We start from the raw sequence: 235,968 nt of genomic DNA on the forward strand, positions 1-235,968 counted from the left end.
TGCAGCTCTGAGGTACAAAATGGCAGTCTGAAGCTCTCTTTTTGCAGTCTTTATTTTTCCCCTATTAAATCACTGTGTGTATTTTGCTTATTGAAGAGTAACAATGGCAGTAAAGGCTTGTGTGCTGCGTGTTGTCTGGTCATAGAATCTTTTAATCATAGAATGGAATGGCCTGGATTGAAAAGGCCCACAATGACCATCTAGTTTCAACCCCCCTGGATATAGCCACATCCAGCCTGGCCTTGAATGTCTCCAGGGATGGGGCATCCTCAACCCCCTTGGGCAACCTGTTTCAGTGAGTTACCACCCTCTGTGTGAAAAACTTCCTCCTAATATCTAACCTAAACCTCCCCTGCCTTAGTTTCAAACCATTCCCCTTGTCCTATCAGTATCCACAGGTGATTTACTACGCCTGATTTGCAGCTGATGTGTTTACAAGCTGGGAAATCTGGCTGGGCAGATAGCATGTTTCTGCATTGCTTGCTCCAGGGCTTTGAAGAGAACTGGGCAGTTGCAGGTAGAGACTATAGCAGCTCCAGCTCTGTCTAGGTTGGAGAGCTGGAGCTGAGGTGGTGCTTTTGATGTTACACTCTTGCTTCCCTATGCAGCCAATGTGTATGCTTAAATACAGTTTTGCTTGTTCCTGGTCCAGTCTGAAGCTCTCACACTGTATCTCATGCACATGGTCTGTTAATCCTCAGCTGGATTAACAGCTAGTTTCTATTGATAATGCTGAAAGAATTCCTTTTGGCTTACTCTAAATGAAAAAGATGCAGCTATGCTTCCCATTTTAACAATGAAAATTAAGAATAGGTTTCAAGATTGAAAAAAAAAATATATCATTTATTTGCTTTCTTTATGACTCCATTTTCAGTTGACATAAATACATGACTTGCAGATTTTCAAATGGAATATATGGAGTTGCAACTAAAAGTTTGATCATGTCTCTCTACCAGACCTCTACAAGTCTCATTTTACCAGAGAGAAATATCCTCCTTCTTACTTGTGTCACCGCTTCTGGCAGTAAATACATTTGTGAGTGACTGTTTTTCAAGGCTGAAGCACAGGAAGAGTAAAATTTCATCAAAACTGTGATCAAAACCTGGAGTTCTCACTGAGAATGGCAATCACTGCCATTAAAGCAGCCTCATGTGGTTGTTTCACAGAAACAAGATCACATATCCCACTAGTTTTGTGGGTTTTTTGGTCTCTTTTTTACATGCTTTAATAATAAAGACTAAAAATTAAGTTTTGTTATTTTGTATATGCAGTGTTTCTTCCTGAAGTTCACACCTTATTGCCACTCTTGCCAGTATCAGTACAGCACAGGGCCTGCAGTCACCTCCCTACCTCCCCAGACCAAATCCATGAATCATTTGCTTCTCATAGGCCTCAGATGAAAATACTATTTTATAACAACTCTAACCACGTTAAGGACAGTGAGACACTTTAATGCAGTGCTGTGCAGTTTTACAAACTTGGCAAATACCTCTAATGCAAGAGGAATGTCTAACGTGCAGCCTGAGGTCTTCGATACCACAACTAAAGCAGATCTAAACCTGAAAATACTTACACCAGCATGTTAGTGTAAACCCTTACCTTCTCTAGTGTTAACTACGGCTTGCCATAGCATCGTGGCAAGTCTCAAAACCACAAACGTGGGGAAATAACGAATGGCAGGATTTTCAGAGTAGCCTATGGTCAGCACAGCTTGGGAATTCAGCTCTCCTAGGCCCTCCAGGAAAATGTCATCATGCATTTTCCTCACAGAATTACTTAACTAGTCTCAGGAGCTTGCAAAACCCACAGAGGTTTTTAACTAGCTTACTGAAGCAAAGGCTTGAAGGTTGTCCTGAGGGGCTTCATTCGTTTTGCTTTGTTGCTGAGCTGTGGTTTCCAGTCTGTCACTTCCAGCCTTGAGCCTGAAAGAGAGACAGGCCTTGCTGTGGACATTCACAAGAGCACAACTTCTGAAAGAGCAGTCTTTATGGAGGGAAACTGACAACTTCTACTTTCAAAAACTCACGTTACTTCATTGCATTCCCTTCTATTAGAATTCAAAAAATAGCTTTTTGAAAGGAACATGCACACAATTCTCCCAGCATGGAAAAAGCAACTTCTTGATTGGCAGCCCTCCTAATTACAGGTTAGTAAAACAAGGCAACCAACTTTCATATCACTGAATCTACCCTGCTGAAACGATGCTCAGTGTGCTACAGCAACCTGAGCTCATGCCCCCACTGTAACCTTAAGCTGCTCATAGGAGCAGACACGGAATGCAGCAGCCCCATTCCTTCCCAGTCACTGTCATAGCTGAATGCACGCTGAAGCATCCTGAGCTACAGAAATGTCCCAGAGAAGGAATCAGCTCTCCACTCTGGGTTGTTACAGCAAAGACCTGAGCACCACTCTCTGGGAACTACGTGGAAACTTAGGATGGACATGGAGAAACCTCAGAGTCCAGAGCTTTGATGTGAGTATATGGCTTGTGTTGTCGTGTAATTTGGTGCCTGTTTACATTAAACATCCCCAATATGGCTGCAGTCTTTCATGTGGCACAAGCTTAGCAAAAGGGCCAATTCACAGTTGGGCATTGAAGGCAGGAGCTTGGGCTCCTCCTAGAATCAGGGATGGGGAGAATTCAGAAATACCCATTGCTCATCCACTGTTAGGTTCATGTCAGCTTCAGTGCAGAAACCTGCAGGGGGAGCAAAGTGTTTCTGTGTATCCACTAGAAGGCTGTTTCTAACACACTGCTTTGCCCCTCCAGCTTGTGAAAAGCACCCAGGCCTGCTAGCAGCATTATGTACCTTGAACAGCTGGCCTAGAGCTTAAGTATTTCAAGGTCTCATTGTTCAGAAGCATAAGGCAGAGGCAGCAGCAGAGGGAGGTGGGTCCAGAGGTGACAAGCCTAGAAGTAAGCAAGCCAAGAAGTAAGCAAGCCAACAGGGGTCCCTGCACATCCTTCAGAGAAAGTACCTCAGAGTACTGGGGAGATTCAGTCTTCCTCTTGCTCTGCTCCTGCTGCGGGCAGGGCACCTATGAAGAATGGACAAAGTGAGACACATTCAGTCTCTTGCAGTGAGTTTTCCTAAGTCTGTTAAGCCCTGTCATCAAAGCTTTGCCATGCTCTCTGTGGGGAAGTGCAGCTGCAAGCTTTGTTAAAAATTGGTGTTATCTAGCTTTACAACGTGAGTTTTCCAGTTATCATGTTCTGTGTTTTTTTTCAAGATTGTAATAGGGCCCTCTGTCAAAAGAAGCCCAACTCTATGCAGAGAGATGTGCATAATCAGGCAGAGCTTTCTAAAGAACAGCACCTGTTGCAGAACAGCGGGAGAAAAGCAAACGATCACACCTGTCATTGACATATGATCAGCTAATCTCGTTTATTCCTTGGCTGCGTGTACATTTATAATACGGATAATTAGCTCATACATATTGCAAAAGTGGAGCTCATCATTGGTTCCCAATTACATACCATCCCCAAGTATCTTTGCAGGTTCTTGTTATCATCCTGAAAGCTACTCCCTTGCTGAGTTCCCAGAACCATGGCTAGTTTCTCACCATCCCAGGGCATCCTGTTGTTCTCACTGTCCTTGCAGGTGTTATGGCTGCTTGATTAACTGCACCGTGTTTACGACCCTTCTCAGCTAACTAGCTGTAAAAAACACTCTCTACATTTCCCTCGTTTTCTTTTAGGCTGAAAAGGCTCAGTTTACCGACCGACTAACCATATTTAACAAGCAATTCAGTTCATTTGTTCAATTAGTTCTCATGTAGTTTTATCCTGCTCCGTAGCTGCTGCTCTGTGAACTCCTTATCTTGATCCATGGCTGCTGCTCCATAAAATTCTTCTTGTATTACAACAATTTCAAGATACTGCCTATAGAATAACAACACTACTTATATTAATAACATAACTATGATAACTCAATCAAGGCCTTGATTGACAATACTCTAAAAGTGAAAAAAGAGACAAGTCAAATACAACATAACAACATTACTGTTAAACCCACTAAAAAGAACAAATATGTCTGTACTGCAACCTAAGTTTCTGCAACCTGAAAATAAATCTGTGAGGGTCCGTTGTGTTAATCTGTACCTGATTTGGAAAAGTCTTCAATTTTCATATACTCTGATACATTGATTTTTTAATGACCACTAAAATTTGTGCAATAAATGCTTTTAAGATGCTCATAACCATGCTCTACTGACTGAGTTATCCGGGCTAATAATTGATTAATGATCGCGCAATTTAATGGAATAGCATGTCAAATAGAACCAATTTTAGAGGACAAATGTACTAGAGTATCACTAGGGGCATTATTACTTACTGACCCTTGAGAAACAGCAAACCGTGTTGGTGGTGGTTGCGACAGGCGGTGCCAGCAGGGCCTTCCCTGCTTCAAAGTGCACCTTTCCTCTCTCACCCATCACAGATTCTCTCCTGCATTCAGGGTCTGAAGGATTTCTTCCAGTTGTACACCACATCCGCATGGCCAGTGCATGATATAGAGCCCAAGTGGAACACCTGCTTGGAAAACAGAATAAACTATCAAATTTAGTTCTATTAGCGTGCACTTTCCTCTAAAATGATGCATGGTTATATTTTCAGGTCCCAATTAGTTGGATGTAAGCATGCGCAGGGTCACCCTGCCATGGACAGGATGGTGGCTGCTCCTGGGTCACAGCTGAGCCCTGTGCTGTGGGGCTGGGCAGGATGGATCACAGGCCCCATGGTTGCCCTGTGACGCACAGCACTGGGAGGTGGGGGCAACGCTGCCCTCTCAGCCTGTTCTTTTCCATTGGGATGTGTATGTCTGCGTTCGTGTGGCTGTAGCTGGGTGTACCATAGGTACTGGTGTCTCAGTACCTGTGTGGGTCGGTATCTCCCATGTGGAAGAGTGGGGGGGTGTTGATCTGGGGAGATGGAGGGTGTGTGTTGATTTGGTGTAGCTACCTCACGGTTCAAGCTGGGTGCTGTTGTCATTGATTTCATTTTGGGGGTGGGCTGGGGAGCTCAAGGGTTTCTGGTGTTGTAACAGCCTCTGCCTGAGGTCGAGGCAATCTGAGTTAAACTGAATCTCGTAATGCTGTTAAGAGTTGTTGTCCCCAAAATGCAGTTCAATCTAGATCCTGTCCCAGGCACTGAACATGATGAGGACAGCCCCAGGAAGCTGGCACAGAGCTCTGCCCTGCTCCCCATCACAGGGGGCTGCGGGGGGGCAGCTCTGAGCCATGCTGTCAGGTTGGGGGGGCAGGTCCCCCAAATGCTAAAGCACAAAGTCCCAACTCAGCTGCAGTCCAGTGAGCGTGGCTTCTTGGCCTCTGCTTCTTCAGATCCTTCCCTTGCTGCCCTGCCTCTGCCTGTGGGCAGGCAGCAGGAGGCCCTGGGGCTGCACTTGCCTGTTTTGCCATCTGTTCCATGCCCCAGAGCACGGTGCCTGCAGGCCCCGTGCTGGGGCTGAGGGCTTTGGCCACAGAGGGTGAAGGTTCAGGGCTGGGCTGCAGATGGGCTCCGTCCTTTCGCACTGTGCTGGGTGCTCCTTTAGGGCTCAGGACTTGCACTGCTTTCTTGTGGTCTCTGAGCCTCTGTGCACCTAATTTTGCTTCTCCCTCGGTGCCTTTGGTGGTGTCAAGCATGGAGATAATAACTGCTGTCCAGGGAGGGAGCTCCTTCCTTTGCTGAGAGCTGGGGGACTTCTTCTTCCTGGCTTCTGCCTCTTGCTCCTGGATCTCCTCCTCCCAGCACACAGGAGCCAGCTTCATGCTCTGCTAAGGGCACTGCACTGCCTGGAGCTGAGCTTTGCACACAAGGGCTGGAGTTGACCCAGAAGTCCAAATGTTTGGGCCCCCAAACCAACCACTGTGAGCCCCTCCAGGGAGCTGCAGCTCTCCCGGCACAAAAGACAAGGCTGTAGGGCTGTCCCCAGCCTGGCCAGCTGCGAGAAGCACAAGGATGCGTTGTTCCTCCCCAGCGCCTCCAAAAGCACAGCTGCTTTGGGCTCCCTGCCTGGGCAGTCTGCTCCCAGGGATGCCCTCCCATCCCACACTGGATGGGCTCCAGGTACGATCCCACAGAGCACCTGTCACTTGTCCCCTTGCCTTGCAGCGTGCTCACCCCTGCTTTGCTCCATCCTGCAGGCAGCATCACCCTCCCCAGGGCTCCCACCAGCTGCCCCTCTCTCCCCGTGCTGCTCCCACCCCAACTGTGAGGGATCCCAGCACAGTCCCACTCCCCCCCCAGGCCTTTCCAGCAAAGCGTTGCCCTTCACCTTCCTGCCACCCCGGGCCTTTGTCCCCATTCCCAGTGGAGCAGCTCTGCCCCTTTAGCTGCTCACTGCTCTGCATCCCACCACCACCCTGCACTCTGCTCCCTGCTCTGCAGTGCTGCACTGCCTGCTCCATCAGCCCATCCCACACAGCAGCAGGTGCCTTTTCTTGCTCAGAGCTGTTGTACAGAGCCCAACTCCTGTTGGTGAAGGCTTTTTTTCTCTGCTGGGTGGTGCAGCCCAGCACTGCGCTCTGGGTTTGTCAAGGTGTGTACAAATATTTGATCCCTCGATGTGTTCCTGTAAATAGTGTAACTTATTTCGCTCTCATGATGTACGTTGGTTTGAATTGTTTCCCGATGGATGTGTTTGTTCCTCGCCTCTTTGTCTTCACAAATAAAGCGTTACTGAAAGGAAGAGACAAAGCAGTGCTGACTGTTATGGGGAAGAACAGAGCTGGGAGCCGCCCGTCCTGATGTGCATCCTGTCCTTCTGTGCCGTGGGTGCTGTGAGGAAGTGAGCACATGGGAACAGGGTCCTCAGGGACTGCAGGGATGTCCCCGTGGCTCTGGGATGTACCTGAGCAGCTGCCTGGGCTCAGTGAGCCAGCTCAGGGAGCAAAGTGCATTTTGGGGCACTCCACCCTACAAAAAGGTCCTTGAAAGCATCGCAAGGAGGCGACAAAGCTGGTAAGGGCTACGAGGTTCATCCTGTAGGAGAGGCTGAGGACCCCCGGCTCGTCCGAGCTGCAGGAGATGGGGCTGAGAATCCGTCCCGTTGCTCGTTGTGGCTTCCTAAGCAGGGGAATGGCACAGAGCTGCCCGTAACTGATGAAGGAAGCGGGGGAGGGCTGAGAAACGCGTCTTTGCCGTGGGGGTGGTCCAACGCAGGCACGGGCCCTTCTGGGGGGTGGTGGATGCCCCGAGCCCGTCACTGACCGAGTGGCGTTTGGACAATGCCCCGAATGTGGTGCTTAACTTCAGGGCAGCCCTGAAGCGCTCAGGACCCGCTCGGTCCCTTCCGGCTCCTCCATCCAATTTAATTGCCCCCGCATTTGTCCCATCCTGGGGGCGGCCCGGCTGCTGGAACCCCCGGCAGCGCTGCGGGGACAGCCGCCAGGTGGCAGCGCGGGCTGCGGTGCGGGGACGGCGGGCGGTGGGCGGTGTTGGCACCGGGGCCGTTTGCGGGATGTTGTGAGGTTCCTCCCTCCCTCCCAACTCCTTTCTGCCCCCCCCCGCCCCCGAGCCGCGCTGACTGCGCTGCAGTGCCCGCAGAGATGATGATGCTGGCACCGCGTTGTGCCCCACTCCGGGGTGATGGCGTCAGTGGGTCATACCTCGCACACTGGTTTGAAGGGAGCAGCAGGGAGAACCCGCTGGGCTCCCCCCTCATCCCAGCACCACACGTGCCAGGGGCAGCACCAGGCAGGTGGGTGCCAGGCTGGAGGCTTGGGCACATCCCAGGGCACAGATCCCCACTGCTTTCTTCTCTTGCTGCTGAAAGGAGCCAACCAGGATCAGGGACAGGACCTCAACTCTGACCAGCAGGAAAACTCAGGACAATGGAATGCAGTCTGCCAATCTTTTACCAGTTCAGCTGTGCTTTATGACTCATTATTGCAAAGACTCTTTTAGTAAAGTACCACCCTGGGGTATCCAACCAAAAAGAAAAGGTTTTTATTAAATTAAAGGGTTTTTTTTGTTTGTTTTTTTTGTTTTTTGTTTTTTTAAACATACTATAATAACTACTATGCAGTTCAACTGTCAATCATCTCAGAAAGTTCAAGAAGGAGATCATCCTCCTCCTTCTCCAGGTCCAAGTCAATTTCTGCTACCATTTCCCCTCCTGAGATTTCCAAGATGAACTTTTCAGTGTCATCTTCTACAGCCTTGGTGAGCAGGCTGACCTCCGGCAGGGCTGGAGCAGCAGTCTGGGAAGAAGGAAGACAAAGTCAATGATTGCTCAGGAGATCCTTCCTCTGCAGTGCTTCTCCTTCAGCACTGCTGATCCTGAACCCAACACGGGGGCTAAGGGGCTCCTGAAGGATGTTAACAACCACGGGAAGTCTGCAGAGCACCTCAGGTCTTTTTAACAATGCAGCATTAATAGACAAATTCCTTCACACTACAGAGGAATCACAGGGCTGCAGAGCATTGTGCACACACTGTCATTCATCCAGCATCCTTCACACAGTGACTACTTTGAAAGGAAACCTGCAGAACATTTCAGTTCTCCACACTTTCTACAGGAGTTGTATCTCAGTATCAGCCTGACCAGGACAGCACTGACACTTCTTCCCCTCCTTACCAAAGCTGCTTTTTTAGCTGGAGGCTCCTCTTCTTCAGTGCTCGTTTAAATCAGCACAGTGCTAGAGCTGTTACATACCACATTCTATTTGAGCAACAGAAAGTCATTCCTGTTCCCCTACACAACATCCACCCACAGTCTGATTTCATTGAACACGAAGCCATCGTGACCTTTTTGTATCCAGTGCTCCCACGTTAACCTCACAAGTTGTACCTGGTGCCAGCAGGGTTACTGCCTCACTGCCAGATACAATCAGATCAATTCTGAGTTTGAGGAGTGCAAAGCTGTCTGGGAAAGCCATTGAAAGTACCAGGATTGTGAAACATGGCTGCAGCTCTTCACCAAAGGCAGGAAGGTAGGAATGCACTCATGATGGTGGCACATGGTGAGCAGTGAGACACAAGAACATGTGAAGAAATTGTGTCACTGTGTCCATCTACAGAAGGGACTCACCTCTGCGGGTGCAGAGACAGCTTTGGGAGCAGCCCTGCTCCATTCCACAGTCTTTTCCTCTTCTCTTCCAGGTGCTTTAAAACAAGGAAAAAGAAAATCACTTGGTCAACAGCAAGCATAGAAAGAAACCTGAGTGCCAGTGTTTCCTCCATGTGCTTATTTCCTCACATTCAATAACAAAGAACACGAGAGAGGCGACATCTCGCAGTCCATACAGTATCCAAGCTCTTCCCTCCTTCACATGCTGTCTCTTCACGAAGCCTCTCTCACCTCCCCAGTGAATAACTCACCCCCCTGACCTTTGTGACAGAGGTTGGCCCCCATGTTAAAAACTCAATCCATGCTTTACAAACACATTTACATATTAAAACAAGCAACACGCCAAAGATGAAGATAACCTTGGTGTCAACACACAGAACATGCCACACCAAAAACATGGCAGAAAGAAAGTACAGGAGAAACTGAATTACAAAACCTCACAGCGAATGAATTCTCCAGAATGAAGCAGGCAGACACCACGGATTCAATGGAAAAACACATGGATGGACATCCTGGCACTTCCTGCCTTTGCATGTTGTAAGAAACAGCCCAGGCAATTCTAAGCAAACTCCATTTGCTTGACAGGGGAAGCACTTCAGCAGAGCAGACAGTGAAACACCTCGTTACCTGCTGGCTTTGCGATCTGCTGCATCCGCAGGGCTTTCTCCTGCTTGATTTCTTCCAAGCTTTTAATATGCATTTCTTCCAATCGCTTGATTTTACGCGGTGGCTCTTCCAGTTTCACGTTACCAGGCTCAGGTGGAGGGAAAATTCTCTTCTTCTTGCGCTTATCCTTAGATCTCTTCTCAGTAAGAACCTCTTCTACTTTTTGCTTCTCTTCTTCCAGTCGTCTCTTCTTCCAGATCTCCCCTGCTGGCTTGGCACCCTTCTCTGTCATCATCAAGAAAGGAGAAGCATAAGGATTACAAGAAATTACAACGAGAGCTCAAGTTTCCAGATTTGTCATAATATTACAGAATATACGTGTTCCCAACAACAACGCTCCTGAGAAAGAATAAGCAGAAAGCCTAGAGAATCTGTGCAGCAAACACCGATGACCATTTACCTCTCCTTGGTGCTCTGTCAACCTCGATCTTCTTCCCCAGCCTTTCTACGAGGCTGCGCTTCAGCGGAAGGCCACTGACATCAGCTACAGAGAGAAAACAACAACATTCCTAAGATAATTCCTTTGGAGAAAGATTTTTACAAGTCAACCACAAACTTTGGTTTCTCCAAGTGTATGTTCTCAAATTCACCTTTCAGCTGCTACACTTGTGTGCCACTTGGAGTCATCACAGACCCACGACACACTTTCCTCCCTCCTGCTTCAGCAGTGCCCTCCCATTTACGTGGAGGCAGCCAAACAGCAGCTCACAAGCAGCCCTTACCTACAGAGGATTTCCGTTTTCCAGGTTTATCAGCAGTATTCGGTTGACTCACAGGCACCTCCCCTAAAACAAAGAAAAACAAAGTGCTTATTTGACAGAAACCAACAGAATTACTGTCTTGTGAGCCCATTTCCCACCCAAAACAAATACAACCAAAAGACACCACTTTGACAGCCCTGACACAAAATTATATTGCAACTGTAATGCACTCAGGGTAAGTCCCAATTGTAATTTATCCATTCCACTTAGGAGCCACCAAATGGAAGCAAAGGTACTCATCATTACCCTGCTTTGCAGGCAGCATCACAGTGCTGACCAGTGTCCGCACATTCTCCTTCTTAGGCACACGAACAATCTGAGATTTGAGCCGATGAGCAGGAGCTCCTGAAGGTCCTTCTGATCCAAGTGTTTTTATTCCAGCATTCAAACTGTCATCTGGGAACACAGAGCAGTAAATGAGACCGAGGGACAGAGGCACACGCTGAGGACCACAGCTCTGCAAACTGCCTCCTGCTCAGAAGCATGCAGAACAAACCCTGTCAGCTCTCCTAACAGCTAAGAGCACCATGGACCTGATGTCTGTCTGCTGCCCTCCTTTCATCCTTCTGGATATTAAAAGTAGGCTTTATCCCTTACTTTATCCCATCCATATGACATTAGATTCCTCTATCAGCAAATGTGGCTTTCACCACTGGTTGAAAAGATGCACATACAGGCACTTAAACTCCATGCTGTGGCCTCGTCTTGCTCTAATGATGTAAACAAAGGAGTTTACCTTCCTAATCTGAAAGGCACATGAAGTTACAAGGTAGGAACAAGATCATGGAAATAGCTGATTCCATTCAGCAACCCTATGTTCTGTTGTGTTTGTACAATGAATTGCTTTGGAGTTAATTGGCAAGTGCTTCTGATTAATCCTGGAATACCTTGTTTTGTATCAGCATCAGATTTTGTAGTGGAAATTATCTGCAATCCAAGATGGTTTTCTTCAGCTGGTTGCTGGACAGGTGTTTTTGTTTCTTCTCCCTCCTTAGAAAGCTGGTCTGTACAAGCAAAGAAAAAATCAGTCTCTTCAGTTATGCGGTAGGAATTCAATCAGATTATCCACTGCACAAAGATGGCAGGCAAGGCTGAAAACCCACACAGATAAATGCTGAGTCTCCACTTGCCCATCCAAATGGCTTCTCTGTGAACAAAGAAATCCCCCCCTACACAACATTCATCTCCCTGACACCCAGAAAAAGCTTAAATGCAGGAGAACAACCTGCAAGGCAAAGGCCACAGGAGCAGAGAGAAGCTGAGCATGCAAGATAAAACTGAGGTATCAGAAGCGCACAAAGTTCAGCTCTGAACCTATCTATCAGCTCACAAGTGAACGTTACCTGGCATTCTTTATGACACTATACCCACCTGTGAGTAATAGAGTTAATCTTTCGTACCTAAAAAAGACAAACTCACTTTGGCTTGGTGGAAAGAAAACCCCATTGAGGTAACGTCCCTTGGTGTGATGGAAGGCACAGTTGGATTTCTGGCAGCCTGCTGGCTGGTTCTCCCAGTAGCAGGAAATCATGCTGCGTTTTTTCTGAAGACAGAAAGGAAGAAGAGCTGATGGTAACGTGGACCTAAGATCTGCAAAGGGAGACTGAGCTCCAGATGGTGCCAGTGAGCAGGCTGCCACAAAGCAGCACTCAAACACCACTGTGAAGAGTGCGCAGGCTGGGAGCACCAGGCTCACTGAGCTTTCCTAGCATTCTGTGGGTGAGGACACCAGTTTAGAAGGGGTTAAACTAACACACCTTGCAGAATGCTTGTCTGATTGATGTGGTTCTTTAGCATCTGTTGATAGAACACTGTTGGTATCAACTACAAGAATATTCTGCTATGATATACCAATGCCATTGAGCTCTCTTCCCTCTGCTTCCTCCCCTATTCTTAACCGTAGGAACAATCATCATTTCAAAGCAAATGAACCTAATCTGCAAAAGCACATTCAGCCCACCTAAAGAAATGAGAAGTGGGTTTGGTGATAAACTCTGAGGAGCCAACACTCACACTGATCTCCATGTGCCTGAACCTGCAGACATTCCTGAAGCAGCGGCCCTCCTTCCACAGCGTGCAGATGGTTTCATTGCCCAAAGCGGCTTCACAGTGCCTGAAGGGACAGTTGTCTCCCTGTAACCCAATGGAAACCAAGAGAGGAAAATGAAATAGTACAGCCTGAGAACTGGCCATGCTTTCAGCTCATTTTTAGCGAGTTGCTCTATTGTACAATGCAATTAGTTATGAAGTTTGCTGAAGACCAGTAATACTTCTACTTATTCTACCCATTCCTCTTAACTTCAGAACTGAAAGAAAGAAAAAATGAAGGAAAAAACCCAAGCAGACCTTTTTACAAGTGGAATAGAAGTAGAAATAGCAATCATTTCCTTTAATTGACATGCTGGATGAGCGCACAGAAGCAGTTCTGGACTCGAGGATCTCTGTGCAGCTCTTCCTGTGCTTCTCAAAGAGCTGGCTCGTGCTTCCTTGGACTGAAAGTCTTCTACTGTCTTGATCAGTGAAATCTTCTTTTGAAAAGGAACCCTAAGCAAAACACCAAAAAGCAGAAAAGAATGAGGAATGCCCACCCGTCTTCCCAGCTTTGTTCTCTTCATTCAATCAGTCTCTCAGGAGCAGTTGTTTCAAAACATTGCCCTCCTCAACACTGGTCAAACTCTAGTAACATCACCCTGACTCAGCACGGAGTCCCTGGGCTGCACGGCTGCAAGCCCTCCAATGGAGCCCCTCCTTCAACACCACGAGTGACAGCAGTGAGTAACCCCAACACATTTGTCTGACCGCTGCAGGTCTTCAAGCTCAACCACCTGGACAACCTCAGCAAATACAGTGATCTTCAAAGCTTTGCAGTTCACTTCTCCTGTAGGCCGAACCAACACTGATTCCGTGAATTAATTAATTATAACAGGTTAGGAAGAATTTTCCTCCTCACTTTGCCTATGTCAAATTCTGTAAGTTGGAATTTCTGGTCTTCAAGGATTTTTCACCTTTGAAGAATCCACAAAAACCATCCTCCGTCTTTATTACCTGTACAGCAAAAGCATGCCAGTGCGTATCAATACACAAATCCACACACATGTGCCTGTATACTGTAACTCAGCACTGCATGGAGCTGCAGCAAGTTCTGCTCAGCCACAACAAGGGTTTGGGTTGGTTCTTTTTTTTTTTTCTTTTCTGATGTAAAAATCAAATATTTTGATATTTTAGATTTGTTTTGTTGTTGTATTTTTTAAGGTACCAAATGCAGTAAAACCTGCAACCAGGCCAGACAGAAGATCAAATTCAAGTGATTCAGAACTCTTTCATTAAAGTGCTGCACATTTCTGAGCTAAGCATTTCCGATAGTCAATAAAGGTTGGAACCTTTTACTCACACAGACACTAGTGAATTTTCGAGGAATTTTTTTTTTATTTTATTTTTTTTTTTTTTCAGGGAATTTCCCCAAATCTAAACTAAAGAGAGGAGAAGTCGGGTTCTCAAGTTAGTTGCTGGATTGACTGCATGACAAAGGGAACAAAAACAGCACTTAAGGACAAAGTTCCCTTCCCTCCTCCAGTACTGATAGAAATGCTGCCTTTTACCTTTAGTACCTTCACATCAGATTCCTCTCTGGCAGATTCCTATGCTTCTAACAACCTCGGTGCTGCCCTGCACAGACGCCGGGCACCAACTGTCACTGGACTCTGCACCATGGAACACGCACACAGCTCAGCACTTCTGTTTCCTCACAATTGGAAGGGTTCTGGAATCGGGAGCATGAAGCGGACTAGAAATACCTCACATCCCTCTGCTCCTTACGAGCCCTTCCATTTTAAAACAAGATAACCCCAGACACATCTGTTAGCACAGCAGCCCAAATGCTAACCAGAACACACAGTGTGTAACACCGAAAGTACCAGTTTAATGCCATGCCACAAACCCTATTTAATGGTGCAGGTGACCGCCCCTATCAGATACCCGTGACCTCCATGACTCCAGCCCTGGTGCACGCAGGCACCACCTGCCCAATACCCAACATCTCCCCCCTCTTTATCATCTCCAGCCCCTGTAAAGGCTCCCCTGCATACTCCCTGTTACCCCAAAGGTGATTTGCACATTTAAGGCTATTCCGCAAATGAATCAATCATTAAACATATGCGAAAAACAATGAAACTGTCATAATAACATACCAAAGAGATGCAGCTGCAGTGACTACAAACCTGAAAGCACACAACAGCAATCTGCCTAAAAATTGTGAAATGCTGTATGGCAACACTTAGTCAACTTGTAGAGAACGGTGCATTCAAGTTCAAGATAACAGCACAGTACACAATGGAGTTACAACTTCTCCAAGTTCAATGTAACACTATTGTACAGAATCTTCGTGGCAATCCAGTTCTGTCCAGTGTGCATTATAATGTCACACTCCATAACCAAATAAGAAGACAAAAACATAGTGGCTGTGCAGAATCGTTCTGAATGTCCACCACTGGGGGACTATCCAGGAACAAGGTCTCCCCCGCTCACGAACTATCAGTCCGGCATGAAGGCTGGATTCCCAGTTCGGACCTTCAGGCACACTGGGAGCAACGCAGTCTCATGTGCCGTTACCAGCAGCCGCTGCCCAGTGCTGACGTCAAATCACTGGCTGCACTGGAGACATTAACCAAGGAGACGTTGACCAAAACTGGTGCTGAGATGTTCGGATCCTCACGGTGCTCAGGATGGCTCGTCATTTGGTGCCGGCTTAACCCAACGTGCCGGCAGCCAGCAGGCCCCACTTGGGGTCCCGACACAGACGTGTTTCCTGCCCTTGACAAGGAGTGGCATAGGGTCTGGGAGCCATGGCCCTCCGTCGGGTCTGATCAGGACCTGACCTATTGGTGTCCATTCGGTCAGCTGATGGTCTCCCATCCGATTCTCTTACGCAGGAGGAGAGCGTGTGGGCACAGCTCAGGCCCCTCCAGCCCTCGCCCCTCCTTAAGCGCACGAAGACGCCCCTTCAAGGTCTGATGTGCACACTCCATAATAGCCTGGCAGGTGCTGCTGCCGGGAATGCTGAAGATATGCTTAATGCCCCAAGCTGTGCACCAATGTCCAAAACATGCATTTCTATATGCTGGGTCATTGTCAGTCTTTGACTCATGAGGTGCACCCATGACAGCGTTGGGCATGCACAACGCTTTTATGTAATGCATGGCGGTCTGTCCAGATTGTGCCACAGCCCAGAGAAAACCACTGCATGTGTCAGTTGTGACATGCAAGTGACGGAAACACCCAAACTCTGGGAAGTCTGTGGCATTCATCTGCCAAACCTCATTTGGTCTCAAACCTCTGGGGTTCACCCCTGCAGGAAACAGGTTAGCCATAACTCCCGCTCCTCCTTGGCCGATTCAGTTAACTTTCTAAGAGCACCAAGGGTGGGTAGCAGCTTCTGCGCCTCTTCGTCCCCTGCAAAAGCTCACAGAACTCCATGCTGGCTTTCTCTAATGCTGACCAACTCACACAGTGAGAAGCTCCGTCAGCCAGACCTCTCCGCATTATCCACATAATAAGCAGATTGAGGTCCTCATCACACACTCTGTGTCATTTCTTGTCAGCATGTCCTGTCCCATCCCTGGCTCTCCAGCAGGACTGTAATGCTGGGGTGAGCAACACTGGGCACTGTCAGTGTGTTTTTCTTGCAAGCATCTTCCAGGGAAATACGTGCAGGCGTTCCCCACTCTTGGCTGTATCTCTGCAGTGCTGGGTCCTGTGTGAGCAGAGCTCTCTGCCCCAGAAGCCAAGTCACTGCTGTGCAGAGCTCAGCCTCGGGCTGAATGTGCTCCTGAGTTTGTCCCAGTGCAAGGACAACCTTCTCATTGCCCTTTAGGAGCACCTCTGGTGCTGATGGGTGCTCTGCTCTCAGCAACCACTGGATACACGGCGCCAGACGCGTGTGTGCTTTGTCGCCTTGAGCTGTTTGCTCTGATCGCATCTCACCCTGGGGAGCCGGGATTTCCCTTTGGTCTCGGTGTCACTTCGAGACCAGTAGCAACACTAGGGGTCAGAGGAGAGCTGCTGAATGTGTGAGCAAAGCTGCTAATTGAGAAGGAGATCGCACGCGGGTGACTTCAAAACCCGAATTAATGAGCTTACCTTCACCCTCCTGACTAATGCAGACCTCATGCAGCCCTGGGCCTGCCCTTCTCCAGCCTCCTGCCTTGTTTTGCCTACTCATAGGAAAAGATTTAGCATAGCTCAGAGCCCCAGGCAGCGCTTGGAATGCCAGCAGGAAAGAGCTGCTGGTGTCCACATAGCTCAGGACTGCAGCAGTGGGGCTGCTGGACCTCAGTGTTCTGAACACTCTGATGTGGAAGTGATTGGCAGATGCTGTGGCCGGAGGGATGAGGTGCCTGCAGGGCATCCCTTGGAAGAAGGTTTGGTGAGGATGGATCCTCTGAGCCAGCATCAGGCACAGGGTGCTGGGTGCAAATGCCAGTGCTGCCCCCTGTCATCCTGTTGGTTTTAAAAGGAGTACAGCTCCGTTTCCAAACATTGCCAACCACAGGCTGGCTGGCAGCTTGAAGGAACTGCCATGAAATTGGTCTAATGAAGCGTTCCTGGCAGAGCTTCAGGATGGAGAAAGTGCAGTTTGTCCTCAACTGAGCTGAGGTCCAATGAGCTGAGTTTCCTGGCTCAGAGCAGAGGCCGTGAGCATCACGTCTCACAGTCTGTGTCACCTGGGCAGAGCCGTTAGGCAGGGGCTGCTAGTGGGGAGATGCCAAGGTTTTCCATGAAGATGATTGCTCAGATATGCCTGAGTTCAGATGGAGGGGCCCATTGCCCTACCAGGAAGTGGAAGATGCTTGGGGGTGAGGCAGCTCGTGCTTTCCCATGCCTGTAGGACCTTACAGTGCTGTGCCTTTCCACATACCTACCCCACCTTCTTTCTTTCCCATGCAGGGGGCATCATTAATCCAGTGGGTGGCACCAAGAATGCCCGGACAGCCCCACTGCAGTGCGTCTCTGTGGCAGAAGGACACACCAAGCCTGTGCTCTGCCTGGATGCCACTGATGAACTGCTTTTCACTGCCTAAAAAGGTATATGTTGGACAGAACAGGTGTGGGGGCTGCTGGCTTTTTATGCGCTATTCTCATAGATCTCCCCAGGCTGGCGTGGGGAATTGGGGTGCATGGCAGGGATGGCTCCTTCTGGGCTGCTCCCCTGTCCCTGCCTTCTGATGTCCAGGTGCTGGAGCAGGCTGGCTCCATTGCCCTGGAGTGGAGCTGTGGTTGGTGGGAGGCAGCGCTTGGGAAGGAGTCGGTGCCTCCACGCCACGGATGAACTCCCCAGCCCAACTCTCTCAGGCACGTTCTTCTTCCTACAGACTGGAGCTGTAAGATGTGGAACTTGGTGACGGGTCAGGAAATTGCTTCCCTCAAGGGTCACCCAAATAATGTCGTTTCCATCAAGTACTGCAGCCACACGGGGTTGGTGTTCACCGTGTCCACGTCGTACATCAAAGTGTGGGATATCCGGGACTCAGCGCACTGCATCCGCACCCTGACATATGTAGTGGGAAGAGTGGCTGTGGGGGACTGTGGGCAGCTCTGGCTTTGCAGAAAATGGTGTGAGGAACTCCTGGTGTCCCACAAGCTGGAAACAGAGCCCAGCTGTTTTAGGATCAGTGCCTACAGCTGTAGGAAACAGGGAGGCTTAGGGAGATCTTGGAATGGAATCTGTGGGGACCCTCTGCATCAAAGGCTCTAAGGAAAGGACCTGGAAGTGGTTTTCAGCCCTTCCTGGGGGTGGCCAAGAGCTTCAGCAAGAAGGGATGGGGATTTTCTTTTTTGCTTCAACTAATATGCCACAGGAAGACAACCACATTAACCCAGCTGTATTTGTTGTTGTTGTTTATCTACAGCATGAAGCATTTCACTTGGAAAGTCTCTGCTGCCACTCATCGTACAACAGACTTAAAGCACAGCACTTGGCACCTAGCAGTGCTGTGAAGGGTTGGAAAGGCAGCGCATCATTGTGCTGAGGGCCAAGAGACGGTTCAGACAACAGAAGCATTTGTCCACATTTCTGACATGAAGGCTGTCGTCTCCCGATCCGGCGACAAATCAAGGCTGCTGTGTGAAAGTACCGTGCCTCCGCACATGGGAACAGACGGGACTCACACACAGTGTGTAACACCGAATGTTCCAGTTTAATGCCACGCCACAAACCTACCCAATACCCAACAGGGGGGACCAGTCAATGCTGCTCATCAGCCATCAACCCCAGATGCTGGAGAAGGCAGACCATGTTGTGGTGCTGGAGCATGACACGATGGCTGAGATGGGGACACCCACCGAACTGAGGACCCGCAATGGACCCTTGTAAGAGGCCATGCTTTTTACATTACTGTCTCAAAGTTTGCTGAAATGGACAAGTTCAGGCAAGTCCTGACCAAGGTTCCAGGACTGAGACACACAGGAACCAAGGTTCGAGAAATCCCTTTGTTTAGGAGATGGACAAGTCGGGGAGCTACCAAAGGGAGATAAGATACTGATTAATGGCCCTTAAGTGGTCTTTTGTGTTGGCCTATCTCAAGGAAGATGGCCATCTCTGAGGACTAATGTCCCTCAAGTGGTCTTCCATGTTGGCCCATCTCAAGGAAAATTGACAACTCTGAGGAAATCACAGGACTCTGACCTGAGCGGTTCCGAAATGTCTCGAAGGCTGGAAAGAAGGATAAAAAGGGCACGGACAAACCCCAAATTTGAGGTTTTTTGACACCAGATGCCTCACTATGGAAACAAGGATGTTTTCTGTCATCAGATGCCTCTCTACGCGAGCGCCTGCATGCTGAAGAAGATGCCTGCATGCTGAAGGACCTTTGTGGGCATCTAGGTATCTGACCTCAGATTCCTCCACCGTTGTCCTACTGCTGCCTATTATCTCTTCTGGGATTGCTGCTCGAGACTCTGCTCTGAGGGACCTCGCTGCCCAAGACTCCACTTCCTGAGACCTCGCTATTCTGACCATCTTCTCTGCGTTTCATCGATCTGTGGCCTGCTACTTCGCTGCTGCTCTCCCCTACACTTATTTTGCCCTGGACCAACGTTAACAACGTGCTATGGGACGCTGCTGCATTCAGGAGGTGACTATTCCCCGCTTTAACGTAATTCTTGCTCTTTTCTACCTTTTTCTATCGCCTACTTTCCCTTCCCCATCATCCTAATTTTGGCATTTGTCCCTCTCCCTTCCCCATCTCCTCAACTGTCTATTATTTCCAATAAACTGGAATCAACTGTCTATTATTTCCAATAAACTGGAATTTATTTCCAATAAACGGATCAACATTTGAATGCTCTTCTTCTTAATCTCACCCGGGCATAACATATCAAAAGAACCTTTGCCTCACTCCTAAATTGAAGCGAGACAACCCTACAGCCGGCTGCTGCAGCACTGAGGACCACAGGGCAGCTGGAGTGGGATGCGATGGGACATGGGGTGCTGTGGCTGTCTCCGCTCCCCGCTGCAGGATGGGAAGAGTGGGATGCTCTGGGATTTGTATGGAATAAAGCGGAGATGTTTTGTAGAGGAGCAGGTTGGGATGTGGGGTGTGGGCAGCTCAGCCTCAGTGCATGGTTGGTTATGGAAGCTGGGTGTCTGCCCTCAGAATGTGGCTGTGGCAGCACTGTGGGTTATGGGGGGGAAGCACAGCTCAGCCCAATACTAGATGAACTTTCCAGTCATGTCTTCATGCCAAAGCGGTGCAGATAGCACAGGGAGTGCAAGGGGGAGGAGGAGAGCAGCAGTGTGAAATGGAGCAATGGGCAAAGAGTGTGGGGTGGGGGGAGGAGGGATGAGGAGAGGTCCCCTCATCCACCCCAACCCTGAGCACAGCACGGAGCAGAATGCGCCGCAGGCTGAGCACAGAACAACCCAACACTTTATTTCACAAGAAGCAGCACAGGAAAAGCATAACAGCATAGGAAGCAGAGGGAGATGTGAGAGGTAGAGGGGATGGGGCTGTGTTCATCACCGACCCCAAATGCTCGTGTGGCCAGTTGGCCCCTTGCAGGCTGAAGCACAGCACTCAGACGGTTTGGTTACTTCCTGTGTGAAGAAGAAGAGATGGTGTCCCATAGGGCCACGTTCACATCCCAACCCTCAGCTCCCTGCAGAGTCCCAGCCCAGCCCTGGTGCAGCACCACAAGGAGCACAAGGAGCACAGGGACCCCTTCCAACCCCCAGCCCCACACCGCAGCTGTGCTCGAGTTGCTGGTTCCACCTTCCTGGCCTGTAAGGTAAGAAGAGCCATTGTCTCAGCCCAGTTTGTAGGAGGGAGGCAAGATTCTTTGATATACGTATACCTGGTGCGGGATTAAGAAACAACGGTTCAAACATTGGTCCGACCAGTTTATTACAAGACTTTATCAGGGAGATGGGGAAGGGGAGGACGGACGCTATTATGGTGTAGGGTGATGGGGAAGGGAATGCAGTAAAAATATGAAATAGAAGCAAGGAGTCTCTGTAGGAAGCAAGAGGGAGATATTCACCACCATGGATCCATCGAGGTTTGTAGTTCAGTCATTGGTCTTCAGTTGTGGTGGGTCGTCAGGCGTTGTTCTGTTAATGGTGACCACGATGACAATTTCCAATGGTAGCACCAACTTATTTATATGTCCAAAGTGGTCAAGTCAGCTCTCATTGGAGTGACAGCTCGAATCCAAAGTAGTTGAGTCAGCACTCCTTGGAATGGAAGCTTCTGGCTCTGGGATCTTAGCAGAAATTCCTTTGTTCCCATCTTCTGAGCCTTGCCAGCAGATAAGAGGGAGCAGGGATACCCATCCGCATCCTGTTTTTCACAGGGCACGATGGCTTCATTACCCAGATTTCCCACACCAAGCTGGAGCTATTTAGTCCCGGGCCAGATCTTCCGCTCATAAACAGTCCTGAGCACTCTTCTGGAGGCAAACAGCTCTGAAGGAAGGTGCTTTCAAATATTCAAATACCCAAAAAGTGATATTGATTGTCACACCCATTACTTGCCACTTCAATAAATCATTGAGAGTCTTCTCACAAGAAACACCTCAGGAAGCAAGCTTGGAGCCAGAAAACAAGGAAGGACTCTCACAGCCATGACCCCCAGCCCTGTTCTTGCTGTGGGGCATGGAGCAGCTTTGAGCACCAGGAAGGGGAACCCTGGGAGAAAGCGGGGACCCCAATGCTGCCCTGGCACTGGGCAGAGGTGGGGGACAGCGCTGCCCTCATCACTCACTGGGTGCCGTGTTGTAGCCTTTCTCCTTCTTCCCTGCAGACAGAGAGATGCATCAGCACAGGTTCACATCACAGCCAGGCTGAGGGCTCCTGAGGGAGCCTCAAATCCCCCCACAGCCCCCACTGTCCTCCTACACCCCTCCACTTTTACCTGCATGGCGTCTGTAGATGATGAATCCAACGCCAGCCATGATGGCAATGGCCACAACGGCGACAACCACCCCCACCACGTTGGGCACCAGGCTGGACTGTGACTGCTCTGGGGGAAGGCAGGGCTGTCAGCAGGGGAAGGGGCAGCCCAGAGCCCCCCAGCCCCACATCCCCTCACTCACCTCATGAGTAGAGGCTGGGCTGGGGCAGGCTGGCGTGCTCCACGCAGCACTGGTACTTGTCCCCGTGCGGGGCACGTACCTCCGACCGGAGCTGTTGTAGTGCACGAAGATTTCGCCATCCACGTACCCCACTTCAAAGAATCAGGGCTGCTCGGGGCCGGAATCCGTCATCCCTATTTCAAAGTACCGCATGGAGTGGAGCTCTGCGGGGTCGGAGCGCGGCAACCCCCCCTTTTTTATTAATTAGCAAGCTACTGCCTATGGAATAACAACACTACTTATATTAATAACATAACCATTATAACTCAATCAAGACCTCGATTGACAATCCTCTAGAAGTGAAAAAAGAGACAAGTCAAACACAGCATAACAACATTACTGTTAAACCTACTAAAAAGAACAAACTCGTTTGCTCTGCAACCTAAGTTTCTGCAACCTGGAAATAAATCCATGAGGGTCCCATTGTGTTCACATGTCACTAGTTAGGAAAAGTCTTCAACTTTCATATACTCTGATATATTGATTTTTAATGGCCACTAACTATTGTGCAACAAATGCTTTTAGGATGCTCATAACCATGCCTTTGAGCTAATAATTGATAATTGAACTTTATGAAGTTGCATGTCAGATAGAACCAGTTTTAGAGGACAAATGTGCTGGAGTATCACTAGGGGCATTATTACTTATTGACCCTTGAGAAACAGCAAACCGTGTTGGTGGTGGCTGCGACAGGCGGTGCCAGCAGGGCCTTCCCTGCTTCAAAGTGCACCTTTCCTCTCTCACCCATCACAGATTCTCTCCTGCATTCAGGGTCTGAAGGATTTCTTCCAGTTGTACACCATATCCGCATGGCCAGTGCGTGATACAGAGCCCAAGTGGAACAGCTGCCTGGAAAACAGAATAAACTACCAAATTTAGTTCTATTAGTATGCACTTTTGTCTCAAGTGATGCATGGTCATATTTTTAAAATCCCAATTAGTTGGGTGTAAGAGACGTATCCATTCTACAATACAGGGTCATCCCTTTGCCTGGGATTCCTTTCCAGGTTTTGTCTTTGCAAATTAAGAAAAGCTAATTAATAGGCTAATAACATCATGAGTGAGCAGTACTAACATACTAAAAGAGCTATTCCCATAGATTACAGCACTGATTACATCAAATCCTTTCTTTAACACACATTTGATCTATGGATAATGCCTAAAATTCTAATTCTTGAGACTGCATTGGTAACAGAAAATCACACACTATGTCAAACCATTACTAATATTATTTATAACACCGCAAGTTACAAAGCAATTCCACTAGGAAAGAAACACACAAACACAGTTATTATAAAGGCTGGATGCTATTTTCTGCCTTGAGATGAGACCAACAACGTATTCTGGTGGTGTTAGTAACAACCGCACAAGATTAGAAGTGTCTAGTGTCATATGAGTATCCTCAGTGAAAATCCATTGAATGATTTGCTTAGAAGCTTCAGATCGTATCCCATAGTCAGTCACAGTCATACCAGCCTGCTGTAACAATTTCCAATGATGCACTTCCCACCGAGCAGCTCCCTGCTGATCGTCTATCAGCGGGCAAGCGAGCTGAAACACAGCTTGACACGGTCCCTCCAATATCATGTCTCTAATGACTCCAGACCAACGCAAAGGTGGAGGATCGCTACGTGTGGGGGGGAATCGCATAGACAGGGGCTGTAAAGACATCGGTGAAACGCTCAAAGAGACTGATGCCTCCTTCATACGCAGTTCTAAGTCCTGCAGCTCCTCAGTTAATGTTTTATTATGTTCCTCCAACGCTTTCTCATTCCCACCATTATCCGAGTCGCTTTCACTCTCAGGAGCTTCTTGCTGCTCTGCACACCCCTCAGCCCCCCCCCACCGCACCTTCCTCACCAGCCAAAACCGGATCTGCCAGAGACGTTGAAGAGGTGGAGGACGGGGGATTATTCGGGGCTTCTGCGGCAGCCCTGACTTGTGAGGCTGATGAGCAAACAGAGTACGAACCTCCTGGTAACAGGGAGTCAAGTTCTGACCTTGACTGAGCACTAGGTCCGGATAGAGCTTGTACCACAGCAGCAGCGAACTGCCGCTCGGCTTGCATATTCTTCAATGTATTTATTTTGTATTCCTTATTTTTGGAGATAACAAATTCCCACAGATGGTCGACTATTTCTCGCCATTCGGCTACAGTGAACATCAGTGCCACCTCCTGAAGGTGTCCATTCATATGAGCCCATTTTACCAGCTCGGATATGCATTTAGGAGATACCTGCTCCCCTCTCTTAGAGAGAATACATTTCCTCCACAGCTTCCCACAACATCGTGGCTTGCAGAGAACGGGATGGTACCCCGATGAGAAGTGAGTGCCATCACCCCCAACCCCCAGTTCTTTATTGCCCCCACGTCATTATTTGTGGTTCCTATCCCTTTATTTTGTTCTCTCCCCCATATTTGTGCCCTCACTCTGTGTTTATTTTGCTCACCCCCCCTCCGCCCCTGCATTTTTTCAAACCAGCTTCGTCTGCACCAGCAAGCACCTGCGGGACCCTGAAGCTGGTGGGGGACGTGGGGACCCCCCTGAGAGGGGAGAGCGCGACAGCCGCTTGGACTGGGAGCAGGAGCCGGAGCCTGAGGAGCGGGGGAGGCGAGAGCAGGATGGGCAGAGGGGCAGGGGGCGTGGGCAAAGCTGTGGGTGAGTCAGTGATGTATGGGTGCATCTGTTGTGGGGTGGTGCTGAATGGGGTGGAAGCTGTGCTGACCTCACCCCCCCACAGCTGTGCCTTTGTCACCTACAAGAAGATGGAATCAGCTGACCAGGCTGTGGGGATCCCTGGGTGAGCTGGGGGGCACTGGGGGGGCACAGGGACGGTGTGGGGGTGCCAGCAGTGCTGAGTCCCTGCCCCCATCCTGTGCCCCAACAGCCGTAAAGAACAGTGCCAAGGGCTCACACCACGACAAGCGGGCGCAGGTGGTGTACAATGAGGACCTCTTCGGGGGGCAATAAAGGTTTAGTGCACACAGCAATGGTGTGGCAGGGTGACAATGGGACAGCGGGAGAACGGGGATGGGGGAACTGTGGGACACAGGGAGCTGCAATGGGGGAGGCTGAGTGGTGACCAGCTGCACACACACCTGTAACTGAACTGCCAGCCTCACCTGGCTGTGGTGCTGAGCATGCTGGGCTGCCTGGCCCTGCTCTCAGCAGCACTGTGTCCTCCCTCCCAGCCCCCACAATTCCACTGATACAGTTATGTCTGTTAGAGAGATTCACACTGCATGGAATGTGCCACGGCCAATAGCAACTGAAGGCTTCAGAGCCAAATAAGTGTGAGGAGGCCGTGCTGGAGCTCATCTCTTCCATGGAGCTCATAACAGCAGCACAGCAGTAACCCTGGTGGCAGCAGCACCAGGATGTTGCTGGAGCAGCACTCCTGGCTCCCCTCCTGCTCCCTCCAAGAGCTGCAGGCAGACGTACAGCACTGCTGTCCTGTGCCAGGTTTATTTAAAAACACAGCTGAGATCCGCCAGCATAAACAGAGGAGCCTGACTACGTTCATACAATATCTTAAATAGAAGGCAAATACAAAAGGAAAGGATAAAATATTTACAGTAACAGTGGCAGACACGACATGGGCACAGTCCCACCCAGAGTCAGCAGAAAACCACTCAATACCCTGCTGAAGCACAGAGTCACCACGACGTCCTCCAGCAGGGCCAGGGCTGCACTGTGCCCACAGCAGGGCTGGGATGGCTGCACTCTGAACTGAGACAAGCAAAGCGCACACGTGTTGGCTTCCAGAAATCATCAGCACAGCATCGCGCTCTGCCAGCAAACAGCACTGGAAATCCAGAAAAAGGGAAAGGAGGGAATAACGCAGCAGTGGCATGGAGCTCCCGCTTCTCACACTGCTGCTGCATCACTGCTGATATCTGGAAGGCAGGGAGCACCCCCCCGCCTTGGTGGCACATTTGGTCCAAAACAAAAGAATAATTCTGCTCCCTCCCACCCCCACATTGTCATTAAGTTGCCTTAAAGGATTCAAGTCATAAACAAAAGCATACACCAAAAATACTCAAGAGCTGGCAGAACTCCAGGCTAGACATGGGGACTGCCCGAGAAATGGGAGCACCGAAGAAGCTTCCAGCTGCACCCAACGCTGAGCATGGCCAAGGGAGGAGGAAGGAAAGAGCTTGAAGTTGAAGCCTTCAGAGCGTCACTGAATCAGGAGATCAATTGCCAGGCACTGCAGCACACAGATGGACGTCCTTCTGGGCTGTCACAGAACTGCTTTGTCCTCTTGCTGCTGAAAGGAGCCAACCAGGATCAGGGAATGGATGCACAGGGCCTCAACTCTGACCAGCAGGAAAACTCAGGACAATGGAATGCAGTCTGCCAATCTTTTACCATTTCAGCTGTGCTTTAAGACTCATTATTGTGAAGCCTCCTTTAGTAAAGTATCACCCTGGGGTATCCAACCAAAAAGAAAAGGTTTTTATTAAATTAAAGGGGTTTTTTTTGTTGTTGTTGTTTTGTTGTTTTTTTGGTTTTTTGTTTGTTTGTTTGTGTTTTTTGTTTTTTTTTTTTAACATACTATAATAACTACTACGCAGTTCAACAGTCAGTCATCTCAGAAAGTTCACGAAGGAAATCATCCTCATCCTTCTCCAGGTCCAAGTCAATTTCTGCTTCCATTTCCCCTCCTGAGATTTCCGAGATGAACTTTTCAGTGTCATCTTCTACAGCCTTGGTGAGCAGGCTGACCTCCGGCAGGGCTGGAGCAGCAGTCTGGGAAGAAGGAAGACAAAGTCAAAGAAAGGAAGACAAAGTCAAAGAAAGACAAAGATTGCTCAGGAGATCCTTCCTCTGCAGTGCTTCTCCTTCAGCACTGCTGATCCTGAACCCAACACGGGGGCTAAGGGGCTCCTGAAGGATGTTAACAACCACGTGAAGGCTGCAGAGCACCTCAGGTCTTTTTAACAATGCAGCATTAATGGACAAATTCCTTCACACCACAAAGGAATCACAGGGCTGCAGAGCATTGTGCACACACTGCCATTCATCCAGCATCCTGCACAAAGCGACTGCTTTGAAAGGAAACCTGCAGAACATTTCAGTTCTCCACACTTTCTGCAGCAGTTGTATCTCAGTATCAGCCTGACCAGGACAGCACTGACACTTCTTCCCCTCCTTACCAAAGCTGCTTTTTTAGCTGGAGGCTCCTCTTCTTCAGTGCTCGTTTAAATCAGTACAGTGCTAGAGCTGTTACACACCACATTCTATTTGAGCAACAGAAAGTCATTCCTGTTCCCCTACACAACATCCACCCACAGTCTGATTTCATTGAACACGAAGCCATCGTGACCTTTTTGTATCCAGTGCTCCCACGTTAACCTCACAAGTTGTACCTGGTGCCAGCAGGGTTACTGCCTCACTGCCAGATACAATCAGATCAATTCTGAGTTGAGGAGTGCAAAGCTGTCTGGGAAAGCCATTGAAAGTATCAGGATTGTGAAACATGGCTGCAGCTCTTCACCAAAGGCAGGAAGGTAGGAATGCACTCATGATGGTGGCACATGGTGAGCAGTGAGACACGAGAACATGTGAAGAAATTGTGTCACTGTGTCCATCTACAGAAGGGACTCACCTCTGCGGGTGCAGAGACAGCTTTGGGAGCAGCCCTGCTCCATTCCACAGTCTTTTCCTCTTCTCTTCCAGGTGCTTTAAAACAAGGAAAAAGAAAATCACTTGGTCAACTGCAAGCATAGAAAGAAACCTGAGTGCCAGTGTTTCCTCCATGTGCTTATTTCCTCACATTCAATAACAAAGAACACGAGAGAGGCGACATCTCGCAGTCCATACAGTATCCAAGCTCTTCCCTCCTTCACATGCTGTCTCTTCACGAAGCCTCTCTCACCTCCCCAATGAATAACTCACCCCCCTGACCTTTCTGACAGAGGTTGGCCCCCATGTTAAAAACTCAATCCATGCTTTACAAACACATTTACATATTAAAACAAGCAACACACCAAAGATGAAGATAACCTTGGCGTCAACACACAGAACATGCCACACCAAAAACATGGCAGAAAGAAAGTACAGGAGAAACTGAATTACAAAACCTCACAGCGAATGAATTCTCCAGAATGAAGCAGGCAGACACCACGGATTCAATGGAAAAACACATGGATGGACATCCTGGCACTTCCTGCCTTTGCATGTTGTAAGAAACAGCCCAGGCAATTCTAAGCAAACTCCATTTACTTGACAGGGGAAGCACTTCAGCAGAGCAGACAGTGAAACACCTCGTTACCTGCTGGCTTTGCGATCTGCTGCATCCGCAGGGCTTTCTCCTGCTTGATTTCTTCTAAGCTTTTAATATGCATTTCTTCCAATCGCTTGATTTTACGCGGTGGCTCTTCCAGTTTCACGTTACCAGGCTCAGGTGGAGGGAAAATTCTCTTCTTCTTGCGCTTATCCTTAGATCTCTTCTCAGTAAGAACCTCTTCTACTTTTTGCTTCTCTTCTTCCAGTCGTCTCTTCTTCCAGATCTCCCCTGCTGGCTTGGCACCCTTCTCTGTCATCATCAAGAAAGGAGAAGCATAAGGATTACAAGAAATTACAACGAGAGCTCAAGTTTCCAGATTTGTCATAATATTACAGAATATACGTGTTCCCAACAACAACGCTCCTGAGAAAGAATAAGCAGAAAGCCTAGAGAATCTGTGCAGCAAACACCGATGACCATTTACCTCTCCTTGGTGCTCTGTCAACCTCGATCTTCTTCCCCAGCCTTTCTACGAGGCTGCGCTTCAGCGGAAGGCCACTGACATCAGCTACAGAGAGAAAACAACAACATTCCTAAGATAATTCCTTTGGAGAAAGATTTTTACAAGTCAACCACAAACTTTGGTTTCTCCAAGTGTATGTTCTCAAATTCACCTTTCAGCTGCTACACTTGTGTGCCACTTGGAGTCATCACAGACCCACGACACACTTTCCTCCCTCCTGCTTCAGCAGTGCCCTCCCATTTACGTGGAGGCAGCCAAACAGCAGCTCACAAGCAGCCCTTACCTAGAGAGGATTTCCGTTTTCCAGGTTTATCAGCAGTATTCGGTTGACTCACAGGCAACTCCCCTAAAACAAAGAAAAACAAAGTGCTTATTTGACAGAAACCAACAGAATTACTGTCTTGTGAGCCCATTTCCCACCCAAAACAAATACAACCAAAAGACACCACTTTGACAGCCCTGACACAAAATTATATTGCAACTGTAATGCACTCAGGGTAAGTCCCAATTGTAATTTATCCATTCCACTTAGGAGCCACCAAATGGAAGCAAAGGTACTCATCATTACCCTGCTTTGCAGGCAGCATCACAGTGCTGACCAGTGTCCGCACATTCTCCTTCTTAGGCACACGAACAATCTGAGATTTGAGCCGATGAGCAGGAGCTCCTGAAGGTCCTTCTGATCCAAGTGTTTTTATTCCAGGATTCAAACTGTCATCTGGGAACACAGAGCAGTAAATGAGACTGAGGGACAGAGGCACACGCTGAGGACCACAGCTCTGCAAACTGCCTCCTGCTCAGAAGCATGCAGAACAAACCCTGTCAGCTCTCCCCACAGCTAACAGCACCATGGACCTGATGTCTGTCTGCTGCCCTCCTTTCATCCTTCTGGATATTAAAAGTAGGCTTTATCCCTTACTTTATCCCATCCATATGACATTAGATTCCTCTATCAGCAAATGTGGCTTTCACCACTGGTTGAAAAGATGCACATACAGGCACTTAAACTCCATGCTGTGGCCTCGTCTTGCTCTAATGATGTAAACAAAGGAGTTTACCTTCCTAATCTGAAAGGCACATGAAGTTACAAGGTAGGAACAAGATCATGGAAATAGCTGATTCCATTCAGCAACCCTATGTTCTGTTGTGTTTGTACAATGAATTGCTTTGGAGTTAATTGGCAAGTGCTTCTGATTAATCCTGGAATACCTTGTTTTGTATCAGCATCAGATTTTGTAGTGGAAATTATCTGCAATCCAAGATGGTTTTCTTCAGCTGGTTGCTGGACAGGTGTTTTTGTTTCTTCTCCCTCCTTAGAAAGCTGGTCTGTACAAGCAAAGAAAAAATCAGTCTCTTCAGTTATGCGGTAGGAATTCAATCAGATTATCCACTGCACAAAGATGGCAGGCAAGGCTGAAAACCCACACAGATAAATGCTGAGTCTCCACTTGCCCATCCAAATGGCTTCTCTGTGAACAAAGAAATCCCCCCCTACACAACATTCATCTCCCTGACACCCTGAAAAAGCTTAAATGCAGGAGAACAACCTGCAAGGCAAAGGCCACAGGAGCAGAGAGAAGCTGAGCATGCAAGATAAAACTGAGGTATCAGAAGCGCACAAAGTTCAGCTCTGAACCTATCTATCAGCTCACAAGTGAACGTTACCTGGCGTTCTTTATGACACTATACCCACCTGTGAGTAATAGAGTTAATCTTTCGTACCTAAAAAAGACAAACTCACTTTGGCTTGGTGGAAAGAAAACCCCATTGAGGTAACGTCCCTTGGTATGATGGAAGGCACAGTTGGATTTCTGGCAGCCTCCTGGCTGGTTCTCCCAGTAGCAGGAAATCATGCTGCGTTTTTTCTGAAGACAGAAAGGAAGAAGAGCTGATGGTAACGTGGACCTAAGATCTGCAAAGGGAGACTGAGCTCCAGATGGTGCCAGTGAGCAGACTGCCACAAAGCAGCACTCAAACACCACTCTGAAGCGTGCGCAGGCTGGGAGCACCAGGCTCACTGAGCTTTCCTAGAATTCTGTGGGTGAGGACACCAGTTTAGAAGGGGTTAAACTAACACACCTTGCAGAATGCTTGTCTGAATGATGTGGTTCTTTAGTATCTGTTGATAGAACACTGTTGGTATCAACTACAAGAATATTCTGCTATGATATACCAATGCCATTGAGCTCTCTTCCCTCTGCTTCCTCCCCTATTCTTAACCGTAGGAACCATCATCATTTCAAAGCAAATGAACCTAATCTGCAAAAGCACATTCAGCCCACCTAAAGAAATGAGAAGTGGGTTTGGTGATAAACTCTGAGGAGCCAACACTCACACTGATCTCCATGTGCCTGAACCTGCAGACATTCCTGAAGCAGCGGCCCTCCTTCCACAGCGTGCAGATGGTTTCATTGCCCAAAGCGGCTTCACAGTGCCTGAAGGGACAGTTGTCTCCCTGTAACCCAATGGAAACCAAGAGAGGAAAATGAAATAGTACAGCCTGAGAACTGGCCATGCTTTGAGCTCATTTTTAGCGAGTTGCTCTATTGTACAATGCAATTAGTTATGAAGTTTGCTGAAGACCAGTAATACTTCTACTTATTCTACCCATTCCTCTTAACTTCAGAACTGAAAGAAAGAAAAAATGAAGGAAAAAACCCAAGCAGACCTTTTTACAAGTGGAATAGAAGTAGAAATAGCAATCATTTCCTTTAATTGACATGCTGGATGAGCGCACAGAAGCAGTTCTGGACTCGAGGATCTCTGTGCAGCTCTTCCTGTGCTTCTCAAAGAGCTGGCTCGTGCTTCCTTGGACTGAAAGTCTTCTACAGTCTTGATCAGTGAAATCTTCTTTTGAAAAGGAACCCTAAGCAAAACACCAAAAAGCAGAAAAGAATGAGGAATGCCCACCCGTCTTCCCAGCTTTGTTCTCTTCATTCAATCAGTCTCTCAGGAGCAGTTGTTTCAAAACATTGCCCTCCTCAACACTGGTCAAACTCTAGTAACATCACCCTGACTCAGCACGGAGTCCCTGGGCTGCACGGCTGCAAGCCCTCCAATGGAGCCCCTCCTTCAACACCACGAGTGACAGCAGTGAGTAACCCCAACACATTTGTCTGACCGCTGCAGGTCTTCAAGCTCAACCACCTGGACAACCTCAGCAAATACAGTGATCTTCAAAGCTTTGCAGTTCACTTCTCCTGTAGGCCGAACCAACACTGAATCCGTGAATTAATTAATTATAACAGGTTAGGAAGAATTTTCCTCCTCACTTTGCCTATGTCAAATTCTGTAAGTTGGAATTTCTGGTCTTCAAGGATTTTTCACCTTTGAAGAATCCACAAAAACCATCCTCCGTCTTTATTACCTGTACAGCAAAAGCATGCCAGTGCGTATCAATACACAAATCCACACACATGTGCCTGTATACTGTAACTCAGCACTGCATGGAGCTGCAGCACGATCTGCTCAGCCACAACAAGGGTTTGGGTTGGTTCATTTTTTTTTTTCTTTTCTGATGTAAAAATCAAATATTTTGGTATTTTAGATTTGTTTTGTTGTTGTATTTTTTAAGGCACCAAATGCAGTAAAACCTGCAACCAGGCCAGACAGAAGATCAAATTCAAGTGATTCAGAACTCTTTCATTAAAGTGCTGCACATTTCTGAGCTAAGCATTTCCGATAGTCAATAAAGGTTGGAACCTTTTACTCACACAGACACTAGTGAATTTTCGAGGAATTTTTTTTTTTTTTTTTTTTTTTTTTTTTTCCCCAGGGAATTTCCCCAAATCTAAACTAAAGAGAGGAGAAGTCGGGTTCTCAAGTTAGTTGCTGGATTGACTGCATGACAAAGGGAACAAAAACAGCACTTAAGGACAAAGTTTCCTACCCTCCTCCAGTACTGATAGAAATGCTGCCTTTTACCTTTAGTACCTTCACATCAGATTCCTCTCTGGCAGATTCCTATGCTTCTAACAACCTCGGTGCTGCCCTGCACAGACGCCGGGCACCAACTGTCACTGGACTCTGCACCGTGGAACACGCACACAGCTCAGCACTTCTGTTTCCTCACAATTGGAAGGGTTCTGGAATCGGGAGCATGAAGCGGACTAGAAATACCTCACATCCCTCTGCTCCTTACGAGCCCTTCCATTTTAAAACAAGATAACCCCAGACACATCTGTTAGCACAGCAGCCCAAATGCTAACCAGAACACACAGTGTGTAACGCTGAAAGTACCAGTTTAATGCCGCGCCACAAACCCTATATAGTGGTACAGGTGACCACCCCTATCAGATACCCATGACCTCCATGACTCCACTGCTGGTGCATGCAGGCACTACCTGCCCAATACCCAACATCTCCCCCCTCTTTATTATCTGCAGCCCCTGTAAAGGTTCCCCTGCATACTCCCTGTTACCCCAAAGGTGATTTGCACATTTAAGGCTATTCCGCAAATGAATCAATCATTAAACATATGCGAAAAACAATGAAACTGTCATAATAACATACCAAAGAGATGCAGCTGCAGTGACTACAAACCTGAAAGCACACAACAGCAATCTGCCTAAAAATTGTGAAATGCTGTATGGCAACACTTAGTCAACTTGTAGAGAACGGTGCATTCAAGTTCAAGATAACAGCACAGTACACAATGGAGTTACAACTTCTCCAAGTTCAATGTAACACTATTGTACAGAATCTTCATGGCAATCCAGTTCTGTCCAGTGTGCATTATAATGTCACACTCCATAACCAAATAAGAAGACAAAAACATATTGGCTGTGCAGAATCGTTCTGAATGTCCACCACTGGGGGACTATCCAGGAACAAGGTCTCCCCCGCTCACGAACTATCAGTCCGGCATGAAGGCTGGATTCCCAGTTCGGACCTTCAGGCACATTGGGAGCAACGCTGTCTCATGTGCCGTTACCAGCAGCCGCTGCCCAGTGCTGACGTCAAATCACTGGCTGCACTGGAGACATTAACCAAGGAGTTGTTGACCAAAACTGGTGCTGAGATGTTCAGATCCTCACGGTGCACAGGATGGCTTGTCGTTTGGTGCCAGCTTAACCCAACGTGCCGGCAGCCAGAATGGCCCACTTGGGGTCCCGACACAAACGTGTTTCCTGCCCTTGACAAGGAGTGGCATAGGGTCTGGGAGCCATGGCCCTCCGTCGGGTCTGATCAGGACCTGACCTATTGGTGTCCATTTGGTCAGCTGATGGTCTCCCTTCCAATTCTCTCAGTTAACTTTCTAAGAGCACCAAGGGTGGGTAGCAGCTTCTGCACCTCTTCGTCCCCTGCAAAAGCTCACAGAACTCCATGCTGGCTTTCTCTAATGCTGACCGACTCACACAGTGAGAAGCTCTGTCAGCCAGACCTCTCCGCATCATCCACATAATAAGCAGATTGAGGTCCTCATCACACACTCTGTGTCATTTCTTGTCAGCATGTCCTGTCGCATCCCTGGCTCTCCAGCAGGACTGTAATGCTGGGGTGAGCAACACTGGGCACTGTCAGTGTGTTTTTCTTGCAAGCATCTTCCAGGGAAATACGTGCAGGCGTTCCCCACTCTTGGCTGTATCTCTGCAGTGCTGGGTCCTGTGTGAGCAGAGCTCTCTGCCCCAGAAGCCAAGTCACTGCTGTGCAGAGCTCAGCCTCGGGCTGAATGTGCTCCTAGGTTTGTCCCAGTGCAAGGACAGCCTTCTCATTGCCCTTTAGGAGCACCTCTGGTGCTGATGGGTGCTCTGCTCTCAGCAACCACTGGATACACGGCTCCAGACGCGTGTGTGCTTTGTCGCCTTGAGCTGTTTGCTCTGATCGCATCTCACCCTGGGGAGCCGGGATTTCCCTTTGGTCTCGGTGTCACTTTGAGACCAGTAGCAACACTAGGGGTCAGAGGAGAGCTGCTGAATGTGTGAGCAAAGCTGCTAATTGAGAAGATCGCACGCGTGTGACTTCGAAACCCGAATTAATGAGCTTACCTTCACCCTCCTGACTAATGCAGACCTCATGCAGCCCTGGGCCTGCCCTTCTCCAGCCTCCTGCCTTGTTTTGCCTACTCATAGAAAAAGATTTAGCATAGCTCAGAGCCCCAGGCGGCGCTTGGAATGCCAGCAGGAAAGAGCTGCTGGTGTCCACATAGCTCAGGACTGCAGCAGTGGGGCTGCTGGACCTCAGTGTTCTGAACACTCTGATGTGGAAGTGATTGGCAGATGCTGTGGCCGGAGGGATGAGGTGCCTGCAGGGCGTCCCTTGGAAGAAGGTTTGGTGAGGATGGATCCTCTGAGCCAGCATCGGGGACAGGGTGCTGGGTGCAAATGCCAGTGCTGCCCCCTGTCATCCTTTTGGTTTTAAAAGGAGTACAGCTCCGTTTCCAAACTTTGCCAACCACGGGCTGGCTGGCAGCTTGAAGGAACTGCCATGAAATAGGTCTAATGAAACGTTCCTGGCAGAGCTTCACATGGAGAAATTGCACTTTGTCCTCAACTGAGCTGGCGTCCAATGAGCTGAGTTTCCTGGCTCAGAGCAGAGGCCGTGAGCATCACGTCTCACAGTCTGTGTCACCTGGGCAGAGCCGTTAGGCAGGGGCTGCTAGTGGGGAGATGCCAAGGTTTTCCATGAAGATGATTGCTCAGATATGCCTGAGTTCAGATGGAGGGGCCCATTGCCCTACTAGGAAGTGGAAGATGCTTGGGGGTGAGGCAGCTCGTGCTTTCCCATGCCTGTAGGACCTTACAGTGCTGTGCCTTTCCACATACCTACCCCACCTTCTTTCTTTCCCATGCAGGGGGCATCATTAATCCAGTGGGTGGCACCAAGAATGCCCGGACAGCCCCACTGCAGTGTGTCTCTGTGGCAGAAGGACACACCAAGCCTGTGCTCTGCCTGGATGCCACCGATGAACTGCTTTTCACTGCCTAAAAAGGCATATATTGGACAGAACAGGTGTGGGGGCTGCTGGCTTTTTATGCGCTATTCTCATAGATCTCCCCAGGCTGGCGTGGGGAATTGGGGTGCATGGCAGGGATGGCTCCTTCTGGGCTGCTCCCCTGTCCCTGCCTTCTGATGTCCAGGTGCTGGAGCAGGCTGGCTCCATTGCCCTGGAGAGGAGCTGTGGGTGGTGGGAGGCAGCGCTTGGGAAGGAGTCGGTGCCTCCACGCCACGGATGAACTCCTTAGCCCAACTCTCTCAGGCACGTTCTTCTTCCTGCAGACCGGAGCTGTAAGATGTGGAACTTGGTGACGGGTCAGGAAATTGCTTCCCTCAAGGGTCACCGAAATAATGTTGTTTCCATCAAGTACTGCAGCCACACGGGGTTGGTGTTCACCGTGTGTCATGGTTTTGTAATTTTGTAATTTTGCTATCAGTATTCCACATCATAACATCATGTAAAGTATGGATACTTCTATTGAATGTGCAGTCCACAGAAGAAGACTACGTTACCCCTGTTGTTCTCTGGGATATGATAAGTCACGGGACCAGGACGCTGTATAATCTCGTTCCCAGGCTGGAGTGCCCTCCTCCTTCTCTCGGACTTCTCGGAGAGTGGGAAGCGTTCCAGCCGTGTCGCATAGAGTTCACAGTAGGCCTCTCTGTTTTCGGGGACTCTCTCTCTCTCTGTTTGTTCGATTTGTTAGCCTCAATTATATTATATTGTGTTATCTTGTATTTCGATATCATATCCGCAGGCACCGAACCCCAAGGGGCCACACACGCTCCGCCTCACTGCTCCGGCAGCCCAACTCTAACTCGGTCCGGTCCCGGGCTCGGCGCAGCTGCTATTCCGATGGCAATGGAAATTATAATAATTGATCACAGTCCGTTACAGATTTCTTTGTTCTTTCTCCACACCCACTGCTGCATTTGACTAGTCTTTAAAAAATCTGTCATGGGTTACTTAGATTTACCTATGCCCGTGACAGGGGAAGCCACCCCGTGGGCCCCCCCAGGGGCCCAGAAAGGAGGGGGAAAAAGGGGAATGGGCAAATTGGGGAAAAAGGGGAATGGGCAAAAAGGAGGGGGAAAAAGGGGAAAGCGGCAATCTAAGGAGGAAAAACTTATTTTACTAAATATGATATCGAAATACAAGACTCCTCACAAATTGAGGATTTCCCCTGCAGTTTCCTTAAATGACAGCATTCCCTGTCCCTTCTCTATCACAAGGAACTATCCACTCCCTGCACTGAATCTAGTTTAAAGTGCTGGTAATCAATCCAACCAGCTTGCTCCCCAGCATGCTTTTGCCCCACCTGCTCTGTCACATTCTGTCTGATGTCCACATACCTGGTCTCTCAAAGGCCTGCCCAAGATCACAGTAACCAAAACCTTGATCTGACACCATTACCTGAGCCAGTAATTTACCTGGCCCATTCTCCCTCTTCATTTCTCAGCCCCCAGTCAGCAGTACAGAGAAGACTACTTGTGTTCCTGCTCCCTTTAACATCTTCCCAAGGGATTCAAAGTCCCTTTTAATGTTCCATAATTTCCTTTTTTGCAGCCTCCTGGGACCCTACTTGAATGAGACCTTGAGTGGGTAGTAGCCTTCTATTTTATCAGAGGCAGTAGAGTCTTCTTAACATCTGTGACATGTGCCCCCAGATAACAGCAAACTGCTCTGGAGAGGTTATTTTTGGTGGCAAATTCGGGGCCTCAGTGCCTCCCAGCAAGGAGTCTCAATTACCAAGGCTCGTCAGCTGTTTTTGGTGGCACTAGTTTTAATAGGACTCCTTGGTTGGCCCTGCCCCGCATGCTTGTTGTATGCAGTGGAAGCAGGGACAGGTAGCTGGGAAGGGGCCAGGGATGCTGTCTGGACATGCATGGGATCAGGAAGGCTGAGGCACAGATGGAACTGAACTTGGCGAGGGATGTAAAAATAACCAGAAGGGAGCCTACAGGTGCACTGGGCAGAAGTGACAGACCTGGGGGAGTGCACTCCCTCTGACAAATGAGGAGGGAGAACTGGCTTTAACCAACATGGAGAAGCGCAAGGTACTCTATGAGTGCTTTGCTGTCTGGATTCTGCTGGAGATATTCTTCCACCTGGCTCCTGGCTTGTACCAGCTGGAGAGAGCACAAAGGGCCACCAGAAGTTATCTCATAAAGGAATGGCCAACCTGCAGAAAAGGCTCCAAAGATCCCCCTCCCAAGCATGGCCAGGTTTACAACAGAGACTTTACCCTCGGCTTCCTGTTAATGAATCACCACCGAAGACCTGAAAGTGGTTCAGCACACCCATTAAAATCACAACCCTCCACACTTGTTTCAAGCATATACCCCTTAATTTCTATGATGACAAACCTTATGACATATAGTAGCTGTTTGCCCCACTGCTTCAAGTACCCAGGAGGAAAAGAACACAAATGCATGCTGGCCACTTGTCTGATCTCAGGGCAGACTGAAGGCACCAGAAGGAGAGATGGAAGTGAGCAGAGGAGGACTGTAGCAAGTCATAGAGGCAAGGAATGAGGTGGAAAGCAAGTCAAGAAGGCCAACAGAATAAAACAAAGATGTACCAGATATGAAAGTTTATTAAATACCAAGTTGGAACATAAATATCTGGAATTAAATATAGCATATTAGTGTCACAAAATACATTCATATAAAAAGGTGCAGTACCAATTAGACAGAAGGTTGAAACATTAATTTTCCTTCTTCCCACTATGAACCGCTTCAGGTTCATCATGTGTTCATCTACCAACTGTGAATGTCTTAAGATGGGTCAAATTCTAATGCAAAATCCAACAAGGATATCAAGTCAGAAATATCAAAAAGGTCACATTAAAGCTTTCTTGGCACTGCTACACACGCACAGTATTTTTAAACCCTAGGTGCGTGAAAGTGACAGCAATGTAAAGTGCATTCTTCTCCAGCTTAATCACTGCTAAAACTTCCACTTAACCAGCAGAAATATTCACAGCATCAGGACGGAAACAGCTGGCAGGAATCCAATCAAAATCTCCTATGCGTTAAAATAACACTGGAGACTCTACCACAAACAGTGGAAGGGTTAAATAGAACCAAAGGAATGCTTCTGGTAAAACCTTTAACAAAAAACATGGAGCAAAATAATGTGTCAAAAACATTTTGACAGTTCCGTCAAGTTCAAGAGCCAACCTTACTCAGTCTGACAGTAATTAAAAATAGATATGGTTCTTATCCTGAGTGCAAAATAAACTGACTACCCCTCGGTGACCAACAGGTAAGTGCAGAGTGTCAACCTATTTAATATATTTAAAATTTATATTCAAACCGCAGTAAAGATGTTTCCACACTAAGCTGCAGGATGGGAAGTCACAGACCTCCTATGTAAACAAATGATCTCCAGTACTTTTCCCTTTACATTTTAAATAAAAATATATTTAGATCAGGTAATTTTGGTTTAAAACATCCCGGTACTCCTGTACCGCTCTGCAAAGGGGATCCTGGTCAACATTGAGATTTTTTGAAGATCCATAAGTAGATTTCATTAGAGAAGCTCTAGCAGTTTCAAGCTCAGCGGTGGCTGGAAAGAAAAGAAACAAGATTGACGATGTTACTTTTACAGTAGATTGAGTCAAATCAGTCACTGTAAAAACATTACTGATAACTGATCAGGCTATGCTCTAGAGAGATATTTAAAAACTTCCAAGGAAAACACAAATCAAAAAGGAAGGCATAAAGGAAGAAACATTTTTTCACATTCAATGATCAGCCAATACAATTTTTAAAGCTAGTTAAAGAAATTCCAGGTTTTAGAAACACAGAATGGTTTGGGCTGGAAGGGACCTTTTAAGATCACCCAGTTCCAATCTCCCTTCTATAGGCAGGGACAGCTCCCTCTAGACCAGGTTCCTCAGAGCCCCATCCGGACTGGCTCTGAATGCCTGCAAGATGGGGGCTATGCACAACATCTCTAAGCAACCTGTTCCAGAGTCTCACCACCCTTACATTAGGAAGTAAAGAGTTTCTTCCTAATATCTAGTCTAAATCTACCTACTTTCAAGTTTACAGCCATTTCTCCGCATCCTGTTATTACATGCCCATATATATATATGAAAGTTTTAGCCTTAACTTTAACTGCCAGGGATGTCTTAACTTTCCCTGGCTAAACCCTCTTTCGTTCATGGAAACACATCTTCGATGGAAGCAGAAAAGGATTTTCAGTACTTCCATCCATCAGCCTTTTCCAGACAAGATCCCCAGACCAAGCAAATACTACGGCTCCTACTACACATGTAATTATGTTTGAATATGCAAATGAGCACATGGCAATGGGTTTCTGTCTATTCAGGGAAATTGGAAGAGCTGTGAAGCAACAGCTGGATTCTCAAGGGCTCCCTGCTTCAAAATAACTCTAGGAACAGCAGCAGTGACTCTGGCAGAATGCTAATTGTGAAACAGTATGAATTCTTCTCTGAAGACCTGGCCTTTTATTATAGAACAGGCTTTACACTGCATATTAAAAGCAATCAGTTCATGCTGTGTTTGCCTATATATTGCTGAATGATTTTTACCTAAAGAAAGGCTATCTTTTCCACTGATTCTTCTTTATCCAAAGACAAGTATGACAACATGTCAGGTACAAAAAAAAGCAATGAAAAAGAGCGAGCAAAAATTAAGAACACCAGAAAATGTATATGGTATATTTGAAGTGCTGAATGCAATGAATGTATGCAGAAAGAGAAGTAGTGACAGAAGTCCATAAAAATCTTATTTCTGGGCTTTTTTTTTTTTTTTTTACATTTGATGTTTGTGCCTGAGGATGAAAGGTGACTTGAACTTAAGCCAAGTGTATCTGTGCGGGGGAGATGGTTTGCTCTCCATGCTTCTTCTCAAAAGTAGCTGCAGAACATTCTGAAGAGTATATTGGTTAGCAGGAAGTTTTCCATTAAAACTCTCTAAGTTAGAGTTAAAAACAGCCCCACACTGTGCTTCAAACAGCACAAATCTTGACAACTTTTGAAAATAATTACATAGCAGTTACGAACAGTCATCACCTTCCTTAAAAACACTGATATCAGAGTAGCATATTACCTTGCTGAAGTTCCTTATTGATTTCTTCCTCCAATTCCTTCTGTACCTAGAATTATAAATAACACATGCATTATAAATAACACTGCACATTTTATTAAGTAACAGAAACCAGCTTGGATCGCTAGAAAGGAGCATTTGCCCCTCGCTCTCCCAGGAGATGTTTATTTACTGTCATTTATTCTGAATGCAAAGTTTTCATAAGGAGAAATTAGACCTTTTAAAGGGCCACAGTCCAAACACCGTATGCGATCATTTACATTTGAAGATATTTGCGACTCCTGTGTTATTTTCCATCAGGTCTTTAACGCATAGAAGTAATTGTCAAAACAGACAGCATATAGCTTCCAGACTCATGTCATTAGCAAATACAGTTAAGTGCTTGGAGCATGTGGCTTACGTGGAGAGGCTGAGAGCATCAGGACTGTTAAGCCTGGAGAACAGAAGGCTTGTGGTCTCACCTACAGGTGTAATTATCTGACTGTGGGATGCAGCATAAAGAAGACAGAGCAAGAAATTTCTCGGTGGTGCCAAGTAAAAGAACAAGAGGAACAGGCAGAAGTCAAAAGAGTGGAAATTTATAAGACTGCTAAAAATCAGGAGTGCAGACAGGAAATAAAATCAGAAAGGAAACAGAAACTGAGAGACAGAATGGGAAGTAGGTGTTCCCTTTCTTATGCTACCAGTAGGAAAACTGGTTTCATGAATCCATGCACTCACGCTGGTTGCAGCTAGCAGAAGTCACTATTATTTCCTGCACCCACTTTTCAGAGCTGCATTTCTTTCTCTTGTTTGTAATCAGTGCAATTTGTTTTTTCAAACAGTTGCATGGACAAAGTAATTGATACCAGCATTTTGAATAACAGCGGCGTAAAGTATTTTCAGCTTCTTATCCTTGAAGCTTTATCAAAGCTTTTGCAAAATCAAAGCCAAAATCTACACGAGCTTCCTCATCCCAGGAAATGCTCACACTCTACTTCAGATAACCTCCCTTACTTTGAAAAACACCAAATGTGCACTGAGAGCTTTACATAAAAACAAAAGTGCAAGATGACTACACGAGGCAAACTCCAATTTAAGTTCCTTAGTTTCCAGTTATTATGAACTTTACTGTCAGGAGAACTTGTAATCTCCTCCATCCAAGAAGGCAGCACTTAGTTTGAATTTAATGGCAATACAGAGGTGGATTTTTTGTTGTTTTTTTTTTTCCCAATAGAAGGAAACAGATTACTGGAAAAATCTGAGGTATAACTGCAGCAAAGACAAGGCTCAGAGTCAGGTAAACTCTTGTCTTTTTAAGTAGCCTGGTGAACAGGCCAAGTACTAAGCAGCACAACTGGCAAAGTACTTCAAAGCTATTGCAGAAGTTGCAATCATGTATAAATTGCTGCAAAATATTATAAAGCTGTGAAGACTTGAAGAGTAGGTTGTTGTTTTCTCAGGTAATAATACATAGCAGGAAGCACAAAAAGAAATGTTTACTAGGCACAGCATGCATCCCACAGCAGACTGTATAGGAAGAAGCAAAGCAATCATACTCACATCATCCTAGTTTTAAAGGATGTCTTTGTTAGTATTAATGTACTAAAAGAAACTAAAAATGAAGATCAGTAAGGAAAAAAACAACGTGGCTTGACCAGAGATGTCTGATGAGCTGAGCAAAGATGTCAAAGTTATCCATTTCAAGTATGTCATACACTTATGCACATTCTATACAGTAAAGTTTAATAAATAGCTTAGCTGGGAACTTCCAATGCCACAGCAGCTGCTTATTAAATTTTCTCTAGTTGAAAAAAAAGAAAAAAAAAACAATACAAAAACCTTACATAAGTACATAGTTATGTGTATATACAGTTAGATAGTTCATCATTTAGATGTCAGTATTTTTGGTGTCTGAGCACTCTAGGAATTCTGTACAATCTTAATGACCTAAAGTCTTCATCACTGAAGAGTATTTCACAATGCTTACCTTATCCATGTACACTTCAACTTTTTTTCTTGCCAATAATGCAGTCCCAGCAGTATCTAGGAAGCATTCCCCTTGGCTGAAGCTTCTGTTCAGTGTGGAATTGTTTCTGAGATTTCCCAGTTCAGCTGAATATTTTCCTGGACTTGCAGTAGGACCTCCACTGACAGTGCTGCTCGCAATTAAAGATTTGTTTCTTTGGCGTTCCTCAAAGAGCTTACAATTGGCTTCTGCAAGTCTCTTGGTTGTTCTGAAATATTTAAAAACACACAAAGAATTATCTTAGATAATATTTTTGCAGAGTCACTTCTTCCAGGTCTTTGACTACTATTCAGCTTTTGAAAAGAGAAGGCATTAGAAGTCCAAAATGAGAGGGGCCCAAAGGCCATGTGTTAAAATGCTATCAACTTCAAACATGGGCCAGTGATGCCATAACTAGTGGTGTGACTGCTAGAACACTGAAGTGAAATGATGGTGGTTCCAAAAATAAAGGGGAAAGGTTTTAGAGGGTTACGCTTACATCCATAGTGCTGACAAGACACAGAAAAAGGATTTTAGGAGGAAACAGTACAAGGTTTTTCATGCAAGCTACTGCTACTTCACGTCTTGTTACCACTCCAAAAAAGCACGCACTTACCTTTCCAGCTTATTTGCTAGCCTTATTCTCATTTTCATTTCTTCACGATGCAGCTCTTTGTATTTTTCCACTTCCGCAAGCATAGATTCGTTTTGAAAAATACTGTCTTTGGTATTTTTTATTTTGTCCAACTCACATTCAACCTCTTTTATTCTGCACTTCAGCTGGTCTCTCAGCGAGGCATGATGATTTTCTCTGATTTGTTCTATCTTGTCTTGTGAGGCTGCCTGGACCTGAAGCAGATAATACAATTTCAACCATTGCAAAGAAAAAGTGAACTGCATCTCCCTATACGGTTGCCCATAACCAATTTAAAGGGCCCAGTTTTACTCAACTGAGTCAACTGGACCTTTTCACTACTATCAGCAATCAAGGCAAAACCCTGGAACCAACACGTTAAATAACTGTTTTCATCCAGACAGATCTGCTCTTAGCAATATTACTTATGGGAGCAGCTACTAAAAGAATGCTATGGCTGAAGGACAGGGCACACAAAAAGGATTCTACAAAGAAATTATGAGAATCCCATCCCCACTCTTTCTGCCCCACAGTAACTTCAGTGACTTCTTCCCTGAGCATTTTATCCTGTACAATGATAAAACATAACCTGTACGTATGGCCAAACCATCTCTAAGTTATAGCATTCATGTGATGAACAGCAATAACAAGATGACCAGATGGCCATAGCTTCTTCTAAGAACTGCAAAACAGAAGTCTGTCAAGGGACGGCTATTAGCTTGGGGACCTGCAGGCAAATTACACACACAAAAGCACTTTCGCCAAACAATTTTCCATTCTTCCACTTCCCTTCAGGAAATATAGAAGTATGGCACTAACACAAAAAACCAAAGTACGAACAAGAAATGGCAAAAAGAAGTTACATAATAAAAACTACAGACATACACAACAAATTCACTTACCTGCAAAAACAAATTGACTTCTTGAAGTTTTTGATTTATTTCTTGTGCAGCTCGCTCTTCCACTTCTTTCTTGTATCGTTCGATTTGGTTGTAAGTCATCATGTGCACATTGTGGACAGCCTCCAGATGTTGTCTCAGGTTTGCCACCTCTTCTTTCAGCTGGCATCTGGTCTTCTCTAGTTTTTCATGTTTTTTCATGTTTAGAGCCAGCAGTTCTTGCAAATAATGGTTTTGTCCTTGTAGTTGGACGCATTTTTTACACTCTAAATCCAGCTGATGAGAAAGTTCAGTAACCTACAGACAGTAATAAAATGAACTTAGAGGGGTGTAAAATTATTCTCTGAAAATTTATGAAGGGGAAGACCATCAAGTCTGTAACTGTCATCTGCTGACTCAGTACCCGAGTCAAAGGAAAGACAAGATCATCTTTTAAGGGAAGAACAACTTTTAAGTTCTTGCCAATAGGGTTCCTTGACTTACAACCTTCCTCAGTTCTGCAGCAAGTAAAAGATCAACAAGTAGCAAACTAGCAGAATTTCACTTACGGGAGTGTGCTGAAAGGCACTAGGGCCATTCTTTTGTGCACTGCTCTACTGCTCGATGGAAATCAAACCACTCTACCCAGACAGCAGAAAGAATGCCTATCATGCTTCAGGGGGAATGTTCCAGTACAGAGTTAACTGGGCACAGGAAACAAGTACTCCTCCTGCCATTGCTCTTGAAAGCTTTGTAAACAGTGCTTCAAAAAGCAGCTTCCACAGCAGTGGTAAAGGAAGGTATTTTCTCTCTAGGTCAAATCCAGTGTCTGGTTGCAAGAATATGTACAAAATATGAGATGTTTCAGTACTTTCCAAGGTCAATTGTGAAGCCAATTTTCTCTCCCAGAAATATAACTTTTCCATACCTACTGAAAAGAATATTACAAGTCTCTAGAAATTAACATGACCCAAACAAAACAACAACAACAACAAACAAACAAACAAACAACAACAAAAACAACAACAACAAAAAAAAACCACCAAAAAACCCAAAAAGAAACAACAAGAACTTGCCTTTGTTCTTGATTTTTCAACTTCATTCACCATTTCAGAATACCTGTTCTTCATTTCTCCCTGGAAATTGAACTGGGAGTCTTTTTCTTTGGCTTCATGCATCTTTAGTTTTTTCACAGCTTTCTTCAAAAGGCTCTTGAACCTGCACAACAAATCAGTCAAGAAAATAAGCAAAGGAACTAGGTATCTATTTGTCACGCTTGTACAAGAAAAGCATAGCTATGGCTTGCTTCATTTTTAACATGCTCAACAGGCCAAAAGTTAATAAGAAAAACCAGCATTTCAATGCAATAGATCACCTGGAGGGTCCAAATTTCACTTCAACAGAGGAAAAAAAGACTTCCCTCCCAGAAGTGCAAGGCAGCCTACATTTGCTCTTCTTATGGCAGCTACAGAAAATCATAGGCTCATGTACCAGAACTGTCTTGCAAGAACTGATGTGAGATCTGAATTTGCTCAGAGTTAAACACACCTGCTTTTACATGCAAGTTCCTTAAAGCCTGACTTCTAACCTACATGAGCTCTCTTTCAAGTACTAGTGAACCATACCTGTCACATTCCTTCTGCAGTTCAGTATTTCTTTCCCTTTCCTGGTCAAGACATGCTTCAAGTGGTCGTTTCAATTCTATCGGCTTCTTCACATTCTTTCTTTCATTCTCACACTTTCAAAAAACAAACAAACAAAAATACATGATACACTCAGCACAGGACAGTACACATAGCAACTGCAGATAGCACATATCCATCCTTTTGCCACATTCAGCAGAACACTGAGGCACAGGATTCTTGTAAACATTTAAATCACTTCAGGCTTCACACAAGCGGGCCAAGACCTAGGGATACCAATTAACGCCCCTGCTGAAGCAAATGCTCCTCTGCCCCCTTATTGGGCTTCGTCCCAAAAAGCTGGAAAAAAGATGCTAGAGAACAGCTTCCGCAGTTCCTCTGCTAATAGGTCAGCTTGCACAGGTAGCCACAGCCCTGGAGAACACTGCACACTCTACAGCATTCATTCCAATGACCAGCAGGCTCTTGTGGAAGAGTCTGCTTTTCTGGAATTCACCAGTGTCTTCTCAGTCATTACTTCCATATCTTATTTGTGGGTGTTTACTAATTTAGTTGCTGTTCCTCATGGTGTTTTTTCAGACAAACTACAGGAGAACTGGCAACTAGTTCTGTAGTTTGCATTTGCACCTTATTTATTCTGCAAGGGTTTTAAGCTCCTGTTATTCTGAAAACATGCAGCAGTTCCTCCGTACACTGCACTGAAAATAAGGGGTGTTTTAATCCTGCTTGGAAATCAAGGGGTCAGACAATAACCAGAAGGAAATCAAATAAAGAACACAGGAACTGCTGCCTTGCTCCATGTGCTCAACTGGTATCAAACCACACCGTCTTTCTGACAGCACAACTCCGAGATATTCTCTTGGCTTTTATTCAATTCCTTCATGACACCCAAATCACAATAGTACTCAGGGCCTGAGTAGCAGGGATATAAAATCAGAGTATGTAAGAACTCAAGAAAATGTCAGCATTGCTCTGGGTATTGGCTAGGTGTTAGGGACTGTTTTCTGGGCTCACTTCTTCTAAAAGCTCAGCATTTTCCCTACTCAGTTTAGCAATATGGTCTTCAAGGTGGGCTCTCGACTTTCGATCTTCCTCGCACATCATGCATGAGCCTCTGGATGTCATAGCCAACATATTCTGATTTTGTATCTATGGAAACAACAATGACAAAGGGAATGCCAAGATAACCAGAGAGACAACACTGCACATGAACTGCATTATAAACTATTAACTCAAATGGAGGCAGGGCTAAGCTCTCACAACTAAGGATCTATAGTGAATGTTACACTGAGTTTATAAAAGATGGCTTGAGAAGCACCGTCAAGAATAGCACTTAATGCTAGTGGAAAAAGTGAATGCTCTCTATACGATAAAATGAGGTTACATCATTTGGAGATAAGAAGACACACATACAACATTAACTCACAGTTTTCTTAAAATTCCCTACACTTACTGACTGTGAAATAACTGCAGATCTCCTCAGAGCAAGAAAACGTTTTCAGAACAGCAATGTTACTTATCCTTTTACACAAAGGAGCAAAGATTTGCATCACAGATGCATTTGTGTGTAAACAAGTTTGCTTATTCAGTTCCCTTTGTAAAGAATGAAAGTTGTCTACATGCTTTGAATAGCACATTTTAAGAAAAAGAGAGACATCCCTGACGTACAGAAGGACATAAAAACCTGAGCTTAAAGGCTTATATGACAAACTCATAAAACTTCCTCATGTGTCTTTACAGGATATGTTAAATGTCGGTTCTCCCTATGTGACAATGTATGGGTAAAATACAGAAGTGTTAAAAATGCTAAAAACCTTCTAATTGGTATATCACCAAAAGAAGATGACAGGAAAGGAACCTGGAAAAGAACTCAGACTTTTCTGGTGCAGATAATCAACAGCTTTTCCCTTCCACTAGATCCTTCTTATTCTCCCTATAGCAGCTTAATTTTCCAACAGCAAACTAATTAAAGAATATTCCAGGGTTACACAAGATGCTAAGCCATGCATGTGCACCAGCTACTTCCCAGCTGCCTGCCAATGACTGCACAGCATTACTTCACCTAGTTGTTCTTTCCTTACCTCAGCCCCCTGCGGGGCAGTAAAGTACCAACACATATTCACAAATGGAAAAAGAACCTAATGAGCTCAGGTGGAAACTATGACAAAGCTCTGAAGATAAAATAGATTTCTCACATCCAGGTTTCCCCTCCCAGATCTCAACCACACATCTCCCTCCTGCTGACACTGTCCGTCCTATCCATCAAAAGAATCATGCTGATTAACACAAACATTTTCATACTACTGCAAAGACAGAAATGGCAGCAGTGAAAGGTGGAGATTTACAACCTTTACCTTATGGGAAAACTCTCAAAACTGGAGAATAGACCATCAGGATTTTCAGAGTACCCTACAGTCACACCACAGCTCAGATGACTCAGCTCCCCTATGATCCCCAGGAAAACCACATAACTTCCCCACGAAAAATATCTAAATAGGCTCAGAAGCTCACATAAAAAAATAAAAAATAAATAAATAAAAGGGAAGTTTATGACTGGCTTACTGAGGCTTCAGTTCTCTTGTCCTGGTGTTGCGCAGCAGCTTCCACCCTGGCATTTTCCATTTCAAGCCTTAAAGAGAAGCACAGATCTTATTAGACAAATCCATAATAGCGCACACTGCAAAAGAATGGTGTGAAAGAATGCTATTTAAAGCAAGAGCTTCTTTTAAAATCATGTTTTACCCTGATGATGCAACAAGGCAATTCTGACGTTTTCAGAGAATCCCAGAAAGCAAAACCTTGCTTCACTCTGTTATTTTCTTACCGTTGGACATGTTCTTCCAGCTGCTTTATTGTAGAACTGCTTCTGGAAGCTGCTAACAGAAGGTCTTTCATTTTTTGGTTAGAAGCTGATATTTGTCTTTCCTTATTATCTAGGTCAGTCTTCAAATCTTGAATGCAACGCTCATATTGAATACGCTGTTTTTCAGAGTCATGTAACTGTAAAGTAGCAATGAGAATCCTCAGCAGCCCGGTTAGGTTCAGTATAGAGAGCTCAGTGAGCACTGAAGAATTTGGATATTGCATGTATCTACATACACCCCCTACCCAAAGTACTGGAATCGTTTCCAATTCATTCAAGCCTTCATTTCTCTTAGCAAATGAACAATAACAGATGATATTTCATCATCTGTGACACTGGCCTCTCCCATCTGTACAAAGGATTTTCTATAACACCATTATGAGCATTGACACTGCCAATCCTACCTTCTCAGTGGCTTGTGACATCCTGAAATTACTTGTTTGCTATTCTATCGAAAATATTAACCAAAAAAACCTCATCCTTTTCCTAAAGTGATTTCACAGCTCATTAGTATGTTGTTATGGTAGATGTTTCAGAAAAAACCTACAACTCTCACAGAGAGCAAAAAAGAAAAACTCAAATTCAGCTGTCCAGTATTTCTACTTTTTCTCAGAAATCAGACACCAAACTTGGCCAAACCAAAAGCGATAACCTGCTGAGACACCAGGTCATTTTGCAAAGCAGCTTATCAAATACAGATCTTCTCCAGTTAAAGACATAATGACTTCGTGTCGAAGACCACCCAGTCATGGACACCAAGTGCACAGAACAATGCAGTTCATATACTTGTCTTTAAATCTATACCCCTGAATTTATTTCTAGGATAGGAGGACATTTGCTTATACTTTGAACTCTCTGCTCTGATTTGGCACAGGCATGACTGTGATCACAGATGACAAGGGGCAAGTTGAGAAGACTAAGGGGATAAAGACCACCTTATAGTGTTTACAACCAACCTTATAAGACACAGAAAAACAATTTGTAAATTCAGAGCACCTGTGTAATGTTGCTTCAGATAGTTGGTAGTTTGTACACATCCCATCCACAAATAAATTCTTAATTGTGTTTGACACCAGGAGAGGGAAGTAAGTTGGGAAAAGAAAGAACACTGCTACAACACCCTGGAGCCACAAGAAGAACTTTAGCTGTGGGGCTGAAGAACGGCTCCTACTTGCAAAAGAAACTAGTTGGCTTTTTGATGATTCTAGTAACACTTATCTTTCACTACAGAGGAGGAGGCCAGCTGGCAAAGATTTCACCAGCTTCGTGAATTATGACAGGGTATCACTGCTAACCTCCTTAGCTCTCTCTGGTACTTGCTCTCAGAACATTATTTTTCTCTTCTTCACCAGAAACAGGGAAAAATCACCCTCAGATTTTATGTGTAAGTTACAGCCTCTCTGTACCTTAGCTTTAATCCTGTCCAGTTCCTTCTGCAAGTGCAATTTGTCTTCCTCAAGGTCACTGCGGTAGCATGTAGTAACTACAAGGGAAGCTTCTGACATAGACTGCTTTTTAAGAGCATCAGCAAGCTCCTGCTGCAGCTGTCTGACCAAACCCTAAGGAAACAGATAAACATGAGGAAAAACATGAAACTTGACTTTACTCCTTTAAACTGACTATATTATACAGTTCAGTCATTTACCGGTCCTCCTTAATTCTAAGAGAAAAAACAATGAACCACAACAAAACAACACAATTTGGTCCTATGTGTAAAACTTACACCTGATGCATTTCAGAAATACAAAATCATTTTATGAATTGAAACATTTTAATTTATTCTAATTGTATAGCTTACCTCTCTTTCTACTTTGTCAGTCTCATATTTAAAGACTTGTTCCTTTAAATCAGTACACTTGGTATTTAATTCCTTGTTTCTCTCTTCCATGAGGTAAACCTGCTTTTCACTGTCAGCTCTGAGTTTGTTGAACATATCATGAAATCTGTCCTGGACATCATTCACAACCTTTTCTTTGATGATCTCCTTGTTCCGCAAATCTTCCAGCTGCTGACGGAGTAAAAGGTTTTCACTTTGGAGCTGGGCCAATTGTTCCTGCATAGATTCATGCTTTATCATAAATTTACTGACTTGATCTTTCTCAAGTTGCCACGCATGCTCATTTTCTTTTGCTTGACACTGGGCTTGATTTAAGTCTTTTTGTGTCATTTCTAAAAGCAGTGTTTTTTCTCGAAGTGTTTGTTCCAACTGGTGAAGCTCGTTTTCTAGACTATTAACTTTGCTTTCCGTTTTACTCAGCTGCTGAGACAAGCTCTTGTTGCTCTCTCGCACCTCAGAGAGCTCACGATGGAGCTTGTCTTGTAAACGAAGCCATTCATCACGTTCTCTCTGAAATGTTCGTTCGGCATCACTTTTCAATGACTGATGATGTTCGAGATCTTGAACCACTGCATTCAAGCGGGAACAGAATGATTCAATCTCTGTTTCCAGTCTGTCTTTGCTTTCTTTTTTCTGTTCAAGCTTGGAAGTTAGCATTGCAGATTCCGTCTTGAGTAAATTCAGCTGTCCATTGTACTGAAATACTGTCTGTGTTAAGGTTTCCTCACTCAGTTTAAGTTCCTTCTGAAGAGAATCATTCTTTTCTTTCAAAGACTCATTTTCCTCTAAGTATTTTCCTTCATCCTCCTGGTGCTTACGTTTTACTTGATCGAGTTCTAGTCTTAGCATAGCAATCTCTTCTTGCAGTAACTGATTTCTGTGTAGCAGATCCTTTTCTCTGTCATTAGTGTCAGATTTCTGTGTGATAAAGGACAATAATGAATAGTTAGTTGGGAAATAAATTCAGGTTTAACCCATCAGGCAGCTAGGCACCACACTCTCATCACTAAGTGGGATGAGGGAGAGAACAGGAAACAAAACAGAACTCATGGGCTGTGATAAAAATAATTTATTAAGCAAAAAGATGAAGGACATGGAAACAAGAAAGTGATGACAGTATAATAACGAATTCAAAAGCCAAGTAATAGGATCACAAACAGCCTCAGCCAGCTTCTTTCCTAGTGAATCTCCAGATATCTGGACATTTCACGGGTAGAAACCTTAGAAATGATTGTAACAACTATACAGTGAAGAACAGCAGGCAGTTTAAGAGACTGGGAACACAATGTCTTATTTTCCAGTGGCTTCCTACTTCCACATGCAATTCAGGTCTATGTGGGATTGATGATGCTATTCAGAGTTTTTAGACAACAGTAACAAAATTTGGTTATATTGATAAACTGTAGATAATCCACGAAAAGGCACAAAAGGTTATTTTTCTTAAGGTTTTAGAATGAGCACAGTGAAGTATAACCAAATTAATTAGGAATGGAACTGCTTACCTCTGAATTTTTCCTAATAGTTTTTCTTGTCTCTTCTTCCAGCTCCTTCTGTCTCCACAGGTGGTTGCTCAAAATTCCTTCTTGCAGAGCTCTAGCACTCCTTTCATTAGAGAGCTGTCTCTGTGTTTCATCACGCTCTTCTTCAACCTACAGTAATATAGTTGAACTTGTGAATCTTGAACAAAATCAGAATTAGCAATACCTTCCTATTTCATTCTTTTTATTCTTACATTCTATTAATTCTATTAAGAGTCATTTATCATAAAATCATAGAATGACCTGCATATCAATTTTCCATGTTTGCAAACAAACATCTTTAGATTTATCTGAATTGAAAGTTATAAGGATAGTGTGAGTCCTTTGCACAAATCAGCATCATAGAAGTTTTATACTTAATGAATCTCCCTCTATAACACAAGAAAAAAACAAACAAACTAGAACTACTATTCTTGGAAACATACAGAGTTTAAGTAGAAACCCAAGTTATCTTTCTAACAAACTATATATACATACTAAAACCAGAGATGGACACTCATATGCTTACAGTCAAAGATTTAAAAACATCTATTCATCAATATGAGCACTAACACTAAGAACTGCACAAAACAAATGACTAAGATTTCCAAAAACACAATAACTACATTTACTTTACCCCACTGCAAGGTCTTAAGTCTACATCTCTTCTACTAATATTTAGAAATGCTTCAGAAAATGTGCCAATCCATTTTCAGTTTACCAAAATCTAGCAATACTGCTGGATAAATTGAGTTGTATGAGATTTCCAAAGGCTATTAATGAAGTGAGACACAGAAGAGGACTGACCAGCTGAACAGCAGACCAGGAGGTAAACTAATGCCAATGATGTCCCTGTTAAATCCAGGCAGACTGAAAGAGGTGATGCTAACTACTTACTGCTTCTGCCAGAGCAACGTGGCCACTGAGGATCCTTAATGACCACTTTCACATGTTCTTAATATGTTTGCAAATACAAGTTCTGAAAATTTGAGGCTTACTATTTATGGGGAAAAATACAACACAACAGACCGAATTTCCGAGGTATATTTCAAACTGCGTAGAACCATGACAGGAATGCTGAAAAGTAGGTAAAGGCCAGTGAAAAGACCCTCAAAACTGTATGTAAGAACTGAAGAATTCATGCAGGTTGTGTACAGTGAGAACATCATCATCTCAATTGCATTAAATAAGCCACTAAACTTGTAATAAAAATAAAGGTGAGAGTTTTTCTGGATTCAGACTTGATTGTAAGCAACTGAGGCAATTTACAGATTATCAGGTAAACAGTAACATTTAGGCCTAAATTTAAATTCATGTAAGTATACTTGAAAGAATACTACAAACAGTAACTGTAATTTCCTTCTGAAGAAAAAAAACAATAATAATAAAAACATTATATATATATATATATACACATATAATATATATATAGATATATAGATATAGACATACATATACACACACGCGCACAGAGTTCTGTAGTAATTAGGAAAAATAACTCAAAGAGAAGCTTTGCCTGAAGCACAAACCAAACTATAATTCTGAAAAATGTGAAAAGGTATCATGAACTTGTTTGTTCACGCTGGTTTCATGACAATGGTCCTCAAAATGCACCAAGATAATTGCCTAATGTCTCTTTCACCAACAAGTTGAACATACTAGCATAAAATATCAGTTTGAAAGAAACAGAAAAACAGAAGATATATATTTAATATACCTGTTTCTTGAGCTGTTTCAGCGTTATTAACTCTGTTTCTAAATTCCTTACACGAAACTCAAGTTGTTGTTTTTCCTCTGTCTCTCTAGAATATTGATCCTTTTCCCTCTTTAGTTGCTTTCTTGTTTTTTCATATCGCATTTCAGCTCTATGTCTCTTTTCCTCTTCTTGTTTCACAAAAAATCTGGGATTTAAAAGAGAGTATTTGAGGAATTAAAGCACTGACAAAAAAGTAAATATGCCACATCATGAACCAGGAGAAACAACTTAAAACTGTAGAAATGTCACACCTTTTCAAATATAGAAGTTTTTCTGCAATTTTAAACTTTTAACATCACTCTAGTTTCATTCCATTAGTGGTGGAAGACACGTTATACATGAGCTGCACAAGACTGACAAATAAGCCCTTAAGTGATGTACAAAATTCATCATGTATTTCCATGTCGACATAGGTAAACATGAACAGTAAACCACGAACTTTTACTAACAAAAATACACTGTTTTTAATAAGTTGATCATCACCTATATAGTACAGATTCATAATGACTGCAAGTAATACCGATAAAACATCACATCACTTATCTAAGACAAATCAAAAACTTTTAAGAAGCCTTCCCTAAGACTATAACAACTGCTTACCATGTGCGGATGAACCTTTTCATTTCTTTTAATAAATTAAAGGATAAGGATAGTGTTCAAAAAAAGATTTGAATATCAGCAACCACTAACAAGTAGTTCAAAACATTGGCTGTAACATCAGTATTGAAGCAGCTTATTCTAAAGGAGAAAGATTTACATGTAGTCTTTAGCTTCCCAAAAAGTACAGCTTTTATCATGTATAGCTAATACTGTTTTGAGATTTTACATAGAAGAAAAAATTAATTCCTTCTATTTACAGATGTTTGGGAATTCTGAAAAATGTTTAGAATCAAATCCAGGCCAAATCAGGAACGGCTTTGTCTTACTTACAATCCCCTTCCACGTACTGGGAGACTGTTGGCACATCCTGAAGTTTATTTCCCTCAGCTTATTCTCACAGAGTTTCATGCTCTGTGATCAGCCTGGAAAGCCTCTACTGAACTCACACATGTTGACTACGATCTCTTGAAGGCCATAAAAAGAAATGCACACGAGTACTTGGAGGCCAAAAGTTGGACCCAGTGCTCCAGACACAGACCAACTAGATGCTAAGTAGGGATGGACTCCTCCCTTCAGCTTCTTGACTCTGCAACCCAGGATGCTGCTGGCCTTCTCAGCTGCAAGATCATTCTGACTCATGTTGCACTTAATCTCTGCCAAAGCCCCCAGAGGCTTCTCAGCGAATCAGCTCACCAGCCAGAGCATTTCACTGTGTACACAAGGGCTTCCTCCATCCCACGTGCAAGGGCTTTGAATTCGTTCTTGATTAATTTATTAGGCATAGGAGGTAAGATTCTAAAGACACGATTAGAGTCAGTGTTAAGGAAGAAATTCTCTGGGAAGCCTGGTCTGGTGGTTGGTGACCCTGCACATAGCAGGGGGGTTGAAACTAGATGATCATTGTGGTCCTTTTGAACCTGGGCCATTCTATGATTCTGTGATTAAGACCTCTATCACCTCCAGCAAAATTAATCTGAACCTCCACTGTGCATTTAGTTCTTTGAAAAATATACTTTTAAAACAGTTTGGGGAGCAGGGGACTACTCAGCATAGCTTTCAATACCGAGGAAAGTGCTTCAATTACAAGATTTAAAACAATCTAATTCTACGGATTATTTTATTAGCTTACCCTTTTACTGGCATTTCAAGTAATTTTGGTCTCTCCTCAGATGAAGAATTCTTTGTGTGTTTTTCTTCTATCATTTTTTCATTCTTCCTTAGAGCAAGCTTTTCTTTTACTGGTTGATGGGTAATATTGCCCACTGGTGTATTTGATTTATCAAGACTTTCCTGTTTCTCCACTGCTTGCATTTTGAAATGTTTCTGCTTCCTTTTTTCCTTCTCAACCTATGAAGAGAAAATTAAGCTTCATATATTTTTCTGATTCTAAAGGAGATCCAAGACCAAATAATCTAAGCTTGACTTTTAAAATAATGTAAAATAAAAAAGATTTTCCCCCAAAATTACTCTACAAAATGTACCAAGTCAACAAATATACTCTGAATTCACTCTTGAAGTATAACAATCAAACAAAAACAAAAAAGCAAAGCAGCCCTAAGGAAACAAACAATAGAAGCATTACTGATGGATAAGAAATCAGATGGACTACACAACAGTAGTTGTAGAAACACAAAGTATGAGTGGATGTATGATGTCGTACTTCCTTAATGATGAGGAAAAAAGCAAACTGAACTCAAAAGCAGAAACAGCTTCACAGCAATCAGGAATTTTAGTGAGAGGCAATGAAGGCACACCATGCACAAACCACAGCAAATGAAGAGATAAATCAAGACCCTGTTCAGAAGCTATTTTCATTCCTTGATCGACAATCAAAACTGGTGTACTTGTATGAATTTCTTTTTATGGTAATGAGGTGATAACTACTTACACTGGAAATGACTGCCACCTATTGTCAAACTGAAACAATACACTTTGCTTTCTCAAAACCTTCTGATTACATTATGGGGAAAAGCACAGTTCTCCACTGCTTTCCTTATTTATGAGTAACGTTCTTCTCTTAAGACAAAAAAACCAATTTGCACAAAGCACCTTCTTTTAATGATCAATAGCTAACATGAACAGGACCACCGATACTGAGAAAGACTAAAGAATAAGGAAAAGCAGGTGAACTTCTACCTCTTTTTGTAGCTCTACCTTCTCTTTTTCCAAAGCCAGGAATACCATTTGCAGCATTCCTACCTTACTCTTAAATCTTTCCACATCTTGTTTTAGTTCTTCATCCAGATTCCTTTTCAGCATGCCACAAGGTTGCTGAGCATGCGGGAAAAGATTTTTGATTTCTGTTTCTCCTATTTCCTTGTTTTTGATAAGGCAGTCTCTGGGAACACTGTCACTAAGACAGATGTCCTTGCCAATTTTCTTCTCACTTATAAAGCCAAGTGTACTTTCACCATTTGTGGAAACAGGTCTTATATTAGGAAGATTATTAGAAATGTCATCCCAAATATTTGTTTTTAAACAATGTCTCAGGGAATACTCAGGACTTCCCTCTACATCTCTACTAATCCCATTCTCATTCTCTTCCATTTCCTCTGCTTTTGATAGATGTACTTTTGTATTATCTGTGTAATTAGTGCAGCCTTCTTCATCTGGTATTCTCCAGGTATTTTCCATGCTCGCATTTAAGTTATTGTGATCAGGAAGGACACAGAGACTCAGAATAACTATTTCAGGTTTGGGTTCTTTTAGGTCTACATTAAGTTTCACATCTCCAAATTCACCTTTACTTTCTAACTTATCACTTGATTCTGTCACACAAGACGAAACACAAAGACTCTTCAATTCTTCAATGAGGTCATCTTCTGACACTTCTGCCACAAGGGATGGAGCTTTCTCAGATTCATTAATTTCACCAAACAGCTGCTTCAGCTCTGCTGTAATGTTTGTAAAATTTCTTTTCAACTCCCTTTTCTCTTTTTCAATCCACATTTTTTGTATCTTTCTTCCCACGGCTTTAGACTTAACTGCTTGTCAGCACTGTGGGATTCCTCATTTTCTGCTAGGGCTTCCTGATGAGAAATTTCTGCTTTGTCAGTCTGCTTTTCATGTGCTGTATTTTCTATCAAGTTTCTAAAACATATTTATCCTTAAGTAAGCAGGTAAAGACAGAAAAATTACCAAGAAAAATGAAATTACCGTTAAGCCATATAATTTACATTGCAAACTCATCCCATCATACAACAACAACAAAACAAAGATACCTTATTTATTTTTTCCTCAAAACAGAAGGATCTAGTTTACAAACATAAACCAATCAAACAGATCAAAACCAATCAGTAACAACAGAAAACACAACTGCCCAAATTTTCCCATACTCAACTTTCTACTGACTGTCCCTTTAAACCCCCTGCTGGTGAGCGTTCATAACAAGCGTGAGTGATCATAACAAGCTTTTTTACTAACCACAACAAGGGACTGGCTACATTACAATCACTTATGCTCCTCAGAGTCAAAATTATTAAATTCTATTCCAAGCTCCCAAGACAAATATTTACAAGGAATACCTGTTCATTCCTGCCCTCAGCCCAAAATCAAGAACTGAGACATCTATCCAAACGGTACCATGCCTCAAGCTCACTGACCAGCTCCTCTCTCCAGCCTTCTCACTATCTCTGACTTCACAGTCCCTGCAAAGTTGCCCTTGGTTTGTGTTCCCTTCTGAACAAGGTCTGCAGCCTTGGCATCCCAAGGAACCACAACTATTGTCCTTCTTACTCTGGTTATAGAGGCCCTTTTCTCCTTCCACATCGTAACTCCACAAAAATCTTTCACAATGGAGAGCATCTCAGTCACCACCTGCCTCAGCCACTTCATTTCCAAGCTCCATTCACTTTGCACATCTGCTACCACCTTCCAATACTTAAGTTCCGCTCTCTACCTGCTGAAATGAATCACATCCCTCTTCCACAGTGCCTTGGATGTATGATGATATTACTTCCTCCACTTCCCTTGAGGTATTACAGAAGACTCCAGACACTCAATGAAGATCCCTACCCAGTCCTGTATGCTCAATACAAACAGGACGCCTAGCCTATATTCCTCCATAATGACCTTCAAAAAATATTTTCGAACACTTACTAACTTGATCAGATAAGGAGATATTTTGCAGAGGCAGAGAAAGCACTGACAGATCATATTTCAGGTTTTTACTTAATCTTTCTAATACACAGAGGAAAATCTGGCGTGTTTTGTCAAAGAAATAATCACATGATATAAAATTTTGCTCCCAAATGAGTATGTATTTTGCATAGGAAAAAACAAAAAACCCACCACATGACTGCACTGTTTCTCAGAATTGCACGCAAGGAAAAACACAATATTTGGTTTCACATACCTGCCTCCCAAAGTTTTCAGTGGCATCCTTGACCATCTCTTTTTTAGCTGATGACGACACATGAACGGTAGATTCTGAGCGCTCACCTACAGTGAAAAAATTACATCTTTATAACGAACATGACTTATTACAAATTAATTATACCTAGAGTACATCCTGAATCATTGCATTTGTGAGAAAATAGCACAAACTAACACAGCCTCTCAAGCGTATGATTATTTACGATTTGAACATAATATTACAAAACAGTTTGAAGATGCCTCTGTGCAAACTAATCCCTCTCAGGGCATTTTCCCTTTCATTCCTAAGGGAAATTTGATGAAAATCAGTCAGAAATACACCTTTAAGAATCTCAAATGGTTTACATGTAGAACTATATTTATACATACATGACACACTGTATGCTAGACAGCAATCGGCTAGATTCCTCTAGCTACTTTCATTTCTCCTTGTTTTGTGCCACAAAGGGTCTCGTTTAACCCTTTTAGAGTTAGAAATACTTGTACCATAGGAATTATAACACTCTGCAGAAGAAATACAGCTTGCTGAAACCCAAACATAGGAGTTTGAGACAAACTTTCACATATATTTCTTAATACCTGATCTTTGAGCAAATACATGGATTATAGAAAAAAAACAGACACGAGGAAGGATAGGAAGGATGAACAGAAAATACATGAAATGATGACATAAAATGAGCTATGAAAAGACTGTTTATCCTATCTAACTTTGCCACGTCCCACACCATCACTGGACTACATTTCACATGACTACATAAAACAGACAAAACAAGAACTCACAGAATCACAGAAACACAAAGGATGGAAAAGACCTCCAAGATCATGGGTAAATTAGGTTGCTAAGTCACTATCCACCATATTTAAAGAGTTGTGGCAGTCAGGTAAAACCCTTAGTGACAGGAGAAAGGGAAACATCACACTTGTTTTTAAAGAGTTTAAGAAAGGAGGTACTTTCCAAGGCCCAGACAACCTTCTATTATGGAGTGACTAGAGTGGAGGATAAAGAAATAGCAACTGATGTTAGCTACCTAGAGAGCTCATCTCTCTAAATTGGAGAAATATCATGGATGGATTCTTTGGTAGACAGGGAAGTGCTGCCAAGTGGTGTATCTGATATGTTAGTGAAAAGAGATCGCATTCAGACAGATAATAAATCTAAATAAATACTAAAAATAAATCATCAAGACTTGATTTTCGAACACTAGGTGTTCAAGTAACATGGAAATACATTAGAAAGACTACCACAGTCACCTCTTCACCCCTCCCACACTGATTTCAAGCTTAGCAGAATCATATGAAGCAGACATTAAAGACAATTGGTAAGTTGATTTATGGATTCCAGAAGCTTGCTAAGATTTGGTGTCTGCTTACAAAAATAAAATTGGACTTGCCTTTTAGGCTATGTCATTGAATCCATATTATAACCCACATTGCCAAAGCACTCTCAAAAAGATAAAAGATTTATTCCAATAGCAAAACTTTCCAGCACACTTATGATCAATCAGGATGGTCATAAAGCAAATGCCATGAGCTGCAGGTGGAAACCCACAGCAACATAACAAGAATTTGCCCACATATTTTAGTTTTAAAGAAAAACAGGAAACTAAAAAAAATTAAATAAACAAACAAAAAGATTAACCAAATGATATTTTTCTTCTGCTGATTATCCAGAAATATCCAAATCCTCAGACAGATAAATCTTAAACCAGATACGACTCTCACCACTTTAAGCAACCACTTAAAGCAAAGAAAAACACCCGAACAAATACATATCCAAAAAGTATACATAATGAACGCAAGAACCGTCTGGACTAATCAAGCAGGCCAGCAAGTTCAGTGTTCACTGCTGTTAATTAACATCAGCCAAGCACTTCATTGCTACAGCACATACTCACTGAACAACAGGACTAACAAGGAAAACAAAAGAAAAAGTTCACTTGTCTATAAACACAGACAAATCCAATCTATGAGATAGTTACCCTTGTTGTGCTCCCCTGAAACACTCTGCAAGCGTACTCCATGTTCAACTGCAGGTGGGAGAAACACAGGAGGAGATGCTTTCCTCGAACCTTCAGAACACGGCTGTACAATACAGTACATACGCGTAAGAATTTGTACAAAACAATTTTTTTAAAATAAAATCTAACAAAGGCTTTTGCATTTTAAATAAAAGGGCAAAAAAATCCTCACAATTCATCTAAACTATTCCATAATGTTGATTAAGGCTGGCAAATCACAGAGCCACACAAGAAATTAACACAGGAAATCAAGATGTTGATTGTGAACAAGAAGCTGCAGCTCTGTGTTGATTGAACATTGGCATCAAATTTGCACCTGGCATTCAAATATCAGCCTACATTGCTGGGGCACATGTCCCACAATGTTGAGTGAGTGCATCACTACGTTGCAAAAGCAAGATTTGATTTGCTTAAAGGCCAAAAAGGCAAAGCTGATAGCGATTAAGCTATCTAGAAAGTCTTGTATTTTTAAGAAAGGAGTGGGGAATTAGTTTTTTTCCCAACAACAAAGGCTAGAGGGGAAGTAGCTACAGACCCTGCTCACTCTCATCTTGAGAATTATCAGACAGAAAGGATAAACACAGCCAGCACACTTGGTGTCTGCTGAACATGATTTTCAAAATCAGATTAAGTCTATCTAGAGAAGACAGAGGTTCTATACAGAAAAATCTAAATGTCTGGGTTGCTCAGTGTATTGGCATCCGTTAAACTCTGACTGGATCAGCAGAATAGATCTGAATAGTAGGAAAAAAAAAAATCCTCACAAAAATATGCCTGAGAAGTTCATAAGTTTAAAAGCAGCAATAAACTGCTGTATTAAAACTGTGCTAGAAAATCAACTCCAAAGCCTGCAGCCAGGAGGCCAACGTAAGTAGTCTGACATAACTTTGTCCCAGTACTATCTCAACAGAGAACCTACGCTACAGGTATTTCAATGACCCTCAGATACAGGACATCGAGCAGCAGCAACATGGGGTAAATAAGCCTCACCAGGGGCGGGGCTCAACGCAAAGGCAAGCTCTCACGTAGTTCTCATCTGGCTCTCCCACAGACCGGGGAGATGCACATATCACAGAAAGTACCTCAGAATCCCAGGGAGAATCAGACTCTTCCTTTTTCTCTGTTCCTACTGCTGGCAGAGCACCTACAAAAAAATGGACAAAGAGAGACACTGAGAATTTACTGCACTCCACTTTTATACCCCATCAGTCAAACAAAGGATCTGAAAGATGAGTAACAGTACTACAGCAAAGGACAAACCAAGAAATGAGTTACACTCAACGGTAGCTTTACACCCAGTCACATCACAGTATTCTGTTTTCTCCTCTTCATTTCTTTTCCAGCAAAAGATGCATAAGAATGGTGGCTGACATGACAATGTCCCTCGTGTTGGGACAACGTTAAGGAAGAAACTCCAGCATGCTTCAGTCTCAGCATATGGACACCCTGAGTCATCTTCCCTCTTGCCTACACCTCCATCATCTGGCACTTACTATCACATTCCACTCTACAGGACATACCACAAAAGCACGATACAAAACAACCTCACACTAAGAGGAAGCTGCCAACACACACGGCTCCTTGCTTAGTGCTATCAAGGGATACCTCACCTGACCATGATTCATAATCCTGCAACTTCTGACCAGGTACATACATAAGAAACTGACATTTAGGAATGAAACAGAAGCTCACAGCTCCAATACAGTCCAGAACACTGCAAGCATTTTAAATCTTATCACTTCAAAGTCTAGTATCTTCTGACCACCAAACTCCCATCTAGAGCAGACCACAGTCAGTTCTCTCTTCTAAGCTACTCCATTATGTAAAACAAACTCAGGATTGACTCACACAGAAACGCAAGGAAAATTTACAGGAATGAGCCAGACAGGAGCAATGGCGTCCACTCTGGAAAACCATAACTGCTGATTCCAGCCTGAGTGCTGACTATTCATGCTTTTCCAAAATAAACTCTTTGCACATAAAATGCACTAAGAGAAAAGTGAATGCACCGTGAGTGCTGCTTCCACACCTTCTGAGCAGCAACTGACCAATAGCTACACGAGCTCTGAAAACATCTACAGCAACAAGATATCCTCTGGAGACGGACATACTATCTTCTGCTCTGAGACCCTGGGGTGAGTACCTAAGCACCCACCTCTCTCTGAGGTCATGCTCTCAAGCATACAAGCGAGTAGCACAGGAGAGATCTCCTACATTTTACAACTGAACAAGGTGAGGCACTGGAAGAGTCTTCTCTGACTTTGAATCAGGTCAGCTCTTGGCTGAAGCCCTGAAAAACCACAGCTTTTCAATCTGATAGTACCCATTAGAAAGGGAATCAATAGTGTCACACACAAGGCACACTAGACTACCTACTTGTTTTGTGCAGATCAAGGAGAACACAGCAACAAAATTAATAAAGAAACTTGCATCATACATAATCATTAGGAACCCAGCACCACCATTTGTGACCTTTAGGAAAGAACGAAAAGCAACAAAAGCTGCAGACCTTCTCTACCACAGCAGGCTAGGGTTCACAGCTAAATCTTAAACCAGATACCACTCCCACCACTTTAAGCAACCACTTAAAGCAAAGAAAAACACCCAAACAAACACATATCCAAAAAGTATACATAATGAACGCAAGAACCGCCTGGACTAATCAAGCAGGCCAGCAAGTTCAGTGTTCACTGCTGTTAATTAACATCAGCCAAGCACTTCATTGCTACAGCACATACTCACTGAACAACAGGACTAACAAGGAAAACAAAAGAAAAAGTTCACTTGTCTATAAACACAGACAAATCCAATCTATGAGATAGTTACCCTTGTTGTGCTCCCCTGAAACACTCTGCAAGCGTACTCCATGTTCAACTGCAGGTGGGAGAAACACAGGAGGAGATGCTTTCCTCGAACCTTCAGAACACGGCTGTATAATACAGTACATACGCGTAAGAATTTGTACAAAACAATTTTTTTAAAATAAAATCTAAGAAAGGCTTTTGCATTTTAAATAAAAGGGCAAAAAAATCCTCACAATTCATCTAAACTATTCCATAATGTTGATTAAGGCTGGCAAATCACAGAGCCACACAAGAAATTAACACAGGAAATCAAGATGTTGATTGTGAACAAGAAGCTGCAGCTCTGTGTTGATTGAACATTGGCATCAAATTTGCACCTGGCATTCAAATATCAGCCTACATTGCTGGGGCACATGTCCCACAATGTTGAGTGAGTGCATCACTACGTTGCAAAAGCAAGATTTGATTTGCTTAAAGGCCAAAAAGGCAAAGCTGATAGCGATTAAGCTATCTAGAAAGTCTTGTATTTTTAAGAAAGGAGTGGGGAATTAGTTTTTTTCCCAACAACAAAGGCTAGAGGGGAAGTAGCTACAGACCCTGCTCACTCTCATCTTGAGAATTATCAGACAGAAAGGATAAACACAGCCAGCACACTTGGTGTCTGCTGAACATGATTTTCAAAATCAGATTAAGTCTATCTAGAGAAGACAGAGGTTCTATACAGAAAAATCTAAATGTCTGGGTTGCTCAGTGTATTGGCATCCGTTAAACTCTGACTGGATCAGCAGAATAGATCTGAATAGTAGGAAAAAAAAAAATCCTCACAAAAATATGCCTGAGAAGTTCATAAGTTTAAAAGCAGCAATAAACTGCTGTATTAAAACTGTGCTAGAAAATCAACTCCAAAGCCTGCAGCCAGGAGGCCAACGTAAGTAGTCTGACATAACTTTGTCCCAGTACTATCTCAACAGAGAACCTACGCTACAGGTATTTCAATGACCCTCAGATACAGGACATCGAGCAGCAGCAACATGGGGTAAATAAGCCTCACCAGGGGCGGGGCTCAACGCAAAGGCAAGCTCTCACGTAGTTCTCATCTGGCTCTCCCACAGACCGGGGAGATGCACATATCACAGAAAGTACCTCAGAATCCCAGGGAGAATCAGACTCTTCCTTTTTCTCTGTTCCTACTGCTGGCAGAGCACCTACAAAAAAATGGACAAAGAGAGACACTGAGAATTTACTGCACTCCACTTTTATACCCCATCAGTCAAACAAAGGATCTGAAAGATGAGTAACAGTACTACAGCAAAGGACAAACCAAGAAATGAGTTACACTCAACGGTAGCTTTACACCCAGTCACATCACAGTATTCTGTTTTCTCCTCTTCATTTCTTTTCCAGCAAAAGATGCATAAGAATGGTGGCTGACATGACAATGTCCCTCGTGTTGGGACAACGTTAAGGAAGAAACTCCAGCATGCTTCAGTCTCAGCATATGGACACCCTGAGTCATCTTCCCTCTTGCCTACACCTCCATCATCTGGCACTTACTATCACATTCCACTCTACAGGACATACCACAAAAGCACGATACAAAACAACCTCACACTAAGAGGAAGCTGCCAACACACACGGCTCCTTGCTTAGTGCTATCAAGGGATACCTCACCTGACCATGATTCATAATCCTGCAACTTCTGACCAGGTACATACATAAGAAACTGACATTTAGGAATGAAACAGAAGCTCACAGCTCCAATACAGTCCAGAACACTGCAAGCATTTTAAATCTTATCACTTCAAAGTCTAGTATCTTCTGACCACCAAACTCCCATCTAGAGCAGACCACAGTCAGTTCTCTCTTCTAAGCTACTCCATTATGTAAAACAAACTCAGCATTGACTCACACAGAAACGCAAGGAAAATTTACAGGAATGAGCCAGACAGGAGCAATGGCGTCCACTCTGGAAAACCATAACTGCTGATTCCAGCCTGAGTGCTGACTATTCATGCTTTTCCAAAATAAACTCTTTGCACATAAAATGCACTAAGAGAAAAGTGAATGCACCGTGAGTGCTGCTTCCACACCTTCTGAGCAGCAACTGACCAATAGCTACACGAGCTCTGAAAACATCTACAGCAACAAGATATCCTCTGGAGACGGACATACTATCTTCTGCTCTGAGACCCTGGGGTGAGTACCTAAGCACCCACCTCTCTCTGAGGTCATGCTCTCAAGCATACAAGCGAGTAGCACAGGAGAGATCTCCTACATTTTACAACTGAACAAGGTGAGGCACTGGAAGAGTCTTCTCTGACTTTGAATCAGGTCAGCTCTTGGCTGAAGCCCTGAAAAACCACAGCTTTTCAATCTGATAGTACCCATTAGAAAGGGAATCAATAGTGTCACACACAAGGCACACTAGACTACCTACTTGTTTTGTGCAGATCAAGGAGAACACAGCAACAAAATTAATAAAGAAACTTGCATCATACATAATCATTAGGAACCCAGCACCACCATTTGTGACCTTTAGGAAAGAACGAAAAGCAACAAAAGCTGCAGACCTTCTCTACCACAGCAGGCTAGGGTTCACAGCTAAATCTTAAACCAGATACCACTCCCACCACTTTAAGCAACCACTTAAAGCAAAGAAAAACACCCAAACAAACACATATCCAAAAAGTATACATAATGAACGCAAGAACCGCCTGGACTAATCAAGCAGGCCAGCAAGTTCAGTGTTCACTGCTGTTAATTAACATCAGCCAAGCACTTCATTGCTACAGCACATACTCACTGAACAACAGGACTAACAAGGAAAACAAAAGAAAAAGTTCACTTGTCTATAAACACAGACAAATCCAATCTATCAGATAGTTACCCTTGTTGTGCTCCCCTGAAACACTCTGCAAGCGTACTCCATGTTCAACTGCAGGTGGGAGAAACACAGGAGGAGATGCTTTCCTCGAACCTTCAGAACACGGCTGTACAATACAGTACATACGCGTAAGAATTTGTACAAAACAATTTTTTTAAAATAAAATCTAAGAAAGGCTTTTGCATTTTAAATAAAAGGGCAAAAAAATCCTCACAATTCATCTAAACTATTCCATAATGTTGATTAAGGCTGGCAAATCACAGAGCCACACAAGAAATTAACACAGGAAATCAAGATGTTGATTGTGAACAAGAAGCTGCAGCTCTGTGTTGATTGAACATTGGCATCAAATTTGCACCTGGCATTCAAATATCAGCCTACATTGCTGGGGCACATGTCCCACAATGTTGAGTGAGTGCATCACTACGTTGCAAAAGCAAGATTTGATTTGCTTAAAGGCCAAAAAGGCAAAGCTGATAGCGATTAAGCTATCTAGAAAGTCTCGTATTTTTAAGAAAGGAGTGGGGAATTAGTTTTTTTCCCAACAACAAAGGCTAGAGGGGAAGTAGTTACTCTGTTTCACTACTGTGCTAGAAAATCAACTCAAAAGCCTGCAACCAAAGGGCCGATACAAGAAGCTTAACCTAACTTTGTCCCAGTACTATCTCCACACAGAACCTACACTACAAGTATTTCGTTGACCCTCAGATACAGGACATAGAGCAGCAGCAATATGGGGTAAATAAGCCTCACCAGGGGCAGGGCTCAACGCAAAGGCAAGCTCTCACGTAGTTCTCATCTGGCTCTCCCACAGACCGGGGAGATGCACATTTCACAGAAAGTACCTCAGAATCCCAAGGAGAATCAGACTCTTCCTTTTTCTCTGCTCCTACTGTGGGTTGGGCTTCTACAAAAAAAAAGGAGAAATACAGACACTGAGAAATATACTGCACTACACTTTTATACCCCATCAGTCAAATAAAGGATCTGAAAGACGAGCAGTAATTCTACAGCAAAGAACAAACCAAACAGTGAGTCCCACTCAAGGGTAACTTTACATCCAGTCACATCACAGTATTCTCTTCACTCCTCTTCATCTGTTTTCCAGCAGAAGATGCCCAAGCAGGACAGCTGACATGGCTACGTTCACCATGTTTGGACAATGTTCTGTGCAGCATCTGACCAATAGCTACACATGCTCTGAAGAAGTCTACTGCAACAAGCAGTGCTCTGGAGTCAGACAATGGAAATAGTATCTTCTGTTTTCACACCCTGGGGTCTATGCCAAATTACCCAACTCTCTCTGAGCTGGTCATGCTCTCAAGCCCACAAAGGTTTAGCAAAGGAGAGATCTATCTCCTACATTCTACAACTGAACAAGTTGAGGTACTGGAAGAGTCTTCTCTGAGTTTGACTCAGGTCTGCTTTTGGCTGAAGCCCTGAGAAACCACAGCTTTTCAATCAGATAGTAGCATCCGAAAGGGAAACAATATTGTCACACAGAAGATAGATTAGATTAGCTTCTTGTTTTGTTCAGACGGCATCAAGGAGAACACAGCAACAAAATTAATAAAGAAACTTGCATCATACGTAATCATTAGGAATCCAGCACCACCATTTGTGACCGTTAGGTAAGAACGAAAAAAAACAATAGCTGCAGACCTTCTCTACCACAGCAGGCTAGGGTTCACAGGTAACAGGAAAGTTTATCATCTTTGAGGATAATCATCATTTTACTTTATTTACTGAACATTAATACTTATAGAGGAGCAATCAGGATCATATTTAAACTCACTTCTCGCATAAGCTGTGTCTTCTGAAACTTTACGGACTTGATGTTTATTACTAGAAACAGAATGTTTCACATCCCCCAAAACTGTCGTTTGCAGCTTCCTTCTAGTATCTTCCTTCTCCTGTTCTTCTTTCCATTTAGGTGACTCCTTCTAAAACAGATTGACCAAAACAGCTGAAAAGCACAGAAATCAATATCTACTTCACCACCCATTAACAACTTGGAAAACGGTTTTCTTGGGTAAGACTTAAATGAAGCAAAGTGCAACATGGTTTCTAAAGGCCTACAATTTTTAGTGGGAATCTGCACAATTAAACTGCAGTGCCTCATGTTGTAAACCTCATCTCTGGCTATGCAAAACCTCTGAGAAGCACTTCCTTGTGTCAATCTAAATGCAGTTTCATTGATATTATTCAGAAAGTCTTCTTTCTGCCTACATATCTCACAATTTCACTAGTTTCCTGCCCTCAATTTCATTCAAAACTTCCTTTTGTTTCTTCATTTCCAGTCATTACCTCATGAATTCTACTAAATGGCTACAACTTCTAATGGATATTATCCATTCCCTCAGTTTTACATAACAGAAAGTGCACAGATTCCAGAAAGAATGAAGTTTCCTGTCTTTCTCCTTCCAAAACTCTCCAATCTCATAATAAAAATATTGAAAATAATGTCTGAGTTTGGCTATGAACAAGATGTTTTCAGTATCAAAATACAATGATTGAATACAGATACGTGATTGAGTATTAACAGGAAAATAGTTTACTGTCGCTTACCTGTATTACCCTTAACAAACTCTTCCAATTGAATCATCCCTGTACACTTACTTTTGTACTTGAGGGAAATGCTGCCCATAGATTTTCCTCATATCTATTTAGGCCCAGGTTTTCACTTTCTTGTTTTAGTGTTTCATGGAATTTATTATGTACCTCTTTGCACTGCCCTTCTTCCTCTTCCACCAATTCATCTTCCTCAAGGTTGCCTGAATCTGAGACATCTTGTTTCAACAACTCTCCACATTCTCCTCTGCTCAGATTTGCACCTGTTGGTTTTTTTTGTTTGAGGCTTTTCTTCTGTGACTTAGGAATCTCAATTCTAGAACTATCACCACCACCTTAAAGCATGAGAAAGGGAAAGAGGAATATGAATCAAATGGGTTATATAAATAGCAGCAGGCATTTTACCCATTAAAAACACAGGAAAGTAGTCATCTGGGACTGTATGGAAAAGAAGCCAGGTAAGGGCAGGATGGGAGAAGGACACATCAGACACAAAGGCTTAGGAGGGGACTCAGTATGGTCATTTCCATTATCTTACTTATTTTATTCTGACATGACCATCTGTTCTGTTCTTATAACACTACTTTCCTCAATTACTACAGCCAAGTGAAAACAACAACAACAAAAACCGAAATGAAATTACTTAGTAAGTTTACTTTTGTATGTCATTGTATTATGAAGTACTTTCCAAATAACTTACCAGTATTTCTGAACTTTTGGGGAACATTCATTAACGATGTCAAGTTTGGCTTCTGTGGCTTCTGCAAATAAAAACACATTTTAAAAGAATTATTTGATCTGTTTTTGTTTGCTTTTTTGTTTTAAAGCAAATCCTTTACTTACATCAAATCTTGAACAGTAAATACAACCAGGCTGTCCCCTTTTGAAAGGACTCAGATACTTGCTAGATCCTTCAACTTTAATTACACAAACATTCCTCTCCTCTTGTGTACAAGATTATATACAAGCACGGAATGTCATCCCACAGAAGGAAAAAAGAAAGAAAAAATAATTATTTGAGCAACTCAAGTATCGAACACTTGAGGAACCTAGTGAGGAAGGAAAGAGAACCAGGTGATGAACAATTTCACTAGATTTTGATAAATAAATGTTCTTTTTCATTATCGTGTTCTTTTTCATTAATCATCCTATCATGTAAATTAGGGGAAACAATTGTGAAGTTTGAAAGAGAACAGAACAGGTTATTTATTAACTTATCAATTCCTAGGGTTGGCAAATCTCACTCAATGAACAACTAATACAATGTGGTAGTTTATCTTAATATCTACTCTTTTGCCTCAAACCACAAATCTACTGCATGTTCTGCCAAAGCAACAATTTTTAGGAAAAACTTACAGCAGAAGAAAGGCTGGCAGATGAGAGACTCTTCTTAAGGAGGAAAAAAAAAAAAAAAAAAAAAAAAAAAAAAAGAATTGGCTGGAAAAAGAGTTTCCTTCTATCTCATAGGAAATTGCCTTCAAATCACTTATTTTACACAACTATTTTCCCATAAAGGCACCATACCTTGGCTGTAAAATCCAGTTCTTCTTCCTCAGAATTATTCCAGGTGCCATTACTGCCCTCTTTTTCAGAACTTCAAAAACAACGAAAAGTAAGTACTGGTCCTCTCAAATAATTCCTCAAATAAGCATTTGGTATTTTTATAAGACTCACCTTGTTGAGTATCCTTCGAAAAAGTCATGCATTGCTGTTCAAATATAAATCGACATGTTGAGATTAGATTTTGCATACTAAAAATTAACCAATACAGACATTTAACATGAAAACAGCTCATAAGAGTACAGAAGCTGAAGTGGCCAATTCAATAAGAACAGCATGAAGGAAAGTATTTACAAAACAAATGCTTTTTCAAATTATACTGAAAAACAAATCAGACATATCTACAATATCTACCATTTTTTGCTGCCGTACCTTGCTATGGATTATAAATAAAGTATATTTATAAATACAAAGAAAATCAAAAAGCATACTCAGGAGCTATAGGTTATCCCTAGCTAGAAGAATCACCAGCATTTCTCTACAGTGAATCAAAAAATGATATACTTGAGACAAAAGGAGCATTAGCAGGGCATGCTATACTACACCCCCAAGTTTTTATCAGTTCAGTGAAGGTAGTAACTCACACCTAAGACTATAGGATAGGTCAGGTCAAAAGGGATCTCTGGAAGTCTCTCAACCAACTACTTAAAGCCAGCTCAGCTTTGAGGTCAGGAAAAGTTGGTCAGGGTTTTATTCAGTCTAGTCTTGAACACCTCCAAGAGAAGGTTCACAACTTCTCTATTTTGCCATCCTTATCATGGCAACACTTTTCATCTCCAGCTAGAAACCATCTTGCTTCCATTTATACCTCTTGCCATCTTCGCTTCCTGTCAAGTATCACAGGGAAGCATCTGGCTTTGTCTTCTCATCTGCATTGGACGCTGCAGTTAGGGCCCTTCAAAGCTGCCTCTTCTTCAGGCTGAGTAAGTCCACTTTCTCAGCCCTCTCTCACAGGGCAAATACTCCTTCACAAATATGATGGCTCCCTAGAGAATTAGCTTGCTATTGATCCATCGACCTCTCACGTAGAAGGAACTCAAAATTACAGCCAAGGCACAGTCAAGTGAGTGCTAAACAGGGGCTGACAATCGCTTCTCTCAGTCTCCTGGCTTTGCTACTCTTAGCACAGTGCAAGCTGCAGCCCTTAGCTGCCAGAGCACCCTGCTGCCTCATGCTCAGCTTGCCTTCTGACAGGTCTGTGTCCTTTCTCAGCAGAGCTGCTCCCCTGCCGTGCAGTCCCATCATGTTTTGTAGGAAGGGGCTTTTTCACCCCAAATGGGTCTTGGTATTTGCCCCCGATGGATTTCTTAAGATGCCTGCCAGTCTATTGCCCTGGCTCATTGAAGTCCCTCTGAATGCCAGCTCTGTGCTGAAGCATATCCAACAATCGCTCTTACTTCAGATCATTAGCAACCCTGATGAGAGCGCCCTGCAGTAAATCCTTCAGGTCACCGTTCTAATGAAAACTGCAGTCTAGGAACACAATTTTTGAAGCGCTAACACCTCTTAACAACTAAAACATAATAGAAGGACTTTCTGATTCCCAGCACAGAAGGGAAAACAGACATACCTGATCTCCACATAGAAATCATAATTCCTGAAGTTTCTGAACTGTTAAATATTATAACAAAAAGAAGGGTTACTACTAACAACCTACAAATGAGTGTACAAATTTTGCCTTTCCTAAACACAGTATGCGAGAATATTCCCTGATCTGAACACAGCTTTCTGAGATGCAGTACAGTATAAATGTTCAAAGAAATCTCATGGAGAAAAAAGCTAGAGGCTGAAACTTCCCATCTGAGGGCATCTTAAATGGTTCAAATGCTAACAATCTGATTTTTGATGTTTTCCACTACAGAAAACACAGAATATTCTTAAATGCTAATGGAATCCTGCTGTATGTAAAGCTAAATAACTAACTCAGTACTATGACTCTATCTGCTAACTTTCCACGCAGAACAGAAAATTGCTGCTGTGTGGAACAGTTAAACTCTGGACGAACGACTTCAGTTACATCTTCAATGAGTACCACTAGAAGTAAGGAAAACAGCTCATTAAATTACCTACACTTTTGCTTTCAACATATAAACACTGCCAATGATCCTGCTATCCTTTAGAAGGTGAGACAGGAATTTGATGAGATAGCTTTCAGCTAGACCAAAACCACAGCCATGATGCACTGACACAGAAATGAGATCTAGTCTCCAGGGACCCGTTTCCACTTTAACTGAAGCCTATATCACCATTTCTGAGCAAGAGGAGAACAGATTACAAAACAAACAACCCCAAAACCAACACTATCACAAGTGATAAAAGCAAATGCTGAATTCAGTAATAAGGGACTCATGCAAAACATGCAAAGAAACAAAAGCTGCCCCAAATCCACTCTAACTCATAGATCTTAAATCATCAAGATACAGATCTGCAAGATAATAAGCACCTATGATGAATAAGTATTTGTGTATCACAAGACATGTGTGGTATTTAAAATACTGCTGTGCAGAATGAATACCTTCACTCGATTCTCCTGTTCTCAGAGTCTGCTCAGGGGACCGTTGCATTTCTATATCCATTAAGGGAAAGGCATGGAAAGGACAGACAACAATGACATCAGAATAAATGCGGAATCTCACAAGTTTGGAAAATACAAAAAGCACACACACAAAGCTACAGCACTGGGAGAATGCGCTGTGACTATGACATGCATTTGTGTGCATGTGTACATCTGTGTGTCAAAAGAGAAACTGTGGAACACTACCTTGACATCAAATTCTTTCACAATAAATCTGTTACTTTTCTCTGGAGCAGAAGATTGTCCTACTTACATGGATTTTATCACATACACATGCAGTGCTGTGGAAAAACAGCTACTATCAGAAACATACACTTAAGAGAAAGTTTAAAAGAATCATAGGATGGCTTGGGTTGAAAAGAACCTCAAGATGATTTCTCATCCCTTCTGGCTTTTCTCTGTTTCCTTAAGAGGGAATACAGGAAAAGTTTTATCTGACCTCAGGAGATAAAAATCACACAGAAGTGATAATTTACTTTTGTAAAGAGTTTTACAATGCTGAGACAATTCCTCTAATCATAGAAACACTAAGGTTGGAAAAGATTATCAAGTCCAATTGCAAATGACTCAGGGAAACGCTGAACAATACACTAGTATGTGCTGCAGTGGCCAAACATACTGTCACTGCAAACATACTAGAAACAGAAATAGCACAACTACTGTTTTCCTCAAAAATAAATTGTTACTTAAAATCTAAGAGATCGGTCATTCAATATGTTCTGGAAGCCAATCTGTACGTGATTAATAAAAGGGTTCATGTTCTGACATCCAAATAATCATGAGCAAACTTGTTGAAAAATGCTGACCTGTTCAACATTCTTCAGAATCTCCTCTTCTAATTAGAAAGTACAAAAGTAGCAGAAAGGATAAGGTCAAAATTTTAGATAGCAGAAAAATAAAACAGAAGAGCAAAAGACAATAAAAGAATTCCAAAGTGGGTATTTCTCTGGTCTCTCTCTCAACATCCCGGCTTCTCTAAAGGACACTTTTAAGACTGTTACTGTGGCATATTAAAAGGACTCTCATGATTCAGGGTGTGGATGCAATCAGAGACTGCAGAATTAATTCCAATATTGTTTCTACTACGCTACTGAACTTTCTCTCTGCTCCCTCCTACTTCTCATGCTGGTGTCATCTTTAAGAGACTGAGCACAGGGAGAATCACAGAATGGTTTGAGTTGGAACAGACCTTTAATATCATCTAAATCCAACTCCCTGCTATAGGCAGGGACACCTCCCTCTAGACCAGGTTGCTCAAAGCCCCATGCACCTTTGGCTTTGAATGCTTGCAGGGAGGGAGCATTTACAACCTCTCTGGGCAACCTGTTCCAGTGTCTCATCCCCCTCACAGTAAAGAATTTCTTCCTGATATCTAGTCTAAATGTACCCTCTACTTGAAAGAAGAAACCCTCAAATCACATATTTTAAATTAACCCAGGCCTGTTAGTCCTTACAATGGGGTACCAGAGCAACTATCTATGTGCATGGAAGGTAGCAACTGAGTGGATTTGGATAAAAAAAAAGTATTTCAACGATTAAACCAACTGTATCGAGCCCCACTGAAAAACAAGCAAACAAAACTTCAAAACCAAGCTACGAAGAAACTTTTTCAACCACTCTCTAGTTCAAAGTAACTGCTCCTAAGTCAAAGGCAACATCACTTGGGTCTAAAATCTATACTTCCATCTGGGATAAGTCCAGGAAGAAAAAATATGCCATGTATTCTTTGATCATATTTCTCAGTCTTTATAATAAAAAAGTAATGACTTGTGTTTGAACAGTCTGCTGCCCATCTGACACATGATTCTCACAAAACCCTTAAAAATAAGGAACAAATAAAACCTCGTACGTTGGGGCTTGAAACGTAAACTGCAAGGCAATCTCATTCATACTAAAATAGCAACTTTCTAAGATTCATTTAGGGCAATTTGAGCTTATAAACGCTGCCTGGATTTTACAAATTCATTGAAGGAATGTATTTCTTTTATTTACAAGGCAATGAGAAAATGTAACAGTTTTTCTGGATCACAAAGTCTTTCTCAGTTGTTTTTTTTTTTTTTCTTTTTTAAATAAAAGTAATTGAAAAAAACATTATTTGATTATAAATCAAACCATGTCCAAAAAGATACGGTATATACAAACAATGTACTGTTGTTGCTTATGAAGTTATTTTTCCAAGACAATTTTTGTTACGTCTCCACAACACAAACAAAAGCAATTGTAATTGAAGGTGAGAAATTATGTCTCCCAAAAAAGGAGCTTTATGCAGGTGAAACTATTAAAATTAAAACAAAGTGACAGAAATCCAGTGGTAATCAACAAAAGATGCATCTTCTTGCAATTCATCTGCTGCTTCGCTGCTACAGAAGATAAAACTACTATTTGGGATGAAACTACAGCTTTTGCAATTGGATTTTCTGAACAACAATCTAAATGAGCATCTCTAAGAAAAATTGCACACCCATAAAACAAGGCTACTTTAACCTATTTTGTTTCTTCTCTTCCCTCCTCCCCCTTGCTAAAGGGACAATTTAAATAAATGGGCAACTTGATGTGCTGAAAGTGACAACTGTATGAGCAGATGGATGTAGTGCACACAAATCACAACTGTCCCCACAGCCTGTGGAGATGCAGTGTAAACTAGCAGCAAGCAAACACATTCATAACACTTCTTATTACAGTCCACCTGATGCTTCCACTGAAGTCCACACTGAGCACGGTGAATTTAAAAGATGCAAACCAACCTAAGGAAGGGGCCACCACGATTCTGCCCATTAGCTCTACCACAGTTAAGTATCCTACCTCCTCTGCTCGAAGCAGCTGCACCCAACGTAAAGCCAGCAGCTCTTGCCTGGTGAGGAGTCACTGGCACAGGGATGCCTCCTTTAGCACCTGCAGAAGCTTCCCCTGCGTTCTCATGGTCTGCATATTCTGCCAGTGTTTTACTAAGACTATGGAGAGCAAAAAAGGAAATGCATTTGGGAAAAATAATCCCATAGCTACATAAACACTTAATGGGATAATAAGAGCCTTATACTATCCATCCTAAACATAACCATAGCCAAAACAATTTTCATATTCAGTAAGTGTAACATACTCTACTTTTTGCAAACCGTAACATACTCAAATATAATGGACACATCTATTTTATAGATGCACATCCAGATCTATGAAGTTATTTACTTCTGCTCGGTACCCTTTGCAGTCCAGTTTTTACAAATACAACCACTCTTATGAATGAACACCCATGGGTAAAATACTTATGTGTAGGAGGAGTTAAACTGCTTAGTAATTTAACAAAAGAAATAACAGCTAGATCTCCTCTGAAACAAAACAGGTGGTTCCTGGTCAGTGGAACTGAAGACAGTAATAACAAGGGTTCTGTTTTGAGAAGAATTTACAAACATTTCAGTTTTTCAAGTTGAACTTCTGCGTCTGTGGGCTACAGACACATTTTAATAGTGTATAGCAGGCAGACATCAGCTTAGAAACAAACACTTGAAATCTTACAGAGAATTTTGAGCAGAAGCCCTTTTCTCAACTTTCAAATTAACACCAGACACATGAACAGTATATGTGAGAAGATGTCAATGAACACATCTTCAAAATAGCACCGTTAAACTTGGTGCTGTTACCAAAAAGGTTCAAACTCAACACTGATAACTAAAAACCTAGCAATAAATTTAAAAGTTTACCTAGCATTTCCATGAATAATAGCATAGTCCTCAGCTGTCCATCCATTAACGTCTTTATGGAAAATTTCAGCACCATAGCGAAGAAGTATTTCTACCAACTTAAGCTCCCCACCGGCTGCTGCAGTCATAAGTGGGGTTCTACAGCATCCAAAATACAAGACAAACCATACAATTTAGTCAGACATTGTAATTATTTTAATTCCCATTTGCTCAATCTCAAAGAAAATCACTTTATGAACAGAAAAAAAAGCTTCCATATTAACAACACTTGCATACAAACTTGGCATCAATTTGAAAAACTCTCTCTGGCATAACAGCAATGTTGCTGGCACAATAGCAATTTTCCTGCCACAGCGGCTACCAGAAACAATGTTTTCTTGCAGTTCTCAATGCAGAAAACATGCAATAATGCATGCCACCTGCCAAGCTGAGACCTGCTTTCGCCAGTCACTCAACGAGCTCTTTCTCTGTGTCTTTCTACTTCAATGCTCATTCCCATCCCTCCCATCAGTCCAACCTGAAGACAACTAAGGTGACCTGCAGAGTTTAGACCATCTCCTCACCTTTCACACGGATCTCGAGTGTGAACATCAGCTCCTTTTTTAAGAAGGAGCTCTACCATTTCTTTGTGATTTTCAGAGATAGCAAGAGTAAGAGGAGTACATCCGTCCTGAAAGAACAGAAATAATTCAAGTTAAAAATCAAAAGAAACAAACAAAAAATCTACAATAAAAATATCAATGCAACTTTTTGAACTTCTCTATTGAATCTCGAAATGTACCTTATTCTGAGCATTGATACGGGCACTGTGCTCAATTAACATCCCTGCTAGAAATGTGTTAGGAGTTACAGCAGCCAAGTGAAGGGCAGTGTTGCCACCAGCATCTGCCAGGTTCGGATCAGCACCATGCTCTAGCAGGATCACTGCACATCTTTCTTTCTGGCATTGTACTGCCTGGAAACAACACACACACACACACAAAAAAAAAAAAAGGTAAAATTTCCAGCAGTCATATTTCACTGTGTCACTACTACTACAACTTCCCATTCCTGGAATATAAAAGCATCTGCCAAGATTAGCTAGCACATGCCAAAGCCACACTGATTACAGCATGCATGCTTCTACACAGACTTACTTAAAGAATCTGGAAAGACATCATTTAATACATAATCAATAATTCCTACTTGCAGCAACATAGTATGTTCTACTTACCTTCATCAGTGGAGATCTGTTATCACTGTCAAAAAGATTTAGCTTACACTTGTTTTCTACTAGAAACGTAACGACATCCTCACGTCCATTTGCACAAGCAAGATGCAGTGGTGTCCTAAAAGTGAAACGTGTAAATTGAAACAGACAGCTAAATAAATATTTTCACTCTGTGGTACATGAACAGGGCAAATTGCATTTCTTTATCCCAATTACCTCCCAAAATAAACAAAATAAAATAAAAACAAGCTTATACCATTACCAGCGTGCACCAAACCATGTCGCTTAGTACAACATCTACATGTTTCTTGAACACCTCCAGGGACGGTGACTTTACCACCAACCTGGGCAGCCCATTCCAGTGCACAACCACTCTCTGGAGAGGCTTATCCTAGCATCCAACGTGAACCTCCCCTGGTGCAAGCTGAGGCTGTTCCCTCTTGTCCTAACAGCTCCCATCACAGGCAGGCTGATGAGTACCCTCCATAAGACCAGCTTCCTCCAAGGCAGAGAAGATGAGGACGAAATAACAGGCAGAACGTCAAATAACTCATCATGCCTTGTCACAGACATGGAACAACTCGAGGGTGACTGTCCCCACTGAGAAATTCCCAAATAAGTATACAAGATCCTTCACCTCCGAATAGAAGCCTGACAATATTGATCTGAGCACTGTATTTATTATTTACTTAGCACAGTGTACCGCAAAGAGCTCGAATGAGTAATTTAACTGTAACAAACACAACTTTGTGCAGGAGCCCCTCCTCACCCAAAAGCAGCCGTTACCAAGCACTGGGGAATATGACAACCTAAAGGAACCACCATCAGCTTCGCAAGCAAGAAAGCCTTCATGAAGCCAGCAGCCTTATCGCTGCCCTTTCTCACCAGCCCCCAACAGAGCTCTCAGCTCGGAGGAATGCCGAGCAGCCCTACGAGGGATCCAGGCCGGGAGGGCACATCGGAGCGGCCTCTACCGGCCGTCCCAGCCACGCGCGGCCCCCGTTAACAGCAGCCCTCTGTGCCCAGGTCATGCAGCGGGGATCCCGGCCCGGCCCGCCGCCCTTACCGCTGCGCCTTGTCGCGCTCGTCGATGTCGTGCTTCTTCAGTCCTTGCTGCACCAGGGCCAGGTCTCCGGCGGCGGCCCCCCGGTGCAGCTTGGTCAGCTCCTTCCGACGGATCTCGTACGCACCGGCGGAGCACGCCGAGGCGGCGCTGCCGGGCGGCGGATCCCGTTTTTTCTTCTTTACGAAGCTGAGTATCTTCTTCATGTCGTCTTAAAACTCTGCCGGGCCGAGCCCCGAGCAGGACGCGGAAACACGGCGCACGCTCAGGGAAGCCGCGGCCCAACCCACAGGCTGCAGGGCAGCCTCAGGCTCCCAGCCGGAGCCGGGAGCCCCACGTATGCGTTATACGTGCGATATTAAGCGATACTAAGCGATATGAAGCGATAGTAAGCGATATCAAGAGGATACACACCCGCGGAGAGCAGGAGTGTGCGCGTCTGTAGGCTCGGCTGCCTCAGAAAGCGGTTGGCAACGGTGTGTCCTGGGGCCGTTGCCTTTGGAATAGTCACGGGGATAACCGTCTGCAGGGTTATTTCTTGCCCTACTTGTGGGTATTATTTAATAGGGATCTCAAAGCACGCGTTTTTAACCTGTTACTAAACCAGTTGTCAGCTTTCTGTCTTCAGTTTTCCCATCTTCCCCTCCCCCCCTCCACCTTTGTTCATACTGTTTATTAAATCTTTAATATGGGTGATTTTGAATAATATTTTTAATTCATTCCTGTTAAAAACAAATAGTTCCATTTAATTTTTATTTTTCTTCAGAAATTGGTATTTCCTGTCACGGCTCCTCATATTCTCAGTGTGTTCTCTTTGATAATCTGGAGCTTTCTCTAAGAACCATTGAGCAATTGCTATTCCTATTGCTGTCTGCATGAGGTGATTCCTCTTCTCTTACCCAGTACTAGATCCACGTAGCACAGTAAGATTTTCAAGTAAAGGCTTAAGTGTGGCTTAAGTGTTGCGTAAGCATTGGCATTTGGGTTAGTCTGCTAAAGACTCACCTTTCCTTTGACATAACAATACGGCTGGATAATTTAGCTCACAATCCTTGCAGCTCTGAGGTACAAAATGGCAGTCTGAAGCTCTCTTTCTGCAGTCTTTATTTTTCCCCTATTAAATCACTGTGTGTATTTTGCTTATTGAAGAGTAACAATGGCAGTAAAGGCTTGTGTGCTGCGTGTTGTCTGGTCATAGAATCTTTTAATCATAGAATGGAATGGCCTGGATTGAAAAGGCCCACAATGACCATCTAGTTTCAACCCCCCTGGATATAGCCACATCCAGCCTGGCCTTGAATGTCACCAGGGATGGGGCATCCTCAACCCCCTTGGGCAACCTGTTTCAGTGAGTTACCACCCTCTGTGTGAAAAACTTCCTCCTAATATCTAACCTAAACCTCCCCTGCCTTAGTTTCAAACCATTCCCCTTGTCCTATCAGTATCCACAGGTGATTTACTACGCCTGATTTGCAGCTGATGTGTTTACAAGCTGGGAAATCTGGCTGGGCAGATAGCATGTTTCTGCATTGCTTGCTCCAGGGCTTTGAAGAGAACTGGGCAGTTGCAGGTAGAGACTATAGCAGCTCCAGCTCTGTCTAGGTTGGAGAGCTGGAGCTGAGGTGGTGCTTTTGATGTTACACTCTTGCTTCCCTATGCAGCCAATGTGTATGCTTAAATACAGTTTTGCTTGTTCCTGGTCCAGTCTGAAGCTCTCACACTGTATCTCATGCACATGGTCTGTTAATCCTCAGCTGGATTAACAGCTAGTTTCTATTGATAATGCTGAAAGAATTCCTTTTGGCTTACTCTAAATGAAAAAGATGCAGCTATGCTTCCCATTTTAACAATGAAAATTAAGAATAGGTTTCAAGATTGAAAAAAAAAATATATCATTTATTTGCTTTCTTTATGACTCCATTTTCAGTTGACATAAATACATGACTTGCAGATTTTCAAATGGAATATATGGAGTTGCAACTAAAAGTTTGATCATGTCTCTCTACCAGACCTCTACAAGTCTCATTTTACCAGAGAGAAATATCCTCCTTCTTACTTGTGTCACCGCTTCTGGCAGTAAATACATTTGTGAGTGACTGTTTTTCAAGGCTGAAGCACAGGAAGAGTAAAATTTCATCAAAACTGTGATCAAAACCTGGAGTTCTCACTGAGAATGGCAATCACTGCCATTAAAGCAGCCTCATGTGGTTGTTTCACAGAAACAAGATCACATATCCCACTAGTTTTGTGGGTTTTTTGGTCTCTTTTTTACATGCTTTAATAATAAAGACTAAAAATTAAGTTTTGTTATTTTGTATATGCAGTGTTTCTTCCTGAAGTTCACACCTTATTGCCACTCTTGCCAGTGTCAGTACAGCACAGGGCCTGCAGTCACCTCCCTACCTCCCCAGACCAAATCCATGAATCATTTGCTTCTCATAGGCCTCAGATGAAAATACTATTTTATAACAACTCTAACCACGTTAAGGACAGTGAGACACTTCAAGTCAGTGCTGTGCAGTTCTACAAACTTGGCAAATACCTCTAATGCAGGAGGAATGTCTAACGTGCAGCCTGAGGTCTTCGATACCACAACTAAAGCAGATCTAAACCTGAAAATACTTACACCAGCATGTTAGTGTAAACCCTTACTTTCTCTAGTGTTAACTACGGCTTGCCATAGCATCGTGGCAAGTCTCAAAACCACAAACGTGGGGAAATAACGAATGGCAGGATTTTCAGAGTAGCCTATGGTCGGCACAGCTTGGGAATTCAGCTCTCCTAGGCCCTCCAGGAAAATGTCATCATGCATTTTCCTCACAGAATTACTTAACTAGTCTCAGGAGCTTGCAAAACCCACAGAGGTTTTTAACTAGCTTACTGAAGCAAAGGCTTGAAGGTTGTCCTGAGGGGCTTCATTCGTTTTGCTTTGTTGCTGAGCTGTGGTTTCCAGTCTGTCACTTCCAGCCTTGAGCCTGAAAGAGAGACAGGCCTTGCTGTGGACATTCACAAGAGCACAACTTCTGAAAGAGCAGTCTTTATGGAGGGAAACTGACAACTTCTACTTTCAAAAACTCACGTTACTTCATTGCATTCCCTTCTATTAGAATTCAAAAAATAGCTTTTTGAAAGGAACATGCACACAATTCTCCCAGCATGGAAAAAGCAACTTCTTGATTGGCAGCCCTCCTAATTACAGGTTAGTAAAACAAGGCAACCAACTTTCATATCACTGAATCTACCCTGCTGAAACGATGCTCAGTGTGCTACAGCAACCTGAGCTCATGCCCCCACTGTAACCTTAAGCTGCTCATAGGAGCAGACACGGAATGCAGCAGCCCCATTCCTTCCCAGTCACTGTCATAGCTGAGTGCACGCTGAAGCATCCTGAGCTACAGAAATGTCCCAGAGAAGGAATCAGCTCTCCACTCTGGGTTGTTACAGCAAAGACCTGAGCACCACTCTCTGGGAACTACGTGGAAACTTAGGACGGACATGGAGAAACCTCAGAGTCCAGAGCTTTGATGTGAGTATATGGCTTGTGTTGTCGTGTAATTTGGTGCCTGTTTACATTAAACATCCCCAATATGGCTGCAGTCTTTCATGTGGCACAAGCTTAGCAAAAGGGCCAATTCACAGTTGGGCATTGAAGGCAGGAGCTTGGGCTCCTCCTAGAATCAGGGATGGGGAGAATTCAGAAATACCCATTGCTCATCCACTGTTAGGTTCATGTCAGCTTCAGTGCAGAAACCTGCAGGGGGAGCAAAGTGTTTCTGTGTATCCACTAGAAGGCTGTTTCTAACACAGTGCTTTGCCTCTCCAGCTTGTGAAAAGCACCCAGGCCTGCTAGCAGCATTATGTACCTTGAACAGCTGGCCTAGAGCTTAAGTATTTCAAGGTCTCATTGTTCAGAAGCATAAGGCAGAGGCAGCAGCAGAGGGAGGTGGGTCCAGAGGTGACAAGCCTAGAAGTAAGCAAGCCAAGAAGTAAGCAAGCCAACAGGGGTCCCTGCACATCCTTCAGAGAAAGTACCTCAGAGTACTGGGGAGATTCAGTCTTCCTCTTGCTCTGCTCCTGCTGCGGGCAGGGCACCTATGAAGAATGGACAAAGTGAGACACATTCAGTCTCTTGCAGTGAGTTTTCCTAAGTCTGTTAAGCCCTGTCATCAAAGCTTTGCCATGCTCTCTGTGGGGAAGTGCAGCTGCAAGCTTTGTTAAAAATTGGTGTTATCTAGCTTTACAACGTGAGTTTTCCAGTTATCATGTTCTGTGTTTTTTTTCAAGATTGAAATAGGGCCCTCTGTCAAAAGAAGCCCAACTCTATGCAGAGAGATGTGCATAATCAGGCAGAGCTTTCTAAAGAACAGCACCTGTTGCAGAACGGCGGGAGAAAAGCAAACGATCACACCTGTCATTGACATATGATCAGCTAATCTCGTTTATTCCTTGGCTGCGTGTACATTTATAATACGGATAATTAGCTCATACATATTGCAAAAGTGGAGCTCATCATTGGTTCCCAATTACATACCATCCCCAAGTATCTTTGCAGCTTCTTGTTATCATCCTGAAAGCTACTCCCTTGCTGAGTTCCCAGAACCATGGCTAGTTTCTCACCATCCCAGGGCATCCTGTTGTTCTCACTGTCCTTGCAGGTGTTGTGGCTGCTTGATTAACTGCACCGTGTTTACGACCCTTCTCAGCTAACTAGCTGTAAAAAACACTCTCTACATTTCCCTCGTTTTCTTTTAGGCTGAAAAGGCTCAGTTTACCGACCGACTAACCATATTTAACAAGCAATTCAGTTCATTTGTTCAATTAGTTCTCATGTAGTTTTATCCTGCTCCGTAGCTGCTGCTCTGTGAACTCCTTATCTTGATCCATGGCTGCTGCTCCATAAATTCTTCTTGTATTACAACAATTTCAAGATACTGCCTATAGAATAACAACACTACTTATATTAATAACATAACTATGATAACTCAATCAAGGCCTTGATTGACAATACTCTGAAAGTGAAAAAAGAGACAAGTCAAATACAACATAACAACATTACTGTTAAACCCACTAAAAAAACAAATATGTTTGTACTGCAGCCTAAGTTTCTGCAACCTGAAAATAAATCTGTGAGGGTCCCATTGTGTTAATCTGTAACTGATTTGGAAAAGTCTTCAATTTTCATATACTCTGATACATTGATTTTTTAATGACCACTAAAATTTGTGCAATAAATGCTTTTAAGATGCTCATAACCATGCTCTACTGACTGAGTTATCCGAGCTAATAATTGATTAATGATCGCGCAATTTAATGGAATAGCATGTCAAATAGAACCAATTTTAGAGGAAAAATGTACTAGAGTATCACTAGGGGCATTATTACTTACTGACCCTTGAGAAACAGCAAGCCATGTTGGTGTTGGATGCAACAGGTAGTGCCAGCAGGGCGTCCCCTGCTTCAAGGTGCACATTTCCTCTCTCACCCATCACAGATTCTCTCCTGCATTCAGGGTCTGAAGGATTTCTTCCAGTTGTACACCATATCTGCGCGGCCAGTACGTGATACAGAGCCCAAGTGGAACACCTGCTTGGAAAACAGAATAAACTATCAAATTTAGTTCTATTAGCGTGCACTTTTGTCTAAAATGATCACAGAGGCTGCCTGCAGTGAGTGGGGAAAAAGGCATCATTAGTCTCAGGCAATGTGATGGGGTTACTTCCTGCTAGCAAACATTTCCAGGCTGATTAAGAGAGGTGCTGGGAAGATATCCAGGGCCTACTGACGCGAGAACAAAGAGGGACAGCAAACTTGCATTTCAGTTGCCTTTGCCCGCCTGCCTAGGAAAAGAGCCCTCATGCAGCGACTCGGCACGGACTCAGATGTGAACGATCCAAATCGTTTATTACAAGTTCTCACATCCCTTATATACCTTCACAAGTTGTTATTTTCTAACTTTCCCATCCGCCCTTACAACTTTCCCAAACATCTTACATGTCAACAAAGCATTCTACAAAACACTTTTCAACTGTCCATGCAGGCACATAACCAATCAGAGCTGTGAGACTCTTCTTCTCCTTGCAGAGGTGTCCTTGGTTCCCATGCTGTTTATCTTGCTCCACAGCTGCTGCTCTGAACAGCTTTTCTTGTATTCCCACACCCATCCTCCCCATTCCTCCCTCCATCCTACCCCCCATCCTTCTCCCAGTCTTTCCTACCCCCAACCCTTCCCTCCCATTCTCCCTCCCCCACATCCTCACCCCATTCTGGCTGCACATCCATTTCCTTTGGCCCAGCTGCTCTGCTCAGCCCACACTCTTCCCCACATCACTGACACCAGTGTTGGGAGGGTGCTGGGCTGACAGATGCTGGGGAGGGCTGCCCCACCGGCTCTGGGCAAGCAGAGAAAGGCGGTTGACTCCAGAGCTGTTGTCCAAACCTTTGCATATTCCCCTCCCGTCCCTTGAGTAGCGTTCCATTACGGGGAGCACGGCAGCCCACACAGAAGACAAATTCTGTGCTCCTTGCCCAGCATCCAGCTCTGGCAACTCTTTGCCTCACCGCTGATGGATGCATCTCTCTCATTTCAGCCTGATATTTCTGTTGGCAACTGCTGGGCTTTCCAAGGTTCGCAGGGCCACGCCGTCATCTAGCTGCTGGAGAACATCTGGCCCACGGCTTTCACCATGTGGCATGTCTCCAAGGCGGTGTCTCCCTCTGGGGATGTCAGCAGTGCCCCCAGAGACTTTGCCATCTTGGTAAGTCTCTGCCTGCTGCTGCTTCTGGAGGCCCCCGAGGAAAAAGCTTTGCCATAGAGCCCCATAAGAGCCCATTGAACCCCTATAGAGCCCCAGAGATAACCAACAGAACACAATAACCGCAACATAAGACCCCATAGACCCCCACACACACCCCCACAGACACCCCGAAGAGCCCTATAGAGCCCCACAGACACCCCATAGAGCCCCATAATGCTCCGTAAAACCCCATAGAGCTGCACAAGAAGCTCATAGAGAACCAAAGAGCCTCATGGTGCCCGACAGACACCCAACAGGGCCCCATAAGGGCCCTACAGACACCCAACAGAGCCCCATAACTGCCGCATAGAGCCCTGTAAGACCCCATAGAGCCACACAAGAGCTCATAGAGCACCATAGAGCCACACGGTAGACACTCAACAGAGCCCCATACGACCCCATACAGTTGGGAGCTCCCAAATTTCAGTGGTGGGCTGCTGCAGAGCACGGCATCCTGCCTGAGGGCACCGAATCCCTCGGCTGGTTCCATGTCTCCAAAGGCCTCTGCTGCTCTTTGTGGCCGAGCAGCTGGGAGCAATTGCTCCACGTGCCCTGACTCAGGTTCACCCTCCGTTGTGCTCCAATCCTACCAGAGCACAGGGAGGGTTGGAAGGGCTCCCACCTTTGGCCTCAGTGTGTTCTTTATGGCACGGCCTGCCTAAGTGTGACCGCCATCCTCTCTTGTCTTTGAGGGAGTGGATGAGGACGAAATGGAAACTCTCCTGGGATCATTTGTTTACGATGTGGACGGAGAGATCGCCCAGGCATTCCATGTTCAGGTATGGCAAGTGCAAGTGGGGAGGCTGGGCTGCCTGCACGGCATGGGAAGAAAGAGCTTTCCTGCCCACCCTCTGCTCTCCAACATGGCCGACTCCCGTGGGGTCCCTTTTGCAAGCCTTTGGAAGCACTTGTGCCATGGCGCTTCCCATGCCCATAACAAAGCCTCTCCTCTGCTACTGCTTCACTTGTATACTAAGGCCTTGAAATAACTACAAACTGCTTCACTTGTATACTGAGACCTTGAAATAACAAAAAACTACTTCACTTATATACTGAAACCTTGAAAGAAAAGATTCTTCTCTTGTTCTAAAGGCACAAACAACATTTGATTCCCACACTGATAAGATGGGTGATAACAAGAGAGGGGTCTGCATGCTAAACAACTATTGAATATGGATCAGAATTCCAGGAAATCATTGACTGTGGGGCGAACAGTGGGAGCTGTGGGGCACTATGAGATCTATGGGATGCTTTGGTATGTATGGGGAGAACAGTGGGAACTATGGGGCACTATGGGGCACTGGTCCCCCTCCGGCCCATAACGAAGCCTTTCCTCTTTGCATTGGCAGGAGAAGCCCCTTCAGTCCTACAAAAGGATTAAAATGGATGTACGCAGCAACTGGGGGAACGCGGAATACACCTGCGTATACCAATTGGAAATCCACGGCAACCCCTAAAAACACCTAAAAACCCCTAAAAAACCCTAATAAACCCTAAAACCCCCTAAAAAACCTAAAAACCATTAAAAACCCTAATAAACCCTAAAAACCCCTAAACTCTGATGTCTACCAGAGGGTTTTATTTAGGGATTGATCATTCAATGAAGAGATGTCGATAACTTTCTGCCCGACTCGAGGCTGGTTGGGGGGAGGGAGGAGCTGCGGGGATGAGTTGGGTGGGTGTTTGGGGGGGAGACTGGGGTGGGGACCGGGGCTAAGCCACAGGACAAGCAGGCCAACTTGGCCTAGTTCCCCAGGGCACAGCACATGCTGGATGAGGCAGAGGAACGTGCTGACATGGCTGAGTCCCAGGGTAACAAGCTGCAGGCACGGAGCCGTGACATCATCATCAAGGTGGGTTCCTACCCCACATCCCTGCCCTCCATCTCCTTTCCCAATAGAAAGGACTCAGTGAGGAACGAAAGCTGCAGATGCTCTGCCTTCCAGCCCCAACCTCTGATCTCACAACCCCTTTGGATCTCTCAACTCTCCTGCTTTCAGCCAATAAGAATTGTTGAGCGGCAGCAGCTGCATTTGTGGGACAGGGCTTAGTGTGGGTGGTGCTGTGGGGTTGGTGTGGGAGCCACGGGAGATGGAGGGTGGCCAAGAGTGTGAGTTGGCCACTCAGGCCATCCCACAGTGCCGTGAACCTTGATCCATGGTGACTGAACATCATCGTAACTGGCTGTGGGGCACAGTTGGTTGCTACAGGACAGTATGTTCCCCTATGCACTTCTATGGGTCCCTGCAGGTACATGTGTGAGTGTGTCAGTATAGCTCCCATATGAGTCTGTATTTGTTCCCTTTGGCTCCCCGTGGGTCTCTATTGCTCCCTGTTGTTCTTATGTGGCTCTATGACTCTCTATGATGTTCTTTTGGTTCTCTATGGGTCCTGTGGGTTCCTGTCCCTGACAGACGGTGGGAGGGACCGGGTGATAAGAAGGGCAGAAACAGCCCCATTTCTGTCCCTGGCCGTGTTGTGTAGAGCCCCATGGGGAACCTTAGAGGCCATAGCTTGTAGGCAAACAGAAGCTTATGGTGCATAGCTTATGGGGCTAAGCTGTGGGGGTTATGGGACAGAGCATCAAGGGCAGTGGTGGTTCTATCGGACACAGCCAAAAAAAGGGGGCTTAGAGGCCTTAACAGCCCTGTAGAGCCTAAAGTCCTTGAAGCTTAAGGGTAGGCCTGGAGCCGAGGTACTAAAGGGCTGGACTGGAAGCACTGAGGTTTTGAGGGCCTGATGCACAGAGGGAGGCCAAAAAAGAGACCACGAGTCCATGAGCATTCATGGCACAAAGGAAGGTTTAGAGCTGTAATGGAGAACACACCTGGAGGCACAGATGCCTGTAAGCTGTCCTAGGGGCATAGGGGGAGGCCTAAAGGCTTAGAGGTTGCCCAGGAGGCTTAGAGGCCTTAAGGTAAAACAGCCTGGAGGGAGGCCCAGAGCCTGGCCAAGAGGCCTTGCAGCTTAGTAGTCTTGAGGCCAAGGTGAGGCGTGGAGGCCAAGCAAGAGAAAGCCTCTGTGGGTAGGAAGCTCTTGTGAGCTGTGGTGTGGGTACCTGCCTCTAAATAGGGCCGCGTGAAGGGAAGGGCAGGGTGTGTGATGCAGGAGAGAGGAAAGGACACTGCAGAAGTGGCACAACACTGTAGCAGTGGAACGGTAAACTGAAGAAACTGCTCTTGACCAGAAGCTTGTGGTTGGCTGTGCTCAGATCCTCCTCCAAAGAGATGCTCTTCATGCATTTCTTGTCTCCTTTCTGTCAGAAGCTGATGGAAGCAGCCTTCCAGCAAATGGCAGCCTTGCAGAAAGCCAGGGGAGGAGCACAGAGCCAACAAAAGATGAGACTTTGCCACCAGGGAACGGTGGGCCGGTCCCCGTTACCTGAAGTAATAGACGTCGCTTTTCCCGGCGCTCAGCCCCGATTTCCGTATCACTTCTTCCTTCTTCCACCCGGGCGGTAACGCCGGACAATCCACCCGCCCTTGTTTCTCCATCCCCGGTACCGGAACCGAAAAGAGCCGAAAAAAGCCGAAAAAAGCCGAAGTTCGGCTGGTGTTCGGAGCCGGTTCGGCTGCCGGAGGAGCCTGCTGAAGGGCCTTCGGTTTACTTCCGGGTTGGTCTGGCCACTTCCGTTCCGGTTCGGCTCTCTTCGGAAGTATTCGGAAGCGCTCGGGTCGTTCTGAAGCGACTTCCGGTTAACTTCCGGGTTGCTCCGAGATCCACTTCGTCTCCATTCGGAAACGCTCGGGTCTTTTCGGAGCGAGTTCCGGTTTACTTCCGGGTTCCTTCGATTTCACCTTCGGAATTCTTCGGAACCGCTGGGGTCGGGTTCGGAACCGCTCCCAGCGACTTCCGGTTGACTTCCGGGTTGCTACAGGTGGCTTCCGGTCGGGTTCGGAGCTGTTCGGAACCTTTCGGAAACGCTCGGGTCCATTTCGGGATCGCTACGAGCGATTTCCGGGTTTTTCGCGCTTCGGTTCCGTTCGGAAGCGCTCGGGTCAACTTCGGAAACATTCAGAAACTTTCGGGTCCAGTTCGGAGCCGTTCGGAGCCGTTTGGGGTCGCTACGAGCGACTTCCGGGTTTCTTCAGGCTTCGGAACCATTCGGATCCTTTCGGAAGCTCTCGGGTTCACTTCGGAGGAGCTCGGAAACGCTCGGAGCCCTTCGGGTCCACTTCGGAGCCATTCGGGATCGCTACGAGCAATTTCCGTGTCTCTTCGAGCTTCGGACCCTTTCGGAACCATTCGGAACCGTTCGGAAGCGCTCCGGTCGACTTTGGAGACGCTCGGAAACACTCGGGTCCAGTTCGGAGCCATTCGGGATCGCTACGAACGACTTCCTTGTTCCTTCACGCTTCGGAACCGTTCGGAACCTTTCGGAAGCGCTCGGATCGACTTCAGAACCACTCGGGTGCACTCGGAAGCGCTCGGAGCCGCTCGGGTCAAGTTCGGAGCCGCTCCGCTCGACTTCCGGGTTTCTTCGGGCTTCGGAAACCTTCGGATGCGTTCGGAAGCGTTCGGAACCCGGAAGTCCCTTTATGCCTCTCTAAACCCGGAAGTCTCTTCTAGCCCGTCCAACTCTATGGCCCTGGAGGACCGTCTCAATACAATCAATGCGTTGCCATCTGTTTAATGAGTTACAAGCGTTAATTAATGAGCTTTAATTAATCCCGGAGCAACATCCGGGTCTTTTCTAGATCCGTACTGAAGAGGCGAGCCAAGATGGCGGCCGGGAGAGACCGGAAGTAGCGATTGAGGCGCTGGGTTTGGAGTTCCTATAGGTGCCAAATAGTGAGCGATTAAAATGAATGGAGGCTCTGAGCTGCCAAACAGGGAGCCATAGGAATGAATGGAGGCCCATAGGTGCCAAATAGGGAGCTATTAAGGTGAATGGTGGGCCAGATAGCTGCCAAATAGTGAGCCATATGAATGAATGGAGCCCCATAGGAATGAACGGAGGCCCATAGTTGCCAAATAGGGATCCATTCGAATGAATGGAGGGCCAGGGATGCCAAATTGTTAACCCATAGAGCCCCATAGAGACCCCATAAACCCCATAGAGACCCCATAGCACCCCATAGAGCCCTATAGCCCCCCATAGACCCCCATAGGACCCCATAGAGCCCCATAGACCCCATAAGGCTCCATAGAGCTCCATAGAACCCCATAGAGCCCCACAGACCACCATAGAACGCCATAGAGCCCCATAGACACCCCATAAACCCCCACAGACCCCCATAGGACCCCATAGAGCCCCATATAGACCCCATAGAGCCCCATAGAGACCCATAGAGCCCCATAGACCCCCATATACCCCCATAGACCCCCATAGACCCCATAGCTGCCAAATAGTGACCCATAGACCCCTATAGACCCCCCATAGAGCCCCATAGACCCCCATAGGACCCCATAGAGCCCCATAGACCCCCATAGACCCCATAAGGCTCCATAGAGCCCCATAGAACCCAATAGGACCCCATAGAACCCCATAGGACCCAATTGGATCCAATAGGACCCCATATAGACCCCATAGCCACCCATAGAGCCCCATAGACCCCTATAGACCCCATAGACCCCCATAGAACCCCATATATACCCCATAGACCCACCATATTCCCAGTGCTATAACCCAGCACCAATAGGATCCCGTCGGGGCACCCGCTCTTCAAGTAATGCTGGCTCCCCATAGGGAAGAATAGGACGTCCCCCACTTCCACCTCGAAGCTCAGGCTCTCCCCATTCTCCAACACCAGGCCGGCCTGCATTCGCATATTCATGAGCTCATTAAGCCTCATTTGCATCCCACCCCCCTATATCCCCTATATATAATATAGGGCCTTACCTTGCCACAGCCTTGGAGGATGTAAGCCAGCTCGTTAGCGTTAAGATGATAATGGGGTTGGCCAAGTTCATTAGGGAAGATCCTTAGGGTGGCTATGGTGAGAGGATCGGGGTGCTGCAATGAGTTATATATAGGATCATATAGGGTTATATAGGTTTATATGGGGGTCTATGGGGTCCTATGGGGGTCTATGGGGCTCTATGGGGCTCTATGGGGGTCCTATGGGGGGTCTATGAGGGTCGTAGGGGTCCTATGGGGTCCAATGGATCACTATTTGGCAGCTATGGGGGCTAATGGATCGCTATTTGACAGCTATGGGGCTCTATGGGGTTCTATGGGGGGTTATGGGGTCTATGGGGCTCTATGGGGCCCATTGGCCTCTATGGGGTCTAATGGGTCTGTATTTGGCAGCTATGGGGCTCTATGGGGTCCAGTGGAGGGTTATGGGGTCCTATGGGGCTCTATAGGGTCCTATGGGGTGGCTATGGGAGTCTATGGGGTCCTATGGGGCTCTATGGGTCACTATTTGTCAGCTATGGGGCTCTATGGGGGTCCTATGGGGGGGCTATGGGGTCTAATGGATCCCTATGGGGCTCTATGGGGCTCTATGGGGGTCTATAGGGTCCTATGCGGTGGCTATGGGACTCTATGGGGTCCTATGGGGGGTTATGGGGCTCTATGGGGTTCTATGGGGCTCTATGGGGTTCTATGGGGCTCTACGGGGGAATATGGATGACTATTTGGCAGCTATGGGGTCCTATGGGACTCTATGGATCACTATTTGGCAGCTATGGGGCTCTATGTAATCCAAGGGCTCACTATTTGGCAACTACGCTTTCCAGTGTAACCTAATGGATCACTATTTGGCAACGCTGGTTTCCTATGTCTTTTATTGGCTCACTATTTGGCAACAATGGGCCCCTATGAAAACCAATGACTCCTTATTTGGCACCTATGCATTCCATTGGCTCACTATTTGGCAACCGACCCCTCCAAGGTCCTGGCAGCTTAAAGGCGTTACCTGAAGGAGCGACTGGATGTAAATGAGATTCATTGGTTCCATCCAGGTCCTGGCAGGTCGATACGGAGCCCAGTGGAAAACTCCGCCATTAAATGGTGCCGGAGGGGAACCTAAGGGGGATAGAAAGGTCCTGGAAGGTTAAAGGAAGGGTCCTGGAAGGGGAATATGGGATTATATGGGGGTATTAAGGTCCTGGAAGGGGAAGAATGGGGTCTAATGGGGTCTTATGGGGTCTATGGGGTCTTATGGGGTCTATTAAGGTCCTGGAAGGGTAATGCCATGGAAGGTCCATGCCATGCCCTATAGAATATAGGGGAAATCCTATAGGGTTTTAGGGTAAACCCGCGAGGTAAATGGATTACAAGGTAGGGGAATAAGGGTTAAATGAAGCCATAGAGGAAAAGGAAGGATATTCTTAAAGGTGGAAGAGAGAAAGAGGAAGTGGAAGCAAAACCAAAGGCTGCGGCCTACCTGCACCACGTAGCCATGGACGTTGGCATTAAAATGCCAGTGGGGGACCCGGAGCGCTCCGGGTTTGATCCTGATTAAAGCCAGGCTCATTATGGCTTGATGCTCGTGGAGGCTTTGAGCGAAGATGCGAGCTTCTTGATCCGGATAACGCTTGGGATCCAGCCAGTACATCGCCCATTGGATTTCACCTCCAGGGTAGCGTTGTGGCTGGAAAGGAAATGGGCTTATTCCTTTTCCTCTTCCCCCTCCCCTTCCCCTTCCCATAGGAAAGGAAGAAGATACCCCATAGGACCCTATAGGACCCCATAAGCCCCATAGGACCCCATAAGACCCCATAGGACCCCATAAACCCCATAGGAATCAATAGGAAGCAATAGGACCCCATAGAACTCCATAAGACCCCATAAGACCCCATAGACCCCATAGGACCCCATAGGACCCTATAAGACCCCATAGGACCCCATAAGACCCCATAGGACCCCATAGGACCCCATAAGACCCAATAAGACCCCATAGACCCCATAGAGACCCCATAGAGACCCCATAAGACCCCATAAGACCCCATACACCCCATAAAACCCTATAAGACCCCATAGACCCCATAGTCTCACCCTATATCCTCCTATAGGATGAAGCCGTTAGTGCTGTGTAACTATTGCCTCAGCCGTATGCAAATGAGGGCTGGAGGAGAGCTCTGATTGGTTGAAAGACCAGGAAAAGCTTCGTTTGATTGGTTAATAGGGGGAATTTGGGGCTCCTTCCTTCCCCTTATGGGGTTCTATGGGGTCTTATGGGGTTTATGGGGTCTATGGGGTCTTATGGGGTCTTATAGGATCCTATTGGTTCCTATGGGGTCTTATGGGGTCCTATGGGGTCTCTATGGGGTCTATGGGGTCCTATGGGGTCATATGGGGCTTATGGGGTCTAATGGGGTCCTATGGGGTCTTATGGGGTCCTATGGGGTCCTATGGGGTTTATATGGGGTCCTATGGGGTCTAATAGGGTTCTATGGGGTCTTATAGGGTCCTATTCATTCCTATGGGGTCTTATTGGGTCCTATGGGGTTGTATGGGGACTTATGAGGTTCTATGGGATCTTATGGGGTTCTATGGGGTCTTATAGGGACTTATGGGTTCTATGGGGTCCTATGGGGTTTATGGGGTCTTTTGGGGTCCTATTGATTCCTATGGGGTCCTATGGGGTCTATGGAGTCCTATGGGGTCTTATGGCATCCTATTGGGTTTAATGGGATCCCATAGGGTTCTGTTGGGGTCTTATGGGGTCCTATTGGTTCCTATGGGGTTCTATGGGGTCCTATGGGGTCCTCTTGAATCCTATGGGGTCCTATGGGGTCTTATGGGGTCTTATTGGTTCCTATTGGGTCTTATAGGGTTCTATGGGGTTCTACGGATTCCTATTGGTTCCTATGGGGTCTTATGGGGTCCTATGGGGTCTCTTATGGGGTCTCTTATGGGGTTCTATGGGGTCCTATTGATTCCTATGGGGTCTTATGGGATCCTATGGGTTTCTATGGGGTCTTATGGGGTCTTATGAGGTCCTATTGGTTCTTATGGGGTCTTATGGTTTCTAATTATCCTATTGATTTCTATGGGGTTTATGGAGTCCTATGGGGTCTTATGGAGTTCTATTGGGTTCTATGGGGTCCTATTGGTTCCTATGGGGTCTCTGGTGTCTTATGGGGTCCTATTGATTCCTTTGGGGTCCTATGGGATCTTATGGGGTCTTATGGGGTCAATGGAGTCTTATAGGGTCTTTTTGATTCCTATGGAGTCCTATTGGTTTCTATGGGGTCTTATGAGGTCTTACTGGTTCTTATGGGGTCTTATGGCTTCTAATGGGGTCCTATTGATTCCTATGGGGTCTTATGGGGTCCTATTTGTTCCTATGGGGTCTTATAGGGTCTTATGGGGTCTGTGGGGTCCTATGGATCCTATGGGGTCCTTTGGGTATTATAGGGACTTATGGGGTCTTATGGGGTTCTACGGGATCTTATTGGGTTCTATGGGGTCCTATTGATTCCTATGGGGTCTTATGGGGTCCTATTGTTTCCTATGGGGTCCTATGGGGTCTTGTAGGGACTTATGGTTTCTATGGGGTTTATGGGATCCTATTCATTCCTATGGGGTCTTTTAGGGTCCTATGGGGTTCTATGGGGACTTATGAGGTTCTATGGGGTCCTATGGGGTCTCTGTGGGGTTCTATGGGGTCTTATGAGGTCTTATAGGGACTTATGGGTTCTATGGGGTATCATGGGGTCTTATAGGGTCTTATTGGTTCCTATGGGATTCTATGGGGTCGTATTGGTTCCTATGGGGTTCTATGGGGTCTTATGGGGTCCTATTGGTTTCTATGGGGTTCTATGGGGTCCTATTGATTCCTATGGGGTCTTGTGGGGTCCTATTGGTTCCTATGGGGTCTTATAGGGTCTTATGGGGTCTGTGGGGTCCTATGGAGTCTATGGGGTCCTATGGGGTCTTATAGGGACTTATGAGTTCTGTGGAGTCCTATGTGATTCTTATGGGGTCCTATTGATTTTTATGGGGTCCTATGGGGTCTATAGGGTCTTATAGGCTCCATCCCCCCCATATACCCCATATCCCCCGCAATAACACCAGACCCTGTCGCTCTTCCGCCATCTTTATTCTCATCCAACCGCATCCATCATCTCCCCCCTCCCCCCCACCCCCGGCAACACATCGACCCTCGTTAACCCCATAATTAACCCCTTAATTAACCTCTTAATTAATGCCTTAATTAACCCCCCCCCCCAAATATTAACCCCATCGGAATGAAGGAAGAACAAGACGCCGACCAATCGGGCACCAGCTTTGTTAACGTGTGCGCATTAATTAATTATGCAAGTGAAGGGGGCGTGGCTTTGTCAAACCCCACCACGCCCAACCAACTAACATTGAGACCTCATTAGCATGTGATTATGTATTCATGAGCCACTGGCCTGATTTGCATAGCCCCGCCCCCTTTCCCGGTCCCTGTTATTAAGTGCTAATGAGGCCTCGATTAATGGATTAATTAATTAATGGCAGCTCATTAATTAATTAATCATTAATTAACTAATTAGGGGGGGGCGGAAGTCGCTCCGTCGTCGATATGGACCTGGAAAGAGAAAAGATAGAGCTAATTAGGGTTAATTAGCCTAATAATTAATAATCAATTAATAATTAATTAATCATCTGTCATGGTTTTGTAATTTTGTAATTTTGCTATCAGTATTCCACATCATAACATCATGTCAAGTAGAATACTAACAGAAGATACTTCTGTTGAATGTGCAGTCCACAGAAGAAGACTACGTATCCCAGAGAACAACAGGGGTAACAATAAGTCACGGGACCAGGACGCTGTATAATCTCGTTCTCAGGCTGGAGTGCCCTCCTTCTTCTCTCGAACTTCTCGGAGAGTGGGAAGCGTTCCAGCCGTGTCGCCTAGAGTTCACAGTAGGCCTCTCGGTTTTCGGGGACTCTCTCTCTTTGTTTCGTTCGATTTGTTAGCCTCAATTATATTATATTGTGTTATCTTGTATTTCGGTATCATATTTAGTAAAATAAGTTTTTCCTCCTTAGATTGTCGCTGTTTTATCCCACTCCCTTTTTTCCCCCTCCTTTCCGGGCCCCGTGGGGGGGGCCCACGGGGTGGCTTCCCCTGTCACGAGCATAGGTAAATCTAAGTAACCCGTGACAGATTTTTTGGTGGAGAATGCGGGCATAGAGCTTTTTAGCTTTTAGAACGACTCTCTCTTTACTCTTAAAGAGCTTCGTTAGGGGAGTGTTATCTTTTCATAGCTGCTCACGGAGAACGTGACCTTGAAATACCAGACAAATTGTCAACATTAAGGGCTGCTGTACATTATCAGCATTGCTATCTAACTTTTGTGTAGAAAACAAAGGGATTTCTTTCTCCCTTAGAGCAAAGCTAGCTAGCTCTGACTTTTACAGAGCCTGCCAGCTATGAATCCACTCTTCATCCCAGTTGCTCTGTTTAAGGGATTGAAAGCAATTATGATCTTCTTAAAGTATTGGTCAACTATTAACACCATAATTTGGTGTTGTGGAATTGTGCAGGTATATAGCCTAATAAGGTGGATACTGATGGAGACACCTGCCTGGTACTTTTACGAGATGTGGTATGGTCAGAATTTTGGCACCTACACCCCAGATGGAATTGTGAATCTTACAAACACTTGCATCCCAGATGGAACAGGCAATTTTACAAATACTTGCATCCCAGATGGAACAGGCAATTTTACAAACACCACCATGTTTAATTCATTGTACAGGCTAAAAAAACCCTTTTTATTTAGGTTGTACTCTCAGATTTCCACACGCTTCTCAATAACTGAGATAGGGTTCATACTTGCATTCATGTTATCACTATCAATGCATGCATATATGTTCCTATGCATTCGTTCTATGCGGAAGTCTCCTCCAGAGCCAGAGAATGATGACTGGAAGGGAATATGGAAAGGTTTAGGAAAAGTCTTAGAAGCATGGGGACCCGCAGTGTCATGGGATTTCACTCTTGAACACCTAAGTGACCCTAAGAAATTAAGTGAGTATTTGGGTCAGAGATCTAAGGAGGTAAACCTTATGTGGGGTTTGGCTTATGCATACCGTGCTTTGTATCATACTATTCTGGAGAGAGAGAGTTTCCGATCTGAGATTCAAGCCCAAGTTAATTCTGATCAGTCACAGGAGGCATCAGTAGCAATATCAGTTGCCCCTGTGGAAGGCAAGAAATGGAAACGGGTGTCCATGCGTCTAGAACGAAAAGAAGAAGCACAGGGGGGGGCAGCAGAAGACCCAGGTGCCGGGCATGGAGCAGTACCGAAAAAAGCAAAGGCAAAAACCAAGAGGCATGAAGAAGAGACTGATGATGAGGAGGAAATCACCTATTGTCGACCTCTGAAGCTGACTGAAATCCAAGGCTCAAGAAAGGAGTTCACACGGCGTCAAGATGAAGGTATCCTTGCTTGGTTGCTTTGCTGCTGGGACAACGGGGCCAACAGCTTGTCTCTAGATGGTAATGAAGCTCGCCAACTAGGAAGCATTGCCTAAGATGCAGGTATCGACAGAGGGATTAGCAGATGTTCGGATGGAGCTGCCACTCTCTGGTTGCGGCTGTTAGAAGCCGTGAGAGAAAGGTACCCCTATAAGGATGCTTTGAAGCCTAAATTTGATAGTTGGAATACCGTCCAAAAAGGTATTCAGCGCCTGAGGGAATTGGCCATGGCGAAAATGTTGTACAGCCCTGATCCAAGCAAACTTGACCCTGAGAGAGTGAGGGCCGATCCTGACATGTGGCAGAAAATCACAAGTACAGCACCAGAGAGAATTGCACAGTCATTGGTATCAGGATCTAAAGGATTCGTGGACAGATGGCCCCGAGTTGTTGAGCTGATTATAATGCTTCAAACCACCGATCAGCAGCTCCCCCAACTGCATGCCGCAGTTTCTGCCATCTCACGGCTAGAAAACCGAGTAGATGAAATGTGCAAGAAATTGTTTCCATCAACTAATTGTAATGATCCCGTAATAGTATCAGAAACAACTGATGAAGGTCAATCCTCGTACGGGCCACCAGGTCTAATGAAGGATCTGATCAAACTAGTCCAGTCCTACTCCCCACCTGCATCATCAAAAGTCTCAGCTGTTAAACGCACACGCTTCCCAGCTCGAGCAAAGAACAACAGTACGATTGCACCGCGTGTTTCCATGTGGCGCTACCTACGTGACCGTGGAGAGGACATGAGGAAGTGGCATGATCAGCCTACTTCTGCACTACGAGCACGGGTGAAAGAACTACTAGACATACCAACCACCAGTGGAGTTGCTCCAGTCATCACAGGTAACCAATAGAGGGGCCCTGCCCTCAGTCAGGGGAGGGAAAGGGAGTTTATTGGACTGTGTGGATTCGATGGCCTGGCACATCAGAACCACAGGAATATAAGGCGCTGGTGGATACCGGTGCACAGTGCACCCTAATGCCCTCCAGTCATGAAGGGACAGAATCAATCCATATTTCTGGAGTGACTGGGGGCTCTCAAGAATTGACTGTGCTGGAGGCTGAAATAAGCCTCACTGGCAAAGACTGGCAAAAACATCCTATTGTGACTGACCCAGGGACTCCATGTATACTGGGTATTGATTACCTCAGAAGGGGGCATTTCAAGGATCCTAAGGGGTATCGATGGGCCTTTGGGATAGCTGCTGTAGACATGGACAACATTAAGCAGCTGTCTGTTTTGCCTGGCCTGTCAGAGGACCCGTCTGTTGTGGGGCTGCTACGAGTAAAAGAGCAGCAGGTACCAATTGCTACGAAGACAGTGCACAGACGGCAGTATCGCACCAACAGGGATTCCTTGATCCCCATTCATGATTTGATTCGCCAGCTGGAGAATCAGGGAGTGATCAGTAAAACTCACTCACCTTTTAACAGTCCCATATGGCCAGTGCGTAAAGCCAGTGGAGAATGGAGGCTGACAGTAGACTACCGTGGCCTGAATGAGGTCACACCCCCATTGAGCGCTGCTGTGCCGGACATGTTGGAACTCCAGTACGAGCTGGAGTCAAAAGCAGCCAAATGGTATGCCACCATTGACATTTCCAATGCCTTCTTCTCTATTCCTTTGGCCGCAGAATGCAAGCCACAGTTTGCCTTCACCTGGAGGGGCATTCAGTATACTTGGAACCGTTTGCCCCAGGGGTGGAAACACAGCCCAACCATTTGCCATGGGTTGGTCCAAACTGTACTGGAACAGGGTGGTGCTCCTGAACACCTGCAGTACATTGATGACATTGTTGTGTGGGGCGATACAGCAGAAGAAGTTTTCACAAAAGGAGAGCAGATAATCCGGATTCTTCTACAAGCTGGCTTTGCTATTAAGCGAAGCAAAGTAAAAGGACCTGCCCAGGAAATTCAGTTCTTAGGTATAAAGTGGCAGGATGGACGTCGTCACATCCCAGCAGATGTGATCGACAAAATCACTGCCATGTCTCCACCAACTAGCAAGAAAGAGACACAATCTTTCCTGGGTGCAGTGGGCTTTTGGAGGATGCACATTCCAAACTACAGCCTCATTGTAAGCCCCCTTTATCAGGTGACGCGGAAGAAGAATGATTTTGCATGGGGCCCAGAGCAGCAGCAGGCTTTTGAACAGATTAAACAAGAGATAGCCCGTGCTGTAGCCCTGGGGCCAGTACGGACTGGACAGGATGTAAAGAACATCCTCTACACTGCTGCTGGAGAGAAAGGCCCCACTTGGAGTTTGTGGCAAAGAGCCTCAGGAGAGACCCGAGGCCGACCCCTGGGATTCTGGAGTCGATCATATAAGGGGTCTGAAGAGTGCTACACTCCAACTGAGAAGGAGATCTTAGCCGCGTATGAGGGGGTTCGGGCTGCTTCCGAAGTAGTTGGGACTGAAACACAGCTCCTTTTGGCACCTCGACTGCCAGTGTTGAACTGGATGTTCAAAGGACAGGTTCCCTCCACCCATCATGCTACCGATGTCATCTGGAGCAAGTGGATTACGCTGATTACACAGCGAGCGCGAATGCGAAACCTCAATCGTCCAGGAATCCTAGAGGTAATCATGGACTGGCCTGAAGATAAAAAGTTTGGAACATCACCAGCAGAAGAGGTATCACGTGCTAAAGAGGCCCCACCATACAACGAATTACCAGAAAATGAAAAGAAATATGCCCTATTCACAGACGGATCATGTCGCATTGTAGGGAAGCATCGCAAATGGAAAGCTGCTGTGTGGAGCCCCACACGACAGGTTGCAGAGGCCACTGAAGGTAAGGGAGAATCAAGTCAGTTTGCAGAGGTAAAAGCTGTCCAGCTGGCCTTAGATGTTGCTGAACGGGAGAGGTGGCCAATGCTGTATCTTTATGCTGACTCATGGATGGTGGCAAATGCCTTATGGGGGTGGTTACAGCAGTGGGAACAAAATAACTGGCAACGGAGGGGAAAATCTGTTTGGGCCGCTGAACTATGGAAGGACATTGCTTCCCGAACAAAGAATATGGTTGTAAAGGTGCGTCATGTGGATGCACATGTGCCCAAAAGTCGGGCTACTGAAGAACAACAAAACAACCATCAGGTAGATAAAGCTGCTAGAATTGAGGTGGCTCAAATCGACTTGGATTGGCAGAATAAGGGCGAATTATTTCTAGCTCGATGGGCTCATGAGACCTCAGGCCATCAAGGAAGAGACGCAACATATAAGTGGGCCAGAGACCGAGGGGTGGACTTAACCATGGACGCTATTGCGCAGATTATTCATGATTGTGAAACATGTGCCATAATTAAACAAGCCAGAAGGATGAAACCTCTCTGGGAGGAAGGGCGATGGCAAAAGTATAAATATGGGGAGGCGTGGCAGGTTGATTATATCACCTTGCCACGATCTCGCAGTGGTAAGTGTTATGTACTCACTATGGTAGAGGCAACCACTGGGTGGCTTGAAACATACGCAGTACCCCATGCAACTGCTCGAAACACCATATTAGGTCTTGAGAAACAAGTCCTGTGGCGACATGGCACCCCTGAAAGAATTGAATCTGATAATGGGACACATTTCAAAAATTCTCTTATAAATACTTGGGCCAAAGATCATGGCATTGAGTGGATTTATCATATTCCCTACCATGCACCAGCTTCTGGTAAAATTGAACGATATAATGGGTTGTTGAAAACTATGTTGAAAGCAATGGGTGGTGGAACATTTAAGCACTGGGAGAAGAATCTGGCAGAAGCCACTTGGTTGGTCAATACTAGAGGATCTGTCAATCGTGATGGTCCTAGTCAATCTAGCCCCCTACACACTGTAGAAGGAGATAAGGTCCCTGTTATACATGTAAAGAACATGTTGGGAAAAGCTGTTTGGGTCCTTCCAGCTTCTGGAAAGGGCAAACCTATCCGTGGAACTGTCTTTGCCCAGGGACCTGGGTGCACTTGGTGGGTAATGCAGAAGGATGGGGATGTTCAATGTGTGCCACAAGGGAATTTGATGCTGGGGGAGTGCAGTCAATAATTTTATGTATCTATATATATATATATATATATGTTTGCATGTGTAGTGTATTTTAGTTATTATAGTTGTACATTTAGTTATGTTACATGCAATTCTACTATTTAGCTATCACAATTTTACATACGTGTATATATATGTATATATATGTATATATTAACCATGATGTAATAAGGTAGAATAAGGGGTGGAATGTCATGGTTTTGTAATTTTGTAATTTTGCTATCAGTATTCCACATCATAACATCATGTCAAGTATGGATACTTCTGTTGAATGTGCAGTCCACAGAAGAAGACTACATATCCCAGAGAACAACAGGAGTAACAATAAGTCACGGGACCAGGACTCTATATAATCTCGTTCCCAGGCTGGAGTGCCCTCCTTCTTCTCTCGAACTTCTCGGAGAGTGGGAAGCGTTCCAGCCGTGTCGCCTAGAGTTCACAGTAGGCCTCTCGGTTTTCGGAGACTCTCTCTCTCTCTGTTTCGTTCGATTTTGTTAGCCTTAATTATATTATATTGTGTTATCTTGTATTTCGATATCATATTTAGTAAAATAAGTTTTTCCTCCTTAGATTATCACTGTTTTATCCCACTCCACTTTTCCCCCTCCTTTCCGGGCCCCGGGGGGGGGGGGTGTGGGGTGGCTTCCCCTGTCACGGGCATAGGTAAATCTAAGTAACCCGTGACAGTATTCCACATCAGAACATCATGTGGATCAGAGAGAAGAACTACACATCCCAGAGGACCTCAGTTTCAATAAGACTGTATTATATTGTGTAATCTTACATCCCAACATCATAGTTAGTAAGGTAAGTCTCCACCTTAGATTGTTGCTGCTGCTCTGTTTGTTTCCCTGAGCCCAGCTCCCGTCTCCCTACCCCTTTTTCCTTCCCATTAATGGGGGGCGGGGAGCCCATAGGCCTGCTAACCCCAGTCACGGACATAGATTGATCTAGATAACATAATGACACACTCCTGTGTGGATGCTCTGATGCAGCATCAGTTCAGAACTCCCTTTGAAGCTCTTACCACACTCAGGACACTTTCAGGGTATTTCTTTTGTGTGGATGTGCTGGTGGCGCTTCAAATCAGAACTCCTTTTGAAGCTATTCCCACACTCAGTACATTTAAATGGTCTCTCTCCCATGTGGATAAACTGATGGGAAGAGAAGCTGGAACTCCATTTGAAGCTTTTCCCACACTCAATACATTTAAAGGGTTTGTCTCCCGAGTGGACATTCTGGTGCAGTTTCAATTTAGAACTGCTTATGAAGGCCTTCCCACACTCAGTGCACTGAAAGGGTTTTACTCCTGTATGGATGCGCTGGTGGCACTTCAGTTCAGAATTGCTTTTGAAGCTCTTCCCACACTCAGGGCACGTATAGGGTTTCTCTCCCGTATGGATGCGCTGGTGGCACTTCAAAAAAGAACTGCTGGCGAAGCTCTTCCCACACTCAGTGCACTTAGACAGTTTCACTCCTGTGTGGATGCGCTGGTGGCGCTTCAAATCATAACTCCCTTTGAAACTCTTCCCACACTTAGGACATATAAAGGGTCTCTCTCCCATGTGGACGCGCTGATGGGAAGAGAAGCTGGAACTCCATTTGAAGCCTTTCCCACACTCAGGGCATTTAAATGGTTTGTCTCCTGAGTGGACATTCTGGTGCAATTTCAATACAGAACTGCTTTTGAAGCTCTTCCTACACTCAGGACACTGAAAGGGTTTCAGTCCTGTGTGGATGCGTTGATGGCACTTCAAAACAGAACTGATTTTGAAGCTCTTCCCACACTCAAAGCACTTATATAGTCTCACTCCTGTGTGGGTGTGCAGGTGGAGCGTCAATTCAGAGCTGCTCCTGAAGCTGTTACCACACTCAGTGCACTTAAATGGTCTCTCTCCTGTGTGGATGCGATGGTGTTGGGAGAACTTGGAACTGCTTTTGAAGCTCTTCCCGCACATAGAACACTTATATGGTTTCTCTCCTGTGTGGATGCGCAGGTGCATCTTCAATTCATAGCTGCTTCTAAAGCTCTTCCCACACTCAGTACACTTAAATGGTCTCTCTCCTGTGTGGACGCGATAGTGGTAGATGAGGCTGGAACTGTTTTTGAAGCTCTTCCCACACTCAAGGCATTTATATGGTCGCTCTCCTGTGTGGACACGTTGGTGTCTTTTGAGTTTAGAACTACATTTAAAGCTCTTCCCACACTCAGGGCACTTGTACATTCTCTCTCTTCTGTGGATACACTGGTGGGAAGTGAGGCTCCCACTGTCCGTGAAATTCTTTCCACAATCAGAGCACTCGGAGGCTCTCTCTCCTGTGTACATGCACTGCTGGCCAGTGGGGTGGACTCTCCTTTTCATGCTCTCTGCAGAATCACAGAACTCGTAATGCCTCTTTGCTGAGTGCATGCACTGGTGGTTAGTGATGCTGGAATCTGTTTTAAAGCTTTTCTCACACTCAGTGCACGGATTCTGCTTTTTCATCCGGCACGCATCCTTGCTCCTGGTTTCCTCAGGCTGCTTTGGACCTATGGTGAAGTCCACTGGGTTCCTCAATGTCATTCCCAGACGCTTTCCCAGGGGCTTCTTGATGTGCTCACCCGGCCCATGCTGCAGGCCTTCATGGGCATCCCTTCTGATTTCTTCCATAGAGATGTGACCCCACTGTCTATCTGCTACACAACTTCTCTGCAGAACCTCCTTTGCATTTTTGATCCCATCAGCTGCTGGATGACAGACAAAATGCAGCAATAGCACACGGTGCCCAACATAAAACACAGGCAGAGAAGGCTCTTACAGCCCCAACATTCCCCTTCCCTCCACCATCTCACCTGGGATGAGGTCTCCTGGCATGGCCTCAGGGCTACGCACATCTGGGATCCAGGGGTCTTCCCCACTTTCAAGCAGGGAGATCACCACGGGCTTGGGGCCTGGAAATGGAGCTTCAGGGAGAGAAACAGGGAACAAGAGAGCATTTCCATCATGCTGGCACACTGCCTGTTCAACAGCTCCACTCTGTCTCCCTCCGCATGGACAAACCACCCCTTGGGCCTGAATGTTGGAGCAAAGAATGATTTGACATCTGAACATTATGAAGGGATATTTTTCTTATATGTTCAACAGGTCATCAGCACCACTGTGTCCCTCCCCAAGGAGAAACCACCATTTGGGCCTGAATGACACCACGCCTACAGCTTCCCTTGGAGCAAAGAATGCTTTGACATCTCTGAACATTGTGAAGGGATATTTTTTCTTTCAAATTAACTTTAAAACAGATTACTTATTTTCTTACAATCTACCAGTGGTCAAGGCATCAAAATGTTGATGGCAATTGCATGTAAAATCCTCAATTTCATAGCAGTATTCAGGGAGTCATCTGTGAGCTGGAGCTGGTGGCACCATGCAACACTCAACACAAGGGCTGGTTTTCTACCTCCTGGCTGATGCCTCCTTGCCAGCACTGACTCTGCAGCTTTGATCACAGTGCCGTGCATACTAATCCCTTCTGAAACTCATGCTTCTCAGTATCTCCTTTCTTGCTGGCACTGTGGTGTTAGTCAATATGTAGCTGCATGACAATTATTCAAGGCCCAGCTTGCAGAGGCTCATTCTGCACAGTTAAAGGTGCCCTAACAAGGAGGAAAGGCAGACAAGCTCTCACCCAGCGAGGCCACGCACTGGTACGTCTCCAGCATCACGTCCCGGTAGAGCGCTCGCTGCGCAGGGTCCAGCAGCGCCCACTCCTCCCTGCTGAAATACACGGCCACCTCCTCAAAGCTCACGGGCTCCTGCAAGCAAAGAGGCTCCCTGCTGGGAACAGCCAAGGCCCAGGCAAACAGTGCACACAGGACAGAACCTCCCATCTCAGCTGCTTCCCTGTCCCCTGCACACACACGCTGGCTGAGAGCACCTCCCTCTTCCCCTGCATTCACATCCCTGGCCCTTTGGCCTCTCCTGCCTGCTTCCCCAGCCCCTACCTCAGCTAGATGTGTTGCAGACATTTGCTGCTCTCCTGCAGGCTGGGATGATCACGGCTGGAAGGCAGAAGTTGAACTGGAGCCTGCAGGGAGAAGAGAAATGGCAGGGGAGCTGTGAGGGAATGCAGCAGTCCCAGTCCCAGCTCAGCCCTTCTGCAGGGCGCTGCCTGGGCTTACAGAGGAAGACAATGAGCTGCAGTACAGGAAACAGCCTAGCTCAAAGAGATAAACTGCCACAAAGCTGTTTCATACTGGGAGGCTGATGCAACTGGTAGCAGACACTTAGTTCAACAGCTGAGACTGAGCTGGGGACTTAACGATAAAAGCAAGGCAAGGAGGCAGCCATCTTATCCCAAAACAGGGAGCAGCACAAGTGCCCCTCCAGCTCTGCTGCACAGCAGCAGGCTGCACTACAGGACCTGCCTTCAAACAGGGCTCTCTGCAGCTCACACCTGCACAGAGATCCCTTGCAGCTTGACGTCAAGACTCCTCCTCAGTACAGATCTTCTCTAAGGCACCTGTGGTTACTTTGGAGCTTTAATGTGCTCTATAAGGCTCTGCCTTAGTGGGACCGTTTGATTCCTTCCACACAAAGCCTTGAGCAAGTTTGGGACTAGGAGAGGATCCAGCCACATCCTAGCTCCTTACCTCTGTGGTCTGAAGACATGAGAAAGAAAGGGGAAGTACTCTGAGCCTCGTGACTCAATGGGATGGCCTCCTGTAGCTGTGCGTGTAACCCTACCCTCTATGCAGTAAATAACCAAGTGTATCCAGTCACCTCAGAAGGGGAGTTTTATTGGAGGTCTGAGTGGAGAAGAAAGTTGAGGACATACAACAAGGACAGGCTGTGCTGACTGGGGGATCTTTTGACTGACTGCAAGCACGTCTAAATGGGACGGCTACCCAGGAAAGAGCTGCAAAAATACTGTTAGAAAATGGTATGGCCATCCAACCATCCAGCAGGAGGTGCAGAAAAGCACCTGGTTCATGGAAGAACACTGTGAATGCAGCCCCCAACACACAAACACAGCAAGCCTCAGCGCAGATGGCAGCTGCCAGCAGAGCAGCCTGCTAGAGCACCGCCTCTACAGATCTGTGAGAGGAACACCTGGTGGCAAATGGATTAAATCCTCTGGCAGATGTCTGTACATCCTCTCAGGAGTGGAAGTAGCCTTGGGCTTGCTGAAATCAACCAAGCCCTCATAAAAGGGTTGGGAAAAGTACTTTGTGAAGGAAAATGATGTAGTTCTCAAAACCACCTGCTGCTGATGTTACCTAAAAGTGATGAGGGCTCACATTCCTTGTGTAAGGAAGTGCAAAATGGCGAGGAGTCAACTGGATTTTACACACTTCTCAAATAAACAGGATGGCTTACTTAAACACAGAAAAAAATCAACAAAACATCCAAAAAACTCCTGAAAAGAGAGAGTATCTGACAGCACTGCAGCCAAACCAGCCTGTGACGGTCACTACCACAACCAGACAATGCTGTGCTGGGAATTTTAACCGAACCAGGAAGGCAACTGACCAAATAGAAGCAGTGCTAAACAGAATAATTATGGCATCGTGGACTTATTCCTCTTTGTGATGCCAAAGACAATGCACAACACACCAGGAAACACTCCAGCAATAACAGATGAAAGGCCATAAAACTGCAGTACACCGACTGCGCTCATTAGCAGGGAACGCTCTCAGCAGCGCGTGCCCTTTGCAGAAGGCAGCCTGGGCTGTGCTTTACTGACCTGCTGCTGCTCGGCCGTGTTCTCAACGCGTGCTCCAGTCAGCCCACAGGCTGCCAGCTTCTCATCGTCTGTTCCAGAGCCCAGTGCCGGAGCTGCTGCAGATGCTGAACGTGCTCAGGGCCCGCAGCTGTGCGCTCAAGGCATCTGCAGCTGCCGGGACAGACTCAACAAAAGCCTTGCCAGGGCTTTGCACAACCCCAGCTGAGGCATCAGGCAAGCGCTCAGCAAACAAAAGGTAACGCCATTTCAAGGGTCGCCAGAGGCACGTGTTGCCCGCAGGGTCCCCGAAGGGAAGCTGGGAACTGCCGGGGAGGAGAAGCAGGGGGAGTGGAAATTCCCTCTTGGAGGCTTCACATTAAGACACTCCAAAGGAGGCACCGGGGAGTTTAAAGCTTCCATCAATCCACGCGTGCAGAGCTGCAGAGCGAGGCCGTCTCGTGTCTCCCGTGGCCCAGAGGAAGAACTGCAGTCCCAGCTGCACTGTGTTACAGAGATCCAACCGGGCAGCAGAGCACGCTGACCTCCTCTGCTCCCTTCCTCACTGTCCCAGCTCCCAGCCCGTTCCCGTGCCCCTCGGAGCCCAGCCCGGGCTGCATAAACTGCTGCCCTGGTTGCAGCCCGTCTGGGCCAGCAAACCTGCTGCGCTGAGTGGGAGCTGGAGCCGGGACCAGGGTCCCGCCTGGGGTACGGCAGTGCGGGTTCCGCCCCGTCCGGGGCCGCTCCCCGCTCCTCTCCCGGTGCTGCTGGCAGGGGGCAGGAAGCGTGCGCTCCTCTGCACGAGCCACGAAGGGCACCTACCTTGGGTGCGGAGCAGGCTGCTCCCAGCTCTGGTGCAGGTAGCCGGGCTCCTCGGAGTCGCGTAGAGCAGAGGATGCCCTCAGCCCGGAGCTGGCCGCAGGACGGCCTTGGTGCACCTCCTGCCCCAGCGTTGCTGCCCGGATGGCTTCCAGCCAGGCTCTCGCCTCTTCCGCACAGGCTCAGGAAGGCAGGAATTCCCACAACGAGCACGCCCCGAGCCGGCTGCCAGGCGCTCGGCAGTTACAGAGCTCGTTCTGCATCCGGGGGAGGGGTGTAGGGGAGGACGGTGAGAGGAAGGGAGGAATGGGGGCTGTGTTTTGTTACGCTAATGAAGCATCGCTTTCTGCCGGCTCTCTTTGCTTCCTTCGGTGGGGACATTTCGCACACCCTTGTGGTCAGACATCCCTCCCTTGCTGTCCTGGCGTTCCTGTTACTCCTAACCCCCACGAGTATGTCCCAGCAAGATGTAATCTCAGGTACAGCACCAGAGGACATTGTATGTTGAACACAACTCTTGCAATGGAACCGAGCTGTGGGTTGCAGCTTTACCCAAAAGCTGCGGTAAGAATACGACTATCCCCAGATCCTTGTCTAAGGGTCCTAATAAATCTTCTGTGAAGCAATACTATGGAGTTCTGTGTGGGTTTTTGGTCTGTATGGTTGTCTGTTATAGATTCCCGTGTCAAAACCAGGCAAAGTCTTGTGATTTAAATAAAGGGATAGCTTTATTCAATTAAGGAAGGTGGTAAAGTGAGCAAAACAGAGCTGGGTGCTGAGGGGAGTCTGTACTCCGCCAGGGTGGCAATTTGAACAAAGGTTCTGCATTTGTACAGTTGTTATCTCTTTTATATATTCCAGTCATTCTTGTGGCTGTGCAGATTATTGCTGCGGTCGTAGAGTGTTGTGGGGGTGAAAGTCAGCAGTCTTTTCCGTTATTCTTTGGTTATTTTCTAGCAGCTTATGTGCCCTGGCAATATGTAGTTTGCAGTGCTTGCTGCTTCTTAGTTTCCCTGCTTTACAACACGATTTACATTTTACAACACTGTTTACATTCCAGGACTCCTGAGAAAGCACCACTGAGTTTCATTTGACTAACAAACTTAACCCTTACCTATCACAATCTCCCTTTTTCTATTTAATCCTGATTTTGTTCATTAAATCATTTTACTGCTTCCTTAGCCCTTTGGAGGGTAGATTCATCATCTTCCTTGCTACTGATTTGTTCATATTCTTTTGTTACTAACATTAAATAGGCTGTTTCTAACCGACCCTTAACAATAGCAATAAGTGTATTGAACAGAAATGGTCCAAGAGTTAGTCTCAGGATTAATAAAATAAGAGGTACCGCTAAAGTGGACAGCAAGGTAGTCAGCCAGGGAGAACAGTTGAACATTGATTCATACCAGCTTTGTTGCATCTCTCTCCTTTCTCCGTTTTTCTAGTCCCTCTCGTATTTTGATGACTATTTCTCTTACAACCCCAGTATGGTCAGCTTATACCCAGCACTCCTCTCAAAGTGCGGCACACAGCCCCCTCCCGCTGTAAAAAGATAAGGTCTAATGTATTGGGGGTGACCCTACGTACCCAGTGCAATACATTCCAAATTGCCACAGACACCAACTGACTGCCATACATTTTGTGGGAATCAATTGTTGTTTCTGCATTTAGAACAAGATACGAGTATTTCGTTTCAAGCTCTCAGCATCTAAGTGAAGCAATTTGTAGTTATTAAAAATTAGGTTAAAGTCATACGTAAAAAGACTGCAGCTCATTTCTGTCCAGCCATCTGAAATAGAACTACTGATTTTCGGTGCTGGACAAACAAGACCTGAGTAATAAAGGATCCAAAGAGGAGAAGTTAAAATAATTAACAATATAACTGTATAAACTAACACAATGTATATATATATATATATAAGTCGTGATATACCTATACAAAAGTATAATTGAGGGTATGTGGAATTGTAACTGAGGGTACAAATAGTGGAATAGTGTTCAAAGGAAAATGGGTTAAGGAGAAAGTGAGTTTATCTGCGCTGGTATGAGAGATTCTGTAGATATTCAAGACCCATCTGGGCGCCTACCTGTGCAACATGGTATAGGGAACTTGCTTTGACAGGGGGTTTGGACTTGATGATCTCTCGAGGTCCCTTCCAACCCCTACAATTCTGTGATTCTGTGAGAGCAATCCCCCTTCATTGTTCCCTCCCCCAGCAGGAACTTCTGGAGTGAGAGAGAACCAGGGAAAGAAACTGCTGCTGTAAACAGCGAAAGGGGAGGTGGAGAGGATGGGGCAATGGAAGTGAGAATAGCCATCATGTGCAGAGAAACCTGAAATCCCAGTGTTAGTGCTTGACGCCTCTGGAGAGAAGGAGGTGGAAGTGAAATAGGATGTTAGTAGTTTATGTAATGATGAGAGTTTGGAAAATAAGTTTGGGACAGACACAGGCTGAAGAAAGTACTGGCAAGGTATAACAGAGATGTCAGGACGGAAGAGTGGTGAATGATATGAAAACTAACCAAAACAAAACTGATTGACGTACAGATAGAAAAGTAATTGGGAATAAGAACAGCTGTTACTGTTGTGGTGCCAGAATAGGGCCGTAGGACCCAGAGATCCCCTCAGGGAGAGTTGGGGGGATGGGGTCTTGAAGATCCCAGGGAGGGCTCCTCCCCACTGGAAGGAAAGCAGTGTGCAAACTGCAATGGGAAATTGCATCTAGGGAAGCAGGATATAGAGGTTCATTTTCTGGTGGATATTGATGCTTCTCAGAAGCTATTGCCCAGCAGGAAAGATTTCCTTTTTTGGATTAATTAAATATAAGCTAAGAAAACAAGTAGGAATACAGAAATTCTTGTACCTGCCAGGTTACTCTGGGAAGAAATTGAGTAAAACTGGAGCTAAGAGTGCGATGATATTGACTGATTAAAAACTGTAACTCTGGCTTTAACACAAACTGAGCAAAACATTGTGTCATGGTTTTGTAATGTTGCTGTCAATATTCCACATCATAACATTATGTGCAGTTTGGATCATTAGAAGCTTCATACTCCAGTTCCATGGAATAACAACGTTCCGAATACAAATCTCTCAGAAGAAAACTACATATCCCAGAGGACTTCATGGCCAGAGATTAGTCACACGCAGAGGACATATTTATAATCTTGCTCCCAGGCTGGAGCTCTCTTTTTTGGGCTGGGGGCCCTATTGGGCAGCTGCCCCTTGTCATTTGCAAAGATAAATCTAGGTAACCTGTGACAGATTTTGGTGGAGATGGCGGGCATAAGCTGCTGCTTTTTAGCTTTTAGAACAAATCTCTCTTTGCTCTCAGAGAGCTTTGTTAGGGGAGTGATATCTTTTTGTAGCTGCTCACTGAGAGTGTGACCTTGAAAGTCCAGGCAAACTGTCAACATTCAGGAGTAGCTGTAAACTCTGAGCATTGCTGTCTTGCTTTTGTAAAGAAAACAAAGGGATTTCTTTCTCTCCCAGAGCACAGCTAGCTAGGTGTGACTTTTACAGCGCCTGCCAGCTACTGCCAGCTATGAGTCTGCTCTTTATTTTAGGAGCACTGCATAGGGGATTCAAAGCCATCATGTTCTTTGGATCTTATTGGCCCCTTCCTAATTTTTGGATTTCATGTTATAGAATATATGCATTATACAACCAAGTAAGGGCATTGATGGAGACACCTGCCTGCTACTTCTATGCAATGTGGTATGATGTGAATTTTGACACTTGCATCCCAGATGAAATAGTTAATTTTACAATGACTAATTTCACAATTGCTAATTTCACAGCAGCTAATTTTACAAACACCACGATGTTCAATCCGGTTTCCAGGCTGCCTTATCAGATTGCCACACAGTTTTTGAAAACCGAGTTAGTGTTCATACTCGTGTTCATACTCATGTTCACGTCATGCGTCATGTTCACGTTCTAGGCGGAAGTCCCCTCCAAAACCAGAAAATGCTGACTGGCAAGGAATATGGAAAGGTTTAGGAAAAATCTTAGAAGTGTGGGGATCCGCAGTGTCATGGGATTTCACTCTTGAACACCTGAGGGACCCTGAGAAATTGAGTATTTTAGTCAGAGATCTAAGGAGGTAAACCATACTTGGGGTTTGGTTTATGCTTACTGTACTCTGTATAATACTACCCAAGAGAGAGAGAGTTTCCTATCTGAGGTTCAAACCTCAAAAGAAAATCCCCAAGTTAATACTGATCAGTCACAGGAGTCACCAGTAATAATATCAGTTGCCCATGTGGAAGGAAGAAATGGAAACGGGTGTCCTTCTGTCTAGGACGAGAAGAAGGAGAAGCAGAGGAGGAGGCAGCAGAAGATCCAGGTAGGGGGTCTGGATTGGCACTGAGAAATGCAAAAAAACAAAACAAAACAAAACAAAACAAAAAAAACAACTAAGAGGCATGAAGAAGAGACTGATGAGGAGGAAATCTCTATTACCATTCATCAATCTCTGAAGATGGATGAATTCCAAGGCTCAAGAAAGGAGTTTACATGGCATCAAAATGAAGGTCTCTTGCCTTATTGATTCGCTGCTGGGACAACGGGGCCAACAGCCTGTCTCTAGCTGGTAATGAATCTCACCAACTAGGAAGCATTGCCAGAGACCCAGCTATCGACAGAGAGATTAGCAGATGTTTGGATGGAGCTGGCACCCTCTGGACTGTTAACAGCCGTGAGGGAAATGTAACCCTTCAAGGATGCTTTGAAGCCTCAGACTATTAAGTGGGATACCATTGAAAAAGGTATCCAGTACCTGAGGGAAATGACCGTGGTGGAAATGTTGTATGACCCTGATCCACAAGACCGTGATCCTGAGAGAGTGAGGACCAAGCCTAGCATGTGGCAGAAACTCACAAGTACAGCACCAGAAAGATATGCACACACACTGGCAACGACATTTGGAAGATCTGAGGAACAAGAGAGAAGACCCCGAGTTTTTGAACTGATTATGACACTTCAAAACTATGAAGAGCAGCTCCCCCCAGTACGCACCACAGTTTCTGCCATCTCACGAGTAGAAGACTGATAGATGAAATGCACAAGAAACTATTTCCATCGACTAATTGTGATGGTCGAGTAGTAGTATCAGAAACGACTGATGAAGGTCAGTCTCCATACGGGTCACCAGGTCTAGTGAAGGACCTGATCAAAATATTCCAATCGTACTCGTCACCTGTATCATCAAAAGTTTCAGGTGTTAGACGCACACGCTTCCCAGCTCGAGCAAGGAACAACAGTAAGATTGCACAGCGTGTTTCCATGTGGTGCTACCTACGGGACCACAGAGAAGACACGAGGAAGTGGCACGACCAACCTACTCCTGTACTACGAGCACGGGTGAGAGAACTACAAAACAGACCAACCACCAGTGGAGTTGCTCCAGTCATCACAGGTAACCAATAGAGGGGCCCTGCCCTCAGTCTTGGCGGGGAGAGGGATAATAAGAGTTTATTGGACTGTGTGGATTAAATGGTCTGGCACAACAGAACCACAGAACCACTGCTGGATACCAGTGCAAAGTGCACTCTAATGCCCTCGAATCACAAAGGGACAGAATCAATCCATATTTCTGGAGTGACTGGGGGCTCTCAAGAATTGACTCTGTTGGAGGCCGAAATAAGCCTCACTGGTAAAGACTGGCAAAAACATCCTATTGTGACTGGCCCAGTGGCTTCGTGTGTACTTGATATTGATTACCTCAGAAGGATCCGAAGAGGTATTGATGGGCCTTTGGAATAGCTGCTGTAGATATGGACAACATTAAGCAGCTGTCTGTTTTGCCTGGCCTGTCAGAGGACCCGTCTGTTGTGGGGCTGCTACGAGTAAAAGAGCAGCAGGTACTGATTGCTACAAAGACAGTGCACAGACAGCAGTACTGCACCAACTGGGATTCCTTGATCCCCGTTCATGATTTGATTTGCCAGCTGGACAATCAGGGAGTGATCAGCAAAACGCGGTCACCTTTTAACTGCCCATATGGCCAGTGTGTAAAGCCAGTGGAGAATGGAGGCTGAGGGTAGACTACCGTGGCCTGAATGAGGTCACACCCGCACTGAGTGCTGCTGTGCGGGACATGTTGGAACTCCAGTACGAGCTGGAGTCAAAAGCAGCCAAATGGTATGCCACCACTGACACTGCTAACGCCTTCTTCTCCATTCTTTTGGCCGCAGAATGTAGGCCACAGTTTGCCTTCACCTGGAGGGGCATTCAGTATACTTGGAACCGTTTGCCCCAGGGGTGGAAACACAGCCCAACCATTTGCCATGGGTTGGTCCAAACTGTACTGGAACAGGGTGGTGCTCCTAAGCACCTGCAGTACATTGATGACATTATTGTGAGGGGCAATGTCATGGTTTAATAATTTTGTAATTTTTGCTATCAGTATTCCACATCATAACATCATATAAAGCATGAATAATTTTACTGAATCTGCAACTTATCAGAAGAAGACTACATCTCCCAGGGAACAACACGATAGGTCACGGGACCTGGACTCTATATTAACTCTGTCGCAGAACAGACTGACGTCTTTCGAGTTCTGGCGTTCAGGGGAGTGTGTGGGAGCCTTCAGCCGTTCGCCTAGATTCACAGTAGGCCTCTCGGTTACGGGACTCATTCTCTCTCCTATTTTGCTTGATTCGTTAGCTCAATTTCAATTATATTGTATTATATTGTGTTATCCTGTATTTCGATATAGTATTTAGTAAATAAGTGTGCCTCCTTAGATCGTTGCCGCTGTTTTCTTTTCCTAATTAATTTTTTCCTTTCGGCCTAGGGCCCCTCCGGGGCCTACGGCCCCCTGTCACGGACGCAGGTGGATTTTTTTAGTTCAAACCGTGACAGATTTTTGGTGGAGAATGCGGGCAAATTGAGTTGCTGTTTTTCTGTGTTTTCTTCTGTTGCTCTTTTAGCTTTTAACAGAGCTACGAGTTTTTTTTCCCTGTTAAGGAGCTATCTCGTGTTTGCGATTCTGCACCTGCGAGCTTGACCTTGAAAGTCCAGGCGGACTGCCAATACTCCAGTATATTTTATAAACACTGCTGAGCTTTGTTTTCTTTTACTTTTTTCTCTCTATTGGAGGGAGAAAAAAAAAAAAAAAAAAAAAAAAATGTTTTCTCTACTAAATTTGTTTTACCAGGGACTGTGTGCCATTGGTTCCTTTTTTGAGACGCTCCGAACATATTGGGCCATGTTTAAGCTAGCCACTTTTTCTTATGGAGCTATACAATTGTATAATGGATTGAAAGCATGGTTAGCAATGCTCACTTCGTATCTGTATACAGCTCCAGAGGGAGCAACTAATGCAACTAATTATACAGAAATGGTGATTTTTAAGCGTGCTCCTCTTTCTTTCTATGAATCCTTTATGCAGTTTTTGAATGATCAGTGGGCCACACTCTTAATCTCCCTGATCTTACTGTTGATTATTGTAATAATCTCACTCAGTATCTGGGTTTATAACATCCGGAGGAAGTCTTCCCTAGAACCAGAGAATACTGAGTGGCAGGGAATTGAAGAGATTCTCAAAGGACAGACATCTTCAGTGTTATGGAGCTTCACTCCTGAACACTTGAAGAATCCTGAGAGTTTGATTGCATATTTGAGGCAGGAATGTTGTGGCTCAGGCAGATCTCAGGAGGCACAAATGATTTTGGGCCTAGCTAATGCTTATTGGGCCTTAGTCAATACCATTCCTGAGAGGGAAGTTTTTGAAGCTGAGAGAGAGAGTCTCAGGGCCGAGAAGGAGAGTCTTAGAGCTGAGGCAGAAAAACTTTGGGCTGAGAAGGTAGAGAGAGAAAAAGCTTTTGAAGCTGAGAGAAAAGATCTCCTGTACCAACGAGACTCAATCTGGTACGAGAAAGAGAGTCTTAGAGCTGACGCAGAAAAACTTTGGGATGAGAAGGTAGAGAGAGAAAAAGTTTTTGAAGCTGAGAGAAAAGATCTCCTGTACCAACGAGACTCAATCTGGTACGAGAAAGAGAATCTTAGAGCTGACGCAGGAAAACTTTGGGATGAGAAAAGGTCCCTGCAATCCCAACTCAACACTCTCCAGTCCGAGCACAGCGCCCTCCGGTCCGAGCACGACACTCTCCAGTCCGAGCACGGCGCCCTCCAGTCCGAGCACGACACTCTCCAGTCCGAGCACAGCGCCCTCCGGTCCGAGCACGACACTCTCCAGTCCGAGCACAGCGCCCTCCGGTCCGAGCACGACACTCTCCAGTCCGAGCACAGCGCCCTCCGGTCCGAGCACGACACTCTCCAGTCCGAGCACGGTGCCCTCCGGTCCGAGTACAACACTCTCCAGACTGAGCGCGATGCCCTCCGGACCGAGCACAATGCCCTCCAGACCGAGCACAACACTCTCCAGTCCAAGTATGACGCCGTCCAGTCTGAGTGCGGCACCCTTCAGGCCAAGCATGATGCCTTCCAATCCAACTGTGATGCCCTCCAGTCCGAGCACTACACTCTTCAGTCTGTGCATAATGCCCTCCGGTCCGAGCATAACGCTCTTCAGACTGAGCACAATGCCCTTCGGACCGAGCACAACACTCTTCAGTCCGAGCATAACACTCTTCAGACCGAGCACAATGCCCTCCAGACCAAGCTCAACACTCTCCAGACTGAGCGCGATGCCCTCCGGTCCGAGCATGACACTCTCCAGACTGAGCGCGATGCCCTCCGGTCCGAGCACGACACTCTCCAGTCTGAACACAAAGACCTCCAGTCCAGGTACGACAATCTCCGGGCAGCGCGCAGCGCCCTCCTGTGTAAGCACAACGCTCTCCAGTCTGAGCACGACGCCCTCCAGTCTAGTTATAACGTCCTCAGGGCAGAATGCGACACCCTCAAGTCTGAACCGTATGTACTCCAACTTAACCAACCACCGGGGGCACCAGATACAATGTTGGTTGCCCCTGTAAGAGGGCGAAAAACAAAACGAGTTTCAACTCAGATAGAGAAAATGCAGAAGGAGTTAGAAGAGCGGAGGGAGTTAGGAGAGCAGGACTCAGGAGAGCAGGGGGACTCAGGAGAGCAGGGGGACTCAGGAGGTCAGGGGGACTCAGGAGAGCAGGAGGAGTCAGAAGACCAGAGGAAGTCGGCGGAGCAGAGGTTGTTAGAGCAGTATAAGAAGATGTTAGAGGAGGAGAAGAAGTCAGAGGAGCAGAGAAAGTTAGGAGAGAGAAAGTTAGGAGAGAGGAAGAAGGAGGAAGGTCGCCTGGAGGAAATAACACAAGCGTCAGAGTCAGGGTCAGAGTCAGACGAGGAGCCAAAAGCTAAATTTTCTTTACGAGAATTTCTCGAGTCCAAACTTATAGATGGGGCAGCCTCATCAACACAGCTGCCAACATCAACACCTGGGACTCTTGATAGAGCAAAAGGTGAGCAAAGTATTACGACCATTATTGATCGATCTTTTAAACTGAGTGAAATTCGAGATCTAAGAAAGGATTTCACACGTCAGCCAAAAGAAAATATGGTCACTTGGTTACTTCGCTGCTGGGACAATGGTGCCAACAGTGCGTGGCTCGATGGCAGTGAAGCTCGCCAACTGGGTAGCATTTCCAGGGACTCACGTGTGGACAGAGGTATAGGCACATGCCAAAATCGGTCCTACACCCTCTGGAAGCGGATGTTGATAGCGGTAAGAGATAGATTCCCCTTTAAACGGGACTTGGAGCCTGAGAAAAAGAAATGGACTGATATGGAGAAAGGTATCCAATTTTTGAGAGAAAGGGCTCTGGTGGAAATGCTCTACAGCCCCCAGTTCAATCGTAACAATCCAAACCAATTACATGATCCTGAAGCAGTCCACGTTCCACGACAAATGTGGCGTGACTTTACAAAGGCAGCTCCAGAAAAGCATGCCAGTGCACTTGCATTGGTATATGGCAAAGGGGAAAGAAAGCCCCCTGTAAATGAGCTAATTAGCAGACTTCAGGAGCTTGAATTATTTATAAGCGCTACAGAAGTTAAGCTTTATACTTCAGCCATTGTCCAAATGGGAAAAAAAATAGTGGAAAGGTTAGACAAAGTGGAGGAAACACAAAGTGATATTATTGACAAATTGGCTAATGTGCCTGATGTAGATGAATCCACGGTGGTACCAGATGATGGAAACCAGGATTTCCACGATCGCCTATTGAGAGAGCTAAACAACATGAGTTCCTCTCGACCTGTATCATCGAAAATCTCAACCATAAAAAAGAGACGTCCTCGTATTCAAGCAAATGACAACGATAGGACACCTCGTATTCAAGCAAACGACAATGATAAGACCATACGTTTTGCTTTGTTGTATTTCTTGAGTAATCATGGGGAGGATATAAAGAAGTGGTATAACTCATCCACTTCTGCACTTCAGGCACGAGTGAAAGAATTACAATCCAAAACAACCACCAAGGTGAACTCTTCCAAACGGGGGAAAGTTCCAGTTGCTGCAAGCCGCCGAGGTAAACAATAGAGGGGCCCTGCCCCCAGCCAGGGGGGGGAAAGGGACAACAGAGTATACTGGACTGTGTGGATTAAGTGGCCTGGCACATCTCAACCACAGAAATATAAAGCCTTGGTGGACACCGGTGCACAATGCACCCTAATGCCCTCAAGTCACCAAGGGACACAACCAATATATATCCATGGAGTGACTGGGGGTTCCCAAGAATTGACTATGTTGGAGGCCGAGATAAGCCTCACTGGTAAAAACTGGCAGAGACACCCTATTGTGACTGGTCCAGAGGCTCCATGTATACTGGGAATCGATTACCTTAGGATGGGATATTTCAAGGATCCCAAGGGGTATCGATGGGCCTTTGGGATAGCTGCTGTAAACACAAATGGTGTTAAGCAGCTGTCAACTTTACCTGGTCTGTCAGATGATCCTTCTGTTGTGGGGTTGCTCCAGGTAAAAGACCAAGAGGTACCAATTGCCACCAAAGTGGTTCACAGACGGCAGTACCGCACCAATAGGGACTCATTGCTCCCCATTCACAAGCTAATTCGCCAATTAGAAAATCAGGGAGTGATTAGCAAAACGCACTCGCCTTTTAACAGCCCCATATGGCCAGTGCGTAAAACCAGTGGGGAATGGAGGCTGACGGTAGATTACCGTGGCCTGAATGAAGTTACACCTCCATTAAGTGCTGCTGTACCAGACATGCTAGAACTCCAGTATGAACTGGAGTCAAAAGAAGCTAGGTGGTATGCCACCATTGATATTGCTAATGCCTTCTTTTCCATCCCATTGGCTGCAAAATGTAGGCCACAGTTTGCTTTTACCTGGAGAGGTATTCAGTATACCTGGAACCGTTTACCCCAGGGGTGGAAGCACAGCCCAACAATTTGCCATGGATTGATCCAAGCTGTTTTGGAACAGGGTAATGCTCCTGAGCACTTGCAGTATATTGATGACATTGTGGTGTGGGGCCATACAGCAGCAGAGGTTTCCAAGAAAGGGAAACAGATAATCCAAATTCTTTTGAAAGCTGGTTTTGCCATTAAGCGCAGCAAGGTGAAGGGGCCTGCCCAGGAAATCCAGTTCTTAGGCATAAAATGGCAAGATGGACGTCGTCACATCCCAGCAGATGTGATTGACAAAATCACTGCTATGTCTCCGCCCACAAATAAAACAGAGACCCAATCTTTTCTGGGAGTAGTGGGCTTTTGGAGAATGCATGTCCCAAACTACAGCCACATAGTGAGCCCTCTCTATCAGGTAACACGGAAGAAGAATAATTTCTCATGGGGTCCTGAGCAGCAGCAGGCTTTTGAGCAGATAAAACAAGAAATAGCCCGTGCCGTGGCCTTGGGGCCAGTACGGACGGGACAGGATGTGAAGAACATCCTCTACACTGCTGCTGGAGAGAAAGGTCCCACCTGGAGTTTGTGGCAAAGAGCCTCAGGAGAGACCCGAGGCCGACCCCTAGGATTTTGGAGTCGAGCATATAAAGGGTCTGAGGAGCGCTACACTCCGACTGAGAAGGAGATCTTAGCCGTGTATGAGGGGGTTCGGGCTGCTTCTGAAGTAGTTGGGACAGAGGTTCAGCTTCTTCTAGCACCTCGCTTGCCAGTAATAAACTGGATGTTTAAAGGACAGGTTCCCTCCACCCATCATGCTACTGATGCCACTTGGAGTAAGTGGATTTCATTAATTACTCAACGAGCTCGAATGGGAAAACTCAGCCGTCCTGGAATTCTAGAAGTGATCATGGACTGGCCTGAGAGTAAAAAAATTGAAATACCACCTACAGAAGAGGTATCACGTGCTAAAGAGGCACCACCATACAATGAGCTACCAGAAAACGAAAAGAAATTTGCCCTATTCACAGATGGATCATGTCGTATTGTAGGGAAGCATCGCAGATGGAAAGCTGCTGTATGGAGCCCCACACGACAAGTTGCAGAGGCCACTGAAGGTAAAGGAGAATCAAGTCAATTTGCAGAGGTAAAGGCTGTTCAGCTGGCTTTAGATGTGGCTGAACGGGAGAGGTGGCCAATGCTTCATCTTTATACTGATTCATGGATGGTGGCAAATGCCTTATGGGGGTGGTTGCAACAGTGGGAAAATGATAATTGGCAACGAAAGGGTAAACCTGTTTGGGCTGCTGAACTGTGGAAAGACATTGCTGCCCGAATAAGGAACATTGTTGTAAAGGTGCGCCATGTAGATGCTCATGTGCCTAAAAGTAAGGCTACTGAAGAACATAAAAATAACCATCAGGTTGATCGAGCTGCCAAATTTGAGGTGGCTCAAATAGACTTGGACTGGCAGAACAAGGGTGAATTATTCCTAGCTCGGTGGGCCCATGAGACTTCAGGTCATCAAGGAAGGGATGCAACATATAAGTGGGCCAGAGACCGAGGGGTGGACTTAACTATGGACGCTATTGCTCAAGTTATTCATGATTGTGAAACATGCGCCATAATTAAACAAGCCAAGAGGATGAAACCTATTTGGGGGGAAGGGCGATGGCAAAAGTATAAATATGGGGAGGCATGGCAGGTTGATTATATCACCTTGCCACGATCTCGCAATGGTAAGCGTTATGTACTCACCATGGTGGAGGCAACCACTGGGTGGCTCGAAACATACGCAGTACCCCATGCTACCGCCCGAAACACCATATTAGGGTTGGAAAAGCAAATCCTGTGGCGGCATGGCACTCCAGAAAGAATTGAATCAGATAATGGGACCCATTTTAAAAATTCCCTTGTAACCACTTGGGCCAAAAATCATGGCATCGAGTGGATTTACCATATTCCCTATCATGCACCAGCTTCTGGTAAGATTGAACGATTCAATGGGTTGTTGAAAACTATGTTGAAAGCAATGGGTGGCGGAACGTATAAAAACTGGGAGAACCATTTAGCAGAAGCCACCTGGTTGGTCAACACTCGAGGATCTAGTAATCGTAATGGTCCTAACCAATCCAGCTCCCTACGTACCGTGGAAGGAGATAAGGTTCCTGTAGTACACATAAAGAGCGTATTGGGAAAGACAGTTTGGGTCCTTCCAGCGTCTGGAAAGGGCAAACCTCTCCGGGGTACTGTCTTTGCCCAGGGACCTGGGTGCACGTGGTGGGTGATGGACAAAAATGGGAATGTTCATTGTGTACCACAAGGGAATTTGATGTTGGGGGAGTGCAGCCAATGATTTTCTTGTAGATATATAGGTAGAGGCTCAGAAAATATTTCAATTAGGTACAGAATAGTTCAATTAGGTATAGGACTTAAGATAGAGTGGATCAATGTTAAGGAAACACTTTTCTCTATATACCTTAATTAGGCATTCTGTAAGCAAGTTTTCCATCTGGACTCTATATCCTGCACTGGCCATGCATGTGTAGAGCACACATGGAAAGAAGTATAAATCAAAAGGAAAATCTGCTGTGGTGGCTGGGAAAGGATGAGTGCACCTTGATGTGGGGGACGCCCTACCAGCGCTGCCTTTCCCCTCTACCGCTGACATGTTTTCTTTTTTCTGGCAGTTTTGCCATTTTCTCAAAATTAATAAATAGTAAATTAGGTTATAGAGTTTTGTTCTCAACTTAGGGATTTGTATGGAATAAATATAGATTGTTGAGAAAAAAATAAGGTTGCTGATTATTCACAATTATACATATGAGTGTGTATGTATGTATAAATATAATGTAATGATGTAGAATAAGGGGTGGAATGTCATGGTTTAATAATTTTGTAATTTTTGCTATCAGTATTCCACATCATAACATCATATAAAGCATGAATAATTTTACTGAATCTGCAACTTATCAGAAGAAGACTACATCTCCCAGGGAACAACACGATAGGTCACGGGACCTGGACTCTATATTAACTCTGTCGCAGAACAGACTGACGTCTTTCGAGTTCTGGCGTTCAGGGGAGTGTGTGGGAGCCTTCAGCCGTTCGCCTAGATTCACAGTAGGCCTCTCGGTTACGGGACTCATTCTCTCTCCTATTTTGCTTGATTCGTTAGCTCAATTTCAATTATATTGTATTATATTGTGTTATCCTGTATTTCGATATAGTATTTAGTAAATAAGTGTGCCTCCTTAGATCGTTGCCGCTGTTTTCTTTTCCTAATTAATTTTTTCCTTTCGGCCTAGGGCCCCTCCGGGGCCTACGGCCCCCTGTCACGGACGCAGGTGGATTTTTTAGTTCAAACCGTGACAGGCAATACAGCAGAGGAAGTTTTCACAAAAGGAGAGCAAATAATTCAAATTCTTCTACAAGCTGGCTTTGCTATTAAGCGAAGCAAAGTAAAAGGGCCTGCCCAGGAAATTCAGTTCCTAGGGATAAAGTGGCAGGATGGATGTTGTCACATCCCAACAGATGTGATCGAGAAAATCACTGCCATGTCTCTACCAACTAGCAAGAAAGAGACAGTCTTTCCTGGGTGTAGTGAGGCTTTTGGAGGATGTACGTTCTAAACTACAGCCTCATTGTAAGTACCCTTTAGCAGGTGACCTAGAAGAAGAATGATTGTGCATGGGGCCCTGAACAGCAGAAGGCTTTTGAGCAGATTAAACAAGAGATAGCCTGTGCCGTGGCCCTGGGCCAGTATGGATGGGACAGGATGTAAAGAACATCCTCTACATTGCTGGTGCTGGAGAGAAAGGCCCCACTTGGAGTTTGTGGCAAAGAGCCTCAGGAGAGACCCGAGGCCGACCCCTGGGATTCTGGAGTCGATCATATAAGGGGTCTGAAGAGTGCTACACTCCAACTGAGAAGGAGATCTTAGCCGCGTATGAGGGGGTTCGGGCTGCTTCCGAAGTAGTCGGGACTGAAACACAGCTCCTTTTGGCACCTCGACTGTCAGTGCTGAACTGGATGTTCAAAGGACAGGTTCCCTCCACCCATCATGCTACCGATGTCACCTGGAGCAAGTGGATTACGCTGATTACACAGCGAGCGCGAATGCGAAACCTCAATCGTCTAGGAATCCTAGAGGTAATCATGGACTGGCCTGAAGATAAAAAGTTTGGAACATCACCAGCAGAAGAGGTATCACGTGCTAAAGAGGCCCCACCATACAACGAATTACCAGAAAATGAAAAGAAATATGCCCTATTCACAGACGGATCATGTCGCATTGTAGGGAAGCATCGCAAATGGAAAGCTGCTGTGTGGAGCCCCACACGACAGGCTGCAGAGGCCACTGAAGGTAAGGGAGAATCAAGTCAGTTTGCAGAGGTAAAAGCTGTCCAGCTGGCCTTAGATGTTGCTGAATGGGAGAGGTGGCCAATGCTGTATCTTTATGCTGACTCATGGATGGTGGCAAATGCCTTATGGGGGTGGTTACAGCAGTGGGAACAAAATAACTGGCAACGGAGGGGTAAATCTGTTTGGGCCGCTGAACTATGGAAGGACATTGCTGCCCGAACAAAGAATATGGTTGTAAAGGTGCGTTACGTGGATGCACATGTGCCCAAAAGTCAGGCTACTGAAGAACAACAAAACAACTATCAGGTAGATAAAGCTGCCAAAATTGAGGTGGCTCAAATCGACTTGGATTGGCAGAATAAGGGCGAATTATTTCTAGCTCGATGGGCTCATGAGACCTCAGGCCATCAAGGAAGAGACGCAACATATAAGTGGGCCAGAGACCGAGGGGTGGACTTAACCATGGACGCTATTGCGCAGATTATTCATGATTGTGAAACATGTGCCATAATTAAACAAGCCAAAAGGATGAAACCTCTCTGGGAGGAAGGGCGATGGCAAAAGTATAAATATGGGGAGGCGTGGCAGGTTGATTATATCACCTTGCCACGATCTCGCAGTGGTAAGTGTTATGTACTCACTATGGTAGAGGCAACCACTGGGTGGCTTGAAACATACGCAGTACCCCATGCTACTGCTCGAAACACCATATTAGGTCTTGAGAAACAAGTCCTGTGGCGACATGGCACCCCAGAAAGAATTGAGTCTGATAATGGGACACATTTCAAAAATTCTCTTATAAATACTTGGGCCAAGGATCATGGCATTGAGTGAATTTATCATATTCCCTACCATGCACCAGCTTCTGGTAAAATTGAACGATATAATGGGTTGTGGAAAACTATGTTGAAAGCAATGGGTGGTGGAACATTTAAGCACTGGGAGAAGAATCTGGCAGAAGCCACTTGGTTGGTCAATACTAGAGGATCTGTCAATCGTGATGGTCCTAGTCAATCTAGCCCCCTACACACTGTAGAAGGAGATAAGGTCCCTGTTATACATGTAAAGAACATGTTGGGAAAAGCTGTTTGGGTCCTTCCAGCTTCTGGAAAGGGCAAACCTATCCGTGGAACTGTCTTTGCCCAGGGACCTGGGTGCACTTGGTGGGTAATGCAGAAGGATGGGGATGTTCAGTGTGTACCACAAGGGAATTTGATGCTGGGGGAGTGCAGTCAATAATTTTATAATTATATTATAATTTTATTTTATCTATCTATATATATATGTTTGCATGTGTAGTGTATTTTAGTTATTATAGTTGTACATTTAGTTATGTTACATGCAATTCTACTATTTAGCTATCATAATTTTACATACGTGTATATATATGTATATATATTAACCATGATGTAATAATGTAGAATAAGGGCTGGAATGTCATGGTTTTGTAATTTTGTAATTTTGCTATCAGTATTCCACATCATAACATCATGTAAAGTATGGATACTTCTATTGAATGTGCAGTCCACAGAAGAAGACTACATATCCCAGAGAACAACAGGGGTAACAATAAGTCACGGGACCAGGACGCTGCATAATCTCGTTTCCAGGCTGGAGTGCCCTCCTTCTTCTCTCCAACTTCTCGGAGAGTGGGAAGCGTTCCAGCCGTGTCGCCTAGAGTTCACAGTAGGCCTCTCGGTTTTCGGGGACTCTCTCTCTCTGTTTCGTTTGATTTGTTAGCCTCAATTATATTATATTGTGTTATCTTGTATTTCGATATCATATTTAGTAAAATAAGTTTTTCCTCCTTAGATTGCCGCTGTTTTATCCCACTCCTTTTTCCCCTCTTTTCCGGGCCCCGGGGGGGGGGGGGGGGGGGGGCGGGCACGGGGTGGCTTCCCCTGTCACGGGCATAGGTAAATCTAAGTAACCCGTAACAGGGGCCTGTATGGGGTCTATGGGACCTATATGGGGTTGTGGGGCCTGTGTGGGGTCTATGGAGCCCATATGGGGTTGTGGGGAATCTATGGGCTCTATGAGGCTCATATGTGGTTGTGGGGCCTGTAAGGGGTCTATGCGTCCCATATGGAATTTTGGGGCCCATATGGGGTTGTGGGGCCTGCATGAGGTCTATGGGGCCTGTATGGGGTTGTGTGACCTGTATGGTGTCTCTGGGGCCTATATGGGGTATATGGGGCTTGTATGTGGTATATGGGGCCTGTATGGGGTTGTAGGGACTGTATGGATCTATGGTGCCCATATGGGGTTTTGGAGCGTGTATGGAGTCCATGGGGCCCATATGGGGTAGTGGGGCCTGTATGGGATCTATGGGGCCAGTATGGGGTTGTGGGGCCTGTATGGGTTCTATGGGTCCCATATAGGGTTGTGGGGCATGTATGGAGTCGTGGGGCCTGTATGGGGTTGTGGGGCCTGTATGGAGTCTTTGTGTTTCATATGGGGTCTATGTGTCCCATATGGGGCCTGTGTGGGGCCCATATGGGGTTGTGAGGCATGTATGGAGTCTATGGGGCCCATATGGGGTCTATGTGTCCTGTATGAGGTCTATGGGGCCTATATGGTTTTGAGGGACCTGTATGGTTTTGTGGGACCTGTATGGGGTCTATAAGGACCTTATGGGGTTGTGGGGTCAGTATGGGGTCTATAGGGCCCATATGGGGTTTTGGGGCCCGTATGGTGTCTATGGGGCCCATAAGGGGTCTATGGGTCCCATATGGGGTCTATGGGGCCTATAATGATTTGTGGAGCCTGTATGGGATCTATGGGGCCTGTATGGGTTTTTGGAGCCTTTATGGCATTGTAGGTCCTATGGGGTTGTGGGGCCTGTATTGGGTTTTTGGGGCTGTATGGGGTTTTTGGGTTTGTATGCAGTCTATGGGGCCAATGTTGGTTGTGGGGCCTGTATGAGGTTTATGAGGCCCTTATGGTGTCTATGGGTCTCATATGGGTTTGTGAGGCCTATATGGGATGTGGGGCCTGTATGGGGTCTATGGGGACCATATGGGGTTGTGAGGCCTGTATGGGTTCCATGGTGCCCATATGGGGTTGTGGGGTCTGAATGAGGTCTATGGGGCCAGTATGGGGCTTTGGGGCCTGTATGGGGTCTATGGGGCCCATATGTGGTTGTGGGGTTTGTATGGGTTTGCGGGGCCATTTTGGTGTTGTGGGGCCTGTATGGTGTTGTGGGCCCTGTATGGGGTTATGGGGCCCTGTTATAGTTTTGTAATTTGGTTGGTGTTGGTATTCCACATCAGAACACCATGCCTAAAAATGGGAGGAAAGGGGACAAGTTTTTTTTTTCTGTGGACTGCCTTAAATGTTCATGTGGGGAGGGGCACCGGAGGGGAAGTGGGGCAGGGGACGGGGTTCCTGGCCCGGCTCCCTGCGGGGAGACAACGCGGGCGGAGCTTCTTACCTTCCACAGCTCCCTCGGTGAGATTGGGGACTTGGTATTCTCTTTGTTGAAACTCTCTTGTTGTTGTTTAGCGCTATTAGGTTATTTAACTGCCGTTCGTTCTCAGATCACCTTTTTCCTCCTTCATTTTTTGTTAGACCCAATCGCAATCTCCCTTCCCTTCCCCTCTCCCGAAACGCACGTGGCTGGACCGCGCTGTGCCGTACCGTGCAGCGCCGCTAGAGAAAGGGGGGCACTTTTGTTCCTGCTCCCCCGGGTTTTTGCCCACTGTCCCGGAGTGAGCTCTAGAGAGAACTCCATGACAGGCCCATACGGGGTTGTGGGACCTGTATGGGCTCTATGGGGCCCATAAGGGGTTGTGGGGCATGTATGGGGTTGTGGGGCCTGTATGGGGTCTATGGGGCCTGCACGGGGTTGTCGGGCATGTATGGGGTTGTGGGGCCTGTATGGGGTCTATGGGGCCTGCATGGGGTTGTCGGGCATGTATGGGGTTGTGGGGCCTGTATGGGGTCTATGGGGCCTGTATGTAGTTGTGGGACCTGTATGGGTTTGTGGGGCATGTATATGGTTGTAGGACCTGTATGGGGTCTATGGGGCTTATATGGGGCTTTGGGGCCTGTATGGTGTCTATGGGGCTTATATGGGGTTGTGGGGCCTCTGTGGGGTCTGTTGGGCCCATATGGGGTTGTAGCAATTTTATGGGGTCTATGGGGCCCATATGGAGTTGTGGAGCCTATATGGGGTCTATGGTGCCCATATTGGCTTGTTGGGCCTGTATGGGGTCTATGGGACCCATGTGGGTTTGGGGTCCTGTATCGGGTCTATGGGGCCCATATGGGTTCTATGGGTTAATATGGGTCTATGGGGTCTATATGGTTTTGTGGGGCCTTTATGGGGCCTATGGGTCCCATATGGGGTCTGTCGGTCCCATATGGGATTGTGGGGCCTGTATGGGGTTGTGGGACCTGTATGGCATCCATGGGGCTTGTATGGCATCCATGGGGCTTGTATGGTTTCTGTGGGGTTTGTATGGTGTCTGTGGGGCTTGTATGGGCTTGTGGGACCAGTACGGAGTCTATGGGGACTGTATGGGGTTGTGGGACCCACATGGTGTTGTGGGACCTATATGTGGCTGTGGGACCTGTATGGTGTTGTGGGGAATATACGTGGTTGTGGGACCTATATGGGGTGTATGAAACCCATATGGGGTTGTGGGGCATATCTGGGGTTGTGGGGCCTGTATGGGGTCTATGGGGCCAGTATGGGGTTGTGGGGCCTGTATGGGGTCTATGGGGCCAGTATGGGGTTGTGGGGCCTGTATGGGGTCTATGGGTCCCATATGGGGTAGTGGAACCTGTATGGGGTCTATGGGGCCTATATGGGGTTGTGGGGCCCATATGTGGTTTTGGGGCCTATATGGGGTTGTAGGGACTGTATGGGTCTATGGTGCCCATATGGGGTTTTGAAGCCTGTATGGGGTCCATGGGGCACATATGGGGTTGTGGGGCCTGTATGGGGTGTATGGGGCCAGTATGGGGTTGTGGGGCCTGTATGGGTTCTATGGGTCCCATATGGGGTAGTGAGGCTTGTATGGGGTCTATGGGGCCCATATGGGTTTGTGGGGCCTGTATCTGGTCTATGGCCCATATGAGGTCACCCCAACTATCTTTTTAACTTGCAGTTTTCGTCCTGATAGCTACTCCCTTGCTGAGTTCCCAAAACCATGGCCAACTTCTCCCCACCATCACACATCCCATTGCTCTCGTCGTCCTTGCAGATGGCACAGCAGCTTGGTCAGCTGCACAGTGTCTACGTGACCCTTCTCAGCTAGCCAGTTGTCAATAAATCTGTCCACACACAAGGTGTGTTTGTTGGCTGCCAGGTTCCTCCTCGCCCTGTCTGCCTCAGCCTGGACTTACTCTGAGTCTTCCTCTGCACACACAGCAGGAAGCTCACCCTGTCTTTCCCTGCTGAGCTGAGTTTGGGATGGAGGGCGAGGGAAAGGAGAGGGCTGTGCAGCCCCAAAGCTGTCCCCACTGCCCTGGCTTGTGCCTCTCAACAGCAGGAGGGGGCTCCTGAGCTCTGTTCCCACACAGGACCACCTCCAGCTCTTCCTCCAGCCAGCCTGTAATGCATCCACCCTTTCTACCTCCTCCACTCGCAAGGGGTCTGGATTCCCACCTTCGGCTCCTTCATCATCCATCATCTCCAAGGAGATCAGGACAGAGGACAGGACCGTGACCCTGTGCTGGCCCGTGTTTCACCTGGCCAGCAACCTCACAGCTGTGCACCACCTCAAGTCCCTAATGGCAGGGAGTCCCTGCCAGGTAGGAGGGGGGATTCAAGCTCTGCTGGCTTTGTGGACGGGGCAAAGAGGGCCACCACATCCCTTCTCAGAAGCAGGCCTACCCCTCGCAGGAGCCCATCCAAACGCAGGGCCGTTCTGGATGATGTCCCTTAGAACCAGTTCTAGGTGGAACAGCAACCATATCATCAACACCATCCCTGGTATTTTCTCAGCCCACAGGAAGGTGGAGCCCCTGAAGTGCAGCCAGGTGGCCGCAGCCGCCTCTGTGAGCAGGCGGAGAGTGCAGGCGTGTATCCAAAGCACTGTATGGTTGCTCTCCATCTGCCTGCAGAATGGGGAGAACGTGGCCGTGGTGCTCAAGGATGTCGGAGTGCTCTTCACTGATGGGCTGACCTTCGAAATAAAGTTCTATTATGTCTTCATTGAGAAGCTGCCAGGGAAAAAGAACTTCAGGAAACCCATTTTTTTTTGCTTCAGAGACCAGCTTCAAGCAGGTAAAACTGCACTGGAGAAGGAAACTGAAGTGAAGAAAAGTGAAGAAAAAGGACCAGAAAAGCTCTTTTTTTAGAGTTTTTTGGAGCTAGCACCAGTGCTGTGCTTGGGCTAGCAGCTGGCAGCTTGTGGGAGGGCTCCTGACTCACCAGGGGCGGAGCTGACACTGCCTGCTCTTTATCACTGGTAATTGACCTTGACCCATTTGCTGTGTGGATAAAGAGAGGCCAGGGAGGGCGGAAACTAGTTCACAAAACAACACAGAAGGTGTGAACAGCTGTTCTGAGCACCTAGTTTGGAGGTAGTCAGTGTTTGAGGGCTGCTTGCACTGCCCACTCAATAAGGCAGCAGTGGGAGTGGAGGCTGCGTCTTGTGTAAGCACGAGTTAGTGCTCTTGTCTTTTTCTCAGGTAACTTGCTCTTCTGTTGACAGGACCTGACGCTAACGCTTCAAACATGGTCCTCACCAGGAAGCGGGCTTCCCGTGCAAAGCCTGTGGCAACCCAGACAGAGGGTCTGCTCCAAGATGTGGCAGTTCAGGTCTCTGGCTGCCAGGAGTGCCTCAACCTACTGCTGCCAGGAGAGGATGGGAAGGATGCAACTTGTGTGCGGTGTGAGCAGCTAGATGAGCTGCTCAGCCTTGTGGTGGAGCTTAGGGAGGAGGTAGTTAGACTGCAAACAATCAGAGAATCTGAACAGGAGAGGCTAAGGTCCATTAAGGACTGTGAAATTGAAATTGATGGGTGGTGCCATGCCCTATCAGGCCTGGGATCCAGGCACACAGCTGAAGCTCCCCAAGGAGCATGTTGCCCCAGGTCGCCTTACAAACAGGCAATAGAAAGGAGTGTGCAGATGGACTGTGCTCCTGCTGCACTGAGCCGTCAGTCCTCCCTTACCCCTACCAATACAAATGTAGAGGTAGGGGGTGTGGGACTGTCGACAGAGCCTCTATCCTGCAGTTGCCAATCAGACCAAAGTAGCCTGAGAGAAAAGGATGGGTGGAAACAGGTACCGGTGGCTCGGCGAAGTGGGTTCCCCCCCCCCGCAACCATGCTCGGCTCCCCAGGTGCCTCTGCAAAATAGATTTGTGGCCCTGGAAACTGAGGGAGAGGTGAATACAGATGTGGAATCAGCCCCACCTGTGAGGGTGCCTCGGGGGAAACAGACACACCTGCACCTCAAAACTTCTTCCACACAGAAGGATAGAAGGGTAGTCGTCATAGGTGACTCCCTTCTGCAAGGAATGGAAGGCCCTATATGCTGGCCTAACCCTACCCGCAGGGAGGTGTGCTCCCTCCCCGGGGCACGGGTCAGGGACATTGCTGGGAGACTTCCCAGTCTGATCTGCCCTTCTGATTACTATCCCCTGCTGGTAGTTCAGGCTGGCAGTGAAGAAGCTAGTAAAAAAAGCCTGAAAGCTCTCAAAGATGATTTCAGGGGACTGGGGCGGGTAATTGAAGGAACAGGTGTGCAAGTGGTTATTGCATCTGTACCTTCAGTGGCAGGGAGGGATACTGAGTTGGGCCTGAAAACCCACCTCTTAAACAAATGGTTAAAGAGTTGGTGCAGACATAGGAGTCTTGGTTTTTTTGATCATGGGGCAATTTATTCGGCACCTGGCATGACAGCGGCAGATGGAAGCGGCCTGTCTCAAAGGGGTAAGAGGGTTCTAGCCAAGGAACTGTCAGGACTTATTGACAGGTGTTTAAACTAGGTAGGATGGGGGAAGGGGACAAAACGAGGGCCGCTGGGTCTGAGGCGGCAGTTCAAGACTCAAAGCAGAGCTCGCTAGGTGCAGACAATGGAGTTAAAAGGCATGGAGAGGGGTGGGGAGATGCTGCCTCTCTCAAGTGCCTGTATACCAACGTGCGAAGCATGGGGAATAAACAGGAAGAATTGGAGCTCTGTGTGCGGTCAAGTGGCCATGATCTCATTGCGATCACGGAGACGTGGTGGGACAGCTCGCATGACTGGAATGTTGTCATGGAAGGCTATGTGCTTTTTAGGAAAGATCGGCTGGCAAGGCGGGGTGGTGGAGTTGCTCTTTATGTGAGAGAGCAGCTAGAATGTATTGAACTCCACCTGGGCGAGAGTAATGTAGAAGTTGAGAGCTTGTGGGTGAAAATCAAGGGCCAGGCTGGCAAAGGGTACACTGATGTGGGTGGGTACTACAGGCCTCCTGATCAGGAGGAGGAGGTTGATGAGGCCTTCCATAAGCAACTAGAAGTAGCGGCACGCTCCCAGGCACTGGTACTTATGGGGGATTTCAATTATCCAGATATTTGCTGGACGACCAACACGGCCAGGCATGCACGGTCCAGACAATTCTTGCAGTGCATTGAAGATAACTTCCTGATGCAGATGGTAGAGGAACCGACGCGGGGTGGGGCGTTGCTGGACCTTATTCTCACCAATAAGGAAGGACTTGTTAAGGAAGTAAAAGTTGGGGGCAGCTTGGGATGTAGTGACCATGAGATGGTGGAGTTCGAGATCCTGAGTGGAGGAAGCAAAGCAAAAAGTAGGATTGCTACCCTGGACTTTAGGAGAGCCAACTTTGATCTCCTTCAGGACCTACTTGGGGCTATCCCGTGGGCCAGGGTGCTAGAAGGCAAGGGGGCCTGTGAGAGCTGGTTAGCGTTTAAATGGCTCTTCTTCCAAGCTCAGGATCGGTGCGTCCCTGTGACTAAGAAATCTGGAAAAGGTGCAAGGAGACCTGCGTGGATGAGTAAGGAGCTCATGTGCAAGCTCCACGGAAAGAAGAAAGTACATGATATGTGGAAGAAGGGTCTGACCACTTGGGAACAATACAAGAATGTAGTCAGGGACTGCAGAGATGCAACCAGGAAGGCCAAAGCCCACCTGGAGTTGAATCTAGCTAAGGAGATAAAGAATAATAAAAAAGGCTTTTTAAAATACGTTAACAGCAAAAGCAAGGCTAGGGAGAATGTGGGCCCCATACTAGGTGAGGGGGCGCTCTGGTAACAGGGGATGCTGAGAAGGCGGAAATACTGAATGCCTTCTTTGCTTCTGTCTTTAGTGAAAGGGCTCTCCCTCAGGAATCCCAGACCCTGGAGGTTGATGAGAGAGTCTGGGGAATGGGAGATTTCCCTTTAGTCAGGGAAGAGGTGGTCCGTGAGTGCCTAGGAAACATTAATGTCCATAAATCCATGGGACCTGATGGGGTGCATCCACAGGTGCTGAGAGAGCTGGCAGAAGTCATTGCTGAGCCGCTCTTTGTAACCTTTCAGAGGTCTTGGAGAACTGGGGAGGTGCCTGAAGACTGGAGGACGGCCAATGTAACTCCAGTCTTCAAAAAGGGCAAGAAGGAAGACCCAGGTAACTATAGGCCAGTCAGCCTCACCTCTGTCCCAGGGAAGGTGATGGAACAGCTTGTGCTGGATGCCATCTCCAGACAACTGGGAGATAAGGAGGTTATCAAGAGAACTCAGCGTGGGTTCACCAAGGGGAGGTGGTGCTCGACCAACCTGGTGGCCTTTTATGAAGATGTCACTAGCTGGGTGGACAGGGGGAGGGCGGTAGATGTAGTCTACCTTGATTTCAGTAAGGCTTTTGATACTGTCCCCCATGACATCCTTATAACAAAGCTGAGGAAGTATGGGATAGATGAGTGGAAGGTGAAGTGGGTCGAGAATTGGCTGACTGGCAGAGTGCAGAGGGTTGTCATTGGCGGTGCGGTGTCCGGCTGGAGGCCTGTAACCTGCGGCGTCCCCCAAGGGTCTGTACTGGGTCAGGTCTTGTTCAACATCTTCATCAACGACCTTGATGAGGGGATAGTGAACACCATCAGCAAGTTTGCTGATGACACAAAGTTGGGAGGATTGGCTGATATACCTGAAGGCCATGCTGCCATTCAGTGAGACCTGGACAGGCTGGAGAGCTGGGCAGTAAGAAACCGGATGAGGTTTAACAAAAGCAAGTGTAGAGTCTTGCACCTGGGTAGAAATAATTGCATGCACCAGTACAGGCTGGGGGAAGACCTGCTGGAGAGGAGCTCTGCAGAGAGGGACCTGGGCGTCCTGGTGGACGACAGATTGACCATGAGCCAGCAGTGTGACCATGTAGCCCAAAAAACCAATGGCATACTGGGGTGTATTAAAAAGAGCATGTCCAGCAGGTCGGAGGAGGTGATCCTCCCCCTCTACTCTGCCCTGGTGAGGCCTCATCTGGAATACTGTGTCCAGTTCTGGGCACCCCAGTACAAAAAAGACAGGGATCTCTTGGAAAGAGTCCAGCGGAGGGCCACTAAGATGGTGAAGGGCCTGGAGCATCTCCCCTATGAGGACAGACTAAGTGATCTGGGTCTGTTTAGCCTTGCAAAAAGAAGGCTGAGGGGGGACTTGATCCAGGTTTATAAATACCTGAGGTGTGGGAGCCATAGTGGTGAGTCTGGTCTCTTTTCAGTAGTGCGTGGGGATAGTACTAGGGGTAATGGGATGAAAGTACAACATAGGAAGTTCCGCACGAATGTGCGCAAGAACTTCTTTACGGTGAGGGTGACGGAGCACTGGAACAGGCTGCCCAGGGAGGTGGTGGAGTCTCCTTCTCTGGAGATATTTAAGACCTGCCTGGACGCCTACCTGTGTGACGTGGTGTAGGGAGCCTGCTTTGGCAGGGGGGTTGGACTCGATGATCTCTAGAGGTCCCTTCCAACCCCTACAATTCTCTGATTCTGTGATTCTGAGATTCTTTCGGGTCACCTAATAGAGGGGGCTCACAATGAGGCTATAATTCGGGATGTGCACCCTCCAGAAGCCCACTACACCCAGGAAAGACTGTGTCTCTTTTTTGTCAGTGGGTGCAGACATAGCAGTAATTTTGTTGATCACGTCTGTTGGGAAGTGATGACTCCCATCTTGCCATTTCACCCCTAGAAACTGGATTTCTTGGGCAGAGCCTTTCAGTTTGTCTCGCTTAATAGCGAAACCAGCAGACAGGAGGATTTGGATTACCCGTTCTCCTTTTTTAAAAACTTCCATTGCTGTATTACCCCACACAACGATAACATCAATGTACTGCAGGTGCTCTGGAGCACCGCCCTGTTCCAACGTGGCTTGGATCAGCCCATTGCAAATGGTCGGGCTGTGTTTCCACCCCTGGGGCAAACGGTTCCAAGTGACCTGAACACCCCTCCAAGTAAAGGCAAACTGTGGCCTATACTCTGTGGCCAAAGGGACAGAGAAGAATGCATTAGCAATATCAATGGTGGCATACCATTTTGCCTCTTTCAATTCCAGTTCATACTGGAGTTCCAACATGTCTGGCACAGCAGCGCTCAATGGGGGTGTGACCTCATTAAGGCCACGATAGTCCACTGTCAGCCTCCAATCTCCACTGGCTTTGCGCACTGGCCATATGGGGCTATTGAAAGGTGAATGGATTTTACTAATTACTCCCTGACTTTCTAGTTGTTGAATTAGCTTATGGATGGGGAGCAAGGAATCCCTATTAGTACGGTACTGTCGTCTGTGTACTGTTCTCGTGGCAATTGGTACCCGTTGTTCTTCCACCTGTAGTAACCCCACAGCAGACAGGTCCCCTCATAGGCCAGGCAAATCAGACAGCTGCTTTATGTTTTCTGTTTCTATAGCAGCTATTCCAAAAGCCCATCAGTATCCTTTGGGGTCCTTGAAATGTCCACTTTTTAGGTAATCTATCCCAAGTATGCAGGGAGCCCCCTGGCCAGTCACTATACGATGTTTCTGCCAGTCTCTACTGGTGAGGCTTATCTCGGCCTCCAACACAGATAGTTCCTGCGAACCCCCAGTCACCATGTATATGTATCAGTTCTGTCCCTTTGTAACCTGAGGGTATCAGAGTGTACTGTGCACCAGTATCCACCAGCTCCTTATATTTCTGTGGTTCTGATGTGCCAGGCCACCGAATGCACACAGTCCAATACACTCTATTATCCCTCTAACCCCCTGGCTGAGGGCAGGGCCCCTCTATTGGTTGTCTGCAGCGGTAGAGGCAATCTCAGTAGTGGCTGACCTCTTTTGTAATTCTCTCGCACGTGCTCACAGTGCAAAATTGGGTTTGTCATGCCACTTCCTCATATTCTCTCCATGGTCACGCAGGTAGTTCGACATGGCACCACATGACATAAGCTCACTGCTGTCATTCACTCGGGCAGGCGGGCACTTGCGTCTGATGGCTGAGACTGCCACAGGTTCACTGTGGTTCCTTGCCACGAACCAGTTCTTCAGCACGTTGTCTTGTTTTCTCTCTATTTGGTCCAGTCTCTCCATTATTAGGCAGATGGCTGCGATGGTGGCACAGTATGGCACTAGTGTGCTTTCGGTATTTTGCAGTGAAAGAATAACCTCAAAAATTGGAGGTCTTCTATCCAGCTCTTCATACCTGTTAGAGTTCGTTAATAGTATACTGGAATATTTCTCTGGTGCTGACCGTATAAGTTTCTTGCATAGTTCTGGAGTACTGCTCACCTTCTGTGGGTCATGGCCATCCTCTGGGTCCTTAGGGACAAACGTGGGATCGAACAGAATTTCTGCCACAGCCATTTCTCTCAGGTACTGGATACCTTCCTCAGCTGTACTCCATTTTTCCAGTACAGGCTCCAAATCACTTTTTAGAAGACAGGTTGCCTTTACAGCTGATAGCATCCTCTCCCAGAGAGTGGCAACTCCATTGAGACATCTGCTGATCCCTCTATCAATAGATGAGTTTCGAGCAATGTTTCCTAATTGATGAGCCTCATTGCAACTTAGGGACATGCTGGCGGCCCCATTGTCCCAACACCGGAGCAGCCAAGTGACAAGGCGTTCACCTGGGAGTCGGGCAAACTCCTTTCTCGTGCCTTGGATTTCAGTAATTTTCATAGGTTTACGAATAGAGGAAACGGTGACTTCCCCCTCATCATCGCTATCCTCTCCGTGTCTGTTAGTCTTCCTCGGTGGCTTTGGGGAGGGCCTCCTCAACTTCATCCATCCATTCCAGACATGAGGACACACGCTCCCATCTCTGGCCTTCCAATGGGGCAACTGACACTGATGCTGGTGCTTCCTGTGGTTGGCTGGGATTAACTTGGAGCCTTTCCCTTAGGGTTTGGATCTCATTCTTGAGACTCTCTATCTCCTTCATAAGCCGTTCATTCTGAGATTCCCCTGAGTTACACCATCCCTCACTCAAATGTTCATTTAATTTCCCAAGGTTCCCTCTGGTGTTCAGGGGTGAGATTACCTGAAACCGGGGGTCCCGATGCTCCTTGCCCTTTTCCGAAGTCTCTCACTATTCTTTGCAAGTCTCTCTGGACTTTATAGTAAGCTACTACAATTATTACAATTAGAGAGACTAACAACACAGTATCCAATTTGACACCCCAGTCATACTTAAGGAATTCAGAGCATTCGTGAACCAGTCCGAGCACAGTGTCTGTGTTGTTTGTTAGGCTGGAAGGGAGCCAGGCAGGTATCCCTATCCCTGGCACCTGTTGGCTTAATGCATTTACAACTAACCCCCCCAACACGATGCTCTGAAGCCGGGACCACAGGAACATAAGGACCATCAGTCCTACGTACAGGGCTGCTGAAATAAGCCAATTCATTACTGCCCAAAACATTGCCCAGAGAATTGCCCGCATTCTCCACCAAAAAATGTCACGAACTTCCCTCTAGACCACACTCTGGGACAGTGGGAACAAACCCAGGGGACCAGGAACAAAAATGCCTCCCTAATCTAGCAGCACCGTGCAGCACTGCACAGCGCGGCCCGACCACATGTGTTTCAGGAGAGGGGAGGGGAAGGGAGATTGCGATTAGGTCTAAAAAAAAAATGAAGGAGGAAAAAGTGATTTGAGAACAAATGGCAGTTTAATAACCTAATAACGCTGAACAACAACAAGAGAGTTTCAACAAAGAGAATACCAAGTCCCCAATCTCACCGATGAGATATGGAAGGCGGGAAGCTCCGACCGCGCTGTCTCCTCACAGGGAGCCAGGCCAGAAAAACACGTCCCCTTCCTGACCTGCCCTCCGTTGCCGATCCCCACATGCACATTTAAGGCAGTCCAGAGGAAAAAAAACTTGTCCCCTTAATTCCCATTTATCCGCACGGTTATCTGATGTGGAATACAAACACCAACCAAACTACAAAACCATAACAGATACCATCAGAAAAGGTATCCAGTACCTGAGGGAAATGACCATGGTGGAAATGTTGTATAACACTGATCCACAAGACCGTGATCCTGAGAGAGTGAGGTCCAAGCCTAGCATGTGGCAGAAACTCACAAGTACAGCACCAGAAAGATATGCACAGACACTGGTAACAGCATTTGGAAGATACGGGGAACAACAGAGAAGACCCCGAGTTTTTGAACTGATTATGACACTTCAAAACTATGAAGAGCAGCTCCCCCCAGTACGCACCGCAGTTTCTGCCATCTCACGAGTAGAAGACTGATAGATGAAATGCACAAGAAACTATTTCCATCGACTAATTGTGATGGTCGAGTAGTAGTATCAGAAACGACTGATGAAGGTCAGTCTCCATACGGGTCACCAGGTCTAGTGAAGGACCTGATCAAAATATTCCAATCCTACTCCTCACCTGTATCATCAAAAGTTTCAGCTATTAGACGCACGTGCTTTCCAGCTCGAGCAAGGAACAACAGTAAGATTGCACAGCGTGTTTCCATGTGGTGCTACCTACGGGACCACAGAGAAGACATGAGGAAGTGGCACAACCAGCCTACTCCTGTACTACGAGCACGGATGAGAGAACTACAAAGCAGATCAACCACCAGTACAGTTGCTCCAGTCATCACAGGTAACCAATAGAGGGGCCCTGCCCTCAGTCTTGTCGGGGAGAGGGATAATAAGAGTTTATTGGACTGTGTGGATTAAATGGTCTGGCACATCAGAACCACAGAAATATAAGGCACTGGTGGATACTGGTGCACAGTGCACTCTAATGCCCTCGAGTCATGAAGAATCAATCCATATTTCTGGAGTGACTGGGGGCTCTCAAGAATTGACTGTGTTGGAGGCCAAAATAAGCCTCACTGGTAAAGACTGGCAAAAACATCCTACTGTGACTGGCCCAGGGGCTCCATGTATAGTTGGTATTGATTACATCAGAAGGGGGCATTTCAAGGTTCCGAAGGGGTATCGATGGGCCTTTGGAATAGCTGCTGCAGATATGGACATTAAGAAGCTGTCTGTTTTGCCTAGCCTGTCAGAGGACCCGTCTGTTGTGGGGCTGCTACGACTAAAAGAGCAGCAGGTACTGATTGCTAACAAAGACAGTGCACAGACGGCAGTATCGCAGCAATAGGGATTCCTTGATTTGATTATCCATCTGGAGAATCAGGTAGACATCAGCAAAACTCACCCACCTTTTAACAGCCCCATATGGCCAGTGTGTAAAGCCAGTGGAGAATGGAGGCTGATGGTAGACTACCGTGGCCTGAATGAGGTCACACCCCACTGAGTGCTGCTGTGCCAGACATATTAGAACTCCAGCACGAGCTGGAGTCAAAAGCAGCCAAATGGTATGCCACCACTGGCATTGCTAATGCCGCCTTCTCCATTCTTTGGCTGTATAATGTAGGCCAGTTTGCCTTCACCTGGAGGGGCATTCAGTATACTTGGAACCGTTTGCCCCAGGGGTGGAAACACAGCCCAAACATTTGCCATGAGTTGGTCCAAACTGTATTGGAACAGGATGGTGGTCCTGAACACCTGCAGAACACTGATGACATTGTTGTGAGGGGCGATACAGCAGAGGACGTTTTCACAAAAGGAGAGCAAATAATCCAAATTCTTCTACAAGCTGGCTTTGCTATTAAGCGAAGCAAAGTAAAAGGGCCTGCCCAGGAAATTCAGTTCCTAGGGATAAAGTGGCATGATGAATGTTGTCACATCCCAACAGATGTGATCGAGAAAATCACTGCCATTTCTCTGCCAACTAGCAAGAAAGAGACAGTCTTTCCTGAGTGTAGTGAGGCTTTTGGAGGATGCACGTTCCAAACTACAGCCTCATTGTAAGCCCCCTTTATCAGGTGACCTAGAAGAAGAATGATTTTGCATGGGGCCCTGAACAGCAGAAGGCTTTTGAGCAGATTAAACAAGAGATAGCCCGTGCCGTGGCCCTGGAGCCAGTACAGACGAGAGAGGATGTAAAGAACATCTTTTACATTGCTGGTGCTGGAGAGAAAGGTCCCACTTGGAGTTTGTGGCAAAGTGACTCAGGAGAGACCTGAGGCTGACCCCTGGGATTTTGGAGTTGAGCGTAAAAGGGGTCTGAAGAGTGCTACACTCCAACTGAGAAGGAGATCTTAGCCGCGTATGACAGGGTTCGGGCTGCTTCCGAAGTAGTTGATACTGAAACGCACCTCCTTCTGGCACCTTGACTGCCAGGGCTGAACTGGATGTTCAAAGGACAGGTTCCCTCCACCCATCATGCTACCGATGCCACCTGGAGCAACTGGATGGCACTGATTACACAAAGAGCGTGGATGGGGAACCTCAGCCATCCAGGGATCCTAGAGGTGATCATGGACTGACCTGAAGGTAAAATGTTAGGAACATCACCTGCAGAAGAGGTATCACATGCTAAAGAAGCCCCACCATACAATGAGCTACTAGAAAATGAAAGGAAATATGCCCTGTTCACTGATGGATCATGTCGTATTGTGTGGTATCATCGCAAACAGAAACCTGCTGTGTGGAGCCCCACATGACAGGTTGCAGAGGCCTGAAGGTAAAGGAGAACGAAGTCAGTTTGGAGAGGTAAAGGCTGTTCAGCTGGCCTTTGATGTTGCTGAACGGGAGAGGTGGCCAATGCTTTATCTTTATACTGACTCATGGATGGTGGCAAATGCCTCATGGGGGTGGTTACAGCAGCGGGAGCAAAATAACTGGCAGCAGAGGGGTAAACCTATTTGGGCTGCTGAACTATGGAAATACATTGCTGCTCAAACAAAAGATATGGTTGTAAAGTTGCATCATGTGGATGCACACATGCCCAAAATTCGGGCTACTGAAGAACAGCAAAACAACCATCAGGTTGATCCATCTGCCAAAATCGAGGTAGCTCAAATAGACTTGGACTGGCAGAACAAGGGTGAATTATTTCTACCTCGATGGGCCCATGAGACCTCGGGCCATCAGGGAAGAGATGTGACACATCAGTGTGCTGCAGACCAAGGGGTGGACTTAACTATGGATGCTATTGTGCAAGTTATTCACGACTGTGAAACATGTGCCATAATTAAACAAGACAAAAGGCTTAAACCTCTCTGAGAGGAAGGACGATGGCAAGTTAAATACAGGGAGGAGTGGCAGCTTAATTATATCACCTTGCCACACTCTCACAATGGTAAGTGTTATGTGCTTACCATGGTGAAGGCAACCACCGGGTGGCTTGACACATACACAGTACCCATACTACCACCTGAAACACCATACTGAGTCTAGAGAAGCAAGTCCTGTGGCAACCTGGCACCCCAAGAGGAATTGAGTCTGATAATGGGACACATTTCAAACATTTCCTTATAGATACAGTGGGTTTATCATATCCTATGCCATAACCAGCTTCTGGTAAATTAATTGATACAATGGGTTGTTGAAAGCTATGTTGAAAACAATGGACGGTGGAACACTGAAGCACTGGGAAAAACATTGGGCAGAAGCCACTTGGTTGGTCAATACTACGTATATGTATACATAGTATGGGATGTTCAATGTGTACCACAAGGGAATCTGATGCTGGGGGAGTGCAGTCAGTAATTCTTTGTATATATTTGTATATAGACCTGTGTGTGTAATGCATTTTAATTTTTGTTTATTTGTATATATGTATGTACTTTAAGCATGATGTAATGATGTAGATTAAGGGGTGGAATGTCATGGTTTGGTAATTTTTTTGCTATTGGTATTTGTCATGGTTTTGTAATTTTGTAATTTTGCTATCAGTATTCCACATCATAACATCATGTCAAGTATGGATACTTCTGTTGAATGTGCAGTCCACAGAAGAAGACTACATATCCCAGAGAACAACAGGAGTAACAATAAGTCACGGGACCAGGACTCTATATAATCTCGTTCCCAGGCTGGAGTGCCCTCCTTCTTCTCTCGAACTTCTCGGAGAGTGGGAAGCGTTCCAGCCGTGTCGCCTAGAGTTCACAGTAGGCCTCTCGGTTTTCAGAGACTCTCTCTCTCTCTGTTTCGTTCAATTTTGTTAGCCTTAATTATATTATATTGTGTTATCTTGTATTTCGATATCATATTTAGTAAAATAAGTTTTTCCTCCTTAGATTGTCGCTGTTTTATCCCACTCCCCTTTTCCCCCTCCTTTCCGGGCCCCGGGGGGGGGGTGTGGAGTGGCTTCCCCTGTCACGGGCATAGGTAAATCTAAGTAACCCGTGACAGATTATTTGGTGGAGAATGCAGGCATAGAGCTTTTTAGCTTTTAGAACAACTCTCTCTTTGCTCTTAAAGAGCTTCGTTACGGGAGTGTTGGGAGTGTTATCTTTCCGTAGCTGCTCACGGAGAACGTGACCTTGAAATACCAGACAAATTGTCAACATTAAGGGCTGCTGCACATTCTCAGCATTGCTATCTAACTTTTGTGTAGAAAACAAAGGGATTTCTTTCTCCCTTAGAGCAAAGCTAGCTAGCTCTGACTTTTACAGAGCCTGCCAGCTATGAATCCACTCTTCATCCCAGTTGCTCTGTTTAAGGGATTGAAAGCAATTATGATCTTCTTAAAGTATTGGTCAACTATTAACACCATAATTTGGTGTTGTGGAATTGTGCAGATATATAGCCTAATAAGGTGGATACTGATGGAGACACCTGCCTGGTACTTTTACGAGATGTGGTATGGTCAGAATTTTGGCATCTACACCCCAGATGGAATTGTGAATCTTACAAACACTTGCATCCCAGATGGAACAGGCAATTTTACAAATACTTGCATCCCAGATGGAACAGGCAATTTTACAAACACCACCATGTTTAATTCATTGTACAGGCTAAAAAAACCCTTTTTATTTAGGTTGTACTCTCAGATTTCCACACGCTTTTCAATAACTGAGATAGGGTTCATACTTGCATTCATGTTATCACTATCAATGCATGCATATATGTTCCTATGCATTCGTTCTATGCGGAAGTCTCCTCCAGAACCAGAGAATGATGACTGGCAGGGAATATGGAAAGGTTTAGGAAAAGTCTTAGAAGCATGGGGACCCGCAGTGTCATGGGATTTCACTCTTGAACACCTAAGGGACCCTAAGAAATTAAGTGAGTATTTGGGTCAGAGATCTAAGGAGGTAAACCTTATGTGGGGTTTGGCTTATGCATACCGTGCTTTGTATCATACTATTCTGGAGAGAGAGAGTTTCCGATCTGAGATTCAAGCCCAAGTTAATTCTGATCAGTCACAGGAGGCATCAGTAGCAATATCAGTTGCCCCTGTGGAAGGCAAGAAATGGAAACGGGTGTCCATGCGTCTAGAACGAAAAGAAGGAGAAGCACAGGGGGGGGCAGCAGAAGACCCAGGTGCCGGGCATGGAGCAGTACCGAAAAAAGCAAAGGCAAAAACCAAGAGGCATGAAGAAGAGACTGAGGAGGAGGAGGAAATCACCTATTGTCGACCTCTGAAGCTGACTGAAATCCAAGGCTTAAGAAAGGAGTTCACACGGCGTCAAGATGAAGGTATCCTTGCTTGGTTGCTTCGCTGCTGGGACAACGGGGCCAACAGCTTGTCTCTAGATGGTAATGAAGCTCGCCAACTAGGAAGCATTGCCCAAGATGCAGGTATCGACAGAGGGATTAGCAGATGTTCGGATGGAGCTGCCACTCTCTGGTTGCGGCTGTTAGAAGCCGTGAGAGAAAGGTACCCCTATAAGGATGCTTTGAAGCCTAAATTTGATAGTTGGAATACCGTCCAAAAAGGTATTCAGCGCCTGAGGGAATTGGCCATGGCGAAAATGTTGTACAGCCCTGATCCAAGCGAACTTGACCCTGAGAGAGTGAGGGCCGATCCTGACATGTGGCAGAAAATCACAAGTACAGCACCAGAGAGAATTGCACAGTCATTGGTATCAGGATCTAAAGGATTCGTGGACAGATGGCCCCGAGTTGTTGAGCTGATTATAATGCTTCAAACCACCGATCAGCAGCTCCCCCAACTGCATGCCGCAGTTTCTGCCATCTCACGGCTAGAAAACCGAGTAGATGAAATGTGCAAGAAATTGTTTCCATCAACTAATTGTAATGATCCCGTAATAGTATCAGAAACAACTGATGAAGGTCAATCCTCGTACGGGCCACCAGGTCTAATGAAGGATCTGATCAAACTAGTCCAGTCCTACTCCCCACCTGCATCATCAAAAGTCTCAGCTGTTAAACGCACACGCTTCCCAGCTCGAGCAAAGAACAACAGTACGATTGCACAGCGTGTTTCCATGTGGCGCTACCTACGTGACCGTGGAGAAGACATGAGGAAGTGGCATGATCAGCCCACTTCTGCACTACGAGCACGGGTGAAAGAACTACTAGACATACCAACCACCAGTGGAGTTGCTCCAGTCATCACAGGTAACCAATAGAGGGGCCCTGCCCTCAGTCAGGGGAGGGAAAGGGATAATAGAGTTTATTGGACTGTGTGGATTCGATGGCCTGGGACATCAGAACCACAAGAATATAAGGCGCTGGTGGATACCGGTGCACAGTGCACCCTAATGCCCTCCAGTCATGAAGGGACAGAATCAATCCGTATTTCTGGAGTGACTGGGGGCTCTCAAGAATTGACTGTGCTGGAGGCTGAAATAAGCCTCACTGGCAAAGACTGGCAAAAACATCCTATTGTGACTGGCCCAGGGGCTCCATGTATACTGGGTATTGATTACCTCAGAAGGGGGCATTTCAAGGATCCTAAGGGGTATCGATGGGCCTTTGGGATAGCTGCTGTAGACATGGACAACATTAAGCAGCTGTCTGTTTTGCCTGGCCTGTCAGAGGACCCGTCTGTTGTGGGGCTGCTACGAGTAAAAGAGCAGCAGGTACCGATTGCTACAAAGACAGTGCACAGACGGCAGTATCGCACCAACAGGGATTCCTTGCTCCCCATTCATGATTTGATTCGCCAGTTGGAGAATCAGGGAGTGATCAGTAAAACTCACTCACCTTTTAACAGTCCCATATGGCCAGTGCGTAAAGCCAGTGGAGAATGGAGGCTGACAGTAGACTACCGTGGCCTGAATGAGGTCACACCCCCATTGAGCGCTGCTGTGCCGGACATGTTGGAACTCCAGTACGAGCTGGAGTCAAAAGCAGCCAAATGGTATGCCACCATTGACATTGCCAATGCCTTCTTCTCTATTCCTTTGGCCGCAGAATGCAAGCCACAGTTTGCCTTCACCTGGAGGGGCATTCAGTATACTTGGAACCGTTTGCCCCAGGGGTGGAAACACAGCCCAACCATTTGCCATGGGTTGGTCCAAACTGTACTGGAACAGGGTGGTGCTCCTGAACACCTGCAGTACATTGATGACATTGTTGTGTGGGGCGATACAGCAGAAGAAGTTTTCACAAAAGGAGAGCAGATAATCCGGATTTTTCTACAAGCTGGCTTTGCTATTAAGCGAAGCAAAGTAAAAGGACCTGCCCAGGAAATTCAGTTCTTAGGTATAAAGTGGCAGGATGGACGTCGTCACATCCCAGCAGATGTGATCGACAAAATCACTGCCATGTCTCCACCAACTAGCAAGAAAGAGACACAATCTTTCCTGGGTGCAGTGGGCTTTTGGAGGATGCACATTCCAAACTACAGCCTCATTGTAAGCCCCCTTTATCAGGTGACGCGGAAGAAGAATGATTTTGCATGGGGCCCAGAGCAGCAGCAGGCTTTTGAACAGATTAAACAAGAGATAGCCCGTGCTGTAGCCCTGGGGCCAGTACGGACTGGACAGGATGTAAAGAACATCCTCTACACTGCTGCTGGAGAGAAAGGCCCCACTTGGAGTTTGTGGCAAAGAGCCTCAGGAGAGACCCGAGGCCGACCCCTGGGATTCTGGAGTCGATCATATAAGGGGTCTGAAGAGTGCTACACTCCAACTGAGAAGGAGATCTTAGCCGCGTATGAGGGGGTTCGGGCTGCTTCCGAAGTAGTTGGGACTGAAACACAGCTCCTTTTGGCACCTCGACTGCCAGTGTTGAACTGGATGTTCAAAGGACAGGTTCCCTCCACCCATCATGCTACCGATGTCACCTGGAGCAAGTGGATTACGCTGATTACACAGCGAGCGCGAATGCGAAACCTCAATCGTCCAGGAATCCTAGAGGTAATCATGGACTGGCCTGAAGATAAAAAGTTTGGAACATCACCAGCAGAAGAGGTATCACGTGCTAAAGAGGCCCCACCATACAACGAATTACCAGAAAATGAAAAGAAATATGCCCTATTCACTGACGGATCATGTTGCATTGTAGGGAAGCATCGCAAATGGAAAGCTGCTGTGTGGAGCCCCACACGACAGGTTGCAGAGGCCACTGAAGGTAAGGGAGAATCAAGTCAGTTTGCAGAGGTAAAAGCTGTCCAGCTGGCCTTAGATGTTGCTGAACGGGAGAGGTGGCCAATGCTGTATCTTTATGCTGACTCATGGATGGTGGCAAATGCCTTATGGGGGTGGTTACAGCAGTGGGAACAAAATAACTGGCAACGGAGGGGAAAATCTGTTTGGGCCGCTGAACTATGGAAGGACATTGCTTCCCGAACAAAGAATATGGTTGTAAAGGTGCGTCATGTGGATGCACATGTGCCCAAAAGTCGGGCTACTGAAGAACAACAAAACAACCATCAGGTAGATAAAGCTGCTAGAATTGAGGTGGCTCAAATCGACTTGGATTGGCAGAATAAGGGCGAATTATTTCTAGCTCGATGGGCTCATGAGACCTCAGGCCATCAAGGAAGAGACGCAACATATAAGTGGGCCAGAGACCGAGGGGTGGACTTAACCATGGACGCTATTGCGCAGATTATTCATGATTGTGAAACATGTGCCATAATTAAACAAGCCAGAAGGATGAAACCTCTCTGGGAGGAAGGGCGATGGCAAAAGTATAAATATGGGGAGGCGTGGCAGGTTGATTATATCACCTTGCCACGATCTCGCAGTGGTAAGTGTTATGTACTCACTATGGTAGAGGCAACCACTGGGTGGCTTGAAACATACGCAGTACCCCATGCAACTGCTCGAAACACCATATTAGGTCTTGAGAAACAAGTCCTGTGGCGACATGGCACCCCTGAAAGAATTGAATCTGATAATGGGACACATTTCAAAAATTCTCTTATAAATACTTGGGCCAAAGATCATGGCATTGAGTGGATTTATCATATTCCCTACCATGCACCAGCTTCTGGTAAAACTGAACGATATAATGGGTTGTTGAAAACTATGTTGAAAGCAATGGGTGGTGGAACATTTAAGCACTGGGAGAAGAATCTGGCAGAAGCCACTTGGTTGGTCAATACTAGAGGATCTGTCAATCGTGATGGTCCTAGTCAATCTAGCCCCCTACACACTGTAGAAGGAGATAAGGTCCCTGTTATACATGTAAAGAACATGTTGGGAAAAGCTGTTTGGGTCCTTCCAGCTTCTGGAAAGGGCAAACCTATCCGTGGAACTGTCTTTGCCCAGGGACCTGGGTGCACTTGGTGGGTAATGCAGAAGGATGGGGATGTTCAATGTGTGCCACAAGGGAATTTGATGCTGGGGGAGTGCAGTCAATAATTTTATGTATCTATATATATATATATATGTTTGCATGTGTAGTGTATTTTAGTTATTATAGTTGTACATTTAGTTATGTTACATGCAATTCTACTATTTAGCTATCATAATTTTACATACGTGTATATATATGTATATATATGTATATATTAACCATGATGTAATAATGTAGAATAAGGGGTGGAATGTCATGGTTTTGTAATTTTGTAATTTTGCTATCAGTATTCCACATCATAACATCATGTCAAGTATGGATACTTCTGTTGAATGTGCAGTCCACAGAAGAAGACTACATATCCCAGAGAACAACAGGAGTAACAATAAGTCACGGGACCAGGACTCTATATAATCTCGTTCCCAGGCTGGAGTGCCCTCCTTCTTCTCTCGAACTTCTCGGAGAGTGGGAAGCGTTCCAGCCGTGTCGCCTAGAGTTCACAGTAGGCCTCTCGGTTTTCGGAGACTCTCTCTCTCTCTGTTTCGTTCAATTTTGTTAGCCTTAATTATATTATATTGTGTTATCTTGTATTTCGATATCATATTTAGTAAAATAAGTTTTTCCTCCTTAGATTGTCGCTGTTTTATCCCACTCCCCTTTTCCCCCTCCTTTCCGGGCCCCGGGGGGGGGTGTGGGGTGGCTTCCCCTGTCACGGGCATAGGTAAATCTAAGTAACCCGTGACAGTATTCCACATCAGAACATCATGTGGAGCACAGAGAAGAACTACACATCCCAGAGGACCTCAGTTTCAATAAGACTGTATTATATTGTGTAATCTTACATCCCAACATCATAGTTAGTAAGGTAAGTCTCCACCTTAGATTGTTGCTGCTGCTCTGTTTGTTTCCCTGAGCCCAGCTCCCGTCTCCCTACCCCTTTTTCCTTCCCATTAATGGGGGGCGGGGAGCCCATAGGCCTGCTAACCCCAGTCACGGACATAGATTGATCTAGATAACATAATGACACACTCCTGTGTGGATGCTCTGATGCAGCATCAGTTCAGAACTCCCTTTGAAGCTCTTACCACACTCAGGACACTTTCAGGGTATTTCTTTTGTGTGGATGTGCTGGTGGCGCTTCAAATCAGAACTCCTTTTGAAGCTATTCCCACACTCAGTACATTTAAATGGTCTCTCTCCCATGTGGATAAACTGATGGGAAGAGAAGCTGGAACTCCATTTGAAGCTTTTCCCACACTCAATACATTTAAAGGGTTTGTCTCCCGAGTGGACATTCTGGTGCAGTTTCAATTTAGAACTGCTTATGAAGGCCTTCCCACACTCAGTGCACTGAAAGGGTTTTACTCCTGTATGGATGCGCTGGTGGCACTTCAGTTCAGAATTGCTTTTGAAGCTCTTCCCACACTCAGGGCACGTATAGGGTTTCTCTCCCGTATGGATGCGCTGGTGGCACTTCAAAAAAGAACTGCTGGCGAAGCTCTTCCCACACTCAGTGCACTTAGACAGTTTCACTCCTGTGTGGATGCGCTGGTGGCGCTTCAAATCATAACTCCCTTTGAAACTCTTCCCACACTTAGGACATATAAAGGGTCTCTCTCCCATGTGGACGCGCTGATGGGAAGAGAAGCTGGAACTCCATTTGAAGCCTTTCCCACACTCAGGGCACTTAAATGGTTTGTCTCCTGAGTGGACATTCTGGTGCAATTTCAATACAGAACTGCTTTTGAAGCTCTTCCTACACTCAGGACACTGAAAGGGTTTCAGTCCTGTGTGGATGCGTTGATGGCACTTCAAAACAGAACTGATTTTGAAGCTCTTCCCACACTCAAAGCACTTATATAGTCTCACTCCTGTGTGGGTGCGCAGGTGGAGCGTCAATTCAGAGCTGCTCCTGAAGCTGTTACCACACTCAGTGCACTTAAATGGTCTCTCTCCTGTGTGGATGCGATGGTGTTGGGAGAACTTGGAACTGCTTTTGAAGCTCTTCCCGCACATAGAACACTTATATGGTTTCTCTCCTGTGTGGATGCGCAGGTGCATCTTCAATTCATAGCTGCTTCTAAAGCTCTTCCCACACTCAGTACACTTAAATGGTCTCTCTCCTGTGTGGACGCGATAGTGGTAGATGAGGCTGGAACTGTTTTTGAAGCTCTTCCCACACTCAAGGCATTTATATGGTCGCTCTCCTGTGTGGACACGTTGGTGTCTTTTGAGTTTAGAACTACATTTAAAGCTCTTCCCACACTCAGGGCACTTGTACATTCTCTCTCTTCTGTGGATACACTGGTGGGAAGTGAGGCTCCCACTGTCCGTGAAATTCTTTCCACAATCAGAGCACTCGGAGGCTCTCTCTCCTGTGTACATGCACTGATGGCCAGTGGGGTGGACTCTCCTTTTCATGCTCTCTGCAGAATCACAGAACTCGTAATGCCTCTTTGCTGAGTGCATGCACTGGTGGTTAGTGATGCTGGAATCTGTTTTAAAGCTTTTCTCACACTCAGTGCACGGATTCTGCTTTTTCATCTGGCACGCATCCTTGCTCCTGGTTTCCTCAGGCTGCTTTGGACCTATGGTGAAGTCCACTGGGTTCCTCAATGTCATTCCCAGACGCTTTCCCAGGGGCTTCTTGATGTGCTCACCCGGCCCATGCTGCAGGCCTTCATGGGCATCCCTTCTGATTTCTTCCGCAGAGATGTGACCCCACTGTCTATCTGCTACACAACTTCTCTGCAGAACCTCCTTTGCATTTTTGATCCCATCAGCTGCTGGATGACAGACAAAATGCAGCAATAGCACACGGTGCCCAACATAAAACACAGGCAGAGAAGGCTCTTACAGCCCCAACATTCCCCTTCCCTCCACCATCTCACCTGGGATGAGGTCTCCTGGCATGGCCTCAGGGCTACGCACATCTGGGATCCAGGGGTCTTCCCTACTTTCAAGCAGGGAGATCACCACGGGCTTGGGGCCTGGAAATGGAGCTTCAGGGAGAGAAACAGGGAACAAGAGAGCATTTCCATCATGCTGGCACAGTGCCTGTTCAACAGTTCCACTCTGTCTCCCTCCGCATGGACAAACCACCCCTTGGGCCTGAATGTTGGAGCAAAGAATGATTTGACATCTGAACATTATGAAGGGATATTTTTCTTATATGTTGAACAGGTCATCAGCACCACTGTGTCCCTCCCCAAGGAGAAACCACCATTTGGGCCTGAATGACACCACGCCTACAGCTTCCCTTGGAGCAAAGAATGCTTTGACATCTCTGAACATTGTGAAGGGATATTTTTTCTTTCAAATTAACTTTAAAACAGATTATTTTCTTACAATCTACCAGAGGTCAAGGCATCAAAATGTTGATGGCAATTGCATGTAAAATCCTCAATTTCATAGCAGTATTCAGGGAGTCATCTGTGAGCTGGAGCTGGTGGCACCATGCAACACTCAACACAAGGGCTGGTTTTCTACCTCCTGGCTGATGCCTCCTTGCCAGCACTGACTCTGCAGCTTTGATCACAGTGCCGTGCATACTAATCCCTTCTGAAACTCATGCTTCTCAGTATCTCCTTTCTTGCTGGCACTGTGGTGTTAGTCAATATGTAGCTGCATGACAATTATTCAAGGCCCAGCTTGCAGAGGCTCATTCTGCACAGTTAAAGGTGCCCTAACAAGGAGGAAAGGCAGACAAGCTCTCACCCAGCGAGGCCACGCACTGGTACGTCTCCAGCATCACGTCCCGGTAGAGCGCTCGCTGCGCAGGGTCCAGCAGCGCCCACTCCTCCCTGCTGAAATACACGGCCACCTCCTCAAAGCTCACGGGCTCCTGCAAGCAAAGAGGCTCCCTGCTGGGAACAGCCAAGGCCCAGGCAAACAGTGCACACAGGACAGAACCTCCCATCTCAGCTTCTTCCCTGTCCCCTGCACACACACGCTGGCTGAGAGCACCTCCCTCTTCCCCTGCATTCACATCCCTGGCCCTTTGGCCTCTCCTGCCTGCTTCCCCAGCCCCTACCTCAGCTAGATGTGTTGCAGACATTTGCTGCTCTCCTGCAGGCTGGGATGATCACGGCTGGAAGGCAGAAGTTGAACTGGAGCCTGCAGGGAGAAGAGAAATGGCAGGGGAGCTGTGAGGGAATGCAGCAGTCCCAGTCCCAGCTCAGCCCTTCTGCAGGGCGCTGCCTGGGCTTACAGAGGAAGACAATGAGCTGCAGTACAGGAAACAGCCTAGCTCAAAGAGATAAACTGCCACAAAGCTGTTTCATACTGGGAGGCTGATGCAACTGGTAGCAGACACTTAGTTCAACAGCTGAGACTGAGCTGGGGACTTAACGATAAAAGCAAGGCAAGGAGGCAGCCATCTTATCCCAAAACAGGGAGCAGCACAAGTGCCCCTCCAGCTCTGCTGCACAGCAGCAGGCTGCACTACAGGACCTGCCTTCAAACAGGGCTCTCTGCAGCTCACACCTGCACAGAGATCCCTTGCAGCTTGACGTCAAGACTCCTCCTCAGTACAGATCTTCTCTAAGGCACCTGTGGTTACTTTGGAGCTTTAATGTGCTCTATAAGGCTCTGCCTTAGTGGGACCGTTTGATTCCTTCCACACAAAGCCTTGAGCAAGTTTGGGACTAGGAGAGGATCCAGCCACATCCTAGCTCCTTACCTCTGTGGTCTGAAGACATGAGAAAGAAAGGGGAAGTACTCTGAGCCTCGTGACTCAATGGGATGGCCTCCTGTAGCTGTGCGTGTAACCCTACCCTCTATGCAGTAAATAACCAAGTGTATCCAGTCACCTCAGAAGGGGAGTTTTATTGGAGGTCTGAGTGGAGAAGAAAGTTGAGGACATACAACAAGGACAGGCTGTGCTGACTGGGGGATCTTTTGACTGACTGCAAGCACGTCTAAATGGGACGGCTACCCAGGAAAGAGCTGCAAAAATACTGTTAGAAAATGGTATGGCCATCCAACCATCCAGCAGGAGGTGCAGAAAAGCACCTGGTTCATGGAAGAACACTGTGAATGCAGCCCCCAACACACAAACACAGCAAGCCTCAGCGCAGATGGCAGCTGCCAGCAGAGCAGCCTGCTAGAGCACTGCCTCTACAGATCTGTGAGAGGAACACCTGGTGGCAAATGGATTAAATCCTCTGGCAGATGTCTGTACATCCTCTCAGGAGTGGAAGTAGCCTTGGGCTTGCTGAAATCAACCAAGCCCTCATAAAAGGGTTGGGAAAAGTACTTTGTGAAGGAAAATGATGTAGTTCTCAAAACCACCTGCTGCTGATGTTACCTAAAAGTGATGAGGGCTCACATTCCTTGTGTAAGGAAGTGCAAAATGGCGAGGAGTCAACTGGATTTTACACACTTCTCAAATAAACGGGATGGCTTACTTAAACACAGAAACAAATCAATAAAACATCCAAAAAACTCCTGAAAAGAGAGAGTATCTGACAGCACTGCAGCCAAACCAGCCTGTGACGGTCACTACCACAACCAGACAATGCTGTGCTGGGAATTTTAACCGAACCAGGAAGGCAACTGACCAAATAGTAGCAGTGCTAAACAGAATAATTATGGCATCGTGGACTTATTCCTCTTTGTGATGCCAAAGACAATGCACAACACACCAGGAAACACTCCAGCAATAACAGATGAAAGGCCATAAAACTGCAGTACACCGACTGCGCTCATTAGCAGGGAACGCTCTCAGCAGCGCCTGCCCTTTGCAGAAGGCACCTGGGCTGTGCTTTACTGACCTGCTGCTGCTCGGCCGTGTTCTCAGCGCGTGCTCCAGTCAGCCCACAGGCTGCCAGCTTCTCATCGTCTGTTCCAGAGCCCAGTGCCGGAGCTGCTGCAGATGCTGAACGTGCTCAGGGCCCGCAGCTGTGTGCTCAAGGCATCTGCAGCTGCCGGGACAGCCTGAACAAAAGCCTTGCCAGGGCTTTGCACAACCCCAGCTGAGGCATCAGGCAAGCGCTCAGCAAACAAAAGGTAACGCCATTTCAAGGGTCGCCAGAGGCACGTGTTGCCCGCAGGGTCCCCGAAGAGAAGCTGGGAACTGCCGGGGAGGAGGAGCAGGGGGAGTGCAAATTTCCACTTGGAGGCTTCACATTAAGGCACTCCAAAGGAGGCATCGGGGGGTTTAAAGCTTCCGTCAATCCACGCGTGCACAGCTGCAGAGCGAGGCCGTCTCGTGTCTCCCGTGGCCCAGAGGAAGAACTGCAGCCCCAGCTGCGCTGTGTTACAGAGATCCAACCGGGCAGCAGAGCACGCTGACCTCCTCTGCTCCCTTCCTCACTGTCCCAGCTCCCAGCCCGTTCCCGTGCCCCTCGGAGCCCAGACCGGGCTGCATGAACTGCCGCCCTGGTTGCAGCCCGTCTGGGCCAGCAAACCTGCTGCGCTGAGCGGGAGCTGGAGCCGGGACCAGGGTCCCGCCTGGGGTACGGCAGTGCGGGTTCCGCCCCGTCCGGGGCCGCTCCCCGCTCCTCTCCCGGTGCTGCTGGCAGGGGGCAGGAAGCGTGCGCTCCTCTGCACGAGCCACGAAGGGCACCTACCTTGGGTGTGGAGCAGGCTGCTCCCAGCTCTGGTGCAGGTAGCCAGGCTCCTCGGAGTCGCGTAGAGCAGAGGATGCCCTCAGCCCGGAGCTGGCCGCAGGACGGCCTTGGTGCACCTCCTGCCCCAGCGTTGCTGCCCGGATGGCTTCCAGACAGGCTCTCGCCTCTTCCGCACAGGCTCAGGAAGGCAGGAATTCCCACAACGAGCACGCCCCGAGCCGGCTGCCAGGCGCTCGGCAGTTACAGAGCTCGTTCTGCATCCGGGGGAGGGGTGTAGGGGAGGACGGTGAGAGGAAGGGAGGAATGGGGGCTGTGTTTTGTTACGCTAATGAAGCATCGCTTTCTGCCGGCTCTCTTTGCTTCCTTCGGTGGGGACATTCGCACACCCTTGTGGTCAGGCATCCCTCCCTTGCTGTCCTGGCGTTCCTGTTACTCCTAACCCCCACGAGTATGTCCCAGCAAGATGTAATCTCAGGTACAGCACCAGAGGACATTGTATGTTGAACACAACTCTTGCAATGGAACCGAGCTGTGGGTTGCAGCTTTACCCAAAAGCTGCGGTAAGAATACGACTATCCCCAGATCCTTGTCTAAGGGTCCTAATAAGTCTTCTGTGAAGCAATACTATGGAGTTCTGTGTGGGTTTTTGGTCTGTATGGTTGTCTGTTATAGATTCCCGTGTCAAAACCGTGTCAAAACCATCAAATCTTGTGATTTAAATAAAGGGATAGCTTTATTCAATTAAGGAAGGTGGTAAAGTGAGCAAAACAGAGCTGGGTGCTGAGGGGAGTCTGTACTCCGCCAGGGTGGCAATTTGAACAAAGGTTCTGCATTTGTACAGTTGTTATCTCTTTTATATATTCCAGTCATTCTTGTGGCTGTGCAGGTTATTGCTGCGGTCGTAGAGTGTTGTGGGGGTGAAAGTCAGCAGTCTTTTCCGTTATTCTTTGGTTATTTTCTAGCAGCTTATGTGCCCTGGCAATATGTAGTTTGCAGTGCTTGCTGCTTCTTAGTTTCCCTGCTTTACAACACGATTTACATTTTACAACACTGTTTACATTCCAGGACTCCTGAGAAAGCACCACTGAGTTTCATTTGACTAACAAACTTAACCCTTACCTATCACAATCTCCCTTTTTCTATTTAATCCTGATTTTGTTCATTAAATCGTTTTACTGCTTCTTTAGCCCTTTGGAGGGTAGATTCATCCTCTTCCTTGCTACTGATACGTTCATATTCTTTTCTTACTAACATTAAATAGGCTGTTTCTAACCGACCCTTAACAATAGCAATAAGTGTATTGAACAGAAATGGTCCAAGAGTTAGTCTCAGGATTAATAAAATAAGAGGTCCCGCTAAAGTGGACAGCAAGGTAGTCAGCCAGGGAGAACAGTCAAACATTGATTCATACCAGCTTTGTTGCATCTCTCTCCTTTCTCCATTTTTCTAGTCCCTCTCGTAGTTTGGTCACTGTTTCTCTTACAACCCAAGTTTGGCAGCTTATACACAGCACTCCTCTCAAAGTGCGGTACACATCCCCCTCCCGCTGTAAAAAGATAAAGTCTAATGTATTGGGGTTGACCCTACGTACCCAGTGCAATACATTCCAAATTGCCACAGATACCAACTGACTGCCATACATTTTGTGGGAATCAAGTGTTGTTTCTGCATTTAGAACAAGATACTAGTATTTCGTTTAAAGCTCTCAGCATCTAAGTGAAGCAATTTGTAGTTATTAAAAATTAGATTAAAGTCATACGTACAAAGACTGCAGCTCATTTCTGCCCAGCCATCTGAAATAGAACTACTGATTTTCGGTGCTGGACAAACAAGACCTGAGTAATAAAGGATCCAAAGAGGAGAAGTTAAAATAATTAACTGTATAACTGTATAAACTAACACAATGTGTATATATATATATATATAAGTCGTGATATACCTATACAAAAGTATAATTGAGGGTATGTGGAATTGTAACTGAGGGTACAAATAGTGGAATAGTGTTCAAAGGAAAATGGGTTAAGGAGAAAGTGAGTTTATCTGCGCTGGTATGAGAGATTCTGTAGATATTCAAGACCCATCTGGGCGCCTACCTGTGCAACATGGTATAGGGAACTTGCTTTGACAGGGGGTTTGGACTCGATGATCTCTAGAGGTCCCTTCCAACACCTACAATTCTGTGATTCTGTGAGAGTAATCCCCCTTCATTGTTCCCTCCCCCAGCAGGAACTTTTAAAGTGTGAGAGAGCCAGGGAAAGAGACTGCTGCTGTAAACAGGGAAGGGGGAGGTGGAGAGGACGGGGCAATGGAAGTGAGAATAGCCATCATGTGCAGAGATCTAGGAAACCTGAAATCCCAGTGTTAGCACTGGACACCTCTGGAGAGAAGGAGGCGAAAGTGAAATAGGATGTTAGTAGCTTATGTAATGATGAGAGTTTGGAAAATAAGAAAGTTTGGGACAGACACAGGCAGAAGAAAGAAGGACTGGCAAGGTATAAAAGGAATGTCAGGACGGAAGAGTGGTGAATGATATGAAAACTAACCAAAACAAAACTGATTGACGTACATATAGAAAAGGAACTGGGAATAAGAACAGCTCTTACTGTTGTGGTGTTAGAATAAGGCAGTAGGACCCAGACATCCCCTCATGGAGAGGCGAGGGGGGATGGGGTCTTGAACAGCCCAGGGTGGGCTCCTCCCCACTGGAAGGAAAGCAGTGTGCAAACTGCAATGGGAAATTGCATCGAGGAAAGCAGGATAAAGAGGTTCATTTTCTGGTGGATATTGATGCTTCTCAGAAGTTATTGCCCAACAAGAAAAGGTTTCCTTTTTTGGACTAATTAAATATAAGCTAAGAAAACAAGTAGGAATACAGAAATTCTTGTACCTGCCAGGTTACTCTGGCAAGAAATTGAATAAAACTGGAGCTAAGAGTGCGACGATATTGACTGATTAAAAACTGTAACTCTGGCTTTAACACAAAGTGGGCAAAACATTGTGTCATGGTTTTGTAATGTTGCTGTCAATATTCCACATCATAACATTATGTGCAGTGTGGATCATTAGAAGCTTCATACTCCTGTTTTGTGGAATAACAACGTTCCGAATACTCATCTCTCAGAAGAAAACTACATATCCCAGAGGACTTCATGGCCAGAGATAAGTCACACGCAGAGGACATATTTATAATCTTGCTCCCAGGCTGGAGCTCTCTTTTTTGGGCTGGGGGCCCTACGGGGCAGCAGCCCTCTGTCATTACCAAAGGTAAATCTAGGTAACCTGTGACAGATTTTGGTGGAGATGGCGGGCATAAGCTGCTGCTGTTTAGCTTTTAGAACAAATCTCTCTTTGCTCTCAGAGAGCTTTGTTAGGGGAGTGATATCTTTTCATAGCTGCTCACTGAGAGTGTGACCTTGAAAGTCCAGGCAAACTGTCAACATTCAGGAGTAGCTGTAAACTCTGAGCATTGCTGTCTTGCTTTTGTAAAGAAAACAAAGGGATTTCTTTCTCTCCCAGAGCACAGCTAGCTAGCTCTGACTTTTACAGCACCTGCCAGCTACTGCCAGCTATGAGTCTGCTCTTTATTTTAGGAGCACTGCATAGGGGATTCAAAGCCATCATGTTCTTTGGAACTTATTGGCCCCTTCTTAATTTTTGGATTTCTTGTTATAGAATATATGCATTATACAACCAAGTAAGGGCATTGATGGAGACACCTGCCTGCTACTTCTATGCAATGTGGTATGATGTGAATTTTGACACTTGCATCCCAGATGAAATAGTTAATTTTACAATGACTAATTTCACAATTGCTAATTTCACAGCAGCTAATTTTACAAACACCACGATGTTCAATCCGGTTTAGGCTGCCTTATCAGATTGCCGCACAGTTTTTGAAAACCGAGTTAGTGTTCATACTCGTGTTCATACTCATGTTCACGTCATGCGTCATGTTCACGTTCTATGCGGAAGTCCCCTCCAAAACCAGAAAATGCTGACTGGCAAGGAATATGGAAAGGTTTAGGAAAAATCTTAGAAGCGTGGGGACCGGCAATGTCATGGGATTTCACTCTTGAACACCTGAGGGACCCTGAGAAATTGAGTATTTGAGTCAGAGATCTAAGGAGGTAAACCATACTTGGGGTTTGGTTTATGCTTACTGTACTCTGTATAATACTACCCAAGAGAGAGAGTGTTTCCTATCTGAGGTTCAAGCCTCAAAAAAAAAATAAACCCCAAGTCAACTCTGATCAGTCACAGAAGGCACCAGTAACAATATCAGTTGCCCCTGTGGAAGGAAGAAATGGAAACAGGTGTCCTTGTGTCTAGGATGAGAAGAAGGAGAAGCAGAGGAGGAGGCAGCAGAAGATCCAGGTAGGGGGTCTGGATTGGCACTGAGAAATGCAAAAAAACAAAACAAAACAAAACAAAAAAAAACTAAGAGGCACGAAGAAGAGAGTGATGAGGAGGAAATCTCTATTACCATTCATCAACCTCTGAAGATGGATGAATTCCAAGGCTCAAGAAAGGAGTTTACATGGCATCAAAATGAAGGTCTCTTGCCTTATCGATTCGCTGCTGGGACAACGGGGCCAACAGCCTGTCTCTAGCTGGTAATGAATCTCACCAACTAGGAAGCATTGCCAGAGACCCAGCTATTGACAGAGAGATTAGCAGATGTTTGGATGGAGCTGGCACCCTCTGGACTGTTAACAGCCGTGAGGGAAATGTAACCCTTCAAGGATGCTTTGAAGCCTCAGACTATTAAGTGGGATACCATCGAAAAAGGTATCCAGTACCTGAGGGAAATGACCGTGGTGGAAATGTTGTATGACCCTGATCCACAAGACCGTGATCCTGAGAGAGTGAGGACCAAGCCTAGCATGTGGCAGAAACTCACAAGTACAGCACCAGAAAGATATGCACACACACTGGCAACGACATTTGGAAGATCTGAGGAACAAGAGAGAAGACCCCGAGTTTTTGAACTGATTATGACACTTCAAAACTATGAAGAGCAGCTCCCCCCAGTACGCACCACAGTTTCTGCCATCTCACGAGTAGAAGACTGATAGATGAAATGCACAAGAAACTGTTTCCATCGACTAATTGTGTTGGTCGAGTAGTAGTATCAGAAACGACTGATGAAGGTCAGTCTCCATACGGGTCACCAGGTCTAGTGAAGGACCTGATCAAAATATTCCAATCCTACTCCTCACCTGTATCATCAAAAGTTTCAGCTATTAGACGCGTGTGCTTTCCAGCTCGAGCAAGGAACAACAGTAAGATTGCACAGCGTGTTTCCATGTGGTGCTACCTACGGGACCACAGAGAAGACACGAGGAAGTGGCACGACCAGCCTACTCCTGTACTACGAGCACGGGTGAGAGAACTACAAAACAGACCAACCACCAGTGGAGTTGCTCCATTCATCACAGGTAACCAATAGAAGAGCCCTGCCCTCAGTCTTGGCGGGGAGAGGGATAATAAGAGTTTATTGGACTGTGTGGATTAAATGGTCTGGCACATCAGAACCACAGAAATATAAGGCACTGGTGGATACTGGTGCACAGTGCACTCCAATGCCCTCGAGTCATGAAGGGACAGAATCAATCCATATTTCTGGAGTGATTGGGGGCTCTCAAGAACTGACTGTGTTGGAGGCCGAAATAAGCCTCACTGGAAATGACTGGCAAAAGCATCCTATTGTGACTGGCCCGGGGACTCCATGTATACTTGGTATTGATTACCTCAGAAGGGGGCATATAAGGTTCCGAAGGGGTATTGATGGGCCTTTGGAATAGCTGCTGTAGATATGGACATTAAGCAGCTGTCTGTTTTGCCTGACCTGTCAGAGGACCCATCTGTTGTGGGGCTGCTACAAGTAAAAGAGCAGCAGGTACCAATTGCTACAAAGACAGTGCACAGACAGCAGTACCACACTAACAGGGATTCCTTGCTCCCCATTCATGATTTGACTCGCCAGCTGGAGAATCAGGGAGTGATCAGCAAAACTCACTCACCATTGCCACCATTGACATTGCTAATGCCTTCTTCTCCATTCCTTTGGCTGCAGAATGTCGTCTGTTGGGGAACTAAGCTGTCTTTGCAAGGATTTATGAGTGCATACAGTAGTTCTGAGTAGATGGAGTGTTCTAGAATAGCTGAGTAAGGCCTGCAGATTAAGAGTTAGTGGGTGGGGGGTTTAGTTAGGTGTGTGTAGAGGCTCTCTCGCGTGCATCGGGCTTTGTGTAGAGGGTGTACGTGTCTGCACAGGATTTAGGATGGTATATAAGGAGTGTGACGCAGCAAAAAAATGAGAGAAGACATCATGGCATCCATGTTTGTGTCTCTCCCCCGGAAAGTCAAGGTCCTGGGATAAGTCAGGTTAATTTGCAGATACGTCAGTAGGCCACAGTTTGCCTTCACCTGGAGGGGCATTCAGTATACTTGGAACCGTTTGCCCCAGGGGTGCATACACAGCCCAACCATTTGCCATAGGTTGGTCCAAACTGTACTGGAAGAGGGTGGTGCTCCTGAACACCTGAAGTACATTAATGACATTGTTGTGAGGGGCGATACAGCTGATGACGTTTTCACAAAAGGAGAGCAAATAATCCAAATTCTTTTACAAGCTATTAAGCAAAGCAAAAGGCCTGCCCAGGAAATTCAGTTCCTAGGTATAAAGTAGCACGATGGACATAGTCACATCCCAACTGATGTGATCGAAAAACTCACTGCCATGTCTACATCAACTAGCAAGAATGAGACACAGTCTTTCCTGGGTGTAGTAGGCTTTTGGAGGATGCACCTTCCAAACTACAGCCCTACACTTTTATCAGGTAACACAGAAGAAGATTAGTTTTGGATAGGGCCCTGAACAGCAGAAGGCTTTTGAGCAGATTAAACAAGAGGTACCCTGTGCCGTGGCCGTGGGGCCAGTACGGATGGGACAGGATGTAAAGAACATCCTCTACACTGCTGCTGGAGAGAAAGGTCCCACTCGAAGTTTGTGGCAAAGAGCCTCAGGAGAGACCTGAGGCTGACCCCTGGGATTTTGGAGTTGAGCATACAAGGAGTCCGAAGAGTGCTACACTCCAACTGAGAAGGAGATCTTAGCTGTGTATGAGGGGATTCAGGCTGCTTCCGAAGTAGTTGGTACTGAAACACAGCTCCTTCTGGCACCTCGACTGTCAGTGCTGAACTGGATGTACAAAGGAGAGGTTCCGTCCACCCATCGTGCTACTGATGCCACCTGGAGCAAGTGGATTGTGCTGATTACACAACGAGCTCAGATGGCGAACCTCAGCCTTCCAGGGATCCTAGAGGTGATCATGGACTGGCCTGAAGGTAAAAAGTTTGGAACATCAGCAGCAGAAGAGGTGTCATAGTATCATAGTATCATAGTCTCGTGCGGGTTGGAAGGGACCTTAGAGATCATCGAGTCCAACCCCCCAGGATTCGAGCCTCCTGTGTAGCAGAGCGGCACTTCTACCACTTGCGCCACAGGGGGGATTCACGTGCTAAAGAGGCCCCACCATACAACGAGCTTCCAGAAAATGAAAAGAAATATGCCCTGTTCTCTGATGGATCATGTCACATTGTAGGGAAGCATCGCAAATGGAGCCCCACACAACAGGTTGCAGAGGCTACTGAAGGTAAAGGAGAATCAAGTCAGTTTGCAGAGGTAAAGGCTGTCCAGCTGGCCTTAGATGTTGTTGAATGGGAGAGGTGGCCAATGCTTTATCTTTATACTGACTCATGGATGGTGGCAAATGCCTCATGGGGGTGCTTACAGCAGTGGGAAAAAAGTAACTGGCAACGGAGGGGTAAACCTATCTGGGCTGCTGGACTGTGGAAAGACATTGAAACCCGAAGGTACGGTTGTAAAGGTGTGTCATGTGGATGCACACGTGCCCAAGAGTCGGGCTACTGAAGGACAACAGAACAACCATCAGGCAGATTGAGCTGCCAGAATTGAGGTTTGTCAAATTGACTTGGACTGGCAGAATAAGGGTGAGTTATTTCTAGCTCGATGGGCTCATGAGACCTCGGGCCATCAGGGAAGAGATGTGACATATAAGTGGGCCGGAGACCGAGGGGTGGACTTAACTATGGACACTATTGCGCAGGTTACTCATGACTGTGAAACACGTGCCGTAATTAAACAAGCCAAGAGGTGAAACTTCTCTGTGGGCAAGGAAAATGGCAGAAGGTTAAATACAGGGAGGAGTGGCAGGTTGATTATATCACCTTGCCACCATCTCACAATTGAATAGTGAAAAAAGACCGCATAGTAGATGAAAAGGGAACACTTTGCTACAGAAAGGGAAAGGGGGACTCACTAAGGCAAAGGGTAGTTACAGATAGATAGTTTATGTTACGGGGGGGCAGAGAGGGGGAATTGCAGACACTAATTTTGAGAAAACAAGGAGATGAAGGCCATGAAGAGGAGGGTGGAAGAGCCCCAGAACAGTGTGGTGATTAGATGTCCACAGAGCAAGCTGGAATGAGTTTGGGGGTGCCCCTCCCGCAGGGTCGAAAGTTTACAGCGAGGAAGATGATGAGCCTTCATCCCACAACCACCCCCACAACTCAGTACACATACGCAAGGGGGGAGGGACTGCATGCTAATGGGGTCTCATGAATATAATTAATATGTATCCAAATTCCTGCAAACTATTGATTATGTATTAGTTCAGCCTATATCTGTTGCACATTTTGTCCTAACGGTGTGCAAGTAAGGTGAAGCTATCCCCCATGCACCAGGGTGTATGCGCATCACTCATTAAACATACCTGCTTTATAACTGCTTCGTGGTTATGGAGTTGGATTACGCAAGTCACAATGGCAAGTATTATGTGCTTACCATGGTGAAAGCGAACACTGGGTGGCTTGACACATACACAGTACCCATACTACCACCTGAAACACCGCACTGAATCTTGAGAAGCAAGTCCTATGGTGACATGGCACCCAAGAAAGATATGAATCTGAAAATGAGACACAATTCAAACATTTCCTTATAAAAACTGTGGGTTTATCATATCCCCTACAGTGACCAGCTTCTGGTAAAATTGAACAATGGGTTGTTGAAAGCTATGTTGAAAGCAATAGATGGTGGAACACTGAAGCACTGGGAGAAGCATTGGGCAGAAGCCACTTGGTTGGTCAGTATGAGAAGATCTGTCAATCATGAGGGTCCTAGCCAATCCAGCCCCCTGCACAATGTAGAGAGAGATAAGATCCCTGTAGTACATGTAAAGAACATGTTGGGAAAAGCTGTTTGGGTCCTTCCAGCCTCTGGAAAGGGCAAACCACTTGGTGAAATATTTTTTGCCCAGGGACCTGGGAGCACTTGGTGGGTGATGCAGAAAGATGGGCATGTTCAATATGTACCACAAAGGAATTTGATGTTTGGGCAGTGCAGTCAGTAATTCTATGTATATATATGTAAATAGACCTGTGTGTGTCATACATTTTAATTTTTGTTTATTTATATGTATTTTAAGCATATTATAGCGATGTAGAATAAGAGATGGAATGGCATGGTTTGGTAATATTTTTTCTATTGGTATTTCTCATCATATCATCATGTGGAGCACAGAGAAGAACTACACATCCCAGAGGACCTCAGTTTCAATTAGACTGTATTATATTGTGTAATCTTGCATCCCAACATCATAGTTAGTAAGGTAAGTCTTCCTCCTTAGATTGTTGCTGCTGCTCTGTTTGTTTCCCTGAGCCCAGCTCCCATCTCCCTACCCCCTTTCCCTTCCCATTTTTGGGGGGCAGGGAGCCCAAAAGACTGCTAACCGCCTGTCACGGACATAGTTTGATCTAGATAACACTGTGACACTCTCCTGTATGGATGCTTCAATTCAGAACTCCCTTCGAAGCTCTTCCCACACTCAGGACACTTTCAGGGTCTCTCTTTCGTGTGGATGCACTGATGGCACTTCAAAGCACGCCTCGTGGCAAAGGTCTTCCCACACTCAGAGCACTTATATGGTCTCACTCCTGTGTGGATGCGCTGGTGCACCTTCAATTCAGAGCTCCTTTTGAAGCTCTTCCCACACACAGGACACGTATAGGGTTTCTCTCCTGTATGGATGCGCTGGTGGAGCTTCAAATCATAGCTGCTTTTGAAGCCCTTCCCACACTCAGTGCACTTAAATGGCCTCTCTCCTGTGTGAATGCACTGGTGGTAAATCAAAACAGAACTGCTTTTGAAGCTCATCCCATACTCAGAGCATTTATATGGTCTCTCTCCTGTGTGGATGTGCTGGTGCCATTTCAATTCATAGCTGCTTTTGAAGCTCTTCCATATTCAGTGCACTTAAATGGACTCTCTCCTGTGTGGATGCGACGGTGGCGAGTGAGTTTGGAACTCCTTTTGAAGCTCTTCCCACACTCAGTGCACTTAAATGGTCTCTCTCCTGTGTGGACATGATGGTGGTTGGTGAGGTCGGAACTCCTTTTGAAGCTCTTCCCACATTCAGTGCACTTAAATGGTCTCTCTCCTGTGTGGATGCGCTGGTGCGATTTCAATTCATAGCTGCTTTTGAAGCTCTTCCCACATTCAGTGCACTTAAATGGTCTCTCTTCTGTGTGGATGCGCTGGTGTGATTTCAATTCATAGCTGCTTTTGAAGCTCTTCCCACATTCAGTGCACTTAAATGGTTTCTCTCCTCTGTGGATGCGATGGTGGTAGGCGAGTTGGGAATTATATTTGAAGCACTTCCCACACTCAGTGCACTTATATGGTCGCTCTTCTATGTGGACAAGTTGGTGCCTTTTGAGTTTATAACTATCTTTGAAGTTCTTCCCACACTCAGCACACTTGTACATTCTCTCTCTTCTGTGGATACACTGGTGGGAAGTGAGGTTCCCAGTGTCCGTGAAATTCTTTCCACAATCAGAGCACTCGGAGGCTCTCTCTCCTGTGTACATGCACTGCTGGCCAGTGGGGTGGACTCTCCATTTCATGCTCTCTGCAGAATCACACAACTCGTAATGCCTCTTTGCTGAGTCCATGCACTGGCGGTTAGTGATGCTGGAATCTGTTTTAAAGCTTTTCTCACACCCAGTGCACGGATTCTGCTTTTTCATCCGGCACGCATCCTTGCTCCTGGTTTCCTCAGGCTGCTTTGGACCTATGGTGAAGTCCACTGGCTTCCTCAATGTCATTCCCAGATGCGTTCCCAGGGGCTTCTTGATGTGCTCACCCTGACCTTGCTGCAGGCCTTCATGGGCATCCCTTCTGATTTCTTCCACAGAGATGTGACCCCACTGTCTATCTGCTACACAACTTCTCTGCAGAACCTCCTTTGCATTTTTGATCCCACCAGCTGCTGGATGACAGAGAAAATGCAGCAATAGCACACGGTGCCCAAAATAAAACAAAGGCAGAGAAGGCTCTTACAGCCCCATCATTCCCCTTCCCTCCACCATCTCACCTGGGATGAGGTCTCCTGGCTTGGCCTCAGGGCTACGCACATCTGGGATCCAGGGGTCTTCCCCACTTTCAAGCAGGGAGATCACCACGGGCTTGGGGCCTGGAAATGGAGCTTCAGGGAGAGAAACAGGGAACAAGAGAGCATTTCCCTCATTCTGGCACAGTGCCTGTTCAACAGTTCACTCTGTCTCCCTCCCCAAGGAGAAACCATTTGGGCCTGAATGACACCACGCCTACAGCTTCCCTTGGAGCAAAGAATGCTTTGACGTCTCTGAACATCATGAAGGGATATTTTTTCATTCAAATTAACTTTACAACAGCTTATTTTTTTTCTTACAATCTACCAGAGGTCAAGGCATCAAAATGTTGACGGCAATTGCATGGAAAATCATAAATTCCAAAGCCGTAACCAGGGAGTCATCTGTGAGTTGGAGCTGGTGGCACCATGCAACACACAACACAAGGGCTGGTTTTCTCCCTCCTGGCTGATGCCTGCTTGCCAGCACTGACTCTGCAGCTTTGATCACAGTGCCATGCATACTAATCCCTTCTGAAACTCATGCTTCTCAGTATCTCCTTTCTTGCAGGCACTGTGTTCTTAGTCAATATGTAGCTGCATGGCCATTATCCAAGGCCCGGCTTGCAGAGGCTCATTCTGCACAGTCAAAGGTGCCCTAACAAGGAGGAAAGGCAGACAAGCTCTCACCCAGCGAGGCCACACACTGGTATGTCTCCAGCATCACATCCCGGTAGAGCTCTCGTTGCACAGGGTCCAGCAGCGCCCACTCCTCCCTGCTGAAATACACGGCCACCTCCTCAAAGCTCACGGGCTCCTGCAAGCAAAGAAGCACCTTGCTGGGAACAACCAAGGCCCAGACAAACCGCTCGCACAGGACAGAACCTCCCATCCCAGCCGCTTCTCTGTCCCCAGCACACACATGCTGCGTGAGGGCATCTCCCTCTTCCCCTGCATTCACATCCCTGGCCATTTGGCCTCTCCTGCCTGCTTCCCCAACCCCTACCTCAGCTAGATTTGTTGCAGCCATTTGCTGCTCTCCTGCAGGCTGGGATGATCACGGCTGGAAGGCAGAAGTTGAACTGGAGCCTGCAGGGAGAAGAGAAATGGCAGGGGAGCTGTGAGGGAATGCAGCAGTCCCAGTCCCAGCTCAGCCCCTCTGCAGGGCGCTGCCTGGCCTTGCAGAGGAAGACAATGAGCTGCAGCACAGGAAACAGTCTGGCTCAAAGAGATGAACCGTCACAAAGCTGTCTCAGACTGGGAGGCTGAAACAACTGGTAGCTGACACTTAGTTCAACAGCCGAGACTGAGCTGGGGACTAAAGAGAAAGCAAGGCAAGGAGGCAGCCATCTTACCCCAAATCAGGGAGCAGCCCAAGTGCCCCTCCAGCTCTGCTGCACAGCAGCAGGCTACACTGCAGGACCGCCCTCAAGCAGGGCTGTCTCTGCAGCTCACACCTGCACAGAGATACCTTGCAGCTTGACGTCAAGACTCCTTCTCAAAACAGACTTTCTGTAAGACACCTGTGGTTACTTTGGAGCTTTCTTGTGTTCTCTAAGGTTCAGCCTTAGAGGGACTGTGCAGTTATGATTCCTTCCACACAAACCCTTGAGCACGCTTGGGACTAGGAGAGGATCCAGCCACATCCTAGTGAACAGCGATGCAAGAAACAGAGGCTCTGGTGGAATTTAGAACAAAGGGGGGGCTAGAGGGAGATAGTTATATGTAGTTTGTAGGTGGGAAAAGGAATGATCTAGTTAGAATAACAAGAAATGGAGACAATGGCTCTGGGAGAGCAGGAAGGATGCAGATAAGAAGTGAGATCTCCCTGAGACACCTGGGGAGGAGAGGATTAGAAGTTTAAATATCAGAAGAGGAGTTGCATCTCCCTGATAAGATGGGCGATAACAAGAGGGGGGTCTGCATGCTAAAGAACTATTGAATATGTATCAGAATTTCGAGAACTCATTGACTATGTATTAGATGTACCTATATCTATGTCACGATTTTACAAATCGGTGTGCAAGTTTGGTTGGAGCTATCCCCCTTGCACCCGGCACTGCACAACACTGGAATAAACATACCTGCTTTATAACCCATCTCTGGATTATAGAGTTTGATTCCGCAATCACTAGCACCTTACCTCTGTGGGCTAAAGACACGAGAAAGAAATGGGAACTACTCTGAGCCTCGTGACTCGATGGGAGTGCCACCTGTAGGTGTGTGTGTATCCCTACCCTCTATGCAGTAAATAACCAAGTGTATCCAGCCACCTCCGATCCTGTTTGTCACTACTAAATCACTACAGCATATCCCTATTATATCAACAAATATAAGCCTGTTTCTCCCTTAGGAGTGTATACTGTGTTTCGATCCACCTGTGACCAATGGGGAAAGTCTGTAGGATGGCAAGAAGGGAAACAAACTGACAACAAGAGACATTAAGTGCATCCCAAACTCTTCTGTGAATGACTGCTTATTGTCTACCTTTGCTGCAGGAATGGGAAAAGGGAGTTTTATTGGAGGTCTGAGTGGTGAAGAAAGTTGAGAATATACAACAAGGACAGTCTGTGCCAACTGGGGATCTTTAGACTGACAGCAAGCACGCCTAAAGGGGATGGCTACCCAGGAAAGAGCTGCAGAAATACTGTTAGAATATGGTATGGCCATCCAACCATCCAGCAGGAGGTGCAGAAAAGCACCTGGTTCATGGAAGAACACTGAATGCAGCCCCCAACACACAAACACAGCAAGCCTCAGCGCAGATGGCAGCTGCCAGCAGAGGAGCCTGCTAGAGCACTGCCTATACAGATCCGTGAGAGGAACACCTGGTGGCAAATGGATTAAATCCTCTGGCAGATGTCTGTACATCCTCTCAGGAGTGGAAGTAGCCTTGGGCTTGCTGAAATCAACCAAGCCCTCATAAAAGGGTTGGGAAAAGTACTTTGTGAAGGAAAATGACGTAGTTCTCAAAACCACCTGCTGCTGATGTTACCTAAAAGTGATGAGGGCTCACATTCCTTGTGTAAGGAAGTGCAAAATGGCGAGGAATCAACTGGATTTTACACACTTCTCAAATAAACGGGATGGCTTACTTAAACACAGAAACAAATCAATAAAACATCCAAAAATCTCCTGAAAAGAGAGAGTATCTGACAGCACTGCAGCCAAACCAGCCTGTGATGGTCACTACCACAACCAGACAATGCTGTGCTGGGAATTTTAACTCAACCAGGAAGGCAACTGACCAAATAGTAGCAGTGCTAAACAGAACAATTATGGCATCGTGGACTTATCCCTCTTTGTGATGCCAAAGACAATGCACAACACACCAGGAAACACTCCAGCAATAACAGATGAATGGCCATAAAACTGCAGTACACCGACTGCGCTCATTAGCAGGGAACGCTCTCAGCAGCGCCTGCCCTTTGCAGAAGGCACCTGGGCTGTGCTTTACTGACCTGCTGCTGCTCGGCCGTGTTCTCAGCGCGTGCTCCAGTCAGCCCACAGGCTGCCAGCTTCTCATCGTCTGTTCCAGAGCCCAGTGCCGGAGCTGCTGCAGATGCTGAACGTGCTCAGGGCCCGCAGCTGTGCGCTCAAGGCATCTGCAGCTGCCGGGACAGACTCAACAAAAGCCTTGCCAGGGCTTTGCACAGCCCCAGCTGAGGCATCAGGCAAGCGCTCAGCAAACAAAAGGTAACGCCATTTCAAGGGTCGCCAGAGGCACGTGTTGCCCGCAGGGTCCCCGAAGAGAAGCTGGGGGCTGCCGGGGAGGAGGAGCAGGGCGAGTGCAAATTTCCACTTGGAGGCTTCACATTAAGACACTCCAAAGGAGGCATCGGGGGGTTTAAAGCTTCCGTCAATCCACGCGTGCACAGCTGCAGAGCGAGGCCGTCTCGTGTCTCCCGTGGCCCAGAGGAAGAACTGCAGCCCCAGCTGCGCTGTGTTACAGAGATCCAACCGGGCAGCAGAGCACGCTGACCTCCTCTGCTCCCTTCCTCACTGTCCCAGCTCCCAGCCCGTTCCCGTGCCCCTCGGAGCCCAGCCCGGGCTGCATGAACTGCTGCCCTGGTTGCAGCCCGTCTGGGCCAGCAAACCTGCTGCGCTGAGCGGGAGCTGGAGCCGGGACCAGGGTCCCGCCTGGGGTACGGCAGTGCGGGTTCCGCCCCGTCCGGGGCCGCTCCCCGCTCCTCTCCCGGTGCTGCTGGCAGGGGGCAGGAAGCGTGCGCTCCTCTGCACGAGCCACGAAGGGCACCTACCTTGGGTGCGGAGCAGGCTGCTCCCAGCTCTGGTGCAGGTAGCCGGGCTCCTCGGAGTCGCGTAGAGCAGAGGACGCCGAGTGCCCTCAGCCCGGAGCTGGCCGCAGGACGGCCTTGGTGCACCTCCTGCCACCGCGGTGCTGCCCGGATGGCTTCCAGCCAGGCTCTCGCCTCTTCCGCACAGGCTCAGGAAGGCAGGAATTCCCACAGCGAGCACGCCCAGAGCTCGTTTTCATGGCACATCTGCCCCCGGGGGATGGCGATGGGAAGGGGTGCGGGGGAGGAGGGTGGGAGGAATGGGGGCTGTGTTTTGTTACGCTAATGAAGCATCGCTTTCTGCCGGCTCTCTTTGCTTCCTTCGGTGGGGACATTCGCACACCCTTGTCATCAGGCATCCCTCCCTTGCTGTCCTGGCGTTCCTTTCATTCCTCTCCCCCACGAGTATGTCCCAGCAAGAGGCAATCTCCGGTACAGCACCAGAGGACATTGTATGTTGAACAGAACTCTTGCAATGGAACCGAGCTGTGGCTAGGAGCTTTACCCAGAAGCTGCTGTAAGAATACGACTTTCCCCAGATCCTTGTCTAAGGGTCCTAATAAGTCTTCTGTGCAGCGATACCTTGCGGTTCTGTGTGGGTTTGTGGTCCGTATGGCTGGCCATACCTACCCTTGAGTTGCACCGGGCAGTGTACTTGGGAGTGACCTCACTGGAAGAAAAGCAGTGTGCAAACTGCAGTGGGAAATTGCATTTAGGAAAGCAGGATATTGAGGTTCGTTTTCTGGTGGATATGGGTGCTTCTTACTACCCATAGATGGTTTTGTAACAGTGTAGATGCTACTGCCCAACGGGAAAAGGTTTCCTTTTTTGGATTAATTAAACGTAAGCTAAGAAAACAAGCAGGAATACAGAAATTCTTGTACCTGCCAGGTTACTCTGGCAAGAAATTGAATAAAACTGGAGCTAAGAGTGCGACGATATTGACTGATTAAAAACTGTAACTCTGGCTTTAACACAAACTGGGCAAAACAATGTTGTACCCCCAGGAGTTACAGCAATCTCAAATATGATACACTTAGTCGTGTGGGCATCAGGGCCAAAAATGAAGCCCTAAATAGAAGTTAAAAGCAAGAGCTTCCTAGTCAGGGTAAAGCGGTGCCCTTTGAAGCTATGGGACTGTAGAAGGATAAAAGAAATAATAGGTAACTGTTTGGAGTTTGGATTCCAATTTTGATAGCAAGTGCTGTAGTTTGGTACAAGACTTGAGGGCAAGTACTAGAATAGTTGAATGGATACACTCAGTGGTGGCAAATCCGTGCACTTTATTAACCAAGTTAAGGAACAAAAAGATTAAGTTTACCTTCTGGATTTGAGGGATGTCTCTTCTGCCTGGTTTGGCCAAAGGAAGCCCAAGGTTATTTGCCTTTGAATAGGAAAGCCCTGATATGGGGAGAAGAGTCTCAGTTAACCTGGACAGTGTTACCCAGGGTTGTGAGAACAGCTGAATGATGGTCAACTCATGAGCCTGAGATCTGGGATCCTCCATTCTAGGGTGGAACTTTACTGCAGCACGTGGCTGCCACAGCAACAAAAGGACTGTGTACAATAGACTGAGAGTTTGCTGAGTTTCTTGGTTTACAGAAAGCACAAATAACTCAACAGGAAGTGACATATTTGGGAAATGAGATTACAGCTGGACTTTGAACCTTAAGGACTGCCAGGAAAAAAGTCATCTGCCAAACCCCTGAGCTGCAAATTGCCAAGGAAGTGAGTAAGGGATGGCCAGGGTGCCTGAGGGCGGTGGCTGCACTGGTACTTGTGGGAATACAAGAAAAGCTGTTCAGAGCAGCAGCTGTGGAGCAAGATAAACAGCATGAGAACCAAGGACACCTCTGCAAGGAGAAGAAGGGTCTCAGAGCTCTGATTGGATACGTGCCTGCATGGACAGTTGAAAAGGGTTCTGTAGAATGCTCTGTTGACATGTAAAGGTGGTTGGGAAAGTTGTAAGGGCGGACGGGAAAGTTAGAAAATAACAACTTGTGAAGGTATATAAGGGATGTGAGAACTTGTAATAAACGATTTGGGTCGTTCACATCTGAGTCCGTGCCTCAAACGCTGCAAACGTGGTGGTGATAGGTTGATGGTTGGACTTGTTCTTAGAGGTATTTCCAACCGTAATGATTTTTTTATTCTATGAGGGTTAAGGACTCCAGGACAGTATCAGTGAATACTTCATTCATGGCTTGAAAGCTGAAGCTTGAAGCTGCTGAGGTTGAATGAGGAAGAGTATGTCCTTTGATGTGGTTGAAAACTGATCTTGAACAGACTTTCTCAACAGGATACTCTTTGGTTGGGACAAATACAGAGGAGTGTATTTGTGATTTTTCTTGCACAGGGTCAGTGATCACTGTCTGCACAACAGTTTTAGGAAACAAGAAAAGAGAAAAAAAAACCAACTGCACGGGACCTAAGTAAAATGAATTCTTAATGACTGACTGTGCTAGTGAAACATATTGAGTAGCTTGAAGCTTAAGACAAAGGAGTTAATTGCTTTGTTGTATGTGACTATATGAAGGGTTGCTGTAAAGAAGAATAGTAAACTTGTTATATGGTAAACAGGCTATGAACTAGTGGTTGTATCAGTTAGGAAGATTCGTGTTAGTTACTGCCTTTGAGTAGTAAAGCTTGCAGAGCTTGGGAAGAATAGGTTGGAAAAGCTACAGAATTTTCATCAGTAACAGCTTAGACATATATTGGGGTTAGTCTAGTTATGGATTTTATTGCTGTAAGACATGAGGGACGGGCAAAATGACTTGTTCCTAGTCCCTCCCAGTGCTGTTATTCTGTGCTGCTTGTGTGTTTTCAGAAATCTATGTATTACTTACTATTGTGCCTTTGTTCTTTAGTTGTCATTAGTTGTGGCAGGGGTGACAGCCCTTTCTTCACTCTGTTTCCCTACTGTAGAATTAGGAAATTTACAAAGAGGAAAAACGTGAATAGTCAGGAATATTTTGGAAAGTGTTTCCACTGTTAAACACTTCAGAATTTCTCAGAAATTCTGCTTCCCAGCTGTAAAGAAAAGGCTTGTGCATAATTTCAAAGGGTTGAGAATACTTAATCCTGAAATTGTTTATTGGTTTTTTACTCTGTTTTGGCCTTGTACTTTGTCTCCAGTAGTATGTAGTTGGCACTCAGAAGTAATTTGATTCAGCTTGTCCTTCTGCACTGTTTGCTTTCTGTTCCGTTGTGCTGCTTTGCCTGTGGAGTCCTCTAGTCTGAGATCTGTTGTCTCACCTTGCCTGAATTCTGCCTCAACTGAATAGACATAGATTCAAAACCTGTGTTGCATTATTTTCTGGTTTCAGAAGTGTCCAGTCTTTTACTAGATAGACTTTCCTGGTTTTGAGTAACTTGCAAAACTGATAGTATTCCTGCCTGCTTCCCGAGAGTCTCTGTTTTTCAGACAAGGTTATGTTAACAAATCCATGAAACCCCAATAGAAATTCTGGGCTCTTTGCTGTGTGTCTACTTGCATCTTCTGCTTTCTGCCCTTGTCTTTGTGATGTCTTCGTTTTGCACATCCTCTTTATTTGTCTTACTTGAGTAAATGAATCCATCTGTCACAATCTTCTCACCTGGATGTCTGAAAGTTCTCTTCCCGGCAGGGGATTTATTTCACTGTTTACCTCTTAACTTTTGTCCTTCCATTTCCTTCTCTGTTCCTTTGGTTTTATTTGCTGCAACGCTTCCTCCTCTTTATTTTCAGGAGTACTTCTAATCTCTTAACATGAACTATGTGTTCCTGTACTTCAGGTTCTCTTCAAAGATTTTTTCCATATCTCTTCTTTGATTTTGATTAATGTTAACTGTTGAGATTTTTCTGGATGTATTCCCAAGACTCAGTCTGAGGTTTAAAATCCATCCAGTAGTACTACTGAATTCAAGTCTGCAATTCAGAATTGCATCGTTTGTAGAGCAGGGCCTTTTTAGAATTGAATTCAGTGGGATGTGAACAGAAGACTCAGGGCAGCAGGGTCTGTTTTAGTTGGATAAGGCTTTTGGTTAACTCTTCTCATTCCTGTAGATATGGATTTATGTTGTTTCATCTACATGCAAAACTTTGTAGTGTAATCAGTTACATAAAAATACATTCTCTTCTCTTCCTGTGTTTCTAGTTCTGTCTTAGTAATTTTCTTGAAATGTGTTAGCACAGTCCTGCTTCATGTAGTTCCTGTCCTTGTTTTTCTGTTCCTCCTGCTTTCCCTAGTCCTGTTCTGATAACCTCAGAAGTACTCTCTGTTCTTCTTAATTTCTTCATGCCTAAATAGAATTGTCTCCTCAACACCAAATCTGAAATGTTTTTGTGTTATCTTAGCAGCCCAAAAGTAAATACCAGGTTAGTTTTTATGAGAATTTCCTTTTCAGCGTCAGAATCTGAGCTTGGTTTACCAGAAGAGCTCAGGAAAACTAATGTTTATTAAAAATCAGTGTATTCTGTAACTCCACCACGTTCGGCATAGTGCAGTTTAGGTTCAATGGAATACAGTATTCTCCTGAAGCTTTGAGATGTTTGTCTTTTTGATTAATGGAAATGGTGGAAAGCATTGTACTTGAATTGCAGGTGTTGTGCTTCTTCCAAGGATTATGAAAATTAGCTGTATTGTCTGGTGCCTTGGGAAAAATACAGCAGGAATTGAAAAGTCCTGCCAGGTTTCATGCTTTTGTTTTGCATGTGGTAGTATTGAGCTATTAAGAAAGACTTCAAATGTTGTGCGGTACAGCTCGTATTTCCTATCTGCTTAAAGGGAGAAGCAAAGTCTTTGATACTGCTACAGCTGTTGGATGTGAAGCTTTACTTAAAAAGTTCTTTGCTTTGTTTGGTAGCAATAGCTAAATATCCTGTTGAAGGAAATGTAACTTTTTTTAATCAGGGGTGATTAAATTCTTATGATCACGTTAGCAGATGTTTTGGGACAGATCTTAAATGAAAGTTTTAACAGTCATATCTGTTTCCATTGCTTACATGTCCATTACCAGTAGTTGTGGGTCTGTTTAACATGTTTTTCTTTGCTCCGTGTAATTATTATTTTTTCAACAAAATAACAGTACTTTGTGCTTTTACTGTGCATTCTGCTATTATCTTATTGTAAAACATGGGACCCCATTGTAATATATCTATGAGGGCTGCTCTGAAAGTAATGCCTCCTATTTTATTATGTCAGCCCATGACATCAGAGGCAGATGTTAGTGAGATGGCAGTAGAGGTTGAACCTCCCCGCCAGTATTCCATTACATTTTATTACTGTGCAATGAAAGCTTTGCTTCTATCATAAGCATGTATCCTTCTCAGTGTCTAGCTTCAGCAGTAGAGGTTTTCATAGAGCTCTGAGAGCAGAGCTACACTTTAAAACTGGTGAGTCTGCCCCATGGGTTGGAAGTGATAAGCTTGGCTTTTGTTTGTAACTTTGAGACAGCTGCTCAAGAGTGGGGTTATTCTCATGTGTGCATTAACAGATAGCTTATTACCTGCTGGTGAAGATTAGTTAAGCATCCATAAATGTTGACGGTTTTTGTCATCACCAGGCATAATGTTAGGATTTAAATGCATTCCCAAAGTGGAAAATGCTCATGAAGATTTCTGTTTGATTGTTTTCAGAGTTGCGGGTTATACTGCTTTCTTTTAATGGGCTTGCTATGACAAATATAAAGCCTGTTCTTTTCAGCCTTTAGTTTACTAGCTATTAACAACAGAATATTTACAGTGAAAAAGATCTAAGGAGATAAACACATTATATTTTAGCACCTCAACATTTGCAAAAAATAAATGGACAAAACCACCTCCCTTCCCACTACAGCACTTATCTGGCAGAACTGGTTGGATTGCTTCTGTTCTCTTAGCTCTTGGGGCTGTTGTTTTGCCACTCATAGAACTGCTTCCCATGAGTTTATGTTGTGTTTGCACTGGAGGGGTTGAGAAGCAGCTGAAACTGTCAGCTTCATTCTTGTCCTGCATCCCACTGAATGTGAGCTGTGTATGAACTCAATAAGCAAATACGATTTTTGGTATTGCATTAAGTATATTCCTGTGCTGTGCTCTGGTGGTATGTAACTGTTCAGGCTTTGACATTATTAATGGAAGCATGCCTGACTTCAGCATGTGCAAGGCTTAATCATGAGCATCTAACCCATCTTTTAACAATGAGGCAGAGTTCAAGTAGATTTGCAGGTGATCAGTTGTGCAAGACAAAACTGAATTCCTTCTTTGATAGAACGACCAATTCCTTTTTTCCTCCAGACAAAGAGAAGAGATGTAGTCCCATATGTCATACTTCACTTGTGCTCTTGAGGCTGTGCCAGACAGTAAACAGCTAATTCATGTAAAAGAGATGATCGTTGCGAGAGTTGGTGTTTGCTGAAGGAAACAACTGCTTGTGGTTCTTTTTTTTATTTAGGGCAACCACCTCAAAAGCCATAAGCAACAACAAAAATTCCTGCAGGAGTGATTGGAACGAGAAATGTTGGCAATAAGGGGATTTTCCAAGGGCTCAAATTGAGGGCTAGTCTTGCACTGTTTGCAGTAATGACCTTGGCACCAAAAACTCGTTGGGATTTTCTTATGAGAATTTGTGGTGTGTTGTCAGTAGGTGACAACTGAGGAAACGCATGTGCAGCAGAACACATGCGTTTGGGACATGGTACAGATACAGAAAAACCAGTGAGACTGGGCATGTCAAGGCCAATAACAACCCTCCTGGGAGACAGTAGAAATCCTTACTGTTGCAGCATGAATAACTGGAGAGAAATGAACATGAGAGTGGAAGATGTATAGGGAAAGATATTCTGTGGAGAATAAGCTGCAATTAAGGCATTGTACAATGTTCTTCCAGCTGGAATATTACTTGCAGTTCTGGCTACTATATTCAAGAAACATTGATTGAAGCTGCTTGGAATTCAATGAAGGGAATATTATGGGAATAAAGAGCCTGTTATGAAAGGACAGTAGAGAAGTTTTTCAGTCTGTGGATAAGATCTAATGGCTGGATAAAATAAATGTAAATGAGTGGAAAAGCTCTTGCCTCTTAAGGTGGGATCCTGGAAGAGCCTCTGTGGTCATTTGTCCAGTGTGTTTTCCCCCAACTCTTTCTGTACAGGGAGTGATATTGTTTAAACCTACCTTTATAAATGAATCAGTTGGGTATCTTACATGAGTTATTGCCTTTGTTTATAAACAGTATTGGACAGTATTGATTTATGTAATTGGAAATGAAAAATCATCGTTATGAAGATTTTGTTTGGGACCTGAGCAAGGTCAGTTGAGCTCCCAACACGCTGTGGAAGAAAACTTGTTTTTATTCTTGTGAATTATTTTTTTAATCTCTAATGTCGTTCTGGGAACACTTGTTACATCCTTAAAAGGCAGCAGCATATTTAAATTATCCCAGTAATGAATAATAATATACAGTAAGGAATAATAATAGTTTCATTATAAGTGTTAAAATTTTCACTGATAGTTTAAAAAAAGGAAATGCTATTTGTCAGATGTCAAAAACAGGATAATTTACCAAATGCAGAAATTTAGGATTTAGTGAAATTAATTCAGGTGTAAGAATATTGGTGGCCTGTATTTGACTCCTGCATAGTTTGCAAGGTTCTTGCACATAAAACCTAGTTTTATGGTATTTTTGCTTCTAATTCTACCCTCTTGTTAGCAATTTGTGGGTCAGGCTGGGTCACATCACACTTCATTTCAGTTTTCTGTTTCTTCTTACTTCATCTACTTTTATTCCTCCATCATACAGGTAGTTAGGGCAGTCGATATATGAATCATTGTGGAGATGACTGTTCCTGTAACATTTGAAAGAAAAAATTGTTTTTTGATCAAGCGTTCCCAGTAAAAGATAAATAATTCTATGTGAACCAAAAAACTCTGAGTAACTAGTGAAATAAGTTGACCTTTTTCTTTCCAGTTTTGCAGGTAGGAAGACAAACCTGATGAGCTGAATGAGTTTTCTGTTTAGCTGCTGTGTCTGAAATAAAACTAGTTCATAGACTGCATGCAATTTCAGTTATTCATTGGTGGGGTATTTCTTGTTTTGCTTGTAGTTGCCTTGTGGTCACCGGTGTGAAGAGATTTGCCATTCAGGTGATTGTCCTCTGAACTGCAGCCAGAAGGTTAAACTCAAGTGTCCTTGTAAGTGACTGAAAAAGGTAAGTTTTGAAGTTGCAGTTCTGAGAGTGACACATTTTCTTTGTATGTTCCTAGGCTTGTGTACATGGATTGTCTCTGGTCAAGACTGGAATAGAATCAGTTACTTGAGCAGAGCAGCAACAGCAGCTGAAAGTCTGGGTGGAACAATCAAAATATTCACTAAGGAACATAAAATTCATTGTAGAAAATGTTAGCTCCCAGATTTGCAATACCTTTATCTTCAAGCACACTTCAATTTTTGTAGTTCCATTAGGAAAATAATCAGATGATCTGGAGTGATTTAAGAAGTCAAAGCACATTTTCCTCATTAGGAACTGAGAAGTTTATGATTACATAGATTGGAACAGTCACAGATGTTTTGAATTCCTAATTGATGGTTGTCTGAGGCCCTTAAAGCAAACAGAGGCATCAGCATCCTTAGCTTTCAGCAGAGATAAAGGACAAAGCTTATAGCTATCAAGTATGATGAGGGGAAAACCAGAGGCTGCTGTGACCTCTTGACAAGTGTTAACTTAATGAAAAATTCACTATCTGGCTTGAACAAAGCATGCTTAAATTATTTTCAAGACCCGGTTAACTTCTGAGCTTTCCACACAGATGCAGTTTCCCCAGAGTTCTTAGCTTCTCCAAGAAATGTCTTCAGAAATCTCAGATCTTGCAGGGCGCATGTTCAAGAGAAAGGATGGTAATGCCCAGAGTACGTGCTTCAAATTGAGCAGTCTCTGCTTATAAATAACTAGCTTTTCTTTATTTGTAAGTTGAAATGTTGACTTCTGCTGAGGATAAATTATTTTGTTGTGACTAAGTGCTCTTACTAATTTCAGTTTTTCTTACTCTACTGTGTTCAGTAAAATCAATAATATCATTGGTTGCGTGTATACTTCTGCTTCTTGTTCCTTAAGATATAGGTTTACAGTTGGACTTGATGATCTTTGAGGTCTTGTTTCTTATGCCAGACTTAATTGAATAAGGAAGATGGGTATTTCCATGATAGCTCTGTTACATCTAGTTGTTGCTGTCCCTAATTTTCATACTGTTTTTGGAAAACTGAAATGTGTCATCATCTTCTGCTGAGTTCTGACACTGTATAGCTATTTCAGACCAGTTCAGATTTTATTGTCCCAGAGTGCCGGGATGTCTTCAGTGATTATGTGGATGTCCAACTGAAATGTGGTAGAAAGAAGCAATGAAATTAATGTTTAGGATGCTCACTTTTCACTTTTACAGTGGCCTGAAATGGAACATTCCAGATCTGCTATTCTGAAAGTTTTATGGTCCTTAAATATGATGACGGTTACTTTTTTTCCCCCCCTCAATCTTGTAAATTTGATTTTAATAAGGTGGAAAGGTTGTTATGAGTTAATTATATAATTAATAAAAAATAATTCTTTTATGATGACAGCCCACTTATTTAAATAGCCACGAAGTGGTCCTTCAGATTCCTAATGAAATGGTGTCTCCCTTCAGAAAGAGAAGAAAACACTATCCCCACCTTAAATATCATCTCACTGTTTCCAGGTCAAGCCCCAAATCCATGCTCTCTTTTGTACAGAGAGCTACAGTGTAGAGGGTAAATGATGGTAGAACCAATAAGCCACTGATAATTGGACTGTGTATTAGTTGCAGCTAATCTGACTGCAGAAATATGACTCGTTTCTGTAGTGTGAAAGATGATGTCTTTTAACGTTTGCTTTATGCATCTGCCCTTGTCTGAGACCATAATTAGGGTATCTTTGATTCCAGAAGGTCCTTATGCATATTTGCTTGGAGCTGCATTCTTACAGCAGATAGTGTACTTCTTTCTTAGCTTGGATTGGATAGTGTACCTGTATATTTAGTCTTCTGTGCCTGCAGCCTGTGATCTTGAAGATAAGGAGAAACAGAATTGAGTACCTAATATTTGCAGCTGAATTCTCCTCTACCAGTCTTCTGTCTGTGTATACTACTGGTGAAGCTGGGAGTTGACAGGACACGTATTCCAAGCTGCTCTGTAAATATGCCTCATCTGAACCATCACAATTAATATCAAATGTAGGAGCTCATAATTTGAGTGCAAAACAGGAGGATTTTTTCTTCCTTTTCTGGTGTTGAAGTTAACTGTTGCATCATGAGGCTATGCATGTAAACATGCAAGGTCGTATAAACCACTTGAATTTGTAACCCACAACTTGTAGTGGACCATATTCTTAACCATCTAGGCAGGTGGTTTATCTTAGCATGCTGGAATTGCTCTGAAGAAGTTAGTTTTTGAATTTTGCTGTATGCTATGAAAATTGTTCTGCATATTGTCAGAAAGCATGAAAACCAGAATAGCTTCTGGCTATGTTACTGTGCTTTCCTGACAAAATTCTTCATAGCCTAGTAGTATAGATTATAAGATTATAACTTTCTCTCTGTGCTGGTATTCTGTTTTGGTTTTGTTGGTGGTTTTTTTTGTTTTTTTTTTTTCTGTTGTTGTTGTTGTTTGTTTGTTTGTTTGTTTGTTTTGGCCTTCAATGTAAGGGGGAGGAAGGAGAAGGAAGTAGGGGAGATCTTCCCATGACCAGACCTTGCCCTGTAGTTTCAGCCAGTTTAGAGAATTGATACGAAGTTTCAGAAGAGTTACTTATTAGCTACTTTGCATGGTATCTTTTGTAACAGTTCACAAGGTTATATTGCTTTGTCTTAAATAAATAAGTGAAAAAAAAAAGACAAGAAAAATTAAACTGAACCACTTGATTTATTCTTGATTCAGTTTAGCTTATCAGAAAGAAGGAAAATAGAAAAGGATGCTTGAATACAGTTACAGTTTCAAATAATATTTATTTATTAGCTTCATTCTGTAAATATACCGAATAAAATTGTTTTACAATTTTCCCAACAAAATGAACGTTATAATTAAATTTTTATATAGGGAAATGAATTACAAACAATTCAATTTATACTTAACAGGAAGTACAGTGCAGCAAGATACAAGAAGGCCAAGTTTCACTGGAGTGTGATGCGTTATGCAAGGAAATGAAACGGAAGGCGTCTGAGGTGGTGTATCCATTTTAGTAATGTTGTCTTCATTGCCTTGAGAAAAGTTGGAAAAAACAGGCAGATCGTTATTTTTTCAAGACAGTAATAGCAAGAAATGCAGTGTAACTCAGCGTACAGTTTAATTGCACATTTAATTTTTGGACTATTGAATCTGGCTTATTGCTGAGAATTGCACTACTTGTAGATAGTGTCAACTCACTTGATGAAACACTGTTTTAAGGTAATGCTCTATTACCTCTTTATTTTTAATGTACATTGGAACTGGAGATTTCCTCTTCAGCCAAGAAGTGCTAATCAATGATAATAAAATCATTACTGCTAGTGAGAGCTATAGAAGCACTTCATTTAGGCCTTACTTTTACTTTGAAGGTTAGCAAAGTGTTATCTTGTGTGTTCCTGTCACACAGTATTAGGTGACTGCCACAATTACAGAGAGCTTTCAGCAACTGCATGTGCTTTTCAGCCCATTGTAAACATGGATGCTCTCCAATAATTTTGTTTGAAGTAAAGAAACTGCTGCATAATCTCACCTAAAGAGACAGAATATCCACATTGTTTTTCTAGGCCTTTTATGGAAACATGAGGAAGTGGTGCATGAGCTGGTTAACTTTTATCAACTTAGTAGTATATGTAATATACTGATATATATAATTTAAATATTCAACCCAAAACCTCGTTCTGTAAAAGCTACATCTGTCTGTTTCTGCTCAGAATTTCAGGATTGTCAGGCAAGTTCTAAGACGTACTCTGTAAATCAAATTCTACACCTTTGCAATCAGCTTGAACACCAAGACTCTTGGAATATACTTCTAGAAAAACCAGTAGTAACATATCATCCTAGTGAAGTGTGGAAGTGAGTTTATTGGGCATGGAGTGCATTGAAGGGGGGTGAATTCATAGAAGTCTGCATCAACAAAGGAGCACATTTCAGTGGGGTGCAGCATCAGCTGCAGTTTCACTTCAGCAGATAATATTTCCTATTTTTTATCTGTACCATTGAATTCAACTGGGAAAATAATCTAATGCATCAAGCAAATGACTACAGGTTCCTGTGAGCATAGGAAGTTCCACACAGACGTGTGCAGGAATCTTACACAAATATGACAACAGCAGCGTACAAAAGAAGCTACATTCTGTGTTCACTGGCCGATTTCTCTTTTGGAACTGATGTTCTGCCATTAGATGGCAGTGAAATACCAGCAGGGATAGGGCTGCAGTTTTTGCAAACCAAACTTTCCTATTTCAGGTATTCATGACTAAAAAGACCTTTGTGTGTTTTTCTGATGAGACACTCTGACATTATCTAGGTGAAATGAAATTGTTAGTGATATTTCATATATGGTTTAACAATTTAAAAAAAAAATAATCTGAAAATCCACAAATGTAACTGCTTGCACAGAGCACGCTCTTTGAGCTGCGGTGTTCTTAAGCATGAGCTGGTGTGCCTTCTGCTTAGTCTTCAACAGCTCTTAAGTTTGTAGGAACAAATTCCATCTGTGCATACCTTACTTAGATAATTACCATTTTTACTGTGCCAAATGTGATACATAAATATATATATGTACATATATAGACTGATTATTGAGATCAAGATGGTTTTTAACTTCAAGTTGTCAATTGTATCATTACATCTTAGGGCATTCTATTACTCTGAGATCTAATTTTACTAAGGTAGTGTTAAGTGGCTGCAGAGTTGGAGGTCCAAGAAACATGTACAAGCAGCAGATACGCATACACTGACCCAGCACACTGGTACTGCCGTCACTGTAGTGATGCCTGACTGAGGGAATTTCAGAGATAGAGCTGGTGTCTTAATGTTTGATGGCTTTGCTGCATCTATATGCCTTTTTGTGTAATGAAAAATACTATTTGGCACTTTCACTGTCTTCAGGATTTTGTGTCCTGTCAATCACCTGCTTTTTACCTGATGAATCCAAGTTAAACATCTCTTAGCAGCTTCCCCTGGGAAACCGACTTTAAGGGCAGGGGTATAGAACAGAGCTGGCAGCTCTTTAAGGACACCCTTCTGAAAGCACAGCGGCTCTCCATCCCCCTGCAGAAGTCAAGCAGGGAAGGCAGGCAGCTATCATGGATGTGCAAGGACCTGCAGCTTAAACTTGAGGGAAAAGAGGGAAATGTTCAGAAAGTGGAAGCAGTGTTGTATAGCCTGGGAGGAATACAGAGCTGTTGTCCATGTGTGAAGAGACAGGATTAGGAAAGTCAAGGCACAGATGGAGCTGAACTTGGCAAGGGGAGTGAAAGATAACAAGAAGGGCTTCTGCAGGTACATAGGCTGTTCAGTGGATTAGGAATCGGTTGGCTGGATGCAGCCAAAAGGTTATGATCAACGGTTCTGTGTCTGGGTGGAGGCTGGTCGCAAGTGGTGTCCCTTAGGGGTTGGTCTTGAGACAGGTGCTCTTCAACATCTTCATCAATGACAGACAGTGGCATCGAGTGCACCCTCAGCAAGTTTGCAGATGTCACCAAACTGAGTGGTGCTGTCGATACATTGGAAGGAAGGGAAGCCATCCAGAGGGACCTGGACAGGCTGGAGAAGTGGGCCCATGGAAACCTAATGAGGTTCAATAAGGCCAAGTACAGGGTGCTGCACTCGGGTTGGGGCGATCCCAGATATTTGTACAAACTGGGGGAAGATCTCTTTGAGAGATGACCTGTGGAGAGGGACTTGGGGGTCCTGGTGAACGAGAAGCTGGACATGAGCCAGCAGTGTGTGCTTGCAGCACAGAAGGCCAACTGTGTTCTGGGCTGCATTTAAAAAGGGGTGGCCAGCAAGGAGAGCGAGATGCCCTCTACTTGGCTCTTGTGAGGCCCCATCTGGAGTACTGCATCCAGGCCTGGGGCCACCAGCACAAGAAGGGGGGGGTTAGGATAGATATTAGAAGGAAGTTTTTTACACAGAGGGTGCTGATGTGCTGGAACAGGTTGCCCAGAGAGGTTGTGGTTGTTCCATTCCTGGAGGCATTCAAGGCCAGGCTGGATGTGGCTCTGGGCAGCCTGGTCTGGTGGTTGGTGACCCTGCATACAGCAGTGGGGTTGAAACTCCATGGTTATTGTGGTCCTTTTCAACCCAGGCCATTCTGTGATTCAGGACCCAGTCCATCCCATTGTTCTTTATGTATGTTAGGCGTTGCATTCTTTAGTTATTGTAGGATGAAAATAATGCAGGAACTGTGATTCAGATGCATTGTATGTTTATGTTTTAATATTTTCTGTGCCATTCTTTTTCCTTTAAGTTTCTGGCATTTAATTTGCTGTCTTGAATGCTATGTAACAGTTCTGTAGAGTGATCAGTTGCAGTTCCAGGTTTTATTTTTCATAAAACTTTCTGATGGTGAAGCAAATGTAATTGCATTGACAGTTTCCATTACAACAAGAGCAGTAGAACAATATGAGTATGCATTATCCAATATGTCATTTGGTACAAAAGTGGAGATTTCCTTTTGCTCTAGCAGTCAGGGCATATTTAACTACTTGGAATGAAGTGTGTGAGTGTAAATTACATACATATATAAGGATTTACCCATCAGTGTACAGTGTGCTGAATTGAGGATTGAGTTACTGAAAGCTTAGAGAGTGACTTTATTAAGGAATTTTCCCTGGTATTAATGAATATATATATTTATATTTTCCCCAGGTTTTATATTTGTCATTTGAATTTTCCAGTTAGTCAGAAGTTTAGTTTTATAACATGGTAGCGTCTCTTATGTTCCGTGTTTTTCAAACATGAATTGATAGAGGTTTTTCACAGAATGTTTTAGAATCTGAGTAAGCTCACAGCTCACTTGGTGAAGGTTTTGCTCGCTTTTCTGAGAACTGTTCTATAAATTATGGCTCTGTAAGATAATAGTTTTACCTGCTTTTACAACAGTTACTTATCACTTTGTATGTCTGGACAGATAAAAGAGGCAGAAGCCAAAGCTGTTATTGAAGAGGAGAAACGAAGACAACAGGTATCAAACTTAATTCTTCTTCCCCCCCAAATTCGTTGTGTTAATAAATCACTTGACGCACGTGCAGCCCAATCTGTATACTTTGTATAGTGTTTCTCCCAGTTACTGCTTTCAGCTGTTATGTTGTCCTTAGGTATGTGCCATGGGTGATCTACAGTGGTTAAAAGCAAGTATATTTTCTCTTAACAGTTCTCACATCTGTGGGCAAAATGGTAATCATTTGATGTCGCATTAGAATAACTGTATAATGTATACATATATTTAAATACAAAATACTTCTGATTTTTATCCGTCATTTTATAATTCCTTAAATTCACAGAATTACTAAGTAGCCTCTGTAAGGTTGAATTACTGAGTGAACCTTCTTACTTACTCCCCTTCGTGAGAGTGAAGAAACCTAAATTGGTCTCTGTCCTTCAAGGTCTGGTGGGAGTGGGGAATTTTTTTGTAATTGCTGGCTCTGGTGAATGTGTGTTGTCAGCACTGTAATCCAAGAAGCTTCTGTGCCAGCTGCCTGGAAATACTATCACTAATCTTGTTTCAGAAATTAACCGTAAGCTTGGTTGCTGGTGACAGCAAACTCAGGTTTATCATCTGGGCGCTGCAGCCTCAATGCACTCCTTCCAACAGGCTTGTATGCCTGTGACAGAGCACAGACCCCCCCGGTTGTACACCCCCCATCGGACCCCCCCCCACATTAGATCCCCCCCCATTGTATCCCCCCCCCCATTGAATCCCCCCGCCCTCCATTGGATCCCCCCGTTGTACCCCCCCCCTCCCCCACTGAACCCCCCCCATCGGACCCCCACCCCATTAGATCCCCCCCATTGGACCCCCCCCGGTCTATCCCCCCCCTATTGGACCCCGCCGTTCGATCCCCCCCCCATCGGACCCCCCCGGTCCCGGTCTGTCCCCACTCACCGCTTCCTCCTACGGGGCTGCCAACACCTCCGCACTTCACGGCGACGCTGTCGCAAAAGCGCCGCACCCCGCTGCGCTTTACGACGCGCCGCGAACTGCAACTCCCAGTGTCCCCCGCGCTGCGCCGCGTTACGTCTCTCCGGGGACTGCAACTCCCAGCGTCCCCCGCGCGGCGCAGGCGCAGAGCGCGCGGTGTGAAAAAGGCGGGAAGGCGTTGGGCGGGAGCTGAGGTGAAGCAAAATGGCGGCGGGGCCGGGAAGGGCCTTGGGGCGGGATGGGCGCCATTGGGCCTCGTTATAGCGGGATAACGGTGTTATTCTGGGACGTGGAGTGAGAGAGACCGGGCGGCCAGGGGGGATTTGAGGGGAAATAGTGAGGAAATAATGCTCAATGGGCGTGTGTTCCCCTCAGGTGAGCGGCGCCATGGGCAAAAGGAGGAGCAGCCAGGTGACAGGTAATGACTTAAAATGGCCTCAAAATGGCCAAAAAATGGGCTTAAAATGGTCTCAAAATGTCCTCCAATGGGCCTCCAAGCGGTCTCAAAATGGCCACCAAATGGCCTCCAAGCAGCCGCAAAATGGCCTCAAAATGGCCACCAAATGGTCACAAAATGGTTTCCAAAGGGCCTCAAAATGGCCACAAAATGGCGTCCAAGCAGCTGCTGTTCCTCTTGCAGGTGTTGACCACCATGATGGCCCCAATGTCAAAGTCAGGGCAGGACTGAGGGGAGACAACAAGGGGGGGACGACTATAGTGGGGACAACAATATGGTGGACAGCAAGGGGGGGACATCAATGGAGGGGGCACAAATGGAGGGGACACTAATAGAGGGGACACCAATATGGGGGACAGCAATATGGTGGGCAGCAATATGGTGGACAGCAATATGGAGGACACTAATGGGGGGGACACTAATATGGGGGACAGCAAGGGGGGGGACATCAATGGAGGGTATACTAATAGAGGGGACACCAATGAGGGGGGAAACAATGGAGGGGACACCAATATGGCGGACAGCAAGGGGGGGGACATGATTGGATGGGGCACCAATGGGGAGGACAACAATAGAGGGGACACCAAGGGGGGGGACACCAATATGGCAAACGCCAATATGGCGGACACCAATATGGTGGACACCAATGGAGGGGACAAAAATGGAGGGGACAGGGACACCAAGGGGAGGGACAGCAAGGGAGGGGACACCAGTATGGTGGACACCAATATGGCAGACACTAATGGAGTGGATACCAAGGGGGAGGACATCAATAGAGGGGACACCAAGGGGGGGGATACTAATATGGGGGGCACCGAGGAAGAGGAAACCAATGGAGGGGGCAGCAATATGGGGGACACCAATGAGGGGGACATCAATGGAGGGGACATCAAGGAGAGGGACAGAAATGGGGGGGACACCAATAGAGGGGGCAGCAATGAGGGGTATGTAAGTGGAGGGGACACTAATATGGGGGACACCAAGGGGGGAGACAGCAATATGGGGGACAGCAATGGGGGAGACATAAATGGGGGGGACACCAATATGGAGGACATCAGTATGGGGGCCATGATTGGAGGCGACGCTCTGGACAATGGCGGAGGGATGGACTCAGTGCATGGAGATGGAACAGAGAGGTAATGGGGGGAAATGGGAGGGTGGGGGGCAGAGGGGGGGCTGGAGGTGGAAATGGGGGCAGAAATGGGGCTTGGGGGTAGGAATGGGGCCTGGGGCCAGCAATGGGTCCTGGTGCCCCCCAGCTGATGGGGTTTGGGGGCTGTTTGGTTCCCAGCCGCTCTGATAACGGAGGCCCAGCAGCCACCCCACAGCTCAGCGTGATGGAGGAGCTCAGCCCCACAGCGGCCCCATTGGCACAGGTAGGACAGGGCCTCTGCCCCCCCAGCGTCACCCCACAGCTCCCCATGGCTATGGGGCAGGGAGCACACAGGTTATGGGGGGGTTTGTTCCAGGATGGGATGGATGGCTGCGAGCAGCAGGAGGACCAGAACAGCCCTGATATGGGGGACCTACAGCCCCATAGCACCCCACAGCCCCATAGTGACACCGATGGGGGCACAGAATGCATTGAGGCCACCAAAGAGCCATTGGAGGGGGAGTGGGCAGCCAAAGTGGAGCCCACTTGTGGGGCAGAGCATGAGGAGCGCTATGGGGCTGGCACTGTGGGGCTGCCCCACATCTCAGCACCGGAGCACAGTGGGGTGCCAGGGGGGGACACCGAGCTGCTGCAGGTAATGCCAGAGTACTATGAGAACCCATAGGGAACAGCCCCATAGCACCCCACTGCACCCCACATTGTCCCACTTCACCCCATAGAGCTCCAGTTCACCCCAGTTTACCCCCCATTCCACTCTAGATTGCCCCAATTTACCCCAGTTCACCCCAAATCACTCCAACTTACCCCAGTTAACCCCAGTTCTCCGCCATTCACCCCCAAATCACCCAAATTCATCCCAGTCCCCCCTCAGGTCACTCTCATATCCCCCAGTCCCCCTCAATTTGCCCCCATTCACCCCAAATCATCTCAGTTCCCCCCCAAGTCACCCTCAGTTCCCCCCAGTTCACCCCATTTCATCCCAGTTCCCCCCAGTTCAGCCCTTGGTGCCCCAGTTCACCCCAGTTCCCCCCCATTCACCCCCAAATCATCCCAAGTCACACCAATTCCCCCCCAAGTCACTCTTAGATCCCCCCAATCCCCCCCAATTCACCCCAGTTCACCCCAGTCCCCCCCCAAGTCACCCTCAGTTCCCCCAATCCCCCCCAATTTGTCCCCATTCACCCCAGTTCATCCCAGTTCCCCCCCGTCACTCTCAGACCCCCCCAATTCTCCCCCATTCACCCCAATTCACCCCACATCACCCCAGTCCCCCCCAAGTCACTCTCATATCCCCCAATCCCCCCCCATTCACCCTCATTCACCCCAGTTCATCCCAGTTCCCCCCAGTTCATCCCCTGTTGCCCCAGTTGCCCCCATTTCACCCCATTTCCCCCCCAGCCACCCACCCCCTCCCAGCCTGCAGCCCCTCTGTGCCCTGTGGACGCCGATGGGGACCCGGCCTCACCCAGCTGCACCCCCAGGTCGGACCCCCCTCCCCCCACCAGAACCCAGAGCTCATTTTGGGCTTAAAAAGCCCCGGATTGGTGCCATTTTCACCCCCTTTGACCCCCAGGAAGGAGGTGGCACCACGTGAGGATGCGTCAGCGGTGCTGGGGGGGCTGATCCTCGAGCTGTCCAACCTCAAGTGAGTGCTGGGGGTGGGGTTAGGGTCCCATTGGCACTTATGGGGTCTCACTGTCCCCTATGGGGTCTCACTGTCCCCTGTGTGGTCTCACTGTCCCCTGTGGGGTCTCACTATCCCCTATGGGCTCTTATTATCCCCTATGGGGTCTCATTGTCCCTGCAGCCGCCGTGTGATGAGCGCCCATCGTGCCCTATAGGGGTCTCACTATCCCCTATGGGGTCTCACTGTCCCTTATGGGGACTCTCATTGCCCCCTATGGGGTCTCATTGGTCTCTATGGGGTCTCATTATCCCCTATGGGTTCCCATTATCCTACAGCCGCCGTGTGATGAGCGCCCATCGTGCCCTGGTGTCGCTGCTGCGGCTGCGTCGTGAGCGGAGCCGGGGGGTGAACAACAGCAGGAGGAGGAGGAGGAAGATGGAGGGGGACGAGCCAGGATGAAGCTGCAGCTGTGAGTGGGGCTTTATTGGGGGAAAAAAGCCCATAATGGTGCAATAAACACACGAGTGTGAGCAGGGCTGGAACAACACAACTACACAATAACACAACAACACAACAGGGAACAGCTGCTGAGCTCTGCTCCTGGTGCAAAGTGGGGGTGTAAAGCTGATGGTGCAAAGGGATGCTGCAAAGTGATGGTGCACAAGTGATGGTGTACAAATGATGGTACAAAGTAGTGGTGCAAAGTGATGGTGCAAAGGTATGGTGCACAAGTGATGATGCACAACTGAAGGTGTAAAGTGATGGTGTAAAGATGATGGTGCACGAGCGGTGGTGCAAAGCTGATGGTGTACAAATGATGGTGCACAAGTGATAGTGCACTAATGATGGTGCACAGTTGGTGCCCAGCTGCTGCCTTCTGTCCCACGTTGCGCTCAGCACAGCCTGGGGATGACACAGAGTGCGTTATTAGTAATAGTAATTAGTAATTACGGCCTTAATTAACATAATCACCACCACAACTGCCCCGACACACACAGTACAATATGTGGGGGCCAACCCCATAACCCCTATAGCCCATAACCCCTTATAACCCCCATAACCCCACAACCCCAAACCCCAATAACCCCATACCCCTATAACCCCATAAATAACCCCATAACCCCATAAATAACCCCATAACCCCATAACCCACAACCCCATCACCTAATAGCCCCTATAACCCCATACCCCATTACCTGCTATCAGTCACCGCCGTCCCCGTGTCCCCGTGCTCTCGGTGCATACACAGAGCGATATGACGCCGGGGTGAGCGGGCAGAACCTCCTGGTGTGCGCGTTGTCCCGCGTGGCGCCGCACTGCGGACACACGTAGCGCCGCAGGATGGGGCACAGCACGCGGCCACGCGCGTCCTTCAGAGCGTGGCTGCTCCACACCGCGCGGGACTCCCCGTTACGGCGGCAGAACGGGCAGAACGGGGACGGGAAACGGGGGCGGGCTGATAAGGGGGGGCGGGCCGACAGGGGGCGCTGTGGTGGTGCGATAGTGGGTCGTGATAGTGAGAAGGAGGGGCTTGGTGGTGATAGGGGGGGACATGGTGATAAGGGGGGATGGGGGGATGGGGGGGGTCCTGCTGATAAGGGAGGTCCTGCTGATGCTGTGCTGAGCCGTGGTGACACCGACACACCTGGGGACACACACAGACATGGTGGAACATGGCAAATGGCGACCAGGGATGGGGACACCCCCCCCAATATGGTGACCCCAGTGGCAATGACCCCAGTTGACCCCCATTATGTTGACCCCCCATTATGGCAACCCCCCCCCCCCCCCATGACAGTGACCCCAGTAATGGTGACCCCAGGTGACCCCCCCCAATACGGTGACACCCCCATGATGGCGACCCCAGTGACACTGACCCCAGGTGACGACCCCCCGGTCACATTGCCCCCCCCTGCCGTTGCCCCCCCCCCCCATTCCCATACCTGCCGTCCCGGTTTGGTCCGCTCGGTTCTGTCCCGTCCCGGCTCGGTCCGTTCCGTTCTGTCCTGTCCCAGTTTGGTCCGTTCCGTTCGGTCCGGTCCTATGGTTCCGTTCCCGCAGCAGAGCCCTCAGCAGGGCCGGCAGCCCCATGGAGTCGCACCACGGCTCCCATATAGGGCCGTGATCCCTTATAGGGCCCTGATCCCATATAGGGCTGTGCTCCCTTATAGGGCCGTGCTCCCCTATAGGGCCATGCTCCCTTATGGGGCCGTGCTCCTCTATAGGGCCCTGATCCCATATAGGGCCCTGATTCCATATAGGGCTGTGCTCCCTTATAGGGCCATGCTTCCATAGCCGTCCATGCTCCCCTATAGGGCCGTGCTCCCGTTGCCGTCCGTGCTCCATTCCCCCCCCAGCCCTGTCCCCCACCTCCTTCATCCCCCGACCCCCCCTTTATCGCCCCCCATTGGACCCTCCTCGTCTGCCCTGTGGGGCGGCGGCGTCTGGGGCTGCTGCCGTGTGGGGTCGGTGGTGCTGCTGTGGGGTGGGGCTGGCACCGGGGGAGCGTTGGGTGGGGGGCACCTCATGGGGGCACGGGGGGGCCCGGCGGGGGCTGATGGGCCCCTTTGGGGTCCCATTGTAAGAAGTTTGTAAACGTTTGTTCATTGTGTGGGGTGTCACAGTTTGTAAACGTTTGTTCATTGTGTGGGGTGTCACAGTTTGTCAATGTTTGGGGGGATGTTGCTGGGGGTGGGGGCTGTGCGGGACCGGGGTCGAGCGGGCTGCCGGGTTTTGTAACCGCCCCTCGGCTCCCGCTTTCTCGCTTTTTTTTTCGCGGCTCCTGCCCTCCCCGCTCCTGGTTACGCCGCTCCGCCCCCACCGGCTCCGGATTGGACGAGCTCGGGACGGGGAACGAAGGCACCTGGCGACGGGGAAACTGCTCCTCAAACCCTTCACCGACGAACCTAAAATAAGGGCACAAGCAAACCGGTTAACCCCTAGTAATCTTTGTGCACGAAGGCCGAACGAAGACCCACGGGGTGGGTAAGTATAGGCCGGTGAAGCCGTTCGGTTGGGTTGGGTTCCCCGGGGCACAACGACTGAGACGTCCAATTGCGGGCGAAGCGAGTGCGGACCCGTCGGTAGTGCGGTTCCCACATCCCGCGAGGGACCGGGCCACGAAAAGGGGGAAGCGTGTGTGTGTGTGTGTGTGTGCGTGTGTGTGTGTGTGCGTGTGTGTGTGTGTGCGTGTGTGTGTGTGTGTCTGTGTGTGTGTGTGTGTGCGTGTGTGTGTGTGTGCGTGTGTGTGTGTGTGCGTGAGTGTGTGTGTGTGTGTGTGTGTGTGTGTGTGTGTGTGTGTGAAGGTGCTGCAGGAAGATGGGACAGAAGAAGAGTAAGCCTTCTGGTCCCATGGGTGGGGGAACTAGTGGTGAGGTTATAGGTATACCCTGTATTCCCCAGACAGTCCATTGGGACTCATGATTAAGAATTGGAATGATTCCCCTTCTAGGCGGGGAAAAAGTAAAGTTAAAATGATTCATTATTGTGTAGAAGTATGGGGCAATAAGGCCATAAAAGGGGAGAGTGTATGTTGGCCCCTTTTTGGCTCCTCTAAGGACTGGGTATGTCAGGCCCTTATCCTCTGTGTAAATGCTAAGGAGTCTTTTAGTTCAGAGGAAAGTGTCTGCCCACCTCTGGATAGCCTCAGAGCCGAGGAGGCATTTATATCACCTAAAAGAAAAAGGAGGGCGGGAGGAGAAGGGATTTAGAAGTCCCAGTGTCACCACCGCCCTACATAACCCCACCTGAACCCACGGCCCCGTCTGCCAGGGGGCCGGGAGCACAGACCCGACCTTCCCCTCTCTCCTTTACCCGCACTCTCCCCGCGGCCCGGTCCGCCGCCGGTCCGGTCCGCTTCCGGGTCCAGGCCGTCCTGATGGGTCGCCGGGCGGCTTGGGTCCCGTGCGGGCGGGGCGGTCCGAGCTGCTTTTATTCTCCCGAGCACAGCGGCCACCAGGCGCCGTGTTACGAAGGGAAACCCCAAAATCAGTAGCTATGAGGGTGTTACGGAGGTTCCACGTTACATTGGGGTACTCAGGCCTTAGTGGATCAGTTTGCCAATAATTCTATGTGTACAGGGGTATATAACATAGCAAAGGGGATTGTTAATGGACATATGACTTGCTGGAGGGTGAATGCAAAGAATATGAGAAAAAGAATCCCAGGAGGGCGAGAATTGGCTTATCGACCCTTCGCAAGGATCCAGTTGGACTTTACTGAACTCCCTAAAACTGGGAGATATAAATATTTATTAGTGATTGTAGACCATCTTACAAACTATGTTGAGGCATTCCCTATGGCAAGGGCTACAGCACAAACAGTAGTGAAGGTACTATTAGAAAATATAATTCCTCGATATGGAATTAGAGAAGCAATAGATTCTGACAGGGGAGCTCATTTTGTGTCAAAGGTTACACGTGACACAATGAAAATTCTAAGGATTAAATGGGAATATCATACTCCTTGGCACCCTCAGAGCTCTGGTAAAGTAGAACGAATGAATGGGGAAATTAAAAAACAACTTAGAAAATTAATGATAGGAACTAAGGCATCTTGGATAAAATGCTTGCTGTTAGCTCTGTTAAATATATGTGTGAAGCCCAGAACTGATCTGGGAATTTCACCTTTTGAAATGCTGTATGGTATGCCCTATAATCTTGAAATACCTCTTGGTCACCCCCATTTACAAGATGATCAATTAAAATCTTATACAATTAATGAGTGGGTGCAAGGAACTACAAGAAGGATCTGATTGCACAGCAGTCCCCATTGGAGATAGCAATCCATAGGATACAGCCGGGGGATGGGGTCCTAATAAAAACTTGGAAAGAAGCTACACTAACACCACAAGGGGAAGGTCCCTATGTTGTTTTATTTACTGCAGAAACATCTATTCGAACCGCAGAGAGAGGATGGACTCATGCCAGCCGTGTTAAAGGACCCATCGGTGACGAGAAGTGGGAGGTAGCTCCCGGGAGTGACGACCTGAAACTCACAATGCGACAAGCCCAATGGGTATTCCAGGTAAAGGCTTCCCCTGAAGAACACTACTGCTGCTGAGAAGAACTAAAAAAACCCCTCGTAGCTGGTTGCAACCCAGTTGACGAGTGAGGCAGAGGAGTGAACTGTGGAGAAAGATGGGCCTTAGGGGTATCCATTGGTACTTGGGGATTCTCACAGTGATCACATTTTGTATAGCAGCACAACGCCACCCACACCAAGCTTCCTTACATCCCTGTGTGACCTGGTACCTATACAGCCCAGTCTAAACCAAAAGGGTTACTATTTTTGCCTAAGCTCAAACCTAGGGAGGGGATACTGTAACCACCCAGGCTCATATTACTGTGCCTATTAGGGATGTGCAACTATTGCCTCAAATTGGGCACCTGGGGCTGGGCAGGATAAATATCTACAAGTAGGGCATGGACCCTATGGGTGCATACCTCCTAACCGAAACCCACAGTTGGGAAGATGGGCTGTGTGGGGATTAAAGACAGAAAGAGAGAGAGAAACATCTACCAGCAACAATGGATAAATGTAACGAATCCAGATAACCCAGTGTGGCTGTTAGGGAAAATATGGGGTGTAAGTGACTTGCGGAATCAAACTCTATAACACATAGATGGGTTATAAAGCAGGTATGTTTATTCCAGTGCTGGGTGCAAGGGGGATAGCTCCACCAAACTTGCACATGGACTTGTAAAATCGTGACACAGATATAGGTACATCTCATACATAGTCAATGATTTCTCGGAATTCTGATACATATTCAATAGTTGTTTAGCATGCAGACCCCCTCTTGTTCTTATCAGGGGGACGCAACTCCTCTTCTGGTATTTACAACATCTATTCTCCTCCTTGCCTGATGACTTCCGTGAGGTCTCACTCCTTATCTGCATCCTTCCTGCTCTCCCAGGCCCCCTGTTTCCCTGTGCGGAAGGGAGAGAATAGTGTTGTGAAGGAATCCCTGGCTTTAATTGCATCCTGCGACCTTGTGGCTGAAGGGATGCTCAGTAGCAGTTCCTTTGTCCTGTGTTCATTTGCAGATTTGACTAGAGGAGTTGATCCAGCTTCCTCTCTGAGATCTGGAACTGAAACTCTGTCGGATCGCGCAGGTACGTCATAGCTTTGAAATTCTTTAGAGAGCTTTTGCTGCCCGTTTCAGTGCCATTTCATGGCACAGTCCCCTGTACGCTCTGCTACTCAGTTGATGTTGTAGTGTGTGACTGAAACTTTTCATGGGTCTTTGGTTGCAGAAGTGCCCCCAGTGTGGGCCCTGCCCGGTCATCGGTTTCCTCCTGTGCTGGAGCCCAGCTGGAATCCCAGCAGTGAGTACTCTGTCTTCACTGACTTGTCTGACTCGCCGCTGATCTTCAAAACTTCATGCACATGATATTTAACTTCATACATTCTGTTAAGGTCCGGAAAGAGAAGAGGATGAATCCAAACGAGGAAAATACTCTCAGGGCTCATCCTGTCTCCTGAAGCGACTGCTGAAGGAAATGGAGAAGGCAGAGCGTGGTGGGTATACTTCAGTCTGTTCACTGTGGGACCTGGGAAGCTGAGGTGTGATATGCAGGTGTGGGCAGGCTGTAGCCTGCACAGCAGGAAGGAATGGGTCAGAGCCGTGCTGCAGCCGTGTTCCATGTATCACCTTGCAGGTGCTGTCAAGCACCAGAGCTGGTCTGCTGCCAGATGGTCTGCATCCAGCCAAGACCCAGAGGCAGCTGCTCCCCCAGCACAACCATTACTTGTCAGAGCTGCTTTGTGCAGTCGTTGGCACCCAGATGGCAGCAAGTGGCAAGCGCTGTGCTTCTGTTCATCCAAAGCCCTCCGTGCAGCTGAGCAAGTTCAAGGCAGGAGGAGCATCCCGAGCAGGGTTGGCTGCCTTTGCTAATGCTGGAAATGAGGTGGAGATGCTAATTCTGAAGGCTTGGACGGTGTGTTAGAGCTTGGATTTCAGCCTGCAGCTACCTGGCTGTGATGGGCTGGTGACAGCACAGAATGTGAGGGCCTTGCACAGGAGCTGATTCCTCAAGAGGTGTGAGGGAGTCAGCATTGTCCAATAGCTGGGAGGGCCCAAATGCCTTTGGGTAACAGAGGGGCTCACAGTGTACTTGGGGGTGGGGGGCCTGGACTTTACCTGAGCTCGGGATTGGAGAAGCTCAGTTTTTGATGAGGGCACGTGACATCCCACTCCTACTGCCCTGCTTTCTTTCTAAAGGAACGGACCAACAAAGTGAGCGGGATGCACTCCAGGAAGGTGGATATCCCACACTGCCGGTCCTGGATGCACTCCAGGAAGGTGGATATCCCACACTGCCCATCCCAGACAGAGGAATGCAGGCAGCACCAACCAGCATGCCAGGTAATTTCTGTCCCATGATCATACGGTGTCACAAACCAGAGTCACTGCGGGCCTGCAGGCTCTTGCTGCCAGCTCTTGCACACCAGGTCAGCAGCCAGACCTGAGCGTGTGAGCATAGAGCACATGTAAAAGAAGCAGGAGTGTTTCTCCCCTGGGCTGGCTCTGGCTGTGCCCTGTGCTGGCTGAAGCCTGACCTTCAGCCTGGGGGGCGTCCCACAGGAGAGCTCAGGACACGCATGCCGGGAAAAGCATGAGGGATTCTGCTCTGTAGCTCTCCCCACAGACCAAGCCCAGACCCCAGAGTACAGCCCCAGCTCTCGGCCCAGAGGAGGACACGGGTAGTGCCTGTGCAGCCTCTTCGTACCCAACGAGAGGTGGAAGCAATCCTTCTTGTCCTCCGGTGCTTCGGCACCAGAGACGGAGGCACCCACTGACAAAATGACCTCTTGGGTCCATGAAGCACACTGAGAGATTATCTGTAGCGCAGCTGAAGGTCACGTGGGACATTGTCTCATTTCTTCCAGGGATGAACACAGGCAAAAGCACAGAGGCTGCTGCTCACACATCTGTGCGGAAGCGCCGCATTCCGGTGACGGTCTCAGCGATGCTGCTGCCTGCGCTGGTGCTGGCCGTTGGTACTGTGATATGGGTGCTCAAAGACTACCTGTGAGTTGGCCTTTCCCCAGAACACCTTATTGCTGCATTTGGCAATGAAGCATTTGTGGTGCCAGGATCCTGGACGGCCAAATCAGCCGCTGGCAATACACTGCCAGGACTTAGGTTGCAAAGTCTTTCAAGTTTCCCCTTATTTCCTGTCAGTGAGTAGTGCTTTCTGAAACTCATTCTCACAGAGCGCGCAAGAGGGAAAAGAGAGCAGCAGAAGCAGCAGATGGAGCTGGGGAAGGCAACGAGACAGACTCTGACCCAGTCAAACAAGAGTCTCCGTAATAGCTCCAGTCCGTTCCATTCTGCCATTGAAGAGGCCAGAAGTCTTCAAGGTCATCTGGAAGACCTGGAGCTTGAACTCAAAGCCATGAAAGAGATCCTTGGGAACAGTCCTGAGTGCTGCCTTCTGTCAGAGGATGGCCCTGAATGTGAGAGCAGAGCTTTTGTCCTTCATCCTGCATTCTCCAGGACAGGTATCACCAGCAGTTTGAAGATTCTTAGCTCGACACAGCTACATTCCTGTTGAGGGTCCTAATGAGGACCCAGAAAACGAGCTTCCTCTGACTGCCGGACAATGCGTAATGTCTTTGGAGATGTGGGTGAGAATGGCTGGTTTCAGGGAGAGCTGACAGATGGCACAAGAGGACTGGTCCCTTCCAATTTGGTTGCGGAGCTTTCAGATGATGAACTGGATACACCTGGAGATCCTGTCAGAATTCCTGCATTGCTCCATCTGCAAGACTACCATTGCTCCACTCAATGGAACAACTCGATGTTGAGCAGAATGTGGTTGAGCTCCTTCGGGAACTCTCTGAGGCGACTGACAGCGGAACTGCATAGCTTTATTGTATATGAAAAACAACCAAACAACTGTCCCCTCCCTCTCCCTTCCCCTCGCACCCCCCTACCCTCCCCCCAAAAAAAAGACAAAAAACCCCCCAAAAAACCCTAAAAAAACAACAAAAAACAACCCACCCTCAATAAAACAAAAAACCAAAACCAATTAAAATCTCAACGCTGTTCTTTTTCTGGGATACACTGAGGTGACGCTTCTTCTAGCTTAGACTTTGCAATGAGTTTGTGTCACGGAGTTCTCTCTAGAGCTCACTCGGTGACAGCGGGAACAAACCCAGGGAGAGAAGGAACAAAGAACCTCCCCTCTCTAACAGCGCGGTGCGGGGGCAATAAAGAACTGGGGGGGGGGTTGGCACTCACCTCTCATCGGGGTACCATCCCGTTCTCTGCCATCCACGATGTTGTGGGAAGCTGTGGAGGAACTGCTCAAATGTATTCTCTCTAAGACAGGGGAGCAGGTATCTCCTAAATGCATATCCGAGCTGGTAAAATGGGCTCATATGAATGGACACCTTCAGGAGGTGGCACTGATGTTCACTGTAGCCGAATGTCGAGAAATAGTCGACCATATGTGGGACTTTGTTATCTCCAAAAATAAGGAATACAAAATAAATACACTGAAGAATATGCAAGCCGAGCGGCAGATTGCTGCTGCTGTGGTACAAGCTCTATCCGGACCTAGTGCTCAGTCAAGGTCAGAACTTGACTCCCTGTTACCAGGAGTTTTGTACTCCGTTTGCTCAACAGCCTCACAAGTCAGGGCTGCCGCAGAAGCCTCGAATAATCCCCCGTCCTCGACCTCTTCAACGTCTCTGGCAGATCCGGTTTTGGCTGGTGAGGAAGGTGCGGTGGGGGGGGCTGAGGGGTGTGCAGAGCAGCAAGAAGCTCCTGAGAGTGAAAGCGACTCGGATAATGGTGGGAATGAGAAAGCGTTGGAGGAACATAATAAAACATTAACTGAGGAGCTGCAGGACTTAGAACTGCGTACGAAGGAGGCATCAGTCTCTTTGAGCGTTTCACCGATGTCTTTACAGCCCCTGTCTATGCGATTCCCCCCCACATGTAGCGATCCTCCACCTTTGCGTTGGTCTGGAGTCATTAGAGGCATGATATTGGAGGGACCGTGTCAAGCTGTGTTTCAGCTCGCTTGCCCGCTGATAGACGATCAGCAGGGAGCTGCTCGGTGGGAAGTGCATCATTGGAAATTGTTACTGCAGGCTGGTAAGACTGTGACTGACTATGGGAAACGATCTGAAGCTTCTAAGCAAATCATTCAATGGATTTTCACTGAGGATACTCATATGACACTAGACACTTCTAATCTTGTGCGGTTGTTACTAACACCACCAGAATACGTTGTTGGTCTCATCTCAAGGCAGAAAATAGCATCCAGCCTTTATAGTAACTGTGTTTGTGTGTTTCTTTCCTAGTGGAATTGCTTTGTAACTTGCGGTGTTATAAATAATATTAGTAATGGTTTGACATAGTGTGTGATTTTCTGTTACCAATGCAGTCTCAAGAATTAGAATTTTAGGCATTATCCATAGATCAAATGTGTGTTAAAGAAAGGATTTGATGTAATCAGTGCTGTAATCTATGGGAATAGCTCTTTTAGTATGTTAGTACTGCTCACTCATGATGTTATTAGCCTATTAATTAGCTTTTCTTAATTTGCAAAGACAAAACCTGGAAAGGAATCCCAGGCAAAGGGATGACCCTGTATTGTAGAATGGATACGTCTCTTACACCCAACTAATTGGGATTTTAAAAATATGACCATGCATCACTTGAGACAAAAGTGCATACTAATAGAACTAAATTTGATAGTTTATTCTGTTTTCCAGGCAGCTGTTCCACTTGGGCTCTGTATCACGCACTGGCCATGCGGATATGGTGTACAACTGGAAGAAATCCTTCAGACCCTGAATGCAGGAGAGAATCTGTGATGGGTGAGAGAGGAAAGCTGCACTTTGAAGCAGGGAAGGCCCTGCTGGCACCGCCTGTCGCAGCCACCACCAACACGGTTTGCTGTTTCTCAAGGGTCAATAAGTAATAATGCCCCTAGTGATACTCCAGCACATTTGTCCTCTAAAACTGGTTCTATCTGACATGCAACTTCATAAAGTTCAATTATCAATTATTAGCTCAAAGGCATGGTTATGAGCATCCTAAAAGCATTTGTTGCACAATAGTTAGTGGCCATTAAAAATCAATATATCAGAGTATATGAAAGTTGAAGACTTTTCCTAACTAGTGACATGTGAACACAATGGGACCCTCATGGATTTATTTCCAGGTTGCAGAAACTTAGGTTGCAGAGCAAACGAGTTTGTTCTTTTTAGTAGGTTTAACAGTAATGTTGTTATGCTGTGTTTGACTTGTCTCTTTTTTCACTTCTAGAGGATTGTCAATCGAGGTCTTGATTGAGTTATAATGGTTATGTTATTAATATAAGTAGTGTTGTTATTCTATAGGCAGTAGCTTGCTAATTAATAAAAAAGGGGGGGTCGCCGCGCTCCGACCCCGCAGAGCTCCACTCCATGCGGTACTTTGAAATAGGGATGACGGAATCCGGCCCCGAGCAGCCCTGGTTCTTTGAAGTGGGGTACGTGGATGGCGAAATCTTCGTGCACTACAACAGCTCCGGTCGGAGGTACGTGCCCCGCACGGGGACAAGTACCAGTGCTGCGTGGAGCACGCCAGCCTGCCCCAGCCCAGCCTCTACTCATGAGGTGAGTGAGGGGATGTGGGGCTGGGGGGCTCTGGGCTGCCCCTTCCCCTGCTGACAGCCCTGCCTTCCCCCAGAGCAGTCACAGTCCAGCCTGGTGCCCAACGTGGTGGGGGTGGTTGTCGCCGTTGTGGCCATTGCCATCATGGCTGGCGTTGGATTCATCATCTACAGACGCCATGCAGGTAAAAGTGGAGGGGTGTAGGAGGACAGTGGGGGCTGTGGGGGGATTTGAGGCTCCCACAGGAGCCCTCAGCCTGGCTGTGATGTGAACCTGTGCTGATGCATCTCTCTGTCTGCAGGGAAGAAGGAGAAAGGCTACAACACGGCGCCCAGTGAGTGATGAGGGCAGCGCTGTCCCCCACCTCTGCCCAGTGCCAGGGCAGCATTGGGGTCCCCGCTTTCTCCCAGGGTTCCCCTTCCTGGTGCTCAAAGCTGCTCCATGCCCCACAGCAAGAACAGGGCTGGGGCTCATGGCTGTGAGAGTCCTTCCTTGTTTTCTGGCTCCAAGCTTGCTTCCTGAGGTGTTTCTTGTGAGAAGACTCTCAATGATTTATTGAAGTGGCAAGTAATGGGTGCTACCGTGTGACAATCAATATCACTTTTTGGGTATCTGAATATTTGAAAGCACCTTCCTTCAGAGCTGTTTGCCTCCAGAAGAGTGCTCAGGACTGTTTATGAGCGGAAGATCTGGCCCGGGACTAAATAGCTCCAGTTTGGTGTGGGAAATCTGGGTAATGAAGCCATCGTGCCCTGTGAAAAACAGGATGCGGATGGGTATCCCTGCTCCCTCTTATCTGCTGGCAAGGCTCAGAAGATGGGAACAAAGGAATTTCTGCTAAGATCCCAGAGCCAGAAGCTTCCATTCCAAGGAGTGCTGACTCAACTACTTTGGATTCGAGCTGTCACTCCAAAGAGAGCTGACTTGACCACTTTGGACATATAAATAAGTTGGTGCTACCATTGGAAATTGTCATCGTGGTCACCATTAACAGAACAACGCCTGACGACCCACCACGACTGAAGACCAATGACTGAACTACAAACCTCGATGGATCCATGGTGGTGAATATCTCCCTCTTGCTTCCTACAGAGACTCCTTGCTTCTATTTCATATTTTTACTGCATTCCCTTCCCCATCACCCTACACCATAATAGCGTCCGTCCTCCCCTTCCCCATCTCCCTGATAAAGTCTTGTAATAAACTGGTCGGACCAATGTTTGAACCGTTGTTTCTTAATCCCGCACCAGGTATACGCATATCAAAGAACCTTGCCTCCCTCCTACAAACTGGGCTGAGACAATGGCTCTTCTTACCTTACAGGCCAGGAAGGTGGAACCAGCAACTCGAGCACAGCTGCGGTGTGGGGCTGGGGGTTGGAAGGGGTCCCTGTGCTCCTTGTGCTCCTTGTGGTGCTGCACCAGGGCTGGGCTGGGACTCTGCAGGGAGCTGAGGGCTGGGATGTGAACGTGGCCCTATGGGACACCATCTCTTCTTCTTCACACAGGAAGTAACCAAACCGTCTGAGTGCTGTGCTTCAGCCTGCAAGGGGCCAACTGGCCACACGAGCATTTGGGGTCGGTGATGAACACAGCCCCATCCCCTCTACCTCTCACATCTCCCTCTGCTACCTATGCTGTTATGCTTTTCCTGTGCTGCTTCTTGTGAAATAAAGTGTTGGGCTGTTCTGTGCTCAGCCTGCGGCGCATTCTGCTCTGTGCCGTGCTTGGTTTTGGGGTGGATGAGGGGACCTCCCCTCATCCCTCCTCCCCCCACCCCACACTCTTTGCCCATTGCTCCATTTCACACTGCTGCTCTCCTCCTCCCCTTTGCACTCCCTGTGCTATCTGCACCGCTTTGGCATGAAGACATGACTGGAAAGTTCATCTAGTATTGGGCTGAGCTGTGCTTCCCCCCCATAACCCACAGTGCTGCCACAGCCACATTCTGAGGGCAGACACCCAGCTTCCATAACCAACCATGCACTGAGGCTGAGCTGCCCACACCCCACATCCCAACCTGCTCCTCTACAAAACATCTCCACTTTATTCCATACCAATCCCAGAGCATCCCACTCTTCCCATCCTGCAGCGGGGAGCGGAGACAGCCACAGCTCCCCATGTCCCATTGCATCCCACTCCAGCTGCCCTGTGGTCCTCAGTGCTGCAGCAGCCGGCTGTAGGGTTGTCTCGCTTCAATTTAGGAGTGAGGCAAAGGTTCTTTTGATATGTTATGCCCGGGTGAGATTAAGAAGAAGAACATTCAAATGTTGATCCGTTTATTGGAAATACATTCCAGTTTATTGGAAATAATAGACAGTTGATTCCAGTTTATTGGAAATAATAGACAGTTGAGGAGATGGGGAAGGGAGAGGGACAAATGCCAAAATTAGGGTGATGGGGAAGGGAAAGTAGGCGATAGAAAAAGGTAGAAAAGAGCAAGAATTACGTTAAAGCGGGGAATAGTCACCTCCTGAATGCAGCTGCGTCCCATAGCACGTTGTTAACGTTGGTCCGGGGCAAAATAAGCGTAGGGGAGAGCAGCAGCGAAGTAGCAGGCCACAGATCGATGAAAAGCAGAGAAGATGGTCAGAATAGCGAGGTCTCAGGAAGTGGAGTCTTGGGCAGCGAGGTCCCTCAGAGCAGAGTCTCGAGCAGCAATCCCAGAAGAGATAATAGGCAGCAGTAGGACAACGGTGGAGGAATCTGAGGTCAGATACCTAGATGCCCACAAAGGTTCTTCAGCATGCAGGCATCTTCTTCAGCATGCAGGCGCTCGCATAGAGAGGCATCTGATGACAGAAAACATCCTTGTTTCCATAGTGAGGCATCTGGTGTCAAAAAACCTCAAATTTGGGGTTTGTCCGTGCCCTTTTTATCCTTCTTTCCAGCCTTCGAGACATTTCGGGACCGCTCAGGTCAGAGTCCTGTGATTTCCTCAGAGTTGTCAATCTTCCTTGAGATGGGCCAACATGGAAGACCACTTGAGGGACATTAGTCCTCAGAGATGGCCATCTTCCTTGAGATAGGCCAACACAAAAGACCACTTAAGGGCCATTAATCAGTATCTTATCTCCCTTTGGTAGCTCCCCGACTTGTCCATCTCCTAAACAAAGGGATTTCTCGAACCTTGGTTCCTGTGTGTCTCAGTCCTGGAACCTTGGTCAGGACTTGCATGAACTTGTCCATTTCAGCAAACTTTGAGACAGTAATGTAAAAAGCATGGCCTCTTACAAGGGTCCATTGCGGGTCCTCAGTTCGGTGGGTGTCCCCATCTCAGCCATCGTGTCATGCTCCAGCACCACAACATGGTCTGCCTTCTCCAGCATCTGGGGTTGATGGCTGATGAGCAGCATTGACTGGTCCCCCCTGTTGGGTATTGGGTAGGTTTGTGGCGTGGCATTAAGCTGGTACATTCGGTGTTACACGCTGTGTGTGAGTCCCGTCTGTTCCCATGTGCGGAGGCACGGTACTTTCACACAGCAGCCTTGATTTGTCGCCGGATCGGGAGGCGACAGCCTTCATGTCAGAAATGTGGACAAATGCTTCTGTTGTCTGAACCGTCTCTTGGCCCTCAGCACAATGATGCGCTGCCTTTCCAACCCTTCACAGCACTGCTAGGTGCCAAGTGCTGTGCTTTAAGTCTGTTGTACGATGAGTGGCAGCAGAGACTTTCCAAGTGAAATGCTTCATGCTGTAGATAAACAACAACAACAAATACAGCTGGGTTAATGTGGTCGTCTTCCTGTGGCATATTAGTTGAAGCAAAAAAGAAAATCCCCATCCCTTCTTGCTGGTGCTCTTGGCCACCCCCAGGAAGGGCTGAAAAGCTCTTCCAGGTCCTTTCCTTTCAGCCTTTGCTGCAGAGGGTCCCCACAGATTCCATTCCAAGATCTCCCTAAGCCTCCCTGTTTCCTACAGCTGTAGGCACTGATCCTAAAACAGCTGGGCTCTGTTTCCAGCCTGTGGGACCACAGGAGTTCCTCACACCATCTTCTGCAAAGCCAGAGCTGCCCACAGTCCCCCACAGCCACTCTTCCCACTACATACGTCAGGGTGCGGATGCAGTGCGCTGAGTCCCAGATGTCCCCGTACTTTGATGTACGACGTTGACACGGTGAACACCAACCCCGTGTGGCTGCAGTACTTGATGGAAACAACATTATTTGGCTGACCCTTGAGGGAAGCAATTTCCTGACCCGTCACCAAGTTCCACATCTTACAGCTCCGGTCTGTAGGAAGAAGAACGTGCCTGAGAGAGTTGGGCTGGGGAGTTCCTCCGTGGCGTGGAGGCACCGACTCCTTCCCAAGCGCTGCCTCCCACCACCCACAGCTCCTCTCCAGGGCAATGGAGCCAGCCTGCTCCAGCACCTGGACATCAGAAGGCAGGGACAGGGGAGCAGCCCAGAAGGAGCCATCCCTGCCATGCACCCCAATTCCCCACGCCAGCCTGGGGAGATCTATGAGAATAGCGCATAAAAAGCCAGCAGCCCCCACACCTGTTCTGTCCAACATATACCTTTTTAGGCAGTGAAAAGCAGTTCATCGGTGGCATCCAGGCAGAGCACAGGCTTGGTGTGTCCTTCTGCCACAGAGACGCACTGCAGTGGGGCTGTCCGGGCATTCTTGGTGCCACCCACTGGATTAATGATGACCCCTGCATGGGAAAGAAAGAAGGTGGGGTAGGTATGTGGAAAGGCACAGCACTGTAAGGTCCTACAGGCATGGGAAAGCACGAGCTGCCTCACCCCCAAGCATCTTCCACTTCCTGGTAGGGCAATGGGCCCCTCCATCTGAACTCAGGCATATCTGAGCAATCATCTTCATGTTAAACCTTGGCATCTCCCCACTAGCAGCCCCTGCCTAACGGCTCTGCCCAGGTGACACAGACTGTGAGACATGATGCTCACGGCCTCTGCTCTGAGCCAGGAAACTCAGCTCATTGGACCTCAGCTCAGTTGAGGACAAACTGCACTTTCTCCATCCTGAAGCTCTGCCAGGAACGCTTCATTAGACCAATTTCATGGCAGTTCCTTCAAGCTGCCAGCCAGCCCATTGGCAAAGTTTGGAAACGGAGCTGTACTCCTTTTAAAACCAAAAGGATGACAGGGGGCAGCACTGGCATTTGCACCCAGCACCCTGTGCCTGATGCTGGCTCAGAGGATCCATCCTCACCAAACCTTCTTCCAAGGGATGCCCTGCAGGCACCTCATCCCTCCGGCCACAGCATCTGCCAATCACTTCCACATCAGAGTGTTCAGAACACTGAGGTCCAGCAGCCCCACTGCTGCAGTCCTGAGCTATGTGGACACCAGCAGCTCTTTCCTGCTGGCATTCCAAGTGCTGCCTGGGGCTCTGAGCTATGCTAAATCTTTTCCTATGAGTAGGCAAAACAAGGCAGGAGGCTGGAGAAGGGCAGGCCCAGGGCTGCATGAGGTCTGCATTAGTCAGGAGGGTGAAGGTAAGCTCATTAATTCGGGTTTCGAAGTCACACGCGTGCGATCTCCTTCTCAATTAGCAGCTTTGCTCACACATTCAGCAGCTCTCCTCTGACCCCTAGTGTTGCTACTGGTCTCGAAGTGACACCGAGACCAAAGGGAAATCCCGGCTCCCCAGGGTGAGATGCGATCAGAGAAAACAGCTCAAGGTGACAAAGCACACATGCGCCTGGAGCCGTGTATCCAGTGGTTGCTGAGAGCAGAGCACCCATCAGCACCAGAGGTGCTCCTAAAGGGCAATGAGAAGGTTGTCCTTGCACTGGGACAAAGTCAGGAGCACATTCAGCCCGAGGCTGAGCTCTGCACAGCAGTGACTTGGCTTCTGGGGCAGAGAGCTCTGCTCACACAGGACCCAGCACTGCAGAGATACAGCCAAGAGTGGGGAACGCCTGCACGTATTTCCCTGGAAGATGCTTGCAAGAAAAACACACTGACAGTGCCCAGTGTTGCTCACCCCAGCATTACAGTCCTGCTGGAGAGCCAGGGATGGGACAGGACATGCTGACAAGAAATGACACAGAGTGTGTGATGAGGACCTCAATTGCTTATTATGTGGATAACGTGGAGAGGTCTGGCTGACGGAGCTTCTCACTGTGTGAGTTGGTCAGCATTAGAGAAAGCCAGCATGGAGTTCTGTGAGCTTTTGCAGGGGACGAAGAGGCGCAGAAGCTGCTACCCACCCTTGGTGCTCTTAGAAAGTTAACTGAATCGGCCAAGGAGGAGCGGGAGTTATGGCTAACCTGTTTCCTGCAGGGGTGAACCCCAGAGGTTTGAGACCAAATGAGGTTTGGCAGCTGGATGTCACAGACTTCCCAGAGTTTGGGTGTTTCCGTCACTTGCATGTCACAACTGACACATGCAGTGGTTTTCTCTGGGCTGTGGCACAATCTGGACAGACCGCCATGCATTACATAAAAGCGTTGTGCATGGCCATCACTGTCATGGGTGTACCTCATGAGTTAAAGACTGACAATGACCCAGCATATAGAAATGCATGTTTTGGACGCTGGTGCACAGCTTGGGGCATTAAGCATATCTTCAGCATTCCCGGCAGCAGCACCTGCCAGGCTATTATGGAGTGTGCACATCAGACCTTGAAGGGGCGTCTTTGTGCGCTTAAAGAGGGGGGAGGGCTGGAGGGGCCTGAGCTGTGCCCACACGCTCTCCTCCTGCGTGAGAGAATCGGATGGGAGACCATCAGCTGACCGAATGGACACCAATAGGTCAGGTCCTGATCAGACCCGACGGAGGGCCATGGCTCCCAGACCCTATGCCACTCCTCGTCATGGGCAGGAAACACGTCTGTGTCGGGACCCCAAGTGGGCCCTGCTGGCTGCCGGCACGTTGGGTTAAGCCGGCACCAAATGACGAGCCATCCTGTGCACCGTGAGGATCCGAACATCTCAGCACCGGTTTTGGTCAATGTCTCCTTGGTTAATGTCTCCAGTGCAGCCAGTGATTTGACGTCAGCACTGGGCAGCGGCTGCTGGTAACGGCACATGAGACTGCGTTGATCCAAATGTTCCTGAAGGTCCGAACTGGGAATCCAGCCTTCATGCCGGACTGATAGTTCGTGAGCGGGGGAGACCTTGTTCCTGGATAATCCCCCAGTGGTGGACATTCAGAAGGATTCTGCACAGCCAATATGTTTTTGTCTTGTTATTTGGTTATGGAGTGTGACATTATAATGCACACTGGACAGAACTGGATTGCCACAAAGATTCTGTACAATAGTGTTACATTGAACTTGGAGAAGTTGTAACTCCATTGTGTACTGTGCTGTTATCTTGAACTTGAATGCACCGTTCTCTACAAGTTGACTAAGTGTTGCCATACAGCATTTCACAATTGTTAGGCAGATTGCTGTTGTGTGCTTTCAGGATTGTAGGCACTACAGCTGCATCACTTTGGTATGTATTTATGACAGCTTAATTGTTTTTAGCATATGTTTAATGTTTGAATCATTTGCGGAATAGCCTTAAATGTGTGAATCACCTTTGGAGTAACAGGGAGTACGCGGGGGAACCTTTACAGGGGCTGGAGATGATAAAGAGGGGGGAGATGTTGGGTATTGGGCAGGTGGTGCCTGCGTGCACCAGGGCTGGAGTCAGGGAGGTCACAAGTATCTGATGAGGCGGTTCTAGATTCTAGAACCCTTCCAATTGTGAGAACAGAAGTGCTGAGCTGTGTGCGTGTTCCACGGTGCAGAGTCCAGTGGCAGTTGGTGCCCGGTGTCTGTGCTGAGCAGCATTGAGGTCTTTAGGATCGTAGGAATCTGCCAGAGAGGAATCTGTTGTGAAGGTACTAAAGGTAAAAAGGCAGCATTTCTATCAGTATTATAGGAGGGAAGGAAACTTTATCCTTAACTGCTGTTTTTGTTCCCTTTGTCATGCAGTCAGTCCAGCAACTAACTTGAGAACCCGACTTCTCCTCTCTTTAGTTTAGATTTGGGAAAATTCCCTGAAAAAAAAAATTATTTTTTGGAAAATTCACTAGTGTTTGTGTGAGTAAAAGGTTCCAGCCTTTCCTTACTGACTGTAGGAAATGCTTAGCACAGAAAAGTGCAGCACTTTAATGATAGAGTTCCGAATCACTTGAATTTGATCTTCTGTCTGGCCTGGTTGTAGGTTTTACTGCATTTGATACCTTAAAAAAAAAAAGCAACCAACAAAACAAACCTAAAATACCAAAATATTTGATTTTTACATCAGAAAAGAAAAAAAACCGACCCAAACCCTTGTTGTGGCTGAGCAGAACGTGCTGCAGCTCCATGCAGTGCTGAGTTACAGTATTCAGGCACATGTGTGTGGATTTGTGTATCGATACGCACTGGCATGCTTTTGCTGTACAAGTAACAAAGACATGGGAAGGTTTTAGTGTTTTCTTCGTAGGTGAAGAAACCTTGAAGACCAGAAATTCCAACTTACAGAATTTGACATTGGCAAAGTGAGGAGGAAAATTCTTCCTACCCCATTATTCTTAATTGACGGATTCAGTGTTGGTTCAGCCTACAGGAGAAGTGAACTGCAAAGCTTTGAAGATCACTGTCTTTGCTGAGGTTGTCCAGGTGGGTGAGCTTGAAGACCTGCAGCGGTCAGACAAATGTGTTGGGGTTACTCACTGCTGTCACTCGTGGTGTTGAAGGAGGGGCTCCATTGGAGGGCTTGCAGCCGTGCAGCCCAGGGGCTCCGTGCTGAGTCAGGGTGATGTTACTAGAGTTTGACCAGTGTTGAGGAGGGCAATGTTTTGAAACAACTGCTCCTGAGAGACTGATTGAATGAAGAGAACAAAGCTGGGAAGACGGGTGGGCATTCCTCATTCTTTTCTGCTTTTTGGTGTTTTGCTTAGGGTTCCTTTTCAAAAGAAGATTTCACTGATCAAGACTGTAGAAGACTTTCAGTCCAAGGAAGCACGAGCCAGCTCTTTGAGAAGCACAGGAAGAGCTGCACAGAGATCCCCGAGACCAGAACTGCTTCTGTGCGCTCATCCAGCATGTCGATTAAAGGAAATGATTGCTATTTCTACTTCTATTCCACTTGTAAAAAGGTCTGCTTGGGTTTTTTCCTTCATTTTTTCTTTCTTTCAGTTCTGAAGTTAAGAGGAATGGGTAGAATAAGTAGAAGTATTACTGGTCTTCAGCAAACTTCATAACTAATTGCATTGTACAATAGAGCAACTCGCTAAAAATGAGCTGAAAGCATGGCCAGTTCTCAGGCTGTACTATTTCATTTTCCTCTCTTGGTTTCCATTGGGTTACAGGGAGACAACTGTCCCTTCAGGCACTGTGAAGCCGCTTTGGGCAATGAAACCATCTGCACGCTGTGGAAGGAGGGCCGCTGCTTCAGGAATGTCTGCAGGTTCAGGCACATGGAGATCAGTGTGAGTGTTGGCTCCTCAGAGTTTATCACCAAACCCACTTCTCATTTCTTTAGGTGGGCTGAATGTGCTTTTGCAGATTAGGTTCATTTGCTTTGAAATGATGATGGTTCCTACGGTTAAGAATAGGGGAGGAAGCAGAGGGAAGAGAGCTCAATGGCATTGGTATATCATAGCAGAATATTCTTGTAGTTGATACCAACAGTGTTCTATCAACAGATACTAAAGAACCACATCAATCAGACAAGCATTCTGCAAGGTGTGTTAGTTTAACCCCTTCTAAACTGGTGTCCTCACCCACAGAATGCTAGGAAAGCTCAGTGAGCCTGGTGCTCCCAGCCTGCGCACTCTTCAGAGTGGTGTTTGAGTGCTGCTTTGTGGCAGTCTGCTCACTGGCACCATCTGGAGCTCAGTCTCCCTTTGCAGATCTTAGGTCCACGTTATCATCAGCTCTTCTTCCTTTCTGTCTTCAGAAAAAACGCAGCATGATTTCCTGCTACTGGGAGAACCAGCCAGGAGGCTGCCAGAAATCCAACTGTGCCTTCCATCACACCAAGGGACGTTACCTCAATGGGGTTTTCTTTCCACCAAGCCAAAGTGAGTTTGTCTTTTTTAGGTACGAAAGATTAACTCTATTACTCACAGGTGGGTATAGTGTCATAAAGAACGCCAGGTAACGTTCACTTGTGAGCTGATAGATAGGTTCAGAGCTGAACTTTGTGTGCTTCTGATACCTCAGTTTTATCTTGCATGCTCAGCTTCTCTCTGCTCCTGTGGCCTTTGCCTTGCAGGTTGTTCTCCTGCATTTAAGCTTTTACTGGGTGTCAGGGAGATGAATGTTGTGTAGGGGGGGATTTCTTTGTTCACAGAGAAGCCATTTGGATGGGCAAGTGGAGACTCAGCATTTATCTGTGTGGGTTTTCAGCCTTGCCTGCCATCTTTGTGCAGTGGATAATCTGATTGAATTCCTACCGCATAACTGAAGAGACTGATTTTTTCTTTGCTTGTACAGACCAGCTTTCTAAGGAGGGAGAAGAAACAAAAACACCTGTCCAGCAACCAGCTGAAGAAAACCATCTTGGATTGCAGATAATTTCCACTACAAAATCTGATGCTGATACAAAACAAGGTATTCCAGGATTAATCAGAAGCACTTGCCAATTAACTCCAAAGCAATTCATTGTACAAACACAACAGAACATAGGGTTGCTGAATGGAATCAGCTATTTCCATGATCTTGTTCCTACCTTGTAACTTCATGTGCCTTTCAGATTAGGAAGGTAAACTCCTTTGTTTACATCATTAGAGCAAGACGAGGCCACAGCATGGAGTTTAAGTGCCTGTATGTGCATCTTTTCAACCAGTGGTGAAAGCCACATTTGCTGATAGAGGAATCTAATGTCATATGGATGGGATAAAGTAAGGGATAAAGCCTACTTTTAATATCCAGAAGGTTGAAAGGAGAGCAGCAGACAGACATCAGGTCCATGGTGCTCTTAGCTGTTAGGAGAGCTGACAGGGTTTGTTCTGCATGCTTCTGAGCAGAAGGCAGTTTGCAGAGCTGTGGTCCTCAGCGTGTGCCTCTGTCCCTCAGTCTCATTTACTGCTCTGTGTTCCCAGATGACAGTTTGAATGCTGGAATAAAAACACTTGGATCAGAAGGACCTTCAGGAGCTCCTGCTCATCGGCTCAAATCTCAGATTGTTCGTGTGCCTAAAAAGGAGAATGTGCGGACACTGGTCAGCACTGTGATGCTGCCTGCAAAGCAGGGTAATGATGAGTACCTTTGCTTCCATTTGGTGGCTCCTAAGTGGAATGGATAAATTACAATTGGGACTTACCCTGAGTGCATTACAGTTGCAATATTATTTTGTGTCAGGGCTGTCAAAGTGGTGTCTTATGGTTGTATTTGTTTTGGGTGGGAAATGGGCTCACAAGACAGTAATTCTGTTGGTTTCTGTCAAATAAGCACTTTGTTTTTCTTTGTTTTAGGGGAGGTGCCTGTGAGTCAACTGAATACTGCTGATAAACCTGGAAAACGGAAATCCTCTGTAGGTAAGGGCTGCTTGTGAGCTGCTGTTTGGCTGCCTCCACGTAAATGGGAGGGCACTGCTGAAGCAGGAGGGAGGAAAGTGTGTCGTGGGTCTGTGATGACTCCAAGTGGCACACAAGTGTAGCAGCTGAAAGGTGAATTTGAGAACATACACTTGGAGAAACCAAAGTTTGTGGTTGACTTGTAAAAATCTTTCTCCAAAGGAATTATCTTAGGAATGTTGTTGTTTTCTCTCTGTAGCTGATGTCAGTGGCCTTCCGCTGAAGCGCAGCCTCGTAGAAAGGCTGGGGAAGAAGATCGAGGTTGACAGAGCACCAAGGAGAGGTAAATGGTCATCGGTGTTTGCTGCACAGATTCTCTAGGCTTTCTGCTTATTCTTTCTCAGGAGCGTTGTTGTTGGGAACACGTATATTCTGTAATATAATGACAAATCTGGAAACTTGAGCTCTCGTTGTAATTTCTTGTAATCCTTATGCTTCTCCTTTCTTGATGATGACAGAGAAGGGTGCCAAGCCAGCAGGGGAGATCTGGAAGAAGAGACGACTGGAAGAAGAGAAGCAAAAAGTAGAAGAGGTTCTTACTGAGAAGAGATCTAAGGATAAGCACAAGAAGAAGAGAATTTTCCCTCCACCTGAGCCTGGTAACGTGAAACTGGAAGAGCCACCGCGTAAAATCAAGCGATTGGAAGAAATGCATATTAAAAGCTTAGAAGAAATCAAGCAGGAGAAAGCCCTGCGGATGCAGCAGATCGCAAAGCCAGCAGGTAACGAGGTGTTTCACTGTCTGCTCTGCTGAAGTGCTTCCCCTGTCAAGCAAATGGAGTTTGCTTAGAATTGCCTGGGCTGTTTCATACAACATGCAAAGGCAGGAAGTGCCAGGATGTCCATCCATGTGTTTTTCCATTGAATCCGTGGTGTCTGCCTGCTTCATTCTGGAGAATTCATTCGCTGTGAGGTTTTGTAATTCAGTTTCTCATGTACTTTCTTTCTGCCATGTTTTTGGTGTGGCATGTTCTGTGTGTTGACGCCAAGGTTATCTTCATCTTTGGCGTGTTGCTTGTTTTAATATGTAAATGTGTTTGTAAAGCATGGATTGAGTTTTTAACATGGGGGCCAACCTCTGTCAGAAAGGTCAGGGGGGTGAGTTATTCACTGGGGAGGTGAGAGAGGCTTCGTGAAGAGACAGCATGTGAAGGAGGGAAGAGCTTGGATACTGTATGGACTGCGAGATGTCGCCTCTCTCGTGTTCTTTGTTATTGAATGTGAGGAAATAAGCACATGGAGGAAACACTGGCACTCAGGTTTCTTTCTATGCTTGCTGTTGACCAAGTGATTTTCTTTTTCCTTGTTTTAAAGCACCTGGAAGAGAAGAGGAAAAGACTGTGGAATGGAACAGGGCTGATCCCAAAGCTGTCTCTGCACCCGCAGAGGTGAGTCCCTTCTGAAGTTGGACACAGTGACACAATTTCTTCACATGTTCTTGTGTCTCACTGCTCACCATGTGCCACCATCATGAGTGCATTCCTACCTTCCTGCCTTTGGTGAAGAGCTGCAGCCATATTTCACAATCCTGATACTTTCAATGGCTTTCCCAGACAGCTTTGCACTCCTCAAACTCAGAATTGATCTGATTGTATCTGGCAGTGAGGCAGTAACCCTGCTGGCACCAGGTACAACTTGTGAGGTTAATGTGGGAGCGCTGGATACAAAAAGGCCACGATGGCTTCGTGTTCAATGAAATCAGACTGTGGGTGGATGTTGTGTAGGGGAACAGGAATGACTTTCTGTTGCTCAAATAGAATGTGGTATGTAACAGCTCTAGCACTGTGCTGATTTAAACGAGCACTGAAGAAGAGGAGCCTCCAGCTAAAAAAGCAGCTTTGGTAAGGAGGGGAAGAAGTGTCAGTGCTGTCCTGGTCAGGCTGATACTGAGATACAACTCCTGTAGAAAGTGTGGAGAACTGAAATGTTCTGCAGGTTTCCTTTCAAAGCAGTCGCTTTGTGCAGGATGCTGGATGAATGGCAGTGTGCGCACAATGCTCTGCAGCCCTGTGATTCCTTTGTGGTGTGAAGGAATTTGTCCATTAATGCTGCATTGTTAAAAAGACCTGAGGTGCTCTGCAGCCTTCACGTGGTTGTTAACATCCTTCAGGAGCCCCTTAGCCCCCGTGTTGGGTTCAGGATCAGCAGTGCTGAAGGAGAAGCACTGCAGAGGAAGGATCTCCTGAGCAATCTTTGTCTTTCTTTGACTTTGTCTTCCTTTCTTTGACTTTGTCTTCCTTCTTCCCAGACTGCTGCTCCAGCCCTGCCGGAGGTCAGCCTGCTCACCAAGGCTGTAGAAGATGACACTGAAAAGTTCATCTCGGAAATCTCAGGAGGGGAAATGGAAGCAGAAATTGACTTGGACCTGGAGAAGGATGAGGATGATTTCCTTCGTGAACTTTCTGAGATGACTGACTGTTGAACTGCGTAGTAGTTATTATAGTATGTTAAAAAAAAAACAAAAAACACAAACAAACAAACAAAAAACCAAAAAAACAAAACAACAACAACAACAAAAAAAAACCCTTTAATTTAATAAAAACCTTTTCTTTTTGGTTGGATACCCCAGGGTGATACTTTACTAAAGGAGGCTTCACAATAATGAGTCTTAAAGCACAGCTGAACTGGTAAAAGATTGGCAGACTGCATTCCATTGTCCTGAGTTTTCCTGCTGGTCAGAGTTGAGGCCCTGTGCATCCATTCCCTGATCCTGGTTGGCTCCTTTCAGCAGCAAGAGGACAAAGCAGTTCTGTGACAGCCCAGAAGGACGTCCATCTGTGTGCTGCAGTGCCTGGCAATTGATCTCCTGATTCAGTGACGCTCTGAAGGCTTCAACCTCAAGCTCCTTCCTTCCTCCTCCCTTGGCCATGCTCAGCGTTGGGTGCAGCTGGAAGCTTCTTTGGTGCTCCCATTTCTCGGGCAGTCCCCATGTCTAGCCTGGAGTTCTGCCAGCTCTTGAGTTTTTTTGGTGTATGCTTTTGTTTATGACTTGAATCCTTTAAGGCAACTTAATGACAATGTGGGGGTGGGAGGGAGCAGAATTATTCTGGTGTTTTGGACCAAATGTGCCACCAAGGCGGGGGGTGCTCCCTGCTTTCCAGTTATCAGCAGTGATGCAGCAGCAGTGTGAGAAGCGGGAGCTGCATGCCACTGCTGCGTTATTCCCTCCTTTCCCTTTTGCTGGATTTCCAGTGCTGTTTGCTGGCAGAGCTTGATGCTGTGCTGATGATTTCTGGAAGCCAACACGTGTGCGCTTCGCTTGTCTCAGTTCAGTGTGCAGCCATCCCAGCCCTGCTGTGGGCACAGTGCAGCCCTGGCCCTGCTGGAGGACGTCGTGGTGACTCTGTGCTTCAGCAGGGTATTGAGTGGTTTTCTGCTGACTCTGGGTGGGACTGTGCCCATGTCGTGTCTGCCACTGTTACTGTAAATATTTTATCTTTTCCTTTTGTATTTGCCTTCTATTTAAGATATTGTATGAACGTAGTCAGGCTCCTCTGTTTATGCCGGCGGCTCTCAGCTGTGTTTTTAAATAAACCTGGCACAGGACAGCAGTGCTGTACGTCTGCCTGCAGCTCTTGGAGGGAGCAGGAGGGGAGCCAGGAGTGCTGCTCCAGCAACATCCTGGTGCTGCTGCCACCAGGGTTACTGCTGTGCTGCTGTTATGAGCTCCATGGAAGAGATGAGCTCCAGCACGGCCTCCTCACACTTATTTGGCTCTGAAGCCTTCAGTTGCTATTGGCCGTGGCACATTCCATGCAGTGTGAATCTCTCTAACAGACATAACTGTATCAGTGGAATTGTGGGGGCTGGGAGGGAGGACACAGTGCTGCTGAGAGCAGGGCCAGGCAGCCCAGCATGCTCAGCACCACAGCCAGGTGAGGCTGGCAGTTCAGTTACAGGTGTGTGTGCAGCTGGTCACCACTCAGCCTCCCCCATTGCAGCTCCCCGTGTCCCACAGTTCCCCCATCCCCGTTCTCCCGCTGTCCCATTGTCACCCTGCCACACCATTGCTGTGTGCACTAAACCTTTATTGCCCCCCGAAGAGGTCCTCATTGTACACCACCTGCGCCCGCTTGTCGCGGTGTGAGCCCTTGGCACTGTTCTTTACGGCTGTTGGGGCACAGGATGGGGGCAGGGACTCAGCACTGCTGGCACCCCCACACCGTCCCTGTGCCCCCCCAGTGCCCCCCAGCTCACCCAGGGATCCCCAGAGCCTGGTCAGCTGATTCCATCTTCTTGTAGGTGACAAAGGCACAGCTGTGGGGGGGTGAGGTCAGCACAGCTTCCACCCCATTCAGCACCACCCCACAACAGATGCACCCATACATCACTGACTCACCCACAGCTTTGCCCACGCCCCCTCCTGTGGGAATACAAGAAAAGCTGTTCAGAGCAGCAGCTGTGGAGCAAGATAAACAGCATGAGAACCAAGGACACCTCTGCAAGGAGAAGAAGAGTCTCACAGCTCTGATTGGTTATGTGCCTGCATGGACAGTTGAAAAGTGTTCTGTAGAATGCTTTGTTGACATGTAAGATGTTTGGGAAAGTTGTAAGGGCGGATGGGAAAGTTAGAAAATAACAACTTGTGAAGGTCTATAAGGGATGTGAGAACTTGTAATAAACGATTTGGATCGTTCACATCTGAGTCCGTGCCGAGTCGCTGCAAATGGCGCCCACAACGTGGAGCAAATCAACCCGCGGCTGAGCGAGCCCGGTCCGGCAGCGTCGCCCGACTGAACTTCGGAGAGACTGTTTCGCGCGCACCCGCCCCGTTCTGCAGGACAGAAGGTGAGCAGTCGGGAACTATGGGGAGCTCACTAACGAGGGAGCAACGAGTACATCTCGAAGTATTGCGTTCAGTGTTACTGTATCAGGATGAGACTGTGTCTACTTCAGCATTAGCTATTCTTCTTAAATGGATAAGCAAAAACGTCCCTGAATTTCCAAAAACTGAGTTCTCTCTCGATGGAGAACTTTGGGACAAAATCGGCTCAAAACTCTACGAGGCTTCTCTCGCTAAAGACAGAACGGCTGCTAAGCTGTTGCCCGTTTGGAGCCGGATAATGGAAGGGATTAAGCAATCACGACGGGAAAGAATTTATTCCGACCATTCCCTGCCGCCCTCCGTCCCAACCCCGCCGCTGCCTCTCGCTGCGGGAAGCGGCCCGTGCCCGGATCCGACCGGCGGCTCCGACCCCCCCGCGATTCGGGGAGACGAAAAGCCGCAACCGCCCCCCCTCGCGCTCCCGCCGTTCGCTCCTCCCCCGACGCTCGCCGCGTTGCCGCCCTCTATGGCGCCCCCGCCCTTCGCCCCGCCTACGACGTTCGTCGCTCCGCCCCCCGCTCCGCCTACGACGCTCGCCGCGCCTCCGCCCTCCGCTCCGCCCATGACGTTCTCTGCGCCGCTGCCCTCCGCCCCCCCCACGTCGTGCGCTGCAGCGTCTGTGCAGCCGGAGTGTAACGTGATTAAAGACACGGACGGATCGAAACCAGGGGATCGTTGTGACCCAGGTCCAGTATATCCGGAATGCGAATCGGGCGCATTTCTTCCTGATGATAATTTGAAGGGAGCAGAAACGACAAATTTCCCTACAGCGTACTGTGGTGTCTTAGAGCAGTGCAGAAAAGAAGCAATATTAAGGGGTGATGGTGACACATTGCAAGCCTTTCCTGTGTTGTATCAGCCGAATCAGGTCCCCCGTTGGGAACCCCTGCCTTATGAGGCAGTGAAAGAGCTAAGGAAGTCAGTGAGAACATACGGAGTTCAGTCTACCTTTACATATAATCTTTTGGTTGCAATTGGTGATAGTTATGTTATGACCTCTCATGACTGGAAAAGTGTGTTACGAATGATCCTCTCTCCCATGCAATACACCGTGTTCATGACTGAATACCGGGATCAGGCTGCTGTCCAGGCCTTGAATAATTTGAACAATCTAAATCACATTGGCCTAGAGGAACTCATGGGGGAGGGGGTCCGGGCAACACCTCAGGCACAGGCACAGCTGGACAGGCAATGCCTGGAACAAGTTAAGACTTTGGTGTTGCGTGCTGTCCGTCGGGTTCCTGATATTAATTCACCCGATGCTTCATTTACTTCAATTAGGCAAGAGGCTACTGAGCCTTACATTAAATTTCTTGACCGTTTACAAAATTCATTAGAGAGACAAGTAGAAAATGAAGCTGCCTGAAATGTCTTGCTTAAGCAATTAGCAGTAGAAAACGCAAATGCAGACTGTCGAAAGGTTTTAAAGTCCCTAAGGAATGCAGATCCATCAATTACTGACTTGATTAAAGCCTGTCAAGATGTAGGCACAGAAAGTCATAAAATGGCCCTGCTAGCAGATTCATTGGCCACCCAACTTGATGCAGGGACAGCTCAAAAAGTAAAGTGTTACAATTGTGGAGAACCAGGTCATGTCCAACGGGACTGTAAAAAGCCCAAGCGAGTAAATAAAAATGCTTCTGCTGTTCCAACTCGACCCTGTCCACGGTGCAGGAAGGGGCTACACTGGGCTAGAGACTGCCGATCCAAACTTCCTGTTGCTGCACAGCCCTGCGATCTGCCGGGAAACGGCAAGAGGAGCGCGAGACCGCGCGCTATGACAGCAAATACGGTCCCGACTCAGCCAGACGCTGTCTGGCCAGCTCACTCAGACCAGCCACCATTGGCAGCGCAGGAGTGGATTTGTCCACTGCCCAGTCAGTGACGCTGACTGATAGCACCGTGACTCTCATTCCAACAGGGGTAATGGGTCCCCTTGGGGACGGGCGTAGCGCCCTCTTGTTAGGACGTTCTTCTGTTACAAGGATGGGACTTTTTGTTTTACCTGGAGTTATAGATGCTGACCATACCGGGGAAATTAAGATAATGGCATGGACACCCTCACCCCCCTGTTTTATTCCAAAAGGCCAAAAAATAGCACAATTAGTCCCTTTTCATTCTATGACCAAACCTGGTATTAGAGATCGAACCGGTGGATTTGGGAGCACAGATAAACCTGTTGTGCTATGGACCACACAACTGTCAAAAGACAAACCATTATTACCATGCTTAGTAAATGGCAGGCAGTTATTAGGACTAGTGGATACTGGAGCTGATGTTACCATCATTAAGTCCAGTGATTGGCCCTCTGAGTGGCCTCTAAGAGACCCTAATTCTGCTATTGTGGGGGTTGGGGGCCTACAGCAGGCAAAACAAAGTGCCCGAATTTTATCTTTTGAAGGGCCTGATGGTCGTATTGCTCACGCTGCTCCTTACATTTTACCAATTCCCTGTACTTTGTGGGGTCGTGATCTCTTAAGTCAGTGGGGTATGATTTTGCAGACAAATTTTCAGTAAGGGCCATTGATCGGCAGCAACCTATACCCTTAGCTTGGAAAACAGAACAACCTATTTGGGTAGATCAGTGGCCCTTAAAAAGAGAAAAGTTGCTGCACTTACATGAGTTAGTTCAAGAACAGCTAGCTGCTGGTCACATAGTGCCTACTACCAGCCCTTGGAATACTCCGGTTTTTGTTATCCTCAAGAAGAGTGGAAAATGGAGACTTTTACAGGACTTGCGTGCTGTCAATGCAGTAATTGAGCCTATGGGAGCGTTGCAGCCTGGCCTTCCTTCACCCTCAATGTTACCTTCGGATTGGCCTATAGCAGTCATTGATTTGAAAGACTGTTTTTTTACCATTCAGCTTCATCCAAAAGATGCACCACGATTTGCTTTCTCAGTGCCCTCTATCAACCTACAAAGCCCTGTTCAGCGGTATCATTGGACAGTGTTACCACAAGGAATGCTTAATAGTCCAACGATATGTCAATTGACTGTAGCAAATGCATTACAACCAGTACGAAAGGCTAGACCTCATGTCCTTATTTATCATTACATGGATGATATTTTAATAGCAGCAGAACAAGAAGAGGGTCTAAAGGACGCTTTACTGCTCGTCCGGGAGGCAGTCCAATCTATTGGCTTACAAAAGCAGAAGAAAAAGTGCAACTTAGTTCTCCATGGAAATATTTAGGATGGAAAATTGCATCTCACACTATTCAGCCACAAATCCTCAAAATAGTACCTCACGTACGGACATTAAACGATCTGCAAAAGTTATTAGGAACCATCAATTGGTTGCGGCCACTTTTGGGAATTACTACTCAAGAGCTGCATCCTTTATTCAAACTACTGAAAGGAGACCCAGATCTAACTTCTAAAAGACAATTAACACCAGAAGCACAACAATGCTTAGACCCTGTAATAACATCAGTGCAAAATCGATACAGCCATCGTGTTTGTTTATCACTTCCAGTACATCTCATAATAATATCCAACTTCTATCAGCCATATAGCTTGTTATGTCAATGGGATACCTCAAGAAAGGATCCTCTCATTATTTTCGAATGGGTATTTTTACCTCATACATTTTCAAAAACTATTACATCACGAGTGGAAATGTTTGCTATGCTAATACAGCGAGGTCGTCATCGTCTACAAATTCTACGAGCTCTTGACCCTGAGTGCATATACGTACCTGCTACTAAAAAAGATTTAGATTGGATGCTTGCGCAGTCACTTCCTTTTCAGACTGCTATGGCAGACTATACCGGACAATTGTCCACTCATCCTCCCAAACATCAGTTACTACATAATTTGGCTGATATCCCCATTGCTACTAATACTTTACTTTCACATGTTCCAATACCTAATGCTGTTACTGTATTTACAGATGGCTCTGGCAAGACACACCAAGCAGTGGTTCTCTGGCGTGCGACTGCTACACAATGGCAGTCAGACGTACATGTTGTTGATGGATCACCTCAAGTTGTAGAACTCGCTGCAGTAGCTCGAGCTTTCCAAATTTTTTCAGACCAAAAGCTTAATATAATAACTGACTCTTTGTATGTTACAGGTATCATTCAGCGGATTGAAGGATCCTTTCTTAAGGAAGTTAATAATCCGGTTTTGTTTGTACAGCTCAAACGAGTCTTGCATTATGTTTCTCACCGTACTCTTCCTTATTTTATTATGCACATTCGATCGCATACTACATTGCCTGGTCCTTTAACTGAGGGCAACCGTAAGGCTGATCAAGCCACAGTCGCTTTTGCTACTCCTCAATTATTTGAGCAAGCACGACTCTCCCATCAATTTTTCCATCAGAACAGGAGAGCCTTACAAAAACAATTCCAACTGACAGTAGATCAAGCCCGTAACATTATTTTAACATGCCCAGACTGCCAGGCAATTGCCCCTTTGCCTCAAACTGGGACAAATCCACGTGGAACAGCCCCTCTTCAACTCTGGCAGACAGATGTCACTCACGTTCCTGAATTCGGCCGTCTAAAATACGTACATGTAACGATAGATACTCATTCTTCTTACATATTTGCCACAGCACATACAGGTGAACGCAGTCGTGACGCCCGTAAACACTGGTTATCTGCTTATGCTGCTATGGGAATCCCTCATACGATAAAAACAGATAATGGGCCCGCTTATACTTCTAAGGCCACTCAAACTTTCCTTCAAGAATGGGGAGTTAGACATATTACAGGCATCCCTCATTCTCCCACTGGACAAGCTATCATTGAGCGTACTCATCAAACACTGAAATCTGTTCTTAATAAACAAAAAAGGGGGAATACGGGAGACACACCACAAGAAAGATTATGTAAGGCTTTGTTTGTGCTGAATTTTTTGAATCGTGATCATACAAATACAACTCGTGTGGATCGTCATTTTGGGGGCTCCCCAGTGCTCAAGGAACGGCCAATGGTTAACATTCGAAATATGGCCACAGGGCACTGGGAAGGTCCCTTACCATTGATAACCTGGGGTCGAGGATATGCTTGTGTTTCTACAAGGACTGGCCCTACATGGCTTCCGGCAAGATATGTTCGGCCTCATCTCAAGGCAGAAAATAACACCCAGCCTTAATAATGATTGTGATTATACGCCTCTTACTTCATTGATATTGCTTTGTAATTTGTTGTATTGCAAATAATAATTTTAGTAATGGTAAGACATAGTAGGTAACTCTTCCACATTACTGGTATAAATTTAAGAATTAGAATTATTAAGCATTATTTAGATTATTGTGTGTCTTTCCTATTTTGGCAGTAGATAGAATATAAGTTAAATAGGATTTGATGTTACCAATGCTGGAAATTATGGGACTAACTCTTCTAGTGTATTAGTAATGTTCAGTTATGATTTTATTAGCCTATCAACTAGCCTCTTCTTAGTTTGTAAAAATAAGACCCTGGAAAAGAATCCTGGACAAACGGATGATTCTTAAACATAACAGTTATTAACTCTTTTTCATCTCACTAATTGGGATTTTCAAAATATGACCATGCATCAATTGAAACAAAGGTGCTTGCAAAAAAAGCTAACCTCGGCAATTTATTCTGTTTTGTAAGCAGGTGTTCCACTTGGGCTCTGTACCACGCACTGGCCATGCGGATGCAGTGTACAAATGGAAAATACCATTCAGACCCTGAGTAGGAAAAGAGCAAGAGAGAATCCGTGGTGGATGAGAAAGGGAAAGTGCACCTTGAAGCAGGGGACGCCCTGCTGGCGCTGCCTATCGCATCCACCGCCAACATAATCCTTCTCTCTCCTTTTCTGCAGTTTTCTGCCTCTCCAGGGACAATAAGTAATAATGTGCTAGCTTAGGGAGTATTTGCTTCATGCTGACGGGATGGTTTAAAATGGATAACATGAAATTGAAGTCTTTTCTAACCTATTTCAAATTTACACAGAATTGGATTCTCAGGGGTTCTTTTCCAGGTTGTAGGAACTTAGGCCGCAGGCAAAATGCGTCTGATATTTTAGTGGATTTAACCATATATTTTGTCATTTGCCTTATCTCCTTTTTCATTTTCAGAATATTGTCAATCGAGGCCTTGATTGAGTTATAATGATTATGTTATTAATATAATTAGTGTTATTATATTATAGTATGGTAGTAGCTTGTCAATAAACAAAAAAGGGGGAATTGTGGGAATACAAGAAAAGCTGTTCAGAGCAGCAGCTGTGGAGCAAGATAAACAGCATGAGAACCAAGGACACCTCTGCAAGGAGAAGAAGAGTCTCACAGCTCTGATTGGTTATGTGCCTGCATGGACAGTTGAAAAGTGTTTTGTAGAATGCTTTGTTGACATGTAAGATGTTTGGGAAAGTTGTAAGGGCGGATGGGAAAGTTAGAAAATAACAACTTGTGAAGGTATACAAGGGATGTGAGAACTTGTAATAAACGATTTGGATCGTTCACATCTGAGTCCGTGCCGAGTCGCTGCACAAAACCACCTCCCTTCCCACTACAGCACTTATCTGGCAGAACTGGTTGGATTGCTTCTGTTCTCTTAGCTCTTGGGGCTGTTGTTTTGCCACTCATAGAACTGCTTCCCATGAGTTTATGTTGTATTTGCACTGGAGGGGTTGAGAAGCAGCTGAAACTGTCAGCTTCATTCTTGTCCTGCATCCCACTGAATGTGAGCTGTGTATGAACTCAATAAGCAAATACGATTTTTGGTATTGCATTAAGTATATTCCTGTGCTGTGCTCTGGTGGTATGTAACTGTTCAGGCTTTGACATTATTAATGGAAGCATGCCTGACTTCAGCATGTGCAAGGCTTAATCATGAGCATCTAACCCATCTTTTAACAATGAGGCAGAGTTCAAGTAGATTTGCAGGTGATCAGTTGTGCAAGACAAAACTGAATTCCTTCTTTGATAGAACGACCAATTCCTTTTTTCCTCCAGACAAAGAGAAGAGATGTAGTCCCATATGTCTTCTTCTTCTGTCTACTTCACTTGTGCTCTTGAGGCTGTGCCAGACAGTAAACAGCTAATTCATGTTAAAGAGATGATCGTTGCGAGAGTTGGTGTTTGCTGAAGGAAACAACTGCTTGTGGTTCTTTTTTTTATTTAGGGCAACCACCTCAAAAGCCATAAGCAACAACAAAAATTCCTGCAGGAGTGATTGGAACGAGAAATGTTGGCAATAAGGGGATTTTCCAAGGGCTCAAATTGAGGGCTAGTCTTGCACTGTTTGCAGTAATGACCTTGGCACCAAAAACTCATTGGGATTTTCTTATGAGAATTTGTGGTGTGTTGTCAGTAGGTGACAACTGAGGAAACGCATGTGCAGCAGAACACATGCGTTTGGGACATGGTACAGATACAGAAAAACCAGTGAGACTGGGCATGTCAAGGCCAATAACAACCCTCCTGGGAGACAGTAGAAATCCTTATCGTTGCAGCATGAATAACTGGAGAGAAGTGAACATGAGAGTGGAAGATGTATAGGGAAAGATATTCTGTGGAGAATAAGCTGCAATTAAGGCATTGTACAATGTTCTTCCAGCTGGAATATTACTTGCAGTTCTGGCTACTATATTCAAGAAACATTGATTGAAGCTGCTTGGAATTCAATGAAGGGAATATTATGGGAATAAAGAGCCTGTTATGAAAGGACAGTAGAGAAATTTTTCAGTCTGTGGGTAAGAACTAATGGCTGGATAAAATAAATGTAAATGAATGGAAAAGCTCTTGCCTCTTAAGGTGGGATCCTGGAAGAGCCTCTGTGGTCATTTGTCCAGTGTGTTTTCCCCCAACTCTTTCTGTACAGGGAGTGATATTGTTTAAACCTACCTTTATAAATGAATCAGTTGGGTATCTTACATGAGTTATTGCCTTTGTTTATAAACAGTATTGGACAGTATTGATTTATGTAATTGAAAATGAAAAATCATCGTTATGAAGATTTGGTTTGGGACCTGAGCAAGGTCAGTTGAGCTCCCAACACACTGTGGAAGAAAACTTGTTTTTATTCTTGTGAATTATTTTTTTAATCTCTAATGTCGTTCTGGGAACACTGTTACATCCCTAAAAGGCAGCAGCATATTTAAATTATCCCAGTAATGAATAATAATATACAGTAAGGAATAATAATAGTTTCATTATAAGTGTTAAAATTTTCACTGATAGGTTAAAAAAAGGAAATGCTATTTGTCAGATGTCAAAAACAGGATAATTTACCAAATGCAGAAATTTAGGATTTAGTGAAATTAATTCAGGTGTAAGAATATTGGTGGCCTGTATTTGACTCCTGCATAGTTTGCAAGGTTCTTGCACATAAAACCTAGTTTTGTGGTATTTTTGCTTCTAATTCTACCCTCTTGTTAGCAATTTGTGGGTCAGGCTGGGTCACATCACACTTCATTTCAGTTTTCTGTTTCTTCTTACTTCATCTACTTTTATTCCTCCATCATACAGGTAGTTAGGGCAGTCGATATATGAATCATTGTGGAGATGACTGTTCCTGTAACATTTGAAAGAAAAAATTGTTTTTTGATCAAGCGTTCCCAGTAAAAGATAAATAATTCTATGTGAACCAAAAAACTCTGAGTAACTAGTGAAATAAGTTGACCTTTTTCTTTCCAGTTTTGCAGGTAGGAAGACAAACCTGATGAGCTGAATGAGTTTTCTGTTTAGCTGCTGTGTCTGAAATAAAACTAGTTCATAGACTGCATGCAATTTCAGTTATTCATTGGTGGGGTATTTCTTGTTTTGCTTGTAGTTGCCTCCTGGTCACCGGTGTGAAGAGATTTGCCATTCAGGTGATTGTCCTCTGAACTGCAGCCAGAAGGTTAAACTCAAGTGTCCTTGTAAGCGACTGAAAAAGGTAAGTTTTGGAGTTGCAGTTCTGAGAGTGACACATTTTCTTTGTATGTTCCTAGGCTTGTGTACATGGATTGTCTCTGGTCAAGACTGGAATAGAATCAGTTACTTGAGCAGAGCAGCAACAGCAGCTGAAAGTCTGGGTGGAACAATCAAAATATTCACTAAGGAACATAAAATTCATTGTAGAAAATGTTAGCTCCCAGATTTGCAATACCTTTCTCTTCAAGCACACTTCAATTTTTGTAGTTCCATTAGGAAAATAATCAGATGATCTGGAGTGATTTAAGAAGTCAAAGCACATTTTCCTCATTAGGAACTGAGAAGTTTATAATTACATAGATTGGAACAGTCACAGATGTTTTGAATTCCTAATTGATGGTTGTCTGAGGCCCTTAAAGCAAACAGAGGCATCAGCATCCTTAGCTTTCAGCAGAGATAAAGGACAAAGCTTATAGCTATCAAGTATGATGAGGGGAAAACCAGAGGCTGCTGTGACCTCTTGACAAGTGTTAACTTAATGAAAAATTCACTATCTGGCTTGAACAAAGCATGCTTAAATTATTTTCAAGACCCGATTAACTTCTGAGCTTTCCACACAGATGCAGTTTCCCCAGAGTTCTTAGCTTCTCCAAGAAATGTCTTCAGAAATCTCAGATCTTGCAGGGCGCATGAAAGGATGGTAATGCCCAGAGTACGTGCTTCAAATTGAGCAGTCTCTGCTTATAAATAACTACTTTGTTTATTTGTAAGTTGAAATGTTGACTTCTGCTGAGGATAAATTATTTTGTTGTGACTAAGTGCTCTTACTAATTTCAGTTTTTCTTACTCTACTGTGTTCAGTAAAATCAATAATATCATTGGTTGCGTGTATACTTCTGCTTCTTGTTCCTTAAGATATAGGTTTACAGTTGGACTTGATGATCTTTGAGGTCTTGTTTCTTATGCCAGACTTAATTGAATAAGGAAGATGGGTATTTCCATGATAGCTCTCTTACATCTAGTTGTTGCTGTCCCTAATTTTCATACTGTTTTTGGAAAACTGAAATGTGTTATCATCTTCTGCTGAGTTCTGACGCTGTATAGCTATTTCAGACCAGTTCAGATTTTATTGTCCCAGATTTCCGGGATGTCTTCAGTGATTATGTGGATGTCCAACTGAAGTGTGGTAGCTAGAAGCAATGAAATTAATGTTTAGGATGCTCACTTTTCACTTTTACAGTGGCCTGAAATGGAACATTCCAGATCTGCTATTCTGAAAGTTTTATGGTCCTTAAATATGATGACGGTTACTTTTTTTCCCCCCCTCAATCTTGTAAATTTGATTTTAATAAGGTGGAAAGGTTGTTATGAGTTAATTATATAATTAATAAAAATTAATTCTTATATGATGACAGCCCACTTATTTAAATAGCCACGAAGTGGTCCTTCTGATTCCTAGTGAAATGGTGTCTCCCTTCAGAAAGAGAAGAAAACACTATCCCCACCTTAAATATCATCTCACTGTTTCCAGGTCAAGCCCCAAATCCATGCTCTCTTTTGTACAGAGAGCTACAGTGTAGAGGGTAAATGATGGTACAACCAATAAGCCACTGATAATTGGACTGTGTATTAGTTGCAGCTAATATGACTGCAGAAATATGACTCGTTTCTATAGTGTGAAAGATGAGGTCTTTTAACGTTTGCTTTATGCATCTGCCCTTGCCTGAGATCGTAATTAGGGTATCTTTGATTCCAGAAGGTCCTTATGCATATTTGCTTGGAGCTGCATGCTTACAGCAGATAGTGTACTTCTTTCTTAGCTTGGATAGGATAGTGTACCTGTATATTTAGTCTTTTGTGCCTGCAGCCTGTGATCTTGAAGATAAGGAGAAACAGAATTGAGTACCTAATATTTGCAGCTGAATTCTCCTCTACCAGTCTTCTGTCTGTGTATACTACTGGTGAAGTTGGGGGTTGACAGGACATGTATTCCAAGCTGCTCTGTAAATATGCCTCATCTGAACCATCACAATTAATATCAAATGAAGGAGCTCATAATTTGAGTGCAAAACAGGAGGATTTTTTCTTCCTTTTCTGGTGTTGAAGTTAACTGTTGCATCATGAGGCTATGCATGTAAACATGCAAGGTCGTATAAACCACTTGAATTTGTAACCCACAACTTGTAGTGGACCATATTCTTAACCATCTAGGCAGGCGGTTTATCTTAGCCTGCTGGAATTGCTCTGAAGAAGTTAGTTTTTGGATTTTGCTGTATGCTATGAAAATTGTTCTGCATATTGTCAGAAAGCATGAAAACCAGAATAGCTTCTGGCTATGTTACTGTTCTTTCCTGACAAAATTCTTCATAGGCTAGTAGTATAGATTATAAGATTATAACTTTGTCTCTGTGCTGGTATTCTGTTTTGGTTTTGTTGGTGGTTTTTTTTGTTTTTTTGTTTTTTTTTTCCTGTTGTTGTTTGTTTGTTTGTTTGTTTGTTTTGGCCTTCAATGTAAGGGGGAGGAAGGAGAAGGAAGTAGGGGAGATCTTCCCATGACCAGACCTTGCCCTGTAGTTTCAGCCAGTTTAGAGAATTGATACGAAGTTTCAGAAGAGTTACTTATTAGTTACTTTGCATGGTATCTTTTGTAACAATTCACAAGGTTATATTGCTTTGTCTTAAATAAATAAGTGAAAAAAAAAGACAAGAAAAATTAAACTGAACCATTTGATTTATCCTTGTTTCAGTTTAGCTTATCAGAAAGAAGGAAAATAGAAAAGGATGCTTGAATACAGTTACAGTTTCAAATAATATTTATTTATTAGCTTCATTCTGTAAATATACCGAATAAAATTGTTTTACAATTTTCCCAACAAAATGAACGTTATAATTAAACTTTTATATAGGGAAATGAATTACAAACAATTCAATTTATACTTAACAGGAAGTACAGTGCAGCAAGATACAAGAAGGCCAAGTTTCACTGGAGTGTGATGTGTTATGCAAGGAAATGAAACGGAAGGCGTCTGAGGTGGTGTATCCATTTTAGTTATGTTATCTTCATTGCCTTGAGAAAAGTTGGAAAAAACAGGCAGATCGTTATTTTTTCAAGACAGTAATAGCAAGAAATGCAGTGTAACTCAGCGTACAGTTTAATTGCACATTTAATTTTTGGACTATTGAATCTGGCTTATTGCTGAGAATTGCACTACTTGTAGATAGTGTCAACTCACTTGATGAAACACTGTTTTAAGGTAATGCTCTATTACCTCTTTATTTTTAATGTACATTGGAACTGGAGATTTCCTCTTCAGCCAAGAAGTGCTAATCAATGATAATCATTACTGCTAGTGAGAGCTATAGAAGCACTTCATTTAGGCCTTACTTTTACTTTGAAGGTTAGCAAAGTGTTATCTTGTGTGTTCCTGTCACACAGTATTAGGTGACTGCCACAATTACAGAGAGCTTTCAGCAACTGCATGTGCTTTTCAGCCCATTGTAAACATGGATGCTCTCCAATAATTTTGTTTGAAGTAAAGAAACTGCTGCATAATCTCACCTAAAGAGACAGAATATCCACATTGTTTTTCTAGGCCTTTTATGGAAACATGAGGAAGTGGTGCATGAACTGGTTAAGTTTCTGGCATTTAATTTGCTGTCTTGAATGCTATGTAACAGTTCTGTAGAGTGATCAGTTGTAGTTCCAGGTTTTATTTTTCATAGAACTTTCTGATGGTGAAGCAAATGTAATTGCATTGACAGTTTCCATTACAACAAGAGCAGTAGAACAATATGAGTATGCATTATCCAATATGTCATTTGGTACAAAAGTGGAGATTTCCTTTTGCTCTAGCAGTCAGGGCATATTTAACTACTTGGAATGAAGTGTGTGAGTGTAAATTACATACATATATAAGGATTTACCCGTCAGTGTACAGTGTGCTGAATTGAGGACTGAGTTACTGAAAGCTTAGAGTGACTTTATTAAGGAATTTTCCCTGGTATTAATGAATATATATATTTATATTTTCCCCAGGTTTTATATTTGTCATTTGAATTTTCCAGTTAGTCAGAAGTTTAGTTTTATAACATGGTAGCGTCTCTTATGTTCCGTGTTTTTCAAACATGAATTGATAGAGGTTTTTCACAGAATGTTTTAGAATCTGAGTAAGCTCACAGCTCACTTGGTGAAGGTTTTGCTCGCTTTTCTGAGAACTGTTCTATAAATTATGGCTCTGTAAGATAATAGTTTTACCTGCTTTTACAACAGTTACTTATCACTTTGTATGTCTGGACAGATAAAAGAGGCAGAAGCCAAAGCTGTTATTGAAGAGGAGAAACGAAGACAACAGGTATCAAACTTAATTCTTCTTCCCCCCCAACCTCGTTGTGTTAATAAATCACTTGACGCACGTGCAGCCCAATCTGTATACTTTGTACAGTGTTTCTCCCAGTTACTGCTTTCAGCTGTTATGTTGTCCTTAGGTATGTGCCAAGAGTGATCTACAGTGGTTAAAAGCAAGTATATTTTCTCTTAACAGTTCTCACATCTGTGGGCAAAATGGTAATCATTTGATGTCGCATTAGAATAACTGTATAATGTATACATATATTTAAATACAAAATACTTCTGATTTTTATCCATCATTTTATGATTCCTTAAATTCACAGAATTACTAAGTAGCCTCTGTAAGGTTGAATTACTGAGTGAAACTTCTTACTTACTCCCCTTCGTGAGAGTGAAGAAACCTAAATTGGTCTCTGTCCTTCAAGGTCTGGTGGGAGTGGGGAATTTTTTTGTAATTGCTGGCTCTGGTGAATGTGTGTTGTCAGCACTGTAATCCAAGAAGCTTCTGTGCCAGCTGCCTGGAAATACTATCACTAATCTTGTTTCAGAAATTAACCGTAAGCTTGGTTGCTGGTGACAGCAAACTCAGGTTTATCATTTGGGCGCTGCAGCCTCAATGCACTCCTTCCAACAGGCTTGTATGCCTGTGACAGAGCACAGACCCCCCCGGTTGTACACCCCCCATCGGACCCCCCCCCCACATTAGATCCCCCCCATTGTATCCCCCCCCCATTGAATCCCCCGCCCTCCATTGGATCCCCCCGTTGTACCCCCCCCCTCCCCCACTGAACCCCCCCCATCGGACCCCCACCCCATTAGATCCCCCCCATTGGACCCCCCCCGGTCTATCCCCCCCCTATTGGACCCCGCCGTTCGATCCCCCCCCTATTGGACCCCGCCGTTCGATCCCCCCCCCTCGGACCCCCCCGGTCCCGGTCCGTCCCCACTCACCGCTTCCTCCTACGGGGCTGCCAACACCTCCGCACTTTACGGCGACGCTGTCGCAAAAGCGCCGCACCCCGCTGCGCTTTACGGCGCGCCGCGAACTGCAACTCCCAGTGTCCCCCGCGCTGCGCCGCGTTACGTCTCTCCGGGGACTGCAACTCCCAGCGTCCCCCGCGGCGCAGGCGCAGAGCGCGCGGTGTGAAAAAGGCGGGAAGGCGTCAGGCGGGAGCTGAGGTGAAGCAAAATGGCGGCGGGGCCGGGAAGGGCCTTGGGGCGGGATGGGCGCCATTGGGCCTCGTTGTAGCGGGATAACGGTGTTATTCTGGGACGTGGAGTGAGAGAGACCGGGCGGTCAGGGGGGATTTGAGGGGAAATAGTGAGGAAATAATGCTCAATGGGCGTGTGTTCCCCTCAGGTGAGCGGCGCCATGGGCAAAAGGAGGAGCAGCCAGGTGACAGGTAATGACTTAAAATGGCCTCAAAATGGCCAAAAAATGGCCTTAAAATGGTCTCAAAATGTCCTCCAATGGGCCTCCAAGCAGTCTCAAAATGGCCACCAAATGGCCTCCAAGCAGCCGCAAAATGGCCTCAAAATGGCCACCAAATGGTCACAAAATGGTTTCCAAAGGGCCTCAAAATGGCCACAAAATGGCGTCCAAGCAGCTGCTGTTCCTCTTGCAGGTGTTGACCACCATGATGGCCCCAATGTCAAAGTCAGGGCAGGACTGAGGGGAGACAACAAGGGGGGGGACGACTATAGTGGGGACAACAATATGGTGGACAGCAAGGGGGGGGACATCAATGGAGGGGGCACAAATGGAGGGGACACTAATAGAGGGGACAGCAATATGGGGGACAGCAATATGGTGGGCAGCAATATGGTGGACAGCAATATGGAGGACACTAATGGGGGGGACACTAATATGGGGGACAGCAAGGGGGGGGACATCAATGGAGGGGGCACAAATGGAGGGGACACTAATAGAGGGGACAGCAATATGGGGGACAGCAATATGGTGGACAGCAAGGGGGGGGACATGATTGGATGGGGCACCAATGGGGAGGACAACAATAGAGGGGACACCAAGGGGGGGGACACCAATATGGCAAACACCAATATGGCGGACACCAATATGGTGGACACCAATGGAGGGGACAAAAATGGAGGGGACAGGGACACCAAGGGGAGGGACAGCAAGGGAGGGGACACCAGTATGGTGGACACCAATATGGCAGACACTAATGGAGTGGATACCAAGGGGGAGGACATCAATAGAGGGGACACCAAGGGGGGGATACTAATATGGGGGGCACCGAGGAAGAGGAAACCAATGGAGGGGGCAGCAATATGGGGGACACCAATGAGGGGGACATCAAGGAGAGGGACAGAAATGGGGGGGACACCAATAGAGGGGGCAGCAATGAGGGGTATGTAAGTGGAGGGGACACTAATATGGGGGACACCAAGGGGGGAGACAGCAATATGGGGGACAGCAATGGGGGAGACATAAATGGGGGGGACACCAATATGGAGGACATCAGTATGGGGGCCATGATTGGAGGCGACGCTCTGGACAATGGCGGAGGGATGGACTCAGTGCATGGAGATGGAACAGAGAGGTAATGGGGGGAAATGGGAGGGTGGGGGGCAGAGGGGGGGCTGGAGGTGGAAATGGGGGCAGAAATGGGGCTTGGGGGTAGGAATGGGGCCTGGGGCCAGCAATGGGTCCTGGTGCCCCCCAGCTGATGGGGTTTGGGGTCTGTTTGGTTCCCAGCCGCTCTGATAACGGAGGCCCAGCAGCCACCCCACAGCTCAGCGTGATGGAGGAGCTCAGCCCCACAGCGGCCCCATTGGCACAGGTAGGACAGGGCCTCTGCCCCCCCAGCGTCACCCCACAGCTCCCCATGGCTATGGGGCAGGGAGCACACAGGTTATGGGGGGGTTTGTTCCAGGATGGGATGGATGGCTGCGAGCAGCAGGAGGACCAGAACAGCCCTGATATGGGGGACCTACAGCCCCATAGCACCCCACAGCCCCATAGTGACACCGATGGGGGCACAGAATGCATTGAGGCCACCAAAGAGCCATTGGAGGGGGAGTGGGCAGCCAAAGTGGAGCCCACTTGTGGGGCAGAGCATGAGGAGCGCTATGGGGCTGGCACTGTGGGGCTGCCCCACATCTCAGCACCGGAGCACAGTGGGGTGCCAGGGGGGGACACCGAGCTGCTGCAGGTAATGCCAGAGTACTATGAGAACCCATAGGGAACAGCCCCATAGCACCCCACTGCACCCCACATTGTCCCACTTCACCCCATAGAGCTCCAGTTCACCCCAGTTTACCCCCCATTCCACTCTAGATTGCCCCAATTTACCCCAGTTCACCCCAAATCACTCCAACTTACCCCAGTTAACCCCAGTTCTCCACCATTCACCCCCAAATCACCCAAATTCATCCCAGTCCCCCCTCAGGTCACTCTCATATCCCCCAGTCCCCCTCAATTTGCCCCCATTCACCCCAAATCATCTCAGTTCCCCCCCAAGTCACCCTCGGGTCCCCCCAGTTCACCCCATTTCATCCCAGTTCCCCCCAGTTCAGCCCTTGGTGCCCCAGTTCACCCCAGTTCCCCCCCATTCACCCCCAAATCATCCCAAGTCACACCAATTCCCCCCCAAGTCACTCTTAGATCCCCCCAATTCACCCCAGTTCACCCCAGTCCCCCCCCAAGTCACCCTCAGTTCCCCCAATCCCCCCCAATTTGTCCCCATTCACCCCAGTTCATCCCAGTTCCCCCCCATCACTCTCAGACCCCCCAATCCCCCCAATTCTCCCCCATTCACCCCAATTCACCCCACATCACCCCAGTCCCCCCCCAAGTCACTCTCATATCCCCCAATCCCCCCCCCATTCACCCTCATTCACCCCAGTTCATCCCAGTTCCCCCCAGTTCATCCCCTGTTGCCCCAGTTGCCCCCATTTCACCCCATTTCCCCCCCAGCCCCCCACCCCCTCCCAGCCTGCAGCCCCTCTGTGCCCTGTGGACGCCGATGGGGACCCGGCCTCACCCAGCTGCACCCCCAGGTTGGACCCCCCTCCCCCCACCAGAACCCAGAGCTCATTTTGGGCTTAAAAAGCCCCGGATTGGTGCTATTTTCACCCCCTTTGACCCCCAGGAATGAGGTGGCACCACGTGAAGATGCGTCTGCGGTGCTGGGGGGGCTGATCCTCGAGCTGTCCAACCTCAAGTGAGTGCTGGGGGGGGGGGTAGGGTTAGGGTCCCATTGGCACTTATGGGGTCTCACTGTCCCCTGTGTGGTCTCACTGTCCCCTGTGTGGTCTCACTGTCCCCTGTGGGATCTCACTATCCCCTATGGGCTCTCATTATCCCCTATGGGGTCTCATTGGTCTCTATGGGGTCTCACTGTCCCCTATGGGGTCTCATTGTCCCTGCAGCCGCCGTGTGATGAGCGCCCATCGTGCCCTATAGGGGTCTCACTATCCCCTATGGGGTCTCACTGTCCCTTATGGGGACTCTCATTGCCCCCTATGGGGTCT

General features: G+C 46.4%; 8 protein-coding genes, 5 long non-coding RNA genes and 1 pseudogene across 22 annotated transcripts; 7 read left to right on the plus strand and 7 right to left on the minus strand.

The window, feature by feature from the left end:
- Positions 1-38,394: 38,394 nt before the first annotated feature.
- On the minus strand, positions 38,395-79,987 carry LOC146756633 (ankyrin repeat domain-containing protein 26-like). The gene is made up of 29 exons (XM_085524244.1): positions 79,367-79,987; positions 78,304-78,418; positions 77,872-78,045; positions 77,654-77,760; positions 77,091-77,228; positions 76,198-76,346; positions 73,336-73,386; positions 70,935-70,968; positions 70,785-70,854; positions 69,961-70,021; positions 69,411-69,595; positions 68,485-68,632; positions 67,442-67,596; positions 59,563-59,567; positions 58,964-59,069; positions 55,739-55,956; positions 53,971-54,154; positions 52,239-52,385; positions 50,698-51,654; positions 50,306-50,458; positions 48,861-49,036; positions 48,599-48,665; positions 46,019-46,131; positions 45,470-45,611; positions 44,418-44,711; positions 43,498-43,730; positions 42,864-43,110; positions 40,898-40,943; positions 38,395-39,386 (listed from the first exon to the last, which is right to left on the minus strand). Exons 1-29 carry the CDS (start codon positions 79,567-79,569, stop codon positions 39,244-39,246), a joined length of 4,821 nt encoding a protein of 1,606 aa, XP_085380370.1. The 5' UTR covers positions 79,570-79,987; the 3' UTR covers positions 38,395-39,243.
- A 1,251-nt stretch (positions 79,988-81,238) lies between these two features.
- Positions 81,239-89,858, minus strand: LOC146756634 (uncharacterized). Of its 5 annotated transcripts, none has more exons than XM_085524120.1 (4): positions 89,539-89,858; positions 84,754-84,946; positions 83,396-83,455; positions 81,239-82,338 (listed from the first exon to the last, which is right to left on the minus strand). In XM_085524120.1, exons 1-4 carry the CDS (start codon positions 89,649-89,651, stop codon positions 82,321-82,323), a joined length of 384 nt encoding a protein of 127 aa, XP_085380246.1. In that variant the 5' UTR covers positions 89,652-89,858; the 3' UTR covers positions 81,239-82,320. The 5 variants fall into 5 exon arrangements, with proteins under 5 accessions (XP_085380246.1, XP_085380245.1, XP_085380249.1 ...); XM_085524119.1 differs by having other exon boundaries at positions 84,754-84,949; XM_085524123.1 differs by lacking the exons at positions 81,239-82,338; positions 83,396-83,455 and adding an exon at positions 83,778-84,298.
- LOC146756635 (SUN domain-containing protein 2-like) lies at positions 82,774-87,713 on the plus strand. Of its 3 annotated transcripts, XM_085524150.1 has the most exons (4): positions 82,774-82,889; positions 85,951-86,118; positions 86,850-86,936; positions 87,507-87,713. In XM_085524150.1, exons 2-4 carry the CDS (start codon positions 86,047-86,049, stop codon positions 87,612-87,614), a joined length of 267 nt encoding a protein of 88 aa, XP_085380276.1. In that variant the 5' UTR covers positions 82,774-82,889; positions 85,951-86,046; the 3' UTR covers positions 87,615-87,713. The 3 variants fall into 3 exon arrangements, 2 of the variants coding, with proteins under 2 accessions (XP_085380276.1, XP_085380274.1); XM_085524148.1 differs by lacking the exon at positions 82,774-82,889 and having other exon boundaries at positions 85,927-86,118; XR_014937260.1 differs by lacking the exons at positions 82,774-82,889; positions 85,951-86,118; positions 86,850-86,936 and adding an exon at positions 86,945-87,412.
- A 1,910-nt stretch (positions 89,859-91,768) lies between the features above and the next one.
- LOC146756636 (uncharacterized) lies at positions 91,769-93,124 on the minus strand. Its single transcript, XR_014937296.1, has 3 exons — positions 93,021-93,124; positions 92,000-92,113; positions 91,769-91,916 (listed from the first exon to the last, which is right to left on the minus strand). It is a non-coding gene; the product is annotated as an uncharacterized LOC146756636 (long non-coding RNA).
- A 3,009-nt stretch (positions 93,125-96,133) lies between these two features.
- Positions 96,134-109,447, minus strand: LOC146756637 (zinc finger protein 707-like). 4 transcript variants are annotated; one of them, XM_085523984.1, is made up of 6 exons: positions 109,084-109,267; positions 106,544-106,626; positions 106,228-106,354; positions 105,398-105,508; positions 103,592-105,292; positions 96,328-96,626 (listed from the first exon to the last, which is right to left on the minus strand). In XM_085523984.1, exons 2-5 carry the CDS (start codon positions 106,565-106,567, stop codon positions 103,608-103,610), a joined length of 1,947 nt encoding a protein of 648 aa, XP_085380110.1. In that variant the 5' UTR covers positions 106,568-106,626; positions 109,084-109,267; the 3' UTR covers positions 96,328-96,626; positions 103,592-103,607. The 4 variants fall into 4 exon arrangements, with proteins under 4 accessions (XP_085380111.1, XP_085380110.1, XP_085380108.1 ...); XM_085523985.1 differs by lacking the exon at positions 103,592-105,292 and having other exon boundaries at positions 96,134-96,626; positions 109,084-109,447; XM_085523982.1 differs by lacking the exon at positions 96,328-96,626 and having other exon boundaries at positions 103,310-105,292; positions 109,084-109,265.
- A 5,984-nt stretch (positions 109,448-115,431) lies between these two features.
- LOC146756638 (uncharacterized) lies at positions 115,432-119,570 on the plus strand. Its single transcript, XM_085523975.1, has 2 exons — positions 115,432-119,322; positions 119,356-119,570. The coding sequence occupies exons 1-2, from the start codon at positions 116,217-116,219 to the stop codon at positions 119,568-119,570; spliced, it is 3,321 nt and encodes a 1,106-aa protein (XP_085380101.1). The 5' UTR covers positions 115,432-116,216.
- Positions 119,571-149,520: 29,950 nt separating this feature from the next.
- LOC146756639 (uncharacterized) lies at positions 149,521-169,527 on the minus strand (annotated as a pseudogene).
- A 9,430-nt stretch (positions 169,528-178,957) lies between these two features.
- On the plus strand, positions 178,958-182,246 carry LOC146756640 (uncharacterized). Its single transcript, XR_014937307.1, has 2 exons — positions 178,958-179,227; positions 182,160-182,246. It is a non-coding gene; the product is annotated as an uncharacterized LOC146756640 (long non-coding RNA).
- LOC146756641 (uncharacterized) lies at positions 181,929-186,898 on the minus strand. Its single transcript, XR_014937309.1, has 2 exons — positions 186,594-186,898; positions 181,929-182,282 (listed from the first exon to the last, which is right to left on the minus strand). It is a non-coding gene; the product is annotated as an uncharacterized LOC146756641 (long non-coding RNA).
- Positions 186,899-187,956: 1,058 nt separating this feature from the next.
- On the plus strand, positions 187,957-190,905 carry LOC146756642 (uncharacterized). Its single transcript, XM_085524021.1, has 6 exons — positions 187,957-188,770; positions 188,926-189,010; positions 189,104-189,382; positions 190,147-190,229; positions 190,322-190,393; positions 190,711-190,905. Exons 1-6 carry the CDS (start codon positions 187,983-187,985, stop codon positions 190,832-190,834), a joined length of 1,431 nt encoding a protein of 476 aa, XP_085380147.1. The 5' UTR covers positions 187,957-187,982; the 3' UTR covers positions 190,835-190,905.
- Positions 190,906-191,052: 147 nt separating this feature from the next.
- On the plus strand, positions 191,053-199,963 carry LOC146756643 (uncharacterized). Its single transcript, XM_085524088.1, has 8 exons — positions 191,053-193,360; positions 195,261-195,400; positions 196,423-196,491; positions 196,633-196,704; positions 196,796-196,897; positions 197,601-197,744; positions 198,269-198,410; positions 198,596-199,963. Exons 2-8 carry the CDS (start codon positions 195,388-195,390, stop codon positions 198,690-198,692), a joined length of 639 nt encoding a protein of 212 aa, XP_085380214.1. The 5' UTR covers positions 191,053-193,360; positions 195,261-195,387; the 3' UTR covers positions 198,693-199,963.
- A 27,076-nt stretch (positions 199,964-227,039) lies between these two features.
- Positions 227,040-231,540, plus strand: LOC146756644 (uncharacterized). Its single transcript, XR_014937315.1, has 2 exons — positions 227,040-227,145; positions 231,422-231,540. It is a non-coding gene; the product is annotated as an uncharacterized LOC146756644 (long non-coding RNA).
- LOC146756645 (uncharacterized) lies at positions 229,919-232,142 on the minus strand. Its single transcript, XR_014937300.1, has 2 exons — positions 231,849-232,142; positions 229,919-230,190 (listed from the first exon to the last, which is right to left on the minus strand). It is a non-coding gene; the product is annotated as an uncharacterized LOC146756645 (long non-coding RNA).
- A 1,747-nt stretch (positions 232,143-233,889) lies between these two features.
- LOC146756646 (uncharacterized) lies at positions 233,890-235,558 on the plus strand. Its single transcript, XM_085524076.1, has 4 exons — positions 233,890-234,035; positions 234,191-234,275; positions 234,369-234,647; positions 235,412-235,558. Exons 1-4 carry the CDS (start codon positions 233,899-233,901, stop codon positions 235,541-235,543), a joined length of 633 nt encoding a protein of 210 aa, XP_085380202.1. The 5' UTR covers positions 233,890-233,898; the 3' UTR covers positions 235,544-235,558.
- Positions 235,559-235,968: the final 410 nt, after the last annotated feature.

This window comes from Coturnix japonica, chromosome 26 (genome assembly GCF_054131305.1).
Source record: "Coturnix japonica strain WE chromosome 26, WE-NBRP24, whole genome shotgun sequence".
NCBI lineage: Eukaryota > Metazoa > Chordata > Aves > Galliformes > Phasianidae > Coturnix > Coturnix japonica.

What these genes read in the sequence shown, in the direction of transcription:
- LOC146756633 (XM_085524244.1), bottom strand. Translation starts at nt 79,569, where the DNA reads ATGAAGAAGATACTCAGCTTCGTAAAGAAGAAAAAACGGGATCCGCCG. An exon ending in CTGGAAGAACATGTCCAACG is followed by an intron (nt 48,666 to 48,860) that starts GTAAGAAAATAA and finishes CTTCTCTTTAAG; the next exon opens with GCTTGAAATGGAAAATGCCA. An exon ending in AAGTCAATTTGTTTTTGCAG is followed by an intron (nt 43,731 to 44,417) that starts GTAAGTGAATTT and finishes TATCTGCTTCAG; the next exon opens with GTCCAGGCAGCCTCACAAGA.
- LOC146756635 (XM_085524150.1), top strand. Translation starts at nt 86,047, where the DNA reads ATGTGGCATGTCTCCAAGGCGGTGTCTCCCTCTGGGGATGTCAGCAGT. An exon ending in CCAGAGACTTTGCCATCTTG is followed by an intron (nt 86,119 to 86,849) that starts GTAAGTCTCTGC and finishes CTTGTCTTTGAG; the next exon opens with GGAGTGGATGAGGACGAAAT. An exon ending in CCCAGGCATTCCATGTTCAG is followed by an intron (nt 86,937 to 87,506) that starts GTATGGCAAGTG and finishes TTGCATTGGCAG; the next exon opens with GAGAAGCCCCTTCAGTCCTA.
- LOC146756634 (XM_085524119.1), bottom strand. Translation starts at nt 89,651, where the DNA reads ATGGAGAAACAAGGGCGGGTGGATTGTCCGGCGTTACCGCCCGGGTGG. An exon ending in AGCGACGTCTATTACTTCAG is followed by an intron (nt 84,950 to 89,538) that starts GTAACGGGGACC and finishes CTGTTTTCCAAG; the next exon opens with CAGGTGTTCCACTTGGGCTC. An exon ending in TGGCTTGCTGTTTCTCAAGG is followed by an intron (nt 83,456 to 84,753) that starts GTCAGTAAGTAA and finishes CATTCTTCATAG; the next exon opens with GTGCCCTGCCCGCAGCAGGA.
- LOC146756637 (XM_085523984.1), bottom strand. Translation starts at nt 106,567, where the DNA reads ATGTCTGCAACACATCTAGCTGAG. An exon ending in CTGCAACACATCTAGCTGAG is followed by an intron (nt 106,355 to 106,543) that starts GTAGGGGCTGGG and finishes CTTTGCTTGCAG; the next exon opens with GAGCCCGTGAGCTTTGAGGA. An exon ending in GCCAGGAGACCTCATCCCAG is followed by an intron (nt 105,293 to 105,397) that starts GTGAGATGGTGG and finishes TCTGTCATCCAG; the next exon opens with CAGCTGATGGGATCAAAAAT.
- LOC146756638 (XM_085523975.1), top strand. Translation starts at nt 116,217, where the DNA reads ATGTTTTCTCTACTAAATTTGTTTTACCAGGGACTGTGTGCCATTGGT. An exon ending in AACCATAAAAAAGAGACGTC is followed by an intron (nt 119,323 to 119,355) that starts CTCGTATTCAAG and finishes ACGATAGGACAC; the next exon opens with CTCGTATTCAAGCAAACGAC.
- LOC146756642 (XM_085524021.1), top strand. Translation starts at nt 187,983, where the DNA reads ATGGGGGACAGCAATATGGTGGGCAGCAATATGGTGGACAGCAATATG. An exon ending in GGGACACCGAGCTGCTGCAG is followed by an intron (nt 189,383 to 190,146) that starts GTAATGCCAGAG and finishes TTTCCCCCCCAG; the next exon opens with CCACCCACCCCCTCCCAGCC. An exon ending in TCACCCAGCTGCACCCCCAG is followed by an intron (nt 190,230 to 190,321) that starts GTCGGACCCCCC and finishes TTTGACCCCCAG; the next exon opens with GAAGGAGGTGGCACCACGTG.
- LOC146756643 (XM_085524088.1), top strand. An exon ending in AACTCTGTCGGATCGCGCAG is followed by an intron (nt 196,492 to 196,632) that starts GTACGTCATAGC and finishes CTTTGGTTGCAG; the next exon opens with AAGTGCCCCCAGTGTGGGCC. An exon ending in GCCCAGCTGGAATCCCAGCA is followed by an intron (nt 196,705 to 196,795) that starts GTGAGTACTCTG and finishes CATTCTGTTAAG; the next exon opens with GTCCGGAAAGAGAAGAGGAT.
- LOC146756646 (XM_085524076.1), top strand. Translation starts at nt 233,899, where the DNA reads ATGGGGGACAGCAATGGGGGAGACATAAATGGGGGGGACACCAATATG. An exon ending in CATGGAGATGGAACAGAGAG is followed by an intron (nt 234,036 to 234,190) that starts GTAATGGGGGGA and finishes TTTGGTTCCCAG; the next exon opens with CCGCTCTGATAACGGAGGCC. An exon ending in GGGACACCGAGCTGCTGCAG is followed by an intron (nt 234,648 to 235,411) that starts GTAATGCCAGAG and finishes TTTCCCCCCCAG; the next exon opens with CCCCCCACCCCCTCCCAGCC.